The sequence below is a fragment of the Drosophila pseudoobscura genome, chromosome 4, assembly GCF_009870125.1.
Source record: "Drosophila pseudoobscura strain MV-25-SWS-2005 chromosome 4, UCI_Dpse_MV25, whole genome shotgun sequence".
Classification (NCBI taxonomy): domain Eukaryota; kingdom Metazoa; phylum Arthropoda; class Insecta; order Diptera; family Drosophilidae; genus Drosophila; species Drosophila pseudoobscura.
In genome coordinates, this window is record NC_046681.1 from 27,726,249 (window position 1) to 27,943,251 (window position 217,003).

At 45.1% G+C, this 217,003-nt stretch overlaps 17 protein-coding genes and 1 long non-coding RNA gene across 19 annotated transcripts; 8 read left to right on the forward strand and 10 right to left on the reverse strand.

The window, feature by feature from the left end:
* The first annotated feature begins 8,788 nt into the window (after positions 1-8,788).
* Positions 8,789-9,517, forward strand: a5 (antennal protein 5). The gene is made up of 2 exons (XM_001356987.4): positions 8,789-8,962; positions 9,022-9,517. Exons 1-2 carry the CDS (start codon positions 8,813-8,815, stop codon positions 9,505-9,507), a joined length of 636 nt encoding a protein of 211 aa, XP_001357023.4. The 5' UTR covers positions 8,789-8,812; the 3' UTR covers positions 9,508-9,517.
* Positions 9,518-14,552: 5,035 nt separating this feature from the next.
* Positions 14,553-15,735, forward strand: LOC6903187 (mitochondrial E3 ubiquitin protein ligase 1-like). Its single transcript, XM_002132850.3, has one exon. The coding sequence runs from the start codon at positions 14,637-14,639 to the stop codon at positions 15,657-15,659; it is 1,023 nt and encodes a 340-aa protein (XP_002132886.2). The 5' UTR covers positions 14,553-14,636; the 3' UTR covers positions 15,660-15,735.
* An 11,750-nt stretch (positions 15,736-27,485) lies between these two features.
* Positions 27,486-28,278, forward strand: Cdlc2 (Cytoplasmic dynein light chain 2). The gene is made up of 3 exons (XM_033380302.1): positions 27,486-27,594; positions 27,656-27,717; positions 27,813-28,278. Exon 3 carries the CDS (start codon positions 27,857-27,859, stop codon positions 28,124-28,126), a length of 270 nt encoding a protein of 89 aa, XP_033236193.1. The 5' UTR covers positions 27,486-27,594; positions 27,656-27,717; positions 27,813-27,856; the 3' UTR covers positions 28,127-28,278.
* An 8,518-nt stretch (positions 28,279-36,796) lies between these two features.
* On the reverse strand, positions 36,797-40,076 carry LOC6903189 (pseudouridine-5'-phosphatase). 2 transcript variants are annotated; one of them, XM_002132852.3, is made up of 3 exons: positions 39,841-40,076; positions 38,822-39,785; positions 36,797-36,965 (listed from the first exon to the last, which is right to left on the reverse strand). In XM_002132852.3, the coding sequence occupies exons 1-3, from the start codon at positions 39,935-39,937 to the stop codon at positions 36,863-36,865; spliced, it is 1,164 nt and encodes a 387-aa protein (XP_002132888.2). In that variant the 5' UTR covers positions 39,938-40,076; the 3' UTR covers positions 36,797-36,862. The 2 variants fall into 2 exon arrangements, with proteins under 2 accessions (XP_002132888.2, XP_015036379.2); XM_015180893.2 differs by lacking the exon at positions 36,797-36,965 and adding an exon at positions 38,587-38,762 and having other exon boundaries at positions 39,841-40,075.
* A 368-nt stretch (positions 40,077-40,444) lies between these two features.
* Positions 40,445-41,024, forward strand: LOC6899211 (chromobox protein homolog 5-like). Its single transcript, XM_002136276.3, has one exon. The coding sequence runs from the start codon at positions 40,517-40,519 to the stop codon at positions 40,937-40,939; it is 423 nt and encodes a 140-aa protein (XP_002136312.2). The 5' UTR covers positions 40,445-40,516; the 3' UTR covers positions 40,940-41,024.
* Positions 41,025-41,650: 626 nt separating this feature from the next.
* Positions 41,651-43,258, reverse strand: LOC6903191 (probable pseudouridine-5'-phosphatase). Its single transcript, XM_033380216.1, has 2 exons — positions 41,997-43,258; positions 41,651-41,833 (listed from the first exon to the last, which is right to left on the reverse strand). Exon 1 carries the CDS (start codon positions 43,224-43,226, stop codon positions 42,516-42,518), a length of 711 nt encoding a protein of 236 aa, XP_033236107.1. The 5' UTR covers positions 43,227-43,258; the 3' UTR covers positions 41,651-41,833; positions 41,997-42,515.
* Position 43,259: 1 nt separating this feature from the next.
* Positions 43,260-44,244, reverse strand: LOC6903193 (pseudouridine-5'-phosphatase). The gene is made up of 2 exons (XM_002132856.3): positions 44,079-44,244; positions 43,260-44,000 (listed from the first exon to the last, which is right to left on the reverse strand). The coding sequence occupies exons 1-2, from the start codon at positions 44,143-44,145 to the stop codon at positions 43,345-43,347; spliced, it is 723 nt and encodes a 240-aa protein (XP_002132892.1). The 5' UTR covers positions 44,146-44,244; the 3' UTR covers positions 43,260-43,344.
* Positions 44,245-47,726: 3,482 nt separating this feature from the next.
* Positions 47,727-48,758, reverse strand: LOC4817628 (lopap). The gene is made up of 5 exons (XM_001356988.4): positions 48,654-48,758; positions 48,362-48,598; positions 48,219-48,304; positions 48,062-48,160; positions 47,727-48,002 (listed from the first exon to the last, which is right to left on the reverse strand). Exons 1-5 carry the CDS (start codon positions 48,746-48,748, stop codon positions 47,863-47,865), a joined length of 657 nt encoding a protein of 218 aa, XP_001357024.4. The 5' UTR covers positions 48,749-48,758; the 3' UTR covers positions 47,727-47,862.
* A 90-nt stretch (positions 48,759-48,848) lies between these two features.
* NLaz (Neural Lazarillo) lies at positions 48,849-50,850 on the reverse strand. The gene is made up of 6 exons (XM_002132857.3): positions 50,718-50,850; positions 50,529-50,652; positions 49,648-49,778; positions 49,507-49,586; positions 49,346-49,444; positions 48,849-49,251 (listed from the first exon to the last, which is right to left on the reverse strand). Exons 1-6 carry the CDS (start codon positions 50,735-50,737, stop codon positions 49,019-49,021), a joined length of 687 nt encoding a protein of 228 aa, XP_002132893.3. The 5' UTR covers positions 50,738-50,850; the 3' UTR covers positions 48,849-49,018.
* Positions 50,851-52,628: 1,778 nt separating this feature from the next.
* LOC6903195 (uncharacterized) lies at positions 52,629-53,370 on the reverse strand. Its single transcript, XM_033380078.1, has 4 exons — positions 53,211-53,370; positions 53,025-53,152; positions 52,884-52,969; positions 52,629-52,812 (listed from the first exon to the last, which is right to left on the reverse strand). Exons 1-4 carry the CDS (start codon positions 53,337-53,339, stop codon positions 52,751-52,753), a joined length of 405 nt encoding a protein of 134 aa, XP_033235969.1. The 5' UTR covers positions 53,340-53,370; the 3' UTR covers positions 52,629-52,750.
* A 6,709-nt stretch (positions 53,371-60,079) lies between these two features.
* On the forward strand, positions 60,080-61,051 carry LOC4817629 (uncharacterized). The gene is made up of 3 exons (XM_001356989.4): positions 60,080-60,256; positions 60,332-60,445; positions 60,510-61,051. The coding sequence occupies exons 1-3, from the start codon at positions 60,185-60,187 to the stop codon at positions 60,981-60,983; spliced, it is 660 nt and encodes a 219-aa protein (XP_001357025.2). The 5' UTR covers positions 60,080-60,184; the 3' UTR covers positions 60,984-61,051.
* A 166-nt stretch (positions 61,052-61,217) lies between these two features.
* On the forward strand, positions 61,218-62,182 carry LOC4817630 (pseudouridine-5'-phosphatase-like). Its single transcript, XM_001356990.4, has 2 exons — positions 61,218-61,352; positions 61,437-62,182. The coding sequence occupies exons 1-2, from the start codon at positions 61,286-61,288 to the stop codon at positions 62,090-62,092; spliced, it is 723 nt and encodes a 240-aa protein (XP_001357026.1). The 5' UTR covers positions 61,218-61,285; the 3' UTR covers positions 62,093-62,182.
* LOC4817631 (probable pseudouridine-5'-phosphatase) lies at positions 62,169-63,195 on the forward strand. Its single transcript, XM_033380497.1, has 2 exons — positions 62,169-63,038; positions 63,108-63,195. The coding sequence occupies exon 1, from the start codon at positions 62,206-62,208 to the stop codon at positions 62,914-62,916; it is 711 nt and encodes a 236-aa protein (XP_033236388.1). The 5' UTR covers positions 62,169-62,205; the 3' UTR covers positions 62,917-63,038; positions 63,108-63,195.
* Positions 63,196-65,379: 2,184 nt separating this feature from the next.
* Positions 65,380-66,026, reverse strand: LOC6903197 (uncharacterized). The gene is made up of 3 exons (XM_002132860.3): positions 65,837-66,026; positions 65,711-65,781; positions 65,380-65,658 (listed from the first exon to the last, which is right to left on the reverse strand). The coding sequence occupies exons 1-3, from the start codon at positions 65,943-65,945 to the stop codon at positions 65,449-65,451; spliced, it is 390 nt and encodes a 129-aa protein (XP_002132896.3). The 5' UTR covers positions 65,946-66,026; the 3' UTR covers positions 65,380-65,448.
* Positions 66,027-66,193: 167 nt separating this feature from the next.
* Positions 66,194-67,300, reverse strand: LOC6903198 (inactive selenide, water dikinase-like protein). The gene has a single exon (XM_002132861.2). The coding sequence runs from the start codon at positions 67,298-67,300 to the stop codon at positions 66,194-66,196; it is 1,107 nt and encodes a 368-aa protein (XP_002132897.2).
* A 13,559-nt stretch (positions 67,301-80,859) lies between these two features.
* On the reverse strand, positions 80,860-81,819 carry Hez (Hezron). The gene is made up of 3 exons (XM_002132862.3): positions 81,613-81,819; positions 81,360-81,548; positions 80,860-81,296 (listed from the first exon to the last, which is right to left on the reverse strand). Exons 1-3 carry the CDS (start codon positions 81,736-81,738, stop codon positions 81,009-81,011), a joined length of 603 nt encoding a protein of 200 aa, XP_002132898.2. The 5' UTR covers positions 81,739-81,819; the 3' UTR covers positions 80,860-81,008.
* Positions 81,820-83,609: 1,790 nt separating this feature from the next.
* On the reverse strand, positions 83,610-129,053 carry robo2 (roundabout 2). Its single transcript, XM_033379708.1, has 14 exons — positions 128,226-129,053; positions 99,743-99,933; positions 98,496-98,598; positions 96,959-97,246; positions 96,734-96,874; positions 95,291-95,422; positions 94,266-95,203; positions 94,070-94,189; positions 93,571-93,994; positions 90,444-90,539; positions 90,124-90,370; positions 89,826-89,989; positions 87,929-88,235; positions 83,610-84,929 (listed from the first exon to the last, which is right to left on the reverse strand). The coding sequence occupies exons 1-14, from the start codon at positions 128,524-128,526 to the stop codon at positions 83,840-83,842; spliced, it is 4,542 nt and encodes a 1,513-aa protein (XP_033235599.1). The 5' UTR covers positions 128,527-129,053; the 3' UTR covers positions 83,610-83,839.
* LOC26534193 (uncharacterized) lies at positions 86,542-172,163 on the forward strand. Its single transcript, XR_004469103.1, has 3 exons — positions 86,542-86,634; positions 146,882-146,990; positions 171,878-172,163. It is a non-coding gene; the product is annotated as an uncharacterized lncRNA (long non-coding RNA).
* Positions 172,164-217,003: the final 44,840 nt, after the last annotated feature.

Genomic DNA, 217,003 nt, shown 5'->3' on the forward strand with positions numbered 1-217,003 from the left:
AAGTCACATCCAGTATCCTTCTAGCAAAGACAATGTAAAAGTAAGATGAATAACGCCCGTAAATATGTTTGGTACGACATTTTGTCAACGTAAATCTCGAAAGTGGACTCAGGCTCTCTTTGAAAGGCCTCTAGAGAGAGCTCAAAGGTCAGCCGCTAGCTCCACCTCTCGTGCGAGCTCCAACCACGAGGCAGACAACGATTAAGCAAAGATCGAAGATCGATTCCCTAGATCGAAGCCACCATAAGAATGCGAATCCCTTTAGGATGGAATATATTTCCAGTCCTAAAATATTACGATCTGAAATTTTTGGAAACAAGAGAGTGCAGGGTTTTCATGGTTTTTTTTGCTTCAGACTTTCTTGAGATCTGTCTCAAAATTTATTATGAAATTGGGGTCTAATTCAGGCCACTATTTTATATGGAAACTGAACCCATTAAACCCACTAAAAAACATATTTCTAAGAAATTAAATACAGAGAATAAATTGATCCAATTAGTCAATAGCTAAAGGATATTCGACGAAGCAGAAGTTTCAAAAACATATTTTTTCGGCCCTGAAATCGGCCTGCCTTGGCATGGCCTCTAGAACACACACACAAACGCACTTGCAGGCTCCGTGCGTACACACACATGCAAGCCCGTTCTATTTTTAGATTTCTAAGCTCTCCCGCATGCGTGCGAGCGAGACGGCGCGTAGTTCGTTGCTTTCAAAAACCTCCCTGAATATCAGAATTGAAAAGTATGGCCGTTACTCTTCTTTGTCTTTGATTGAACCACAGCGAGGACGCTTAAAGCCCCCCTTAGACTCAACCCCCAACCATTCTTCTGGCCATTTAGGTCTCCCGTTAATTGGCAACTGGCTTGGTGTCGATGGTTGGGAGGGTGACTTGACTTCTATCGATGGCTGGGACGGTTGCGGGTTCGAGTCCCGCTTCGGGCGGCCGGAATCACCAGGAGGACAGGACTAAACCGACTCGAACTTTTTTTTTGTGCCTGCGAATGCCTATAAAAGCCCAATGAAAGGCAAGGGAATTTGGAAACAAAAAGTGCGTTCATTCATGAATATTTTCAACGTAATTCTACAAAATTTAAACAATGAAAATTGTTGTAAAATTGTTTTACAAAAACCCTTTCTTTTAGTTCCAAAGACATTATCCTTGCCTGCAAAACCCAGAGAAGAGCTCCCTCCACTGCCACGCCTCATCAGCCAGATCCCGAGCCAGAGCCAGGCTCTGATTTCACGCTCGTCTGGTCGCTCTTTTATAAGAAACTGTGCGTCTTTTTGGTATGCTTTTTTGAGCCATTTCAGTATGAGTAATCTGCCCCAGCAATGCCACAAATCCCATGGCAAGAGAATAGTTGATAGGAACCCAATTATTAGTCAAGATCAAGAACTATCCTCGACGGGCTGATTTTTTGGTTTTTAGTAATTAAATGGCCAGTAATTAAAATTCAATGATATTCAAAGTTTAAGCTGATCTCTGATCAATAATAATCGATAATAATAAATAATAGAGTCAAAGCAAGACGACTATATGAAAAAAGGATCCGTATGAAGGAAGACAACCCGAAACTCTGCACTCTCTGGTTCCTAAATATTTGAGGGCGTAATATTTTAGGTCTAGAAGCATTTTCGAACCCAAAGGAATCCCTATTCTAATGGTTTCTTCGATCTACAGTCTGTCTGTACTGCTTTTCCTCTATAAAAAATTCCCTACTTAAAGGCTCTTCTTCCCCTCTGAATCCTTGAATTCGGCAAACATTTACCCTGTTGAATTTAGCAAAATGTACGCCCCAGCTCCCAGCGATTTAAAAATTGAATATTCATTTGGTCGCGGACTCCATGGCCGCCCCCTGGGTGGGGGCTGTGTGGGGGGCCTCGAGCCTCGGGCCTTTTGGCTCTGCCGCTCTGTAAATTGTCAAATTAATGTTAAATTTGTTGTAAAATTCGAATCGAAAACTTTCGCTAATGCCTGATAATGGCCAAGTTTGCTTCGCAGTCGAAAGTGCGGAATATTATTAAATTTTTTTCCCTGATTATTTATTAGCGAAAAGTTTTGTTTGAAGCCTGGCGGGGGCTTGTTTTCTTCCTTTAAATATTCAAATAATTTAATGGGAATTAGAACACAATCTAGACCAAAAACGAAACCCATATGCTGTGCGGGGGGGGTGGGGCATGGTGGCTGGGGGGGTTAAGGGGGGAAAAACCAAAGGCAATGCTCGAGCTCGAGCGTTTTTCCTGCTCTTCTTTGGCTCTATCCGCAAAAATGCATTTATGCTGACGTAAATTGGGTTTACATAACCAAGAACAGTGCGGGTCATGAGTGTAGGTCTGCACAAATATATTTCACGAATTTTTTCAAGGCATTTTGGGGGAAAACTTATTTTTGAGTCGCCTTATATGCACAAAACGCACTGTACTCACACACATGTTTAAGTAGAGCACACACACACACACACACACACATATGCTTATTTATGAACCGTTTCATAAACCGCAATAAAACAGAAATTTTGCTTGGCTTTCTCCATCTCTCCATCCCCCCCCCTCCCCGTCACCCCCTTTCTGGGCTGCTGCTGCCCCATTTGGTGGGGTGGTGGGGGGGGGGGGGCAGCTTCCAAGAAGACAAAGTATGGCCGCATCGGGTTACGACTCCTTTTGCATCCTAATGTGACTCCTGCGGTTTGCATTTGAATGCAATTTGTGGCCAAAAGCCCCAGATAAAAACTGTGGCAAAGGGACCACCCCCCCCCCCCCCCCCCCCCCAATATGCCTAGATAAATGTTGCCTAAAATATAGAGCCATTGGGGACTAGAGCAAGACCTATAAAGAGGGGCTGTAATTTAGATCCAAGAGGTGTCTTAAAATTGGAATAAATATAGCTATTTTCTGTTGAAACTTTAGTGTTTCAAGGCCTCTAGCTTTTGTGTTTGTTTAGCCCTGTCAAACATCCTTCTTAATCACTTGTTTAAAGACCTTTTGCCGCCCTGCCACTGACTTCCTTTTGACTCCTTGAAAGCTATCAAAATTCGCATTTGTTCAATCGAAATGATGAAGCCAATAAAGAAATCGAAACCCAAGGCAAACCAACTGGAAACTTGGATAAGTTAAAGCCACACTCGGAGTTTGGAGTTTTTCCAACTAAATTAAGGGGCCTTAAAGGGGGGCGGCCCCTTTTGGGGGCGATTTGCATATATAAATAAATCATTTTGTGATCAAAAACATATTCATAGAGCGCGCACACACACACAGAGGGAGAGTGAGAGAGGGGGGGGGGGGGGGGGAGATTTACAACAAAACGATTTTCCACTTGACATAAGCTCAAGTGGCCCCTCCCCCCCACAGCCCCACAGCCCCACAGCCCCCCCTTCACTGGAAATTCAATCTGTTCTTTCCATTTAAACAATTTTCAAAAAACTTGTTTATAACTCAATTTTCGCACACACAAGAAAAAGAAACACTTAAATAAATAAACAAAAAAAAGAACAAAAAAAACACAAAAAGTGCTGCCACCCAAAACGGCAGAGGAAACTTTTGGAAAATGAACAATTCCATTTGTGATTCAGATTGTGAATACTCTGAATATGAATGGTTATCTGTGGGTGGTATGTGTGTGTGTGTGTGTGGGGGGGGGGGGGGGGGGGGGGGGGGGGGGGGGGGGGGGGGGGGGGGGGGGGGGGGGGGGGCCTGGTTCACACGCATGTAATACACACAGCAATAATGGAACTTTTTGGCATTGTTGCAACAGCTCTTAACATGCCACGCCAAGAATCCTCCAAAAGCGAAATGGATCCCTCCCCCCCCACGCCCCTCTCCCCCCACTCACCCTCCCCCTCTGCCCGGCTTCTATCGGAATGTCTGGCGTGTGGATTTTCGAATTGGAGTGCCATTGAGTGCCCCCCTTTCGCCCCCCTTCGCCCTCCTCCGCCCCAAAAAAAGAGTTTTAATGGTTTATAGTTTACAAAGGAAATAACAACTGAATCAGCGGCTGGTCTAGGGCCAAAACTAGCCACAAAATGGCTTTTGATTATAAGAATCATTTTCCACGGCGGAAAAACAAAGAAAACTCCCTTTAAAGTGGGCAAAAAAAGAATCAATCATTCGTATTCGTTTTCATATCTGTTATTGACATTCTTTCGCTGTGGCGGGGGCAGGGTGCGGGGGTGCGGGGGTGGCAGGTCCCTTGTCAAGTGGCAGTGGAAAAATTGTTGGCCTGCAAATGACGCGCGTTGTCAACGTGAATTAAAATAATTGATTTATTTTAACGCAAGTTGAGCGAATAAACAAAGGGTGAATGGAGGGGGGAAAGTGGGGGAAAACCCCGCTGAAAAAAGGGCAACCGCACTTGAGGTTGTCAGCGCCAGAAGGCGGTGGCTCGGTTTGCATTTTCCATTCAAAGGAAAATAGACATTTAAAGGCACCCAAAAAAAAAGGGAAAGTGAAAGGAAGAAAGCCAATTATTAAAGGGGAAACCTTTCACACCCCCTCTTCACTCTCCACTCCCCACTCTCCACCCCCCACCCTGCTGTTATCTTTGCCCCAAAACTGGTCCACGATGTTGTGTAAATTGTCAAAAATTATTAATTGCCCTCGGGCCGAGGCGGGATTTGGGTCAATCGTAGTGCTCCAGGCCCCTGCCCCAAGCCCCTGCTTCTACTCCAAGCCCCTCCTCCCTCTTTAATTAGCCAATAAATGCCGCTGCGAATGAGTATTAATGCCGCTGGTTAACTGTTTGGCGATTTGTTATCGTTAACAGTCAGTATTCTGGCCCGTATTCTGGCCTCCTCTTCTTCTTGGACCCTGTCTGGAGGCCCCTCTGGCGTTTTACTCACTTCTGGGGTAATCGCTTTGTTGCCTGACGGCTCCACAAATATTTTACTCGCTCTTTTATTAGTCGTCATTAATATTTTTATTAGATTTAAGGGCTGCCGTTCGTTAATAAAGACATAATCGAGGGCTGGGGCAGAGGCCCTGCTTTTTAGACCTGATTGGGAGCCCATTTGGAGGGGGCTTTAAAGGGAAATCATCTCCCTCCCCCCCCCCCCCCCCCCCCCCCCCCCCCCCCCCCCCCCCCCCCCCCCCCCCCGATAAGCTGGTAGAATTAAACGAGTCGAGTCCTCTCGGGTGGAGCATTGTTTTCTCTCTTTTGGTTGCCCCACAATTTATGCATTTTCCATGGCATTAACGTTGAAAGGCGTCGCAAATGAAATGCCATTCAAAAAGCTTACTCTCTGCCGTTGTCTGGTTACCTGAGCATCCCTCCTCCCTGCCACACCCCCCCTCCCTGCCAAAGGTCACGCAAATTAGTGCAGAAGCAACTGAAACTGAAACAGCCACAACTTGCAACAACAACAACTGGCAGCCCCTTCAGAGAGCGGCAACGACGAGAAAGTTTCCATGAATAGGATAACTGGCAGGCGAGGCCGCCCACGAGGAGTCCGCCCGTAATCCAGGGGCGGAAAAACTTGTAAAAGTAACTAGATAACGCAGCAGCCAACAAACTAAGTAGTTGTCGAAGGGGTGGGGGCAGGGCACGGGTGGCAGAGCCCCCAGGATACTCCTAAAATGAGGCAACTGATTCAGAGTTTACTGACCCTCGGAGGGGGCCCCAGATTCGAATGCCTTTTGCTTGATTGGCTGCCTGCGAATGGGTGGCATATTTATAGGTTTTGTGGGGGGTTTTCTAGGGGAAGAACTTTAGGTTTTGGAATCCCATGGGTTGTGGGCGCTTTTTTTTTGGCTTGGAGAGTGTCTAAGGTGTGCTTGAAGGCGGTAATCGAACAAATATACACCGCTATATAGTATTCCAGGCATAAGATGTATTTTCTTCCCTTGAAGGACCTAACAGACGCTCTTTTGGAGACTTTGCGCCAGGAAAAACCCATTTAAAAATATGGAAACACTCCTTTTCTTTAGTTTTCTAAGCAGAACTCTTTTCTTTAATGAATCTTCCAGCCATAAGGTGTCTTTTTTTCCCCTTGAAACACCTGAAAATCGCACTTTTGGACTTAAAACCCCTTTTAAAAAGAAGAAACACTCTTTTTCTTCAGTTTTCCAAGCAGAAATCTGTTTTTTTATTGAATCCGTCAGCCATAATGTGTCATTGCTTCCATCGAAACACCTGAAAATCGCACTTTTTGGGACTTTAGGACAGGAAAAACACGTTTAAAAGGACGAAAACTCTATTTTTCTTAGATTTTCTAAGCAGAAATCTTTTCTTTCATGAATCTGCCAGCCATTAAGTGTCTTTTTTCCCCTTGAAACACCTGAAAGACGCACTTTTGGAGTCTTTAGAGCCATGAAAAACCCTTTTAAAAATATGGAAAGCCTCTTTTTCTAAGGGTTTTCTGAACAGAAATCATTTCTCCCGCCGAAAAACCAATCAATGGCCCGAATAATCAGCGACTTCTGTTTGAAATATTAATAGCCTTTCCAGGGGGAGACCTTGGGGCCAGCTGTCATCGACATGCCGTCCAATCTGCTCAAGGATTACGCCGTGATAATTAATAAGCTAATTAATCTATAATAAAGTCAAATAATGAGCCAATATTTGAGCAAATATTTCGGCGGCGTTGATGGAAACATCAGCGATGTCAATGCCAGGGAAAAGCCGGGAAAATGGCAGCGAAAACACACACGTGTGTGCGTGTGTGTGTGTGTGTGTGGGTGTGTGTGTGCTCTGGCATCATTATCGTGCTCATCATCGTTTGCCTGGCAAGTGCCTCCATGGTTGCATGCCACAAAACGCTGTCGCTTCATTATCCTTATTACTCCTTTCGGTACTACCGCCCCTCCCCCTCCCCCCTCCCCCTTCATGTGTGTGTGTGTATCATCTATCCGGCTTGCTGGCTCCACTCCACTCCTCTCCTCTCCGCTGGCGGGGTTATTGTTTCCATTTTGATTTATGTCTGGCATCATCCTTGGGGCTCCTCTTGGCCTCGTCCTGTGCTCCCTCTCAGTCCTCTCGTCTGCTCGTCTACTATTTTAACGTTGTTAACCAAATTGCATAAATTAAGTGCGTTCGTTTGCTTGAGTGGCTCTGGCTCTGGCTCTGGCTCTGGCCTCCGGGCTCCGGAGTTAGTCCTGGCTTCAGTTTTGACTTGGAAGCCAAGCCATCTCCTCCGCCTCCTCCACCGCCTCCTGCCTGGGTCCTGGCGCTGCATTTGTGTTGCTAATGTGCGCACATTAGACGCACATGTTGCCAGCTTTTCTTCACTGAATCGAGCTCTCCTTTCCCTCGTTTTTTTCCCTAGAAATTATGCAAAGCAGTCGGAATATTTTCATAATTGGCATGTAAATGCATTTTCTGGACAGCTCTTCTCTCTTACATAATCCTCGGCTGTAGTAATGAAACATTTTCGTTGCCTTGCTGCACGGCCAGAATCCATCAAGGGTTACGTCTAAATTAATTGTTGCTCTTATATTAATTCATTCACTCGTTGGTCTGTGAAGGTTTTAAGTTTTTAATTGGGGAACAGAAATAAAAGGCTTTAAATTGCTTGGAAATTGGTGAAAAATGGGTCGAAGAATTTTATAAAATTTAGTAAATTTAGTTTGTGGATTTTATTCATTGAATGTGGAAATAAATCAAATTTTAATAAGGGCTTCTTTATTTATTTAAGGTTTATTAAATAGTTAATGTTTATTAAATTTGGGATAAATATGTTATATCTTTTTTCTCTGACGTCGTTCAGTTTTTCTTTGGAAAACCGTAGTGGTTTTTTTCGTCTTTCGATATTTATGGCAGAGCCTTCTCGTTGCTCGTCGTTCTTCTAGCCATGGGATCATCGTTTCTGCTCCTTGTGTCTAGGGATCTGATTATCATCTGGTTGGGTTAATAAAAGGGTTTATTAGATTAATATTTTCGTCGGAAAACCTTTAAAAATGTGCTGAAAAGTTGGGTCCATCGGATTTGTTCTACTTTGTGCACCACAATGAGAGCTCCCGATGTGCAACGGCTTGTGGCTTGTTCAAAATGTTTCAAGTGTCCCCCACAATCTTCAGTTTGTGGGAAGAAAGAGGAATCTTTCAACAAAATCAGACCCAAAACTGGCTCTAATTGAAGAATGGAAAACTTTTGGGTATGGGAGAAGACACAAACCAAAACCTGATCAAATTCCAGGCCAAAATATTCAGAGGTTTAGCTCCAAAGCAAAATTCTATGCATTTCCGAGGAACACACGAAAGAGACGGAGGACCATAGAAGATAGATAAGCAGCAGGGCACAGGCGGAGTGTTGTTTAGGGATCGATAACTAATAATCGTGACGATCACTGAGAACATTTTTCAATAGTTTTTTATGAGATGTGCCAAGTTTTAGGCCTTTTTACGTTTAAAAAATTGCAAAAAATAAAGCAATAAAGTCACGACTAAAAAATTAGACATTCTTAAAGAAAAATGATTAATATATCCGATAAAATTATTTTTCTTTTAAAAACCGCACTGGAAAGTCTCTTGAAACATTACGACCGGCACTCGAGACGTTTGCTTGATAAATCCCTAAAAAAAACCAGCCCACCTTTAGCCAGCTCCCTCCTCAAATGGGCTCTAAAATGTATCTCCCGTCACTGCGTGACTCCGTTCGAGTATTTATCCATAATTTCGCCCCGCTATTTATCAAAACGAATGAATATCAATTGCACTTGCTTCCAATTAGAGTTGAGAGCAGACCCTCGTCCATTCAGTAAATATTGGCCCTCCAATGAATTATAGAAAATTGAGGCAATTTCCATAATTATATTTGATCTACTGCCGAATCGGGTATATAAAGAAAGGGAGGCCCACAACCCACTCTGTGCAGTTTCGAGCCATGAAATTGCCTTGCTGGGGTCTGTTGTTCGTGGCTCTGTGGAGCCGCAGCCAGAGCCAGGAGGAGAACGAGCTGAATGTGCGGCGGATCATGCGGGAGATGGAGGTGATGCCGGAGATCCTGGACGAGGCACCCAAGGATCTGCTGAGGGTGAGTCCAAGCCACAGATTGTCCTGGGCAGGGCCTTGATAGGCTCTTGAAAATTGCAGGTGAAATTCGACAACGCCATCGACATTGAGGAGGGCAAGACGTATACGCCCAAAGAGCTGAAGTTCCAGCCGAAACTCGACTGGAATGCGGATCCCGAGGCCTTCTACACGGTCATGATGATCTGCCCCGATGCCCCCAACCGCCAGAACCCCATGTACCGCTCGTGGCTCCACTGGCTGGTGGTGAATGTGCCCGGGCTGGACGTGACGAAGGGCCAGCCCATATCGGACTACTTTGGGCCCCTGCCGCCCCGGGACAGCGGTCTGCAGCGGTACCTGATCCTCGTCTACCAGCAGTCGGACCGACTGGACTTTGACGAGAAGCCCCTCGAGCTGGGCAACGCCGAGGGGCACAGCAATTTCGATGTGTCAAAGTTCACGCAGAAATACGAGATGGGCTCCCCAGTGGCCGGGAATATCCTCCAGTCGAAGTGGGACGAATATGTCCCCGAATTGATGAAGATGCTGTACGGCGTGGGGGATTGAGGGGAGGGGAGAGCTGATGGGGAGACGGTAGAGATGTTTAATTGTTTCATAAAAGTATTTTGAGAGCATTCCAAAACGTGGGGTTGGTTTCCTCTATAGGAAGGCTGTAATCCCCAAGTATCTGCCTCTTTAATCGCTGTTTTATCTGTGCTTAGAGGCCACTTCCCCCCGCAATCCCTTGATTTCGGCCTTTTAATGGAGTACAACTGAAGATCCTGCAGGTCTCTCCGAGGCCACTAAATATGTCAAGCGAAAGGCAAATTTATACACAAACTGATAAACAAAACAACAGCCAAGAAAACCCAAAAAAAAAGGAGACATTTTCCTCCTGCTTTGAGATGGGAAAAGTCCTGGCCCCGAGGCCCAGAGCTGCAACAGTCCTTATCTTGACACTGTCATCTATTCGGGGGGGAAATTGGCCCGACACCGGCACCGGGAAACCCCTCAGCCACTGCCACTCCCCCTCCCGCTGGCACTCCCATTTCCCATCTTCATCTCCGCTGGCATCTCGGGCCGCTGCCTTGGCACGCCTATCGCTGGAATTGAATCAAATTACCTTGTAATCTTAACCTTAAGGTTATTTGCCATTGCCCGCAAAAAGCGCTTTGTGCTCGACTGCGTTTAGTTACTATTTGAGTGGAATCGGAGCCCCATGGCAGCCCCATGGCAACACCCCGCCAGGCACCACCCCCCCCTCCCTGAAAGTTGCACCTTTCACACTTGTTTCGGTGGGGCTGTGGCGGGGGGTGGCGGGGCGGCGGGCTCTCTATATAAATGGAAATCTAACATTACGTCCTATCATGATTGCAAAGTTTAAGTGAGTTTTGTGCCAAGTGCAAAGCTCCTTGAGGTACTCCACTTCTCGTTGTTGTTGTTGTTGTTGTTGTTGTCGTGGGGGGCTCTTGGGGGATTTGGAAAATGTTGCAAGTCAATCAATGCGTGGGGTGGGGGGGAGGGCGGTGCCATTGCATTGGAAGAACAGTTCAGCAATCAGTCCGGCGGCGGTGTGGGGGGGGGGTATCGATGCTCGATAAGGTATATCGGATTGAGTTGGCATCGGCATCGCCATCGATTCAATGACAGAAAGAGGCGAACCACCCAAGGGAGCGAAGGAAGGTTAAAAGTTGTGGCGGGTGGGGAAAGAAAATCGCATTAACTTGGCCCGCCAGTGCTTGGTATTCAGGAAATGTTTAATGAGGGCCCAAAACGAGTAATAAGGAGAGGCAATGCCCCTAAGATTAGCCCCAGAACTTCTTGGAGGCCACCAGAAGATAGAGAAAGCCTGGCAGGACAGGGCCAATTGGTTTCTAGATCGATAGATGAGCAATGGACCTCCTAATGAACCTCTAAACAAAGCAACCAGCATTACTCGTTACTTTTTGGTAGAAAGACGGATAGATTTATAGATCTTCTTGGCAAAAAAAGCCTTTTTCAAGGCCCACGAATGTCATTCTTCAAATTTTTGCACTCGCCTGAGAAGTAGCGAGTGCTTTGAACCATAGCGAGGACGCGAACCCTAGCAACGAGTACGATTTAACCCTAGGGGAATCTTTGGACTCAAAGCCATCTAGATCCTCTCTAAGGAAGGAAGACTCCACTACCACCGACTGGTGAGACGTTTGCGGGTTCGGGCAAGGGGAAAAAGGCACGAGGTACGGCCCATATGAGTGATTTTCGACTGATCCTAGCAGTTCCCAAGTGTCCCATGAGAGGGGCACACCTTTTTTGTTGCCCTTTTGTCAAAGTATTCCAAAAAGTTGGTCTCTTTTTTACCTTCGAATGCCCATAAACCCCCATAGAAGACAAATGAAAAAGAATTCTACATATCGCTGTACAAAACCCCTTCCTTTAGTCCCAAAATCATTATACCCCTCATTGCCTCGCCCCTCCCACGCCTCATCAGCCAGATCCAAAGCCAGAGCCAGGCTCTAATTTCACGCTCGTCTGGTGGCTCTTTTATAAGAAACTGTGCGTCTTTTTGGTATGCTTTTTTGAGCCATTTCAGTATGAGTAATCTGCCCCAGCAATGCCACAAATCCCATGGCTGCCATCCGCTGTTCAGCGCTTTTTTCTGCGCGGACAAACTTTTGCTCTTATTATTTATCCCATGTGACAAATTTTTGGTGCAGCAGATAATAAATTATGCGTTGCAGAAAAAAGGAATTAAATTACAAGAAAACGAGAAGAAAACGAAGCTTGGGATGCCCTAAGAGGTCCAGGGCTTGGGGTCCATGTAGGTCGATCTTTTGGGGCTTAATGCTCTGCTCTTCGAAAGGGTATAACCACAGAGGGAGAGACTGAAAAGTTTTGTCATCTTTGGCGGGGGTTTTACAAGTTTTTCGCGCACGTTTTAATTTAATAATCGGCGTCTGGAGTCGTTTAGTGGTGGCAAAGTTTTCTGGCTTATCCTTAATCGCTGAGGAGGAGCGGTGAAGGGGACCCGGGGGAGGGTGGGGGGAGTATGTAAAAATGCTTTTAATTGGAGCATCGGATGCCTGAATAAATCATGTAATGAATAAACAAGCCCGCACACTTGTTGGCCCTGCATTATTTATGCGGCAAATCAATATCTGTGACACTTTGCCTTGCATCATACCGAATTGAATGGCATTTGCGATGCATGACTACGACTGCCACACGCAGTGGCAGCTCCCAGTGGAGTAGGAGCAGGAGTGGGAGCAGGGGCTGTGGCAGGAGCTGCCGGACTGTGGCTCCTGTCACACAGTTAAAATGTGATAAATTCTATTACGTGACAGAGAGAGCGAGAGGGACGAGCACAAAATGCAAACGTAAACTGTATTGGAGATTAGGGATGGCAGTGGGATGGCGATAGATACACGATAGGCGATAGGTGGAGGAGATTCTGGAGGGGAAAGAGCAGGATAGAGATGGTATATGGATTGGGGGAGGCATTAGGGAACTAAAATGAAGAGTTTCACCCAGAGAGGGAGAGGTATTGCTGGCTTGGGGGATGGTTTTTGGGATAGGAGCTTCATTGAGGCCTAATTGTTAGCTGATTCTTATAGAGAGTGTTGAGATACAACCCTAGGGCACCTGGGCTTCCTTGGATGGTGCAAATATGGCCAATTTCCAGGCCTTTAGAGACCCGTTTCCCCCTGTTACCTGGGATTCCTTGGTCTCTGGAAATGTGACCACTTTCCAGGCCCTTCGAGACCTGTGGACAGACCCCCCATATCTCTTAGAAGTCCCCCTGTTGTCGTGCCTCACGTGCCCATCTCTGGATAACTGTGGCTCTGCATAGAAATGTTTTGAATGGACAGGCAAGAAATCCATTTTGTGTGGCACCAAATCAAAATGTAGCAGCCAGAAACAGACGAACACTCTCCAGCGCACTATCCATGGACTCCGCACACTCGATATACTCGTAGAGACAGACAGACGGACGGCCGGACGGACAGTCGCAGAGGGGGGAAACACACATCTATAAACTGTAAACATCAAGCTGAAAGTTGCATGTTGCATGTGGCTGTGGCAGTTGCACATTGAAAGCCAAAACTGACACCAGCAGACATTTAGTACGCATCGCATATTGAAATTGTAATTTGATTTCTGCCTTTTGCCACCAACTGTCCATCCCAACTGTCTCTCCCCCGCCCCTGTCTCCCCCCCTGGCCGTGGAGTACTCGCATTTCTATCGCCTTTGGGCTGCATGCCAGCAAGGTTCTTGCCCCCGAGCACCCCAACAATTGCGTAGTTTGCGAATGAATAAACGCATTCACGGCTTACAGACCCAAATTGGGTCATTGTGGGTTGTTCCCAGCCGGAAATGAAGGAGGGTTTACCAAATGGAATGTATTGGAAGGCCCTGAAGGTGCTGGATTTGATTGGGGGGAAATATGGGGAAGAAAAGGAATCCCCGACACTTGAATATTTTCGGCACAAGCCAAAGAAAACGGTGGATTTTAATTTTCATAAAAATCTTTATTCCATTTAGCATAAATTAAAAAAAAATATATTGGCAATATTTATTAAAGAAAATTAAGGAAACAAATTTAATTTAAATAACTTGAATTTCCGTTCTAAAAAAAATTAAAATCACATAAACATTTTTTTTTTTTTAAGTTGTTTCTTCTGGACATTAGAAAAATTCTCAAAAATCATTTCGATTGTCTTTATTATGAGACAGAAATTTTCGTTATTGTAAGTCCTTTTTAAAGGTCGAAAAATTGAAAATAAAAGCCTCGAAGGAAGTAGGTCCATCAATAATGAAAATAAGTGAGAAAATTGGTAAAACTAGATGTGTTCCGAGTGATTTCATAAAGAATGGGTTAAATTATGTCAAAAACATAAAAACCGAACCAAAATTAATACTTTCGAGACGGCTATGGGAACTGTTCTGCGAGCCGCATCTAAAAAACACGACCCAAAATCGATTTAAAAATTCTAAGACTGTCCTTTAAGCTAGTGCTAAAATAATAAAACGTGTTGTTTCGAAGACTCCAGTCGTAGACTCGTAAAAAACACTGAAACGGGATACTCCAATTGGGAACTCCAATGAGAATTTTTATTGGTTCTAAACTTGGATTTGAATGGGAAGAAAGACCTTGGTTCAGAGGGAAACGCTGCTTGGGAATTGTAAGAATAAGGAGTGCCTGTCTCTGTGCCTGTGGAATTGGAACTTGGGAATCATAAGGGAGAAACTGGTTTCGATGGAATGAGGAGAGCTAAGGCCATGGAGCTTCAATATATTGGCAAATAAAATACACAATTAATGTGGGCCATCGAAATAAAGGGTTTTGCATGAGTTTTGGGCTGCGAGGAGGTTTGAGGAGGTTTAAGGAGGTTCCAGGAGGTGCGAGAAAGTGCGAGGAGGTGCGAGGGGGTTCGAGGAGGTTCCAGGAGGTTTGAGGAGGTTTAAGGAGGTGCGAGGGACCGTATGTTAAACACCGGTAGTGCCCGATAGTCTTAGGAATGTCTTTGCCATCATATATTTTAGCTTAAAACATTTTTCAAAAATATTCCAATAGAGATAAAGGCAATCCTGTCAAAAATTGATTCATTTGCCCTCGAAAATAATGTCAATCTGTTCGTTCAGTGCTGAGAGAGAGCTGTAGACCCCAGGTAGCCAGTAGTATTAAACCGAAATAGAGTAAAAATTAAATCCCAAAATGGATATCATAAACGAATCTGTGGCCCTCGGCGTGGATTTATTAATTTTCGGCCTCTGCGTGCGCGAATATGTGCACAACAGGAGGGTGGTAGGACTCTTGAAGACTGCGCCGCACTACAGCATCGACGGAGATCTCAAAGGCATTGTGGAACGCCAAGAGGCCAAGGGTCTGCCGGTCTATGCGGAGATCCGGGGCACTGTCACGCCCAGGGGCGTGCCCCTGCGCAGCGCGCTGGTGCCGGGTGTCAGCGGTGTGCTGCAGGTTTTGAAGCTGCAGGAGCACCGGGTGGCCCGGGGCTTTACCGGCTTCTGGATGGAGCATCGCAAGCTCCTGTTCAGATCCGCCAACGAGATGCCCTTCGAGCTGCGCAGCCAGCAGCACGGCGTGGAGATTGTGGACGCCCTGGGCGCAGCTGTGCTCGACGTGGACGTTGTCTACGACCACTACAAGCTCTCCATACCCTCCTTCCATGACCTGCTCCTGGGATTCTTCACTGGCATACGGCAAAAGGGCCTCCAGACCACGGAGGAGGTCCTGCGCGACGGCAGCCCCCTGACGGCCGTCGGAAGGCTGCAGCTGGTTGGAGACTCGTTGCGCATGCAGCCGTCGCCGGAGGCGGGCCTCTTTCTGACCACCGCCACAAAATCCGGCCTCATCCAGCGGTTCGAGGCTGCCAAGTGGCCCATGATCCTCAAGATTGCCCTTTGCGGCGCCGTCTCAGGCTTCCTGATCGGCCTCATCGCCAAGAAATTGTATCGCAAGAAGAGGCAGCAGAAGGAGGAGGCGCGCATACACAGCCGCCTGGAGAGGGAGCGTCGCGAACGCCGTGCCCGCAGTCGTCCCGCCGCCCCACTGTCGGACGATCAGCTGTGCGTTGTCTGCGCCACAAACCCCAAGGAGATCATTCTACTGCCCTGCGGCCATGTGTGTCTCTGCGAGGACTGCTCGCCCCGCATTGCCGCCAAATGCCCCGTGTGTCGGGGCAAAATCGTGTCCAAAGCGGCTGCTTTCATCGCTTGAATCGCAAATCTCGTGTGTCTATGCAATGTAAAGCCCTTTTATTATAAATTATTAAAGTGTTGACAAGTTTTAAGGATCCTCTGCGTTCGGAAGGCTCCAGTAGTGCCACCCATGGCTTTCGAGGCGCCCTGTAGGGGGCAGGGCCAGTGGCCGGCGGCTGCAGCTTCCACCAAAATCATTTCCTGTACAGCGGATTCTTGGCCAGACCGCCGCAGAACCTTTGGAGCCTTTGGAAGGGTGTCCTGGTCCTGGCTTTCGACGCCTTCCCTACTGAAAGAGAGTATTGAATATTGCTTAAAGCCTCGCCTATGCCTCCCGCCGACAAAGAGGAACCTGAGGCTCAGTGCAAGCCCCTGGACCCTCCGCAAATCCTCTTGGGGCACAGAATATTGTAAGAGACAAGCGGGAGTCCGTCTCTCTACCAGTAAAAATGATTCCTTGCCTCGAAGCTCTCCTCGAAAAGTGATTACCAACCGATCGGCACTCTCTCTTCACCGATAAATACCTTTGGTATCGCCTACATGGTCTGGGGCTCTGTATTTTATTTTATTTTAAATATTTTATGTGCTGATTTCCCCCCCATAGACCCCCTCAGAGCCAGTGCCTACCATGGGGCTCTGCTTAAAGCCTCGACAAGGCGGCACCTGCCCCTGGAGCCGCTTGGGGCACTTAAATCATTATTTAATTTGAATTTAAAATGCAGTCAAGAATTCTCTGCCTGCTCGCTGAAACAAAGCGCGGACAAATAAATAAAATAAAATGAGAATAAAATGGCAAACTCATTACAAGGCAAGTGCTGGACGAGGCAGGCGAGGATGATGCGGATAAGGATGATGGTGATGGTGATGATGATGTGGCAACAAGTCGGAGTCGGTCCGTGGCGCAGGCATCACTTTCAACAATGGCACATGCATCGGGCCTCGGCACACACACACACCACTCGTCCGCAGAGCACAGTGAGAGCGAAAAAAAAGTGGCCAACAATGGGAGGTCCTGGCCAAAGGCACAATGGGACTGGGGACTGGGGACTGGCGGTGGGCCCCCCACAACGATTGTTGAGCTCTCCCACTTGGCTGCCTGCATTGTTGGTTCGCTGCTTCGTTGGGCAGGGCCGGTGTGGCGCCACAGCCTGGGGCATCTGGGGCATTGATGCCAGGTGACAGAAGGTAAAAACTAACTGCACTGCCGGGCGAGTGGGTGGCCCGTGGGTGGCCCGTGGGTGGCCTGTGGGTGTGGTCTGTGTGCGTATATATTTATGTACTTGTGTGCATATGCCCGGCCATGTTTCGCAGCTAATTGCCGGCTATTTACATTTTAAATTGCCAGCGACTTAAAAACAAATCTACTTAAAATGCAGCAAGGCTCCATCCAGGGCTCCAAGGCTCCAAGCCTTATTTATTTACCAGCCAATGAATTATGAAGCGGAGGCTACTTTCGAGGGGGGTTTTCTTTCATATTTAATATTAAATTGGTGGCTTTTCCTTCTCCGAAGCAGCCTTTGGATTGAATTGAGTTCGGGAATACCTTTCGTATGTCAATCCTTTGTCGTTTCTGCCGCTCTGCCGCTCCAATGGCCCTGCATGTGACATTTGCGAGAGCCGCAGAATGTTTTCTGCCTTTCCCTGGAATCCGTCTTTTTTCTTTTTTCTTTATTGACAACTTTGAAAATTGTTTGCACCGCAACCTGGCACCACGCCCACACCCACACGCCCCCGCCCATTGTGGTAATACTTTTGAGTGGTTCGGGCCGAAAGAGAAATTCGATAAAGTATGAAAATGTTTTTTTGACATCAACTTCGTGATTTTCATGCAAAAATGTGGCAAAAACAAAGCTCAAAGAAGGCAAAGAAAGGCCCCAGCTAAGGAGTCGAAGACGCAGGATACTCTTTTAAGCTAAAGAATGGGTAGAATGTGTGATTAAGTGGGATTAAATGGTCTAAAGGCTCCATGGAAAGTAGTCCCAAGTGATTGCCCCAGTGTTGCATGCCCTCTGGCAGGGTATTCCGTGGCTTATCGATCTGCAAATTACATGCAACCCAAGTCGAGGCCAAAGGAAACAGAAAATTAGCCCAGGCCACGTCCCTGCCAGAGACTGTCAAGTGTTGCATACTTTTTCGGGCAATTTGAGAGCCTCGCCTCTGACAGGGCGCCGTGGCGCGGGGGAGAGGAGAGAGGGGCGGCGTACACTGGAAAATGGAGCACATTTGCATGAAACTGAAGTCGGAGAACGGCAAACATTAGCCAAAGTCAGATAGCCAGCGAAAGTGAGGTTTCGGTCGGGGCCGGGGGTGCTGCCAACCCTTTTGGCAAGCCACCCTCTAAAGAGTGGAGGGGGTGGGGCCCGGAAGCGGTGGCAAGTCAAATATGCTGCCAATGTTATTGATGGCACACGCACCAAAACAAATTTGCTTAAATCTGTTTAATGTTTTCCCATTTTTTTCAGCGCCCTTAACTGGTTTTCCTCTCCACCCCATTTTCTTTTTCCGATTTTCAGTGTTTTTCCGCTTTTCTTTGTATTTTTTCAATATTTCTAAATATGTTTTTTCTTTGAACAATTTCCTAAAATATTTGTTGTGTTTTTGGGCCATGCGAATGATTGGCCTTATAGATCATTTTGATGAGGGTTCTGGGCTATGATAAGTGGGGGGTAATTGGAGGGAAATGTGCGGAATTTGAGGCAAAAAGAGGGGAGGGAGGGGGATGGGGATATGTGGAATATTTTGAAATTTTCATAGGGGAAATATATTATTTCAGATTATTTCTTTCTCCTGCAGCTGTCCAACGATACTCGGATACCTCTTCCCCTCACAAAGTATCTCTTTTCATCTCTGGCTTCATCCGCATTAATATTTAAACATTTTGAGCTGTGCTTTTCTGTATTTCAGTTTAATTAAGCGAAAATCCCAATGTTAACGACCAAAGTTTTTGCCTTAACAACGAAAAACCCAGAAAAAGCAGCAAAAAAAAAGAGTTTCGACTAGAAGATACCAAATTTTTGGGATACAGTTGGATCCGATTGAATCTTCCCATACAAAAGGAGAGATGGAGATGTATCTTCTCGTTGGGTGGATACTTTTTTGCCTTGAAAAACTCTGGAGCGAAAATCCCCAGTAATACACATATTTTCCACATAATCAACAAAAGCACTAATTGCATAGAAGACACACCGCTCCGACGTTGATGGCTGATGCCTGAGAGGGCGGCGGAGGGGGGAGAAGAGAAACGAAATCCTTAAGAGATGGAGGGAGTGCCAAGCTATATGGATATCTCTGTCTCTCCGTCTCTCTGTCTGCCTGCCTCCCATTTCATTTCATTTGCGCTTCGTGTGCAACGGTATTAACGTTACAGTTACCATTTACCTTTACCAGACTACCCGCCCCCCGCCCCGCCCCCACCCCGCGCCCAGCCAGGACTCTGATGACGCGCTAAGCTGTCTGCATGCGTAGACACCCACACCAGGCGCCCGTTTGGCTTTTGGGGAGCACCATTTCAGTGTGTCTCCCTCTCGCTATCTCGCTTGCTCCCCCCCTCCCCCCAGCCAGGGCACAACTTCATTAACGCAAAGCAAACACACGCATGTCATGCAGTTTTCGAACTGACGCTGGGAGCCAAGTGTTTGATGTTGTTGCCATTCCTCTACCAGGCTTCAGGATTCAGGCTTCAGGCAGTTTAAAGTTACATTTTAGATTCCACCAATCAGGAGGGGGGCGGAACGGGCGGGCGGGGAGCACTGTGGCAGTGTCTGTGGGGCAGAAATTCCCAAATGTTTGGCGTATTTGATCAGGTGAGTGTGTTTGTGCTGCCCCACAGACAGACAGAGCGAGAATCAAGCTTTAGCTTTGGGCTTAACTAAATAAAAAATTAAACAGTGGACAACTCAGTAGGAAAATAATTATTGGGCAAACAACAGGGACCGTCACAATTATAAATTAAACAAAAAAAATAAAGAAATATGAATTAGGTATTTTCAGAATTTTTTTTAATTTTTAGAACCAATTTTTAAGATACAAATAAACAAATTTTGTATGTATGAATTTTTTTATAAATATTATTATTAAAAAAATTGAAAATAAAAGTTTTGTCTGCATTTTTATTTAAAAATTGATATACAATAAATTTTTTATAAATTTTATCACAAAAATTAAGAAATATGAATTATGTATTTTCTGAATTTTTTCAAATTTTTAAAACTACATTTTTAAGATACAATCAAAAAATTTTTAATATATTAATGTTTATTGTAAATAATTTTATTACAAAACTAAAAATAAAAGTTTTGTCTAAATTTTAATTTCAAAATTGATATATACATATATTCAATTTTTGTTGTATTTTTATCATAGTTATATTTAAATTTGTATTAAAAAATTACAAAGAAATATTGAATTCAAATATATTTTGAACCAAAGGCCCAGAGCGCCCAAATAGCGGCTCATGTGTGAGCGCCAAAGAGCGAAATTATTATTATTATATCATTTTACCCTTAAGATAAATAAACACAAAAAATATAGGCTTAAATGCGTACAAAAATACCTGAAAAAGCACAACAATTTTGAATATAAATTAAATTTGTATACAGTTTAAAAAAACATTATTTCACAATGAAATTTGTGCGAAATTGCCTTGCAGTCTCAGTGTTCGAGTAATTGAGTAAATTTTGTCATCATCCTTGAAATGCATGCAAATTAACATTATTTAAATAATTAATTGTAATTTGATGTGCTTTTCCAGCTGAGATGTTCGCTCCGCCCTCTTTTCTCCTCTCCTTGTGGAGGTCCTTAGATCTTAAGTCCCCTTCTCATTGTTTAGGCGCGGCACAGAGTCCATTAACAAAGCGTAACGATGTGTCATATGAGACACACACACACGGGGAAGGGGAGAAGGAGAAGGAGCAGGACCAGGACCAGGACCATGCCCAGGACCAGGCTTTTGTTGTTATTCATATTTATGGGTCTACTACTACCACGTGAGTGTGGGTGGCTGTGCATGGCTCTGCGATTGCCTCCTTAACAGGCCTAACGAACTGCCAAATTACGCCGAAATGGCATTAAAAATTTAAATTTTTTCGAGACCCATCAAAAGCGAAAACGCCAGCAAGTCCTAAATAACATTAAGAGGAAAATGCTTTTTTCTTTCCCCTCCCCCCCCCCCCTGTCCTTTTGTGTGGGTATCATTGGGTGTTTGTGTGTGTGTGTGAGCCCAGAGTGTTTGTGGCTTTTCTTTAAATAAATCATTTGGGTCGGTGTGAACAAATGCGGGGGGCTGTATCCATTGGAGGGAGGGTATTAGCGGGATGGAAATAAATAGTGCACAAAAAAGAATGAGCTTCAAAAGGGTAGTGGGGACTTGAACCGCCTCATAAAATACTATTTCCTATTGGAATTCGCATTCATCTATTCGTTTGGATATCCGATACTTGCCGACAGGCTTGGATCGGTGCTTAGGTTGTTGGTCCGCCTAAAACACCGATCCAATGTGTGTTGCGGGTTCGAATCCCGCTTCGGGCATGGAAGTTTAGGGGTAATTTCGTGTCGTAGAATAGTCGTAGAAATATATGTAAATATCGGAGGCGTTTAGAAATGTTAATATATATATTTTTTTTTAGGATTATTCTGATGGAGGAAACCGGCGCAAAAAAGGTAAATTACATTTTTTATTTGATTTTTATTTTTGGTACATATTTCTGAAGGATTCATTTATTTTTCAGACGATTCCTCTTGTTTTTTTTTCCTTTTTTTCTTACTTTTCCACTTTTTTCCACTCATGCGCAGCCGTGAATTGCTTTACAAACCCTATTCATATGCCCATTATTGTGCTTCAATGCTTGAGCAACTATTTTCTTGCTCGCAGTTGTGTTGTTGTTGCCGAAGCATAAAAAAACTAACTGTAACGCCCTCGCCTGCAAAGCCAGAAACCGCAGCAGCACACGACATACATACATATACACACACATGCGCTCGGCTGTTGCTTTCGGATCGCAGCGACGCGTCGCATCGCGTCGCATGGCGTGATCTTCCGATTCCCTTTTGCTCTCTTGTGCTCGTATTTTCGTGGCGTTGAGTGAGTCGAAAATTGGAATTAAAGCCAAGCGCAGGCATGCAATAAATCACCAACATTAATTGGAAATAAAATAAATATATTTATTGCTTTAAAGACACTCCCCTACCCTTCCAGGTCAAATTCCCTCTCCTCGAGTAACCCATTGAATTCCGTATTTACTTTATGTGGCTTGTTGTTGTGCCACTTGGCAATTGAATGCGGATGCCACCAAAGACTTGCAAATGTTGGCAAGAATGTCGGATGGAAAGTACATAACAAAAAAAATATATAAAAAAAGAGTGCCTGTAACTTTGGGATGTGAAAGTTTTTAATCTGCCGCATGCAAAATTTTAATCGAAAAGAGCGCCGACAACAAAAACTAAGTCAAACTTTTCAAATTGAAATATCCAACAGGAGTGCCACGAGGGGGGAACGGAATAGAGGGTGGGGGTGGGGGGGGGGAATTCGATTCGTACTCGTATGTTGTGTCGTCGTCACATGCCAATTGCGTGTTTGAAGTGCATGCAGAAATTTAAGCCGAAAACTTTGATCGCTGCGGCAGTGACAAAGACAAATGGGAAACTTTTTCCCCATGCAGCATCTGGTCCTTCGCTCTCTCTCTCTCTCTCGATGCACTCGATGGAGAAGTGGCAAAAGTAGTTTGTTCTTGCCTAAAAATATGCAAAGGGCATGCAAACAATGCAACCTCCATACTCCACCCTCCACACTCTATCTGTATTTTTTTGGGGACAAATTCTCTTCGTAGGAGGCGAAAGTTGGTAACTTGTTTTTTTAGTCAATTTAGGGCAAACATTATGGATGTAGTCGGGTTTTTTTTCGATGGGTTTTCGGTACTATTATCCGTCAGATGTGCCAGATGAACCCGGTAAGAGCTAAACCGCCTTAATTTAAACAACTTTTAAATGAATTATGACACAGAGCCATATAATATTGCCACAAAATGATTTATACCCGAGCTTAGAAATGTCGGCGTAATTTAATCAACTCGAATATGAAACTAGAGCCACAATAGGGTCCCCGCAGCAGCGGCAGCAGCGGCAGTGGCAGCAACAGGCATTCCATATCATAAAAGTCAAATAATTTGCAGCTATTTTTAATTAACCAAATATGTGTTTGTGTATGTAAAGCACGCACACAATTACACTTGCATGAGGAAACACGTCTAGAAGGTGGAGGCTAAACGATGAGTTTTTTACCTGCAAAACGCCTCCCTCGATATTTTCCAGTGTAAACATCCAAAAACCGACCGGTTTAGGGCCTCCATACAGTGCTGCTCATCGTTCTAAAGCCTTCGGTCTATTACCGACACTGAAATCGCATCGGCAACACACGCAACGTGCCCTTGCAGCTTCAAAGAGAGAGAGAGAGGGAGAGAGGGAGACAGCTGTGAAAAGGAGTTGGAGCCCAGAGCGAGAGGGAAATGTAAATATGACAGGCGAAATTAATTTGCCCAATGCAAATATGCAAAATGTGGAAAATGTTCCCAGGCTTTTGCCCCCTGCCCCACTCCCCACTCTGTGTGTGCTTTCACCACTATTCTCTCTCTTTTCTGCATACTCGTAAATGCGGTGTCATACATTTTTGGCAGAAAACCGAGAGTACTTCCCGAAAAACCATGAAAAGCAAATAACTGAAAAATATTCGCTGACGCTTACGAGTCGAGAGCAGAAATTCACAGATACACACACACACACGACTAACACACACACACGCACAATTTTAATGCAAGTCATGGATGCTTGCCAGCTCTCAAATATCATGAGGGGGCTGGCTGGCTCTCTGTGTTTGGGAGTTTCCAAGAAATTGCACCTGCCATGGCCACCCCCAGGGCAGCAGGCCAGGCCAGGCCAGGCCACCCAGCATCCCATATGCCTTGCTAATATGGCTGGCTGGCTAGCTTAGTTCTTGTCGAGGCTATAGGAGGGGCCGGGGCAGGGGCAGGGGGAGGGGCTGGGGCAGCCACTGAGGTACCCAGCGGGCGATATTTGCCAACAAGAAGCTCATTTTCAAACGGTTGCAGCCACCAGCCACAACCCAATGAACAATTTGGTAACAGAGAAGAGGTGCAAAGGTCCTTGATAGCCTCCGCCTCGTACACCTTTAGAAGCTCTCATACATCGTGGGGATTTCGGAGCTGAAGATCAGGGACTCCTCCTGCCACTTCGTGCCACTGGCTTTTGCTCACTGGGTTGCCAGTTGCATATGCATGGAGCTCGGAGTTGGTCCGCCTTGGTGCTCATTATGCATAAATTGTGGACTGCGAGACTGCACTGAATTATGACAAAGTTAATGGCATTAGAATGCCAAAACGCTGACATCTGCGAAAGCCACCAGAACTATGCGTATTGCAGCGAATTCCTGGCTTCCTTAAAGCCAAAAAACTAAGCAACTTTGCTGGCTGTGTGCTAACCTGTTGGCCAAAGCAAATGACTCTCGTTTGTGCGGCCCCCATATCTGGGGGCTCTTCTTCCTGTGACTGGCAGGGGGGGGGGGGGGGGGGGGGGGGGGCATACATGGGTCACCGATGTCAGCACACATGCACATCAGTGTCAGACCCTGAGCCTTTTCCTATAATCTGGTTTTTGCATACCCCGTAGACGCGCCAAAACGAAGGGTGTATAAGGAGTCCTCTTGGCAGAAGTTTCGCTTCCTGTTTGGATAGTTGTAGTACATTCCTTTAAGGGGTATTCCTTGCAACCAAATCGCATCTTCTGGTCTGCCTTCTGCCTCGTTTTTTATCGCGATTCTGGCGCTCGCGCTTGAAGCCACAGGACACATGGCTTTGGCAACAACAACACCAACAATGGCTTCTCATATCACCCGTGTGTGTGTGTGTGTGTGTGTGCCTGCTTCCTGTACACGCCGCATGCCGCCACCGCAAACTTGCGGCAAAGGAGCCCTGCTCTCACATCCGGCTTCCGATTCGCCTTTCACCATCGTCGCCCATCGCCTCGCTAGTTGGTTACTGTTAACTTGTTTTGATTTTTTAATGGCTCGCCTGACAACAAGCACATTTATGCTTTCCAAGCGCCCCCCAAAACTTAAAGCCGGGGCCACCTTTAACGCGGGTTTCCCCCAAGTTTTTCGCCCAGTTTCCTCTCGTGTTGCGTGACTTTTGTCAAATAATGGCTAAACAATGGCTAAACAATTCATCTACGTGGGATTCGTGAAAGATACTACTCAGCATTTGGGCCCAGGATCCTAGGGAGCCCGAGCCGAGCTTTTGTCATGCAAATTGCTGAACAAGCAGGGCGAGGACCCAGAGAGTCGTGGCCGTCGTGACGTTGATTGCTCATGAAGTCAAATTAAAAGCAAACAAGGCCCAGGCAGGACATGATGAAGTGGAAAATGCCCTGTAAAATCACTTGGACTGAAAGATCGCGCCAAAGAAAGGTGTTTTAGCTCGGACTGGGACTCCATTCTGATGCCCACAGCCAATGTAGCCCCTCTCAAGGGTATAGCCGCAGGAGAGGCGGGCCCTACCAGCCCCATTACCCCCCCATTAACCATTTCCATGTTGTTCGCATGCAACTCCTGGATAAAAAACAAAAGAGCTGCCAACAAGGCAACAGCAAAGACCATGGAAAATCAGGGAAAACCGAGGGGGAAGTGGAGTGAAGTGAGGACCGGTTGACGTTAAAGGGGAAGCACACACAAGTCAAGTCGGAAAACTTTTGTTCTTGGCATTGTCGTGGTTGCTGCTGCTGCTGCTGTAATGGCCTGGCCTCCAAGCAGGAGGCGGAGTCCTGTGCAGAGTCGTCGATTTTAATTACGTATGCAATTTATTTATTACCTTTGCCCGGAAATATTGTGCGATTGTGTTGCTTGTTGCCTCTTGTTGTTTCTCTGCTCGACAAAGCCCAAGGAGGCACTCAGGCAGGTCTCAGGCAGCAAAGATTTAACATGCGGTTATGAAGTTATTTTTCATTTTCACAATTGAGTCCTGTCAGAACGTACAGCCCATGGAAAACGCTTTTCCGAACTTGTGTTGGAGGAAAAAAGCAACTTTATTGAAGGTATTTTATGTAAATGAACGTGGAAATGAGTTGGTGTCTTGGAGTAATCGAAGGAATGGATATGGGAGTCACTTAATTCCTACTAAAAAACCCAACGATCCCACTTCAAAGTCTTGTTGGCAGTCTCTAGATTCCCCCCTCAATATTCACCTGATTCATTACGAATGAATGAGCTGAGTGAGAATTATGAGCCACCCACGGAAGTCGCATCAATTTCCATTCAAAACCCGCACAGACAGACATGCCTTTAGTCAGATTAAGGCCCAGTCCCTGTCCCTGGCATAATAAATCCTTGACCATAGCGTGTGTCCGCTAAATTAGGTTTTTCATTAGGAAAAACAAGCGAAATTTGTTCACAATGTTGTCGTTGTTGCCGCTCAAAATTGGTTGCATTACTTGATTAGCGAGAGCCCACAATGCTGTTATTAAAATTCAATCTAAAATTTGCCGTTCAGCTCAAGTCTCGTGATTGCATGTCTAATCGAATTTAACAGCCTTTTTGCAGCGCGGATGTGTGATAAATGTGAGGCAAGTAGTGACGGGGGCAAAGACCCGGACCCGGATCCGGACCCATGCCGGGGGGCAGCAAGGAAATTAACGAATTTCATATTAAGTGCAAATTCCGGCTTCCAATTCGTGTCATGCGATTGTGATTTGATGGAGCTGGCTCTATGGGGACTCCATAGCCGCCGCCCCCCCCCCCCCCCTCCCCATTCCATCTCGTAAAAAATATAATTTGCATTTTGATCGCGTGAATGTGTAGACGTCGAAGCTACAGGTGCTTCTACGTGGGTTTTTCGGAATGGAATACTAGTGCGATTCTTGAAACTGAATCATGAGTTTTAAGGTTGGACTTGGAGACGGACGACAGTCTCCTGATCGAAGGTCTTGTCCGTGTCGTTTGGGTCTCTCGTTGGGCTGCCTTTGGGCAACCATGGAAGTCGCACTGGAGAAATCTTCCACCTCATTCTCCTTCATCTCAATCTTGGCCTCACTTTGGTAGGTCTCCCATGTGCTGGAATGGAATAAAGCCTGTGGATGGTGGAAAATCGGTCAGCAATGGGAAAGTAAGGCTTGAGCAAAGATTAAAGATTCCCTTGGACCCAACCTCGTGATTGCAGGACTTTTTCTTTAACCTTTTCATGGGCTACGCATCCTTCAGGACAGATTACACAGCCTTCGTCTGACGTGGGCGGCTGAGCAGGGTTTCAAATATCTGACCAAGGTCTTAATTGTTCCATCACCTCCGATTTTTTCTTTCTAACCTCAAAAAGGTCGAAATATGGTGGACATTTATTTCAAAAACTCAACGGATTTGCTTGAAATTTGTCTCCCGGGGGTTTTTGTGGTCAAAAATAACGAATTTGAAGTCAGTTTTCAAATATTTTAAAATGGCGGAACCTTTAAGAACGGATTTACCTGCGACGAGTAGCTCTACAAGCTTGCTACATCTACACCTACATCTACATGTAAATCTACATATTGCCCGTTTAATCTTTTGATCTTTTGAAGAGAAAAGAACTCGATAAATCTGGAAACAAGAACATAATTATATGAGTTTTAATAAATTTGAATTTTTTATTAACTGAAAATGGCAACAACACCACCTTGGTGTGATAGTGTGGCTCAAGGGCTTGGTGGATAATATGGTCATACCTGCAAATACCCATAAATCAATACTAATTAGTATTTTGGATCAGCCCATCGATATTTACTGCGATATATACTCTTTAACATATCGTGTAAGTGCATTGAGCCAGCCCTCGTTTCGTTTCTGCAGTCACAGCGTTTTGGAAAGTGCGAGTCATTGGAGGAAAGTTTGAGAAATTCAATCAAAAATTCAGGAAAAGTGTGCGGTTGTAAGATTTGTCAATCAAATTGCAGTCTAGTTCGGGTAAATAACAAAATTTTTATATTTAGGAATAAAAAACGGAAAAAGAGCAAGTCTAAGGGCGAAAAGCAGCAAAAGCCGGCGAAAACTGGTAAGAAGAACATTCCAGAAGAACAACCACATGCATAAGGGCCTGTGTGTGTGTGTGTGTGTAATGCAAAACTAATTAGAGGTTATTCCGCTTAGAAATTTGGTACAAAGAAATTTGGTAAAAAAAACAGAGAAGAAAAATGTCGGACCGCAAGGCAGTGATCAAGAACGCAGACATGAGCGAGGAGATGCAGCAGGATGCCGTGGACGTGTCCACCATGGCCCTGGAGAAGTACAACATCGAGAAGGACATTGCGGCCTACATCAAGAAGGAGTTCGACAAGAAGTACAACCCCACCTGGCACGTGATCGTCGGCCGCAACTTCGGCTCATACGTCACCCACGAGACGCGCCACTTTATCTACTTCTACCTGGGCCAGGTGGCCGTGCTGCTCTTCAAGAGCGGCTAACGGGAGTTTTCAACAATTGAGCAACAGCCAAACTCCCAGGGAACCACCTCAACATAACCTAAACATCTAGAATGGCCGTCTGCAGCGAAAAAAAGTTAACCCACCGCCAACAAATCTCAATAAATTGTAATCCAAAGCAACACTTTCCCTAATAAAAAAAAAATTAAATTGCTCAAAAACAAAATACAAATTATAACGAGGGGAGGGGGCGCTGCTGCGGCCGCATAAGAAAAGACGCTGCGTAGTAATCGTCACCAATACCATAACACCTTTTTTTTCTTTTTCTTGCTGTCCACTGTTGCCGACCGCTGCTCTGCCTCAGTCGGCTGGCGCCGCTGCTTTGCATGAAAACGAGTGTGTGCGAGAGAGCGAGAGAGAAAACGTGTCGTCGGGCGCTGCGTAGCCACTGAAAATTGATTTGTCCATTCTGGCTCTAATATCGAACCGATCTGAACCAGATTTGGCAAACTGGTAGAAATGGACATTCTCTGTGATATTGCGTTTTTAAATTTTTCGTATCTTCATGGGGGATGTGAATGCCACAGATTTTCGTCTTTTGTGGGGGCGCCAGGGGACGGTTCCAAATTTTGAAATACACTTGCAACAGTGCCATATCACAGCAGTCTGGATACCACATTTGGTGGCCTTAGGTCTGAGATCTAGGCGCTTGTCTGCAGCGACAGGCAAAGCAGACCAGAAAACATGTGCTAGAGAGAGAGAAAGAGAGGGGGAGAGCGAGAGCGCGTGAGAGAATGAAATGGCTTATACATTCTAGACATAATAATGGGCCAATCTGATCCAGATTTGGCAATCTGGTAGATATGGCAATTCCCTAGTCTAGGTTCCCTAGGTTTCTAGTCTCTGAGATCAAGGCTCCAGAGGGACAGAGAGACATGCCTCAATCGACTCGGCTATTGATGCTGATCTAGAAACGCTTCCTTCTGGAAGTTGCACACATGCCCTTTGCCACAAATCTGTTATGAATACCCCTCTATACTGTTTTTCAGTATGGGGTCTTTGTAATGATTGATAATTCTAGTTACTGTTTATCTAATAGGTAATGAGGGGTATCTTTGTGGATGGCACTGTTGCTCCACCAAAAGGCTTAAATCTCCTTCTATACAGTGCAGGGGATTCACAGAATGTACTAAAGTACTAGTACTTTACTTAAGGTGATATCTCAGGTGCCTTAGCCCCTAATAATCCCCCAATTGTCAACCAAAAAGACTTTGTAATATCAGGGAATTTCAGGCAATGCCTGCCATATTAAAGACAATCATATTTGTAAAGTTTCCCTTGGGTTCAAGCTTTCAATCAACACTTCAATGAGCCCAAACCCAACGAACGAGCGCATCCGATAATGCTTTTTGCATTCAAACAGGACCCGCACTCTGCGATAATGTCCTTTTGAGTCCATCACAATCGCAGGGCAAACAATGGCGAGACGAGTGGTGTGGCAGTGGCAGTGGCAGTGGCAGCAGCATCCGCCTCACCTGGTTATGGGCAAATAAAAATTGCTTAATTAAGTTAATTAAAATATTGTCGCTGTCCAGTGTGCCGCCCGGGCTGGGCTGGGCTGTGCTGCTTCCGTGTGCCGTCCGCAGTGGCCTGGCCCTGGCCCTGGCATTTATGTATTTTTATTATCATAGCGATTGGCCAATTTCGGACGGGACATCGCTGGCGGTAATTATGCCAGATCACGTTCCAGTCGGCAGTCGGCAGTCGGATCGAGGTCGAGGCCTGAGTCCAGCAGCCGCAATAATAATCATAAAAATAATATTAATAAAGTTCTCAAAGAGCGGAATATATGTGCACATTTTTGCGAAATACTTTTACACTTGGCAGCAGCCAGAGAAGCATATGGAAATATTTTCCCTGGTTTCCAGGGGATTTCGGACAGCAGGAGGAGGATAGAGTTGGTTTGAGCCGCTTTCACAGTTCGACGACTTCTGGCCTTGTCCGACAGCTGACGCGCCTCCTCTGTCAGAGTCCGTGCATCCGTCGGACGGACAGAGAGGGTCAGTCAGACTGATTCTCATGCATATTTCATGGCAAAGGATTCGGCCCGCAAAAAAGTATACAAAAAAGCACACAGTAATTCCCCACTTTGGAGGCTAAAGCGTGCCGTAAAAATTTAAGTGCCACGCAATCAGTTTTACGCTGCAAAATCTTTATTAATATTTTTTTACGTTTACGTTTGTCAATTTATGGATAATATTTCAACAGGCCTTCATGCCAGAGAGCATTAAAAAACAGCCCCAACAAAGGTTGGCAAATGTTTGGATTCACGTCAAATGGCTTCCACCTCTGAACCAGTGCCTGCCCTTCCCAGAAATCCAGGGTTTTATGGTAGCTGTTTACCCTTCAAGCGATGTTTCGTGTCTGCCTCTGCTGTGGGCCGGGCTGAATGGCCAGAGGAGTGCAGTTCGAGGCCGAGTTGAGTCTGCGCAGAGGCTGGACGTGAGTGAGTGCCGCTCTGGCGAGTGAGTACGAGTAGATGGCGCTAGCGAGTAGGCGGATTGAAGTACTCGTTGGTTTTGGATGGGTTTTTGAAGAGTTTTTTGAATAGAAAGTGATGAAAATCTATAGGATATGAGGAGAAGGCAGGCAGAAGAAGCCTTTTGGGTCCTTGGGATGGGCTTTTCTTAGCCGTAAGTTTTATTTATACACAAAAACTTCCCAATTTTGAATTTTCAAAGCCCTCAAAAGTGTTAAAAATTCAGAAAAACCTTCCTTAGATCTATTTAATGTTTGAATTCCCATTAAAACTCTACACGGCTTTGTGGTTTTCAGAATTCCCATCATTTCCACACCCTTTCCGGCATTGTTTGATCTCTCAACACAACCTTCAGGGGCCCCCCCCCCCACCACCCCCCCCAACTTCTAGTTCAGCGACAAATGAGCAAGACTCTTGACCTTTTTTTGTCCATGAAGCAGCAGCGCGCAAAAAATGAACAAATATAAATTTTATAAATTACTGTCAGTAGCACTGACCTCAATATGAAATTACAAAACATAACTCGAGCACACACAGAGACAATTGCAATAGATACGAGTACGAGTACGAGTACAAGTGTAATTGCATTTTACTTGGATACAAAGCGGGGAAAAAACCTCACAAAAACCAAACGAAAACCGGACCAACCGCAGAAACATACGCACATGGATTCGAGTATGTAAAGTTTTTTGCTCTGACCTCAGCTGCTATAATTATTGCCATTTTTTGCTGTACATATCTGCCATAATGCCACTAGATTTTCCAGGGCCGGAAAACGGGTCAGTCCAAAGTCAACATTAGTTTTATTACAGCACAGGGCAGAGCACAGGGCAGAGCACAGGGTTTGGAGACTCGACAGTGGCATAAAAAAGGGAGCAGGAAGCACAAACTAAAGGGGGCTTAGGGGGGGAGGGGGTGTGTGGGTGTGTGGGAGAACAAACAGCAATGGAAACCTCATGGCAAAGCAGATATTCTCTCATTAAACAAAACAAAAATGTCACCAAATTTGTACCGAAAATTAAAATCATAAAAAAGGGAACTTTTGAGGATGTGCAACGACGACTTTTGTACCCTTTGAAATGAAAGAAAATAAGCAAATAATAATAATAAGAAAAATACGAATAATAATAATAATAATAATAGAAATAATAAAGAAATAATAATAAAATAATACTAATTAATAATAATAATATTAATTAATATTTAATAATAATAATAATTAATAATAATAAAAAGTAATAAAAAGAATATAAAAAAATATAATTATAATAGGAATATTAAAAATACAAATTTTAAAAAAATATAATAATAATAAGAATATTAAAAATAAAAATATAAAAAATATAATAATAATAAGAATATTAAAAATAAAAATAATAGGAAAATAATAGTATAAATAGTGGAAAATAAAGATGATAAAGTTTAAAGATAAATAAAGATTGTAGATAAAATAAATAAATAAAATAAAGATGATAGATTATAATCTGAAATGTACAAATATATGTATGTTCAATATAAAACTACTTTAAATACTATTCCTTATATTCCGAAAACTCTGAGCAAATGTTTCCACGACCAAAATGCTTTATATTCCATTATATTAATTGATTTAATTCTATTTTATTCTATTCCAAATTCAAATGCACTTCAAATCCACATTTTGTTACCAACAAACGCTGCTCCTCGTCCCACCCTCCGAGGGGGTATACCCCGTGAAATCTGCCTACTGCCTGCCGGCCTGCCTGTCTCTCCCATATGGAACATTACGTAGGCGTGGTCAGCGAAAATTTCATACAGCCATTGCACTGGATAATCGCAGACATAAACAAAAAAGTAATCGCAGCCAGAAGGACGGCAAAGGACAGAAAGGAGAGAGAGAGAGAGAGAGAGAGCGAGGAACACAAGAGCTTTCCTCTGAGCCATGACGGAAGTTACTTTCTTCTTTTTTGTCTATGTGTGTGTGGGTGTGTGATGAATGAGCCTGTGAGGGGGATTTGCAGGATGCGATATACTCCTACGGAGGCGCTGCCCCCCCCCCCCCCCCACTAGGGAGTCGATTTTTCATTTGGCTTACGTATCATCAACCAGAACTTGTCTCTGTTTCTCCCTGCTTTCTCTTCTCTGTTCTCTGCTCCTTTTGGTGCTCGTATCTCTGCCTGACCAATTCCATTGTCGTCAACGTCGTTCTTCTTGTTCTCCCACCTCCTGCCTCCTGCCTTTGCTCTGCTCTGCCCTCCACTGCTTCTTCTTCGTCCCCCTCTGCCCTCCCCTCTGCCCTCCCCTCTGCCCTCCCCTCTGCCCTCCCCTCTGCCCTCCCCTCTGCCCTCCCCTCTGCCCTCCCCTCTGCCCTCTTCTACTTCTAAGCTCTTGTCTTGGCTTGGACTCGGATTTGTGTGACCATCTCTTCTCTGCAGTGCCTCTCCAAAGCACTTCCTCTCTATGCCCCTCCATAGCACTGTCACACTTCCTCACTGTGCCCCCCCCCCCTCTCTCTCTCTCTCTTTCTCCATTTGTCCCCCATCTTTTCTTTCCATTTGTCGCTTTAAAGCTTTGCGCCTCAGTTGTTGTTTCTCTCATTGTTGTTGGCGGCTCTATAGTTTTTGGATTTTTCGTTTCCTCATTGTCTACTCATCACATCTTATTTCTTCAATTTTTTTCGTACACGGTATTCGAGGGGTATTCAAGATCAGATCAACAACAACATTGAGAAAATTCTTTAATAGAAATACCATCTGGAACTCTTGCTGGATGGATATTTCTAACCCAAGAAAACCCTGTAAAAAGCTCTGAAAATTATCAAAATTCCCACAAAATTTGTATCTCTTTCAGGTTTAGAGACCTCCCCATCGTTTCCCCAACATTTGCTCGACTTACCGGGTATTATATAGTCTATATAGATCTCCCATATCTTTCCCATTTGTTTGTGGCTTGCGTTTCGGTTATTGTTGCCTTTGATAAATTGTGCGCTTTTCGTTTTGACACATGTCAGCGTTTGTCTGCCCCCAAAAGCGGCACAGAAGAGAGCGGGAGAGAGGAGAGGCAAGTCTAGGCTGTACTAAAAAATACCCCCAAAGGTTATCGCACTTTCTTTTTTTTTAATTTCGTGTGCACTTCCTCCATTTTCCCTCCATTAAAGTCTCTGTCTGCACCTTTAACCTCAATCATATCTCTGGCTCTGGCTCTGCCTCTGTCTCTGCCTCCGTACCGACCTTTAACCCCAAGCAGATCTTTGCCTGAACTTTAGTTTTGGTCAAACTCGCATCTAGTTTTGTGGCTGATGTTTTTCTTGGTGACATTTTCAGGCCTGTCTGTCAGGGCACCTCAGCTCGAGGCCCCGTGGCTGGGCCCGGGCCCAACATGTCCTGTCAGAGTGTGTGTCCTGTCCGGCCAGCGGGCCCATGTTTTGTGTCCGTGTCCGTGTCCGTGTCGGAGTCCGTGTCCGTGTCAGACGTCACTTTATGCGCCTGACAGCGGCAACAATTTTATTTACTTAATTTGGCTTTAGTTTGTCATTTATTTACTTGTTTGCCACAACAACAGTTGGCCAAAGTGTCCTCCGCTCCTCCACCACTAGCCCGTACACGTGTATCTCCAGTTGCCGTACAGATCTCCGGGTTCTGGCTACTGGCTACTGGGCTCGTCGTGTGCGTTGCTAATGTCTGTTGCTGGCACTTTGACGCTGACGTTGATGTTGTTGCAACTGTTTCCTGACATTGCTTTTTTTTTGCTTTTGGGAGCAGGGTATCTGTTATTCTATGATCTATTTGTTTGGCCGAGGAAAGTGTACTTACTCTCTAATTATACTAGATTTTATGGCTTGAATTTTTGGTACCCTTTTTGGTGTTTAAATAACAGTTTTTATTGGACTTAATTTGTGGGGATTTTCACAGGTGATATTTTTTATTTAAGCCCCATTAAATTATACCCTTTGAAAATTATACTTGTAGATCTATCTTTTCTCTTTACAAAACAGAAAGAATCATGACAATATCTTTAGCCAGTTGGGCGCTGAAAATGTTGAAGTTTCAATGCTTTTATTGGTATTAAAATCGCCGCTGGGATATCCTCGGAATAGCCTTCAATAATAGTCCCTCTTATGTCTGATTTCTATATATTTAACTATCTTTTTTCTATCTTCGGTTTATATTTTAAGGCATTCATTATACTAGATTTTATTGATATTTTATAGATATATAACTAGCAGTTTTTATTGAGGTTATTTTGCGATTAAACGATTGCTCCTTTTTTCATTTTTCGGAACACGAAAAACCTTTATTTTCACAGGTGATATTTTGTAGGTAAGCCCCGCAATATGCGGGCTTTAAAATTCTACCTATAGATCCATTTTTTCTCGTTATTACACAAAAAGATTCAAGGCAATATCTTTGGCCAGTTGGGTGCCAAAATTCTTGAAGTTACGTATCTTCGAACCAGCCTAGAAATATCTAGTTATAGGGGCTCTTTTGTATGGCTTCTATATATGTGATTAGCTTTCTTCTAAATATGCGAATGGAAAATTCTACCCATAGATCAATCTTTCCTCTTTATTAAACAAAAAGATTCAAGGCAATATCCTTAGCCAGTTCAGCGCCAAAATTCTTCAAGTTTCAGGGCTTTCTTGGGCATTTAAATCCCCTTTGGGGTTACATATCCTCGGAGTAGGCTTGAAATACCCGGCAATAGGGATTCTTTTGTATGGTTTCTATAGTCTTCTCTCTCCAGGTCTTCTTTCAGGGCATTCCCCTATTCGTATTGCCTGCTCCTACATATATGAGAAGGAGGGTCCCTCATTTGGTTTTATTTGTAGCACGGTGACACATTTTGCTGCCCGCACTTTATTGCATATCGTTGTAGTTGTCGCTGTCGCTGTGTCCCTGTCGCTGAATACTGCCGGACGGAGAGAGAGAGCAGAGGCGGAGCAGAGCGTGCCATTGAATTTTTTATGAGAATTTAGAGCAAAAGTTGCTCGTTTCTTTGTTTGTTGTTGGAGTCGGACGACGGACTCCGGACTCCGAACTCCGTTTTTGTGCTGCTGTTGCACTTTGGAACTTTAATTAAATATTTATTTCAATCATTTTCGGCCAAATGGAAGGAAGGAGACCTACGAAATCCATTCAATGTCAGAGTGAGATCTCACACACACACACACACACATGCACAGCGGAGAGGGGGTGGGGTGGCCGGGGGGGACAGGGCACTAACATTTGTCATTACACATTAATAGCGCACCATTAATCTTTTTCGGACCGGGTCGGAATGGACGCCAGTTCCGGGGTCTGGACCTGGGCCTGAACCTGAATCTGAACCTGAATCTGAATCTGCGGCAGTGGCAGTGGCAGACGTCGTCTGTCGCACAAAACCGTTAATTAATGTATGCCATTTAGCTGGAAAATTGCAAAAGGGAAACACTCTCACAGACACGTACACGAATCTAGAGATGGCAGTCGGACGAGAGGCACGAGGATTACGAAAGGAGAGTCCTGGGAAGCCAGAGATGGCACTGTGATAGACCCAGGAAATGGAGGATGGAATCTTTAGCCCAATGGCCACCTTTTTGACCATCGCTAGACCCTCAATCACGCTGCCACCACTGCCGCACATGTGTTTGGCCCGGCCCATCATAATGAGCGCCAATTTAGTGCCCTTTTGAAGGGGTTGGTGGGGCGGGGGGTGGCTTGTGGGTGGTGGCTGGAAGGTAGTCGACTGAGTGGGTGGATGAATGGGCTTTGGTTGGCCGGCGGGGAGGTGGGGAGTCTTTGTCGCCACCGCAAACAAGCAAAGGCAAAAGCCGCAGCCGAGCAGCCGAGCAGCGACGTGGCTGAGCTCCAGTGCCCAGCAGGTATGCTTGATTAATGCTTTATAACAAGGAGCGCACACACAAAGCCCACCCCAGTCCCTCCTGCCCTGCCCCTGCCCCTGCTCTGAATGCACAAAGTACCCCCCAAACACCACACTCATTGGCATTTGTGTCGCAGGCATCGTGGCTGCATTTTAACATTAATTTAGTGGAATTTAGTGCAGAAAACGATGGAAGCCTTTCAGCCACAGCCTCGACACATGTTAATCCCCAATCCTGCCCCCCCGAAAAGCCACGAAAACGGTAATGAGGGTTCCTTGTAAGCTTCGATTAAGCATCGCTAGGGATTGAGGGGAAGGCAATGGCATGAGCACTGTTTCTTCTAAAACTTTGAACTATTTTCAATTTATTTGTAACCAAAAATAAAATCACAGGCCGCCCTTTATCGCTTGGCCGGCGGTTTCTCCTCTGTTGTTTCGGTCCTCAGGGACGATTTCCGTCTCAAGGGCTTCAACGATCTCCGCACCGAGTTCCTCACTCTATCCCTGGAATTACAAAGAATGGATATAAATATTAAGAAAATTAATACAAATTATTGTCCCTCTCATTCCACTGCCTTAAAGAAAATCCTTGCCAAACGAGTGAAAATGAAAACGATTTTCCCACTTCTCCTGCGGCGTTTTTTTTGTTTAATTTAATTAAGAAATTACAAACTCTGCGACAGGCCCGATTATTATTATTTTCACTCCCTCACGCTGCACTTTTCTGCATGTTTTTTTTTTATATTTTTTTAAATGTAAAAATTCTATTTCTGCTGAGATTTTTTGCCCTTGAGTGCTTCCTGTGGCGTTCGTTCATTAGGCAAAAGCGGAAGAAAGGCAGCGAAGCGGCAAGAAAAAGTGGAAAAAAATCCACCAGAGAAGGCCTGCTCGACCAGGAAGTACCTTGTAGTCATTGAGAGGACTTTGGGGAGATGGGAGTACTCCTAGATGGGAGGGTCTGATAGCTCTTGGGAGATAGAAGAGAAGGCCTGCTCGACTGGGAAGTACCTGGTAGTCGTGGGAGGACTTTGGGGGGAAGAGAAGGCATGCTCGATCAGGAAATTCCTGGAAGACTTCAGAGAGAGACAGGAAGCATTGCCTGTAAAATCACATGATATTCAGGGAGCTCCCCACACAATATACCCCTAGTTCCCCCCCATTCGACTGTGGGGTATATGGAAAGCTAAACCTAAAATGAAAAGTGAAAAAGTGAACAAAAAAAGGAGGAGATGGTGGAGGAGAGAGTGTGTCTAAAGAGTTGAAAGGTTTATTCACTTTGCCGTCTGGTGCCTCGAAGGGCGGCCATGGTAATGGAGACACATTTTCCGAGCTGAACATTAAGTAATTATAAGTTGGAGCCGGGAGCCGGCAGTCGGGAGCCAGGAGTTGGCTCAAAAGTTGCAAGTTGGCATTCTGCATCTGGCCAAACATATTGCATGCCGACAGACACTGCGTATGCGTAATGTGTTGAATAATTAAATTGTCAAACAATTGTCCTTCTTCGAAGGAGAAGAGACGGGAAAATGTTGACTCTTGACTGGGATTGGGATTGGGATTGGGCTTGGAATTGGAATCCATTGTCCGACTGGCTCTGCTCTGGAAAATGCTGCTTAATCATCTTTAATTGAAGAGCACTTGATGCCACTCGATGGAAACGCCAATTGGGGTTTGGGGGGCATTGTTTCTAATCCTGTTTTAATCTCCATCCGAATTTGCATTTAGTTTTTGTGGGAATATTCATGTGCTCGCTGATGGGTTTGCAATCATCAAAATGCTTTCAATTAAACTGTATTTATTATTCAGCAGCAGATAAAACAACAATCAACTCTGGTCTTGCTTCTCTCTTTTTTTGGCAGCGAATTTTGTGAGCAAACAAATTTTAATTGAATTTGATTTTGTTGCCATTTGATGGCCGCCAAAGAACTACCAATATCGTGTTTATGATTTCTTTTCAACATTTATTTGCCTGTCAGGAGGGGGGATAGCAGGAGGGGGAGCTCTCTATTCAAGTGGCAAAAGCTTTTAGTCAGATTGGCAGGATTTCCTAAAGATTCCACCGCAAATCTGTTGAGTAATGAACAGACGATTCGATGTGTGTGTGGGCAGGTCCCTGGACGTTCAAGGATTAGTTTGAGAGATGAATATCCATCTATTTGTGAATATTAATCGTTATATGTACAGAGAATTCCGTTTTAAATGTATAATAATCGGGGAGCTGCCCAGGGAATGTGCCATCAAGGGATTGGACTCCAAAGACGACGAATCCGCTTAGGACACTCCCAGTTTTGGGCATGGAATGCTCTGCAGAGGTTAACGTTTTAATCAGGCGTATATTACCGTGTATTCCTGCACTTTCTTACCAGTTCCTGCCGCCACCTCCAGCTTTATTCGGACCGCCAGCGTCATCCGCGCCGGGCCCGTTATCATTATCGTCCCTGGGCTCCGGTTTAGCCTCGACTTTTCTCTCAGGCTCGGCTTCTTTTCTCTCAGGCTCGGCTTCTTTTCTCTCGGGCTCCGGTTGTTTTTTCTGCGGCTGCTCTTCCCTTTTCTCAGGGCCCTCGTCTTTTTTCCCAGGCTCCCCTTCTTTGCCCTCTTCTGAGCCCTCTCCTTCGGTCTCCCTCTCTTCGCTGGACTCTTGCTGGGCCTGAGACAGTCTCGACCTTGCCCTGGGCTTCGACTTGGGCCTGGGAGGAGGCGCTTCTCTGCTGAGCGGGGCGATGCCGAACCATTCGGGCCTGAACTGGGCGAGTGTCTCGAGGCGCACGGCCGCCCGCTCGGACCAGCACTGGGGCAGGCCCTTCTCGGGCACCATGACCACCTTCAGGCGGGCATCCGATGCCGCCTGCACGCCCTTGATGGTCCCGTCGAAGACCAGCGTGCTGCTGGCGTCGGCCTCCCCCAGCCGGGACATGGCGATCAGGTAGACATCCGGCTCCGGCTTGGGCTGCTTCAGCTGCGGATCGTCGGCGCAGACCAGCGTCTCGAAGTGCTGGAAGAAGGCCTCCCGGCCGCGGATCTTCTGGCAGTAGAGGGCCTCGCAGCTGGAGCTGATCAGAGCCATGCCGATGCAGCACTTCTTCAGGTGGCGGACGAGTCGCTCCACGCCCTCCATCAGGGGCGGATTGCCGATCAGCTCCGAGGCCCGCTCGTTGACCTGCAGCAGGAAGTGCTCCCAGGACACGGGTATCCTGCACTTGCGGACAATCAGCTCCGCCATCTCGCCCGTGGCCATGACCCCCACCTGCAGCAGCAGCACCTCCGGCACCTGGCGATCGTAGCTGGCCGCCAGCTCGATGAGGGCTCGTCGATAGACGTTGCGGGTATCTATCATTTGGGGAGTTGCCAATTAGGATTCTAGGCCAGTGGAAAAACCTCTCACCGAACACCGAACTCTCCAGATCGAAGATGCAGTAGCAAATGTTCGGCTCGCAGCAGCTTGGGGCACAGCCCACGGGTTGGCAGCATCTGTTGCACATTCTCTTACGTGACGAAGGAAGTTTTCGAACAATTTTTAACAATTTTCAAACAGCATTTACCGAATTTTGTACACATAAAACTGACAAAGAATTTCCAAGTCGATCAAAGTTGGATATGACAACATTTGGCCCCCTCCCCCCCATCACCTATATAATGTACAAAATGGTTGGAACAGTCAGAGCAGTCGAACAGCTGACAAAATTGTCTGTTTCCAACACTGCCAGACGGCAAAATTTAGATCTGGACCGAAAGCATCGATGTTTCTACAGCACTGCTGCGAAATATATATAGAAATCTCCTATATAGAAATTCAGAGTCCAAGAAATTAAATGTATATTTTATTTAATTTGTTACGAATTAAATAGCTGGATTTTCCTTGAATTTTATGGTTTTTTGCCTTGTCATTAGCTATCGATACATCGTGTATCGCAATGCATTCTCAAATTCTCCCATTCTCCCATCACTAGCCGCCGAAGCGACGCATCGAAAAGCATCTGGCAAAATTTCCGAAAGGAAAGGATTTCCTGCAGAGAGTCTGAATTTCCCTCGAAGAGTCGCTAAAAGCCAAAAAGCAGCCAATGAAGCGGGGAGAAATAGGGTCACCAGCCAAAAACACGCGCAGCAAGCGCAAGACCATCCTGGAGGGGGCCGACCCGTTCGAGCGCGGCTTGGAGCCGGCTAAGATACTGGGCGCCAGCGTCAACTCGTCGGGTCAACTCACATTCCTGATGAAATGGAAGGGCATCGACAGTCTCGATAAGGTGAGTGCCAAAGTGGCCCACATAAAATGTCCACAGCTGGTCATTGCCTTCTACGAGGAGCGCGTGGTCTTCGAAAAGAAGGACACCGCCCCTGGCAGCACTGCTGCCGGATCAGACGACGAACAGGAAGAGAATGACGAGGCCCAAACCGAGGTTAAAACCGAGATCAAAACCGAGGCCGAGGACCAGAATTCGGATAATGGAGACGACGAGCTTTCAGTCGGAGAAACCTACAACTGAGCATATTCCCCATAACCTCACAATAACCTATACAAATTGAATGTTCTAGAATCGAATAAAACACACATCTCTCATTGTTCTTGTATTTTTTTGCATTTTATTGTGGATCTCAGCGGCTAAGTCGGAGCTTGGTCCTCGACGCCGTGCCGCACAACGACTAAGCCACACAATTTTCCATCACACCAGGAGAGTTTCAGATCCAGCGGCTGAACCGCCACCAGATGGTCACCTTCGCCATGCTCGGCCTCGGCAGCACCCAGCGGCACCGAGTCGCCCTCCAGAGGCTCGGTCTTTGGCTTGGCCGCCGGACACTCCTGCTCGGGTCCGCGATGCTCCACCTCCCAGCAGAGATGCGGCGTGTACTTCGTGGAAGGTTGGTCACACATGAACGTCTCGTTGGAGGCATTTTGCTGCGCAGAGTCTTGCTTCATTCTGGATTGATCTGGCAAAAAGAATACTTTATTTAGGCGTCCATTTCACAGTTTTTTACCTCGAACCTACCACAAGCGAAGAAGAAGAGAACGAAAAGTCAACAATTACTTGCCAATTGGCAGGAAAAAGAAGAAGAAGCCACGCGTTTGGGGAAAATTAGCGCCATGGAGGGGGGAAAATGGTCACATCGAAAAATAGTATTTATCGGGTACGCTGGATCATCCCCCCAATGAATATTCCCGCTTGAAATAAACTCCAAAGACACCATAGACATTAAACTATCCGAAAACATTCTTATTTTTATTTCATTAATAGAAATCTACTCAAGTATCGAGAGCTATCGATACCACAAAGCTTGGAAATTGCGAATAATTTTGTGATCTCCGAGAAATTATCTGTGGCAATGCTCAATAAAGCGTTCTCGCCATGAATGCCCTTTGACATTGGACTCTGGCAACATTCCTGCGAAGAGAGCGAGAGAGAGAGAGATGCATGAGAGACAAAGACACAGAACTAGTGTTGGACAGTGTTGGGAAGCGAGCCAGGAAGCTGTGTCTTGTGTCTCTTTCACTTCGGGGAAAAAATAATTAGGAAAACCACAAAAGTGCTTCAAGTGTTTCATTACCTTTGGAAAAAACAACAATGGAGTACGGGGATTCCGAGGATTACGAGCATGCCTCTCCGCTGCGCTCTCCGCCGGCCACTCCTCCGCTGATATGAAAGGAGTGCTAGAATACAGTGGATTCAAAATGTATTCTAGAGCTTCTCAGTACAGGCATCGTCTGCCGATCAGCCCGTTGCCAGTCGCCGCCGCGAGCCCCAAACTCACTGCCAGCCAACATCCAGGATGTCCCCCTCGGCTTTGGTGGGGCCTGGACTTGGACCATCGAAGAGGCCCCTGGAGGGCTACTCATTGCTTTCCTCTTGTGTATCCGTCTCTGATGGAATTCTGAAGGTTCGTCCCCAAGTGGATTGGGAATCCGTTGGAGTTTTTTCTAGGAACTTTGATCCCTACTTCCGCTACACATTTTGAATGGCCAGAAACATAACGCCACTCCCTTTTCTTTCTTCTTCTTTGAGAGATCTGAAGGAAGCATCGTCTGCTGTGGTGGATTCTCCTGCAGGAGGCACTCTGCAGGTCTCTTCAGAAGGGGGGCAGTCCAAAGTACTGCGGCCTGAAGGCCTCCAGCGAGCGGAGCCTCAGTGTGGCCGGAGCACTGAGTCGAATGGAGAGCAGGGGATCCGGCACGAGCACAACCTGCATGCCGGCGGCCAAGGCAGCCTCCATGCCCAGCAGCGAGGACTCCAGCACCAGGCAGTTCTCCGGCTCCGGGGGATCCTTGAAGCGAGCGGCGGCTGTGAGGAATATATCCGGAGAGGGCTTGCACCGCTTCACCTCCGAGTCGGAGCCGCCGACGACCGCGTGCTGGAAGACCTCGAAGAGCTGGGCGTGGGGACGCACCTTGAGGTCGTACGACTCTCGACTGCCGCTCGTCTCGAGGGCCAGGGGCACGTGGGAGGCGTGCAGGTGGCGCAGGAGGCGCTCCGCGCCGGGCATCAGGCCCACGGACCCCAAGTGGTCCCGACTGTGGAGCCTGTGGAGGCGCTGGAACTGCGTGCGGCTGAGGGGCAGGCCGTAGCTGTCGATGATCATGTCCGCCGACTCCGGGGAGGGCTTGCCCATGCACCGCAGCTTCAGGTCGAAGCCGTAGATGTGGCCGAAGGGGTCGAGGATCTGCTGCACCGCCCGCGTGTTCAGGCGCTCGCTGTCGAGCAGGAGGCCGTCCAGCTCGAAGATGCAGTGGGTCACGGGTCGGAAGCAGCAGTGCCGCGACGAGGAAACCAATTCCGACATTTTCCTGCGATTCTAAGAGATTCTAAGAGATTCTGAGATTCTATTTTTTTGTTTTTTCTTCTAGTAAACTTTGAATTTTGATGGATACAACCCGATCGGATCCGATAGAATGTGCTCTCTACCCGAACTCGAACTTTGAACAGGTGTCGTAGTGGGGCAGGCCGAAAAGCTGCGGCTCGAAGTCCGCCATCGAGTCGAGCACCTGCGTGGCGCCTGTCCTCTGCTCCGAGGGCACCCGGGGATCGGGGATCATCACCACCTGCATGCCGGCGGCGATGCCCGCCTGCAGGCCGTTGGGGGAGTCCTCGAAGACCAGACACTGGCCGGGGTCCGGCGCCGGGTGGAAGCGGGAGGCGGCCAGCAGGAAGATGTCCGGGTGGGGCTTGCCCCGGCCCGGCCTTAGCTCCGGGTCATCGCCACAGACCACGTGGTGCAGGGCGGGGAACAGGTCCCTGTGCGGCTGCGACTTGGTGTGGAAGGCGGCCTGCACCGAGCTCGTGGCTATGGCCATGGGAATGCGGTGATCGTGGAGGTGCAGCATCAGGTCCTTGACCCCCGGCAGCAGCTGGACATTGTTGATGCGTCCGAAGACCACGGAGTCGAATATCTTCAGGTACTCGACCGGCGTCAGCGGCAGCTGCAGCTCCTCGACCAGCTGCCGGGCGGACTGGAGGGCCGGCATGCCCATGTACCGCAGCTTCATCTCGTACGTGTAGCTCTTGCCGAACGGCGCCACGATCTCGTTGATCACATCCGAGTACATGTTTTCGGTGTCTAAGGAGTGATTGATGATTGATGGAGATTGATGGAGTAATCGAATGGGAATGGGAATGGGAATGTGCAGGGGCCTACCCAAGACGGTCCCATCGCTGTCGAAGATGATGTGCGTGACGGGCTTGTAGCAGGCCCTGGAAGCCATGATTACCCCTTCTACGACTCTGCCCCTACGACATGCCGCCAAAGCTGGGATTTAATTTGAAAATTCAATTTTGAATGCCGGAGCAAGGACTACCCCGCTGATCAAAGCCTCTGCTCGTGTCTCGAGGGTTTTAATTAAACAATTTAGACGTCGCCTTCTTCTCGTCGGATTCTTGGCAACTTTTCGGGAATCTCCGCCCACTGCGGGGGGCACTGCAGGGGCTGCAGCTGTCATTTTGCTGGCGCCTCTTGGGGCAAGCTGCATTTTTGTATATTTGACTAAGTCGAATGCATGCGGCGCACGCTTGCAGCGGGATGCCTCCTCCCTGCCTCCCTGCCTCCCTGCCTGCCTGTCTGCCGCATGTTGTTACAAAGTTGCGTAATTGATTAAGCAGCTGCCAGCCAGGCCACAAGACGCAAGTTGCGGCAACGCGTCGCCGAAACTTTGGCTTAGCCAATACGTGCCACCGAATGGGGCGGGGGAGGGGGCAACCAAAGTTTGTTGGCTTCAAACGATGGGGTGGCGCGGGGGTCAAAGGTGAATGCATTGCGATGCTTGATCTCGGAAGGGGGGCGGACCGTTTAGAGGGGCATTGAAAGCTGCAATATTTTTTGGGTACTAGGAAGTGAAATGTTACGATGCCCTCAATGTCCACAGGAAAGTGCAACTGTGGCCAATAAACCCCACTGCAGTCGAGGACCCCATTGTCCAGTCCTTCGAGTGCTCAAGTACTGAAGTGGAGCCCACTTTTATTACCTTTTATTGGCACTCTTCGGTGTCGCTGTCGCTGTCTCTGCAGTCGAAGCCATTGACCGTAACGCATTAATGTCCTGTGGCCGCCAAAATCGAACCCTGCTCCAGAAGTTTTACGTTCCGGCAATCGGCTTGTGGCCTGCCCGCTCGACTGGCTCCAACTGGCTAACTGCTTGGCTGAGCTTGCATATTTTATGGCCCAAAGTCCAAGTTTAATTGGAACAATACCAATAAATGCCAAATGCAGAGAGCCAAAAAGTTTGATGTGCATTGACCGGGATTCGGATTCGGATTCGGATTCGGAGGAGCCCCAGCGACCGCAAGGCTAACAACGGCTTTTGGCTGCAAGTTTGCGGTCTCACAGAGGGGGGGCAGGGGGGTGAGAAGGTAGCCAACGGCTGTCGTAGACAACGAGCAGAAACCAGTTAACAATTCAATGAACGCAATTACGGCTCACGGGGCGCACGGAGCACCCTGAGGGGCACGTTGCCAGGACAGCGATTAGAGGACGCGTTCAAATTAAACGTTTACAACATATTGTTGTTGCCCAGCCGGCCGTTGGCCGTTGTCCCCGTTGGGGAAATGGCTGGAAAAAAGCACCGTCTCTTGGCCATAAATGCCGGGCCGCCCAAAATGGTTGCCTGCATAATTTATGCGCACAATTCGTCGCTGCATTCGAATGATGCTTCCACTCCTGGCTCCACTCCTGGCTCCACTCCTGGCTCCACTCCTGGCTCCACTCCTGGCTCCACTCCTCGCTCCACTCCTGGTTGGGGGGGGTGTCCGTCCGTTTAATTAAAAGGCATTTTATTGACTGAAAGACGTGTGGCGTGTGGGTTGCCAGCAAATTGATTTAGCTGATTTGGCATTTTCCATTCAATTCCGTCAATAGGAAATTAAAGGCGCTGGCAATGGGAGCCAAATCAAGTGAATCCTTAAAGGATCCACCGCAAAGGAATACCAAATTGAATAAATAGTATAATCTCCCAGAGAGTAACCCAATATCCTGCGGCACTCAATAAATGTTATCCAAAGGCTCAAATGTCAGTCACATATTCCCTCAATCATCAGAAGGACTTCTCCTCCTCCTCCTCCTCCACCGCCCACTGGGGCCATTTCCCCAAGGGTCTCCTCTACCGACTGCAACACGGTCCCTCCCCCCGGAAAGGGGGCTGGAAAACATGGGCACAAAGTCCAATTTGTTTGTAATGGCATTACTTTGTTTGCGAAACAAATTTTGTATGCATAGCGAGTCCTTGTCCGCGTCGTATCCTCGTTCTTGGGGCTTCTGGGGGTCCTGGGTGCCGTGCAACAAACGATGCAAGAACCCCACTCGCAACTGCCGCGGGTGGCACACTACACAACACAAAATACTAGTAGAAAAATGGCAAATAAAATATATGCATGTGAATATTTCTAAAATCGTTGTACCATAAAATTTCCCCAATGGACGTGGCCGGGAGAGGGGTGGAGTGGAGTGGAGTCGAGTCTTCTCCGGTGCTGCCTTTTCGCTGTTTAATTTTACAATTGTCCTTTTTCTTTTCTATTCCTGACCAGGGAATCGGCGAGGAGGAGAGATCTGAGAGTGTGCCTGGGAATGGTTGTTCGGGGAATGTTCGGGGTTTATCTATGCGCATCCGTTCCGTATGCGGTCTTCTGATTTATGCTTCCTTCTTTCTGTGGGCCAGCATTTGTTTTGTTTTCGGTAAACACAGGGAAAAAGCTGCGTGGAAAACCCGCTTTTGGGGGTAGAAGCAGTCCAACTGGGTTTCCTTCCTTATTTGGTTAATGGAACTGTCATACGAATTAGATCGGAGGTCCGGGATAGGTGAGGCTTTAAGGATGGAATTTCCACATGGTTTGTGGGAGTCTTCTCTAGAGTCTACTATTCAATGTTTTAAGATTTGATTAGAACCGGTTTCGGCTAAGACTAAAGACTATCTATCAGTGTCTTTATCTATCCATCTATCTATCGAATCTATCTCTCTATCTTACTTTAATGAAGTCACTTGTTTCGTGAGGCTTTTACACAGAGTTCAAGTGCTTTGCTTTGCTCACCACTATATCTATCGTCTATCTATGGGTTCTTTAAAGAGGTTACTTGGTTCCTGAGTCTCTTAAGCATAGTCAGAACAACCCCAGCCCGATATTCCCCATTTATCCATAATTATTTATGTATTTAGAAGGACTGATTGGGAAAATCATATCAAATAAATTGAGAAAAAACTATTTATTTTTTAAATATTCAACAAAAATTAAGGACACATTTTGTTTCTACTAATAAGCATACCCCCCCTTACTGGTTACGCCCTTGGATTAAAGCCAGTGCTTAAGTAAATCCCTTTAATTCTCCTCTACAGATGTATAAGACTTATACTTATACTTATACTATAGAGACATACATATACATATACTCCCACGCACGGCAGCAGCCTATGCAGCCGCTATCTCCCTCTCTCTCTCGTCTTCAGCTCGCGCCTAACGTTCGCTCTTTCGCTTTCGTTATCGCTCGCTCGATCTGTCGCGCTTTGGTTAAGCTTCGATTGCTTCGGCTTTGGCTTCGGCCCGCCTGCCCTCGGCTGGCGCTTTAGTATTGCATCGTCGTGGGAATCCGACACCGTCATCCGACGTTCGTCTTCAATCCAACACCGTTTTGAATCGATCTAACTCCCACTGCCGCGTCGTGCTCTCTTTCGTTATCTCTTCTCCGAACCATCGCATTGACTAAACTAAACAATCGTCGAATTTTACTACCATACATATATCTACACAATATATGCCATAGCTCAACGAACCCCCCATTAAGACCAAAATACAACACTCGAATGTTAAATGTGAAAACCGCATTCCGTGTATTAAAGACTTTTCAATAAAATAGAGCTTCTCGCCACTTAGACGTGGCTATTAAAGCATTTCCTGAACAAATCTGAAATCAGAATCGCAGATGTTTTCGTACCGTTTCTCCTAGGCATCTGGTGGACACGAGTGCTGTGGTATTTTTATCATTTTGCTCAGAACAATGCCAGATTTTCTGGCCAGGACCTGGGCCGTGTATATTATATCCGAGGTGGGCAGACGAATGCGGGTCTGGATGACGGCCCAATCTGAAAGGCAGAACCTTTGCCATAACTATGGCCATAGAAATTCCTACTCTGGGACTTACGAAAGCTGAAAAGGTTGTTGGAATCGAAGCACATGTAGCGTATGGCAAAGTTGTCATAGTCCGTGTCCAGTACGTTGATCTGAATGCCTTCGGGAAAGGCTAGACGGAAGAATTCTGGCATTATTGGGGATTGCTTAAGGTTGGGGCTTTTCCTTACCAGAATTTGTGGTTATTAGATCGTATTTCCCGTGAGATGGGTCCACATTTCTAATCTCCTCGACTTTGATCTTCAGTGTGTCGGTCCTGTGGAAGAGATTTAGGTTGGAGTAGTTTTTGGTTTGTTTTTCATTGGCGGCTTACTTGGTGCTCAGCTCTGTACGTTTAATCCAGATTTTGTCCTCTTCCTTCTTGAACTCCACCGTCTGGCATTTGGGCACACGTTTCGAGAAAGTCGGATACACGGAATACGTATACCATTTGCCCAGAAAGCGATCCATGTCCAGGTCCCCCACAGCCGTCATATTCGAGGGACAAGGACCCTCAAGGGCGATCATGGCCAGAGTGGGGGGTATGTAAATGAGTACAATGATGGGAAAGCTGTTCAAAGATATTTTTAAGGCTATTTATAGGGAGCTCTATGGTGGATACTCACACGAAGAGCTGTGGCATGATCATGATGCAGAGGTTGCTATCGGAATGAATTGGAATTGAATGAAATGGAGGGTCTTGACTGAATGGATTGGCCATGGATTGGTCGGAAATAAAGGCTATTTCATGCTCACAAACGTGGTACAGTGGCTATCCGCTTCAACACCCAGCTAAAGCCTTCTACAGAGTCTTTTCCATAACCGAAACTATGTTTTTTATTCCATGCTTTAACGAATAATATATCATACTACATTTGATAACATTTCTCTATCCATCTACGTATGTACAGGGTTCGAAACAGTAAATTTAGGAGCTCAGAAAGTTCATAAAGATGTTGTAGAGACGCAAGTAGAAGCGTCGCAGCCATTCTCATGCCTTGTCGATGGCATTGGGCAGCACAGTGCCGACAAACTCATCGACGGGGTCCTCTGTGAGATCCTCGACGCCGAAGTCCGTGCTGTTTGCAGCCAGCTTGGGGCACTTGCTCTGAATGGTGTCGATGAGGAAGGATTGGTTGATTTTATTCTCCTCCAAGATCTTTTTGGCCGACGCAATGGTCTCCGCCGAGGGCTCACGTTCGCGGGTTAAGATCCAAACGAGCTCTGAAAGTGCGATAGATAGATATTTTTAAAAGGTAGCAGGTGTGCGCATGCCACTGGCATAATAATTTTCCAGTAGACTTCCTCGTCTACTCACTGATATTAGCCAGAGATGTCACGCTAGTGCAGCTGTAGACAACGGAGTACGACTCGTAGTCGGTGCCCAGAACCAGGTAGTTGGGTTTCGACGTTTGCTCTACAAATTTGGACACATTCAATAGATATTCAATAGATCAATGCGGAAGAGACATCACTTACGGCCGGGGAAAAAGGCCACAGCCAGCCGGGCGGGGCCTATGACCTTGGCTGTTCCGCTTATGTTCGAGGGGTTGCCAGTTCTGCATAGTTTACACATAATTATTATATATATTTAGGTGTAGATATTTCCCCCCCACTCACATTCGATTGATTCCCCCATTCACCACGGACAGCGTGGCATTGTCGATGATCTCGTAGTCGGCGTAGATGCACTTCTTGCCGATTTCGAATGCAAATGGATACTTGCTGTGCTCGTACCAGATCCCCAAGTACTGCGTATAGTGGGAAGAGTATTAAGAGCTTTTCGACTGACACTGTATTATATATTAATCTCTATAGGAATTGTTTTTATCACAACAGCTGGCGGCTTGCGGGTGTTTGTGTTTGTGTTTGTGTTTGTCAAGTGGTTTTAGGTATAAACTAATCAATATATTTGTTTATCTTATCTTTTTGTTGGGGGGTTCTTAAGGGGCCCTCAAAACTACTGTGTAATGAAATTTTAATTAATTTCTGTTTGTGTTTTTCTTTAAAATTCCAAACCCATTACATCACTAGAAGAATATGGCATGCTCTTTGGCGGAATATACTATATACTAGACTGTATTTTATTGAGTATTTTCCTGGTCCCTTTCTTTGCCCTTGGGTGGAAAGTTTTACTATCTTTTCTGTGGTCTTTGGATGGAAATTTAATATAAAATGCAATAAAAGTGCAATGTTCACGTACTTTTGTTATCCGATTCCCTAAGAAACATAATCTATAAGATTCATTCATCAAAGTTATCCATTTCTTTGCTCTTTTCCTTAGTCTTCCCCCCAAAATCCACCATCTACGAATCCTATCCAATCTTTTACCGCCTCTCAGATCAGCTGTTCCCCTAAGAAAGCTTTTAGTCCCCCGCCTATCCCCAGAGCGATCTGCAAGGCTAATCATATTACAAAATACACATTTTCGCATCTCTTGCTTTAAATTGTATAGCACCTTTGATGACCTACATGAACTAAATCAAACAAGAAACACTCACCGAATCCACATCGAAGGTGTCCATTATTTTGACCTCCGGACACTGTCCGGGAAAGGGCACCTGCGAGTGCACCAGCCAAACTCCATTGCCGGCCAGCAGCCCCACAAGCAGCAGGAAATTCCAGCTGCGAGCGTGATTAAGCGGAGTGTAAAGAGCCGTAAGAGGTGGGCAAACAATCAAGAGACTTACCCCGACCGATGATGAATCATTTTGGAGATTATAGATGTGCTGCTGGACTGTAAGCTGAGCGCCAAACGATTTCTGTTCTACTTCTGGCTTAGAACTGGGACTCGACTGCAGCTGCAATACACCTTTATATGCCTTTACATGCGTGCGGGGCGAGCTTTTCGCTCTGGCCGGACGGAGCGCGGAGAGGAACGGAGAGCTTTTCCGATTGCGCCGACGCTGCCTGACAATGTAAACAAAAGTGAAATGCAGACGATCTGAATAGAGAGCGCTGTCTGTCTACGTGTCTCCATGTCTCCATGTGTGTATCGTTACACTCTCTGGGCGCCGTAGGCGGAATTGTGATTGCAATATTTACATCGTTTAATGGCAAACTATATGGTACTTTTTGTGCGATTGTTCTCTATAGATAAGGGCTTCCGTGTAGCCAGCGCGCAGCGGCTTGCATATCAATTGTGGGCGATCAACTGAAGTAGTTCAATGTCCTGAAAATGGTAGATGGGTGATGCATATGTACATATATGCATATATAGGTATGTCAGCTATGCATGATAGATACTATATATACACATATGTATGTACTCACATATATATCATTCTGTGCTTATGAAATGCCAGTTTAGGTGCTTTTTTAGAAGACTTTTTGTGAAATATGCCCACTGTCGTGTTTCCCAGCCTCCTCCCCCATATGAGTCATCAAATTCCCAAAATCATAGCCAGTGGTGCAGCCGGCGCAGCCCAATGTAAATCATCTCTCTTTTTCACTCTCTGCACTGCCCACTGTACATACAAACATACATATACACCAGTCAACCCATATGCTCGTATGCTTTCGCACGGCAGCGGCAGCGGCCGTTCTTTCGCCTCTCTATCGCGCCCTCTTCGTTCCTGCTGCAGTTCTCTCGCGCTCAATTTGTTGTTCGGGCTCGGCTTAGCAGCAGCTCCGAGCTGCTCTTGCGCTCTCCTTCTATCGCTATCTCGCGCTCTCTTCTAAGATTTGCAGCATAGGGCCGTCAGCCTAGCAATTCGGCTTCAGCAGATCGTCTTCTTATATACATTCGCAATCGTATAACCATAAATTGTGCATTCTTATACTACATCGAAACCTTAGGGTCTTTTTCAACAAGGTCAGTCGTAGAAATAGATATGTACATAGATGACCATAGATATTCCCTCGTGATCTGTGCAGAAGGTGGAGAGCACTTAAGCCTATAATGGTACACTTACGGTAGGGATCGCTACTTAACGCTGCTTCGAGTAGACGGATGGATTAGCCACTACTTTATTTACTCTTTTTATTGTTATAGCTTTAGAATATTAAATATTATTAAAGATTCAAGGTCTTTTAGAAGATCTTCATGATCTGGGTGTGTTTTTTTCAATATAACTCGCGGATATGTGATTTACTAGTACTAAAATCCTACTAATTTCCAATTACTCCCAATATTTACCCGCTCCATTGCTCATTTCGGCGTTTATTCTAAACTAAACAGAATTCAAATTCAGACGAACTTCCATCTAGATTCGTTTTATGGGAAATTCGTAATATAGAATTAATTTTTGCAGAATATAGCATTTCAGTGTTCTAGAAATAAATGCGCTATAAAGAAAACTTTGTTATATGGAAAATCGTAATCTTTCTTTTCTTTATCTTTCATCCATAAACCTCTAAACAATAAAGACCTGGAAAATCGTAAATCATCATTTGAAAAGTTCACAGTTGAAGTGATTGGCATATATCATGTTCACGACTTCGATATCCTGCTTGATCAGGGCATTCTGAGCGGCCAAAACGAACTTTCCTGGTGGCCTACAATGTCTGGTCATTATCCAAGCGCCCACTTTTGGGGTTGGGACAATATTATATGGGATATATGTATAAAGGTCTTATCACATGTACTCACGGTAATGCTGGTTCCTTCTGTGGCGGTTGCAGGTGACCATGACCACATAGGAGTCATAGTCCAGGGCCAGGGGATACATTGTAAAGCGATGCGGTCGAGTAGCTGCCAACAGAATGGGTAATCTGTGATCTATTATATAGAAATCCGATTTGTGGACTTACGAATGGTATTTTTGTGCGGCGGATTGTCATAGGCTGTACCGGGAAATTGTGGAGCATTTGTTATTATTTATTATTCCCCTTGTTGATGTTTTTTAAACACTCACAGCTATTGCGGCGCTTGACTTCGATGCCGCCGGTGTTTTCATGGTATCTTATAACACTCGAACGGGTCATTACTTGCTTATCGTGACTTGGAAATGTAATGTTTATATAAGAAACCATTTATGGATCATGTGTTGGCTTACTCGTTATCCAGCAGTAGCTCGAATTCATAGAAACGACCCTTGTGGCTTTGGTAGAGAAAGTGATGGCACTCCAGCATGGGTTCATCGTCGAAGGGATAGAAGGATTGCACATACCAAACGCCCAGGAACTTGTGGAACAAAGGGGAGTCTCTATCATCCTTAAGGAGAACCAAAGGACGCTCTTACCTTTTGGATATCGAAGTTTTTGACGGGGTTCAATGGAGGACACTCTCCTGGGTACAGTTCCAGGCCTTTCGCACTCTCCCAAAGAAATATGAGGAAAATTAATACTATAATTCTTCTTTTCAGATTCATTCTTTAACCACGTCTAACGAAATCCGAAGCCAAACTACAAGTAAGTCTAGAAATCTATTAATTACCATAATATTTGGATTATTTCTGCCTGATTTTCCCTTACAAAATATTCCTCCCACACCAGCGAAAGCTTCTGCTCGCCTGTGGATTGCATTCGTGGCGCCCTCCCTGGACAGAATCCACCCGCATAGATGCTGGCGCCATCTGTTGAGTGCTTTGTCTCTGTGTGTTTTTTTTTTTGGGGGTGCTTGGGTTCTTTCGAGCCAAAGAGATGAATCTGGTCAGCAAAATCCGTTGACAGTGGCGAGATTTCTGCGGTTTTTCTCTTTGGGAACTGCAGAGAAGACGAGAAATGCCCATCCCCCATATATTATTAAATTAATTAAATGTAAACCACAAATTGAGTTAAATGTGCAAAAATGGCCGCAGGACAAACGCTGAAGTGCAGAGCTCTGAAGTGGACAGACAGGTAGTCCCAGATGATGTATGTTTTTGCCTTTTGGATGGTGGGTTCGAAGAGTTCTGAATCGCTTGGATTGTGTGTTCCAGGAAACTCTTGGATCCCCTTTCGTGGATGACTAGCGGAGATTTTGAATGGCCAGCCAACTATTCGCAAAAGCGAATTCATAGCGCATTCCCCCGCCTTTTGGGGTCGTGGAATGAAAGGATTGGGGCTGGACGGGCGGCATGCTGCGCGTGTAGTAATTAAATTTAAAATATGTACACATTTACCGGACATCTGAGCTTAAAAACAGGTGCCATGTCTGTGGGTGGGAGGAGTGCAAGGGATAATTTGATCAAAGGCAACCATAAGCCGGCAGCTGGTAGCCTGATACCCTGATACCCTGATACCCTGATACCCTGAGCCTCGGCGGTTATTACAGGCCATGAGTGCAGCCCCCCCCCCCCCCCCCCAGGCAGAGGCGTCGCCCCAGAGGAGGCCTTGAAGGATATAGCCAGATGATCCTACATTCACTTAAATGTGACAAGTATGGACGGGCCTATGTCCCCCCTGTGGCCCTGCCACTGTTGTGACATGAGAGATGAGAGCGTGACTCAAAATGTATCTATTTTTGGATGGAAGAGCCCATAATCCTAGGAGGAATTTCCTGGATTTATTTGGTGTGTGAGATCGAAGGCTAGAGATTCGGGGAAAGGGCAACATTCCACTTGTTTGGGGACCCTCCAGCATCTGGGGGCGCCCCTCACGAGGGGCTTGTGTCACGGCCGCATATCCATAAAAATCCCTGCACACAATTCAATCATTTTGCGATTTTAAGTGCTCGAATATTTTGCGGTTATCCATTCGCTTCGCTTTATGGGCATTTTGTTGAATGTAATTTGATTTAAACAGAATTCGGTTCTATATAAAAATCACAAAATATCAGAGTGCACTGCATCCTGGCCACAGGACACAGGACAGCACGTGTGTGTGTCTGTGTGTGTGTGTGTGGCTATTTAATTAAGTGGCTACCTTTAAAACCTGCCACCAAAATTGAATTAATTCCGATTATTGTTGCAGTTCCATTGGGCACAGCCGGGGGTCTGTTTGGGGATCTGCCTGCAATCAACAGATGACATAAAAAAGGACTACAGAGCCGGAGGGGGTGATAACACTAAACTGTCGGTTAAATAACATCCGAGAGCCACAGTGGCAGCAGTGGCAGCAGTGGCAGGCGCCACTTGCAACATCAAGTGTGGGTGGAGACACACTCTGACGACCTTTAACCCCAAGCGAGCTCGTGGGAGTATGGATATAGGAAGGTTGGACTGGCAGCAGGGCAGGGGGTCCAGAGAATGCGTGGGAATCACAAAACATGACGCAGTTTCTGCTCGTCTTTGCCTTTGTTCCAGTCGCCGCTGCCTGTGCCTGTGCCCCTTTTTGCATGCCATTCTCCCAGGATATTAAGAACTGTTTCGTTTCTCTTCTTTTACATGGAAAAACAGCCATGCATCAGGGGGAGAGGGGAGGAGGAGGCGACAGCAGCTCGGAGAGAGCTTCAATCTACGAGAGAAATAGCTAAAGGAATGTTCATCATGGGATCCCTTGGTAGACCGAATATCTGAGATAATTTGGGACCAAGGGAGTTATTTGTTGGGGAATAAAAGTGCACAAGTTCTGTAGATGAACCCAATTTAAATTAAACTGCTGGGAGCAGAAGTTTCTAATAGCTCTGAAGATATTTCCTGGAATCTCTTTTAATCGAATCTTCTGAAATTATTTGCTGTTCCGCTCCCCTCACACATACTATATGTGTAACTCTCCTACTGCTCATGTATATTTTTATTTATTTATTTATATTGTTGTTTTGATAGGAGTGCGACTTGCCATAATCCCTAGTGGATTTTCCTTGATTTTGTTCGTGCATATTTGCTCAAATATTGTGTCTATATTCAAGCATTCAATCTTGGGCCTTTGCTTACCCTCAGTACCAATCGTCGTCGAACGAGCTACCATCTATACTCCTCCCGAGATGTCCCCAACCAATACCAGCTGAACCAGTGTCCAATGTAGAGGTAGAAGGCCTATAAGAAGGCCTCACTGTAGAGTAGATGGCTTTCTCGGCAATAGAGAGACATGATGTCAAAAAGAAGATATAGGAAAGGATGAGAGGACCTAAAGGAGACAAGAGAATCAGCAGCAGCGGGAAGAGAGGGACTCTAGAGACCCGAGTGCTGGACCTCCAATGGACACTTGATTTCTGACTCCCAAATAGTCGTCGACGGTTCAACATTCTTCGACTTCTTCTTCGAAAAATACAATACGTATACAAAACGAAGAACTAAAGGAAATAAAGAGAACTCTATCGCTATTATATATAACATAGCGATACCTACATAGAGCCGCATTGGCAGTTGGAACTGTTGGTCTATTCCTTAATATATCCGTAGTTCTCGGCCAAGCCCTTCTAACTCTATAGTATAAAACATCATGTAAGAGATGTACATAACTGTTTTTCTATGCGTTTGATCCGTAATATCCCTATCCTTGTCCTCTAACTCTGTAGCTTAAAACATCACATAATAGAACTCTAAATTGCAATCTAACAATGGATATATCTCTTTAGTAAATCTAGAATCCGAGTCTCCGAAAAGGCTCGACACAAAACATTCCATTATAAATTATTCCTCGAAGGTCTAGGTCTAGGTACCAATACTCTAGGCACCCCTCAAACCTCTTAGAATTAATAGTTGTATATTTCTTCTAAACTTATAAATAAATAAATCATTCAAGAATCTTTAAACAACTTTTTTGCATAGATATCAGATCACTAAAACGCGAGCCAATGGCTGAACCCAATCAAAAAAATAAACAAAACATTCAATGAATGGACTTTTAAGTATGATTATCGCCATTGCCTTCAAATAAACATAAACATTCCCCTATGCTGATATTTCATTTCTCATGAAATTTCTCAGTTTTCAAAGCTTTTCCAGCAGACACTCAATGGAGAGGGATAGAGAGAAAGGGAGAGCTTTCATTGAGCTTTGGGATCCGAATTCCAAGAAGATCGAGATTCTAAGACAGTCTTGAATTGTAAGCAAAGCTTGAAGGAGTGACAGAAATCTTTTGCTCAGAGATTTCGTACCTATTTCTACATTCAATCAATCGGAATTGTAAGTATTTTAAACTCTACGGGAAGTTATAGTTTTCGTGTCTCCAAAGGAAGTATCTTTTAGCCCAACTATTGACTGCCAAAAACACCAATTAGTATGCATCGGAAATAGTTCTTTCATCCTCAAAAACTTATCCACATTTTGGATCTTAAATCCACCATAAAAACTCTTACAATCACCTGCCACATGATAAAAGTCATAGCCAAAGTTTTCTTCTATATTCTTTTTGATATTTGCAATCTTCGACAAATTTATTTATTTAGCACATTGTTTTTCGCTTTCTCTCCGTACCCGCACCCGTACCCGTACCCGTCCCTGCCCTCCTCTTGGCATCAGTTGGGGCAAGAACAATAACCACTTGGGGCAGACAACAAAGGGAGACGGGGGCGGAGGCGGAGACGGAGACTTGAAGCTCGAAAAGTATTTTGATTTGTGAAATGCTCGTAAGTATTGTCGTTTTTCGGTTCTGGCCCTGACGCTGGTAGCAATTTCTTAAATTTTTTATAGCGCATAACCTGTCTGGCACACATGTGCAACCCCCCCACCCCCCTCCCCCACCCCCCTCCCCCACTCCCTGTGCATCATGACCCCCCACCCACCCACAAGCGGGTTTCCTGTACGGCTCAAAGTTACAGGACAAGAAGACGTTGGGGCCTTGTTGGCAACGCTTATTGCATTATCCTCGGCTAGAGACAGACTGGGAGCCAGCCAGAGTCGTGTGCGTGCCCAGAGACTCGTGGATGGGGGGGGGGATTGGATAGGGCAGGGCACCGGGAAGATATATCCGCGCCAACTGCCGCAGCTGATGCCACTTTTGGCTCGTGGCAGCCGCGAGCTGTTTGCCTGTTTGTTGTTGTGCGGGTTGGGGTCTAAAGAGGGGCGGGGAGGGCCACCAAACTGTGAGGAAAATCATATTCCTCGGGGGACACAACGAAGTCTTTGTACACTCTTCGGGGAGATGCTTTCTCTCAGACTAAAGGGTAATCATTTGGGGATGCCATTATGTCTCTCTTTTATAGAGAAAGACTTGGAAGCGAGCGAGTGAGCCAGGGGTTGGCGCTGGAGAGAAGCGCAGGCGTAGGAGCCTGTCTAAAGAAGTTTCATGGATAGATTATGCTAACCATGACTCCTTAAAGTTCAGTTCTCCCCATCTGTAATTGTTCATCGTTTTCCTCTATAAAAAAAGCTAACTGCTGTCCGAATCCTCACTGATCCCATATGCCCATTCAACAAAGTGCAGGAAAATATGAAAATTGGCACGACTTCAGCTGGGGCACCCTCCACACCCCGCACACCCCACCCAACGGCCCCACCCACACACCTTAGAGTCAGTCAGTCAGTCTCCTGCCTCCTTTTGCTGCCAAGAAATGTTAATACGGAAAAAAGCGAACCATTTGCCGCAATGAAAATCGCGTAAATTTCATACTGATTGTAAGTGTCGCTCGCCGTTTTCTTGACGCTGCCACGAAGCCAGAAAGCTGGACGGAACTAGAAATGGAGATGGAGCTAGGAAATGGCATTGCCGTCTGTTTTCCCCTCCGCCCGCCCCATGACGCCCGAAACTCTGGTGTTGGCTGTCGCCTGCAGATTGTCAGCATTGTCACAATTGCAATTTGGAACGGACGGAATGGACGGGACGGACGGAACGGAACGGTTGGAACGGGCTTGACATGGTTTGAGATTCGCTGATTTGGTTGCCATTTCAACATTTTGCGGGCATTTACCATAAGAGCCCGAATCCGAGCCAAAAACGTCATTCGAATCGAGCGTTAATGGCCGACCAATACCGACGAATACCAGCTGCAAGTCTTTCAAATTACAAAAGTTTTCTCTAGCACATTTGCTACATTCTTTGCTTTACTATTTTCCCTTATTTCCCTTTATTCTTTTAATCTTTTGGGGGGTTTTACATGTGTACATGTGTTTGTGGGGTGGCTATAGATTGGGCGGGAAGAGGGGAATCTTTCAGTTCAATCTACAAATTGAGTCACTGTCTTTTGGGTACCCAGATTTCGCTTTAAGACCTCTCCAATATGCACATCTTTCATATTTCTGGGAAATCCAGCCTCCACTTTTTCTGGCTAATGTTTGTTTTGACTTCTGTCGGAGTACAATATGATTAAAAAATAATTTCACAGAAAATATTGAATCACGTCGCGTTCCAGAGTCAGAAGCGAACACATTTCTTGTTGGATTGCAAGACGGATGGCATTTTTTGATGGCCAAGAGAATCAAGTTTGTTTTTACGTGCCACTGGCTCTGGAACGTGGCCGACTTGGGCCTGGGGGGATGTCAAAGGTCGGTCGCAGCTGCTGCCAATGGCTGGTGCTTTGGCTATGAGAAATCGCTCGTCATTATCGACGCCTGCGAAAATCCACCCCACCCCGATAAAGGCGCCATAAATTATGTTAGACCTACATATATGTATATATAGACATCTGGAGCTGTGAAAAATCGTGCCCCAAAAACTTTGACCCGACAACTTATTGAAAATCACTTAGACACACATGTGACGCTCTCGGTTCGTGAGCAAATGAGAACCCACAGGCTGATGGAGTTGGAGCATAGCGGATAGAGGAGTTTCTGGGTTATAATTTATGTTTTTGGGATTTGAATTTCGGTGGAGAAACGCAACCTTACCCTGGAAGAAAGTAAACAAGTGCAGGCGGGCCCCCCAAACACTGCACTTGATAAACGGCCGCTGGAAGGCACCCAAGGATGGGCGACAGAGCCCCCAAGGCTGCTTAAAAGACATGACCAGCGGCTAAGACCGCCAGCATGTGACGACAAACTCATAATTTATGGCCACATATCCCGGCCAGAGCCAGAGCCGGAGCCAGAGCCGGAGCCAGACGGAGACCCTATCTCTTCCTGTGTGGAGACGGTCATGGGCTTAGTTTGTGCCTGTCAGAGTCGTCTGTAATTGTTTTCCTAATGGAACAGTGCTACGCAACGCAGAGAGACACCGAAAACATGACCGCACTTAAGTTGTCATTGGCGTAAGGGGCGTGGACAAATTTATGAGCAGCACAAGGGGAGGGGAGCAGAAGTCCAGCTTTTCTTCAAAGAAAATATCGCATGTAGAGTGTCTATCGTATCGATAGATCGCTATCGGAACAGGCATTGACACACGCGTCACAGAACACACTGGCACCCCGTCGTATTCGTGTCCAAAATTGACTTGTGTTTTATTTTAGGCCGAAGATAGCAAAATAAAGTCCTTCAGCATGTTCCTCGATGACGATGGAATACCCAGAGACCTGACCTCCGACAACCTGTACGACTATTCGTTTGATCTGGTAAGAAGGAGCCGCAGATCCGCCGATCCGGAGGAGCTTTCCGCTTTCCCTTTCCTCACTTTTGTGTGCTTCCAGCACGGCACGATGCTGCTGACATCCGCGGACACGGAGGTTTATATGCCGCCAAAGTGGCACGGCACGATGTACGGCACCGAGGAGATGCTCAACAGCTACCGCCAGAACTTTAATGTGAGATGGGGCCACCCCCCTCCCCTCCCGCCTAGAGTGCGCTTCTAACCAACCATTTTCACAGCCGAGTCCATCGCTGCTGAACTTCCACGCCCTGCAGCCCTACGAGCCGGAGCTGGTCTGCTGCAAGAAGGTCGTCGTCGAGCTGACAGTGCTGCCGGCGGGCCAGAGCCTGTTCAGCGACGCGGAGATCGCCGTGTTTGTGGTAAAGCTGACCAAGTACGTGACCAACGCGGACGGCAGCGAGGAGGTCGACACGAACACCAACACCCTGATCACCAAGGAGATCGGCACCGAGCTGTGCTTCTTCCCCCACAACCATCCCTACCACGTGCGCATCATGCGCGAGGGCATCGACGTGGTCTACGTGGACGACAGGATCTACAAGAACGGCATGCCGAGCGTCACCTACCAGCACCAGCGTATCTGCAATCTGCTCAGCAACCTGCAGCCCCGCTGCGTGAAGAGCCTCTCGGGCCGCCCCCTGCCGCCGGTCCTCAACAGCGTGTGCCGCGACCCCGACGATGGGCCCATCTAGATCCATCCACAATACTCCACAGCACACTGTACACCGAACGGTCCATAAAGTGAAAGAACACCCAAGCATTCGTCTGCCGCTTTTATTGATATCTGATGGCGACACATTAGTCGCACTCGAACGGGCCAGCAGCCAGCAGCCAGCGCTGTCTGGCTATTGATTTTGGCCAGGCTAATTCTTATGCCCGGGCGGAAATGGGAAACGCGTTGCCATTTGAATTGTTGGATTTTCGCGTTGAATTTTCAAATTAAATCCCAGCTTTGGCGGCATGTCGTAGGGGCAGAGTCGTAGAAGGGCTAATCATGGCTTCCAGGGCCTGCTACAAGCCCGTCACGCACATCATCTTCGACAGCGATGGGACCGTCTTGGGTAGGCCCCTGCACATTCCCATTCCCATTCCCATTCCCATTCGATTACTCCATCAATCTCCATCAATCACCAATCACTCCTTAGACACCGAAAACATGTACTCGGATGTGATCAACGAGATCGTGGCGCCGTTCGGCAAGAGCTACACGTACGAGATGAAGCTGCGGTACATGGGCATGCCGGCCCTCCAGTCCGCCCGGCAGCTGGTCGAGGAGCTGCAGCTGCCGCTGACGCCGGTCGAGTACCTGAAGATATTCGACTCCGTGGTCTTCGGACGCATCAACAATGTCCAGCTGCTGCCGGGGGTCAAGGACCTGATGCTGCACCTCCACGATCACCGCATTCCCATGGCCATAGCCACGAGCTCGGTGCAGGCCGCCTTCCACACCAAGTCGCAGCCGCACAGGGACCTGTTCCCCGCCCTGCACCACGTGGTCTGTGGCGATGACCCGGAGCTAAGGCCGGGCCGGGGCAAGCCCCACCCGGACATCTTCCTGCTGGCCGCCTCCCGCTTCCACCCGGCGCCGGACCCCGGCCAGTGTCTGGTCTTCGAGGACTCCCCCAACGGCCTGCAGGCGGGCATCGCCGCCGGCATGCAGGTGGTGATGATCCCCGATCCCCGGGTGCCCTCGGAGCAGAGGACAGGCGCCACGCAGGTGCTCGACTCGATGGCGGACTTCGAGCCGCAGCTTTTCGGCCTGCCCCACTACGACACCTGTTCAAAGTTCGAGTTCGGGTAGAGAGCACAATCTATCCGATCCGATTCCATCCATCAAAATTCAAAGTTTACTAGAAGAAAAAACAAAAAAATAGAATCTCAGAACCTCTTAGAATCTCTTAGAATCGCAGGAAAATGTCGGAATTGGTTTCCTCGTCGCGGCACTGCTGCTTCCGACCCGTGACCCACTGCATCTTCGAGCTGGACGGCCTCCTGCTCGACAGCGAGCGCCTGAACACGCGGGCGGTGCAGCAGATCCTCGACCCCTTCGGCCACATCTACGGCTTCGACCTGAAGCTGCGGTGCATGGGCAAGCCCTCCCCGGAGTCGGCGGACATGATCATCGACAGCTACGGCCTGCCCCTCAGCCGCACGCAGTTCCAGCGCCTCCACAGGCTCCACAGTCGGGACCACTTGGGGTCCGTGGGCCTGATGCCCGGCGCGGAGCGCCTCCTGCGCCACCTGCACGCCTCCCACGTGCCCCTGGCCCTGGAGACGAGCGGCAGTCGAGAGTCGTACGACCTCAAGGTGCGTCCCCACGCCGAGCTCTTCGAGGTCTTCCAGCACGCCGTCGTAGGCGGCTCCGACTCGGAGGTGAAGCGGTGCAAGCCCTCTCCGGATATATTCCTCACAGCCGCCGCTCGCTTCAAGGATCCCCCGGAGCCGGAGAACTGCCTGGTGCTGGAGTCCTCGCTACTGGGCATGGAGGCTGCCTTGGCCGCCGGCATGCAGGTTGTGCTCGTGCCGGATCCCCTGCTCTCCATTCGACTCAGTGCTCCGGCCACACTGAGGCTCCGCTCGCTGGAGGCCTTCAGGCCGCAGTACTTTGGTCTGCCCCCCTTCTGAAGAGACCTGCAGAGTGCCTCCTGCAGGAGAATCCACCACAGCAGACGATGCTTCCTTCAGATCTCTCAAAGTAGAAAGAAAAGGGAGTGGGGTTATGTTTCTGGCCATTCAAAATGTGTAGCGTAAGTAGGGATCAAAGTTCCTAGAAAAAACTCAACGGATTCCCAATCCATTTGGGGACGAACCTTCAGAATTCCATCAGAGACGGATACACAAGAGGAAAGCGGTGAGTTGCCCTCCAGGTTCCTCTTCGATGGCCCACGTTCAGGCCCCACCAAAGCCGAGGGAGACATCCTGGATGTTGGCTGGCAGTGAGTTTGGGGCTCGCGGCGGCGATGATCGGCAGACGATGCCTGTACTGACAAGCTCTAGAATACATTTTGAATCCACTGAATTCTAGCACTCCTTTCATAAGAGCGGAGAGGCATGCTCGTAATCCTCGGAATCCCCGGAATCCATTGTTGTTTTTTCCAAAGGTAATGAAACACTTGAAGCACTTTTGTGGTTTTCCTAATTATATTTTCCCCGAAGTGAAAGAGACACAGCTTCCTGGCTCGCTTCCCAACACTGTCCAACACTAATTCTGTGTCTTTGGCTCTCATGCATCTTCTCTCTCTCTCGCTTCGCAGGAATGTTGCCAGAGTCCAATGTCAAAGGGCAATCATGGCGGCAACGCTTTATTGAGCAGTTCCACAGATAATTTCTCGGAGATCACAAAATTATTCGCAATTTCCAAGCTTTGTGGTATCGATAGCTCTCGATACTTGAGTAGATATCTATTAATGAAATGAAAATAAGAATGTTTTCGGATAGTTTAATGTCTATGGTGTCTTTGGAGTTTATTGGAAGCGGGAATATTCATTGGGGGGATGATCCAGAGTACCCTTAAGTACTACCCGATAAATACTATTTTTCGATGTGACCATTTTCCCCCCTCCATGGCGCTAATTTTCCCCAAACGCGTGGCTTCTTCTTCTGAATTTTTCCTGCCAATTGGCAAGTAATTGTTGTCTTTGCGTTTTCTTCTTCTCTGCTTGTGGTAGGTTCGAGGTAAAAAACTGTGAAACGGACGCCTAAATAAAGTATTCTTTTTGCCAGATCAACCCAGAATGGATCAAGACTCTTCGCAGCAAGATGCCTCCAATGAGACCTTCAACGATGCCCCCGATTTGGAGAAGCTCGTCCATTTATTCCTGTTCGAGCCACTTCCCTCAAAGTTCACTCCACGTGTGTACTGGAAGATGGTGCAGCCCGATGGACCCGACCCGTCGCCGGATGTCGAGGATGGCCCCGCCGACAAGCCGAAGACCGCGGCTCTAGAGGGTGACTCGCGGGAATGCCCTGAGTGTGGAACACCAAAGTCCAAACATTTCAAATGTGAATAACTTGAGAAGGAGCCACCACTAGATCGACGTTAATCGGTTCACTCACAATAACGAAATGTTCCTTAAACTCTCAATAAATATACATAACAATGTACTTATTCCTGGACTATGCAAAGTGGTCTTTGCGAGAAAGTTTAAGACCCCCCAGCCCCAGCCCCCGCCCCCGTCCCCGTCCTCTGGCCGCATTAGTATTCATAACAAAATGTCATATATAATATTTTTGGGTGTTCCGATGTCCAAATCCCCTTGGGCAACGCACTGCGTGACATCTTTGTTTGTGGTCGGACCTGCTGTACCCAAAAAATAATCCCCTACCCTTCTTAGGACCCTCCTGCATCCCCATCTCCGTCTGCCCGATTGGAAGGCGGCCCCTGGCTATTTGATGGCTTTGCAATCGTTCCCGTCGCTCGGTCTGTGCCCGGAATATCTAATGGATGCGTGCAACTAATTGAGTTGCTGGTTGCAAAGGGATTTCGTGGTGCTTCTTGAATTTGCAAATCCTTTTTTAAAGGATAAATGGTTTTTGTTCGGAGCCCCTTCGACCAGGCTCAGTACTTAATGAAGGGAATGCGAGAGGATTTTGTGGCAGAAACAAACAAATTTCACGCAAATCCAAAAGTTAAGCCTGCAAACAGAAAACTTTTCAGCGAGGGTCGGCCGAGGAATAGTCGGATTGATTGAAAGGAACGAAAAGAGACCTAAAAGATGGAGATCGCCTTTGGTTTTCGGGTTGTTTCGCGGGCTTAAGGCCTATATCTATCACGTGCCCGACTCCTTGGCCTCTCGAGCTTCGTCTGAGAGATTGGTTCCTCTTGGTTGGAGACTTTTCGCTGACTCTATGAGGCTTCAGCCACTGAGCCACATTGTTTTTTCCCTTGCTATTCAGAGAGGGTGTCGAATATTCGGTGGAGGACGCCCACAAAGGGCTGAACGTCGCATCTTCCTGCGCTTCGTCGTACCTTCCAGATCCCTGAGGTCCCAATCCTTGCGAGGCTTCCGCAAGAGCAGGGAACATGGGGTTCGGTATCTGTTCCTCCCATCGATGCCTATGGGGTCTCCATGGAAGTTGGAAACTGTCTGAGGTCTGACGGTAGACTGTGCTACCGATTCTCTGCTATTTATTTGCTATAAAATGTCAATTCTTGGGCTATTTTTCTTCATTTGCTGTTAGCTCCTCGAGCCCCACTATCGAGTCCAGGGGCACTTGGAGGTTCCATTGGCGGCGCAAATGCTTCGGGAGGGTCGGCAGCATGAAGATCATATTGAATTTGTGGGCAGGGGGCACAAGGCCTTGCTGCAGCATGCGGCAGCTGATATTCAGGTACCGCAGATCGCCGCTCTTTCGCTCAATGGTGCACTGGAAAGATGCGGTTAGAGTACGCTCAGATGGTTTGCTGTGGAGTACTTACGTTGGATGCCTGCTGGACCAGCTCCTCGGTCAGGTTCTGATTGGGTGGCACATCAGGGCGGCCCATGAAAGCTGGGGGAAGGGAGAGAATAAGTACGGGGATAAATGAAGCTGCAGTTCCACTCACGAGCTGTTCGATCTCCAGAGAGAAAACAGGCCAGGCAGAAGGCCATCAGGATCAGGCAGTGCTTCAGGAAACGCCGAAGGCACGGATTTCCACTGAAAGGTAAAAACATAATTTGGAATTTTAGCTTTACTCCGTAAAAGCAATAGATGTTGAAAGTGTTTTGGATTTGTGGGGGAAAGCAGGAACTGTGTGGATAACTCGGAGAAAACTAGATGGCTGAAATGTGTACAGCCTTCTTTTGGCTCGCCCTGCCCCTAGTCCCTAGCCCCTTTGGGAAGCAGACGATTTTGTTGAAGCTCAATTACGAATGCAATTTATTGGAGGCACTACAAGTAAGAGCAAATGTAAGTCGATTCTTCACTCGGAGACCTCGATGATTTGAGCATTCTCGCAGACGATGGCATCCCGCTGGCCGCTCTGGACAGTGCCGATGATCCAGGCCGGGTGACCATCCTGGGCCTCGAGGAGGCGGCAAAAGGAAGCGGCATCCTCGCGGGGCATGCAGATGAGCAGGCCACCGGAGATCTCGTGGCTAACACCGCGACGCAGGCGGCTCTGGCAGCAAGGTACAGTCGCCAGCTTGCCGATCACCGGCAGGATGTTGATGACAAAGGACAGCGGCTGCTGTTGGAGGAGAGCCAGGGTCCTGGCATGGGCCAGGATGCCCCGCCCGGACACGGCCAAGGCCCCGTGGGCGTTGTGCAAGTGCATGAGACTGGCGGCCTTGCGGTTGAGGCGAGTCATCGACTTGACAGCCAGCCGATAGGCCACACGGAGGTCCTCTTCGGTGACGAACGGATTGTAGCGCTCCCAGGCCTGCGGCTGACCGATGCACCCGTAGGCATCGATGGCCATCTGGGTGCCCAGGGGCTTGGTCAGCACCAGGACATCGCCGTCCACGGCGTTGTCGCGCGCCAGCAGCCGGCTCTTCTCCCAGTGGGAGGAGGCCAGGCCGCCGGCGATGAACCAGTCGCTGTGCATGCACTGGGCCCAGGTCTCCCTCCCGCCGGTGGCCTGGAAGCACTGCTTGAAGCCCTCCTCCATCATGGAGTACACCACTTTGAACTCGCTCATGCACATCCGGCGAGGCCTGCAGGCCAGCATCAGCATTTTGTCGCACTCGGTGATGCCCATGGCGTAGAGGTCGGCGATCGCGTCCGCGCAGATGATCTTCCCCACCTCGTAGGGATCGTCGATGACCGGGTAGTGGCACACGACGGTCAGGTGGTGCTGCACTCCGGCCAGCAGACCGCTCGTGGTGATGTTCATTTCGCGCAGCATCTCCTCCAGCCGCGTTACCGGCCGCCGCTCGCCGCCCCACGTGTAGGCGTTGTCGGCAGGGCTGTCGAGCATTTCCGAAACCACTGATTCGGGCACCTTGCAGCCGGCTACCATCCGGTCGCCGTAGTTGGTCAGCCGGAAGTAGGCACTTAGGCCTCGAAGAACGGGGTTGAAGTCGCCCATTGTAAAATCCAAAGTATTATTTTATTCACAAGCAAAAAGCGTTTGACAGCTGCAGGGCTGCCTAGAAACTTTCGATAACTGATGTCACGATTGGAACTTATCGATAGTTATAGTCTCTCTACGATATATACTGATAATAGGCAAAGAAAATACGCTTTGCTGGTGAGATTTATCTTTGACAAACACTCCAGCAAATCCACATATCGATTGCATGAGTTGGCAGCCCTACTCTTGGCCAATGCAACCCTGTACTGGAAGAAAAATGGCCGCTGTTACGTGGAGCTGAAAACTTACAAAGAATTCTCTGTTTTGGGAGGTGCGCGTAGACCGAAAAAATGTTTAAAAATCATGAAATGGATCATCGGGGAGATATTATATATTTTTGGACGTTCTGCACCAACAGAAGGCTGTCACGCGCCGATCTTAGGCAAAACGCAGCCCTCCTCCCGACCAACTGAACGAGGGACGCTGCCGCATGACGCGTGGCGCGTAGCAGAACCGAACATACAGGAAAGATGGTAGCTGTATTCTTGTTCCAGTCCCTGATTTCATTTTCCTCTACAGGAGTCAAGGGAGCGCTTTACAGGCTTTGGCGATTCAGCCACCTAAAGGGAGGTAGATTCTTCCGACGGCGAAGAGGCTTTTTGATCTCTACTTGGCTCTACACCAAGCCAAGATGTGATTCCTGGAAGCAGACTCGCAGACTTTGGCCTGGAAGAAGAGGACATCAAGGCCTGTATCAACAGCGAGCCGAAAAGGTCCAATGGAGGATTCGACAGACCTTTTGCCAAAGTCGTAGGATCGGTTATATATATAGAAGCTAGGAATATATAAGCCGGTCATTCTAGTCGAAGTATTCTTTCCCCTCTTGGCAAACTTTCGCATCAACCCACTCGACCCCATTCGCCTGAGCCTCGAAGCCTGTCAATACCCAATCGACATCAAATACTAGCCGAGTTTTTTCCGTTGCGAAATAGTTGTCTGTTGTGGCCCCTTAGGGGTGGGGGGAGTGGGCCACCCCTTTATGGATCCACCTGTTACCACGCACCTGCTGCTGCTCAATAATTGATGTAAATCTGTCAGCACTGTGAAGTGTCACACTCGTTGTCGTTGCTGTTTCCAGTTCCTTTTCCTGTTTTCTCTGGTGCTGAGTGCCTTGTTGATCCTTTTTATTCCGGTAGCCGTGTTGTTGTTTCAACCTGCAACTTGTTCACAACTTCCGAGGGTACTTGCACGGAGTGTATGGTGCAGGGGGCAGGGGAAAAAACCTCCACAGCTGGCGAGAAGGAGAAGATTGTAGCCAAGGGCTGCTCCAGACACAGAGGACGGAGGCCTATGGACACCAAGGGGGCAGGGTGTAAGCTCTTGGGGAATGATAAATAGCCAAGAGCTCAAGTGGCCCACCGTTGCAGGCCAAAAAGCTTCTCACCTTTTGGATAAAACTCGCAGGCAAAGGCTGCCCTGGATAAGCTCCCGAAAACCTAATGAAAATGAGATGAAAATTATTGCAACGTAAATCAGGCGCCCAGCTGGGACGCCCCCATCCACCCAGCAACCAAGAGGCTGCTCTCCTGGCTTTTCCCCCATCCCCCCATCCCCATCCCCCATCCCGTCTAAACGTTTCCAACTGCTTAATTTGGCTTTCATTGCTGCTGTTCTTTCGCTTTTTTTTTTTTGTTCTTTCCTTTGGTTCTCGTATCTTTTTTCGATTTCGTTGCGGCCTGACATGAATTATTTAACGATCTCCAGCTGCGTTGATGCGATTCGGCCAAGGATGCCTCCGAATTAAAGCCCTAACAAGCTTAACCGCAGAAGGGGGAGCCAGCCAGGAGCCCAACTTCATTTAATGCAACAATGTGTGGGTCAGAACAATAAGCGATTCAGCCCAGTATACTCTTACCATTCCACCGTGTTCTAGCCATTTCTGTGGATGCGAGGACTTAACTCTTTGTGCCGACGCGACGCTACGTCGACTTTCCAATTTCAAGTGAAAAATCCCGCGAATGAACATGTAAACAACACAGTGGATAGGTGGAGCCCGAAAAGGGGGCGGGGGGGGGGACAGACAGACAGGAAAAACAAAAGGAAAACTCCCAAATGCAAAGAAAAATCGACTAAGAATGATTGTGGTTGAAACAGGGATAGAGTGGCCGAAAGGATGACCTGGAAAGGGTTAATGGAAGTATTTGGAGGTCGAATAGCACCGTATTGGATAGGAGAAATGAGAGAATAGAACACTACTACATTAATCCATATTTTAAGACCTGAATTCCCCCAAATTTGAATGAAGAACCCTGTCAAATTCCCCTTCAAACCCAGGTCTATCACAAGGCCGCCTTATCCCACAGATTTTCTAATATTTTGGGACTATATTCTTCAGTTCCTCGGAGCCCTCTTCATTCAGTCTTATATACCCTGTAACTGGTGAGTTTTTCCCCCTCACTGAGCCAAAAACCAAATGAAAATTTCTCTGCGGGAGGTCGGCCAGTGCTTGTATCTGTATCTGTATCTGTATCTGCGAGCTGCAAAACTGCATTGGCCCAAAAGTGTATCTGCAGTGGCCATGTGTCGGCGTGCGTGTGTGTGTGTGTGCCTGTGTGTGTGTGGAGAACAGTTTGCAACAAACTGGCTCTCCGTGAGATCCTAAAACCAAATAAAATGCGCTCCGCAGTTGAACCCGCTTGAAATATATTTTTGGCAATGAAAATAACCACCCACCCTACCCCTCCCCTCCCCCCGCCGCAAAAAAAAAGGATACAAAAAGTTGTTATAATAAATGGAATGAAGCGCCAAAGCGTTGAGCTGCAAGAGAATGTTGCAACAGCAACAGAGTGCAACCAGGGCATCCTTCCTTGCCTGATAATCCCTGGGAAATTTGTCTAGCCTGGGCAGCCCCCCCCGCAGCCCCCGCAGCCCCCGAAGCCCCCGAAGCCCCCGAATCTCTCCCTCTAAGGCTGATGAATGACGTCGCTGCTGTGCAAATTATAAGAGCAATTTGCATTATGTGGGTGGTGCCTCCGCGGCATTATCCCTAGCCGAGTTCTGGGATTAGTTTTTCGGCGAATGCGTGGCGAATGAAATGTTAGGTTTCCGAGATAATTATGGTGTTTAAGCGGGGGATCTATTCGGGGAAGAGTCCCTGCCTCTATAACTAGTTATCCACACACTCCTGCCTCCCTTAAGGCTGTCCCCAATTGATTTACAAGGCTCTCAACACCGAAAAACAATGTCTTCCCTTGGATCTCTGACATCATCAGCTAGAAAATACCCATTTAAACAATCATCTAATTGAAATCGAAACCAAATGGAACCCATGCCAAAGGAAAATCAGCTAGAAACCCATTGAAAGCCCGTAGTTTCCACCCTCAGACGGGCAGAGCCACGGAATAATTGCAAATACATAAATAAATTGATGGTGGATTGTCCAGGCTTTAAAGCATCATAAATTTGCAATGCGCCATTAGCATGATTTATGCCCATTTAATTTTTCATAACAAAGGCAACGGCCACAGGACGCAGGACGCAGGACACACGGGATGACAAACAAGACACAGGCTGGCATTAGCAGGACAATAGAGAGGGGCTCTGAGCAGGGGGGCGGGGGGGATCGGAACTGCTGTAATCATAAACAAGAGTGCATAAAAAAGTGCCCTGAATGAGGCGACAAGCGGCAACATAATTGAATAGTAAAAGCGTGGCGTTGCACTGAAATTAACCACCACAAAATGACGCAAATAATGTTAAAAGGCGAATGGCGGTGAATGGGGGGGGGGGGGGGAGGGGAGAAGCCGCTGCCTCGTACGGACGATTAAATTTCATTGAAATTGAATTACATTAAAAACAAGAAGGGATGCCTAGGTCCAGCCGTAACGAAGGACTCGTTACTCTATAGATTTGTACTCTCTATGGAGTTCTCTATAGAGAATCGGTGTCCCCCTTTGAAAGGGTATACAAAGAAAGACAGAGAGAGAGAGAGAGGAAAAGTGCAAAAAGCAAACGTTTCATTCAACGAGCCCGGGGAGTCGTGTCCAGCCTGGGTGCTGCAGGGTCCTGCAGGGTCCCAGGACCCAGGACAATAGTGCACAAATTAACTTACAAAAGCTAAATAAAAATTGCCAACGCGGCAGCAGACCAACGTGTCGTTGTCGTCGTCCTTGTGTTGGTCCTTCCTTTCATCTGGCTGCCATCTGCCTTCATTTCGGCTTAATGCTAAACAGCCTGTAGTTTACGGCTTTGGGCTTGTTTATGCCAAGTTCTTATCGCGCTGATTGTCAACCCGAAAGCGAGTTGCTTTCCAAGTAATTTGCGGATTTATTAAAACTTTGCCGGCAGGCTTTTCTCTGTGAATGGAAATACAATAGTCCTGCACAGCAGGCGGCCAATTAGTTGTTGCCTAATTCTTGAGGTGAGACACAGAAATGTTTAAAGGAAGGAGGAGACCCTGTGGAGGGGATATTAAATTTGTTCAATGGGTTTTCGTTTGGGGTTTCAATTAATGAAACAGATAGATTCTGGTCTTTCTTTTAGAGCTCTCCCAGAACCCCTTGTTTCTCTGCCTTTCAAAGCCCTGTCTATACATCTCTGCTTGTATTTCCTTGTGTAATCCAACAACTTTGTTGGAATTCCGTTCAGAAATAAATCAGGAAAGCAACTCGTCCCCACACGACAAACAGCGGCAAGAGCAACATAAATCTACTTGACGCAGCAGGACCTCCGCCCTCGCCCTCGCCCTCCTACACCGCAAAGCTCGGCCCCCCGCCCCTTGGTGCCCCCCCCCCCCCCCCACTCAGCAGGCACCTCCAGCGGGTGAGATTTATGAAACAGTCAAGTATTTTCTATTTAAGTTAATAACAATCATAATAATGGCAACAGGGAAAATTGATGCAGCGGAAGAAGATGGCAAAAGCGAGGAAAAAGGAAAGGCTCCTTGAGCAGGTCGAAAGTTGAGATACCCTCGAAGATACCCGGGACTTGTAAGGGGGTAATGGGGTAAAGGGGTTCTAGAAAGGGGCTAGGCATCTGGAAATCTTCCGAAACTAGGAAATATTTCAAGAGAAAGGCCTGTCTTTGAATGCTCCTAAACATGTCCCAAAATCTGCTTAAAATCGTAGTGGAAGTACCCCCTGGTAGTGTATAAAAGATGAGTGTAAGACGCCCTATGATGATGGGGCACCACACACACACCAACACACACCCAACCTGATGATAGATGATAGATGATGTGCATATAAGCGCAAATAAACACAAGATTCGCTCTTGTCTACGAAAATAAGTTCCATTTTTCGTTGTTGCCGGCTTGCTGGCATCCCCCTCGTTGCATGCCCCAGCGGGTGGTGTCCTTGGGTGGGTCTGTGGGGGGCTGCCTGCCTCATAATAAGCTCCTAGGTGTCCTGTATGTGCGCTGGGGTAAAAGTCTTTGCATATTTGAGCAGCTTCTTGTCTCATTGTGCTTTGTGCATTTCTGTGACATTCGCTTAAAAATTCCATTACACTAAGCTCGAATTACGAACAAAAGTCAACGGTGAAGGGAGGGGGAGGGTGCCCCCAGATCGAAGTGGGAAGTACCCTGAGTATGGGAATACCTTGTTGGGAATAGTTTTTATCCAATTTTGAGATCTTTTTCGAAAGGAAAACACTTCTTTCCCTCATCAACATACCACCCCCTTCTAGGGTATCAAAAAACGTATTTCAGGCCGCGTTGAGCACACAGAAAAATATGAAATATTTTCGCAAGATATTTGTCTGGCATGAAATGTCTTTTTCCCCCGAAAATATCATTTCGCTTTTCATTAAACTGCAAAGAGCTCTCGAGCAGCTGTCATCCTTTGGAATTGAACAGCCTACGGCTGCACTTAGCCAACAACAACACCTTGAGATACATATTTACAGAGAAATCACCAGGCCACAGAATATCTCTGACTCTGACGCTGTTTTCGTGGCGGTAACTTTGTAATCAAATTAGATTTATGTATTTAGCAACAAGTTGAACAGCCAAAAATTTCCATAGTTGCCACGAGGCTCTACAAGGGTCGATTCTGTGGCCTCTGGCTGTCTTTGATTTTTCCTGGAATGCGACTCAAAGGGCAGTCGGATGTTCTGATGGACTGGGTCTAGCCGCAGGGCATCCTCCACCACTCTTCCACTCGGAGCCATTAAATTTTTAATCATCTCGGCCAGCCATGGACCATAACTGTCAATAGCAATTAGTGGCGGAGTTGGGGTCTCCAGGGGGGGCGGCAGGGGGCAGGGGGTGGCGTCCTGTTTGGGGATTTTGGGGTCAAGACAAGTCAATTAGGCCCGAGGCCTGACTGTACGTACATCAATTTAATTAAGGGTTTTGAATACACTATAAAGTCAGAAGAAGAACCATTTTAGTTCCCTTTTAAGCCCTTTTAGGAAATATATGTCTCAAGATATGCGAAAGCCTGGTTAAGGCGATTAAAGACAAAGAGCAGGCCCCAAAAAAACTAAAAGATTACCTAGATTGCAATGATTCCATTGATTCCCTTGTGGAGATGAAAACCCCAACGAGACCAAGCCAATTGAAACGCTTAATTAGAGCAACTAAAACAAGTTCGAGACTCAAAAACAAGCCTTTAAGCGGCTCCCAGACAGACAATGCAAGCCAAGAACTACTCGTATTTATGTGTGCCGAGGTATTTGGCCTTCTAGGTAATTTCCCTAATGCGATTTCCGGCACAGAACAAGAACGAGTCAGTCAGTCTCCTCCTGCAGATGGCCATAATTAACACACGTTGTCAGTCAGTCGGCGAGGATACTCTGGCAGGACGAGTGCCAGACAGGCGGCTGCTAACCAAACGGAAAGTTTACTCATCTGTCGGTGGGAATGGGGAACTGGGGAGGGCCAAAATACACACATGACAATAATAATTATTGTCTTGATTATGCTCCTGTGCATGTTTTACTTGGCCAAGTTTGCCATTTAGCCAAATTGCCAGACATTTGTCTTCCCTCCAGACTCCAGACCAGACCAGACCAGAGCCCTGCTTATATGAAATTTATCTCTGGCATTTTTATATCCTCTCTGGTGCTTCACCTTGAACAAGACGAGACGAGACGAGACGAAGGAAGGTGTCTGCAGTCTGCAGTCTGGAGTCCCTCATGCTTAAGAGGTTTTCATTTAGCTTAATTAACTTATAACAATTTTTATGCCAGTTTATTGTCTTGATTAATAACCGCCGGGACTCCATGCTGGAGCGGGTTTATTGGCCCAAAGTTTGAGCTTTAAGGCATCGTTTGATCTGATTTATTCGCAGCTAATCAAAGGACTTAATCAGGCCGAAACTACGAGTGAAATGCAACTAATTTATTTAAAATGCTCATTCATGTCAGGCCAAATTCTTGGCCATTCATCAAAAGTCAAAGTCAAAGCCAAGGACATGGGTCAGCGTGTCCTTTGTGCGGGTTCGAAGCTCTGCAATTAATATTGAAAATCTCAAGGCATCCAACAGGGAGGACAGGGATCTGGATAAGGGATAAGGGACAACGAATGAATGGCCATTCGAATCAAGATGATGATGGAGCTGCTGAAAGCGAGCGTGTGACAAATGTCCTGTGCGCTGTCCAAAAAGATTTCCCAAAATCAAACAAAACATTCTCCTCCCTCCCCCCTCGAAGTCGCGTGGGGCAGGGCCCTGGGTTCGGGGTCCTGTAATTAATTGAACTCCTCGCTGGTACTCGTAGTTGTGCCCAGAATGTCCTTTCGTTTGAAGTCGTTTGAAAGTGCGTTTCAGCAAATGAAAATGTTGCCGATAGATTCTGGAGAGGAAGCACCACGAACAGGGTCTTTGTGGACTGAGGACTGTGGCTGGGGGATATTCAAAGCGGCTACAGGGGAGTGGCATAGTCTGGAATAGAGGCCTGGCTGTGTCTTCCAATGGGTTGCTTGCAGTTTCCAGTCCTTCAGTGGCATTACAGCTCCTTTTCCTTCTTTTTTGGGAGCTTCACAGCCACTAGTCTGATTCCAAAACATTTCAGGTCTTTGCCAAAGATTTTTGATTGATTTTCCAATAAGTTTTCTGTCTAAAGAGGCCTGGACACCTCTCCCAAGGTATGTCCAGGGTTTTATGAGTATTTTTCCTGTCTTTTCTTATATTTTTGAACGGGTTTTACTCGCTCCTCTGTGGCCTACTATCTTTCGAAGTATTCCTGTATCTTTTTTGCTGTTTTGTACTTGCTTTCCTTCAGGTTTCAGACTGCCGGCCCTGCAGCCCGTCTTGCAGCTAATTGAACTTTTCAGCCAAGTTTAATGGCCGTTGAGCTGTGAAAATTTGTCAGTCAGTTTTTGAGTTTTTGAGTTTTTGAGGTTTTGAGCTTTTGGCGGCTGTGCCTTGTTGTGGGCGTGGCATGACTCGGCAAAGTTGAAACGTTGCCAGAGCGCCATGGGCTTAATGAGCTATAAGTATCTGAAAACTGTTGAGGCATTTGTTGGCTGATGATGTGGCAATCCCTCAGCCACTCGCTGGCTGCTGTTGTTGCCACTAAGCATGCAACAAAGTTTTTGACAAACGACGACGATTGTCGGCTAGGAATGGCAATTAATTGTGGCTTGGCCACTGATGAGACAGGACTGTGAATCATGCCCGTCATGGCCATCACATTACGTCTCATTAGCGTTTTGAATGCATCGAGGAAATCATTCATTTCCAGCCGAAAATGTAAATGAAAATGAAAATGAACAGAATTCAAGTGATTTCCCAGTCAATGGTCAACAAAAAAGCGGCAAGTCAGGGCCGTGAAAAAAGAGAGGAAAACTCAACCCTCAAACGAAAAAACAAGTACTCCAAATAAAGGAAAAACCCCCGAATGAAGGGGGAGTTTCCATCACCGAAGTTTTGAGTGCTCTTCCAAAGGGATTTTTGCCATGATTTCTATAAGATATAGTCCTCCAATCTAGCCGATCTATATGCTAGATCTATGCAGCAAAATCTATGCCAAATATTCTTGCCTTTTCGTTACAAACCTCGTGCTAAAATCGCCATATCCTTTGCCAGGGTATATGTGTAAAAACTGGGGAAAATGTTTTTCAATTGAATTGATTTTGAATGCGCTCCGCGCCGTCTGACTTGTGTCTGTTGTTTGGTCCATTGAAAAGTGCGTACTTCTCCAACCCCCCCGCCCCATCCCCTTGTCTGGCTGTGTGTCTGCCACCCCCCTGTTCGAGCAGCTGCCACCCCATCAATGCATTGATTGACTTTTGCGTTGACATTTGCGCTGGGTTATCACTTCTTTGGGGGATTCCCCGGCTGGTGCCCCATTCTGTGCCCCACAATAAACGCATTATGTTGCCATTAGTTGAGTGCCAGAAGAGCCTTCCGCTTGTTTGCCAGCTTCCGCTTTCAGTCCCCCGTCTGTCTGTGTGATTGTGCGTTCTGTTCCTTTTTTTGTGTTTGTTTGCCTTTTACCTAACAAAAGGACCTCGCGTGGAGGCGGAGGGGGCGTGTCTGTCAAGTGGAAAACTTGAAAAGTTTTCATCTCGTGAATTGTTAATTTAGTTAAATAGTTATCCGGTTGCTCATCTGCTTCCAAGGGATGGACTGGTAGGAGTACTCTTACTCGTAATGGAATTCTAGAATATAGCAAATCTGTGAGGCGTGTGATTGAAGAAATTATTGAAAAGAAAGACCCCTGAACTTGGAAAAATTTTCCTTTTCGTAATTTAATGAACGGAATATTTTCTATATATTCTTTTGGTTGAACAAAATTGAGATTTTGTGTCTCCCTAGGACCAGAGGGCCTTTAGAAAGGCACTTAAGGCTCTGTCATAGGCTTGAGATATCTTTCCGCAGTCTGTGGCTGTGGCAAGTGTGGTAGGATAACCCCTATCAGTCAGTACGGCAGCCCCATTTCAACATATATCAGCCAATACGGCATCCCTAGCTTAGATTAATAATCCATAAATGTACGGCCACTCTAGGAAAATACCGAAAATACGGCCACATGAAAAGTATGTAGATCCAAAGACTATAAAATATTTGTATTGTACAGTCTTTGGTAGATCGAAGCTCGATCAAAAGTCGTGTTTGGAGAAGTAAAACATCCAAAAAGTGCACTCTAGTGCACTCTCACACAGGGATTCTCATCAAATTGAAGGAAATTAGTACCTGTTGAAATTCAGTTCTCAATTTCGCTGTCTCTGGACTTAAGACCATTGCCATTCGAGGGTCTGTTATCTCTTCTGTCGACCAATCTATTCAATTATAATACTCTGAAGGAGGAACTTTAAGTTTTGGAAGATGAAAATCGTGAAATATCATCACTTTTGCCTCCACTCGCGCCTCCAGTATCTTTCGAATAGACAGTTCCTTTATTTGAGACTCATTATCTTCTAACAAGGCCAATAAAATATTTTCTGGTTGTGCAAAAAAGGAATATCTTTGTATGGTTTTCATAACAATGCTCTTTAGAACATCTCTCAAGGATTCGTACCCTTAAACCATGCTAAAAAGGTGAACCGGATCAAGTCTACAAGTTGTCATGGTTTTGATATCAAACCAGATTGATGTAAGGTCTTGTAAAGACTGCTGAGTTGTTCCGAAGTACCGGCAGAAACTGCGGAGCAGATGTCATAAAGAGGTTTGATTCGACTCTACACAGAAAGAGCACCGAAACCTCCAGTCCTCAGTAACCTTCAGTAGAATATTTCCAAATAACTGGCAGACAATCTATAACTCTTCAGGCATCAATTTAGAGCTTATCCCATTAGCGAGAGTAACAATTTCGAGCCATAACAATTCAATTAGCATATTCCCTGGACCAACATTTTGGCCACTTCCATTATGTAAGCGCCTCTGCTACAAAAATGGTTTCACTGCCCATTAAAAGTTGCGATTAATATGTAAACAATCAAGGGCAATTGCTGTTGGTAGAGAGCTGCCGTCTGTCTTGTAAAGGACCCATTCAACCAGCTCCTACCCGTCTCCCAGGCATCGCCATCGCCATCGTCATCCTTCGTCTGACAGCATAAAAATAACACATAATCATTTTATTAGCTCAAGGAGAACGATGCACTGAAGCATGGGAATCGTTCCGCCGGATTGTTCATCCTGTTTCCCGTACGTATAGCTCGTATCATCATGAGTTGAGCCCCGGAGCCCCAGAGCCCCAGAGCCCGGAGCCCAGAGTTGAGTCCTTGATGGTGTTGTTACTGTTGCTTTTGGCTCCTTGCTACTTGGGTTAACATGTTGCATTAGGGCTCTCACGCTCCCAGACATGTCTTCGTGGTCGTGTGTGTGTGTGGTGGGGGGTGGGGGGTGGGGGGCTGGGGGATGGGTTGGGTTGGGGGTGGGGGCTTCGAACGAGCCAGTGGAAGTTTTCTCGTTAGTGAAACTAATTATCCGTTGTCGCTGTCAGCAAATTTATCGTTAAACGTTGGGTGACAAGTTGAAGCCAAACGCATCTGCTACATCCCCCTCCCTCCCCCCCCTCCCCCCTTCCCGAAAACCAGCTTTTGCTCTTTGGATTACCCATATGGGGGGCGGGGGGAGGGGAGGGCCCCTGCCTGCCTGACTGGCTGATTTTTGTTGGCTTTTGGGAGTTTACAAAAGATAAACAATGACTTGTTAACAAATATTAAAGTTATTGAATGCCAGCAAGGTATAGGCTATATTTTGAATGAAATCATCGCAAATCAGTTCAGTCTTCGAGTCATGTATCTCACATCTACGTTGCTTTGCCTTTGACTTGCTAGAAATCACGCATCTTTTGGTGGAAAATGCCAGTGTCCGAGCACTTTCACAGCACATCTTTAATAGGAATTTGAACGAATTTAGGGCCATGTGGCACCTTGGAAAACCTTCTATATATGACAATAAGGGAGGCACTGTTCTGGTCATTGCCGGCCAGGAGGGGCCACTCACTCGACGCCTTCTCGCTCTTCTTGAAGGTGAAGAAACGGGGCTAGCAAGCACTTCCAGATCATGAGCATCGAGTTCATGGCCCAGATGCTGTCCGTCAGCCAGTATCAGCGGAGCCATTTGCCCCACAACGTGTCCCCCATTTGGGTGGCATTGACAAGGACTGCGTTTGGGCAGTCGTGACGAGGACACGCCGGCGACATACTACAGGCAGTGCTGGACAATCAGGGATCTCCTTGGCCACAAGCTACCACCCGGTGCTCACCAAGAAGCGTACCCTGGCCCTCGTCCCGGAGATCCCTGGAACGATACATATATCTATCGGCGAGGGAAGGCATTGAGGTGTAGCTGGCTCAAGGATTAAGTCCAATTCAGTGCCCTATAACCCCTCAATTCTACCATCCACTAAGAAATCTACAAAATATTTTGTGGACCGAATCGTATGGCCTTCTCCTTGAACTCTTTCTCTCCCTGTCTCTCCTCCTTGCTGATTAAATTATCATTAAGCATTATGATTTCTTGTTCGCATTAAAAAAACCGCAGCTCACAAATGCTGTTCCGCTCTGGCCCTGGCCTGGCTTGCCTTGTGAGAGCACTTTATGCACCGGAAATGGCTGTCGATTTGCAACAAATGGCCGCCGGATGTTGCCGCATGGCGCACGTGGGCGAGAAAAAAACGCACGAGTATTTTTGTAACTCTAACCCCTTGGGGCCATTAATTGCCTAGCACGTAATTATTTTGTAGTTAAAATGGGCGCGGTCGCTGCAGCGGCAACACAATCTGCGGCACACACACTCCCAGAGGCACCGCACAGCCCGTGTTGCATAGAGAGAGAGAGTCATGCATAATTTGGGTTTCGGAGTTTGCAGCTAATTAAAAGCGCGTCGCCAGTGGAAAATTAGTCGCGGCAAAAAGGGTTGCCAGACGGGCATTCAGGTCTGGCTATGGGCTCGTGGCACGTGGCACGGGGTGCCTGCGGTGGCACAGTCACAGGTGGCAAGTTGTGACTTTTCAATTAGCGGCACACAGGAACACAGGTGCAGCGGATACTTTGGGGCTTTTGTTGGGGCCATTTACGTTGCCCGCTTTCGGGCTTACGTTTCCGATGATAATTGTATAGCATACTTTTGGGCGATGCACACAACTGAGGGCTGAAGCAAAGACCACACAATACCTACACAGATGTTCGCTTGTGGGCGCAAAAAGCTGTTCTTTGATGGGGTCTTTTGTGGCGACGTGGAGGAAGGCCAGTCTCTTAGGCCAGCCGTAGTCTCAGACCGCGGGTTTCTGGAGGCTCTCAGCTCCTCGGGGTTCAATAATCCTAAAAAAATACAAAGGCGCAGAAACGACGATCCAAATACACTGTCTTTGACAATCGAGACCCGATCCATCCCTTGAGCTCCTCCTCAAAGTGATAATAGGGGTATATTCGATTCTTGGGGAACGTGGATGCGTGTAACTCCCAGAAGGAAGCCTTTCCGAACCCATAAAGTATATATATTCTTGATCAGCATCAATAGTCGAGTCGATAGAGCCAGGTCTTTGTGTAATTTGAGCATTTATGCATATAGAAACCATACAGTAAGAAGTATTACAATATAATATATGTATGTATGTGTATGGGCGTTGCCTAATAGTTGTAGTATTTTATAAATGTCTTGCAGTGTATGCTTGTTTTGGTATATCTTCGTCATCAGCAATTAAAAGTATATTTAAGATGTGTTTTCTTAACGCAAAGTCTATGTGGGGTGTAGAGTGTAGATATTTCAAAGTTTTTTCAAATATTTGTTGTTGTTGTTGTTGAGTCGCACTCTCTTGTGGTGTGTTTTACTTAATTTTGAGAATTGAACCCCTGCACAATCTTCTGGACATATTTCAGAAGCTTGGTCGCCTCGGTAACACTATTGATATTGGCCACACCATAGGGTGGGTCAATAATCACCTGCTGCTTCACAAAGATGGAGATTTTCGTATCCTCCTCCAGCCAGGACACCTGATCTTCGCCCAAATAATTGGCAAATTGGCAATAAATTGCCGTGCCTATGGGCGAGACTTTCGGATGGTAGCTCTTGAGGAACTTGAGCCTCAGCTTTACGGCGTTGTCAAAACGCTTCTGCAGCTGCAAGAGGATACGGGTGCTTAGATTAAGAGTTTTAGAAAGGACTACGAATGTTCCACACACCTTCTGCAGATCGAGGGCGTCCGGTTCTGGCATATTTTTCGGCATCGCGACCTCCTCGACGACCTCCAAATCAATACAAAAGTTCAAGTTCACGATGCTCCTCTCACAAAGCATCCGGCCACTGGCACCACGCTTCTTAATGGGAGCTTCCAGGATTAGCAATTTGGTGCCGGCATCGAAGGCCAACACCTCAAAGGCCGATTGATAAGTTAATTAGAATACCCCTTGTGAAATACCCCCTGCAGCAACTTACCTTGCCCAATACTTCCTCGTCGGAGCAGGTCTTGCAGCGCACAGTGGATCCCACAGTGAAGCACGAGAGGCTATCTGCTACCTTCGATCCCTTTGATCCCTTTGCTCCTTCGATTGCTTTTAACATTATTTTTCCTTTTCACTAGTGCTGCGATTGAGAATTGAATTGAAATGAAATGTGACAGTCGAAAACAATGAAAGTCAGAAAGGAAATCCCTATGGTTGCTTTTCTTTTTCGAATTTCAATGATTTTATTTCATTTATTCTATGGAAAAATTTGAAGTTTTGGATTTGGATGTAAAAACAAAATTAGTTGTAGTTATTGTTCCTGTAATCGGAAGTCCCTATTAAGGACCAAGGATATTTGCTCCATATATATCTTGTTTTCTGCGTCATTTGTGGGCCAATCTGCGCCTTCCATAGGTTCCTGCAATTGGAAAAGTGCCCCTGAACTTTTGGTAAGCAATCCAACAACCCCAGACAGGCATATTTCCCCAATTCTTTGCTAGAATGCTTTTTCCATATTGTTTTTTGTTAGTTTCGAATGTTGTTTGCTCAAATGCATATCCCTGATTCACTTTTAACACCCAATTTCTTTAGTTTTCATCACTTTGAAAGAATATTCATTTAGGAACAACTTTTCATAGACTATTCATTCCATGCAAAAATCAGCTAGCCTTTGGGATTCCTATTTTTCCATTGCTTTCCCCTCAAAATAGTTATCCATCAAAGTACACAATAGTTTCATGTAATTCCGTAGAGTGCAGTAATTCAATTAATACACTGCCCATCCTCCAAAAACCTTTGCTCATTTCCGTATTTACTCCGATTGTTGATTGTTGACTAAAAACCAAACAAAATGCGAGGAAAAACACTAGCTTTCGCTGGGATTTGCTTGTTTTTATATTCATAATTATGGCGTTTTGTTTTATTTTTGCATTTTAATTGCTACATTGTAGATACGTATTCAATATCAATAATTACAGTTACACATAGACACACAGAAATGCGCTTTAAACAACAAACTCGTAGGGTAAATGCTACCTTCCTCCACAAAGGGCCCGATTGGAGAGTACTTCTATGCGGTGTCGGGGGGGGATATACTTGATCTATATATAAATGTATTGCTGCCTGCCTGGGAGCGCAGTTCATAAGTGAGAACCACAGAAATTGTATCTTTTCTTGGCTCGAGATTGAAGGAGTTTTCTGTCTATATGCCTTGGTGGTGGTGTATCTATCGTGGCGTTTGATTATATATATGTGCACAACAACTGATTAAATGGGGATTACAATGTAAATTCCTATATGCACAAGGTATCTAACCATATCCTATATGTATGTGCTATATGTATGATGCTTAGAGAAGATTTGGGGTGGGGGAGGGCAAAAGCATTGGCAGATCAAAGATGCTTTACAAAAGTTAAACTTCGGTAAGAACTAGCCCCCCGCCAATCGATTTGCCCCCCTGCCAGGGTTACAATAATTTATATTTATACGCATATATGTAGGCTTAATATTTGTTATGTTCACATTTGCATAATTGGTTTCGAATATTTTACTTGATATACGGCTAGTGCATTACAATATTTACACATAGGTGGCTAAACATTCATTTATCGATATCTGTCCTATATATAGTCGTATTCTATAGCTAAAGCAGTGTGTGGGTTATCAACATCTGCATACTTGGAGGAACTAATCATACTTTTTCTTCAACATGTACAATGATCTTGATCTTAACCTACAGAAGATACCTTAGAAGATACTTAGCTGGAGAAAGATACATACGATTAGAGACAGAGACAGAGAGAGAGAGAGAGAGAGGGTAAAGTAGGGTAATACGTCTATCACTAGCATAGAGCCCATGCTTGCCCCCAGGTCCAGGGGTTGGGCATTCGACATATATATAGAGAAACGAAACCTTGTAATACTAGAAATTAAAAGTAATTCTCACGCAATCCTCGCACTCCTTCAGTCTCAGTCTTGATCACGTTCAAAAATTCTGACAAATGCGAAGGTGCAACCATTCTTCGGCTCTCCATATTCCCCTACTCAAAATTCTCCACACCGCCATTGTTGAAGCGTTCGCACCAGGCCAGCAGCTCTCGCACTTCTCTGGCGTACAACTGCTCCTGGGACTGGGTGTGGGAGGGGGACTGCGACTGGATCTGGATCTGGACTTCCGCCTGAATCTTGCCTAGCTGCCCCATGGACCCGCTCTGCAGGGGTCAGACATTGTGGCACGGGGGCTGGCCGCTGCTGCCGCTGCCCGTGTTGCTCAGCAGACTCCTCTCGCTGGCCACACTGCCGGGGGCGTAGATCAGTTCGGTGGCCTCCTTCACGTTGATGGCCTCCTGGGGGACCTTGCGGCTGCCGCGAGTGCTCTGGCCGCGCCACGACTGGTGATGGTGTGGCGAGGGCTGCAGCAGCTCGCTGGGATGCTGCGGCACCAGCGGCAGAAGCTGCTGCTGCTGCAACGGGGGCTGCTGCTCGTCGACCTTCACGTACAGCCGCTCCATGTCGTCCAGGTCGCCGTCGGCCGTGTGGTACAGCGCCTGCTCGTCCTCGTGCGACATCAGCATGGCCATGGGCGAGGGGGAGCCGCCGCAGCCGGAGTCGGCCAGCCCATTATAGCAGAAGGAGGAGCCGTCCAGATCGAGTAGGTTCTGCTGCTGCTGTTGCTGGGTCTTGCCCTGATCCATCGGCGGACCCCCCTGACCTGTGCTCGTGTTGATTACCTTGAAGCGGGCACTGTCCCGTCCGATGCTGCAGCCCGGTGGCAGCTGCTGGCGCCGCACGCTGGCGAACTGCGACGCGTTGCCGTTGCCGGCGGGTGCGGAGGGCTGCTTGGGTCCCGGGGCCGCCTCGTAGGTGTGGCAGTTGCTCAGCTTGTTCTCGGTGATGTGCATGTGCATGTGCTTGTCCTTGGGGTAGTAGAACTGCTCCGAGTACACGGAGCGGGCGGGGCCCGTATTGCTCGGATAGATCTCGCTGGTGGTCGACATTTGCTGATAGTGGTTGCCCGGTGGAAGGGGAATCTGTTGCTGCTGCTGCTGTGGATGCTGGGGATGCTGCTGTTGGTAGTGGGGATGCATGGGACGTTGGAGGCCGTAGCCAGGCCCCACTGGTCGCTGTTGATAACGGGCCTGCTGTTGGTGGTGCTGCTGCTGCTGCTGCTGTTGGTTCGGGTTCAGTATCGAGGATGTGGCATAGGGCGCCGGGGAGGCATTGCCGTGACGTCCGTACTCGCTGGGCGCTTTTCCAAAACTGGACACTTCCGCATAGTCGGTGGGTATATTCGAGTACTCGCCCACGTACCTGCAAATGAACAGATAAAAACAAATGAAAAAAAGAACCCAGTTATTACTTGGCTTGTTTATAGCGAGTACAACACACCCCCCACCCCCCCCAAACCCACAACCACAGCCCGGAAAATTCCCTCGGCCTGCCCCCATCTTTTGGTTATAAATTTGTCGGTCGCTGGTTGGGATTTTGGTCTACGGAATTTATGGCGTGGCGCGTCGGAAATTTGCATTTTTCGGTCCAGTCCGGTGGACTCCGGTCCGGCGTTGCTTCCGACTCTGCGGGTGCTCTTCCATGTGGAAAAATGTGAATTTATTTCGCATTTCATACGTACGACTATATGGTCAAGATCAGGTGAGAAAATATAGTTTTCACTGGATGTTTCCTAGACCAAAGCAATCCTTGCATATCCATTAAATAAATGACCAGCTTAAACAGCGCCAAGGTGCAAATGTTGAGAGCAGGAATTCCCACCCAACCTGCCCCTTTTTTTAGCATTATTTTCGTATTTAAATACTGAAAGCGGATTAACCTGGCGGCAGGGCAGACAGACCCAAAAAAAAAAAAAAAAAAAACTGATTTTAAAACTCTGAAAAGCTTGTAAAAATATACGGCGCATTGATGGAGTTACCGGTTGCCATGGCCAGGCGGAGAGCCCTCCACATAGACCGCTTTTAATGCCCTTAATGAGTGGGGCAGTCGCAGCCAGGGATGCCCAGTGCCCGGCCATGGAATAGTAATGAGCTTGTCAAATGCTCACTCGGAAACGGGGCAAAACATTTCAACTTGTTAAGCGAATTATATTTGATAAATCTATTTGGGAACAGACTGCAGATGAAAAACGGATATCACTTGTATCTTTAGGACTGCTCGTCCTAGACTCCTCCGAGACCTCGACTGGCCCATGCCAGCTGGGAGGACTGTATGGGGTTCTGAGCCTCATAAGCTCGGAAGGAAATTTCCTAAATTTATATGATTTTTCCTAGATTTTCTACAACATTTTTTCCATCAATTAAAACACTAAGTAAACCACCATTATTTCCTCCTTTTTTATATTTAAAGCCCACGCCTATCCCCTCCAATCTTGGCTGGAATATTGGGATATTCAATCTATTCCAAGTAGACTCTCCACTCCTTTTCCACTCTCTCTAGAGCTCTCTCACCCCCCTTCACGCATATGACACTCATTATTATCCTGATTACTTTTATTGTTATGGTTATTATTTTGTTGCAATTATTATTAATATTTGTATTAAATTGCAACCAGACAGAGAGTGGAAAGGCGACTCATTTTCAATTTGCGTTTTTAATGACTAATTAAGTGTGCAAAAATAATTATAATTATCTGGATTCTCGACTCTGGACTCTGGATTCTGGCATTTATTTACAGTAGTCGCTGGGAAAAACATTTCCATTTAATATTTGAGCAGACCCCCATGCGGGTATTCCTTTACGTTCTTTATTTAAATAAATAAAATGCATTTTATTTTATGGGTTTTATTGTTTTTTTTTTTTTTGGAAAAACTGACTCTTTAGCTTTTGATGCTTGATTGGCATTTAATTGCCATTTTTGTTGGACAGCAGCTGCTGGTCTCGGAAAATGCTGTATTTAAATTTTAAATATTTCTTTGTATTTTTTTATTATAGGTTTTTTTCAAGGTCTGCCATGATATAGTGATTACGAAGTGATTCCAGCTCAAAATATAAATGCTTTTTGATGGTGAGTTTACCAAATTTAAGTGATTTTTTTCTACAATTTCTGCACCAGTTTTCCTGTTTTTTTTTTTATATTTAAAGCCCTCCTCCTGGCCCCCCTTTTATTTTACGTATAATTTGCGGCCAACACAAAATTAGCCGCAAATAAATAACAATTACGGTTCGATGCCAGAAACATTGCTACAATTTCAGGCCCGAAACAATATTTTGCTGCATTTGCCAGCGGCCAGACAAATAAATTAGATTGCCGCGGGGTCCCCCCTCTGCTCTCCCCTCGGCTGCTAACTGGATTCGAACTTTGATTTCATGCCGAACTTCAGGCCACCCTTCAGGCCGAACCACAAAACTAATTACAAATGCGTGGCTAAATTATGCAAAACATATTTTATGCCAGCCCTCGACGAACCTTAAAGGTCGCCTCAAAGTGCAGTCCTTAAAGGCCTCTCTGATGATTACATTGTCGCCAGGAGGACTTGGAACTAGGAACTCCACTGGGCATTGGCCCATTCGGAAAAATCAACATAAATAGCCTGGTCCTGGCCAACATTTCTATTCCTAACTTGATTTTCCCACCGGCCAGTGGCCAACGGCCAAAAGGGACAGCCGAAAAAGTCTCTACAAAAACTATACGTGTGTCTGCTTGGGGGAGAAGCCCCCTTCTGTTTTTTGGGGGAATACTTTCGTCTTTCTTCGTGTTTTTTTTCGGTAGTCGCCGCGGCAGAAAAATGCAATTTCACAGTTTGGTGAATTTTTATTGTCGTCGCTTTGAGCTGGCAGGTTGTTGTTGCTGGCATACCCTTGGCCTTTAAGAGGGGTATTACCGACTGAAGGCTGAGTTTGTTGAGGCCTTGGGGCTGCAGAAGAGGCTCTGGTTCTAGGGATAGGAGTACTCCAGAGCCTTTAAGGCGGAGTTTGTCGAGGCCTTGGGGCTGCAGAAGAGGCTCTGGTTCTAGGGATAGGACTACTCCAGAGCCTTTAAGAGGGGTATTACCGACTGAAGGCGGAGTTTGTCGAGGCCTTGGGGCTGCAGAAGAGGCTCTGGTTCTAGGGATAGGAGTACTCCAGAGCCTTTAAGGCGGAGTTTGTCGAGGCCTTGGGGCTGCAGAAGAGGCTCTGGTTCTAGGGATAGGAGTACTCCACAGCCTTTAAGAGGGGTATTACCGACTGAAGGCGGAGTTTGTTGAGGGCTTCAGAAGAGGCTCTACCCTCCATAGCGTATCCCCAGTTCGTGGCAACTCTTTTGCCTTGGGGGTAACCCCAATTTGCTGGATTGGTTTTTGTTCGTTGGAAAAACTTACCGCTGCTGATTGCGTTCACTGCCATGTCCTCCATGAATGTCATCGACGCCGCTGATGCCGCCAGCCCCACCGCCAGAGCCAGGGCCTCCCGAACCGGCACCACCGCCGCCGCCGCCAGCGCCAGCGCCGGGACTCACAGCGCCACAGACAGGGGCATAGTCGGCGATGTGATCCTTGTGCATCTCGAGCGAGTCGCCGCTGGGCGAGGGGCGCCACACCATGCCGCCCGTGGAGGCATCCAGCCAGTAGCCGTTGCCATTCCGTGTCGATAGACTCGGCATTTTGAGCACGTCGTTCGTGTGATTGCCTGCAGGTGGAAGAGGGTTGGAGATGGGAGATGGGAGACAGTCAGTAAGAGCAATTAAATGTTGTGCAACAAATTGTGGGGCAGGATAAATTGCAGTCCGCAAATTAAACAAAAACATACAAAACGAGGACAAGCCATAGACAAGTGTCTGCCGGAATGCCCCTTTTTTGGAGGGTGATCTTCGAGAGGGTTTCGAAATCCATCCCTGGAACACTCTCTGACCCCTCCCCCTCCCCCGTCCCAGTGGATTTAATTCCTCTGCTATAAATTGAGCGCATTAAAATAATATTATCCCCCGTTGGGGGGAGGTTGGGGCGGGGGGCAATGCCATTTCTCGCATGGAAAAAATCAAATAAATTATTGTCAATTTTCCACTTGCGTTGCAAGCTCACAAAACACAACCAGAACAACGACAACAAGGGGGGGGGAGAGACAAAATTGTGTTGCATATTCGTATAAAAAATGCAACCAATTAAACTGTCCCCGGGTTATAACTGCGCATCAAGCGAGTGTTTTATGGCCTGCCACCTCCCCGAACTCCCCGGCTCCCCCCGACCCACTGTTCAGAGCTGTCTGCTGTCCTGTCCCCTCAAATTTGTGTCCTTTTTTGCAGAGTTTTTACTGCAGGTGAGCATTCATTCAGCTGTCGCACTTCCCCCCGAAGCTCCCTGGTGCTCCCTGGTACTCCCCGAAGCTCCCGAATGCTGCTTAGTTTATGGTAAATGGCGCCCCATGAATATGCAACGCCTTTTTTCCGTGTTTCCCCATTTGGATTTTGACTTGTTCTACACTATTGTTGAGTGCTGGATTGCCACACAGCCAGCGACAGCCGCCAAATGGTTTGAATCATTGTCAGAGTTTTGGCAAAATTAAAGCAGGATTTAAGAGGAATTTATTGAAATATTCGGGTACCCTGGAGGTGCCTCAAACTCTTTACAGACTAGTTTTCATGGAACACCTTTTTGCTTGCCCTTTTTCAAAGTTCCCTTACCTTTGCTCTAAAATTCCACCCCCGACAACCATTTAGGGGCTAACCGGCTAAAACCGAAAATTCCCTAGTCAACAGGCTGCATTCCCTGCTCCCTCCCTCCCCTCCCTATCACCTCGTAATGTTGCTAATTTCAATTAGACCACAAGAGCCGCCTCACTGAACCCCGTTCCCTGTTCTAACTCTGTTCCCTGTTCCATTTAGGCCATCTGCCCACACACACAACTTGTTGGTTAATAATGCACACAAAACTAAATGCATAATTGCAATGGCAGCCATTAGAGAGGGGGTGGGGTGGGGTGGGGGGCTTTGGGGAGTGTCCAGAGGCCAGAGGAAGTTGCCGTCACGTGCAAAATGTTAATTTCTATTACGAGCATTCTATGCGGAGATACAGATACTCCGTGTCTGTGGCTCGGCCCTGCTAAAATATTTATTCGCACCTATTTTTACACAGCAGAGGCCCCAACAATGGAAAAATTAGCGTTATTTATATACAGGCAAATGTGTGTGTGCCTGTCTGGCTAGGAAGGAAACGAAAACTAGCGGATGCAAAGCTCCACAGGCTCCAGGATGTGCCTGTGCAGTGTCCAGGAAATACTCACCACGCATGGTATTCAGGGCCGACTGCTTCATCATCATGTGCTTGCGCTTCACAAAGACCATGGCCCCAAAGGACAGCATGAGTATCGCCAGGATGGCGCCCAGGAGTATTATGAACCAGGGCTGTGTCAGCACATCGTTAACATGATCCTGATTGATGGGGTAGCTGCAGGAGAGCCAAAATTAGAAATAGAAATTATTTGTGGGGGATAAAACGAGCGCTAAAAATAGATTTTCAGCCCCAAAATAGTTGAAAGGTTCGCACCCCTCCCCCCCCACCGCCCGAAACGTGGGACTTACCGCTGATTGATGAACGGATCGAGACGCTTGGTGATGGGATCCAGACGCAAGGTGGCCGGCACACAGTAGGGACCCACGCCGGCATTATTGCCCGCTGCCACGCCCACCGTGTACATGACGCCCTCGGTGAGATTGGCCAAAACGAGCGTGGGCGAGGCCGCATCGATGGTGACATTCGTGAGAATCCTCGAGAAATTGTGGGCCGTGTCGATGCCTCGCACCACAACGTGATAGTTCAAGAGAATGCCTGGAAATCGAAGAGCAGTCCAAGCGATTATTTATCGGTTATCGGTCGTATCGGTAAGGGCCGTAGTGCTTACCATGCTGTGCCTTCAGTTCGGGTGCCTTCCACTTGAGGAACACCGCCGAGGCGTTGAGCAGCAGGGCCTCCATGCCGAATGGCGCCTCGTTGGGTACTGGAAAGAGGGAAAGGGCATGGAGATGGTGGAAACCGGTTACATAAATGGCTTTTTGATGGCTACGTGACGTGGCGTCCTAATGAGATTTTGTTTGGGAATTAATTGGCATTTAGTTGGGGGGCTCCTCACTGGAGCAGCAGGAACTAGTTCCGGGTTGTGGGCTCCTCACTCGAGCAGCAGGAACTAGTTCCGGGTTGTGGGCTGCTCAGGCACATCCTTCACATCGAGTGTCTGTGCAAGAGAATCCTTTTTCTCGGTTGTAACTCTCTCTGTCTCTTCAGAGAACTCATCTTCATTTGTTTATTTATTTCCTGCTGTCGCTTTTTACAAGTGCTTCCCCCATTCCCTTCTCCTCCCCCTTGTATGCGTCTCTGCGGCGGCTGAGTGAAGCAATTTTCTTTAAATAAACACACACGTGCAAAATTTGCAACGAGACAAAACAAAAGGTGGGTGCCGGAAAGGAATGAAATCCCTAAATAGGTAGGATACGGATAGGATACCCTGGAAGCTGGCCAGGGAGCGGGGGCGGTGGGGGGGGGGGGGGGGGGGTGGAAAAGTGTGAACTGTAGAGAGGTTCTTTGGTTTTTTTTTTGCCGTCTTTGTTGTTGTCCCCCGTCCCTGGGGACATTGCGACATGCTAAAGTGCTTGTCGTGCCTTTTGTCTATGCGGGTGTTTTTTGTTCTTTCTGCTTTCTTTCGGTGCTTTCTCCACACTCTCGTTGTTCTACTCGTTTTGATGATACTGATGATGCAACGCTGCTTAACACGTAGCTGCCATTGTGCGGCACAAATGACCCCCCGGGGGCGGGGGCGCACTCGCAGATGAATCTCAAATGTTCTGAGACGGAAAAAAGCAATTGAAAAATCTCCAATTGCAGTTGTGATCACACTTTTCGCTTATCTAAATGTTTCGCCTCAACAGTCACTGCCAAAAGTCGGTGACTCACTCTGCGGTTGGGGGTTAATTTGCGAAAATGTCATTTTGGGGGGGTTAATTCGATAGTGCAAATATCACTCGGGGATACGACACGACCCCGAGAAAGGAAACCACTCCCTTTTGAGGGATATTCATGTCGGACAGGACACCCTTATTTACGAGAAATGTTGGACTGTCTATTCGAGGAGGTCCCTTGATAGAGTAGAATGGAGGTTTGATAGACTGGAATACGTAGAGTTGTGCCTTGGAAAACTGTCTGGAATGAGGCACTAGGGTTCCATCTTTCTGGCAGCTAAAGGGTTAAGCCACACTCTATCGAAGGGGTTCTATGGTTGGACTTTTACTCTCAACTTTCCTGCAGAGCATTCCCCAGTCACCGAACCCCTCCCCTCCTTTGGCTGCCGTCTAACATTTCCCCAGTGGAGCACACCTTTATTTGCCGACTTCCGACGTGGGTAAAAATGTTTCCTGTCTCGTTCCCGGACCGCTGGGCTCCCTTAAGCAAACGCGCATCAAATTTGCATTGCATTGCCAGCACTGCACATTTTTGTGGCCCACTGTGCGGGGGGGGCAGAGGGTACCGTGCCTCATATAGCAGCAATAATTGTTGTTTATCTTTACACAATTGCGTTGGCAATTTCTTTGAGGCACTGTGTGCTGCCCCCCTCTGTCCCGCACCCCCCTGTTGTCAGCAAAAGTCAGACGATGCGATGCTCAAGTGAAAATGTGATGCATACGAAATGAGTTTTGATTTGATGACAGTTTGGGGGGGCAGAACGGGGGGGCAGAAGGGACTGGCACTGGTACTGGAAATGAAGTGGAGTCAAGTGCGGCGCAACGAGTTTTCGGGGGTGCGTGCAACGTTTGTGCATTTTATATTGCGGTTCTGCGTCTGTTGACTTACTTGCAGCACTGTGAGAGCCGAGCACTTGCTGTTTGCCTCTCTGTGGCGGCTTCCTCTGCTGTTTTTTGTTTCTTAATTATTTTTATATACATTTTGGCCAAGAGAATGGCTCTCCCTCTCTCCCCGGAGAAGTTTTATATCTCAGCTGCTTCTCTGGTGATGGAATGAAGCGATAAAGCTGTCTGGAAAGTTTCCATCTCTTTCGCTTTTCTTTTCTTTCTCTGTTCGTTGAGTTCTCCTTCGGTCGAGGATTGTCTGGGGGCTGTCAATGATATACACGGGATACTCGGCTGCTCAGGGATAAACTCTTGGCGGAGTCATGTTCGGCCGATAAGCCACCGAAGAGAAAGGCTCTACGACACATGTAAATCGGCGGGATCAAGTATTCCGCACACAAACCGCATTCCATGTGAGTCCTGCCCCTGGCCTCGTGAATTGTTTTAGCTCCAAATCAAACCCTTTCTCCCCGCCCTTGGGCACACGTGCGCCCAGCCTTGGATTCGACATTCGAAAGCCTTTCTCCGACATTTACTTACGCATGATTCGGCTTTTCTTTTTGTCGATGATTGACATACTTTCCATTATTTGCCATATCCCCCGATACACACACAAAAAACCATAACAAAAATCTGCTCTCCGCCCATTTTTGGTGTAACCCTCGGCAAAAAAAATTATAGGCGATTATGCGACCCCCGACCCGCAGGGCGGCAGGGAGGCAGCAGCTGATGCCGATGGCCCAAGGATAAGGTTCTTTCTGCCAATGCCTTTCATTGAATTAGGTTATTGTTGCCAATGCAAAAAGGTGCCCCGTGCCCCGTCACCGCCTTCTGCATTTGTCACACGAGGGAGGAACCTTTGAAGGTAGGCCTTGGGCTTGGGGGTTACTTCCACCAGCATTGCGAGGGGTAGTTTTCGTTGTAAAGGTATTTATATGGTTTGTTGGATTTCGATGGATTTGAGGCACATGCTTCATTAGAGCGGGAGAAAGTCTGTTGCTACAGTGCGTTTCAATGCAGGAAAGCCAGCCTGACTGACAGCCAAAGCCAATCAAAAAGATAGCCATCATTCTTTGGGGGCCTAAAGATAGTTTGCTAGCTTACTGCCACTGAAACGCACTGTACACTGTACACACATGCAAATCGGCATCAGCTAGGGGTAGGGGTAGGGGGTAGGGGCTTTACACTCACCATCTTCCAGGGTGCGTGCAATCCGCGAGTTCGACGGCTTCCCCTCCACGGACTTGTAGAAGGGCACAATGAAAAATTCATACAGCGTATACTGGACGAGCCCCGTGAGGGTGCAGGAGGAGGCGCCGCCGCCGTTGAGTATCGTCAGCATCCGATATTTGGTGCTCAGAGCCGCACTCGATGGCTGCTGCTGCTGCTGCTGTGGATTGTGGGTCTCGCCATCACGTTTCCCGGCAGCGGCAATATTTGGCTTTGTCGAAATCAATGCCGATGCCGATGCGGATGCCGAGGCCGTGGCGGAGGCAGAGGTTGGGCCCAGCAGCGGATTGCTGTTGGTGGATACCGGAGCCGGATTGTTGACTATTGGATTTGGCAACTGACGCGCATAGACATAGAAGCCCTCGACGTATTTGCCATTGATGATCTGCATGGAGAATGAGGTGACGATGAGGTGGGGCATTAGGCAGTGGTAGGGTGGGGGTGGGGGGGGATTACTTACATGCCAAGTGAGCTTCATGCTGGTGGAGTCCACCACACTGGCGTTGCTCAGTTCCACCACATCGCCGGACAGGAGACTGGCCCGAGCCTCGCTCAAGTCCAGGCCGCTGTTGAAGTACCGCTAAAGACGAAAGAAGGCAAGGATTAGACGAGCGGCAAGGGCCGCGGCTCTACTTGGATAGAAACAAACAACTTACCGTTCCCACAGCAATCGGCTCGGACATGGGACTGGGCAGCGAGAGGCCATGCGAGTTCTCTGTGCGAATCAGGAAAAAGTAATTGACGCCCGGCACGAGGCCCGACTGGGTGTACGTGGTGTTCTGGACCCGGGTGGCCACCGCCACCCAGCCGTCGGTCTCGTTCTTGCCGAACATTTCAATCACATAGCCGACGAGGCTGGAGCCGCCCACCTTGTTGCTCCTCGTCCAGCTGAGGGTCACCGAGTCCTCGCCCTTCTCCACCAGCTGGGGCTTGCCAGGCGGGCCCGGGTACGTGGAGAGCTCTGGGGCCCGGTAGAACTTGATGTTGGGATTGGTGGGGGTGTCCAGCCGCAGGTAGCCGCTCCACGAGGACTTGCCGTTCCGGTTGCTGGCCACACAGGTGTACAGGCCCTCGTCCTCGTGGCGCTGCAGATCGGAGATGGTCAGGGCGCCGGCCTCCGTGAGGTTCCTTCGCTCGTGCTCCTGCACGTCGATGGGTATGCCGTCCAGATACCACGAGATCTGCGGCACGGGCGTGCCCAGGGTGCGGCAGGGCAGCACCACAATCGATTTCACGGGCAGCGTCTGGTTGACGGGACCCTGCTCGATGATGGGCGGCGGCAGCTCGAACTGGGTGTCCACCGAGACCACCGTCCGGCTGCTGACGCTGCCCACGGCATTGAGGGCATTGCAGACCACAACCTTGCCGGAATCCTCGCGGGCAAACCGGGTGATGGCCAGCACCGAACGACCCTCGGGGGTGAGGGTCACCTCCAGACGACCGTCCTTGTAGCCGGGCAGCAGGAGCGAGCTGTTGCCCTCCACCGACCAGTAGAGCGTCGGCCGGGGATGGCCTGTGGCCTGGCACTCGAACAGCACTTCATCGCCGATCTCCACCAGTTGATTCTTGGGGCGTATCACAAACTTGGGCGGGGCTGTCGAATGTAACGGGGAAAAGAGTGGGTGGGAGTGTGTCCGGTTAGCTCTTGAGTCAGTCCGTAGCTTTCAGGCAATTAACTTACCGTGAACGGTGAGGATGCCCGTGGCCGTAATTGAGCCGACCGCATTGTCCGCCTCGCAACTGTACTCGCCCATGTCCTCCAGCGTGACGTCGTCCAGCTTCAGACTCCGGTCCTCAAGTACGTGCACACGACCTGAACAGACAGTCGGAGAGTGTGGGTTAGTCGAAGAAGAACTCATGTGTGGCACCCCCCGCCACCCCCGGAAGGAAAAACAAACTGAAACTTTTGCTGGTCCCCTCTTTCTACTTCGTTAGTAGTTCAAGTAGCGTAAAAATGGCCAGGAACACAGCCAAGCCAGCAGCCAAATAACCGCAGCAAAGTAAGCCAAGACATAGACACAGACATAGACAGCTCTCAGGCGCCCAGGCGCCCAGGCTCTGCCTCTGAGGCAGGGATGTGTGCTCTCAAAGGAGGCGTTCTCTGATTCTGAGCACCTTTTGTGGTTTTTCTTACAATAAACAAAGACCGGGCTCTCTCTGTGCTTTCTTTTTGGTTGGTTGACTGCGAAATAGGTTTTAAATGTGGGATGGCCCCCCCATCAGGTCTCTTCCCGGCCACTGTGCCAATTGTTTGCTTAACAAAAGTTTAGGACAACAACCGAGGCCACCAGGCCCTGCTCTGCCTTCTGTGGCAGGTTTTATGCTATTTTTCTTTGAGGTCTTTAAAGAAGCGTAAACTAGCTGCTGTTGATGGCCTGGGCTTTCTTTTCACCCCCCCTGCAGGGGTTAGTTGCACTCCTTTTAGAGAGAGGTTGACTGAATGAGTGTCGAGGAGTCGCCTGTCTGTCTGTCTGAAGGACAACATTGCAACAGTCGAGTGTTGTGCAAGCAAAATTGTTGATTGCTGCCAACAGAGATTGGCAATTAACGGAATTAAAAGTTACAGTTGTGTTTGCCCAGTGCCCAGGGGGGGTGGCTGGCAGAGGCGTGGGGGGAACCGCACAACCCCCAAACCCAAAAACCGAAACTAGCAACAACAACAACCTAGAACTGGACTGTGGCGGTGCTGTAGGTGTTTTCTACACTGAGAGAAATGGCGGGGCACGTGTTCAGGGCAAACCTTTGTAATGGCAGGAAATTGAAGGCTTCAGGGACTCGTAGATCCTCTTTTATGTATCGTATAGTAAAGGGTATGCCTTTCTCTCAGTGCATTTCCCTTATACACTGCCAATTGGCCAACACGAAAAGCCACAGGCCAAAGCAACCGCATAAACTAACTTTTTGTTCTGCTTTCTGCTCTCTGTTTCTATTTCTATTTCTATTTCTATTTCTGTGGGCAACTCTGCCGACTCCACTCGAGCGGTTGGGGTAAACAAAAAGCTTTAATTTCATTTGAAATTGCGGCTCCTGTATGTGTGAATAACTGGCCCAGAAACGGGCAGAAAGTAGCATGGCTGGCCGAGCATTTCCGGTTAATTGAACCCCGAGAGAGAGGAAAACTTACGCAGAGGCATATTGCCGCCGGAGGCGGTGCGCCGCCAAAGGACATCCGGCAGGGGATCGCCGCCAATGCGACACTGAAACACCACGGAACTGCCCACGACGGCCGTTTGGTTCTGCGGTCCACGAATGAGGAAGGGCCGCACTGCAAGACGAGAGAAGCAAAGATTGATATGTATCTGTATCTGTATCTGTATCTGTGGAAAGTTTCTCGAGGCGAAATACTTACCATGAACCTTGAGAAAAGCCGTGGCCGACTCCCTGGTGCCCACGACGTTCTTCACGACGCACTGGTAGCGACCATCGTCCGATTGGCGGGAATCCTGAATCGCCAGATTGCCTCCATCGACAATGCGAATACGCTTGTTGCCGGCACTCAGATTGAGGGTCTGTCCGTTCTTGCGCCACGAGATTTGCGGCTCCGGAGAGCCACGCGGGGCACCGCATTCCATCAGGGCCACTTCGCCCTGGGCCACTCGAGTATTTTGCGGCTCCAAACGGAATTCATCGCGAAGAACTATGGAACAGAGAGTGGCAGAGGAGAAATGTCAGTGTGGGAGATAGGAGGAGGGAGGGAGTTGCCCTAAAGTAAGGGCTTTGATTGATTCAATATTAATAACTGTCAGGTGGAATGGCAGCAAGAGAGAGCGAGAGCTGGTGCTGGACCCGGTCCGCTCCTACATATTTTATAAGCCATCCATCCACCGCTCAATATGCCAATAAAAGCTTGGTAATGATGCCCAGGTTTAAGGCTTTGAGCGGACACACAGCTCTCGCAACAGCCAACAGAAATATTAATAAGCTTTGGCATTTGCAATGCGTACTTTTATTTATTCCGCATTTTCCACCGGGTCTCTCTTTGGTACGGGTTCGGTTCGCTTTTATTGAGGGAAAATGCGATGTACAAAATGTACAAAATGTAAAAGGCGAAATGTGAAATGCAAAATGCACTTCAATAAACGCATAATGCGCTCCACTGAACGCCAAAGGCAAAGGCAACGGCAAGAGCGTACCGTGACCCCATGAAAAAAAACATAAAAACACTCAATGCCAGAGAGATTCTGACTTTGACGACCCAAGGAGGTGCATCCCCCATCAAAAGTGGTCAAGTTTTATGGCTTTAAGCATCACTGAAATTCAATCGAAATCCCCATTATGCTTTTGCCCAATTAATTAATACCGACTACTCCTTTTCCGCCACTCAAAACTGACGCAGAGCCCCGCCCCCCTCCCCCCTGGGCACCCTCTCTCATGAGTTGGCTATCGATTACGGACTACGGAAGCAGCTCTGCGATTTTGCTTTATTTTATTTAACTTCATTTCATTTTATTAATTAGAAAGCCAATAGCTGTGAATGCAGCTGCCCGGTACGTTGGCGGTACGTTTCGTGAAATGCAACCCTCCAATTAGCTCTGAAATTTTTGCTTCGTTTAGGCGATCCATCAGTGTCGTTTTGGAGGAAGTCGACATGCCATTCATCAGACTGGACAAGACTTCTTGAAATGTAGCCATTTTTGGGGTGATTTTCGTGTGGATAACCTACTCTAAGTGGGATTGAAACGGGTAACCCACGAAGGATTTGAATGAAACTCCAGGTTTTGGTGGGAAATCTATCTACCAAAGAGTGTGTTGCGAAAGGTTTCACATATTCCAAATAATCTTTGAAATTTAATCAAATTTTAAGTTTTAAAAGACATCCCTGAAATAATTGTTTCCCTTTGCCATTCCTTACTTTTAATAGAGTCTTTTCGATTGATAATACTTACATGCCACTTGCAATGTTGCATTCCTGGAGCGTGCCACACCGAACTCGTTCTTGGCCTGGCACCAATATGTGCCCGCATCGCTCTCCCTGCGTGAGTGGATGACCTTTTTTGGGGTAGAAACGAGAGATTATTAGATACACGAGTTAAAAGATTTAAGTAGTTTTTAGGCCAGGGCTTAGGGCCGGACCGGGCCGGGCCACGTGTCAGATCAAAAAGTCTCAAAATTGCTCATCCGAAATCAAATAAAAGTGAAACGTGCCTCGGACTCAACCCAAAACAGAGCTCTTCCTGTTGTCCAGTCTGCGTATACGCAATTTAATTTAATTAAAAAATACATCCAAACATTGAAGAGGAGGCACATACTCCAGCCGAGGGCCCTACGGGGGTTTGGGGGCCTTAATCACTGGGCCACTTCAATTTTAATTGGCAACAAAGAAGTACTCCGGATGGGGTTGACTTTCGGGGGACAGGCCCCAGTAGAAAATACAAATAAATTGCCTGGACTTGGGATGAACTGTAATTCGTGGGTGTGGCATGCCCGACACTGCCCTAATTTATGAATATTTGACTTTAAATTTGAATGAAATTCCCTCGAATGATTCACTCGTCCATTAATAATTTGTGGAAAAACATATAGCACAAAAAATTTACTGCATTTAATGAAAATTTCATGGGGAGTGGGAGGGGGGAGGGCGAGGGGTTACGACGAGTAGGAATTTAATATAAACAGAGTCCGAGGATATTGCAATGTCTGCACACCCTTTCTGGCCTTTTTTGGGGGGGGGGTTGGGCTCCTGAGAAGGAGTCTCGTTAGCAGAAATTGCGAAATGTGCACGCACGAAATGATATTGGGGCGGGGGGCAGGGGGCTGTCGTCTAACCCCCAAAGCAGCAACAAAAAACAACAATCTTTTGTTTGTTCATCAGGCTGTTTTCCGTATCGACTGGAGGAGAATGCAACCAGACGGAAGCCCGTAAAATAATATCGGACTGAAGATAAAACGCCGCACGAAACCCACAAAAAAAAAAAAAAACAGAAAGAGAACTGTTTATGCACAAATGTTGCGTTTCACATGAGGCAGGAGAGAGGCAGGCAGGGAGGCCTCAATGATTGGCATGGGTTCCCAGGAACCCAATAAAGGAATTGCAACTCCTTAACCCCCTCCTTTGCCTCGGCTGTGGCCTCTTGCAACGACAGCTGTAAGGCCCTGTAATGATAGAGGAGAAGGAGTCGACTCCGATGCGTACCTTGAGAAAGAATAAGCCACCCGCGGGCAGCATCATGCGATGGGAGCCCGCATCCGTCTTCAGTTCGCGTCCATCCTTGTACCATTGTATGGTTGGTGTTGGATTGCCTTCGGCTTTGCAATTAAACGTAAATGGATCATTTTTTGGCACCGTCGTGTCCATGGGATGCTCGATGATGCGTGGATTTTCACCTGGAATAAAGAAAACGTGTTATTTCATTGTTGTAAGGGCACAAGGGAAACGGTAAAAAGGGAAATCTTGTCTTGCAGTAACCCTACACTCGAGACAGCCACTTGAGAGCGGGAACGAGAGCACCCCCGGATCCTAGAGTGTTCTAATATTTCATGCTCAAGAGCGGATGGTAGCCGGCACATGTGTGATCTAAGGATCTAAGGATCTCTGGGGATTTACCGAAAAAAAAAGAGATTCATCTTTCGACGGCCAAACAAGTTTTGTCACTTAATGCGGCGGCAATTAAGGGCCCATTAATGGGAGGACCCCCCCGAAGCTAGGGAAAATCCAAGCTGAAATTATGTTAAACAGAAGAGAATTTCACTCGAGGCTCCTCTCAAATTCAATTAACTTCATGAAAATATTTGTGCGCCCAGAGCAGGGCAGAGCAGAGCTTGGGCAGTGGAGAAGCGAGACCTAACTAAAGACCAAACATAAATTTGTGTCTGTCGATAAGGATGAGAGACAAAGGACAACGCTAGATAAACTTTATTAAAAGCAGCAGCAGAAGCACCAGAAGGACCCAAAGAGAAAGCACGAAGAGAACAAATGGAACCGAACAGAACAGAACAGAATAGTCGGGGAACAGCTGAAATGTAATTACGAAAAGCGCTTAAAGGTGAAAAATGTGTGTGCGAGAGAGAGACACAGAGAAGAGTGGACACCAGAGAGTGTGGTGCGGTGTGGGGGGGGAGTCTCTCGGTTGTGGTGTGATGGAGCCAGGTTAGTAACATCATTCAGCCGGAAATTAAGTTTTCCAGATTTATTGAAAGCGGATAGTAATGAGAGCTCTCAGAGGATGAGAGCTGGCCGAGAGGAAAGACCAGGCAGAGATGGAGCTGAGAAAAGTCACTGTATAAATCACTGGAGTGCTGCAATCGATGGGATTTGGAGAGTAACTAATATAAGGATAGATAAGGTGGGTTTTGAAGGGAGAACACAACTGTTGGAAAGTGTATCTTTGTATCTAGCAAACATCTTTGAAGTAACTGTAACATGAGCACCCCCAAAAGAGTGACCTTTATGCAAATTGCATACCATCGTGACATTGTGATCACCATTCAGTGATTTCGGTGATTTCTGACTCATGCCAGCTCCCTTCCATTTGCAGCAAAAATGATGAAATTTGTCAATTGTGTTTTAGCCAAAGAGTGAAACAGATACTGGAACAAAAAACAGAGAAAGACAACAACAGGAATAGTCGGACATTTGTCAATTGTTGTTGCTGCTGCTGCTGTGCTTTTGATGTTGTTGTTGCTGTTGCTGCAATTGCCACCAAAGCAAGCAGTCTTTTGTTGTGTGCGGAATAGCAAGGGAGAGAGAGAGGGAGAGAGAGAGGCGCCATTGAGCCATTGTCTGATTGTCTGATTTTGGCCATGTCCAAAGAGAAGCCATTGTGCCGGCTTCCCCTTTGTTCTGGATGGTCCGTTGCCATGGTCACTCTCTTGTGTGTGCTAATTTAAATGACGAAATACTTGAATAGTTCCACAGTCATGGCGACGCACTGCTTATTAAAAAGGGCTACCCGATGCACTAAACGAAGATCTCCCATCGCATCCGTCTTCATCAGCAGCACAAAAAATAGAGATTTCCATCTCTCTTTATTTTGTGGAAACCACCTGAAAGAATTTTTCTTTGCCAACTAACAAAATATTTAATTAAGCAAAAATCTGTCGGACGGAGAGTAAACATTTCCACATAAAGCAAACGGAAAACCACACGGAAAAGCCAAGAGAATGAAAGAGCGAGAACGGAAAGGGGAAGGGGGAGAGGGAACTTCGATAAGCCAGCAGGCGGGAGGGCGGCAGGCGGGAAGGCAGGGAAATGCAGTCAAACCCCAAAGGGAAAAAACAAATCAGGTAAAATGAAATATGTAAACTTTGCTGCAAGAATTTTCCACACGCACTGCAACAACGAGCTGGAGAGAGAGAGAGAGAGCGAGATGCAGATGGAAAAGTTGAGGTTTTTTCCATATTAAGTAATATGTAAAAATGCAAAAACAAAAGGGGAATTTCTGGAGAGAAACTTTGACAGGCAGCATCGGGAATGGAGAAGAACAGCAAAAAACAGTAGAGCCCTGAGCGGCGGATGAGGAAGCAGGCTCAGGCTGGTTTTGCACGTATGACACTAGGAACTAAGGCTAATAATTCGCACCCCCTTTTCAGTTCAGTAAAGCCACCGCTTGATTGATGCATATGATTGAAGCCTAAGCTAGTCTCTGTATATGGCTGTATAATTCCCACTCTCCCGCCAGTGCGAGTGTCACACAAGCAGACCCTGCTCGTCTCTCTCTCTCTTCTGCACTTAATTACGCTCATTTGGCATGTGCTCTCTTCATTTGTGTGTCGTGTGCGTGCGAGTCGTACCTGCGTGTGTGAGGGTGGGTGCGGTGTTCGGGGCAATTTATGCATGCATTTCGTGTAAGCAAAGAGCAAAAGCGAACGCGGGAGGGGGAAATGTTAAAGAAGTCTTGAGTAAATAAACAGCAACGGCAGAGCAGCGGCTGAGCAGCAGCAAAAAGTGCTGCTGGCGTTGAAAGCATGCAAGCAGTGCACCTAAGCAAATATACATGCCAGAAGAGAGGGAGAGGCAGAGAGAGAGTGCAGAACTCATAATGCACCCACTAACGGGGAGGGGGGATTGGCAGCTTGCGGGAGAAACAACAATAACAACAGGAAATGCATTTCTGTTGTTGTTTTTGCTGTTAAGAAATCTGTTGGAGATGCTGCTGCTCACGGTCTCTCTTTCGCTCTCGCTTGCTGTTCTTGTCTTATCGCATTCTACCCTTTACAGAGGGTATAATAGTTCTTGGGCTGCACATACATCTATATACATATACATATATACTCCTCTTTATATATATTTCTCCCTTGGGTACCATCTTTTTAGGGTATCTACCGCTTCGTCTGCTCAAAGCCCGGCTTCATTTCTTGTTTCTCTTGCTTTGCTGCTGCTGTTGTTGTTCTTGCGTTTTGTTGTTCCTTATGTTGTATGTTTGTCTAACATAAGCATAAACGAAACTGTGTATCCCAGAAGCAATAACATCTGCCCGGCCGCTGCTGTGCCGTCGATATGCCTGCCACCACTTCTGTGGCTGCCACTGTGGCGGGCGGTGGGGCTCTGCTGTTGCATTTCTGCTAATTTGCTGTTGTCGTTGTTTGACTTTCGGAGGGAGTCCAGTAGGTGCTAAAACAGTGACGACTCGAAGTTCTCAGCATCTCAGTTCTTATGCCAATATGCAGCATTATTAGCATGTCAACAACAACAGTACACAGTGACAAAAACAATAAGAGAGAGAGGGAGAGAGAGAGAGAAAGACTATCAAATACCCCGTCCAGGCCTTGAGAGTGCCAGATATGCCTGGCTACCCCACGAGTAGCGGGGTACAAAAAATCACAACTTTCCCGAAAACTGACGGCAACATTAAACGTGTAACCCGGAGGCCCGGGCCCGGGCCTGTACGATGGGAGCCTGCTGCTCAAAATGCATATGCAAATAACTTGGGCAATTTCTCCGCCTCTCCGCCCAAATTGTTTTGGCACCCACAAGACAGACAACACAGCACACGAGGCGTAGGCAGGGGATGGTATGCGATGCAGACAGGTGCAGTTTGCTGGAAAACCATCATCATGTATGCTAAATGTCTTTAGGTAATTGAATATACATAAATGTATGAGAGATATACGGGATTCGACAGTCCCGGAATACATAGCTACTGCCCAAGGAGGAGGCATCATGCCCTTATCCTACATCCAATCTACATTATTCCTTAAATTCTAATTTTTACTTTGATACAAATCACCCTTCAATATCTCAATCCTTTCAAACCGATTTTCCATTAACCAAATTATTCAATTCCATTTAAATCCTTTACTGATTTAAATCCTAGCCCTCTTCAGAAAGTAAAAGTTTACTCATTTTTCCTCTTTGCCTGTTCCAAAAATGTCAAATTCTGGCAGTCAGAGAGTCGGAGAGTTCTGCTGGCAACTTTTCTGTTGCCACACATTTTTCTACGAGTATTTTCGCCCGCATTTATAACGATGGGGAAAGCGACAGGTCGGAAAGCTCTCCCCCATTCAAGGACTCTGACTGTGTGAAGTAACTGCGAGGGCGACGGGGGCGGGGCGGTGGACTGTTAAAAAATTAACAGAGCTTGAGCTGTAGTTGTTGTTGTTGTTGTTGTTCTGTTGTTCAAGTGCCATTTTGATTTTCGTTGTGCTCTTTTATTCCTGTTTCCCGTTCCAATCGGTTCTCTAGTACTGTCCCATTGTATACCCTGTATTCTAGGCCCTGGAACCACGTTTTGAATGAACAATCTTCGACTGTTAGAACTTATAGCTCCCACAGTTTTCCAGATATAATATTCATATTTCATAGCATTGTTTATTGAAATATTATCTACCTAAATTACAAAATTCATAGCAATCGCTTGAGAACTAGAGGCTCTCAGGGTCTGTGCCACCCCTAGTCCAAAGATATCGACTCTCGAACCTCCTACTGGGGTTTCTGTTGTTATTGCAATCGGCTTCAACATGGCAACAGAGAAAACTCGACCATAATTTATAAGCTTTTAGTGCAGCGCGACTTCTGCAGGACAACAACAGGAGCAGAGCAGAGCAGAGCAAAGCAATAGCAAAGTTTTTTGATTTGCCGCCAGATGATGGAGGTTGCTGCTGTCTCTATCGCTGCTTATTTATTTATGCTGAAATGTTTAATTTTTAATGTGCATGCAACTTGGGGCAAAAGCAAAGCGGAAAGGGTTCCCTCCCACCCCCACCCCCACCCCAACCCCTATGGGAGCCGGGGGGTTGGCCTGTCTGAAAGCTTGAGGAGTTTGTAAGCCTTTTGCACAACTTTTGCCACTTAAGCTTTTGTACGAGTAAATATGAATGATGTGCGGGGGGTGAGGGGCGGGCAGGGGGGGGGGGGGTGGCTCCTGCCAGTGAGTCGGTGTGTGTTGCAGGATTTGTTTTGTTGTTTTTGTGTGGAGTTAAATACGCGAAGGCGCTTATAATTTTGCACCCGCCTCTTTTCAACTCAGTGTTGAATGGGAAAGGGTATGGCCAAGAGTCCTTTGGAATGGAGAAGAGGCAGGGCATTAGAAGGAAAAAGATGGTGAATCTTAAGCTGGATAGAGGCACTATCTTTGTGGTATGTAAACAAGTTTTGGGTCTACATTGGGGTCCTGATAGGGTACTCATATCTGCGTGAGCAAAGCGAGTGAGCCTAGGGTTGTCGAGTGTGCAGCGGGCTTGCCTTCTAGTCATAGTTCTCCGATTGCGATCACTTTCGATACTAAAGTAGATCTTCACGAGTTCGCTGAGTATCAACCACAGATCGTATAACCTTTAGGTACCACAGAGGACCTCTGGAAACACTGACTATCGTTTTCGTAGCTTCTATTCCGACTATTTACAGCTTCGTATCTGTATCTTTTGCCTATCGCTTCCACTGCCAGCTGTTGGGAGTAGCCATCCCCCCACCTAGAAGACTTCCTCTGTTTTTTAGAACATCTTCAAGTCGACCAACTTCCTTTCTGCTAAAACCGAAGGAGAAATGTGTTTTTGTTGTTTTTGTTTTTATTTGTTTGCCTTTGTATTTGCGCGCCTTGCGTTTGTTCTACCCCGATTTCCCCTCTTTCTCTGTATCTCTGATTGTTTGTTGTGTGTTTGCTTAGGCCCCGCGGGGTGGGGAGAGGGTGAGTAGGCAGAGGGAGAGGAGAAACAACATCCTGAAGCGGAAGCAGCCTGGTTGCCAATTATTTAAATGCTGGTATTTACCTACCAACACGGCGGATGTGGGCCTCTTTACCCCCCCTCCTCCTCCCCCCGGCTTTCATGATCGGGAGTCGCCGGCATAAATCATTATCACATTTATGTAATATGCCAAGAAACTTCTGAGGAGAGAGAGACAGAGAGAGAGAGAGAGAGAGAGAGAGAGTATATTTGCCCAAAAACCGTACCCAGGGGCAGGCAATAAAAACCGCAATAAACCAACATGGGATTATGGCCCGTAATGTGAGGATTTTCAACGAGCTTCGAGCCAAACATATGACCCTCCCCTCGACCCCTCTCGGATTCCACAGATCCACTTTTATTGTTTTTGTTTTCGTTATTACAACAAAAAATGCACAAGAAATCAAAAAATCAAATAAATTATTCAAAATGTTGAAACATATTGGGAATATCTTGCGAGCAGACAAACCCTCAAGACAAACCTTTCGCATAGCCCACCCATCCCCTGGCGCCAGACCCCTCTACCCGTTGGACTGAGTATTTGATTAGGCAAAACAAGAAGAGAGAAACCGCAGGCGCCTGCTTTGCCCCTGCCTGGAGAATGGGTGGCACAGTGGTGCCAGAACGGGAGAAAAACTGGGAAATGGTATATGAAAGTAAGGGAGTTGAGTCTGAGAAATGGAATCTACTTGAAGCTCTGCTAGGTTTCTATTACCACCTTCCTTATACCCTGTCTGTATGGGCCCACTGTTCATCCGCTAACAAACGATTCGTCTGGCCGTCTGGAGCATTTTCCTCTCGCATTTTCAATGTCAAATTTATGCCAGAGCACGCCAGAGTCTGGCAGAGTCGCTAATGAGCCAAAACGCCCGAAGGTGCCAGCGAAAATGCTCAGACAGACCGATGTCTGGTTCCATCTTGGCTGTGCTCTTGGCTCTTAGCTCTCAGCTCTTGCTTCTTGGTTCCTGCTCGTTCTATTTTATTTTTTTCGCACATTGTACGCATATTGTTAATTTGGCGCCACAGGGCATTCGGTATTCCCAGAGAGAGAGGGAGAGCGAGCGAGCGAGCTCCCTAGAAAAACTTTCCATTGTCTGAAGGGGCAATCCCCCCCCCCCCCCCTTCCCGTTCCTGGCATTTTTGTGCGACTTTTGCGCTGTTAATTAAATTCGACATTCGAGTCTCATACGAGTGATGTGGGGGGGAAACCAAAGGGAAACCACTTTCCGCCAAAGGGAATTTCATGTGGGACTCCTGCTCCTCCTCTTATCAGTGGCACATATGCATTCCGGCTAAAAGAAACCGCCACAAAAGAGCGTCGCCAGCTCTTATCAATAATTTCATAAATGAAAAAAACACTGAAATCCTTTTAAGGACCCCGTCCCCAGTCCCCGTCCCCAGTCATAAATATATATGAGAGGCACACGCAAAAAAAAAGGGCGGCGAATGGCTATCAATGTCATATTTTGTACTTCCTTTCCTTTTCGGTTTTTTTTTTTCTTTTTCGTTTTATCAACTCTTTTATAGTTTATATCTTTGTTTTCTATCTGCCCGGCCCCCAGTCCTTTTGGGGCTCCATTTAAGCAATGTTTTCTTGGTTTATCGAGAACCTGCATGGGGCTACTCTGGGCACTGGCTGGGACTGTGGCTGGTGCTCTGATGTAACCCAAAAGTTGAACTTCAACATTGGACGCGCTTGAGGAGCCGGCTAAGAGCTATGCTAATCCAAAATCTGCATCATAATGTGAGATCATTTGTCAAAAGATGATGTGATAAACATACACGTATGATATATGACGGAGACATAATGGAAGGTGCCATGTGGGGAGGGGGGGATATGCTTGAGATACTCTCGACTTTTGGTTGTAGATTACTGAATAGCAGCTGATTATGGCAATGGAGTAGGTAAAGTGTAAAAGAATATACAAAATTGGGTGTTAAAGGTGGTATAACTCTATTCTAGCTATCGAATCAATTTGATTCTTTTGATTTTAAAGAGAATAATCATAGTTTTGGAAGAATGAAAGTAGAAAAAAGAAGAAAAATGATTCATATAGTCCTAAAAAAGTGAATTTCTCCGATGAAATTGGAAACGAACATAATAATCGATTAATATTCGAATTACTTCGATTCATCTTTGGCATTAGTTTTTCTTTTTAAAGAAGAAAATTGATGGCCAAAGGCCCGAAATGGAAATTTCTCTGCTGAAATTTGAATATAAAATAACAATCGAGGAATAATCGATAACCAACACTGACAAAAATATGGGTATAATAGGATTCTGAGTTAATTATCGACAGAAGATCTTAGAAAATTTTAAACTCAGACAGTAATCGATTAATAATCGATACACATAGATATAGAACAGTATATATTTTTTTATATTTTTGTAGAATTGTTTACCTTTCAGTATACGCAAGGTGGACGAAAAAATGGATTTTATAAGACTTTCTTTAGCTGTAAGAAAATTGTAAACTTAATAATCGAATTATCGATACACATCTTCTAGGGTTTTGATACAATTTTCGATCTTATAGCAAAAGGGAAGTGCCAGTGCATCATTATAAAGTTTAAAACATGCTCAAAAATATCCAGAAAGTAACTAAATAAACTACAAATTCTACTGCTGTTGAAAACCCAATCGCTACTATTGATCGATACCTAATTTCATTAACTGCATACACTAATCGCATCAAGGCTTCATTTACTCAACTGCACATGACATTTCACTTCATTTCATTAAGTGCACTTCCAGAGTTGATTCCTTGGCCACACCCTCATTATTTTTATTTTTGAACAAATATGTGCCTATCCCTCGTGGGGATCTACAACCCCCGAAGGGAAAGAGAAACCTGCACCATCATGCACCCCGAGCCCTTGACTTGGCCGTAATATAAATAATATCCGCCGTCCTACAGCCTGTCATTATCACCTGTCAAAAGTCCCAAACCACTTTCTAGAGTAACCGATATGCCCCGGACCCCAAAAGCGTATAATTTTTGACAACTAAATAGAAGAAAAAATACAAAAAACGAAGCTTGAAACGAAAAATCCAATTAATCATTCGGTCTAATCTCTTAATTGTATTTTATTTGGATTTTAATTTGGCCATTTCGTAAGCCGATTTGAACAATTTCACAGTTGGCACCGGGAGATGGAAAACCCAAAGCCCAAGACCCAAAATACCACCAAAAACTTGAAAATTGAATCCATTTGAATGATCTAAGGCCCAATAGTTCCATAATTTGTCAGTGGAAAAAGTTACAGCGGAAATTAATTACATTTGTCATGCCCATTGACATTTCGACAAGTTTTCTATTAATTATTTTTGATAGATGTTGGAACTGTTAAAAATACAACCGAAAAAAACCCGAAAAGCTCTACGAAATGTGTCAATGGATTGTCTGATTTATGACAGCGACACAGTTTCCAAAAATGCTCCACATTTTGTTGGTGTTTTTTTTTTGAGAATTCTTTGCTCTCTCGCAGCAAGATCTCTCAGCTAGATCGTAGGCGATGGGATGTGATGTGATGTGTGTTTCCTTACCTAAAACGAAAGAGAAATACAATTTATTAGTAAATCATGTAGTGAATGGTAAATGAGGTAGTAGATTTCAAGGAAATCTCTGGAAAGAGAAACGAAACGGTAGCCCCCGAATTGAAAATGAAAACCAGATTCAAGTAGGGCCATAAACAATTGTCCATAAACCTCGTTTAACTGGCGGTACGGGTCCAGTACGGAACCAGTACGGAACCAGTAGGGAACGGGACGGACTGTCGTCTGTCGCATGTGCAGCATAAATTATGTTTTGTCGTTTTGACATCCCTGACAGATATGCATCGGAGCAGCAGCAGCAGCAGCGGCAGTGGCAGCTCTCTAACCCCTGAGCCCTGAGCCCTGGTCTCTGAGCCCGGACCTGGGACTGTCCCAGCTGCCTGCCTGCCTGCCTTCTCTGCCTCCATCCTCCTTCTAGCTCAACAAAGAGATCATTATCGTGGCTGGCTAAGGGTCGCGAAGGGGGCTTCGGCTTGGGCTTGGAAAAAAAAATGCTCACAGATGTCGTTTATTGAATATCGATTTACGTTGACTTCGTTAGAGAAAAACGCATGTTAAATGTAAATATGAATAAATGAGCTGAAAAACGGCAGCACAAACAGAAATTGCCCTCCGCTTGACTATCATCATCATAAATATAAAGCCGGAGAGCCCGCGAGCCCCGATCCGAAGCCTTGAAGTGCCTGCCACTGCCCCAGCCGACTTGGAGGCTCTCAATGTCACATGTTGCATGTCCTGCCGCCGCTGCCCAGGTCTAGGGCCACTCGAAGCGCGAAACCCAACACTGACCGAAAGCCGAAAGGAATTGAGGGGCAACCAGCGACGGAGAGTTCCATCAAGTGGAAGAGGAAATACTCTATGAATGGATGCTCTATAATGGATTGAGAAATGTGATTTCCAATTCATTAAACTTTCTAAGGGTTTGTATATTTAGAGAACTCTAATGGATTGAAACTCCAGAAAGTGTGGAGCAATGGATAGCAATTGTATACACATATTTAAATATATAAAGAATCGTTTAATATATATGGCATGGAGTGCTCAAGGTGTCTCCAACTCAACCACAAATCTCCAATTACAAGCAATCGCAGCATCAAATTATGATTCTATAACCCTATAAAATGTATATCGAATTTCAATGCAACCCCTTTCGATAGGGTATTCCATTCACCAGCGGAACACAAAGCCGCGACGCGGCCCTGGGCAAGATTTCCAAGTTGGATAAAGCAAAAGGCAGGACCGAACCGAAAAAATGGCGAAAAGAAGAAGAAGAGAAGCAGAGAAGAAGGGTTGCCGTCTCTTGCGATGATTGATTTCATGCCAAAGTTGATTTCAATCAGCAATGTTTATGCAGTTTTTTCCACTCCACTCGCCACTCGGCACTCGCCACTCCACTCTCTGGGCTTTTTTTCTGTCGTCGTCTGCGGAATTTAGTCGCTTGGGGGTTGGCTTTTGACAAGAATTATGACACTAACCATATTTGGAGGCTCCCCAGCCTCCAAGGCGGCAGCGAGCAGGGGCTGCGGAGGGGGAGGGGGGCGGCAGAACTGTCGTTTAATTGCCAAAAGCACATAATTATAGGGCGTACACGTTCACTGAACCTCCCATCAAAAGCCGCAGAGGGAGGAGCGTCGAGAGGGGAGAAGGAAATCAAAAAGCTACTTAATAGGCTTTTTGGCACTGGACCATTGTTCGTTCTACCACTACCAGCAGCTTACGAAAACGAAAACGACAACGAACGAGAAACAAAGTTAATCAAGAGCCCATGAAATCGCATTGAAAGAGAAATCCAAAAGGCACCACACAACACACACAAAAAACACAAAAAACATCAGCAAATCAAAAATTCTAAGGCAGCAGCAGGCACCGACTTGATGATGATACAAATTGCTGTTATTAGAGATATGGGGGGACCTTGAAGAGCGTCGGAGCGGTTGTTAGGGCGGCAAACGCTGAGATACTTCACTGAGATACTTTTTTAAAAGAAGATACGAAACATGGAAGATCGTTGTGTGGATGGGAAGTACGAGGAAAGATACTTTATCTATTGAGATATTTAATCTGTGGAAGATCATAGTAGCAGTAGGAATTATCGTTATTAAATAGACAACAGAGCCCAAACATCATTCCACTTAAGACCCAGACCCAGAACCAGATCTTTTTGGTCAGGGATTATGTTCATTAAATGATTCGATCGCAGCCAAAACTCTCGAGACTCTTCGTAAATTATGGAAATCTGAGTTAAGAACTCTTCTTACTCAAAACTGTACCCTTGAAACCTTCAAAAGAACTTGAAAACACATGCAAGACACAACAACAAACCCTGTCCTTAGCTACTCTTGAGTTGTTGTCGGTCTTGGGTCATGAGGCATGGGGCATACACCCAGCAAAAACCCATTAAAACGAACCCTTATTATCCTCAACTAATGTCCAGAGTGTGCCTGTGGCCCGTGGCCCATGGCACAACTGATTTAAGCTCCTTGCACACACACATAGGGCAACATTTAATAAACGTTAAAAGTAAATGTCATTAGAGGCACAGAGATGCCTGCCTGGGCTGCTCCTTTAGCACCATTCCGCGCTGACACTTGATGAGCTGTCATAACATTAGATCACAGCCCCCAGCCCCAGCCTCAGTCCCAGCCCCTGCCTCAGTCCCTGCCCCTCATTAGTCTTGGGAAAAAGAAAACTGTTTACTCTGCTTATGACGATGAACATTAAGGGCAAAACTGGCCAACAGCAGCGCCTTTAATACAGCTTCTAAATGCACTTTAACTTGGAGGAAAAACGCTCTAATTGATTGATTGATGGATCGACTGCCGGAGGGCCAAAAGCCATATGCCAATGGTCGAAAGGTGTCAAACAAAGTTTTTCTTTTCTTTTTTAGAAACAGCTGAAATATTTATTTGACTTGTGGAAATATTTTCCGCTTTTCTTTTAATATTTCTTTCAGCTGTCAGCGAGGCGGCCTGGGGCCCTGGGCATGGGGGAAATTCGATGCGCTTAATGAAAGCGACACTTGAAGATTGGCTGGGAAATGGATTAGGAGGAGGATTGTCCCCCCTCGGAATGGAGATCTTTCTGAACTTACACATGGCCTGACTAATCATAGAATTATGAGACAATTGGTTACAGAAAAACCAAGAGTCTCCATAGCCCCTAATGAATGGAATTGTTGGCAAAGAATCACTGTGGATTGAGATGTGGGCTGAAGAAGAACTCTCTCTCTCTCTCTCTCTGTGCTGTATCCATAAGATATTCATTGTATCTATCCCACCATCCTACAGCGATCGACAAGCGACAAACTCTTTGATTGTCTGCCTGGTTTTTCAGGGGTTTTTCTTTTTTGCCTCGCCTCACAAATGACTTCCGCTACAGACACAAATTATAATGTAAATCGATGCAACATGAACATGAAATATAATTGAATTGAAAATGTTGCCACACACAGCAGCAGCAGCAGCAGCAGCAGCAGCGGCAGCAGCAACAATTGACAAGCGACAGGAGCAACAGCCAACATCAACTGGAAGCCCGGCAAAGGGCAAAATGCTAATAAATGCAAACAACAAAAAAAACACACAGAGAGGAGCAGCAGCAGCAGCAGCAGCAGATCTCTAAACACAACATTGCGACTCGTTTGGGGCAGATACAAAGACAACATCGTAGCAGGAGAAGATACAAAAACGACAACTACAGCAAAGTCCAATGTTGTGGACAGAGCAACGTCATGTAACATGTACTCGTAACTGGGCATCAAATATGGCCAAGACTCCAAGAGGAAGAATGTTACTTGGGCGGCAATATATCATCAAAGTGGATAGACTCGGGCTAGACTCTGTCTCTGGCTCTGACTCTCCGAGATGGATCAGCAGATGGATGCAGTAGCAGCAGCAGCAGTAGCAGCAGCAGATACAACCCCCATCAGGCAGGCACAGCAAATCAATGCAATTTCCATTTGTAAATGGCCAAAAACCAGCCAAAACCAGAGACCAAATGCATGTTTTGTCTTGTTGTCAGGAGAGTTCTGTTGCAGCATGTTTGTGCTGTTTTGCTTGAGGGACCACCTGGAAGAGCAGCCACATCGATAGAGTTCTTAGGGGGCTCTTCTCCTACTGGCATACCATTTTTTGTTCTCGCTATAATTAATAAACACATGGCAAAACAATTTATCAGAGTGGGGCTCGGGCTCGGGCTCTGGCGCCCAAGTCATGGCAAATCGATTAAGCAATCTCTGGGCAACACACAAAAAACCAGCGAAAAAGAGGAAGAAATTAAAGATTGCCGGAGAAAAAAGAACTGCAGTCATGTGTGCAGGCAGAAAATATGAAAAACGATGCCGGCTTTGCAGTGATGCATGTGGCCAGAAGGGCAAAGGAATCCAAGAGTCGGGAGGGGCTTGGGGCAGCCAAGAAAACCTCAAGAAAACTTGTCTTGTTATGCTCTTCCAAAGGGAATGCACACTTCATCGAAATATCACACGGAAAGGCAATGACTGCTGTATCTTATAGATATCCCACAGAAGATGTATCTTAAACTTTGCTTCCATTACCTATGTTTTTTCAAAGAGTATCTGCTGCTTCGACCTCCAGAGCCCATCTGCTGTCTCTTGTTTGTTTTTGCCTTACTTCAAAGAAGAGCAACAACAAGAAAAAAAATTCAATTTAAAAATTATTGCTGCACTTTGCTTGTTGCACGGCAGCAACATGTGCCGCCCTGTGCCTCCTGTGGCCCCCCCTTCCCACCCCGAAAAAACATGTTGATTATTTTAAAGGCTGCAAGAAAAATGGCCAAACGTAGGGAGAGCCTCCATAATTTGTTGCCAGCCGAGAGCCAAGAGCCGACATGTCCCTGTCCATGTCCGCCGCGAAAAGGCAGCCTAAAAGTTTAATTTCGTTGCGTTTGGCATTTGGCTCATTTGCATTTTACTGTCAAATTAATCCAATTTAACACAAGCTCTGGGGACTGGGGATCTGGGGATTGGGGATCTGGGGATCTGGAAGATTGGTCAATGGAATCCACTTTGAGGGCTACGCAAAATGCAGCCCTGCCAAAACGAACAACATAATTACCGTTAAGAATTGCGAGCAGCAGCATCAACAGAGGCAGAGGCAAAACCTGACAACCCCGTACAAGAGACATGGACATGGACATGGACATGGAGAGGACAGGCCAGGCCGCTGCCGTAGCCGCAGCCGCAGAACAGAACGTTTTGGGCTCCTTAATTGCCATTGGGGAGACTCCATTTGGCATGGCATCGGAGTCCACAGAGAGTCCGCAGCTGCCTGTGGCCGCCTGTGGCCGAGAGCACGATTTTGCAGCCTTCGAAGCGAAGAGCAGCTCCTCGCATTAGCAATATGGGAAACGAATCGCGCTCGCACTGACCACAAGCTAAAGCCAGAGCCAAAGCGTATCTCAGAGATGCCTCGGTGAGCCTCTAAATGGATAGAACTCTTTATAGCGTCTAAACCCGTGGCCGTGTCACGGCTGCAGCCCTGACTACGTCTACGACCAGGAGTCTACATTGCGGCATGTGCAACATGCCGTGCCTCTCTTCGGCCGCAGCCGCAGCCTCGGCGCACGTATCGATCGCATTCCGCGTTCCTAATTCGCCAGCATTTTACCAAAGCTTCTTTACCATATTCAGAGGCAGTGCCGCTTCGACTCTGTCGCAAATCAGATACAAGAAAAGTGCCCAAGAGACGGGGGGCAGGGTGGAGAGTGGAGTGGAGTAGATCGCGGTAGGAGACAATGCTGCTGCTGCTGCTGCCTCCTCTCTCTCTGTCGCTGTGTTTAGCATATGCAGATGGGTAGATGGGGAGATGGGAGTCTTGGGTTCTGTATCTCAAACTACTTCTTGCTTCAACGTATCTGTTGCGGCTGCTGCTGCTGCTGCTGCTCCTCTCTTCCTGGTTACGCACGCTTGATTTGCAGCACAAAATATTTGCATACCTCCTGCTGCCGCTCCTCCGCGTCTCTACAAAATATATTAAATTTAAAACGGGCCTCTCGAAACGAAACGAAACGAAAATATGTTAAACGCGTGACTAATGTGAGAACGTTCCATGAGATACATTTCGTTCGTTAGCCTTGGCTCTTGATCAATGATCCAAACACCGACAACAACAGCAACAGCCAGCGAAAGACTCGGAGACGCGGAGTCGGAGTCAGTGACTCTTTGGAGGCAGAGGCACTGGCACTGGCACTGGCTAATTAGCTATGCAAACTATGAGATACACAGCACAAGATACCAGGTATCTCAAAATGCCTCTCCGGCTTCATGCGTGCAATTCGCGAATGTTTTTTTTGTCTGTCGTTGTTGCTGTTTTTTGGTTTTTTTCAGAGGAGGAGGAAAGAAAGTTTAACTCGATTTACTTCCAATTAGCTGCCATTTTAGGTGTATCTGTGTGTGTGTGTGTGGGCGCCAAATTTGTAGCTCAAAATTGCACAGATACAGAGATAAACAGATACAGCGGGAGAGAACGGTTTAGGCCGGGTCCCCCCATCCATCCAAAAGAGTCTGTAATTTGACTAAAGACTGAAATTTGAATGATCGCTTTGGATGGCTAAGTGGCCAAGAGAGTCGGCGAGTCTGGGCCAAAGTCTGGGATTTGGCGGCCGCGGAGGATGGCAGGCGAATTAATATGTTTCGGGGCTGCGACTGGGGGCTGGGGCTGGTCCAATGCGTTCGTTTAGCGATCGCTTAAGTGCTTAGATACAAACGTATCTGCGGTGATTTCGGATTTGATGGATAGCGGCTGCAGTGCATGTGAGAGCTTGGCAACGGGTTAGTATGTGGGTTGAACTGGAGCACCATTAAAAGATATTATAGTATCTTTAGATATAGTTTGATTTGCTGAATGAAATTGAAGATAGTTATGTATCTGTGGCTCGGATAAAACTATAGCTTTGGTATAAAAGATATAAAAGTGAAGTTTGACTCAGATACAAATTTATCTGCGTTCGATATCATTGAAACTAAAGATACAAAAGTAGCTATTGCTTTACGCAAGCCCAATACCAGTATCTTTTGCATTTCATTGGTATTTGACTCAAGTTTGACTCAGATACAAATGTATCTGCGATCCATTTCATTGAAACTAGAGCCAGAAAAGTAGCAATTACTTAATCCAACTGCAATATGAGTATCTTTTAGGTATCTTTTGCGTTTCATTGGTATTTTTATGAAGAAAAGATACAAAGATACATAACTTATATAAGAAATATCGATTAATCAGCGTATCCCTGACTTGTTTCCTTGATTAAAAGGACCCAAAACCTGTAGGTATTCCAAAACTCTTAGTTGGAAAACATTGGCCAGCCTTTCTACAAAAGACAGCAGGAAACCCTGTCAGCAGGAACGATCCTTTCCCTACATTAAATATAATCTTAGGACCGTTTCCCTACCAATTCCTTTTTAGCATACATATGGCATGGCACTCCATCCGCTGCTTTCCGGACTACTCTGTCGCCTGGCCAATCTTTCAATCAATACGTTTGCTCCAGCGAGCAAATGACACCTGCAGAACGTCGTCTACCTAAACCGAAGCGAAACCTACTTTGAGATACTTTGGACACTCGGGCGAGTGCAGTTATCTATCCGTCGGATGCAGCCCCTGTCTACCTACTCTTCTATCCATCTGTATCTGTGTGTTTGTGCTGGAGAACCTTTTCATCCTCTTTTATGTTATATTTGGCCTTCTATGCCACTTCTTCGCTGTCGATTCGTGTTTTCCTTTTGTGTTTGGCTTTATATTGTTTTTCTACTATTTTTCGGTGGAAAATTTATGACTTGCTCTGCTGCCAGAGAATGCGTTTCTTGTCTTTCCATTGTTTGACTTTGGTTCGGTTTTCTTTTCAGATGCTGCATCTATGGAATGCTCTACCTACGCACCCCGAGAGCCAGCCAGCCAGCACCCAAAAAGATGTTTCCACTCCTTGAGGATGAGGTTGAGGGTGAGGATGACGGTGTCTGGTGGCGGCACGAATTGCCTTTGACCTTGCTGCAGGAATCATTTTTCCCGCCACAATTAGGCAACACAACGGGCCAGTGGAGGGGGGAGAGGGGAAAACTTTGTTCTAAATGGAAATTGTTGTCAGTTTTTTCGGGTCTGATAATCGTAAAAATTCTACACCGAGTATTGTTAAATTTTATTGCCAAAACAAAACTTTTGCCCCACAAGAAAATTTAATTTGCTCGCAAAAAAAAAAAAATATAACAAAAAGTAAAGAAAAGAAACATCAAAAGCAGCTGGCCATTGGAAAACCCCAAACCATAATCATAAATACTTTTTGTGTGGGGAGGAATCTCAATCTCATTTTCGAGATCTCCACAGTCCGCAGTCGACAGTCGACAGTCGCGTCTCGTGTGTGGGTTTTCGGGTACCTGGCGGTGGGATTGGGATTGGTATTGGGGATTAGGACCTGCCAATGCGAAATTATACAACTTTTTCGCCCTCTCCCCGGTCCCCGGTCTCCGGTCTTTGGTTTCTTTGTTTCTCTGTTACTTATTGCTTTTCCAGTTTTCCCCCTGTGTGTGGGGGTTCGTTTGAGCGTGAAAATGTTGCTAAGCCAATGCCTAATGCAACTTCTTAGTTCGTTTGGGCGTCTGTCCCTACGCATTGTTCTCAGGTCTTGACCTGTCTGTATCTGCGGGATGTATCTGTAACAGAGCTAATAGAGATATGAGTGTGGGCCCGGCCTTGTGGACGGAAACATTTAATTTATACACCGCACAACCCTTTGGGGCATCGTGTCACACGATTTGCATTGCATGTTGTCACGTCATGCTGTCAACAGTCGAACGCTCCCAATGAGCAGCAGATCCAGCAGGCAGCCACCGGCCACCAGCACCAGCATCGGCGTGAATTATTCCCCCTTGACGGGCACAAGTTTGCACCTTGAAGGTGGAGGAGACACTCCTCGATTCAGCGCAATAAAAAGCTCTTTTGATGCTCTTTCAACCAAAGGGAGGTGCCCACAATGACTGTATCTTTGAGCCATCTCTCCACAGACCCCTCCCACTGCCTGCCTTCAATCTTTGACTTCCAAGAGTATCTTCCACTTCGGCTTGCTTCGATGTCTTAACCTTTTTCTGCCTTCTGGCTACCGTGAGTAATTAAGCCGCATGCCTTTCGCTTGTCCGTGTCCCTTTGGGCCAGCTTCAAACGTCGAGAGCCGCCGGCCCAGCGCCTGCCGGCCGCCTGTCGCCTCTTTCGCCCAATTAAAGCTCTATAAAAATCACTTAAGGGCCGCGCGCGCATTTGACAATCAACTTTAATAATAACAACACAGAACAGAGCACCGCCCGTGCCCTGTGCCCCACCCACTCAACCTTGACCCTGGCCCTCTGCCATTCAGGATATTTTCACAAAACACGGGTTAAGTCAGGGAGGGAGTGGAGGGTGGGGAGTCACGGGAACAAGTTGCGATAACAACAACACTGAAAAAAGGGCGCAAAAAAATTATGAAAAATTAATTTCTGCCCGACGGCAGATTTTGCTTCTTTTTTTTGTATCATCGTGTCGGGGAGAGGGGGCAGGGAGGGGAGAGGGGCAGACAGACATAAAATTGATGCAAGGGTCGACAGGGTGGAGGGGGGACAGTCGATGCAATAAGGTTTATGCGTGATTGGGATCTGGGGATTTGGCAAACGATAAAGAAAGATGATAAAGGTCGAGCGGAATTGAGTGTGATTTTTATGGGAAGAGGTTAGAGGGGGGGAAATCAAGGAAAATGTGAGAGGAAATGAAGCTATAACCAAACATCAATCACAGGAATTTCTTGAATATTTTCTTATCACATGAGACCCTCCCCTATCATATTTTCTAGGGGATTTCTAGGAATAACTTCTAATACCATATAAATAATCGTTTTTTAATCAAAGAACTCCCTTCCGATGGCTATGACTTCTCTTCTAGATTAATGGAAATTATTAATTATCATTTAATTGATTTCATTCTTCACGAATTGCCCTTCCCGCATAAACTCAATTGTCGCACATTCCGCAAATACGAATTCTCCCATCATCAGAGGACTCGCATTCTCCCCATCATCGTCGCTTTTTTACCCTCACTTTCGGTCGCAATTGCTCTGCCATGTGCTTGCTCTTTTGTGCGGATGTTTTACAATGCGTTCCACTGTGTCCGTGTCTCCTCTGTTCAGTGTTGTGGTAACGATGACGATTGCTGTCGAACCAACCCAACCCCAACCCCAGCCCCAGCCCAAGCCCAGGCCCAGGCAGCCACCAACAACGGTGGCAACTTTGAGCCTGCAGCAGGCAGCAGGCCCGGCCCTGGACTTGGGATCCCTTCGATTTGTTGGTCTGTCATCATGCCTCATCATTGTCAGCCGCTGCCTCATGCCGCATGCCTCCTTGGTCGCTACCCGCTCGCTACCCGGCATGTGCAACATTTTCATCATCATTATTTTATGTTGCAGAAGGCAACCCCAAAGGCGTCCTCTCGCACTCGCACTCTGCCTCTGCGATGCCTCCCTCCTACCTTTCGATGGCCTGTTCTTTGTTTTTGCTTCACTTCTTCACCGCTTTTTTGTTGTAGTATTTATGCATTATTGAATTTTTGTTTATAAGACAACGACATGTTTGGGTGTCTGCAGTCGGGGGGCAATTATTATGACTTCACGATCCTGAGAATGTTTACAAGAACAAAAACCAAAAAAAGGGCTGCAATCATGTTTATACCCCCAGTCCTGGCTCCAGAACCAGAACCAGGCTCCCGCAATGATTTCCATAGAAGATGGGAACTTCTTGCAATTTAGGCAAATCGTGTGCTGTCCTTATATGCTATTTTTATAGTAATAAGTGATATAATACCAGAAAAATGGTAAAAAAAAAGATCAGGAAAATATTAGATAAATATTAGAAAATACTAGAAATAATACCAAAGGAATGCTACAATTAATACCAGACAAAATATTGTTAAAGTACCAGAAAATACTAGAAATATTGCCAGGAAAATATTATAAAAATACTAGAAAATACTGCGATAAATACTAGAAAAAATCTTATAAAAACACTAGGATAAATACCATTAAAATACTAGAAAAAATACCAGAAATAAATAAAAGAAATCCAGAGTATACCAGAAATAATACCAGAAAAATCATAGTATAAAAACCAGACCTCTCCCATTTGAAGCTCATTAATCTTCTCCATCTCCTCATAAACCACCTCGATCTTCCATTTAGGATGGGCCTGCGTCTCCGTCTTCTCCTTGGGAGTGACGTTAATCGAGATCCTTTATCAACTGCTTCGCAATATGCAGTGGAACTCTTTGATCTCCCCTATCATCTCCACAAAAACCTGCTGGATCTGCTCCATCATATCTGCTTTCGCTGTTGTAAATAAAGTTATCACTCGCTGAGGCAGCAATTGGCAATTGTCACAGAATCCGAATCACAGCCAACTCAAGTGGCAAACAATGTCAGTCAATCCACTGATCCTCGCGTTGATTTCCAGTCCTACTCCACAGAGAGACAGAGAGGGAGAGAGGGAGAGAGGGAGATCTGTGTCTTGTGCGCCTGGATCCGCTGATCGCTGATCACTGATCGCACACGGATCCGAGATCCGCAGAACGTTGATGCCTATTGACAGCTCACAGCGGTTTATTAATGATCATGCTGCGGCCAGCGCCCAGAGATCCCTCTGGTGGATCCGCAGCCCCCTTTGCCTCTGGAGAATGTTTCTGGTTTGCACGCGATGCGCATCAATCTCAGATAAAGAAAGATCACTCAGCTGTCGGACGATCACTTGCCCCTCCGATCGTGGGGCATCGATCGTCTCTCTCGCTATGCAAATTCTCGACTGGTCCTTCCTCTTTTTTTTTTGATTAATTGCCACTGCAATTTTAATTAATTTTTGCGCCATTTCGAGTGGAAGCCTCTCTCTCTCTCTCTCTGATCCGGTCTGATCTCGGGTCTTGCCTGAATAATTAACCATAAAATTGTGTAGATAAATTCAGTGTAAATCAATCAGAGACTTGACAGTTTTCCAACATTCATCGGCCAATATTTCCCAGAAATTTCAGACCAAAGGAAGTGCTACGAATATTTCCCACAAAGGTGCGTCACAGAGTAAATATTTACTCTGAACCGAAGGCCCGAACACACCAAATACACCAAACACACCCATTTAACCCAGTTCCACATGGTCTTTGGTTTATTCTATGCCACGATGGTATGATGATTGCAATGTTTACAAATTCTAAACAAATGTCGGTGCTGTGTAATTCGAAACGGTCTTTAGGAGAGAGAGAGAGAAATGTCAGTTGGAGGCCTCTTCAGCATGTAAATAAAATGCTAAAAAATCCAAAAGAAGAAACGCATCAGGCGGCTGCACAAGTGAGGCCTTATCTTAAATACATGCCCCAACTGGAGGCACAAAGACAGGCAGAGTCTCTGTCTGTCTGTCTGTCCCGTGGTCTTGGGAAAGTGTCGCCGCACTCTCGAAGTGATTGGCATATCGCATTTCCCCATTTGCCGTCGTCGCAAAACTGCAATAAATTAAGTCCGGGGGAAAAACCAGTAAAAAGCTTAAGACAGAGGCAGCGAAGCAGGTTGGTATTCGGTTCTTAGCCATCCCCAGCCTCATTCTCATCACCAACTAAAAACCAAATTAATTTTATGACAAACTCGTTGAATGGCAAAAGGCTACCACCAAATCTTCTTGGCTTGGACAGAAAAACGTGGGCCATACGGCCCACTCTCAGTCTTTGGGGTTGAGAAGAAATTATGAGAATTAATTCGATAGGCCAATACCTGAATTAAAGCCTGGTTAACTCCAGTATCGGGGTTTTGGTAACCCGAACTGAATTTATGCGTCATTTGTTTGACCAGTTTATGGGGGCTTTGAAAGGAGGAGAAATGGTTTAATTTGTAGAATATTTAATAGAAGTTTTCGAGATATATAGGAGGAAGACTCTCTCCCCTAATTCCCCCATCGATTCCTTGCCCAAATGGTATTCCTAATGCGTTTCGTATACCCTAACTAAATGCTTTTTGGTTTATGGCACTGGCCATGCCACTGCCATATCAATATCAAGTTTATTTTAGCTTTTTAGCATATTTTAGTGTCTTATCAGGCGGCCGCCAATGGCAGCAAATGAGTCTGGAAACCGAGCCGCACACTCCCCAAAGGAGGCTCTGGCTCTTGGCTCTGGCTGTGGCAGTTGGCAACATGTTGCAAGAACAAGAATCCCATTGTAGGTTTCGCCTGGGTTGACAGTCATTTAGATTTATGGCTGATTGTCTGGCAACGGCAGCGCCTTTTTATAGCAAAACAACTTGTTGTTGTTCTTAAGCGATACCCTTCCTAGGGGGTATTCCAGAATAGGGAATGGAAGTGACAGTAGACCCACTGCTTGTTCCTCTGTTTCTCCATTCGATAGGGCATCTGCTAGGGTATCCCAATGTTCGACTCGAAACCCACTCTTCATTCGCCTTCGTGGCCGTTGCCTTATTTGCACGCAGAGTCCGCAATCCAATTTTTGCATGTTCGTTGTCGTTGTCGTCGTCGTACGCAGGTGAGTACAAGAGCCGCAGAGGAGGTACCCGAGAGAACTTGTTTAGCAACATTGGCCAATTTGCATGTGTCGCACTCTCTTGCGGTGCACGCTGGGACATGCCACGGACCCCCTTCCCGCCCCGCCCCCCAGTCGCCACTCCGATATTAGATATCCCCAATGCGATAAACGTCCGACGGCGATCGTCGGACTCTCGGACTCTTTGCTTTATTGATTTAAATGCCGGGATGGGGCTCCATCTTCCTCCGCATCCACATCCACATCGACAATCACAATCTGTGATTCGAGGATCCCACAGAGAGTCCAGCGCCCCCCTCTCCCCTCCACCGATTCAGATTAAGCCGTTTGTCAACTTGTCATAATTGGCCAGACGAACAGCCCCAAAACGTAAGCAGGGACCCAGTGGCGCCGATCTCCACTGCCTTCCACTTCCACTCTTGTTAACAAATTATAAAGTTTTTCTCTCTCTCTGTCTCTCTTCGAGCAAACGCCAACGTTTGTTGCAACTGCAACCGACTGCAAACGACGATGACTCAAGGCAATTCTTTGAAAATTTTTCATAATTTTCTTGCCGCGCGCGTAGGCAGCGCACAGCGCAGAGCGCACTGTGTGGAAAATCAGAGACCTCAGCCAAACGGCGACTGCTGGCGGCTATGTCTGCCACACAGAGCCACTGCAAAAGCCTTAACTTCATCAAGTGCACATATGCAAATCTCTGGCTCTGTCTCCGGGTCTCTGTCTCTGGCTTTGGCTTTGGCTCCAGCTCTCCACCTCGACTCTGGGGACTTTTGGCTTAAGGATAAACGACAAAGACAAACCTCTTTTCGGGGCAGCCGGAAATTTCAGATTTGTGTAATTAAATACATATTAGCCAGCATAACTTGTTGATCTTCTAGCTAACTCATTTTCAGCATTTCTTTGGGGCAAGAACTCCTGCAGGAGCAGGAAGGAAAGTCGTCGGAAGGTATTTGCATAAAATATTAGGCAAGCCATGAATGTGGCTACATTTATTACAAAAAATAACTTAAATGTTGGTCTTAAAGAAAAAAGCAAGCATTTCCATGGTTCTGATGGTGTCTGAATTCCATTTGCACATGAGCTCATGACAAGGGGAACATTCCTTGTCCAAAGCACCAATCAGCACTTTCGGATGAACGGAATATTCAATATTTGGCTCGTACTCGAAAGCGAGACGAGGAAACGAAACGGAAACAGCGTGAAATGAGATTTTTACAAGAATTTATCTATCTATGTATCTATTAATCTATCTATCTATCTATTAATCCATCTATCTATCTATTAATCCATCTATCTATCTATTAATCCATCTATCTATCTATTATTCCATCTATCTATCTATTTATCTATCCATCGTTCCATCCATCTGTCTATTCTTCATCTTCAACATCAAAGTAAATCCCCAAAAAAGTGGAAAACTTGTCCATTTTGTTGATAATTATTATATATCTTCCACTTCTATGAAATATGTAAATTTTCATTCTCTTTCCCTTAAACTCCTTGGCTCTTATGCCATTTCCAAAAACTTCCAATCGTTTTTCACGCCATTTTCCTGCCGGGCTGCCTTTCCCATAACTTGTGAATCAAATTTCATGTTGATTGACCTCTCCAGAATTGCATATCCTCCCTCTGGTCCACTCCTCCCCTTTCGCTGGCCCCTGGCCCCTTTCTCCCGGCCGCTTCGCTGCGCCAGTGCTCTCCAGTTATCCTACTGCTTCACACATAGCATTTCCAATGCAATTTGCAGACCTTTTTCTCACCAAAGCACAGATTTGCTTCCAGCTAGGAGGCAGCACGAAAAGAAACAAAAAGACTTTACCGAAAAAATCCAGTAACGCCTTCTCAAAAAAAAAAACCATTTTGCAGGCATTGCATTGCTTTGGATTGCATGCAAAAATGTTGCAGCAACAGCAACAACAACAACAGTAATAGTAACAACAGTAACGGCTTTAAACGCCAACTGCAACAACTGCAACATTTCGGATGCAAGTTTGCATTTTACGCGGCTGCCAGGCTTAATTTTCCTTTATTTTTAATATCACAAACCAAAAGGCAGCAAAATGTACATAAAACCCACGGCTATACAGCCACAAACACTCTCACAGATGCAGATACACAGCCCACCAACACACACACACACACAGATACATTTGAAACGGGGCTGTCAAGCGGGGCTGGCTCCCAGGAAGCAAAAAATAACAACAAGAAAATCTTTGCGTAGGCAAAACTTGGCTCGGACCATGTCCGAACTCCTCGCCTTTCAGACTTTTCAGCCTCTTCAGACTTGTTGCTGTTGCCGCCCGAAGAGCTCTTGCCCCGTTCTGTTCTTGCCCCGTCCTGCTTGTTGTTTTAAATAATTAATTATTGTTTAGTTGGCAAATAGCCTGGTCAAGATCGAATGGCCCCACAACCAGAGGAGAACGAAGGCCCAAGTGCAATTAGAAAGAAACACAAAAAAGTCCCAAAAGGAAAGGCTTTGATGGGGAGCCAAAAGATGTCGAAGTGTCTGGGAATATATAGTATTCCTGATCTAAAGAGTTAATACTTATTTTGGAAAAGATTTCCCTAATATTCATTACATTTTATTGGATATTTTTAATGTTCCCCTCGGAAGCACCTTCCGCAGCATATCTACAGGAAAGGCCACCGTAGCATCCTTCACTCTGTACATAAAACCAACCAAAAGTCTTCCAAATTATAACAATTTCAACATTCTACCTTCTATCGATAAAGAAATAAATGCCTAAATACCAAAGATTATATAAAAAAGGTCGAAAATGTCTCAAAACCAAACAAAAACCCTTCGAAAAATAGCCAAAATTCGTAGAATAATAGGAACCCAGGAATTCCCAACAAATATACACTACACCCCATAATAATCTACAGTCCAAAGGTCATCTAAGACACATACAATAGATATATCTTTAGGTGCCGCCCCAACATCAGCATCGGGCCCAAGTTTCAATCACATTTTGGCCCCAAACTCTGTGCCGAATAGCGAATATCGATAGAAACACTCTGGTTCCGCTACGTTCATTGTGTGGCCTGCAGCTGGGAACGGGATAGCAGCTCATTGGGTGATGCCCTGGAAATCGGTAGGGCAATCATGTGATTGAACAAATAACATGCTACGGACCAGCACTTGACTCCATTTGAAAGGAACTGAAAGGAACGGAAAGTAAGCCAGAGATACGGAGAGCGAGAAGCCCGCTACTTAGCCCAATTTTCGCATAATGCACATGAGTTTCAGATTCGAGACCTGAAAATTGCACAAGACTTTGAGGCTTGAGGCACAACCGAAAAAAAAAAGTGGAAAAGAACAAACTAGAAGCCAAGACAAAAGGCGAAATCTGAACCTAAAAACTGGGAGAAAAGAGTGTGTGTGTGTGTGCCACCACCCCCTGGAGATAGACATAAAAAAGCTGCAGCATGGTGCACTTGGGGATCCGGTTAGAAGCCAGTGGAAAAACGTTCCCCAGAGTGGCATTAGCAGGAGATTTTTGCTGCAAATTAAACCGTTTGTCAACCCCCTCGGCCCGCGCAGCATGTTAGAGGGCGATAATTTTTATGACCCCGAAAGATTCTCAAGCAGCCAGGGATTGACCCACCACCAGCATCAGCACCACCCGAAAAATAAGGCTGGTCACACACCCTGGCTGAAAAAAATGGTACTGTATGGCCGAGAGCCTGTCGTGTGCCGCGAGAAGATAATTTTATACAATTTATTATATCAAACGAGCGTCGTCGTCGTCGTCATCGTCGCGTGCAACACTTGCCACATCACACGAGAGGAGCTGCCCCAGAGATACAGAGATACATCTGAGGCTGTTGCGTGCTAAATGTTTTCACGTGGCGCACAGCGCATCCGAATTGCGTGTGTCCAAAACTTTAGATATCATTGGGCGATGGTTGGCATTAAAAAGCGTTTAATAAGCATTAGATTACAACATTCTCTCTCTCCAAAGAAGGGGTGTGCACGGCGGCCAGGGTTGCCACGGTTGTGCAGTCTTAAGCTCATTTAGATATATGTTTTATCTGGTACTTTGTCGAGCCATGAAATGTCCAATCAACCTCAGCCTCAACCCCAAAACTCCAACTACATTTTGCTTTAGTTTTCTTTCATTGCATTGCTCAGTGCCCCATCCCCCAGGGCCGACCGCAAAAGCCGCAAGATTCATTAGCCCAAAAGAAAGAAAAACTCCACTCGTAATCAGGTTCCTTGGGGAAAACTATTTACTACATACAATACATTGATTAGTTTTGTGGATAGACCGAACTGCAAACTCATTTCTCATTTATCTAGACAACATTTCTGTCTTTTCTGTTTTGGTTGAGTGATCTTTTGTGATCCTCTCTGGCTCTCCCTCCCCAAGGAGCTGCTCGGCTTTTTACCCTCATCTGCATGGTTTTTTTTCTGTGTGTAACTCGATCTGTGTTTTCTGTGGAAAATCTGTGTTTAGTTTCCACAAAACGATGTCCCTAAGTGGGTTCAGGGGGGGTTAGACATTAGGCATAAAGCAAGGTTGATAGAAGAAGGATAGATAGACTGAAGGTCTATGCAACAAAAGGGTTCTTTCATATAATTGTAATCGGAAAATTAATTAAAACTTTGTAAGAAGCGAGAATCCAATAGAAACTATCATCCTAGTCGGGGATCTAATGATCTTTGATGCAATATGCATGCTACTTCATGGATTATTCCCTAGACTTTTTCCAGAAGTGGAATTTTCTTTGGAAACTTGTAACAGAGCCCCCCAAAGAAGTTCTCAATCTACTCCAAATCCCGTCGAAACCTTTAGAGCTCCCTAATTGTGCCCTAGACCAAAAATATTCCCAAATAAACAGATCCTACGCCCAACCTTTGAAACCAAAAAGAAATCTCTACTAATGCCACACTCTATCCACCAATGAAGCGATCTTTCTGCCTCCCACGAGAGATGTGGGGGGGGAGTGCATCGCGCAGCTCTCTAATGAGAAAGAGAGGCAGAGTCGCATGAATAATGGGTCTATGAGGCAGAGTCGATGTCGCGTTCCGTCTATAAAATCGGCCTTAAAATCCATTAGCGAACGTTGCGTTGCGTTGCGTTGCACAGGCATAAATAAACCGCAGTGCCTTAATTTCACTCTCTTGTCGGTTGTCGGTTGTCGTTTGTCGCTTGTTGCAACCAAAAATAGACAAAACGAAAAAGATGAAACACGTAAATGGAAACAAATGACGCTAATAAATAAATGGGGAAAGGAAAGGCGACGCAGTCATGGGATAGAAGATATACAAGTCACAAAAGGATTTGCATTTAGGAGGTGGAGGAAATAGTTTGTCATAGTTTTTGCCCTTCAAATGGTGCTGGGATGTTTGCAACTGTTGCAAGTATATATGTATATATGCCACATCTGTTGACACTTACCCTTGAGAGCGGCAACTTGTGTTAATCCATTTAATCCAGAGAGTATCAGTAGCATGGGGAACACCGCCAGGGGCAGGGGCAGTGATGCCATCTTCTGGCCGACTCTGGCTCTGATTATTTTTAGCCTGGGCGACGTTGCGTCGACATTTTGATTGTTTCTATGTCGTCGGCGTTTGATCTCGCTGACGCTGACGCTGCCGGTGACGGCGTTATTTTTAATTTCACTTTCCTCGGATAAATGCTGAGGCAGCAACTGCAACTGCAACTGTGGCATGCCACCACGCATGGCCCGCAAATGCATCTTGTCAAAGTTTTATTCTACGCGCTCTTTAATTGCCCGAAATCTTTCTTGGCACACACACACTCCTCTCAACAACCGGCACTATCCATCCATTCAAAATAGAACTGCACTCATTTTTTGTTTTCAAAATTTCTTTCTTTCTTTGTTTTGGCACACAATTTTTGTTTGAATCGTTTCGAATGTTAATCCATGGCGGGGCTCCTGCTTTTCGCCGTCTAACCGGAACGACACTGACGACTACGACAACCGCGACGAGACCTTAACACGCGTCCGACACGAACGGCAGTACCGAGCTCTTCCAACACAAAAATTCAACTGGCACGGCCCAGTCCCGGCCCGGAGTTCCGCGTTCGTTTCACAGACGGTTCTGCCGAAGGCCTATCGGGCCGCTTCGGCTTGCGCTCGGGTCTGCAGCGACTCGTTCTGCGGCAACCAGTAAAGCTTGTTGCATGCTGTGGACTCCATTTGGATTGTATTGACCTTTTGTTTACTTGCCAGCCGCTCCGCTCGGTGGGGTTTGTTTTGTTCCATTTACCAGTCGTTCACTTCGGTTCGGATCGTATATTACGTACAGCTGTGTGTGTGAGGCTGAGCAACATTCGATGGAACGGAATGGAACTGAATGATGAGGCATCTGTTGATAAGAAAGAACTGATGAGGGGGGTTTTTACTTAGTGGCTTGGTATTTTCTTTTATAGAGTGTGTTCATTGTGGACTAAATAGGGGATTAAACATAAAATATGTGGAATAAAAATTGTGAGATTATAGCCTATAGCCTCTTACCTATAGCCATGGAAAACGGCAATATGTATTTTTTCAAATTTGTTGTTAGTAAAAAATATTTCTTTTAACCATATATAATTTTGTTTGAAAAATCTTAATTAAAAATTAATTTTTTAGGCAGATTTAGAGCGGGGAAAACCTTTTCTTTAGCTTCAAAATCTATTAGATTTTTTATTTTAAAATTTTTTCGTGGCGCCACGACTTTAAGAACTTTGCCGCTTCTACGATACATGGAATCCACCAGTTTCGAACCAATTATTGAATCAATTGATTACCCTTCGGTTTTATGTGTGTTTTCTCAAACGATTACTTCCTTATAGAGCATGTTCCTTATGGGTATTTGGGATTATGGTTGGAAAGTTGATCAAATATGGCATTGTTAAGGCCTAAAAGGGTAACAGCACAAGAGATGTGGTGTTAAAGTTATACAAATATTGCCATATTTCGGTGTAGGCGTGAAAATGGATAGAATTAATAATTATTTATGAATTGAACTATAATTAATGAATTATTAATTATAAGACTGTGCTCAGAAAATGAAACGAAGAAGGTAGATCTTATTTAAAAAGGGATTTAGCTAGAGAAAGATATAGAGAGAGGCTTTAGATACAAATAGATACAATTTTGAGCAAAGATGATAAAATGTTGCAAAAATTCAAGAGTTCCACATGATCTTGGGTATATGGTAGAGTTTTTTCTATCCCTTAATTATTGTTTTGAAGTTTTGCGACGCTAATCTGCTACATGCCACATCCAGCAAAGGGATACAAAACTGTAAGGAAATAGGTAGCGTATTTCTAGGGTAAGCCAATCCTCTTCTTAGGCCAGACTTCAAGCAGACTTCAAACAATAGGTGTTTCCCTGGCTACTTACTGAAATGTTGGCAAACAAAGAAGCTACTTTTTGGTTCAGTGAAGGTCGGATGAGTGATGACAAATATCACAGGAATGGGAATGTTCAGCCAGTGATTTCTCATTCAAAATATACGTTCCTTCCCTTCCAAATAGTCTCGTATTTTGTTTGATTTCAACTCTTTGGTTCTTTGGATGTTGTCAAGCCAACAAATGGCCAACCTTTGTGCTCCTTCACTGTTATGGTTCTCTCAATTGGAATGCCAGAACATTTTCAGCTTTGGATAATCCATACTTGTTGCATTTGATTGGCCCCCTGGCACCATTGTTATGGATATTCCCGTGCCCCTCTCCCCCTCTCCACTCCCCACTCCCCACTGGCCCTGCCCAGACCAGACTCTGCCTCAAATGGGCGACCATTTGCTATCTAATCTGTACGAGTGCGCCACTCACTCTCCAGCTGTTAGCTCATCTATTTCCAAACTGCAATAAAGCCAGACAAAGTTCGGGACCAGCACAGCACTACACTCCGACGCATTTCACAATCCATCCATCCGTCCACAAAGAATGGGAATAGAATGAATAGAAATCAAAGCGGTGGAGTCGAGTAGAGTCGAGTCGAGTCGAGTAGAGGGACACTGTCCCTATCAGAGGCTATTGGCAGACGCCTTTTGGTCCGTTAGCGGCGGCGCGCTAATGAATTTCGAAAATCAATTGAATGACCAAACGATACGATACGATACTCGGTATTGTATTAATTTATCAAAGTGCATATCCGAGAGGAGAGGCTTTCGTATAAATCGCTGCCTAATTTCCCAACATTTGTGTTCCATAATCAATATAACTTTTTTTTCTTTCGCTCAGGTAGTTTTTCCCCCTCGATTCCCACTCATCTATGGCCCCGAGTGTGAAGTCTGTTCATTAATGCTCCGTTCGGTCATCAAAAGATACAGATAGATTTGCCGGGGTCCCACATCCACAGAGAAGTGTAAAATAGAGGTGTGTTTCCATTCCATGGACAAGAATTGTGCGTGCATTTGGGACGGGGAACGGGGAAGGGGAACGGGGACGGGGCAGGTGTTGGCCTATCATTCTCTCGTTCTCTTTTTCTACATTCAATGTGCATTGTCTCTGCCCGAAAGGTCAAAGTGCGTCCCCCCTCTCTTTTTATCCTAAACTCTCGAAAAGAGGAAGAATCCAGGTAGAAGGGCGAGAGAGTATTTGTGTGGCAGGTAAACTCCATTTTTCAAATGCTGATAATTGGCCAATTTACAGAAGAAGAGATGCTCTGCTTGCAACGTGAAACGTGTGGTATCTGTGCAGGGTATGCGTTCAAGGGCGAGAAGTTTGGCAACGTCGCGGTGGGAGGGTATAGAAAAATAGGTGTTTAGGTGTGAAAACAAATGAGGATATGCGGGGGTTCAGAATGCAAATACATGACTTTTTCCACCAGAACCAATGTGTAGCGGCACACGTGGCTCGACATCAGGATACTCTTCACTCAATTTCTGTAAATGCAATCCATTAGGCATTACCCAAGCCAAAATTTAAGCATCTTAGACTTCTCTTTGCCTTTGATTCCTGCTCTCTGAACTCTGTCTGAACTTTGGCAACGCTGCACCGTTCAACGTTCAACCTTATCTAGGCGGAATGCTGTGTTGCCCTTTGCCCTGTTTGTGCCCAAAGTCAGACGGTATCTGTCTGTCTGTCATGTCGTTTGGCTTAAGCCTTGTTAATGACATGTAAGTTGCGTCTCAATTGCGGATTTGCGGAGCTTCACTGCCAAATGAAATGACATTTTGATTGTCAAAATGGAGCCCAAAAAGAGACAGGGCAGGGGGAAGGGAACAGGGAACTTATGGATGATGCACTTTCATAAACATGGTTTAACTCATTCAGGAAGCAAGAGAGGAGGATACTCTTTATTCGTGTATTATTTATTTGTGTTTAAATGAAAAGCAAACAAATTACGTATACGTGCACACTCAAGATAATTGAAATTAGCGACTGTGACAGCATGATTACCTTCCCTAACATCTCCTGGGGACCCGCCCAGGCCACAAATCTCTGCCGGCAGACAGACACACCAGAGAGAGGGAGAACGGGTGAGCGGGAGAAAAGGGAGAGAGAGATACAACACGCATGTGTACTCGTATCCGAGAAGACGTTGGACGCCCACTCGAAAGAGCCAAACCCCAATTGAGTGGGTTTTTTGGACAGGCCATGACTGTGGGTAACCCAGACCCATCTTGCCGCATGCCGCATGCCGTATGCCTCACACCGCCCTAACCCAACCCAGAACGCATTGGGACTGTAAGCAAAGCTGAGGTTTGTTGTACAATTGCTGCAGTGGGGCTTCAGTGGGGCTCCAGTGGGGGGAATATATGATAATGAGCAGGAAATGAGTTGAGTGTGAAATTTATGGACAGGAGTGTTTGAGGCCTAGTCTGGCTCTGTGCCTCTCGATGAACGATGAATCACATCAGTCCTCTTTGAATAATGATTGTAATTAAAAAATCTTCCTTTATTTTGATAATTTATGAAGCTCTCTCCCCCCTTGAAAGATGTCAATGAATGTTGAATATTATATCCTACAGAGGTTCATGTCCCCTCTGGCAACTATCCACACTTCTCTATGCCCCATACTTCCATTTACATTCCACAAATCCTCTCCATAAGCCAGTCACCTAAAAATATGCACAGATGCACAGGCTCTTTGGTGGTGTAAAGCCACAAAATTCGGCCATAAAAACGTAATCCCATTACCATAAACGTATATACAACAAATGAAATTAAAAGTCAATAAAAGTTTAACTAACTCGAACAACAATAATAAAAATCAATGAATCTGCTGTCTGTCTGTCGGTCTGATGCTGTCATAAATTATGGAAAAACGGCACAAAAACCATGGCAAAAATATGCGAAAATATCAACAATTGTATGAGAATTTTAATACTTTGTTTAAATAAATCATAAGTTAATTAAATAATCAAATTTGAATGCAAACACAATGGGGAATAATCAATCAGGGAGGGATGGATTGTGGATTGTAGGAAGGGTATTATCCAAATATAAGACAGAAAAGAAAGTGCTTCTGTCCCTAAAAATTATATAATATCGGTCTATAACCTTTAGCAGATTCTCCTCAAGGATTCCTCTACAGGTAGGGCATGAATCGAGATTTTTCTAATAAATAATATAATATTATTATTGTGTATAAATTACTGAAAAAGCCATCTGGAAATGCATTGAGTTTCGGCTTAAAGACTGCTCCACAGTCGGTAGATTTTGTATCTTTTACAAGACTAAATACAACAGAATCATTAGCCAAAACAAGCACCCTCCTCTACCCCATCTCTGGCCCTGTGATATGTGGCAGATCTACAACAGATTGTGGCACTATGTTTCAAGCCATCTCCTGCTCTTCGTGGTGGAATATTTCTTATATAACTAATGCCAAACCCTTATCAAATCCCTTCAGCCGAGGAGCAGGAATATTGATAGCTCTGAGAAAACTTCAAACTGTAGAAATCGCCCAAACAATGGCCAGCAAACACCCACATATTTTCGGCATATTTGCCACTGCCATTTAGACCTCATTCCTCTTCCACTCCCTTCCATTCTTTGGAATTAGAGACCAATTATTTTGCAAATGTTTTTGTTTTAAATTTGCATTTGCTTTCATTTGAAATTTGAATTTCGATCCCAGATGATAGCCAAGCTTATTAACATTTTATTGTTTTTACTATGGCTTCTAATTAATATTTTCAGTAGTTGCCGCCGCCGCCGACGACCACCAACAAAGCCAATGAGTGGGAAGGAGATAAACACAGACAGAGATAGAGATAGAGAGAGAGACACTCCACACTCCACACTCCATCCATGCATTCAGTCGTGCATTGAGGGGCTGCCTGCCTGCCTGCCTGCTTTTTGTGTTGTGGGCGTCAGTATATATCATTTGAATGGAGCTTTTTTTTGGGGGAAATGTTTCGTAATCGAGATAATCATAGAGTGGATTCATTAAAAACCGAAATATGAGCAAAGCAAACACAAACACAAATACAAACAAAAAGCGAAGCTTTGAAGCTGCTGGCGGTCCCCCTGCCGCCTGCTGCTGCTGCCACAGTGTGTGGCAAATAGTTTTGTAGATCTCTATCGGGGCAATATTCGGTTGTTTCTGGTAGCACAAAATAAACAGCAGGCGACCCCCCCTCGGCCCCTCGGCCCCTCGCATGGCCATAATTAATTACATATTTCAATTGTGTGACACTCGGGATTACGAAATTGTTCAAAAATTTCTATTCATTTTCATTTGCTTTTTTTACGAGTATGTGGCTTTGCCCTTTTCCATATGAGCATTGAGGATTGAGGATTGCGGATTGTATTGTCTTGTGATCTCTGCCGTAGATTGTCGTTTGTCGAGTACGGGGTAATCTCTTTTTCTGAGCGAGAGGACACCCAAGGTTTCGGTAAGGTCATACATTGACTGTCGGGCTTCCTGTATTTTCCTAAAGGTTATGTACAGGGTGGGTGCCTCCGAGAGATGATCTGTGGGATTATTTTCAGCGGAATGTCTCTTGTTTGGACAGGCACTGTTACAGTATTGGCTTCCGCCCAGGGAAGAGTAAAAATAGCTGTGAAAATATAAAGAAAAGTAAAAGAAACAGTGGGATTTCTCTTCAGCGGACACCCAATGTGTCACTGGGCTTATTCAATCAATGAATAAGTGATTTGAAAGAATATTCGGCACCACAAAACTTTCTGAGATGCCTGAAACGTAGGAAGTAAGTATCTTTCATCTGGAAGCACCACAGCTAAGGAAAAATTCCTTAAACCTTCAGAAGATAGTTCCATTCCGAGATACAAATGTCCCTTCCCCTTGAACAAACTTTCCCATATCAAAAATTAAAAAGAAGAAGCAAAACTTTATCCCACTTTAGTCATAGCTAATTTTCAATCAACCTCCCCCATTTCTGATCCTCATGTCGATTGGCTAAGCTCTACGATTGTAGGAGTCCCCTAATCACTTAATACCCTAAATAACCGATAGTTAAGACCCAAAGCCAGACTGCGAACGAGATACAGGGACCCAGCAGACGGGCCCAGTCAATTTAACAACCATCTATCATTAAATAATTTGTTAAATTTCTTTCAAAAACCAAAAAGCGCCACGCAGACCCTCGGGACCTCGTTTTTTTCAGTTTTAATTAGTTGTGCAGTCGATAAAAATGCGCTGAAAATGAAGCGAGACGGAAAGACACAACCGCAAAGAATAATAAAAAACGAAAGAAAGAAACGCGTTCGTTCGGTGGATACCAGAGCGAGGGAGAGAACGAAACACTAAGCTGGAAAAAGATTCGCACGCATCCAGCAGATCGGCAGACACAGGCCCGAAGAGGTAGCGGCAGAAATAGGATCATTAGCCGGGGAAGAGGGAGGGAAGCAGTCCGAAAGAGGGTCGACTAGGGGATACCTGGTGCTGGGAAGGGCTTCAAATATCTCAAGAACTCAATGAAATAGAAGGAAAGGATTTGAGAGTGCACTGGTTGCTTCAAAGAATATTCTTTCCTGCAATCCCAGGAAACTCCCAAATATCTCCTTATAAAAGCCGTTTCTCCAGCTCATAAATTGTACAAGATATCATTGACCTACCCTATAAAAACCGGGCACTAAAAAGGAACAAAAACGAGAGTTTCAGTGGGAGAAATACATAGACTGGCAGCGGGGCTGGTGAAGGCGAAGGCGAAATGATCGCCACGGAATGGTTAGTACGTGATCGGTTCATAAAACTAAAAGCAGCCATAAACTGATAATTTGAGGATTTATAAAAACAGCAAAGCCAGCCACACGGCCATGGAAACAATAGCGTTTGAAAGGGCAGACGTAGAGGCCCTCGGATTGATCCGCGTTGAGTAGCCCAAAAACGCAGGCACCGGACAAAATGGCACAGGAAGCATCGATAATCATAATAATGATGATCAGATCAGATTCATCGCGATGCTGATGATAATGATGATGATGGGGATGGGGTTGGGGCTGGCGATGGCGATGGATCTCCTATGCCTTCCTGGAAGTTGGGATTATGAAAACTTTTCTAACAACAACGAAAACGGGTGGCCCAAACAGATTATAATCATGTTAACCTAAGTGAAATCACTACTGAAGGATGAATGGCTTTTGGGGGCAGACAGAAGCCACGTTTTGTTGCATGAATGATTTTCTTAGATGAATGAACGTGCATTAGGGCTTGATCTCTGACAAAGAAGGACAACAAAGATATTTATACGAAATGAAATAAAAAAAAATAATTAATAAATAAAATAAAAAAAAATAAATGAAGTCGAAAAATAAAAAATAAAGTAAAAATCATTATTAATCACAATAAAATCTTAAAATAATTATATAAAAAATAAAATAGAATATAATTAGTAAGAATATAAAAAAAATATGCTTTAAAATGAAAATTGATGATAGAAAATTGCACAATCTTTAGTTTCTTTGTTCTATAGAAAAAATAATGGCATAAAAAACTCAGAAAAAGTCATTTCTATAATTTTGGAAAACTCTTCCAGAGGAGCTTCTAGACCCCTATAACCACTGAGCCATATGATTGCCAATGGATTCCACAATCCCTCGCACTTTCAATCTCCGATGGGGCCCCAAAATATTGTGAGTTTTTTCCATTTTATAGGATATACAGACCTCAAGTGGTCATTCAGGACTTTCGTCATCATTCTTGGTTGTACGGCCACACCTAAGTTCAAGAAAATACTTTTTTACCATTGAAATTGATGGTTTCAGAGCTCCCTTTGTGACAGGAGTCAACTGCCAGATGCCTGTTGACAGAAGCAGAGTTAATAGCCCTCGTATTTGTAGGTTGAAAGATCAATAGACTATAAGTTGATAGAAGATACACTGAAGAACTACAAAGATACTCGTGCAATCCTAAGTATTCATATTTAAAAGAGGGCTCCCAATCCACATACAACAGAAGATCAAAGGTAAAACCAAATCAAAAAGGTTTCTTTTTATGATCTTAACTAAATTAAATCTTCCTTGCAGCCTTGCACATCTTTCAGATACGTGTTCCAAAGACTTCCAAAGAGTAAAGTAGTTTGTGGACTAATCCGCTTGTGGGCCCTCGCTCGCCGTGATTTCACGACCAAAACGCTGATCCGTGATCCCTTTTTATGTGGCAGCGCGATCGAGTTCATGTTCGAACACTTCCCGAGCATGATTAAATTTTAATGTGTTTTCATTCGAAGGCGTTTCATTGTGCAAACTCTTTCGACATCCGACTACTACTCGTCGCACTACTGCTGGAAGCCGGTGCTAAAGCTGCTGCTTCTGGCAGATCGTAAAACGTTCACAGTTTCCCCGCTGAAGTTTTATGATCGTCGGAGCTAATTAAAATATTTCCAGCTCTGGCTGGGGATTGGGGACTGGGGGATTGCAAACGGAACTTGGACAGCAAATGCACTCAAAATAAAATTCGTGTTTATTTTGTTGCTGTTTTGCAGGTCCGAGGTCCGAATGAATGTGCCTCGATTTGCAATTTGCCATAATTAAGCATTAACTTTTGTGGTGTCATAAATCGGGAGACAGGCAGCGATCGCCCAGAGAGATCCCAGGGAGAGGAAATCCTTATCTGCGGAACTCAGCGGCGGGTCAAGAGTGTCGGCGACCCAAGACGACTATAAAAATTGAAAATTACCAACGCAACGAGACGGATAGACAGAGAGATACAGATGCACTGATACACAGATACAGATAGAGAATATTAAATATTAAAGAGACAAAAAACGAGGGTAGAAGGGCATCTCGAATCGCAGCCATGAATGAAGTGCGTACTGAATGAAATGGGTCTCTCTCCCAGTCTGGGAATCCTCTCCTCTCCGATACTCGCACATCATGGGAGTCCCGGATAGACAGGGCATGGCAAATTCATACTTCAAAAAGATACAAAAAAGAACACAATTCCATGGCTCTTCCTCTCTTTTAATATAGTTTTTGTTTAGCTGCGCGACAACATTGCCTTCCCGTATCTTTCATTCGAGTTTCAATCGACAGACCCCGGCCGAGGCCCAGGCCCAGTCCAAGGGGACAAAGCCGCACCAGGGACCGTATACCGGGGACCGTCCGAAGGGTTGTGTCGCAGAGGCGTCGATAAAACCACGGGGGGTCATAAATTTTCAAGCTTCTTGCTTTTTGTTTGTCCAGAGAAGATATCAATTGAAGAAGCCGACGCCAAGCCAAAGTTATCGCCAAAAAATAAAGAATGTTTCGTTGTTCTTCCTTTTGGAGGCCCTTCAACCTTTACGAGTGCATTTCTGCTTTCGTTTTTGTGGCTTGCCTCTTGTGGCGGGGAATGTGTCATGATCAGGAGAAAGGGTATATCTTGGAGGGGGGATACGACCACTGTTAGCGTCATCCAATATGATAGGGTATGAGATCAGGAGGGGTTTAGGCAGTGTACAGTATTTTATTATATCCCCTAAGTATCCTCTTTATAGGGTATTATTTCCCTCGTTGTGGGGCTCTTACAGGTCACCTCGTAGTCGTTTCCTGTTCACATTCTCCAGCTTTCCTGCTGCTGCTATCGCATACGATTTAGTGTCGTCTTTGGTGCTTATCTGCGGTGGCTTTCTTTCACCAGAGCTGGACTGGGGCGACTTCTCGACAGATCCACCTCTCTGGGTATCTTTCTCTCTCTCTCTCACTTGCTGGCAACTTCCACAATCTCTCGCACTCTTTCTCCCTTTCTCACTGTATCTCTTTCTCTGTCTGTTTCTTGGGACGTCTGGTGAGCGTGTGTCATCGCAGTTAAGTGGCGCGGCAAAGAGTTAATCTCGTCGATAATTATAATTTATGGCTCGCTGTGTGTTCACCTTCTTCAAAACCAAAAAAAAAAAATTGTATGCTCCAACTACTTGAACGTATGGATCGTTTGGGGAACTGCAACACTTTTTTATGCTTTTTCCGATACACTTTCCAATAGGGTCTTAGGGTTTTCATGGGGGATTTGATTGGGGAGGAGGGGTACATATGTATCTCTCTTTAAAACTTGTGGATCATCGTTATGTCCGTACCGATCGTGGAGCGTTCGAAGCGAGTCAGCTGGGGGTTAGAGCAGGAGCTTGCCTTGGGATTTAGAATATGGTGATAGTATTCATATGCTATCGGTTCTAGGTGAACGATCCTATGACTTGGACTATTTGGGACACTAAGAATATTCGTCCAATGGGGAATATATCTGGCATATATCTTGGATATAACACAGAAAACCCACAAAACAATTATCCGTAAATTTGTTTCAACAAATTTGTACAATTAAAAATCTCAAAATTCCTCAAAGCTCAAACAGAATTTAATGAATCTTTTTACCCAAAAAAAGAGTATCTAAATCTCAGGTTTGTCGTTGTTTGTTTTTTCTCGGTATTTTTCATTATTTTGTATGCTTCTTCTGCTTCATTTCTGTGCTTCATCATAATCACAATTTTAATTGGAGTTTCGGCATAAAGAAAAATCAACGCATTGACTTGTTTTATTTTTCTCTTTTCTGGTTTTATTTTTCCGTTTTATTTCTGGCTTTTTGCTGCCGTCAAAACTGACAATATTTATGATTTAGATTGCCCATTGTAATTGATCATTGTCTGTGGCGATCATAAACTATGTATTCCACTGTACAGACATGCTGTCTATATCTTTGTTTGTGTGCCCGCCGTTTTATGGTGTGCGCCCAATTATGTCAATCACAGCCCATGGCCCATGGGGCTACTGTTGGGCTGTTCTGCTGTTGTGCTGTTGTTTGCCCCCTTTTGACCACTCACCTACATAGATAGACGCACACACACACACACACACACACTTCCTATTATAGTATCTATATCGTAATTTATCATATTGATAAGACAGTGAAAGGGAAAGGGCCAGTGGTTGCGTACTGATAGCGTCTCCGCCATGTCTGGAGGTAGAACGGAATGATCAATGGCCGGCCAATGGATCGCGCCGGCTAGTCCTTAATCTCGGGCACATTAACTCAATTTACGCGATAAATAATAAGCGCAGCTCCCCGCCAACAAATGTGGAGCCCAGGCATTCAGGCAAAACGACGCACACAACAATCATAATTTATCAGTTAGCACATCGCACAGTGGACTGGAAACGTTTAAGCGGGGAGCCATAAGGCTTAATGGGGAAACAGCACCTAAAAGTGGTAGTAATAATAATTATAGTAGTAGTACATTTCAAGCCTAAATGAGTCTGTTAAAAGTACCCACAAATTATGGGAATATATACGAGTATCTTGTTCAAAATTTAGTAATTAAGAGCATGGTAATACAGTCATTTTGTAGCTTTCGAGGCTTTCGAAGAAGAGAAAAAAGCGACTCTGAATATATTTGTGACTTTTAAGCCCAAAAAGTAGCAGCATTGTATTTCCACCAGGGAACGATGTACATATGAAAACATCCCTATAGTACTATTTCTAAGTAGAGGACAAGACCCCTTCTCACTCGCTTCGCTTGTGCGTCAACCCCAGGCTCCCTCGCTTGCTTCCTCGCGCCGACATGAGTCAAATTTCGAGACCACGTCGATGACTCAAAATCGCTTGTTCGCTTACAGATTGGATTGGAGTCAAATATCGACGAACCAAATCTTTTTTATGAGGTATATAGATATTCTCTCCTATTCTATCATCTCCATGTACCCCATTTTTACCCTTAAATAGGTAAGATATAAGATATTCATCAGAATTAATCTTTGATTTCTGCGATACTGGAATTCACTTAAACTATTCCTGCAGTTCTTAAATGTCTGTCATCAAGCCAGTGTTCATCTTTCTACCGATAGGATACGATCACTAGAACATATATGTGATGCAAGTATTTGCCTTAAATTTTTGTATAATTTACTCTTTTATTGAGAAGTAAAGGTGATAGGATACTAGAAAATATTATTCAATTAGAATCTCTCTTTGTGGGAGTCCAAAAAATATCAGAAGATATGGTTTAAAATCATTCCTTACCATAGAAATAGCCCAAAACCCTATTGGAAATCATTACCATGGTGTAACTTCGTTCAATCCGTCTATGAACTCAGTTTCTATAGATTTATTAATGAATATCCATGAGGACAGTCTTACAATCTGTTATAAAAGACCCATAAACATAGTCTTAACAGGAAGTTGGTAGCTTATCGATGGCTTTATAACCACTGTACAGCGTACACTTTGCCCCTGGACAGAACGCATCTATTTAAAGAGCCACTCAGCAGCCTCCCCCCCATCCCACCTATCGGGCCACACCACAGCCACCTCAGCGGCCTCCTGGGCCTCCAGAGCACTTAATCATGCGAGTCTTGTTGCAGATTAACTCATTACTTAACACTTTTCCACCGACGCGACGCGACGACGAGCAAGACGACTGCTGCTGCGACTGCCACGACTGCCACGACTGCCGACTGACGGATGTTGATGAGCATAATTGTGTGGCCACAGCGTAAGTCGGCAAAAGGGCCAACTAAACGACCCAGATGAAGACGACAACACCTACAAATCAGCAATGGGTTGCTTGGGATATGTTATGGCTATGCTCTGTGCTGATGTGGGGGCGTGCCCATCGATTTGGGATGCCTCACTGCCTCCGAGGAGGAGAGTGTTCTGTGCTGTGCGTGTGTTTCAAAATTGATGTTCACCTTCTGCCATGTTTTGCCAATGGACGGGAGGAGGGCGGATGGCGGATGGCGGAGGAGGCAGCCACCTCGCCTAATGACTCGAAATATGTTTTGTTGTATCTGTGGCATTAACATTCCTTTCGAGGGGCCAAACATCATATATTGCGCAAACAGGCTTAAGTTGAAGTCACTCGGATGCGGATTCGACTGGATATGTCACTGGGAAGGAGAGTGTTTCGTGTTTCGGATATTTTGGGAGTGGTGTTTCGCTGTTAATTATCCGAGTATAGTCGCCAAGATTTGCCCGAATTAATATTAATGATCTTTGCTGCCAAATCAGCACAAAAGCTGAGATTCATTTGCATAAGGAAGTGGTGAAGTATCTCGGAAATGAAGGCATCAATTGAGTTAAATTGAAATTAAAGAACAGAACTGGAAAACTGGAGCTAAACATCTCATGGATGTGGGCCACAGATGAGGGATTCTCGATTGGAATAGTGGATATATTTCAAAGATACGCGAAAGCAGAATCATATCTGTTGGATTCCAGAAAGTCATTGGAATCGGAGGAAAATAAGTCTCCCCGCATCGCATTTCGCGCTCTTTCACCATCTCTCTCCCAGTTGGGCTTAGCAGTCAAGGGGTGAAGAATGAATAAATCTCTGAAGATTTAGAAGTGGCTGAGGGATTGTATTTTGTATCTTTATATAAACGCTAAATATTCAAATATTTATTTGAAATTATTTAAATTATTTTCTACCAATATTTTAAGATTTATAGTCTTAGAGGGTCAATCATTTAAATAATTAAAAATTCCATAAAAATCTTAAATTTCCATTCAGAATTTTCCAGTTTTTGATTTGTCAAAGAAATTACTTCTGGGAAAACATATATCTCAAACCGTTTTCTGTGTCCAACTATTATTTATTGAATTCATAATTCAAGACAGAATTTATTCTCAACAAGAGAATTTATGTGATTTCTAAGCAAAATTTACAAGCATTAATTGAGCAAAACTCTCACGCACCAGAGACCACTCCACAGCGCACTCCAGAGAGGGCCATGCGGCTCGTAAAATGCGACTGACAGACAGCCAGCAGCGTCATGGCATGGAATCGAATCGAATGGAAATGCGTAGATAAAAACCTGAGAAATCAAATCCCTACGTGCTGCAACCCCCCACCCCATTCATTCCACATCGAATGTATTTCATTTCATTTGTTTTACAGATTTCTCTGGACGGAGCCGTAACCAATTATTCCACCAACACTCTCTCCGACACATCCTGAACAATCGGAAATGCAGTCAAGAATGCAGGAGAGTGCAACCCTCCTTCTGCCCCCCTGCCTGCTGGCTTCTGCCATGGCCATTCCCCGTAATTATAGACATTTTTGCCAACAATTGTGCTACAAATTTAATGGGTTTTCCATCCGTCCAGCAGCTACCTGGAAAAAAGGAAAATCGAGACCAAATATTGCATATGCAAAATGCAGAATTTATTGTTCCTGCGGCTTTGTCCCAGAGTCCGTGATCATTCAAGCAATTCAAGCAAAACAATCGAAAAGATTGAAGAACTTTTAGCCAAGTAAAGCTCTGCGGTTTTAATCCTTTAATGGCCGTCTATAAAATTCATAAAGCTGACTGTCCGACTGATAAATATCCGCTCATTATTTCCGCCCCCCTCTCTTTGCCACTCTGCCTTAATCCATTGTGTGCTGCGATGACTAAGAGTGTCTGGCTGGCTGGCATTTGTTGTCTCTAAATAAGGCACGAAAATAAAACGATTCTCTATAGATAGATGCAGAGAGTGAGAGAGGGAGATGTGGTGGAGAAGGAGGTGAATTTTGGAGGGATCTGAACAGCTGGTGGAATCTTTACTTATTGGTTGATAAAACCACAAAGATCTAAACAAATTGTAGCTACTTTAGGTGATCTCTCTCTCCCATTGTAGCTTAGCAGGTCCACTATAGGATAATCTCCTCACAAAGTCGTAGAATGGTTCTTTCTTTCCAGCATTTTTTCTTTCCAATCATCCATCTTTAACCGACGAAACCCTGACCATTACCCACTTTCTGTTGTCACAGCACTCGACTCGTTCGTTCCTTCGATTTGCCATCAAGGCATCCATCTGTTAGATACTGCGCGGAGTATCTTTTCCGTTTTGTTGACTGGCTAATGAAAGCAAATGCATATGATTAATTACAAGGGAGTCTCTCGCTGTGACAGCGGCAACAAATGAGCATTCTCTTCCCCCTTTTAAAAATAACATCAAAGCAAACAAAGGCCTAGGGAAAATATGAACTGCAAACTGCAAACGATTCGGTATGTCAGCGAGTGAGAGAGAGAGGGAGAGAGGGAGATGGCAGGGGCAAACCGAAAAAACTCTGATGAAAATCTTGGCGACAGTTGAAATGTTGAACAGTTGTGGTTGTTGTTATTACACGTATATAGGCTTTCGGTTCGGCAAGATCGCCGGCCAACTTGTTTCAGTTTCGGCTTCGTCTTCATCTGCTGACTGTCTGGCTGACAACCGACTCCACACTGACGTTTGACAGTCGACACAGTCACAGCCACAGCCACGGTGAAGCCCGCGGAGGGGGGAAACTCGCGAGGTGCAACGATACCTAGAGATGGAATACTGCGGAGTTGCAAGAATGAAGGGACTCTGTTGAGATATTCAAGGGATTACACTTATTGAAGGAACGAAGGTATTTTAATCGAAATATTCGATATATACTCTGATGAAAGATCGATTAATGGGTGAAATGATGAATTATCGATAGGTTTTAGAGAATATGTTAAGGAAAGCTACTAACGACTGTTGTTCTATAGTCAAATAGTATTCACATTTACCAAAACTCATAATTTCTGAATAGAATCCAATTTTTTATCGTTTTGATGGTCTTATTCAATAACCAGATCTAATGACAAGAAGAGAGTGATGGAACTACTTGTAAGAGATCCTTTTTTGTACTGATTTGTACATTTGTCGGTACTATATTCTTAGCCCTTGGGCTAATTATAATATCGATAATTATCGATTATATTCGAAAATATTGCATCGTTATTGCAAAGATTCACACTTTTTGGTATGACTTTTCTTTATAAATAGGAAATTTTAATATAGATTTCTCTATGTTTTGAAATGTGGACGGATTTCGTGGAATGTTTCCATTCCTAAAGTCATATATTTATCGACTACATAGAATCAATCAATGAGCGATTAACATCACTCAACTCTCTCTCTCCCCGCGTGACTCCCTCTCCATTAATCTGTTTCGTGTCACGCCCCCATCCTTATCAGACGACACATTTGCTTCCTTCTTTTTTTTTTTTTTTTTTGCTGCAACGTCTGCCAAATTCCGATGGCGAGATGTCGGAGAGATGCGGCACTGGCGTTGGCGATGGCGATGTGGCAGCATGCAAATTGCGAATTGCAGAGGGGCACAGCGCAACGCACAAATCGAGTTGTCGTAAAATTAGCACTTAATGCTTTAATTAATTACTGAGACGTGAGAGAATCGAGACGGGGGGAAATCGAGACCCGAAGTTGTGGCCGATTGTTGTTGTTGTTCGTTTGTCACTGTTGTTGCATGTTGTTTCTGTTGTTGGTGTCCGGGGCATTTAATGCATTTCGCATTTATTTATGGCCATTGGATGTGCGTATTTCAACGAGTGTCGTGCCACTCCGCTCCGCCCCGCCCCGCCCCGCCTGCTGTCCCGTGTTCAGGCCACGTCAAGTGTCAGGCCATTTCACCAGAAATTTCAAGCCCCAGCCCCAGCCCCAGTCTGAGAGCCAATGAATACCAAAATACCCAGCGATATTCATTGGGCAGCTCTCGTAAACATTTCACACTTTCACAAAAGGGCAAATCTTTTGGCCATCTTTCTTGCACTTTGCTGTCTCTCCTTTTGAGAGACTCTGAAGTGTATCTTTATGAATGGATTGTTGGCATGGGATTGTTGTTTTGTTTGGGGTCTGACAATGTCCTCCGAAGATCTTTTGCGGTTGAGGCTGAGAGCATTGTCTTATAGGGTGGCATTTCTTTTCTCTGAAAGATCTGTTTTGACCCAGAAAGTATCTCAAAGGGAGTTCATTAACTTCTCCCAACGATTTTCTCCCTGAAAAGATCAATTTTATGCATTTCCCAAAGGTTTCAGAGCAGTACTTTCTCTCTCTCTCTTCGTATCAGGCGTAATGCAGCCGCGCCCCTCGGTCAGTGGATCTCATAGATACACGCATCCTTTACTCATTTCGACTATCGGCCGCAATTGTCGCATGATTAATACCTTTTCAGTGGTCGGGCCACGCCCCTGGGCCATCGGCCATGAGACTTAATGAATGAACGCGTGAATGCGATGAATGATGGATGAATTGATAAAAGCAAATGGCATTATACTGTCGCTGTTGTGAGGTCCACTCATCTCTCTCTCTCTCTGTGTCTGTCTGGGGGTCTGGAAGGTCCTCAAGGCAGGTCTCTCCAGGTCTTATCCGTGGCCCTGTCTGGGTTGTCTTGACCCCCAGTCATTGTGTGTGTGATTCATTCATTTGCCACACAGTACACAGGGTAATGCCAACGAAATACAATTTATCTGGCTTGGGGGGGATTTAGCCATCCATTGGCATGAACCAGACGCAGGAGACAGCAGCCAGAGAGATACTGAGATACAGAGATACACCAGACCGCAGTCCGCACCCACCGAAAATCCTTTTTGGCCACTTGACTCATTAGGCGCGTATTGATACGAAGCTGCCTGGCATCATCATCATCATCATCATCGGCAGCGGCGGCGGCGGTGGTGGCATCATCGGTATCCCCTTCATTGGCAGCCGTTGGATCTTCTGGTGTTTGCATGATTTGCATTAATTTGGCAAATGTTGTCGATACTCCTCTCCCTCTCTCTCTCTCTCGCTCGCCTCAGATAAGCGCTGACATGACCAGATCCATTTGGTCATTAATTAGCCCACCAGCTTTCCGTTTTCCCTCCCCCTCCACCAGCCACATGAAAGCCATGACATTGCATAATAAATTACCAATTCATTTCAGATTTCGCACGTTCTGGGCCATACATTTGATTTGCTTTCACACCGTGGCCTAAAAAGAGGCTTCGACTTCGTCTTCGGCTTCCTGTTCAACAAGTAAAAGGCCTGCCCAGGTATGCTCGTAATGTTCTATTAAAAATTCATCAATTAATGGAAATCGAGGTTGAACTTGATGGAAGATTCCACATGTAAAAGGGGGGCTTCAAATGTTTTTTTTTAGTCTGCCAAAAGTGCATCTGTTTTAATGTTAAGTGTTCTGTTGTTTTAAATCCCTCAAATGAGGTTGTAAATTATTAATGCGAAAGCTTTTTGTGATGACAATGCCATCATTAAATATTAATCACAAATCGATGGCCAAAGCGGATTGCAATTGTTTTAATGCCACAAAGTGTGAATTAAAATATAGGCAGTGCTCCCCCCCTTTGCTCCCAACGACACTCACATTTCTGTCAAGAAATCTCTTCACACCCACAATGAAAAGTGAATGAATATAAACGATCTTTGCACTCTTCAGAAATTAAGTAAATGCGCCCCCAATCGAATAAAACAAATTGTGGTTCATTAGAATCCCGAGAAGAGCAGCGACCACAAACCACAATGAAAAGACACAAAAAGCCACGAAATATTCGCTAATTAAAGTTAATATTGACAAATGATGGAATGATGGGGGCGGGGTGGGGTGGGGCGTTGGCGAATGGACAATGCCACAAGATGTGGCCCCATGTCATGTTGCTCATTCGCTCCCATTCCTCCGATTTCCGCTGCGCCAAGTGTTGACAGAACTATGGGGCTGGAACTGGAGCTGGAGCTGGAGCCTCGTGTCGTTGTTGCCGCCTCCGCTGTCGCCGTTGCTGTTGCTGTTGCCCTGCGAATGTTGGATGTTGAATGTCGAATGATGTCGATGTCGCTCGTTCCAGAGGCGAACGTAAATGATGCATGTTTAATTGCCGGCGCATAAATTAAGTTTTTGGACAGTGTGTGAGTGGGTGAGCCACACAGCCGCAGTACCAGATCTGCTCCAGCCCCTCATTTGCATTGTTCGCTCGCCCTCTCATGGTGTTGGGGGGTCCACATTCGCTGTCGCTGTCCGCCCTGCGCGCTGATATGCCTAATCAATGGCCTGCCTGGCTGCCGATCTGTCAGCTTATACAGCGTTCAGGCCTCCGCCTTGACGGCAGCGGCAACATCACACAATTTTGAGTTGCACGTGCGGCCAAAGCTTCGCTTTTGAGTGACTCTGATTAAGGGGTTATGGGCTGTTGAAAGCTCAGTCAAGGCAATGATTAGCAATATCACTTTTCACTGGGCAAAATTCATTCAAAAATAACTTCAACTACATTAAACTTGTACTTGTATTCAATGGACTTGGCAGGTTGTTCAGAAATCATTCATAACTCATTGTTTGAAGACTTTGATTTGTAATTGATTCCATTGGGTGGTCCAGTGCTCTCCTTTCAAGTGTCTCAATATAAGTTTCGACATTCCACGGCCTGGAGATGTGGCGCTCTTTTCGGTTCAATGTTTGCCAAATATGAGATCATTGTGGGAGCGTTCATTCTTATACGTCTAATGTCTTATATTAATCATCTTCAAATGTCTTCGCTTGTCAAAAAATTGTTTTAAAAAGAACAACAAAAAAACGGGACAAATAAGTAAAATCATCTGTGAAAAACAGCTCGCTGAATGAAATGTAATTATAGGAGAAGCAAGCCAGAGTTTCTGTCTTTTTTTACTGTTTATGTTTATATATATATTTTTTTTTTAATTAAATTTTATTTAATTTTTATTGAGTCTAATTTTAATTTTTCCGTATTGTAGAACTTGTTTTATGTGCATTGTCGCTAAAAACATATTTATAAACCTACATTTTAGACCATTTTTCGTTTAAAAAATTTTAAAAAAATGTTGCAATACAGTCACGTTTATAAAAATGTGAAAATTAATGAATTTATCGGATAAATTTATTTTTCTTTTGAAAATGGCTCTTAAAACAGCAGTACGATGGAATGTTATTGCTGTGTCAACACTTAGCCCCGACACTGTATATATAAGCATATGCACTTACATATATTAAAATTTTTATTAATTTTTTAAACTGAAAGACTTGCCACATTTCAATGCCGAAGACACATCTTTCCTTTTTTAAACTCCAAAAATATCCGAGTTTCAAAATAAACACCAGGAAAAAAACTTTCAAAGATTTCCAAAAAAAACCGTTAATCGATAAGTGCCACCTCATAATGATCGATTACGCAACGGAATGCAACACAGCAGCGGCATTAACCCTTTCAGCGCTGGGTCATAAATTTTCCATTTTCCATGCAGATGCTTCCGAGGAGCAGGCAGCAAATGTTCTGCAATTGACACTCGAATGGACTTTTAATTGTTGTTTTAATATTTTGCCTAATTAGCACATCGTTTGAGTGGTGGAACGGAAAGGGCAAAGCACTTCAAAGGCCCAGCAAAGGGTTGGCCAAGCTAATGGTTGGCTGGCTAAGGGGCGATTGCAGATCTGGCTGCGATATGCACGATAAATCATAAAAGAAGAAAAAATAGTTTTCACATTAGGCAAAATCCAAATAGAAAGATGTTTTCCCCAAATGGAAAAGAAAACAAATTTTTGTGAAGCGCCGCCACCGCCACAGCCACAGCCGCCGCTCTGCCAAGTGGGTGGCAACTGAATTAATTTCGGGGGTCCGGGTGCCCCTCTCCCTCTCTCGCTCTCTCTTTCACTTTGCTTTCATCAATTTTATTATTTTTCTTCAGTTTTTCGGGGTTTTACGAGTGCGAGTACGAGTGCTAGTACTCCTCCTCGTCGCTTGTTTGCGTGTCGAGCGGAGAGACGCAAAATAAATAAAAACTTTAAGTACTTTTCGAAATTTTTCTCTTCTTGTTGTTGTGTAATCTTAAGTAGTGCGGCGTGCACACTCATAAACTCAAACCCTCCGCACTGATTCATCCGAAAACACTCGCACGAAACACTCACACTCACACTCACTCCCAGCCGAGAGTCCCAGTCGCAGACAGACAGTCAGTCCGACCGAACAGTGCACGTCGTGTCTGTATGTATGTTGACATATTAATGCAATTAGTTTTTGGGGTCGGGGTCTCGGTCTGTGCTAATTTTATAGGTCCTGGCCCCCACACAACAGATCGGTACATATGCATTTATGAGACTCGTATATTCATCTCTTGTTAAGGGGCCTAAAACGGGGGGAAAGTTGCAGCTGTTGTGAGTCTTTAGATTTGCAAGCGAAGCTCTAAAATTGGAACAGCGGAATGTAGGTTCGTCAGGTGGAAAGGGAGTACAAGATCACAAGTTAATGATTATGTGGCAGCAGCTGATCGAAACATCAAGGGGAGACATCGCAGTCCATTGTAAGGGCTAATGGATATGAGTTCAGGAAGTTTAAGCTTACGAGGGAATACGCTGGGAAGGGAATGATGCAATGGAACAGGGAAGAAAGTGAAGCTATGATATATAGAGTGCTAAAAGTATGAGTGGAAAGAAGAAACAAAGCCTGGGAAGACGCGGCTTAAGGAGAGCCCAAAGGAATGAGTGGAAAGAAACGTATATTTTCGATATCTAAGCTCCGTTTGAAGCACAGGAATGGAACAAAAGAGGTCTTTGTGTGTGTGATCCCACGAGCTTCAGAAAAAAGGAAAATTGGTGCTATAAAATGGACCTATATTACAGTACCCCTTACATTTGGCACAAAAATACTGCTGATATCTGAAAAAACAAGACCCCTTTTGGTCCCCCATGGATCTGGAATGGTTACAGATCATATTTTGTAAATTAAATTCTAAAATTCTATGTAGAATGTGAGTTCAAGGGGGGATCTGTGCGGGGCATCACCCACTGTAAAAATCAACCTTTGCCCATTGTTTCCATCACAAAACACAATGTACACAGCTCTCGAATGCAATTATCCTGCGCAGTTTGTTATTCTTTGATTATGAACCCCTCCTCCCCCCTGCTACCCCCTGGCGATGGCGATGCCAAACCAAATTACATGGATCGCAACAATGGGAACACAGACCAGACCCAATTCGGGGCTATAATTTATGATGGTACGAGCGATGTATAAAAAATGGAAAGCAAACCCATTTCCGCGATGCGCAGAAGGCTAATCAACAGCCGAAGCAACCCCCGAACACAAAAATGGTAAAAAATGGCACCACCCGGCGTGCAGCATCCTGGGGCATGCGCGCTCGGGAGGGAAGTGTGTGTAATCCCAGCTGTAATTTTGACGCTGATCCCCCCGCAACTCCTAAATCATGTTTCTATTTATATTGTCAGAAGAGATTTGCGTGGCAGTTCGTGAATTTCCCTAAGAAATGGAGCTGCATCAAGAGCAGCCTCGATCTGAGGCTCGAAGGAGAGCGAGGTGTTGGTAAGCCGGCTTAAGGCTTAAGGATAATGCCAGGCGTTACTTCTGGCACCCTCTGGGCAGCCAGAGAACCATTTCTGGTTCTCAAGGGCGGTTTTTTGTCTGTTCTGTCCCATTCGCACACCATTCGATCGATCATCCATTTTAATTAGCAACAGTGTGTCGATTGCATTCACAAACTATCAATTTCAGTCACCCTGCGACCCCTCCGTGCGCTCCGTTCCGTTGTTCCTTTCACCATCTTTCACTTCATCTATTTACATAACTCGGAATCATATGTAACGAATGCTGAAGTGCTCTCGATAGCGCAGGGCGTGGCCCTGGCTTGAAGTACACTTCGATATGGTTTTCCGTCGCAGTGCCACTGACAGACACCGATACATCGATGGACAGGACCTTCTTCTCTGCCACATCTGCCGCTGGCTTTTGTCGTCGGTCTCTGCAATTGATAAATGTCATATGGTAGAACCATAAAAGACGAGAGGTCTGATGGGAATTTATGCTCCCTCAATGGGTTATTAGTTGTAGAAGGTGTGGAAGGACTAAGAGGTGGTCGAAAGGTACAAGAAATATCTGCTCTGATGGATTAAATTCTACTTTATTCAATATAGATATATTCTTTAGTTTTCTAGAGTAATCCTTGCCGAAATGGAGTTCCATTTCCTATAAGAACATATCAAAAACCTCTCTAAAATCGACCACATTCAACAGAAATATCTTCCATTCTTTTGGGCCACTCTATCATGTTTGAGATGAGGGTTCCCCTGCATTGTTTCCCCCTGGAGTTTACAAACCAAATCCCTACAAAATATACCCCCTCATGCCCTCCTTCGGCAGATGTACAAATGTACGTGGTACATCTTTCAATCATCGGCTCCATTGATGATGATTCATCACTCCGCTGATGGGCTGCACTCCAAAGGATTAACCTCCTCCATGACATCATGTTGTGAGGGAACACCGCGATGATGAGTTTCAAGTTTCGTTGAGTTGGAGTCGGAGTCGGAGTGGGATCGCTTTTGAATAATTGTTGATCATATTGTTATCCACTCAAATGAGCCCGAAAATACGATTTCAATTAATGTTTCGTTTTGTCATGACGAGGGACTTCTCCTTCTTATGATCTTTGTAGGATTTCGAAGCAGAAAAGGAGGAATTTCAGAAGTTTTAAGGCTAGGTTTTGGCTGATTTCGGGCGAATTTTGCACTCGGACTCTTCGTGACTAAGTTTAATGATTAATTCCGAGACTATTGTGATTTAGACAGGCCTCTGAACGCTGCTCCTTCCGCTCCCTGCTCTATTTTGAGGCTAACCCAAATGCTGTTTGGTTTAATATGGTCTTGGCCCGCTTCCCCCTTCCTCCTGCCTCTGGGATGCTGCTGCTGCGGCTGCCACTGTTATTGCATTTTGTAAAGTAAACATGCCAAGTGCTACTGTCGCCCGTTGGCCACCCACAAATTACACCGGGGGGGGTGGAGAGGGAGGGAGATAGATAGAGAGAGAGTGCGACACACACAGCTGCACAGTATGCAAATATTTGCTTTGCGTTGATGAGGAGGCTGATGAACAGGACACCGACCGAACGCAAGCGACGGCAAGCGGTCCATTGATGAAGCCACTCCATGGCTCATTGCAAGAAGAGCGGATGGGTGGATGGGTGGATGGATGGATGGATGGCTGGCTGGCTGCCTGGAGTGTGGGTGGAGGGTAAATGTGCTGGCAAAAAGTGCTGCACAAATAATGTCATACGGCTGCCTCATTTGCTTTAGCCTCCCCTGGCCACCCCCCTTCCTTCCTGCGAGGACAACCCCTTGGCAACCTGCTGCTTTGGCCGCCTGATGGATGCGTTTTTTTCCTATCCTTTGAGTACCTCTTGCAGTGAAAGGTTTATGCGAGTCGAGGGAGTCTTCCAGCAAGCCGGCACTTTCACCATTATATCTACCGATTACAGGGTATCCCTGCAGCCTCTCCTCCCCCACTTGTTTGCTTTTGCGTGCTGGCAGTTTCTCAAAACAGTTTTTAGCATAAATTTCAAAATTAAAATCGTAACGGCGACATATGTATGGATGTGTATGGCGCTGCCTAAGGGCGGGCGTAGGGGGGGTTACGGAAGGGGGCGTGGCCCAAAAGGGGTGTCCCTGCTGTTCCCAAAAAGGGATGGAGTCGGGGCTAAGCTGCATTCACTTTCGAAAAGTAATTATTTCAAGCAAAGCCAGGCGCCAGGGGTATTTCTCTTTTATTATTTTCAATTTTCCAGCGTTCTCTGTTTTTTCTCATTTTTGCAGCTGTCACTCGAGAGTTTGACATTTCGCTGGCATTAGCTCTTTGTTTTCTCTTTCTATTTTTCATACTTTCCATAGTTCTCTTTCCCCCTCTCATAGTTCTCCTTCTCTTTCTAACTCTCTCAATATCTCATTCTAGCTCTTGGAATCTCTCACCTTTTGTTGAGATTTTCCTGTTTACATCGGCAATAATTATAAAATTTACGTTGCATTGTAATTGCTTAAAATAAATCAATGTCACCAGAGGGATTCCCCTCTGACAACCGCGCTGAAAAGTCTCTTACACGGTGGGTTTTCCACCGACGCTTTTTTGGATACAGTCGCAGAGAAGTCACATATAATTCTGGAAGATTTTAGCACAAAATCTCTCTCAGAGAAAGCTCTGACAAATAATACGATGTATGTGATGAGAAAATACTTTACCGGTAGATGAAACAGATTGAAAATTATATATTCTACGAATATTTTTGAGGGATATTTATTTAATCGGATATTTATTTTATTAATTTCTTTTAATATTTTTTTTATTTTGTATTTTCCGATATTTATTCGGATTTATATTACCGATAGACGAGACCGAATAAACATTATATTTTTCACGGGTCTTTATTTAATCAGAATTTTGGATTTATTTATATATTTATTTTTCTCTATTTAATTTTATTTTATTTATTTGTATTTTATTTATTTGTATTTTATTTATTTTAATTTTATTTATATTTATTTCATTTAATATTTATTTATTTACTTTGTATTTTTCGATATTTACTCGGTTTTATATTATCAAAAATATCTTAAATAAATTACCGAAAAACTGCCGGTGAAAACCCTATAGTGCAACGTGCACCTCCCCTCCTAACACCTCTTGCATCAGGAATCTGGAATCTGGAATCAGAAATCAGTGGGGGGGTTGGTTCTTCCGGCCTCTGCTGGCACGAGTTTTTGTTTCGATTTAATTGCTTGTTAAAGGGGAATTGTGCTGCGATTGCACGTTGCACTCTTCAATGCTGAATGCTGAACGTGGAACGTTGCAAGGAGTTAATGATGCAGGAATTTGCTGACTTGCAAATGGCTCTGCGATGCGCAGCAGCAGCTGATGATGCCTGGGGGCGCCATCCATATCCATTCCCTAGTTTATTTGGTTCCAAATCAACTTTGCCTCTGGGCGGAATTTCATGGAGAGTTTTGTGCAACAAATGAGGCAAAAATGATTCGAAGAATATGCACAGTTTTTTCGGCACGATGGCCACAGGATACAACAATGGACAGACGAATGTGGCTTCATTAAATGTGCAACCGAAAACCAAATTGGAAACCAAAAACTCCTCCCAATAGGAGCGACCAGACATTTGAAGTATTAAATAATTTGGTGGCATTGTGCCTCGAACCAACACCCAAGTGTCCTCGTACTCGTACTTCATATCCTCATGTACGAGTTTTTCAAATTATTTCTCCATTTTGCTGCACAAATAAAGAACAAGCTGGAAGCTGGGAAGCTGGGCGGCGAGGTTGCAAGTGGAAACTGGCACAAGGCATTGTGTCTGTCGTTATGGCTTCTGTGGAATCCTTAGATATGGATTTGGAGTTCCATCTGGCAGGGCATTTCGATTCGGTCATGGATTTGAAGCCTTTGAAGGGGATATCTATGAAGGGTTTCATGGAGTACATTGGGTAGAGCTGCACTAAGAGAAGGTTCTTCCTTCCGACTTCAGTTAAGAACATTTAATCTTCGTTGTGTTCTCTCGATCCCCAGTTAGTGTTCGCTTAGTTTTCTATGTTTTCCATTGTCATTACGTACTTGTCTGCATTATTTGCTGTTTGATTCTTACAATTTCTGTGGCATGTCTCTGGATGTTTGCATGCCCTGTCCTGCCCTGCTCTGCCTTGACAAAAGGATGATGATAATAATGCAGCTTCTAGTGCTGGTGCCGCTGCCGCTGCTGCTTCCTTGTGGCATGTTTTTATTTCTACAAGTTCTGGATGCATTCTGGCATGTCGTCTAGAATAAACAACGTAATTGCGAGTTTGTGTGGGCGACACAGCGGCAACATCAACATTGGGAACAGCAGCAGCGGCCGCAGGAAGATGAAAAATATACATATACATGTATACTCGTATATATCGTACGTCTATTCTGGCGACAAATAATCCCAAATAGTGGAATTTTCTTAGCCATCGATGCTGCCTCGAAGGCATCCGAACGGATGGGCGTTTGGGTACCGGGTACTGGGTATTGGGGTCTTCCTTCTCTTCGCCGACATCTATCATAAATGTCAGCTGCTTTATGATCGGTTGCCCTTTGACTGGTGCTCTGCAGCGAGGCGCTTCAAACGAAGGCCGGAAAGCAAAGACAACGGCCCGGCGATGCATGCCACAAGCACACACACACACACACACACACACACGCACAGCGCGTACAAAGAACAACAAGAGAGCCCAGCACGCATACAATAATAAAATTTATAGCATAACGTGTATAAAACGGCACGCGGCTCATTCCCGGAACACATGTTGCATCCAGGCAGAACTCTGCTGTGGCATGGCATGGCATGGAAGGGGGTATTCCAAGGGGGTTGGGGGGCTGGGCGCTGTGACTAAGAACAGTGGGTCGGAAACTAGGGAAAACTACTGAAAGTGTTAGGGGAATACGAGCCCGAACAAGAGCCCGGAGGAACAGACGTCGGAATATAGCCACTCTGTGACAGACTCGGTGGAAATCAATCAATATCAATCTCGCTCTCCATTTCATGATCTCCTTCAAAGAACGAAGCAAAAACGGGTAGGAACGCGGCAAGGGCAGCGGCTCTACTTTAATACCCGCTACTCCGTCAGATGCAAGATCTATATTCTATACGGAATTAAGCCCCAGAGCATGATCGAAATGTCTTATATGGCATCAAGAGCCAGAGTTTGTATCGCATCCAATGACTTCCAACTGCTCTCTGTCTCTATCTCTCTCCTTTGGTATCGCTATTCACAAAAGCTTCGAATGGGTTAAGAAGGGATCTCCCCGCGATCTTTCTCAATTTCGCTGGCACTTGCCCGGAGAGAGGGGAAAAACATAGAGGAAATGGGAGGAAGTCGTACCGCTAGATACGTTCTAGTGTTGCACTCCTTTTATCATCGTTCTACGTCATCCACAGCCACCACAAAACTAATAAATATATCGCCAAACTCTTCGAGTACAGGGTATACAAATATATATACCTTAGTTTTGCTTGGAATTTATTCATTTGTATAATTCTGCTTTAGAAAGGCTTATGATCTCTCTTAATTTATCACAACAATTCTTTAGGGAAATATTGGGCCCTAATTTCTTTCCAATTTCCTGGCCCTCTCAGGCCACTGTGCCCTCCCACTTTGGTCGCTCTGTCCGTAGTACGCATATGACATGTACCCACCAGCTTTTTGTTTACTTCATAATTTGTCTTTTGTGCTGGTTTTATTTTCTTCTCTTCTTGCCGTTTCGACCACAGATAAACCTTTCATTTTTTTCCACAGATTTGTTTTTGGCACCGCCGCTCCACTCCTCTCCATTCCGTACCGTTTTACGAGCCTATCTGCCATCTCCCTAGCCCCCAACGGATTGGGCTGTGGTGCCACATTTTATTTTTGCTATGCTTCTTCCGCCGGCATCGCCGCCTGTCATTTCCACCCAAAAATAAACAAACAGCGACGGCAATTAAACTGCAGTTTTCGTTGTTAAACATTTTGTGTGTCAGGAGGAGAGGAGGCTCTCGCTCGCCCAAGACCTGACGTGGGGCCTCGGCCTCCTGGGCTGAGCTGAGTGATTTGTTGGTGGGTTGTAGGCGTGGCCGTTGGCTCCGACAACTTTGTTGGACCATCACCGATCGGACCGATGGATAGATGATCAAGTTGTCAGTATCGTGGCCTCCCTCGAAACGCTCTTCAAAGTTGTAAAATTGCGTGTACAAATTCCATTTGAATTGTTTGCAAATTTCATTGTGGAACCAAAGGACTTTTACGAGTGTGTGATGAACGGCCTGCTCTGCAGCCTCCATGGAGAGGGTGTGGGACCATAACGGACATCCGGCTAATGTGATCCTATTCTCTGGCCCATTCCCCGGGTTCCGGCGCACACGCTTGCGCGGCATTTCGGCGGCAGTCGAGTGGAAATTTTCACAAAATTGTTCGAGTACTCGGAGGATTGCATGTCCATTGCCCCTATTTCACATGGGTCAGCGGTTGGTCCACGCGGGATTACACGAAATAATGGCGCATAAATCCGGCAGCGGCAGCGAATGCAATTCAATGGCCACTGATTGTCTGGTGGCTGCCACATGCGGTGGCAAGGGGTGGGCACGCATAGTCAGGGGATGGGAAATGGCGGTAATAGTCCTTCTAGGTGATCATCGATGATAATTGTTTATTGGTTTTAGTGACGCTAAGAATTTGTTGTGAAAAAACCTTGGGTTGCCGAAATCTGGGTCGGAATTTCCCTTTTTAGGGGATGTGGGCCGGGAAAAGGGAACACAGACATGGCAGGGGTTGGAAGATCTATATGTGGGCTTACAGATCGATTTTTGGGCTTAAAAATGATTTCCAGATTCCCAAAAAAAGATACAAAATATAGGCTAAAAGAATGAAGTTTTCGGTGCACAGAAATGGGAATCGAATGTGTCAATAGAGGGAGACCCTTTCGTTTTATAGAGCCCTGCATGAACAGGCAACCGAATCGATTCCATAGGATTTGGTGGCCTCTGAGATCGGTCTGTTAGAATCAATGTCTCAGTTTTTTCATTTATTGGGACTAAGCAAAGCAATTATTGTACAAAATTTCGTTTTTTCTTTCTCGCTCACTCTCCATTCGATCTTCTAGTAGAAGGTGTGACTTAAGCAAGGATTCGTAGTGAAAGAAAGCCTTCAAGGGGCATTAATACAGATGTGTTTTCAGGAATACTGTGGCTTTAAGCAGGGCTCTTTAACTGGATCAAACAGGAAGCTATCATTGGAAAGAAAGATTATAATAAACAGTACAAATGGGGCGCATCATTGGTTAATCCTTTACATCCGACATATCTGATGCCTTTCCATCAACTCATAATCTTAACAAAGTTTTCCCTGGAATACCCTCGCTTTTCCTAGAAGAAATTCACAAAAATTCATGAAACATTTTTCCTTAAATCTTCAAAATAAATCATAGAAAAGCATAAGGCCACTGCAGCGGGCTAATTTGTGATTTTAATTTGGTTTATTGCCGCATAGACAGCGCCATGCAGGGATGCCAAAAAGAAAGAAAAGGAAAAAAAGAGAAGCCATAGAGAAAAGCCAGGAAAATTCAAGGATAAAAGGACATGGGGAGGAGGAGGAGGAGGAGGAAAAGGAGTCGCTGCAGACAGACGAAAGGCTTTTGGGATAGAGACTTTTTTTCGGGGTTTCTGCTGCAGCTGCCAGACAGCACAGCATCCCTGCTGTCCCCCTGCCTGGCGATTGTTGAAATTCAAGAGGTTGCCGCATGTTGCAAAATGTGTCGCCGTCGCCGAAGGTCGCGTGTGGCACGTGAGCGATCGGATCGGATCACAACATAATCTGGCCCTCGTCCGGGGGTTATCACTTTGGTAAATATCTCTCCACCGTTGGTTCTCGTTGGATCGAATATCAATCAATTGGCTGGCAATGACACACGAGCCACAGTGCCACACGGTGTGGCAGGCAGGACTCTCTAATCACCCAAAAAGATGTTCAACACATTTTGCAAATTGCTTTTCATTTCTCAAATTGTGGGAATCGGTATTGGAAAAGGGAGCGCAATGGAGGGGTAGTTTGAAGTGCGGCACAGACGAAATATTATTCCAATCTTCAATGTACTTTGTTCTCTTTCGAAAACTTGTGAAGGTTATCTAGGGCTCTGGCCGATAAGAACTGCATTTCAACAACTGGGAAATCATAAAAAGAAAATTAAACCCCATATTCCATCGAAATACTTGGCGGGGTTCACGTTTCCACTTGAGAGTCTCGCGCGAGAAATCTAGCATCAAATTTCAATTGGAATCGAAGAAAAAAACCATTAAAAATCGAAGGAAACAAATGGGAATATAAACAAAGGAGTAATTAATGTTGATAAGAGCGACTACAGGGGCGTCTCGTGATGTTCCTATGACAGCTACAAGAGTTCCATAAAATTGTCCACTCATTAGGGAAAAATCTATGGCTTGTTGTTCATTTCACTTAGAACATCTAATGATACGGGATTTACGAGAAGAAAATTGATTTTAGATAAGCAAATTTAACATTTCTTGCTTATGTTTCAAAGATATGACATGTTTTTTAAAGTGAGTGTCGTATATTGAAGGGAAAAAAAGGGATTAAAAAGAGTATCCAGTCGGTCTTGTAAAAAGACCCTGTAAAAAACTGTAAGTGTTAACAGTTCTTTAAAGAATATGGAAATGACCATCCTGGGCTTGGTGTTTCGCTATTTTCCGTTCTCTGCAATCTTTGACGGTACCTCCGGATGGACACTCATTGGAATCCGTAATCCGAAAAACGGAAATGAATGAGAGCTTCCATCGTGAGTGGATCGATTGCGTCCAGGGCTTTGGTACATAATATAAAGAATTTCTTCTCGACTCGGAAAAGATTCACCATCAAAGATCTATCGTATCTATCGAGGTATCTATCGATCAGAGGACCCAAGGCATACAAATATTTGCGATCCATTGATCTGGTGTATCTCACAGAACAGTGCATAGCTGTTTATGTCTCGGGTTGAGTAACAGGCTGCTCTTTTTCTTGCATATATATTACATTTTTGTTGAAAATTCTTCTGGAGTCAAAGGAAATAATACAAAAGGTTTCCTTAAAGGTTCCCTGCTAACCTTCTGGGTCTGCTGCTGTTCTAGTATTTTTGGTTATAAAATCCAGTACGTCAGCTTTCTTATCACACATCCATTTGACGGATTTATAGACCGAATCGTATCGGCAATAGAGAGCAGACGTTGCATCGTTGTTCCCAGACATCGGAGCCCCCAAAAGCACCGAAACCTCCGCTTGAGAGCGTTCTCTCTACCGACCAGCAGCAATCGAAAGAAAACTATCCCAAAGAAGATGCCCATATATTTATGAGTATATATGAAGGGGCGGTCGCAGTTCTACTATGCAATTAGAGCCAGCGCCCAGATGAAAGATACACAGATACATAGATACAAGATACAAAAAAGCAACCTAAATGATGAGCTCAAACTGTAACAAATATAAATAACAAAAGGAAAAAACCTATTTCGTTGAGTTTTTCCTACAGTTTTATTTTTATCGCCGCGACCATAAAAGCCACACACATATCACACATCCAGGGCGCCCCTGGATTGAATCGAGATGATACCATCATCTCTCCATCGCTCTATCCACCAAAAAACAAAAACCACTTGGCGACACTGACGCCGTGTGGTCCAAGCGGGAGGGAGGAAGGCAGGGAGGGAGGAGGCCCCACAAACACGAATGGGAATCCGCATCGGAACTTCGACTCCAACTCCGACTCTGAATTATGAAACACTTTCCGCATTTAAGAGGAGAAAACTGAAGGAAAAAGTCGTGCAATAAATAAAACACTTCAAAAGTGCACTTAAGATAAAAACAAAGACTGAAGAAATGGAGAAAATGGAACCATAGACAAAAGAAACGAGGCTGCAGAAGTGTGAGACGAGATGCGATGCGATGAGATGAGATGTGGTTCGAATGCGAGCCCCGAAGACGGGATAATATGTGGGTCAAGCCTCCAGGCACTTCTGAGGCTTCAGCTTTCATTCATTCAGAGACGATGTTCTATAGATTTCGAAAAGTTTTGAAACCAGAAACCTACTTGCAAAAAAAAAACATACCATCTGCATGGAATTGGAGAGGAAAGAAACGGAGGCCGAAGAATCAGTCTTCGATTTTAGAGTAAGTGGAATAAACGGCAACATTTGGTGAATCAAAGTTTAGAATATTCAAAGGGAAAGGAAATTCCAGAACTAGAGTTCCACATGAGTTCTATGAGGGTTCTACGTGGGTTCCACGAGGGTTCCACGAGGGTTCCATGAGGATTCCACGAGGGTTCCACAATGGATCTATGAGGGTTCTACGAGGATTCCACGAGGATTCCACGAGGATTCCACGAGGATTCCACGAGGGTTCTACAATGGTTCTATGAGGGTTCTACGAGGGTTCTACGAGTGTTTTTCGGTTATGTTTGATTGAAGGAATGGCTATTAATCATAGAACTACTAGAAGCTTTTTTATAAATTACACGAAAATTATGTTTCTTGGATTTGAGCGGTGAAGATCTGAAGATTGCCTTCGACGGGCAATACAGTGGCCCATCGAAAAGCGATTCCAGCGATTCTTCAATGTGGCGTCCATAGATGACTACTCTATACTGTCATTTGGCTACCATTTGGATAAGATTATAGACTATAAATGATATTTGATGGAGGAATACTTATACTGTACTTTAATTATATTTCCTGCCTGAATTTTGGGGATTTTTTCAAAGAATCCCATCTTTATATAGATGAACTAAAGCATGATCTTTCTATGTGTCAAATCTTGATAGGCGTATCTGGAAAGTATACTTAAAAGTATCTAAAAAGTATGCACTCAACATCGCATTGCTCTAACATTAATAGTGTCCGAAAGCCAGGTGTTCAAAGAGCCTTATTCGGGCAACCCACTGATTCATTCACTACTCCAGTAAAATTTAGAGTTAGAGTAGAGTTAGTGGCGTTCCTTCAGATATTTATGCCACAAATAAACCTTGAAAAAATACTCCATCCAGTCTGATATCACAGTAGTCTGCACACAAATTGCGGATACTTCCTGCAGTTGCTTCAACCCCTCGTGTTCCATTGTCGTTTCCATTTGTCAGAGCAAAAATCCATTCTTAAATATTAGCCAACAAATGCAGACATCATGGGTTCAGGCTCCCAGTTTCAATGTCAGACAGAATCAATAAATTGCAGAGCATGTTTTTGGCATTTGGCATTGTCCACACCGGCCAGTCCATGGATATAGATATACAGATAGATAGATATAGGATAGGTATTACTTCCAGGTGATTTGCTTTACACTCGACTGAATGCCCCCGAACCGACTCGAACGGAACCTTTTGCATACAACACACATCGACGGTAGCATATTTTTCACGTGCACTGAACACTGAACACTGAACCCAAATCTCCTTCTCCCTCTCTCTCTATCCCAAAAATATCCCGGGCGCACTTACGCCTGACTGACTTTTCACACGTTCTCGTTCTCGGACATCCTTGGCTGGGTTTCAGGTCGATCCAAGGCTGAAATCATAAAGCAAATTACCCAGGTCGTGGCTTTGGCTACATATGGTCTCAATGGCGCAGGGATTAGGGGGGGTTAGGGGCCTAAAATAGGCTGCCAAAAGTTCTCCTTGGGCACGTCGCAGGTCCCTCCTGTTCCCACCACGTGCGCACACACAAATCAAGGCAGGGCAGGCATAATTTATAATTCAATGAGAGTTAAAGTTGAATGCAGCATGGCGTTTAACCCGCCAAATCATTAGCCACAGAAGAGGGCCCTGGCTATGGCTGGAGAGCCACAAGACAGAGTCAGAGACTCCGACTCCGACGACGACGCACAATGGCTGGGGCCCTCGAGGGCGCATGCCACACAATTCACCTTGAAGCCGAAACTCAGAAGCGAAGATTAATTGCAGCAGCCCTTTGTTGGGGCATTCGAATGACTATCTGGCTCCCTCGCTCTCGTACATCGCTGGCCTATGGATCGCCAGGGGCTAGAGATGGGAGCGTGATCGGAAGAAGGCTTCGGAAGATGTGCGATAGTTGGTTTATGATTTGTGGAGTAGATTTAGAATTGTTTCTTGTCGAAATGCTGTAGTTGAGGAACTCGTGCCGCGACACTATGATACCCAAAGACTCTAAAGAGTCTAAGGAGCTTTATATCTAGTGTTTTTACAAGAAACTATCGCTCATACTCTATCGTATAAATCTAATAACAGAATATTCCGATTCCCAATCGCGAATCACGTGGCCATCCCTAATCTCCCTCTCGACTTCACTCTCCAGTGTACAACTCTTCTTTGGCGATAAGGAATTTTATTCAGTTCCCGAAAACGAGTCCCCCCTCAGCATTCGGGGGGAAGCCCCCACTCAAAAGGCCAGGCAGGCAGCAGGCACACACGTAATTGCTTTTTGTTTGGCGTCTCATTTTAGTTACGGTCTGGCAATGGCAATGGCAATGATGCTTATGGATGTGGCAGAGGAGCGGAGGTGCTGGACTGCCTGGAGTGGATGTCGCGCCTACGAGAATAGGTGTCGCCAAGGCGATTATGCCCAGGGAAGGGGGAGAATGGTGGGAATGGGGGAAAGGTAAAGGCCAACACAGACCAATGGCTAACAACAGAAACAACAACGACCATGAATCAAAACTAAGGGAAACCCTCGCAGACACACACACAAGACGCGCCTTTGAGTAATGCTGCTCTCATTTGAATTATTGCTGTCGCTGTGACCCCCGAGCAGACCCTCTTTAAGAGCCAAAAAAAGGGTTACCATTTACCCAGAACTTGTCCCAAAGCAGAGATGATGATGGTGCTGCTGATAACGATGTGTCGAGTGATCTACTACTACTCGTATATGGATGTGGCTCTCATTCTTTCTCTCTGTATCTGTGGTGATAAGAACTAAGGTTTTGTAGATTCAAAGAGTGAATGTTGGAAATTAATTGAAATTGGGGGCTTGGTCTCTTCCATCAGGACTTATCAGGATAATTACTATTAAAAGACTTCGTTGATGGACATTTGAATGAGATTCCCAGCATGGCTGACAAGCTCTCCATCTCTCTTTTTTCCCAGTGTGGCTTAGCAGTGTGTAAAAGTGTTGTTTTTTCGAAGGGGGTTGTGTTTTATCCTCTGTTAGTGATAGATCCTTGCATGTATTGAGAGCCAAAATGTCTCCTCTCTCTCACACAGAGTAGCTTAGCACTAGAAGGTGTGCCATTCCTGCCTGGTGCCACTTGTAGTCGTTGTCTTTCCCTAAATGAGTACCAATTAAACGAGTTATCTTTTGTTTATGCCATAAAATGTTAATTCTATTAGTTTTCTGTCTTTTTGGAGCTTATGAAATCACTCTGCAGGGAGGAGGGAAGGAGACGTCCATCAATTGTGACATGTTTTATGGTCACACATTAATTGACAAACAAGAAACGACAATTATTACAACATTTTGCATTGGATTTCCGCCTCATTGCGCATTCTCCAATTCCAATTACAATTTCACACCATTTTTCCCCCCTACGAAAAGTGTGGAGGGGCTGCCGCCGCCACACCCCAAGGCAAGGCCAGGCAGACTTTTGTTGTCTTCGATGTCTAGCCGGCTCATTAGGCATAATTTATAGATACAGAGTCCCTAATAAAATATCCGAAAAGAGCATTCATTCTCGTAGAGTGTTCTCCAAAGAGCTTGGGGGCAGGGGTAGCTCCCGACAACTTTCTAAAATTTCAAAATCGTATCTACTTAGGCATGCGCACAAATTTATAATGCAATAAATCAGATGGAAATGGCTTTTACCACGAATCGGTTAGCGGCCAGGGGCGGCTAGGGGAGGGGCTAGGGGGGGAGTGGGGAATGGGTATCCATCGCTGGCCAATTATTTTAATCGCTTTTGTCAAGCCATATAAAGAATGCGCTTATACAAAAGATCCACACAGACACACAGATCCACTCTAGAGATAGAAGAAGAACCACTCTGATTAAGCAATTCGGTGTGAAGTGCTGCCTGCTCGGCTCTCAGAGACAAAAGAGCTTTCAACACTCGGAAAAATGCTTGACAAGTCGCCGCACAAATGGAATGCAACATTAATGGCATCCGAGAGCGCATGCCGCATGCCGCCTGCCGCATGGCGCATGGGTGTCTCCGCCATAAAAATAACCAAAAACCAAAGAAATTTACTTTCACTTAGCCTCAATAACCTGAGGGGGCTCCTCCACTTTATCTACACTCCAGACCCCACCCATTCCTCCGATCCGATCCGATCCGAACCGAGTGGCGCTTTACATTTTCGAATGGCAATCGTCTGGCGTTGGAGGTCGTAACGATCAACTAGCGATACAAACAAATTATAAAATGTATCTTCTGTTTTACAGATCGAACTTAAGAGAACAGCTGAGACGGGTGACAAGGCCTAGATAGATGTGGAGACAAAAAGGCAGGGAAAGAAAGAGATGTCTATGAAAGAAGGAGAATGAATTCCAAAGTTTTTCTGGCACAAATTCTTGTACATATCCAGCTCTTTCTTCCAGTGTGGCTTAGCCCCGTTCAAACTGGGTTTTCCCCGCACAACCCATCTGTCGTTCAAAGTGGAACTGCCTTCAAATCATAGTTTGCTTACTCTTCAAGCAGGTCCTCTTTGTATACCTCTTTATCTCTGATCCGAGACGACCACCCACGCCGCCTTCAAGGTGTTAAAGATACCTTCATTTCCCTGGCATTTTCCTCGACTTCGTTTGAGGGAAAACATTGATAAGTTGAGTGGAGTTTTCTGCTGTTGTCCGGCAAAGTTTACACAGCATTTAACATGCTCTTTTTCTCGGGGCCATAAATTATGCAGAAGTGTGAGCATATTTGATGTACCCTCCTGCTGCTGCTCCTCCGATTGCGGCAACACCTGCTCTCTCCCATTTCCGGGGGCATCCACGATAGAAATTCGAATTTGTTCCCGGAGGAGGAGCCCTCCATTCTGCAGTTTGTCGCCCGCATTTGGGGGTCCTTTTTCCGAAGGGATATATGGGCGATATATGCCTTTAACTTTTATTTTTTCTTCATTATTAATGCCCGGCACGTCGAGAACCCTTCTCATTGACAAGGAGCCCCCTGCCACAGCCCCAAAAAAAAGTGAAACGACGATAAGCTGCTTTTGTGGCTGCGGCTGCTGTTAATCTTAACACAACATTTAACTCAGGCCCGAGGCTATCTTTGGCCCAGACGTTTGGGGTCCAGCCACCACCCACCCGTGGAGTGCAGCCTTCGCCCTGGACACGGGACACGTGTGCAACATTAGACTCGTTGGCCAACACGCGCTCGAGACCCCCACACATCCCCCAGATGCAATTGACTTGAACTAATCCAAATATTATCGCAATCGTGCAACGTGCAACAAAGGCTGCGATTGTCGCCTGCCAACATCATTAAAAATTGTTGTTTTGTGATTAATAACCAGAACCGAGGCACACGCGTCATGTGGCAACCCCCAAAAGAGTCGGCTCTAGTGATTTGATCAAAAGGTTGTATCTTTTTTTTGTTTGTAAATATTTGCAAATGATGGAAATGGAAAGGGAAATGGATCCATTTGTCTCTGGGGAAATCCGTGGACAGATATCGCCACAGATTTCGTAATTGCCGGAAAATGTGATCAAACAAAAGCGTGGAAATTTGTTTGTTTTTTATAGGAAACATTTTTCTGGTGTTTGCCTGCAAATTGTGGCTTCTCCGACCATGAGATATGCTAGGCAAACGAGAGGTGTTTGAGAGCAGCTGAAATTTCGGCTATTCTTCTAGATAATCTAGGGAAAAAGTGCGATATTCAGATTGGAAGAGACTCGTGGGGTATTACTCGTGAGGGCCGATAAGCGATGGACGATGGGCAGGTGAAATACTGTCATATTTCCTTTTAATTGCTACGGGAGTGTAGATCCAAGATCTAAGTTCCTGTTAAAAGGTCAAGGGCTCACTTTATAGCGAATATTATAGAAGATAGTATCGTTACAGATTACTATCTAAAGACTAGGGGGCAAGCCAACCCCTGGCTCACTCGCTTTGCTCTCATTGAGCGCAAGTATGAGTAAAATCTTGGGACGACCGAAGACTTTTTATATATTTCTGAAAGTATCTTTAATCTCATGATATATCCATTCCCTCGAGACATCTAATAGCTCCCAGCGTGGCCCTGAGCCTCTCGTTTTCCTTTTCCCAGTGTGGCTTAGCAGTTAGCAGAGCTACGTGTACTTGTGCCTCGACAAAAACGTTTCCACAGTGTCGATGTAACCATTGGCAGAGATGAAATCAATGCCCTAAAGCCCTGTAATTTTTCTGATTTTCATTCAATTTCTTCTTTTACATATTTCCCTGCCAATTTCCCCACAAAACTAGATCAAACTTTCAACATTTTCTGTTACATTTCCTTTAAAAATTATGAAAAAAAGTATTAACTCGGAATCGGATGCAGCTTCCTCTCGGAATTTATGAAGCTGAAGCACACCTGAGAGCACGTTCAACACAGACCACACACAGACACCTTGCCACATGCCACCTCATACCCCCTCCCCTGCCACCAGTCAGTCGTTTACGTACCTTCGTGTCCAGCGGCCAAATTGAATGGCAAATTTGTCTGCACGCAGCACTGGCAGTGGCACCAGCACCAGTACCAGAAACACCAGAAACATAAACTTTTTAATTGAAAAACAATTTTTTTTCTCTCCTCTGATTTTCTTTTTCTCTTCTTTTTTTTTGTGGGAATTTTCTCTCTTTTTAGGACACATGAGAGGGGGTTGGGCTTGGGGTAGGGGGGGTTTTCGCTCAAGTTTCATAAATGTTATTGAGTTTTTCGTAGCAATTTGTGTAACTAGTTTTTCCGAACGATGGGATATGGGATTTTCGGGGGGAAGGATGAGTGCGGAGGAGGCGGGGAGGAGGACTTGCACCATTTATTGACTTGACTTCCGTGCGTATGTCGCAATTTCCGGTTTTACGGGCAAACGAAATAAAAACGTAATTTAATGTCACATCGAGGAGTTGAGTGGACCAGGATTTTGATGGGCTCTGCTCTGACCTCCCGCACCCCCGCACCCCCGCCTCCCCATCGTCCCCCTATGGCATCTATCGAACATTAATTGAAATCGTAAGATTTGCCATTTCATGCAGGAAAAGGGGTGGAGGGAGAGCAGAGAGCCATCATCGGGGTTGACAACTTTATTGAATTCAATTATAATTTTCACACTTCGAGTGCGAGAGCGAGAGATGTATGCGAATGGATTTGCAGTTTGGAATCGGTGTCGAAAGTGGTCGCAGATCGCGCAGATCTTTCCTATGCAAATGGTTTCTGGTAATATTAGTGGATTTTATGGCGGAGCCAGGAGACGGAGACGTGACTGTGACTGCAACTGCAATGTACTTAAACGGAGCTCAAAAGATGGGTAAGCGGAATGTGCGAGAGGTGCCTGAAAAAGCCGTGGAATCTGCCAAGCAACACTGGGAGCCCTGGGCCCGTTCCAGAGGTTGCTTGTCTTTGCAACTCTTCAATCTCCCCTCTCGGCACATCCATTACACTTTAGATACGCGACTTTTAAGCCACTCATAACACGATGAAGCCTGATCCACGAGGCAACTTAAAGCTCCAGAGTGGCTGCCCCATAAACATAACTCATCGATCGCACCCCTTGAACTCCCATTCAGATATGCATGTGGCAGGCGGCGGCACACACCTGCCCCAGCGGGCTGCCTGCTGCGAAGGCGACTACCAACTGCCAGGCAGAGGAAGGAACTGCAACACACACACACACACACAGAGTTTGAGCCAGTAAAGTCACCTTGTTTATGGCGCCCCAGAAACTGCGGGCGGCTCTTCGTGAGTGGAATGGAGTGGAGTGGAGTGCAGTGTGTGCCTGCAGTTCAGATGCGGGCCGAGAGTGTGGATTAATATTAAGGCGGATTCCGAGGAGAGTTCAACAAACCACAGCTAAACAATGGCAGGGCAGGCCACTGGGCGTCGATTTAATTGAATTACCATTGGAGACCGCAGTCAATGGCCCAGCGAATGCCCAGCGGAGCCGCTGCCGAATGCCAATCGCAATCGAATCGAATCGAATCGAAACAGCGCCAGCGGGGAGAAAATGCACACAACATATTCGAATACCAAGTATTGAGATGCTGTGGCTGTGGCCGTGGCCGTGGCTGTGGCTGACACATTAGTGCATAATTTCGGTCCTCCCCCGCAAAGCCTCTGTGCCACAGTCTGCTCTCTTAATTAACCGCCTAGAAGAGCGGAGAAGAAGAGAGAAATTAACTCGATTGCGCCTTAATTAGCCGCTCCGTCGGCGTTTAATGAACTCAATGCAACAGCAGCAGCAAACAGCAGCAGCAGCACTAAATTGTGTGGGAGTTTGTGGAGATTTCTTCGTTCCAACATGTCTCGTGTTCATCTTCTTTCAGGGCCCTCAAGTGGTCAGCAACAGAGCGAGAGAGTTTGGTCGTAGCAGGTCTCCCAAGGTCAAAGTGATATATTACTTGAGGTCACGGCAATGATTGAAGAAGCATCAATAAGACGGAACTAATGAACTGATAATTGTGGCTTGACAAACGACTCTACCCACTTTTGGCCGTAAACAGACGCACGAATCCCATAGGATAACGAAAATGTGCGTGTGAGCAGGTCCAAATTGCGTGAATCTTAAGCATAAGAGGCCTAGATGATCGAAATCAGCTACGACAATTGACACTCAAAGAAAAAATGTCAGACAATGCCAATAAGTGTATCGCGCACTTACAGCCGCTTCGTTTCTTCATCGCGCATTGAAATATTCAATATTTCGCTCATCCGAAAGTGCTGATTGGCGCTCTGGACAGAGAATGTCGCCATTGTCTTGTTCTCAACTTGAAAAATGAGTCAGATGGTAGGTTTTGGGCATCAGGAAAAGTGCAACTACCAGAAATTGAGTCACCACTAAGACCATTGAACGTACCAGAGATTGTGCTTTACCGTGAGTCCATTCCTTCGCCTAAGAGTCCTGTACTTGTATGAGAGACGATATCTCCTTAGTATAAGTAGGTTTTGACTGGATAAACCTTGTAATTTGAATACCCCAAATACGTCTTAAAAACCAATTAATTCACCTTGCAAATCTGCTTGAAACCCGACGAACAACTGTCACAATTAGTGCCCCCGGCGAACCCCCACTTGATATGCCTGCTTTTTCACTTAACTTTGTGACTTCTAATCAATATTTAGCAGCCAATGAATGGACCGCATAATCGATTGTACCTCCAGACGGGTAGAGCGGCACGCTTGCCCCGAATGGGTGCACGTCCACGTACAGGTCCACCCTTGCCACACACTCCATGCACGGCCCATTGAGTGCGCAAATAAATGCGCTTAATTAATTGCATTTTTGCACTTTCGAGTGGATGCCCGGACCCAGGCAGGCCCTTGTAGAAGAGGGCCTTCCGCCTACAATCGAATGCGGAATCGAGTGAGGAATCGAATGGAGGAGGCTTCGAACTTCAAATATGCATCAATAAACTCAATTAAACGTAAACGAGAGAGCGCTTCAAGCCAAATGCGCAACGTGCAACAACCGAAGGGGCAGGCATTGTTGAGGCAACTCCATAATGCAGGCATGCCCTCCCCTCCGCCACCCTCCTCCGCCATGTGTGGGTGTAAGCCAGAACGATGATGGTGATGATGATGAGGATGATATTTTACTTTATTTTCTATACGTTTCAGATGCGAAGATGTCGGGCGGCATTAGTTTCATCGCTACTCTGCTGCTGCCGCTCTGTTGCCTCTGCTTCTGCTGCTGCTGCTGCTGTGGCATGTAGGAAGCTGGGGATTTGCGTTGCAAAGCCACCTAAACGAGTGCTGGCCCCGAAGTGTGAAGAGGCTTAAGTTTTTTCCCACTTTTATTTTTTATTATTTTCCGTTGAAGTTTGCTTCTCCTTTCTTTTCCTCTGTCTTTTTTTTGCCACTGCAGAAGTTCCACTACTCCGCGGCGGTGGAGGCGCGTTGTTTGGTCTGAGCTGGCATTTCCTGTCAATGGGCATAGTTTATGCCCTCGGATCTTTCGGCGGCAGTGGAACTTCATTTGTTATACAGAAAAACAACATTTGGACACTGAATCAATCTCAATCATGGGTGGTGTTGATTGAGGCAGGAGACTGGGCCAGCAGCGGGAGGGAGTGTGAGGCCGGGGCATTCACCAAATTAGCCAAAAAACAAACAAATAAAAACATCAAATAAATAAATCAATTTGGGGCAGAGTGCACTCGCAGCTAGAGATGGGAAAAACGTGCCACACGGGGCAGGGAAATTTAATCGGATTTTTTCATTAAATTAAATTAATAAATCATTATAATTATTAATTTAAATACTTATCATTACAATAAATATTTTTACTATTTATTATTTATTATTATTAATTATTATTATTATTTATTATTATTATTATTTATTATTATTATTATTTATTATTATTATTATTAACTATTATTATTATTTATTTTCTTATTATTATTAATTTTATTTATTTAATTTTATTTACTTAAATAAATTTATTTAATTAAAATTTTTAGGTGTGCTATATCGTTTATATAAATCTTCATATGGAGATATATCTAATACTGATTCTATCGAAATAATTGTTGGTTATCTAGTAGATACGATCATTATGATTTGGTAGCGCCTTTGACCCCCTTCAATCACGCCTCACGCTGCCATCTCTAGCGTTGAACTACATCTTCCAATTTCGGAGTATTTCATTTACTTGAGTTTCACTTTGAAATGCAAACCAGAGGCAAAACGTGGCGCACAACGCATCCATATCCGCTAATTACGCAGCCACCAGCGGCCTGGCCCGGCCTGGCCTGGTCCCTGCCCAGACCCCAGACCCCATGGAAAGTGTAAACAAATTTTGGTAACGGAACGAACACAATTTTCCTAAACAGAAACTTAAGCAGCGGCAACGCAACCCTTTTTTCCGAGTAGTGTGCGTGTGATTCTACCCCCGCGGAAAAGTTTTCCGCTGAAGCGATGGACAAGCTCTTGGAAGAGAGGGAGAGAGCTTTACACACAGATCAAAGTGCTGGTTTTTTTTCTCTTCGGGTCTTTGACGGAACCAACAAACATGTTCGGCACTTTATTTACATTGGCTTCCGGTTGAATTCAGTATTTTTCCCCCCCATTCTGTCCCCCCCATTCAATCGCATTTTAAGCATTTATTTTTTGTTGTTCTAGCGAAATAAAAAGCAAAAAATATGCTTTAGCTTTTCGATTCTGTACACAAAAGAGTGGAAATGGAAATAACATCAAAGGAACTTCATCAGAGATACACAGATACTCGAAAGTAAATAGTTGGGGCCAACGCATTAACTAGATAATCGAAAGAAAGCTAAAGATAGTCCCAAGATATCAGCGGGTCAAAGCCAACGAGACGAAAAAAAAAACAGTAACCTCATTCGAATTTCCAGGCACGTTGGTCCCACGAATATTTTCGGAACCGTTTATCGAAAAGCCATAAAGTTTTCATTATTACACGGGAATCTTTTTGTCCCCTTCCCCATCTTTTACCGTTGTCTCTTTTGTTTTAATTACGTTTTATATAAAAGGGAGCCCCAAAAAGAGAACAAAGACAATCACGTGCCATGCGCAACGTTCTAAATTTCAATTGAATCCATTTTAATTAGCCAAAAGCGTTAGAAAAAGAACCATTCAGAGGCAACTTTGTGTCGCATCGTGTCGTGCTGTGCTGTGTCTTCGGTAATTGTTAATTTGTATGCCAGAAAAGTAGAAGAGAGAGGAGAAGAGCGGAGTAGTTATTGCGGGGGGTGGAGCAGCACACCCATTGACGAAACTGAAGCTCTGACATAATTTGCATTTAATAGTAATTTTTTCCTACTTTGCTTTGGGTCGTGATAACAGTGGAGGTATTTCAAAGGAAATGGCTTGAATAAACATGCAACAACCGAAAAAAGTGACTTCATTCGTGTGTGAAGAGCGTATCAATGACGGGCTTCCCGTGCATTTGTACTGCGTCATTCGGCCCCCACCCCCAAGAGCAGGGGCCTCTCCTGGAGGAGAGGAGCTTTCGCCTCGGGGCTAAAAATAGCCAAATGCGTCAGCAGACGAATATGTCAGGGCAGGGCACAAAGGTTGTGCTTACTCGTAATACGTAAAGGATTGGGTAAGACTAGAGACAAAACATGATAGACCTCAAATGCCTGGGAGACACTCATTCCTCAGTCAGCGGATGGCTCATGTTTGGAACGAGAGAGCGGCTGGCTTTTCAGAGCTAACTCCTGGATTTTCAACAAAAAAAAGTAGGATAGCAGAGCCTTAATCCACTGTTAAAATTCACAAAATGTTTTAATATTTGTATATTTATTGTATATATTTTCTATGGCAAGATTATAAATATAAATAGAATAGAAAAGAATAGGCCCGTAAACGAATTTGATATAATACAAAGGTTATTAATATTGTTGTTCTACTCGTAAAATTATATCAAATCCGTTTCCCATTTTCTTTATGGCTTCAATGTTGTAGAGCATGAAAGATATAGTAAAAACGAGGGGGAACGTTGTGAGTTGCTGCGGACACCGCAACTCTACGGTTATACCCGATACTAAGTCAGTATGGCTCTCCTCCGGCAGACGCCGCTAATATTTAACAACACGACAAAGAGTGCGTGCGAGAGAGACAGAAAATCAGTCTGAGCGTGACGTCGGGCGCTGCGTAGCCACTGCAAATTGATTTGTTCCTTTTGGCTATAAAAATGATCTGATCTGATCCAGATTCACCAATCTGATAGATATGGTCATTATCTATGATTCTGCGTTTTTAGTTTTCTCGTATCCTCAATATTGTGGATGCAACAGATTTTCGTCCTTTGTGGGGGCGGAAGGGGGTGGGGAGAAATTTTGAGATATACGTTTTCTAGTGAGATCTAACAGGAGTGCGGATACTAAATTTGGTTACTCTAGCTTTAATAGTCTCTGAGATTTGTGAATATCCCCAGACTTGCATCCATTGCGGGGGCGGAAGGGGGTGTGGCAAAATTTTTAAATAAACTCGTCTCGGTCCGATATATTAGGAGTGTGGATACCAAATTTGGTTGCACTAGCTCTTATAGTCTCTGAGATCTAGGCGCTAATGTTTTGCTCTAAGCAAAGCTGCCTATGCTACCTGTGTGTTAGAGAGAGACAGGGCGAGAAAAAATGAAATTGTTTTCTTGATGCTGGCTATAATAGTAATACGATCCAATTCAGATTCTGCAGTCTAAAAGATATGGTGATTCTCTACGATTCTGCGTTTTTTGTTTTCTCGTATCTTTAAAATTGTGGATGCCACAGATTTTTGCCCTTTGTGGGGGCGGAAGTGGGCGGGGCAAAGTTTTGAAATATTTTTGTAGCAGTGACATATCACAGAAGTCTGGATCCAAAACATCGTTGCTCTAGCTCTTATAGTCTTTGAGCATTAGGCGCTGAAGGGGACGGACAGACGGACAGACGGACGGACGGACAGACGGACAGACGGACAGACGGACGGACGGACAGACAGACATGGCTCAATCGACTCGGCTATTGATGCTGATCAAGAATATATATACTTTATGGGGTCGGAAACGATTCCTTCTGGGCGTTACACACATCCACTTTTACCACAAATCTAATATACCCCAATACTCATTTTGAGTATCGGGTATAATTAGAGCCCGAGGAATGCAGTGTCTCACAGAGCACTTTTCAAACTTCAAAGTGTTATAATTTCTAAACCATCGAACTTATCAACGAAAATCAAATGAATACTGAAAGACAGATATTTCAACTTAAACAAAATAACATCTATATATTTTTCAATATTTTCTTAAACCGTTGAAATAACTAATATCATAATACTGCCTATTTGCAGCCCACAGATTATTTGAACCAAATTCCGTAAATCAATGCAAATATGCTTCATCTGATCAACAATGTCCATATGTCTATAGATCCATGCATATCACGAATAAATGAAGAATATATTAAATATACTAAAGACTAAAGAGCATCCAAATTGGCCAAAGAGTCTATCAAAAGTCACCCGAAAATGGTGTTCACTCTGTGCTTTCCCCAGTTATATTCAACTCCCATGTGGCCCCTATTTCCATTGAATTATTTTGCTAAAACTTGTAATGAAATGTTATCCTTTAGTCGGTAACCAATAACAACTTTCTTACTTGTCTACTCAAGCACAAAATGTATTTTCATCCCATAGAAAATAGCTTGGCCCTCCCCCGAAAATGCAAACAAATTGCAAACAAAGTTATTGATTAAATGCAAGCAGATTTTCTTTCATCGGAGCTCAATGAAGCCAATGAAATGACTTCGAAATATGAACACAACTCTCACAAAAGAGAGTCCAAGAGATGGAGTGTCATGTGTGGCTCTATTCATGAGTTGCTTTTGCTTTTGAGTGCACAAAAGTGAATCAATAGTTCACTAGGGGGATTCAATATCTCAACAAAATGGAGAAATGTACAAATATTCAGTTCCGTAAAATACATATTTGTTGAATGTTTAAAAAATGCAACTTAATCAGTAGACAATAGAAAGGGATCGCTTACCTCATTAGCATACAATGCGGCAGCAGCAGGAGGCAGCAAATCGAACAAAAACCAACCTCCAACTAGAAAGAGACAGCAATAGAGATGTGTATTTAATTTTCAACCATAATTTTCATCATACGAGTAATGCCACCACACACCACACACGGATGTAAATGAGTTTTGGGTTCGTTCGGTCTTTTGCGGTCCGCCCTGGAAATTCAATCAGTGACCAGAGAGGAACCAGTAACCAGGACTCGGGTGCGTGTGCGTGTGGAGCTGTGGATGCAATTGGGGGCCAGGGGCTTATCAATGGTATACGCATTTCAAAGCAAACATTTTAGGCAGATTTGTGCACACAAGAGGAGGAGGAGGAGGGTCAGAGGGACAGACAGCACGGCACACGGAGCAAGTTTATCTTTCGGCAATGTTCAAGGACAATACGAGTACAACAACCGTACTGGATGACTGCATTCCGTTTGGGGCCCGTCTGCCGTCTGGGCATACATATTTATTAATTTGTTCATTTGTATTTACACGCTGCTAACATATTCATAGACAATTGGCAAATGTAATTAAATACGTTTACAAAAGCTCGCTCTCTCTTTATCCAGGGCCCAAATATTTTGGTTTTCTCGGTTTTGTATTTCCCTATGTTTCATTATGTGTGTGTGGGTTTTGGTTTTGTGTGACAACATGACAATCAATTTTAAATGTGAGACACATTTCCTTTCTGTGGCATAAATAATGGCCCACAAGTCAGAAATCGGAAATCAGACTAGCGGCTGGAACACAGGGTAAAGCTAAAGGACTTCCTCTTTCAAATTACAGAAGAGAAACATTTAACATTCGGTAATCAGCTAATTACAGGTTTGTTTTGTTCTATTCTAAGGAAGTAAGCATCATGTAAACTGCTGAATTAGTAATAGGGAAAACGTTGAGGGTGAACCCACAAGGCCTAGTAGAATGTTTGTCAGATGATAGTTTGAGATTTTGGTAATAGTTTGGAGTGAATTATGTTTACTATTTCCTAAAGCAAATCAATATCCATGAATATATTTGAGAGGAGTGAGCCTGAATTAACCCTAGATGGCTATTCCTTTTATTTTGTACTACATTAAAAACAAGCTTCGTTGAAAGTTCAATTCACATAACACCTATAATGACAAAGGATAAAGGAAATAATTCAGTATGGGCTGATGATCATCTATCGGTAAATGGTCCACCCTCTAGGGTTAAGAGGCTGCTCTCCTGTTATTGCATTTTTGCTTTTATTTCGCCTCGAGCACATTGGTGTTGCGCTTTCTTGGTTTCTGTGCCCGCCCGATCGTGTCTGCCAAAACAGTTGCTTACTTCTTTTACGAGCTTTGCTCTAAGCACAAGAACAAAACGCACCATCGCACTTCACTCATTCGGTTGCTCTCTCTCTCTCTCCCTCTGCAAATTTTTGCAAGCTCTCTCAGCAACAATGCGCTGTCTCGGCTGGGTATTCGTTATCATCTTCGTCACCGAGTGCACTAATCGTGTCATTGTTGACTCTGTACAGCTCTGAAGCCGCTCTCTCGCCAAAAAAGAGCGGGACTCCTTACTTTGCAACGATACCAAAGCTTTGGTGCATACACCCAGAGAAAAAAGCCCTGAATCCGTATAGTTACACTTATATTTCGATATTAATGCCATTATATTGACGAAATATTCAAATGGAAGAGTTTTCACTTATTTAAATATATTTTGAATATTTAAATTTGTAGGAAATAACTTAAACTTGTAGAAAATTGAGTAATTTATTGGAAAAAATGATTCTTCATTTAAAAATCGGAATGGAAAGGCTCTTAAACCAGCAGTAAACTGAAAAATTGTGTTTCCCACAAATGTAATATAATATATATTTATTTTAACAATTCTTTTCATTAAATTATTATTTAAATCGAAGTGAATTTTATCTAATTTCAGTAGGTTTTCATGGAATAACCGAATATTTAATTTAAATATGAGTTTTGTGTGCAAGTTTTCTCTCAATGTAGATTTGTCCTTGTTTTTATTTCTCTTAAATGTGGATGTAATTTTTCTTAGTGGAATTTCCAGCTTTTTGTTACCTGTTTATCCCAACTTTGACTTTCATTCTAATCATAGTAAAATCTGTTCATCCCTAACCTAATTCCCATCTGTTTCCCCCTCCCACAGCTCCCTCACACGCCCCAAACACCCCACACACCCACTCTTCAGCTGTCGACTTTATGCTAACGTTCTGAAATATCTTCGCGAGTCAGGGTCTAAACAATTGCCGGCAAAACTTTGGTCCGATTCGAAAGTAAAACTTTCTTCTTGTTGACAATTCTTTGTTGGCGCAGCTGAGCCTCCCCACTCCCCACTACCCACTCCCCCTCTACACCCCCTCTACGGCACAACTAATCCAAATCAAATGGCGCAAAAACTTTTACACGCTCCAATGGGGGGTTGACACAATCGGAATCGTAGTCGGTGGATGGTGATGGGGGACGGGGGCTGTAAGCGGGTCTTATATGAGATTATGAACACAAAAAAAGGAGATTCTAAATTTATAAATGGGCATCAAATGTTGGCATCGAATGGGCTGGGGGGATGCTTCTGCAAGAGTAAGGGTTTTACCTAAAGCCCGACACGTACCCCTCCCCCATTCGCCCGTTTCGCAGGTTCTTTGCAATTAGTTAATGTCATTTGATAAGCAACAACTTAATCAGACTCCACGCCCAAGGAAAAGGTCAAGTATTTGTAACTTTTGTGCTAATTTGTTGTTCTCTTCTGCTCGTCCTGTCTTCGTCCTTCCCCACTGCTCCTGCTCCGGTGAGAACGTGTGTGTCAAGTGTTGTGACTTTGTCACGTAGCAAAAACTTGTCTGTGCTGTAACCCTGTTTCCCTGCCTCCCTCGCAGTTGGCTAATGAGACCAACAGCCTGGGGCCAGAGTCTGAGAGTCCAAGTCCCAGAGTCCTCCCTCCCCCTCAAAGTCTCCTGGAAATTGACGGCAGCTGCAAAGATACAGATACAGATACACAGAGAGGTGAGAGACAGCGACTGGGGGGCGGATATGGCAATTTTTGTGCCTTGAAATCGATATGGCATCAAAGGCCCAGGCACAAGGCTCTGGCAGCGGCTGTGGCTGTGGCTGTGGCTACGACTGGAGCACATTATGCCATTATCCAGTGCCCCCAGCCACAGAAACAAAAACATTTTGCAGATATATATTTTTATTATGCTAAAATAATCGCACATAGACCAGGGGACAGTGGTGCAAGGACCATGGAAATGGGGGAAGAAATAAATAAAAATAATAACGAAGGACAGAACGAGAGAGCGAGTGAGCACGTTCGGACACGCTCAGAAACTTGCTTTTATTTGGCTATAAAAATGATTTAATCACAATCATTTTGTGGAATCTATTAGATAACAGATCATTAGATGGACAGAGCTATCCAGCCAAATATCTGGCTACCGTCTAGGAGTTCTATGGGTGTTCTAGGCTATTCCTTCGGTCATACTCTGAATACCCCCAAATCTCCACCGATTTGGAACCACTGTCCTTCCACTGGGTGGGTGGTGGCATGAGACATTGTAGTGTTTGTTGCCTTGTGCCGCTGTGGTTGCGATACCAAAAGCGAAACCGAAGCCAACGTTACCTTTTCGGTTAGCAAAAGCAACAAATTATCTGAAAGATGCATCTGAATATTGCAAACAAAAGATAAAAGCCGAAATGCAACGACAAGCGACTCATAGTTGGTCCTACCGCAAAACAGCCGCAACATGCCACACGGATGTGGATGTGGATGTGCCCCCGGTCCCCTCTCCCCCATCACCCCACCCCCCCCCCCCCCCCCCCCCCCATCCACCATCTCTGCAGCATCCCAACCGTCCTGGTTCGCTTCGCCTTTCGCTTGCAGCCACGCAAAAGGTGATTTATTTGAACATGGTTATCAACTTAGTAGAATAACAGGAGCAGCGCCAAAGCGCCGCACCGCCGCACCGCCGCACAGCCGCACAGCCACACAACGGATCCCCCCCGAAAAACAAAAAAGAAAACAACAATGAAGAGCAAACAATGCCAGATGGAGAGCAGCGCGAACAACGTGCAACGTGCAACGTGCAACTTGAACTTGTGCTCCAACTCTGGCTCTGGCTCTGCCTCTGTCCCTGGCTCTGTCTCTGACTAGAAAGTGCACAGCCGTAAGATACGATTGCATTTACATGCATCCCATATCAGCGCCTGCATCGGGGCGTGTGTATATGTCTGTCTGTCTGTCTCGCTGTCTGCCTGCCTGCCTGTCCCCCGTCCATATCTCTGGGTCTCTGTCTCTGTGCGCGCACCCAAGACACACACCCACAGCTGCGGCTGGCAGCAGCAGCAGCAGCAGCACCGAGCAGCAAGCGGCACGAACCGAAACACAGAGACCCAGACCCAGACCCAGACCCAGACCGAGACCGAGACCCAATCCGATGCCCCACACCCATCGATGGAGCAAACAACTATCCTATCCCACTATCCCATCCCATCCCGAAAAGAGCCGCAACCCGGCATACAATTTGGCCGGCAGCAAAATTTATTTGAAATCAATGCTTCTTGTTGCATTCTTCAGTTGCAGCGGCAGCCACAACTTTTTTGACTCTGCAGCCGCCGTTGACGCCGCCGGTAGTAGAAAAAGGGTTCTACACTTAAGCGGCAAGAGCATATGGCCTGCCACACGGCGCATTGGTGTGCACTGGAGAGCTGTCAGAAATTTGACAAATGAATGGATCAATCTTCTAATCAGAGATCAAAATGTCTCGGCTATTAGATCAGCGCCAAGAGAGGGGAATTTCTGGGACTTGGCTACTTCCTTTTGTCTGGAAAACCCTGGTCTTTCGGCTCCAATGGCTCTCCAGCATAGGAGTACTTACAGCGCATCCCCTCGGTTGCTATTGCCGATTGAAGACGACGTCTACTTTCCTTGCACTTGGCTTGAATCCGCCTTGAATCTCCAGCGAGCAAATAACAGAAAGACAATAATTGAATATATAGGAATTGGAATTGTTTAAGCCACATTCACATACACATATACACATGCACAGATACACAGATACAAATGCATATATATACTCTCTTCAGATGATGATGATTTCAGATGCAGCAGCGGCAGCAGCTGGTGGCAGGCAGAACTCCTCCGTTTGTTGGTCACGAATTTTGGGGGCGATGTTAACACCGCCTCGGACTAAAGATTTCCAGATTCAACAAAATGCCAAATGCCGCCTGCAACTGTAATATTATTTGACCATTAAAATGCCAACAGTTTTTGGCGCTGCACTCGAAAAGAGCTATCTGCAAAATGATAATGAAGGCAAGAAACGGTACCACCAGAAGGCACCCCAAAGACAAAAGAAAGATAGATTTCAGCTTTGGAATATATTATGCAGAGATTTATTCAATATTATATGAAAATACCCGTATAATTTCACCATTCACCAAGGAATTACTGAACACCAAAAGGATCTGCAGCACCACCAAATCTTTAATACCGAAAGCGGAAACCATACTTTACCGTGAGCCAATCCCGACACAACCCATGACTAAGGGGCCCCAAAAGGATCGTAATATTCTCTGGAAAATATAATATTGCTAGAACAAATTATGAGGAAATGGGCTGCGGCACAACTTGATCATGGATCAGTGATGGATTTCTTAAGATTTAGCTCTGCTGCTGAATGCACATGATGATTGGTGGTTATGATGCCTAAATTTATACATCAGATTTTCAGAAAAGGAGCGTGATAACATTACGATCCGTTTTCTTAATGCAAGATGGATCGCTGTGGGTCTATTTCGATAGTTGACATATCGAGTAGAATACGGAATAAAACTCTACGAGCGAGAATTGCCAATATACAACGTCATAAATAGAGCTGATGATTTCGATTTTACACAAAATTTTGCTGCAAGTCTCGAAGCTTCGAAGAAAATATGTTTAGGTTCTGAGTTCTAGGTTCTAGTAAGGAAGGTATCAAAGGCTATTATCAGCGCCCAAGAAAACGTTCGATTAATGGAGACTTCGACTTAGAGAGTTGGCCCTAAAGTGCTCCCTAAACGTTGTTTGCCTTCGTTTTAGTTCGAAATATAGAAAATTTAAGATAGAAGTTATAGATAGATAGAAGTTCGAGTTTTAGAAGTTCAACTGTATGCTATTAATGTTTCACCTAAAATCCTACAAAAAATATACATAAATTCCTATATCTTCTTAATTAATAATAATCTTAAAAAACAAAAACATTTTCCCCCTAAAGTCAATAAAATTCTCCCGAGTTTCCCCACTGGATTACCTCAATGATTTTCCCACATTGTTTTTTTGATTTTGTTGAGATACTTACGAGAGGGTAAACGTTTCGCTCAAATTTTAATTCCCAAAACAAAGTTAACGCTTTCCCGAAAAAAATCACAAAAGTACACAAAAAAAGACCAAAGAAAATGTAGACAAAAACCCCCCCAAAAAAAAAAAAGAAAAAGATTGTTTAAATCAATAGGTTCGACGGTTGGCATGGTCCACTGGGCGGTCGGGCGGTCAGTTGCAGTCGCCGTCACCGTCGCCGTCACCGTCGCCGTCGCAGTCGGCGGTCGACTGCCTCTGCCTTTGGGCTGTAAAAGTGTGAAATGCCAAATGCCTGGGCCATTGCCTTTGCCTTTACCAAAGCCTGTGCCTTTCTGTTTGCCAATGCATTTAGATCCGTCTGAGATCTCTCTCTCTCTCTGTGTTGTCCGTTTGGTCAGGCAGGGGCCTGGGGGCTCGGGGGCCTATTCGTTTCGTTTCTTATATTTGGTCATTACGAGAGAGAGATGGCAGGCGACTCTGTCTGTCGGCGAGTGCGCTTTGATTAATGCCACAAACTGCTGCACACACACACACTCCTCGGTGGGGGAGGGAGGTGGATTTGGTTGGGGGAGGGCTGGGCTGGGTAGAGATCTCGGGCCGATCGCTGCACAGGTTTTCGGGGCGCGATTCGCGATTCACACACATTATTCATGTGCATTGTTCGGGGCAAAATAAACACAAAATCTAGACGCAAGAATCTGCAACCATTCTTTAGTCAACCCATGGTCCGCCCCCTCTCCTCCTCTCCATCTGCTACCCCCCCTCAACTGCAGTGCAAATTCAATGGCTCTTTGCATACATTTGCGTTCTGGCAGCAGCAGCAGCAGCGGCAGCAGCAGCCATGCGTAGCCTGGCAGGCCCTGGCCCTGGCCCCGTACCCTTTCCCCTTGCCCATCCTGAATCACAATCAAAACAAGAAGACGGAGGCGCAGGCGCAGGCGCGCTTCACTGTACGGAAGGCAACGAATGTTAAATGACCTTTAAAGGAGCTCTATCGAGGCCGGGAGATGACTGAGTTACGAGAAAGGATAGAAGCCATCAAATCCTAAAGGCTTGAAGTCCATTCTTTGCGTAATGATTCAAGTGCTTCAGAAGGATGTTACTTTGAAAAGAGATAGACAACAATATCCTTTATTTACTCCCAAATTCAAGGCCTTCTGATCTCTGCTTACTATTCCGAATAATGCTTTCTGTTGTTTAAAGAAAACTTTCAATTTTCATTGAAAAATGTTCCATTCTTAGACCTTTTTGGCTATGGTTTCTTCAGACTTTCTACAGAGATCCAAGAGATCTGGCATCCATCTCTATAAAAAGTGCCAGTTCTTCCAAAGTTCTTTCCTTGACAAAGTTCTGGCATCCCCTGAATACCCTGGAATCTATCAGAAGCCCCTGCCTAGGCTTTGGTTAAAGTCTTTGTAAGAGTCGCCAGCGGCAACAGACGGTGGACGGTGGGGCAACAATGGCCATTGAGCTGCAGTCTGGCCAAAAAAAAAACCACCAACAACAACAACAACAACAAAACAAAACAAAGGCCCAAATAACACAATGCACAAAAAGCAGAGAAGGAAAAAAAAGGAGGAGAGAGAGAAATATGTATATCAGATTTAAAATAAATGTAACTGCGCGGCTCATTATGCCGCCGCTTACACGGCAGACGGTGGCAGCAGGAGGGGCATGCCTCATTGAGGGGCTGGGTGGGGGCACGGAGTAGCAAATGGAGCGAAGGCTGTGCGCATGCGCAACAGTTTGGCTGCACTTAATGGTCTCCGGCAATCAAGTCGGTCGGGTCTCGGTCGGTCGCTCGGTCGGTCGGATGTGCTGTGCTTTCTGGCTGCGGCTGCCTGCCTGCTTTGTGGCAAGCAACGTTGTGGCATTGGTTGGTTATGTGCCTCCAACATGTTGGCTAGTTAAGCGGCAGGTAAACACACAGTGGGCACTCACCAAGTGGACAGAACTGGCGCTCAGAAGGGACTTTAAGAAGAAAGAGGAGTATCTAAAGCTATGCCGATAGTGGCACTATCTACTCGATGAAAATTGAAGTTGGGTCATGGAAAATGGGCTCCACTGTATGGTCAAATATTGTCGCACTTCCTCTGTGGCAAATTATGAAGTACTCGGACCTCAGAATGGAACTTCTTCACCGCCAAAAAGGAAATTAATTTTTTTGGTCAGGGGCTTTGCTTTTACGTCAACCCCGGCTCACTCGCATCGATATTACCATATAATAGAGAGAATATTTATTTTATTTATTTCTTTATTACCTGAAAAGTCAATATAAATTACCCAAAAATTAAAGAATTTTCCAATTTCCAAACTATTTTCCAATAAACTCTAAAAGCTATTTCCCATCCCCAATTCTCGAGTCCCCACTGTACTTCTAGTCGGAACGCATTTTGCGCATTTAAATAAACATTTCCCAGTTCAATGGCAGGGGAGTGCGGAGGGAAAGAGAGGGGGCAAGCACATGCATTGTTTGGCCGCAAAATGTTGCAAATAGAAGGAAGATCCACGCTGCCAGACAGCCGCCTTGGACTTGTGAGTAGAGGGGAGGGGAGGCGTAAGGGGAAGAGGCATGAAAGAGCACTGAAGCACCGAAGCACTGAAGCAGTGAAGCTAAAAGATACTTTCACTCCGTAGAACAAAGCTAATGTGTTGTCTTTCAGCACGTGCAACCCAACCTGCCACTGCCACACACCAGTCCCCCACGACCGTACCCCCTCTAATATTTGCATGATCATTTCATATTTTCCCCCCTCTATGGTTCTTTCCCCCTTTAGCCTTCGAATGAGGAGCCGCAGAGCAAACAACTTAATCGATTTGCGTTCATTTGCAATTTGTAATCGAAATGCACCGCTTCGCCCGTCTCTCCTTTGTGCAACGTGTGCTGCACACATGCCGCAATTTGTTGCAACGATTAGTGGAAAAAATTGCCATTGCCATGGCTTATTAATTACCCACGATAGCAGCCACCGAGTGCTGCATTCTCGAGCCATATTTCCATTTACTGGCAGCGTGTCTTTCGGGGCTTGGGGTTGGGGTTGTGGCATGCCACAGGAGCAACTTTTGAGTGAGTTATTCAGTAATTATAATCGGAATTTTATTTATTGAATTATGGTTTTTTGAGGGGGCTGCCATGTGCCCCCCATAGGGAATTCTTTTGGGGTGCCTTTCAGGTGTGCAACGGAACAGACCCTAAGATACGTAGAGCATCTGAAAGATTGTTCTTGGTTGGTTCTGCTTTTGAAATTTCGTCAACTTAGAGCTAAGGTGACTTTGAAGACTTAGTATTTTTCGCGGGTTTCAAGGGAGAGTTTTTATCAATATTACTTGTATCTTTTCCTAGATCTTGTATCTATGAGCTGTATATAATTGTCTCTTTTCATCTTTCTATCTATAAACGTATATAAAGTTGCATGTTTACAGTCGAGCGCATGAAAATTGTGACATTCTTTGCCTAAAGTACCAATCAGTACTTTCGGATGAGCGTAATATTCAATATCTGGCTCGTACTCAAATTTGAGACGAAGGAATCAAGCGGATGTTAGTGCTCCATGTACTTGGGAAGAGTGCCTCCCCCGTTTGGGAGATATATCCCTCTATCTTCTTTATATCCAAAGATACATCCATTATACTATCATCTGTATCAAGTACATCTATTCCTTTGTTATTTATCTATCTGAAACTTTGGAATGTACTTTGCACAAGCTAAAAATTCACTTCTGGCCTGTGTTTAAGCCAGTTGAAATTTGTACCCAAACTTTAAATGAAATCCTGTGTATTTATGCAACATTGAGCCAAGGACAGTGTCCCCTTGGCGATAACTGAGCATTTGGCAGTTTTAACACCTTTTAAGCCCAAATGCGGCGATAAGCGAAGGACGCAGACACGCAATGGGAATCGCAGACCAGACAGAAATGACAGGCAGCCAGCCAGAGCCGTGTTGCATGTGCAATCCTCTTCTAACACCTCGTTTTGACACGCCATTGGAGGCTCTGGACGCTGGAGGCTTAAAGGATGCTTTGGGTGTCAACAGTGCCAGGTCGTACGTATCATTATCACGCACACACACACAGGGTCCCCCGAAAAGGAGGGGGGAGGCGACCCAGAGATCGTATGAAGAAGAGTTTGAAGTACCTCGTATCTGCTGTGTGTCATTAGGCGGCACCGCACTCGACGTTTGTCCCTACGCTGTTTGTCGCCTCCTCGTTTCAAGTGTCCCCCGGTAATGAAGTCAACTGAGACGGAGACTGAGGAGCCACCACCCGCACCCGCACCTGAAATACTCTTTAAGCCAGCGGGAGAGACCTGACCATGGACATGGACACATACCTCCTCCTCCTTCTCCCTCCACCTCCAGGGTACCAAACTTGTCCAAATCGTACGCCAAACGAACACAAAACCGAACAGAAACCCGAAGCCCGATGGTGTGTGGAACTTGTTTCGTTTCCATTTCGTTTCGTGCCACCCACGTGCGTGGATGGACACATGTTGCAGGCCGCTTGGCAACATTTTTGGCATTTTCGGGCAACAGGTTTTTCACAAGGTTTTCTATGGGTGGGATTGTTGCAATGGGAGCAGTTTTTCACATGGAATTTTTTGGGTCGAAGAATTTTGGATAATTTTTGAATATATATTAAGAAAATGATTAATCGTATAGGCAAAAAACAGGCAGCTTGTGAAGGTCTGATCTGAAGTTAATTTCCCCAAAATATCCCACTAATTAGAACTTCAGAACAGACCCGTTTTTCCCGCAATACACGGAATTCTCACTCCATTCCAAAATCTCCATTCTCAGGAACGGATTTGATTACTTTATTAAATGCGGACAAGTTCTGGAGTCCGAGGAGAGAATAATAATTATGGCAACTCCTCGAAAGACTTCAACGAGATATTCTGCTGTTGTTTTCGGTTTTCGGTTTTCAGTTTACTTTATGTTTTGTGCCAAGTCATTGGGAATGGCCACCCACGGGTAAAGCACACATAAACGGGTATACAGATACGAGAGTATTGTTTGCCATATGATCGAAAGCCAAACAACTCACGATATTCTAATTAAAACATACGAGCTCTCCTCTGGACATCATCATCATCAATCGGACATGATCATCATCATCATTGGGTTGGTTGCCCTAAAATTACATGGAAGTGTGATGATTCAGCAGATATTTTCGAGTAGAACACAAAGCTAATGTTGGATTTGTTGGATTTCAATACCACCGAAAAGTTCAATAAAGTTTGAACTTTTTTTCTCCTTTGTGTCGCGATGACAATTTCCATTAAGAAGGCGGCCCTGACACTCCGCCACAGATGGATTCGATTCTATGGGATACCTGATGTGACAGCAAATGTGGGTTCGGCCTATTGAAACAAGAGCACAGCCACAGGCATAGCACAGCCGTTGCGCATGCTCTGCTATCCACGTTGCACGATCCGCTCCGAATGAGAACCAGAACGCGACACTGCGGACATGCCCCTCACATGTGGCTCTAAAAAAAAACCCTAAACTCGTGTGTAATAAATGAATTTTTCTATAAATAGTGAGAGGCCTAGAGATGGTAGCGTGCAAGGGAGGGTCATAGGGTGCTAGAGGCAGGAAGAGGAATTTGAGTTCTATGTATAAATGGTTCTGAAAAACCCCTAAAACACGTAGTCCTACTAACCATACGATCTATAACAATCTAAAATCATCATCTCTGAATATTTGACTCAATATCTCGCTGAAAAACATACAAAATGTGAAATATAATTAAATTTTTATAAGAACTAAAGTATTCCATTAACCCCAGAGAAGGCAAATAGACGATTTCTGATCAATTTTTGTTAGAAAACTCAATCAACTATTCCTCAAACCTCTTCCGATATTGGTTACATACGTTTAACATATGAAAAACTATCGAAATATCGAATCAAACCTGCTCCTAAAGCGCTTCACGTTACCATCTCTAACAAAACATTTAATAAACGGGGAACCTTCGTGCGTGCCGTGCCCCGCGTTGCACATGTGTGTGCATACTCCTCGAATGATGTGGCATGGTCTGGTGTGGCATGGTTACCTCTCTGCCTAAAGGTTGCATATGCCGCATGCAGCAACAACAACAACATAAACGGGAAGAGCATAAGCCATAACTCAAGGGCAATGAGCTGCATAATTGCGCTGAGTAATTCTCACTTTATTTCGAGGGCAATTTCTCCATTGGAAAGTCCCCCCCTCCCATACTCCTGCTCCCTCTCCTACTCCTACGCCCTCTCCTCGTTCACCAGACGACGTGCATCCGTTTCAGATTACATCGCATTTCTCTGTATTTTCAAGTTCGCCGTAGATTAGGCCTCGGCTCTGACGTCACACTGGAGTTGGGGAGCAGCTGTTTCTGGGTGGAACTGATTGGGAGACGTGACCCATTTTTATGAGGGTATTCACATTTACTGAGCTATTCGCGTGCCAAAAGCTTGATAAAAAGAGTCAACAAACGTGAAGAGTTATACGTGAACTCCCTCTCGAGTGAAGAATCAGAGGGAACGAAGTGTGAGAGGGAACGAAAAAGGGGAAGCTTTCGGAGTGATCGAACGAAGAACGCGATTCGGAAGCACTCGCGAATGCTAAGCTCCTATCAAAAGCTTTGATTGTGATGAAATCTAATGCGCCGAGTCGATGGGATTACTTATGTTTGTACATTTTTACATATGTATATAAGCATGTGTGTATACAGGAATGAATATTATTATTGTTCGGAGCTGAGAAACATATAATTTCGTATTGATAAGTAAAGTAAATATATGCCAATGCACAATTGTTTGCTTTTATCACTCTTCTCTCTCCTTTGTTAAGCTCTCTCCCGCTTAAGCTTACGCTCTGCTTTTATCTTCTATACGTCATCGCGCTCTTGCGTTTGATCTGAGCTTTTCGTACTAGTGTGTGATACAATTCGGGATCCCAGTGGAGACATTTTATCGTGTGCTTCGGAATCTTACAATATTTTACCCACAAATGAGACTCTAGAAGCTGAAAGGTTAAGTAAATGTGCTTCGAAACAACCAAAATTCTTTTTATATTTCCTATGCAAACTAAAATTTATACATGTTACACAACAAACCACAGAAACCATTAAAAGTGTTGATATCCTGAAATGCATGTATTTCTGTATTCCTGCATGTACGTTTTGCAAGCCTAAAATTGTTCAAATATTTTCATTTACAAAAGAAACACTCTTTCAATATAGAATATTTCTCTCATTCAATATTTATAAGGTGTAAAAACGTATCAAAAGCCTTTTTATAACTATTTAACACCTGTAGGCATAAATTCAAAGCAAATACAATGAAAATAGTTTTCAATATTTAAGCAAAAATATTTTAGCCATATTGTATGCATATGTATGCGTAGTTTCATTGGTAATAACACGATAAAATGCATGTTTCAGCAGCACTTCATCATTATTCATTCTCTAATTCACATTTAATGTTATTTATTATACAAAATTTCGTACTACACAATATTTATGCTAATTTAATGACATTATATATTCCTTTTCTTTATTTTCAGGTACCTGTTTCGTTTTAATCAAATTAATTCCACACATTTCCCGTATCCAACTTTTAATCATACGAGTATTTCGCCTGCCATTCAACGTCAATTTGCGAAATGCAAAAAAATAAAGTAAGTAATGAGAATTGAGGAAAAATATTCCCAAAAACTATTCTGCCAGTAAGCAGCAGATGAAAAAAAAAACAGAACGAAATACAGGAATACATTTGTTGTACTTATTTCAGTTTTTATTTTATTTTCGTTGGTCCTTTTTTTCTCGTTTTCTTTACGTTTATTATCGCATATCAAATAAATGCGGGATTATGTGAATATTTCGCTTTAATGAGAATTTTTCGGACCACACGGCAGCAGCACCGGACCAGACCCCAGACCAGGGTGTAAGTGCGAAAGAGAAAGAACGAGGCGCGATAGTGTAAAAAGGAGAGAGAGACATAAAGAGAACCTGTAAAGTTGTTGCTTTGTCTTTGCTGCCCTTCCGCTGTGCTGTCGTTGGCGCTGACGGCGACGACGACGGCGACGGCGCTCTCTGTGGGCATTAAGAGATCCCTATCGGTGACACCTGAAAGAGAAGAAGGTGAAATGCGATCCGATACGATCCAAATGCGATCCATGGGCAAAAAAGAGAAGAGAACAACAGCAACAAAAACAACAGGAACAACAGAAATTATTACTCTTGGAAGGCAGTAGCCAGGGGAAGTCGGGAATAATTTCTTCATCTTCAGCTTCAGCTGGTATTGAATTTCGTCTCTGTCTCTGTGTCTCTCCGTCTCTCTGTCTGTCTCTTGATATTTACCTGTATTACTTTTTGTTGAATTCTCATTTTATATTATTTTATTTGCTGTCGCTTCGACATTTATCTTTTCTTTTATTGGGCTTAGGGTTTTGTCTTGTCGGTCGGTCGGTCGTCTGTCCCTCTGCCCCTCTGTCGGCATATCTCTATCTCTCTATCTGGCTTATTTTGTTAACTTCCTTTTCCGTTTGTCGCTCTCTGTCGCTCTTTACGCTCTAGATATTCTCGCATTTAGATGGCATTGTGCTGATACGCCAATGTAATTTATGCTCACTTCTCATTCAAATGAAATATACCTAAACGATACCTATACCCTAGGGAGGGGGGGGGGGGGGGGGGGCAAGGGGAGGGAAGTATCTTTGTCTCATTTGAAGTTTTGTTGTGAAAGTTTGTCGACATTTTTGACATTGAGATGTTCTCACTAATTGGTCGAGGGGCGGGGGGTTTGGAGAGGAGAGGAGAGCGAAAATTTGCATATATTTCCATTGAAACCGAAAACTCTTCATCTTTCCCTCAAAAGTCCGTCGCTCAAATTGGCGCAATCATTTGAAGAGAGTGCTGTGCTGTGCTGCATGCAACAAAGTATGCAACATCTCAACCGCAGCTGAACGTGATGCGGTTTCTATTTTCTACAGCTGAATTTTTTCTAAAGAGCACTTCGCTGCCTGGCGCTTTTTTGGAGAGAGTGTGCGGCAGCAGGCACCTTTAAGGTGGAACAAAAGAAAGGAGGAAAATGAAAGGTGGACTTTCCTTGATGTGTCATCATTTTTGCACCATTAAGGGACTACCTTTCAAGAGATGGAAGAGTTAATGTGGCCAAAGGCATCCCATAGCTACAACTATCTCTGAGAAATTCCCTCCTAATTTGATACAAATATTCCCTATAAACAACCCACAACATCTCCCCACGAAACACTCTTCGCTTTCGTTGTAATAACCGTGGGAGTCTGCTTTATTAGCGCCATAATCAATCTGTATTACAGATATCTGAAACACAAATGAATATCGTAGACCTCAATGCTAAATACACTTCCGCCTTTTGGCTTACACAACTTTTGGGACAATGATTGATGGGAATTCGCACAGAATCTGCTTGAGACTCAAGATCCCCCCGCGCTGTACGAGTAGTACCCGCTAACACCGACAGGCTAAACAGCAAATCCAAGCGACATGCGTTGGTCGGCTTGGCGTTGGGTCACTTCTCTGTTGTAATCCCCCTGAGCCAGGCACTAAGCCCGTAACTGTCATCCAGCAGCCACGCATCCAGCATCCAGCATGATGGTGCATGTATTTATGGCAGATACAGTGCGTTTCAAAAGTGCATATAGGGCACAGTAGGTTTTCAGGGGGTGTAAAATGCGAATTGAAATTTTCAGACATTTTTTTCCACATTTGGAATTGATGTCTTACGATATTTAAGAACTATTTTTTTATTTTTATGGAACCCTTTTATTCGGTTCCTGCCTCTTGTGATTGATATTCAGGCAATTGCAACATGCTCACACGCACATTTTCGTTATTTTCATAGATTTGTTCGTCTGTTCTTTCAGCTCTATTATTTCGCATTTTTCTTGATTTATTGCAAGCAATAGCAACAGTATATACATATATATATATTTTTCGAAAATATATAGATTCATATATCGTTTATTTTACTCCACTTAAATCGAAAAGTCTTAAGAAAACAGGATATACGATACATAAGCTAGTAGTAAGCTTTGCCTTCAATATTTTTCCATCGATACCCATTCTTGCTGTATTTATATCTCTTTTAATTTATTTAAATAATGATGACTATTTTCCTTTTTTTTGTTAAATACTTTCTTAGTCAAAGACTGACCCTACCCCACCGAAACGCACTGTATACATACGACTACGTATGACTTTACATCGTAAGTGGGGAATAAATATTTCTTGGAGCAACCGAGGCACAGGCTTCGAATTGCGTTTGTGGAAATTAATTAAAATTTCCTGCGCCTCAGCGAAAATGGCAGCGTTGTGAATGCAGCTCATTTTTTTATGGTTTTTGCATTTAACAACAATTCCAGAAAACAATTACAGGAGAGAGCAGGCAGTGCCACATCGCATCTCGCAAGAAAAGCAAATAAAAACCATGGGCAAAACTCGTTATTTGTTGTTGTTGCCGGCTGGTGCTGGTGTTTCCATGGTGTTTTTTCGTTGGATAGATGTGCCCCCGGATTGCCCGATATTGACTCAACTTACCTCCAAGAGGGCTTCAATCAGGGCTTCAGCTACGGCTTCAGCGTCAGCTTCAGCTCCGACTTTGGCTTGGCAGATTTATTTTTGTTTCACGAGCCTAAGCCGCTTACACGTAAATCTTTGCGTGTTTCGCTTTTGGGTTTGTTTAACGTTCAGATTAACAGGGGAATCTGATTTGTCATAGGGGTTGTTGGCATTTTCTCAAGGTTTAATTACGCAGTGAGTCGCGACCCGGGGGGTGAGTGGGTGGGTGGGTGCATGGGGCTGGCTTCAACTTTGATGTGTGCTCGGTTATTTGATGCCAATTAACTGTTGAAAGCTTAGCCCCAACTAAACCATCGGTCAGACCCCGGAGAGACCCTCAGTCATAATTCTCATTGATTAAAGATGGGAATTAATCTGCAAGGGAATTGATTGATTCTGCGATTCTTTTTTACAGGATTTTAAGGTATAATATTCCATTCCCCGTCTCTGTCTTCTGTTGGTCCCAAAATTCATGCCCTTTGGCTCCCAAATTCCTGCATTTTTATTTTGCATTCTGAATGCCCGCCTGCTTTTGCCTATTCAATGCAAATTTTCGGTTATTCGATGCCAATTAACTAATGAAAATTGAACTCCACTATTCTGGGAGTTTTGTCCCCCCCAAAGATACAGCCGGGTGGTCGGACAGTTGGGTTATTGTTATCATTTTCCACAGCGACAGTTGGCATTGTTTCGGATATTGGGAGGGTAGGAGGAGGGTTATACGCACAAAAGGCGCGGGTTCAAACAGACGGCCATCAATCAGTGAAGCGAGAGGGAGGGCAGAAGAGAGGGAGGGGAGAAGAGAGGGAGGGCAGAAGAGAGGGAGAGAGCTGAAGGTGGGAGCTGAATGGAAAACCTTTTGCGGGGAAGCGCACGAAAATGATTTACATGCGAGAGGAGAGCGCGTGTCTTTTGTTTAATTGTTGCCTGCCCACACATCATTACAGCACTCGCATAGGCTGCACTGAGAGAAAGATTTGATGCAGATTTCAAGGATTTTTTGGGACTTAGGAAAAGATTTGGACTTCCTTTAAGAAGGCAGATATTTCAACGAATATTTAAAGATAATCGATGAAATTATGATCGCTACTTTAATTTTGAGAAGTTTTAGAGTCGATAGGTGACGCATTAGGGATTTATAGAGACCATCTAAGCTTCACTATTGCTCCATAAACGAGTGGAAACTACATTTATAACCTGTGCGATATTTATACGTATATATTTTACACGGACTTATGCGAAGCCTTTTGTATCGCTGTTTCTCTTCGCGATCTCCCTCAACTTTTCTGGTAATCCTCATGAGAGATGGGAAAAAACACAGCAAGAAAGCACATCCACCAAAATCTGTAATATATCACAAAACTCTTCGAGTACCGGGCATAAAAATGGTTTAGTTTTAGTATCAGAAAAGGTTTGAAACTGCTTAAATCTCTCTTTGATAATTATCATAATTTTGTTGTGTTTTTTTCTCTCCGTGTAAACTACACACATCGATCTATTGGTTTACTTTTCAAAGATAATTGATTAATGTCCGTTCGTCTGCGGCTCTCGGTATCGCTGGGTAAACGGTTTTCGGTTTTCGGGTTTTCGGGCTTCGGTTTTAATTATCCGTTAGCAGCCCCAGCAACGGTGGCCCATAAATCATAATCCATCAAAGATTTCCAGGTTCAGAAAAATATTCAAATCTCGATTGAATAAAACTCAAGGAGGGGGCAGGGGCAGGGGCAGGGGCAGGGGCTGGAGGGCTGTGCTCTCATTCTACAAGCGGAAGAAACGGAAGTAAATACTTTATGGCCGAGGAGGAGGAATGAAACAATAAGAAATTTCGCTGATGTTGAAAGGGATTTTTCTCATAAATTTCCAAGTGGCAAAGCCATGTACCCCTGGTACATTGAGGGGGTAGATCTTCTACCCCACTGACACACACACACGCTCTATAAAAGGGCGGCCGGAAAGCGCGGCAGGCGTGTGGGCGTGGCTGGTATGGTGTGCCGCCCGCTGTTCGGTTAGCTCTAAAATTCTATCCCTCGGCTTGCTGTTTACCGTTGATTACAATCACTTCAAACAGAGAGGGAGGGGGCAAAGGCGGAGAGCGAGTGATGCAGTACTCTTAACCCTTGGGTGGCCCAGAGAAATGTACCCCGGATTGTAGAGGCGAGCCACCATCTAGGGGTTAACATGTGCAACTCTGTGCATGTGTGTGTATGGGTGTATTTGTGTGTGTGGCGCAACATTTACGCACTCAGCGAATTGAACAGTGTTTACAATATTTCTATTGATGTTGCTGGCTGTTGGCTGCTGGCTGCTGCTGTTCCCATTTGAGAAACTCTCTGGCTCTTTGGTTTACGACTACAGCAAAAAGGCCGAACCGTTAATTTGATTCGATTTTGAAAATGTTTGTGCGAACAACAAAACAAGAGCCGAGCGAGAGCCCCCGAGAGCCATGAGGGAAGCAAAACAAATGAAAACATGCAACATGAAAATGCACAAAATGAGATTGAAACGGGAAGCAATACACCAGCAACACACCAGCAACACAGCACAGCAGCAGCTCATTTGTCAGTCCTGAGCTGTGAGTGAAGGGAGCGGCGCTTTTCGAAGGCATTTGTCTTATTTAGAGAGTGATCCAAGGAGCAGCACCAGTGGCAGTGGCAACAACGTCAGCAAATCGCATTAAGGACTCTTAATGAAAGTTGCCGCATCCTTCGCATGGCATCGCATCGTTTGTACGATGATTGATTTCACGCCAAAACGATTTCAATCAGCATTTCCGTTGCAACTTTTTTTCCTTCCCCTTTCCAGCCTCCTGCCTCCCTTAACCAACTTATAGCATTATCTGGATGGGGGGGAAAGTGGAACTTAAAGGGATTGCTTTTGGCAGAGGGTTCGTGAGCTCGTTCGATGAGTGCGTCTTGAATTCGTTCAAGCAATCGGTTCCGTTTCCTTTTTTTTGTCAGAGAACTTTCGAATTGGGTCAGGATTTGATGGGACTTTAATGGGTTAATGGGATAGGGAATGCAAGGCGTTGTGATACCCCTGAGAGGTCTGAATAAATCCATTGCAAACGGTACTTGTAGAGTTCATGTTCCAAATGGAGGAATACTCCGTGCGTAGAACCAATCATCACTTTCGGATGAGCGGAATATGCAATATTTGGCTATTCGAAGCAATGGAGCGACTGTAAATACTAGTATACTGTATATAGCTGTTAACTGGTACGTTTTGGGCATTTTTAGTTGTCAAGCAAGCCTTTGCTTATCCCTCAGATCAGTGCGATTGAATTTCTCGACCAGAGCACAGCAAAATATATTGAAAATCCAACGAAATTCGCCTTGAAAGTTCTGCCTACAATGTCCAATCGCGAGAATGGCAAGAAGAAGCCTTTGAAGGCCCCTAAGAAGGAGGCCAAGGAGCTGGACGAGCAGGATGTGGCCCACCGACAGAACCTGAAGGCGCAGCAGAAGGCCCTCGATGAGGCCAAGCAGAAGCTCACACAAAAGCCCGGCAAAAAGGGCAAGAAATGATTCGATCTCTGGGTTCCCTAACAATAAATTGAGATAAGTTCTGACTAATTCCATTTGTAGTTATCTGAAGTATCGCTGGTCTGGGGGATCTTCAAAAACTAAAGAGTCACTTGGACTTTGCTCTTCAATCTCTAATTCGTTGCCTTTCACATTTCCCTCTTGACTTGACCGCCATGCGGGCCATAAGCTTTTCCCCCCACTTCAAATATCCCACATTCCGCATTAACCCTGGCTCCCACACACACACACACACACACATGTCTAGACGGACACACAGCCCCCAAACGGCACTTGCCCCCTCGGAAAAAGTGAAATCTGCCAACACACATCCTTAGCCGGCAGACAACATCCAAACAAATTTATTGCCTATTTAGCCTTTAATGGTCCTGGAAATATTTTCATCCACGATGATGTTGATATAAGCCTGCCCTCTACCCCTCTCTCTCTGTCTCTCTGTCTCTGTGTGTGTGTGTGCGACAGTTTAATTTGTGATTAATTGACGTTAAAAGGGTTCAACAATCATCCCAACGAAACCCCAACTCCTACCCCACTCCCAATCCCAATCCCAATCCCTCAACCACTTCACTTTCGCTCTCATTCCGTCAACTCCTTAACTCAATTTGTGTGAAGCGGAAATGATTTCATAACTCTTGCGGATGTTTAATATAGAATTCAATTCAAACAAAATAAATTCCAAATTTAAATTGAGTTGGAAAAGAAAAACCTACAAGTCAAAGATTCATTCGTATTGAGAGTCTCCAACATTTAACACTTTTGGGGACAATTCATATCCGTCCGTCAGTTGGCGGCAGAAAACCCTGACGTGACTCAACAACAGGCTGCTACTCGTACAACAAGTTGGCTGCCAAGCTTCCGTTTTCAGTTCTTTTTCTGTATGTTTTTTTGGTAGGACAACAAAGGTTATTAACAGTCCAAAGACGTGCAACTTCAGGCAAACAAGGCAAATGGGGGGAAATAAAAACAAGACATGAAAGTATTGCAAGAGAATCTAACGACTAAGGGATGACCATTAGTTAACTACCAACTAACTATCGACTTATTTGGATCTTAAAGAGAGAGAGATTGAGAAAAATATATGGGATTGGGAATACTCTATGAAAAATAAGAGCAAAGGACTAGCCAAAAAAGGAAAGATGGGAATCACTGGGATATATGTATGGTATATAGAAGATTGGTGATGGTTTATTCCACGAATTGGATGCCTCAAAAGGCAATCTAGAGTTCCATAAAGCAGATCCATGACTCTACCGTTCCCGTACAGACAATAACTATACGTAATCCCTACTATAACGATGGGTTTCGTTATAAGTTGAACAATTTTGAGACACTCTTCAGACTTAAGTCTGTCGATGAGGGAATTTTAAATAAAACTGATCCTAAATACTAAGACGATTTAGCAAGACTCACGCGTAATATGTCCTAGAATCATGAAATATCGTCGTGTATTGCTTCCAAGTGAACTATAAATAAATCACAGAAATAAAACATAGAATATATAAAGAATAATTATAATATATAGAATAAATAATATATAGAATAAATAATATATGGAATAAATACTATATGGAACAAATAATATAAAGAGTAAATCCGATCTTTATGATTTCTACAAAGTAGAAGTCATGTAGCCCTTGCCTAGTGGAAACCACATAATTTTCCAAAGAATCTTCAATCCTCTTACAGATCCTTGCATTCATGAAGAAACGCAGACTCGACAAATACACTTTTGCTGATTCGGAAATACTTCCCGCCTGTCACATACACCCCAGCACGCCTCCGATTACAGGGTACAATAAAAAAGGAAAAGAAAAAATCTCCCACGCCGACGCGTCGGCAACTAAAAGTCGAGTGTTCTCTATTCCACACTGACCGCTTGATTAACATTTTCTTAACATGTTCTGCCTGCCAGCGAGTGTCCGTCCGTCCGCCCATCCAGTGTCCGTTCATTCAGGGAGTTGTTGGTAGAACTGTTATATTAATATGCCCGCCGTGGCCGTGGGCAATATGTCAAACAGGAATTCCTAAGCGGAACACGTACGCACAACACTCGAAATTCGTGGAATGCGTTTTCGTGTGGATCTCCTCCAACGCCCAAAGGACACACCACGCACAACTTTTTGGCCGAGGAACGCAGGGGCCAGGAAGAGGTAAAGTTTTAATGCTTTCAGCATTCGGGGTTTGGAATAAGGTGAAGAGTTAATGCGATAGTGTGCCAGCGAGCAAATGTATTCCCCAAATCCCATAAGCCCGGAGAGCGGGTCTTTGCCTTTCCCTCCATGCAAATCACTTCTGCAAAGTGCAAGAGAAAGGTTTGCATTCAAAAGTTTTATCTCTCGGGGGAGAGACACAAGACTAGCAAATTTTCAGCAAATTTCATGCACAAAGGACATCACTGCATGCATCAAGGGGGGGCTGGGGCAGCACCCTTCCCTTTAAAGAATGCTTTCTAATTGAATTGAAGGCAAAAATTCCAACTACGAAATTCAAATCAATTTCATTGCCTGCAGGGCACACAACAGTGTAACTCTTTGCAGCATAGTGTAAGCCCCGAAAAATATAAACGATTCATAAGCGACTTCATTTCATCAACGACTTTTCCCCCAGCCCCCCAGCCCCCCCTGTCTGGCTGCATCCTTTTGTCGGGGTCCAAATCTGATTCAGCCTGATCCTGGACTAGTCCTGGTCCTGGGTGTGTGTGTGTGTGTATCTGGCTTTGACTCTTCTCGGCATTCGCATGTAGTCATGTGCACATATCAGTTGTCTGGCAGCTGTCTGCGGCCTTGAGTCAAAGCCGCAACTTAATCGCCATCCTCGGGGGGGACATATGGGAGGGGAGGGGGGAAAATATTAACAACAAACAAATAGAAATCGTTTTATTTGCCATATAAGCCCTAGGGTGGAGGGCAGCACCACACATGTGTGGCCCGGGAGTACATCGAAGTTGATTAATTGAAGAAAATGTCAATAAACAATTTTTGCTGGAATTATTACAGACGTTTCAACGCTTAGAGATGATTATTTATTATGATATTTAGCATAGAAATACGTATAAGTACGTGTCTGTTGGAGGCTAAAAAATTATATTCTATAGAAATAAACAAAATAAAGTAAAGACAAAGACATATCTGCCACAAATCGAATACTTTCTGCGTTGCAAAGCTTCAGTTTATGCGGAATATTGGATTTTGTCAATTTCAATTGGAGTTCGGGACTGTTTATCACTTCATTATTCTTCAGGATAATACTGTGAGATCTCGCTGGTTTTGCTCTTTCGCTCTGCAGGAAATTTTTCACACAGTCTGTTTTCATCCTTTTTACGAGTCATTGAACATTTTTTTGAGCTGTTGAAATCATTCGTAATTAATTCGTCATCTGCTATTCTTTGGATAATTTGAATTTTTCCATACAAAAATATTAAACACAGAAATACATTTTTGGATATCGTCGGCACAGATACAGATTAATAAGTGGCCTAAGAATAGTTTTAGAATTTAAAAAATAAAAATGAAATATTTACTGTGTTAATTGCAAATTTTGAAGATGGCCCTAGGATCAATTCAACCACTCCTGCAACCATAATTTAGACTCGAGAAAATTCCAGAACCCTTGGCTTCCGATTGAGGCACGGCTGAGGGCAAATATATGGATTAATTGCTCTGCATTTCCTTTTTTGAGTCACTTTTGATTTTTGGTAAATTTGAAATAATTTGTAACTAATATTAATTTAATTAATATGGGACCCTAGCTTATAATGAATTAAACCCTAGCACGATTTTAATTTTCGAAATTACTATAAAACCTGGCAGATGTGTGGATAATGCTGACATCCTGCCTGCCTGCCTGCCTGCCTGCGTAAATTAGGCCTAAAATTATAAGCATACAGTTTTTGAAAAAAAAACCCCTCCATTAAGTGCGCGTTTATCGGAGTATTCTTCAATTAGAAACATTTTACGAGACCAGACCCCCATGCTCTCTCGTCTGTATGTAGATTTGTGGTCACCAAACGAAAGAACGAACGAAACAACCGACAAATGCCATGCCTAATGCCTCTGCCATGGGTTTTATTTATTTATAACATTTTTAGTTCTTTTTTTTGATCGGGTGCAAGAGCGTAACGTTTGAACTTACCCTCGAGCGTAGAGCCGCGCCACATAATAGAGCGGTTTGTTGTTGTTGTTTTTTCTGTTTTTGGGGGTGCCAGGGGCCGACGTCACGTCACTTGGCTGCCTCTTTGGCTTTGCTCCTGTGGGGCACGCGCACGCTCTGGCACTTCCTTGCGCCTGCCTGGCCACAGAAGTGGAACAAATGGGCGCAGGACGAGGCCGAGGACGAGGCAACATCCAACATGGAAGCCAATGGCCAGGCGGAGGCAGAGGCTCAGGCATACAGCTGCTGCCTCCTGCCTCCTGCCCCCTGCCTCCTGCCTCCTGCTTTGCATATCTTTGCCACTTTAAATCGTTTCGTTCCCATCGCCATCGTCGTTGTCGTTGTCGCCGGAGCCGTAGTCGTAGTCGGCATTTTCAATTTCATGGTTAATTGTTTTGCACGCGGCATTTGGTCCGAGTTCAACTCAAGGAACGACGACACCGCCACCGACATCGTCTGGGCTGCGCCTGTTGCCTCTAGCTGTGCCTGTGTTGCCCTCAATGCCACATTAAGTTTCATAATTAGCACACCCAAATGATTGGAAACTTTCTGCCTGGCAAAAATATACTGCATACTGCGTACATATAAAAAACTGTCTCTTCTGCGAGCACAAATAAGCAACATATGGATGAGATCGTATTGGAGATGCATTGCCAGTACACAGAGAGAAAATGTTGCGGATAAAAGTTTAATAGGTAAAGTTTATAGGGAAGTTTATCAATCTTTTGCTTCCCTTAAGACCTCTTCCCTATTACGAATCCATCTGTACAGGCTTGACGCTTGATACATACTATGAGCAATTTGCTCAATTAATTTCAATGGTAAAAAAGTGATTTACTGAATTTTGTTGTAGCCTTATAAACAGAAACGATGTCGAACATCCTGGACGCCCAGTGAGGTCTCTACTCCCGAAAAATCTGTTAAAAACTCACGATCAGTTGATAGATCGGAGCTTGAAAGTGAGAAAGATTATGGAAGCCATAGGCATATAAATGGTTCAGTGGTTTCAAGTTTGGATGATTACTTGGGTATGAGACACAACACACAGCACTTATGTTATGAAACTGATTATAATACTCTATCGATACTCGGTATGAAATCCTACCAAATTCCGCTAAGGTTGTTTCTTCCAAATCATACCTTTATTACCCTTTTTCTGGTGATCAATGTTTTGTGTGAGATGCACCACATATTCATCCCTTTTTCCCCATTTATCCTGTATTTTCGGGCTTAGAGAAGCCGAGCCTTTGACCGTTTTATACCACTAATCAACAGGATGCCACTTCTCGTACACAAACTTCATTCAATCCGATCTCTTCCTTCATCTTTTTCACCACTCGATGTTCTCTAAGGTTCACAATTCCCTTCCTTCATGGAACTCAGCTCTCTTTTGTATTCCATTCTTTCGATCGCTTCATAAATGGATTCGTATGCACATAAATTTCGCTGTAGTGTAGGCGAGTGGCAAGTGGAATGCCATTCTCCGTTCTCCATTCTCCGTTCTCCATTCTTGAGGCAGACAACAGTCGCCAGTTGTTTCACTTACTCAACAATTTTACATTGGCCCAGGGCCCAGGGCCCAGGCAGAGGCGGCAGAGGCAGCTGCAGGGCCGAGGAGTACTTTTATCTTTGACATATACTAATGACAAATTTATTCACGCTGTCACTTGGTCGCCTGTTCCTCCTCCTCACGCTGTCACGTACTGTTCGGCTCATTCGGGGGTTCGTTCTCCTTTGTCCTCGTCCTCTCCTCCTTTGTGTGTGGAGGAGATCTAGAGCAGGACTCTTCCCCGATACATGCTCCAGATTTTGTTTGCACTTCTTTAATTAGGTGTCCCGTTCTCTATACTCGAAGGTATCTCCGTTTCTTCTTCGACATTTGCCATTGAAGTGTGGCCTCTTTGATCTCTGTAGGGCAGGGATTGATTGATTGATCAACTGATTGATGGCCTGGCACAGTAACAGTTGGCTACTGTAGCCAAGCAGCCAAGCAGCCAAGCAAGTCTCCAAAGTAATTAATCAAGTGTAGGAGCCATCAAAATAAATGACATTGATGACCCAAGAAAACCAGATGCAAATGGAAATGGAAACTATTTTTGGTAATTGAATGTCGCTGTTCTACATATGGCGAAAAACAACAACAAATACGGAGTAGGAAAATTAATGTGATTTCTATTTGTATAATTAAATGCTTAATAAACAAACAATAAATTAATGGTTATTTGTTGAGAAACAAAAGAGGTCTATAGGGTCTACTTTTGTTTAGGTGGGAAACCACAATTAAAATAATTGAAGCAAGGATAGCAAAACCTACTGAAAATTGAACGAAATTGCAGTGTTCTTGGGGAGGAGTTCGATTGCCTTTATCATTCACTATTTGCACTGTCCACTGTACATGCATACAATACATACATAAACATTGCTAAATGCTTACGCACCGCAGCGGCAGCGACCGTTCTTTCGTCTCTCTATCACGCCTTCTTCGTTTTTGCAGCAGTTCACTCGCGCTCTATCAATCGTTCGGGCTTGGCTTATCTACAGCCCGAGCTGCTCTTATGTTCTCCTTCTATCGCTCTCTAGCGCTCTCGGCTTAGCAGAGGAACCGAGCGCTGCTCTAACGTTTTCCCACAGTCGCCCTCTTCTTTCTTAGGTTCGCACCTTTCTTAGTTCCTCTCTCTACAAAAAGCTCTCTCCACATGCCTCAATTTTGCGCTCCCAAGGCGACAAATGCATCGCTCAGACTTTACCCTTTATGTGCTCCTATCTGAACATTGAAGTTGATGTTTGTTTAAATTATGCAGACGCGCACCGATATCTTCATGCATAATCCCCCGAGGGGCACATTTCGGTGGTCGTTTTGTCAATTATCTTTTCTGAAAAATCATCAGCATTTCTGGGGCCGCCGATCATTAAAGCTTCTCGCACTCGCAGTCGCGAAACCGAAACCGAAACGATCTTGATGGGTTAGTCCATTGCCCTGTCGCAGTGCCAGGCCCTATCCTGCGGATCCGCCTCTCAATAGCCTTCCAAGTGGCGCTGCTCTGGAGATCTCCAACCAATTTGCAATTCATTTTTGTGCTCTTTAATGTGCCCCAGACATGAAATGGCTGCTTCCAATGACGATTTGCTTCCCGAATAAACATTGGACAATATATGCAATAAATTTGTGAAAATTTAAACAATGCAAAGCGAAGCGAATTATTGCCGCTTGAATAGTTGCTGCTGCTACTCTCCGGTACACGCCCCATGCTAATCATGGAAAAAAAAAATACACTCGTAAAACATAAATATATGTACGAGCGAGTATATGAATGAAAAAGGGTTCCACAATGAAGCCAATAAACTGACTGAAAAATGCTTCCGCGCAATTTCATTTTGAAGAATGCCTGGGCCTCGGTCTCTGCCTCTTGCAGACTGGAGATTGGAGTAGGAGGAACGGCGCTATTCCTCAATAACAATGCCACATCAGAGGACTTAGGCGGCGCTTCCACTCACCCTTTCAGCGACTCGCCTTTTGTCTTCCCGCCGAGAGTGAGAGAGAGAGAGATTCCTTTCTGTTGTCTAGCGGCGAGGCCTACGCAAATAATTGGACCATTGGCCCGAGTATGGATTCCAAACCAATCAACGTCGCGGCGGCTTCAAGAGCCTCCAGGGAGTGCTGCTGCTGTTGTTGTTGGATCTATTAAAGAAGCCTGCAACCGGAAGTTTGATTTTCAAAAATGCGTAATTGGAAGTGGAATACTTGAATCTATTCAGCGTTTGCTTGAAGCTTTCAATCCGATTTTTATTAGATGTTTCTGGAGCACTTGATTCATTGGATAATGGAACTAATTGCTGTCATATCATATTTCGAAGAGATTTTCAGGGATAAACCTATGGTTAAGGATGATTTCTGTATAATTAATGACCAGAGTACCTGGAAAACGTATCCTCTGGGACTTGTTTTGAGTGTTTGAATGTTTGCTAACGTTTCGAGTCACTTTTAGGGTCTTTTTATACGGCGTTGAATCATTCTTTCAGAACAGAAAAGAACCCGCAAAGGTCCAAGTTCAATATCAAGGAATTGTGAAGCTTCTGCCTGCATTCATTCAGGTTAACCCTCTCTTAGGAGCTCCTTTCAAGACATTCAATGGGAATGCCTGGATCTCTCCATCCATAAAACTCCACTTAAATATGCATGAAACCAATCTGCCAGGACCAAGACAAGAACCTTGTACTTCTACTTGTCCTTGGCCTAGGCCTAAGCCAAAGCATCTTGTAAGATATTTTTTAATCAAGGATAACTGGAGGAGAACACCTTTCGCTTTCTTTGGGGGAATAACGAGCAGCTTGTGTGGGGCACGTTTCATCATTAGTCGGTGCAAATATTTGCATAATGTCCGCCCGTCCGGTGGCAACAATATTTGCCATTAAGAGCAGCCGCCAGGAACCGAAAAGAAGGGAAAAGAAAACGAGTACAAAGGAGAAGGATCTCCTGGCTTAGAGCCTGACAAACGGCTGCCCATTCATGGGAGATAATCGCAGCTGGGGTTGACCATAAACACAGCACCAGATCCAGGAGAGGAGTGTAAAATCCCCCCTGGCCCTGGCCCTGGCCCTGGCCGCATGCCGCATGTTGCCTGCCGCATGACTATGCTAATCATAGTAATTCGAGACGAGACGAGACGAGACGGGACGGGAGAAATGTGTGACAGTTGTTTCCATCTAATCCCCAGCACAAATGTCACGTATTGCGCTCGGCTCTCGTTTGTCTTCCTTTCGCGCGGGGGAAAGGAATGGAAAAAAGGTGTCAGCAAGCCAAATGTAATAATTTTAATGATTTTTCATAAGTTGAAAAACAAGCGGGGAGGGGTGGGGGGAACGGGAAGTGGTGCACACACGCCCGCCACTCGGAACAGCCTGCCCAGCAGGAGGGGCTTGGAAGGGATGGGATTCGACTAAGGGATACCCTATTGAAGATGGAAGATGGTATGTGTAGAAGTTCTAATATTTCATATTCGTACTGAACCACTGGCTGTTCATGCTTTAAGCTCTTTGGAAGCACTCTTATTCTCTCTCTTTGGCATTCGTTTTGTGCCTCTTCGCTTTTTGAGAGAAAATTCACACAAAAATGCACAAAAAAACTCAAACAAAATCCACAAAAAATTCACAAAAAAACTCACACAAAAATTCTCACAAAATTCAACCAAAATCAACATAAAATCTACAACAAATTTAAAAAAAATTCACAAAAAATGTATTAGAATTCAGCAAAAATTCTCCAAAAATTTACACAAAACTGCATCGAATTCCTTCGAGATTGCACTCTAAAACGGAATCCTTTTACGAATATTTTTACTTTTTTACAATTGCCCTTCCAAATATTACTTTTCTTTCTAATTTTTCCCATCGTTCTCCCCCAGCCCAAGCCACCTCCCTACAGGGTATTTTGGAAAAACACTTAAGGGTAGCGCTCTCGACTCCTTCGCCTGCTGTTGTGACAATCGCATGGAGACTGCCGCTGCTGCCGCTTATGCCGCTGGTGGCTGCACCCCTTTTCGGCGTTCGGCGTTCGGCTTTCGGTTTATTTAACATGAGACTTACACACCACTGACTGCATTGTCGACTGGCTGTTATAATTGCGCATATTTTAAAATACAAATTAGCAACGCTCTGTAGCTGAATATTTCAATAGCATCTCAACAACAACAGCAACAACAACAACGAACCAAATGCCCGCAAGCAACAATTTCAGTGCACATTTTTGTGTAGCTGGGAGTGTTCCTGACTTTAGGGTTCTGCCTGCCCCCTCCCCGGCCTCTACTGGCCTCGGGCTCAATCGGAGTTCCAGTCGAAGTCTCTGCCTCTGCCTCAGTCCGTGTCCCCTGTCTGTGACTGACTCTGTCTCTGACATTGCCTTGAACCTTGAAAGAACCATGCATCAAGGCGTCAACAGTCAGCCGGCAGTCTCTGTGGCATTCGTTTTGGCATTTCATGCATAAAACACCAGAAACACCAAAAACCCCAATCCCCAAACCCCAAGGCACACAGACTCCACATCCGAGACGAGTAGTTTGTCAAGCTCCACGACGGACTCTGTATCCCTCCGTTTTGGAGTTTTTCTTTATTGTTTTTCCTGGGTTTTCCCTGCTACCTGCGCATAAATAGCCCAAACACTTTTTGGGGATTTTTTTTCTCTCAGTTGGCACCTGGTTTCTGGTCTGCATTTATCACTGCCAAAATTCGTCATGACATTGCCATTGCCATTTCCATTTCCCTTCGCATTTCCATTTTCCATTTACCCCCTCCCTCTCTCTCTCTCGCTCTCTCTCTTTCTCGAGTGTAAATGGAATTTCTTGAAAAACGATGAAAATGCAGTCCACATGATTGCTGGATTTCTGTGTTTTTGAGTGAGTTATTGGTTTTGAATTGATGATGGTCTCGCCTCCAAGAGAAACCAATCTCCAACAGAGACTTTTGAGTTCGATTGTTATGTCACTTAAAGGTTTTCCGAGGTTTTCCCATGCCCCTTGATCCCCGGATTCCCCTTTATTGAACTATGATTGGAATTCCAACAAGTCCAGCAATCCAGCAAAATTATGCAGACATTTTTGAGGTATTTTTGGATCGAATTTCAATGATGGAAGATGTTTTACTATATTTTAATATTTTTCAAGGCTTTTGGCTTAAGTTTTAAGCACAATATCTGTGTATATCTTATACTGAATCGAATAGGTAGATATATTCATACTTCAATCCATTCGAATATCGCCTCTCATTGTTCCTTTTTCCCCTCCAAAGCCCCTTCACAACTGTTGCACTTTTGCGTTTAGTTTCTCTTGTAATAAAATGCCTCTGTCTCTTTTGACTTTTTGCAAAAATTTGTCACCCAAACTCAGGGAGAAAGAGAACGCATGCCACCCACAGATGGGGCCCCAACCAACCACAGACTGGAGGACACATGTTCGTACATATACATATATATGTATATGTATTTAAGAGTACTTTTTAACAATGCAACAACTTGCCGCAGTTGTTACATGGCCAGAAAGTTGTGAATTGAAATTGAACAATCGCCGGGCTGTAGCAACATTTTGCACAACGAAAAAAGACACAAAAAGAAGAGAGAAATAAAACAGAAAGAGCTAAAATGAAATAGAATGAGGTAAAAGGCATGAACATGAGGAAAACTGCCATCGGGGAAGTGGGGAAACAGGGCTTCTCCACCACACCGGAAGTGAAGAAAAGGAGCAGCAACAGAGGGGCTCCCCAGCGAGAGCTTTAACCGACTTCCCCACCGACTTTCCGCTGATAACTTATCTGGCAAGCAGGAGGCGGCGTTGTCTGTTACAAATGTTGCAATATTTATGCCCACACACACACGCACACACACACACACACATGGATTCGTATTATGATTTGCGCATTATGCAAATTGCCTTATCGTAAATAATTTCCTTTTTCTTTGTGGCACCGCCGTGTGCACATGATAAATGTGATAAGCGATATTGCCCCAAAGGGCAGCAGCAAAAACAATGCGTGCAAACATAAATTAAGGCATTCGGGGAATTGGATTTATACGATGCTTAATGCTTAACATCACAACAATATATTGGCAATTATGTATTCGATAGAAGTAGAGAAAGAAACACGTTTTGATGGTCTAATTTGTCATCGTTTTGTAAGGGATTTGGGTTGGGAATAGTTTCGGGGTCATAGGTTAGAATCATCTGCAGATCCCGCTCGGCTGCAGAGCCGAACACCTGCTCTAGCTTCGTAAGATTTCGTTGCCTTCTCGTATCTTCCCCTGTCTCTCCAGCCACCCCTGCAAGCGGGAACGTAGGACAGCCGCAAGGACCGCGGCTCTCCTTTTATATCCAGTTCTCAGTCAGTAGTTATGTGAGCTTATGGTTTAGGTATGTATACTTTAAAATATATTTCTTAATTAATGAAACGTAAAAGTCAGAATTGTTGTGGGAGTCGATGACTGCCGCATGCTGTCACCCTAAATTCTCGGGTTTAATACTATTTTACTCCCATGCGTCAACTATGTGTTCTATAATCTTTGTTACTCTTCCGTACATGACACTAATTGCACTCTGGATGGATAAACACTCATTAAAATTCGTGGAAACAAGTCATATAGGAACTGTGCCCTCTCTAAGTAGGAGTTTTAGGCCTCTCAATATTTTCCCAAGCCAATTGATTGCCGTTTTATGGGCCCTCATTTCTCTGGTGTTCAGCCACGAAAATCTCCCTCTCTATTATACAAATTTCAAGCAAATTATCATACGAATATTAACATGCCTCTTCGAAGTACCACATCTGTAAGGTATACCCTCTCCACATCTCTGGCCTGATGATTGAAAGCCATCAAAGTCCGATGCCTAATCGAAGCATCAGCCAATGCGATGATGAGGATGACTTCATTACCGACTCGGACGACTCTGGGCCGACAATTGAGGCTGTCAAATAAAGTTAAGACTGGGAATGAAAATTGATTTATCTGCGAGTGAACGATGTTCGGATGTGTGTAGTGCAGTGTACCCAACTCAAAATTGCTGTTAACATATGATGTATGCAAATTGCCAACAATTTGATTTACCATTCCTACGGAAGATAAGTATTTCGTCAAGTGCCGATATGCAAATGGGAATGGGAATGGGAAGGGGAATGGGATTCGAATGGGGAATCTGGAGAGTGTGCTCCAAACTGACAATGACACTCACAATGGGCCAGGGAACACTGGCTCCTCTTCTGGCCTGGCCTGGCCTGGCCTGGCTTGGCCATTCATTGAATGCAAATGGGGAAATCGGTAAAGATATTTAAGTATATGCATATATTGTTTATACAAAAAAGCTGTCTTTGTTCGGTTTTTGTGACTCACAAAAAGTACAGTTGCTAGATATGAAATATTTATAAACGCATCAATGCATGGCATGTGGAAGGTGAAGGTGAGGCACAGCACAGCACAGCTGCAGGAAGATCATCACACTCCTTTTTCCCCATCATCATCATCATCCTCGTCGTCGTCATCGTCATCGACAACTTCAAACGAAAAGGAAACGTGTTGCCACTTTAACTGCCATTTAAATATACAATACTCCCGAGTCGAGACTCGAGGAACGAGTCGCCGAGGAAATACATGAAAGGCAACCTACCTCCAACCTCCTTGCTTCCCTCTTCTCAGCCGCTGTTCTCTCGCACTCCTCGCTCATTGCAATGACATTTATTGGCCGCATTATTTCAGCGCCAGCAGCAACGCCGTCAGTCAACACTCGAGGGATCTCAATCGAGAAACGAGCAGCTTTTTTGTCGTTTCTTGAGAGTGTCTTCCCCAAGGGGCGAACTTTTCATAACCAAACATCCCGCTGGCATGTGTTTGCCCTGCAGGGTATGGCGGGTTCTCAACGAAGAATGTGACGGGGAAGTGGCAGAGTATCCGCGGTGTCTACTATCATGCACAGGACATGTAAAGGGAGCTCCTTTCACGAAAGTTTAGATTCGATAACACTCATTCGTGGCGTCTCATAGCCGAAATTTGATTGTACTCTGCGGCAGTACCAAAAGGTAAAAAAAATACCAAAAATACTAAAAATACCGAATATACCAAAAAATACTACAAAAAATACAAAATTCACAAAAATTAATAAAACGTCATAAAAAAGACCAAAAAATACTATTAAAAAAAACTAAAAAAAACTATGATGACAATATAATTTGGGGATTTTCTAACTCTATTTTCCAAAATTTCTGCAAAACCACTCAAAAAACATTACTTTTTCCGCTTATTCCATTACCCTAGAAACATTTGTTTGCTCTTTCCAGGGCACTCCCCCAGGCGACTCCTATTTGCACACCTTTACCTTTTTTTTTCTAGAAATGATTTTTGCATAAAATCCGACAGCGTCAGAGGGCTCTGGGCCTGGGTTAAAGCCGAGGCAATTTATCAACATGCTGCCTACTACTTGTCTCTGAAACTTTTTGGTTCCTCGGCTTGCACCTTCGTCGCGCCCTCAGCCGCCCTGGAGCTGCCTCCCGAGTTGTAAAACTTTTAGAATGGCACCGCAGGCGGACAGGGGACCCCGGGAAGAGATCTCTCTGGGCGGTGGTGGGATGGCGGGCTGGCGGAGGTGCCGCAGGAACACGATGCGGCGCTAACGAGGACAAGCGTTTATGTCAAAATCCAATACGTGATGCATTTAGCGCAGTCGAGTCGCCTCGAGTCGAGAGTTGACTCTCTGTCTCTCCATCCGTTTGGATTTTATTGCACTCGAAGGGCGCAGGGCGCTGGGCGCTGTTTGAAATGCATTTCGTTGGCCCGATACGCCATTCTTGGCCTAATTGGATGGGCAAATGTTAGGCGCATTCCTTCTGTTTGAATAGCCCTCTTAAGTGCTTAAAGATTGCACTCCCATCGAGGCCCAAGCGGGAGATTGATGATGAAGTGGTTGGTCTGGGATAAATTGCAATATAAATTGGTGGGGCATAGAAATCATTATTTTAATGTGAAATATAAGGCAAGTCTGGAGGGAAGTGATTGATTTTTCTTTAAAGTGATTCCATGGCGGGAAAATCTGGCCTTAAGAAGAGGAGGAGTGGATCCAGCAGGAGTTGTAGGGCTAGAGGATAGATTTATCTGTGATATCTATCAAAGATAGTTACCATTATGTGTCTTTAACTACCAATATGTTCCCTTTTTGGGCCCTAAAACTGGTGTATTTATCGGAAATTATGCTATTGTTCATTCTTCAAATGAACTTTTCAATTTTGAATTGATTTTGTTATAAATTGAAGGCCTCTCTTGTCTTTAAACTAGTTCTTCGAGAACTTCTATCCACTTGCAACATTCCACATCCTTAGCAGCAGGACACTGATTGTGCCTTTTCGGAACAAAACAAACAAACAAATTAAAAGCCAAAACAACAACGAAACTTCACCTGAACCTCACACAAACCTGAGCCGAAGAACAACCCTCTCCCTGTCCCACCCTTGTCCCTGTTCCTGTTCCTGTTGCTGTTCCTGTCCCCGTCCTTGTCATGGTCACATGTCCTATCGCCATTTATCTTGATTTGTAGGAAAACCTAACGACGTTTAAATGCTTGTTTCAAGCATTTTCCACTGGCATCACGTTTTCCCAGCCGCTCGGAGTCGTCGTCGTCGGAGTGGAGTGCTTTTCCTGTTTGGGTTCGTCATCGCAATGGTTGGGTCATGTTTATGCTTGAATAATGTTGACAAAATCGGACAGCGGAAGAGCAGAATGGAGGGGGGAGATGGGGAATGGCAAGGAGAAAGGCAGCCAGAAACGAAGAGAAATAACTGCAAAAAGATACAAACCAGTTACACGCCATCATGGACATGGACAGGGACATGGACATGCCCCAGCTCCAGCTCCAGCCCCAGCCCCAGTCGGAGAGGCTAAAACACTTTCGGGGCACAGACAGGTCTCCCAGTGCCCCCTCCAGTGGCAGCACCTCGCGAATTTGCAGACAAATTGTCGCTGCCTTCGTCCAGGCCAAACGCCTGCTCCGTGCTGACGTGTCTCGCTCTCTCCCTCTCTCTCTCTGTCTCTCTGTGTCTTGGGTGTGAAAATGTTAGCAAAGTGGCAACAACAATGCCACTGAGCCTCAGATGGAGGCAGGAGGGTGCAGATGCAGCGAAAACGAGCTAGAGATGATAGTCAAAGGTGAGAATCATCGAAGGGAAGCTAGGAGTTCCTTCTGGCACGATATCCATGGCAACGAATCCCATCTTTTCCTGCCACCAAATCCCATCTATAGCCTCAGTTTATAGCTTTCTTCCTGGCTGCAAATCCTCTCCCTTTTTGACCATCTCTAGCCCCACGGCTGCAGTTTAGTTTTCCTTAGTTTTCGTTGTCATTTTCCTCGCTTTTCCTTTGGCCTGGGTAAATGTTTTAGCCAAACGGCAATGGCAACGGTTACTCACGGGCGGCCGTGTGTTATGACAAGTGGCTGCTGCTGCTGCTGCTGCTGCGGCAGCCATTCCAGGCCATAAAGCAAATTGATGATGAAAAAAACTTGCCGCCGTGTCATGGCCTGTTAAATGCTGGCAATAAAAGTGAAAACTCGTGTCATTTTGCGGTTACAGAATCACAGAACCACAGCCACAGAACCGTAAGCCTTAAAGGTGTTTTGTTTTTCCTTTAGTTGTGTTTCACATTTGCTTATATTTATGTTTATTCATTTACGTTTCTTGTATTGTATTGTACTGTATTATTGCTTTGTATTAAGGCACACACCTGCGACACAGTCATAACCATAAAAGGAGGCGCTTCGATTTATTGAGGCGGAACGTGCCACAGCCACAGGAAAAGCCATAAAATTAAAATAAACAAAATCGTAAAAATACTTGATTAATAAATTGCGGGTTTACCATGGATTGGCAGCTGTCTTCGCCTTGGAATCGGAAGGAATGATTACCGGATAAAAGATAAGGATAAGGATAAGATATCCGAGTGAAATTACATCATAGCCCTTTCTGATGGGAGAATTTCTGTAGCTAATTCTCAAAGACTTTGGTTCGAAAAACATGGTTGTGAGGAAATCTACCCAACGTTTGAAATATTGCTTCTCTTTAAAAGGTAATGCCTCGCCTAGGAATGTCAAACCAAAGACAACCGAAATATTAAGATGAGTAACGGCCGTACATTTTTTGGGCACAACACTTTTCAGGGTGGCTTTTGAAAGTGGCTCTAGGCTCTCTCCTAAAGTCATCGCTCTCTCGTATTCGTCATGAGGCAGCCGAAGACTGAGAGTTGACTGGATGTGCACACGTATGCTCATGCATTTGAGGTCTGCCTCCTTGTATGGGTTACAGCCCTATGGAAATATAGCCTTAACTTTAGAATTTTTTATTGAATACTGAAGGGCCAGAGTCATAGCACTACAAGTACTACTACCATCCCCTCCTTTTTGAAGACTCTTACCCTCTGATAAAAAAACTCTTATTTTGTATATTCTTTATAAAGTCTTTGGTATTTTACATGGGAAAAAGTATGGTTATTCGGCAATTTCCGCTTGAACAATCTTGAAAAATCGGTATAGATCGTAATAAAGGAAAGAAATACCTATATATCTACAATCCTTGTGAGGTTTCCGACGCCTAGTTTTATAAATTCAGCTCCTAAGTGTCTGGCTATGAATCATATTCTCCAAATATAGGGTATCCCTTAGCCTCAAGATCGTCCACGGATTTCCTTCTAGCTGCAGCTGTAAATTACCATTAACTACAAGTCTCTCCCCCCCATGCATTTCCTGCACAAAACTCCCCCCGCCCCATCGACTCTTTCCCATTTACTTGCCATTGAGCAAGTTTCCGTTTGGCAAAAGACTCATCCCCTTCTCCATCTCCAGCCAAAGCCAAGTTCCACTTCAACCACCTAATGAATGATAAATTGCCACTATATTGCCAACAAGAAAATAAAATCCTCAAGTTGTTTTTGCCCTTAAATAATCAAAATCGAGTGGCACGCGTCGCTCTTCGTCTCGTCGCGAATGGGCGAAGGTTTCTTCGCGAGCGCTGATTGAAAAAAGTTGTAAATTCTGTAATGGCAAATAAAAAATAATAAGAGCAGTGGCAGCCACAAAAGGTGACAGCGTGCCGCAGGGAGAAGGAGTGGGAGAGGGAGGGAGAGAGAGAGAGTTGAGCAATTGATAAATTTAATGGCGTTACGCATGTCAAACTCGCCAAATCCTTAAAAGTATCAAATTTCCGTCGCCTAAATAAATAGCAAAACAACAAGAACCCCGAAAGGAAAGGTATTTTGGCACAGCCGAAGCTTAAATACCCTTAGAGAGGGTTTCTTCCTTTGGGAGAAGATGGGTTTGATGGTTTTCTGGTAGGAAAAGGCCTTAAGGTTCTCAAATCTAAAGAGAATTGTCTTGGTTCCCTTTTCATCAAAAACTTATCTGCAAAACACCAATACCCTCCTCCTTAGGGATACTCCCACCGAAAAAAAGTCCCAGAAATATGTGAAAAACTTGACTGGCAAAGGAAAATGAATGGCTAATGAAAACAACAAACAAACATCTCAGTAGAACTAATGGAGTTGTACTCCCACATGGGCCTTGGGATTGGCATAGATGTCGGTATGCAAAGTGCCCGGCGACATGAATAAATTGTGGAAAAAAAGAACAAAAAAAAAAACCAGAAAAAAACACTTTGATAGATGCGAAAATATAAACAAGAATTTGGCTGGAATTGCACCCAAAAGTTGATCCCCACCTTTGGCCATAATCTTGGGCTTTGGTATTTCTTGGCAAAGTTTTTCTTTTCCTGCAGATATCATTAATTTTTGTTGTGGCTGTTGACAAAAAAATAAAATTAATTGATTTGAAACTTTTTGCGTTGTGCCAAAAGGGATTAAGGTTTGATGGCAGGTGAAAATGGTTGAAGGGATTTGAGGATCATAAATAATGTTGGAAAAATGTGAAACAAAAAATATATAAAAGGTTGGAGGAATCAGGGGGGATTTTACTGGGGTTTATCTGGGAATTTACAGGAATTTATTTATTTTTTTTGCTAAAATAGAAAATAGTTCTGTATTTAATTCGTTTTGGTTGGGTTCCGAAAGAGCTTTCCAAATGGAAGATAAGAGAAAACTAAAAGCGTAGAATCATAGAGAATGACCGTATCTATCAGATTGCCCAATCTGGTTCAGATCGGATTAATATTACAGCCGGAATGAACAAGTGGATGTGAAGTTTCAACGCTCTCTCTTCCAAGCGCTTACTCTCCCTCTCTCTCCCCTCGCTCTCACACCCACTCTTCCTCGTCCAGTGTGCGCCCCCTGGCGGATGGGAACGATATGTAACGGCTGGTGTTGGCGTGAGAAGTGCGAGAGAGACAGAGGAACAGATGTAGCAAAAAAATATTTAAAAATTCGAATAAAATAGAGTATTTGGTGAAAAGGGAAAAAAAAGAAAGCAGTAGTCGTCGTGGTTCCACTCTTTCTGTCTATGTCGTTCCCAACTCTCAAGACAAGTGGCTGCAAAATTCAAGGAGATTGCGGATTAATATATGCACAAAACGCATGCATTTTGCTGTAACTCTATGGAGCAGCTTTTGGATACTGCAACCAACAAGCATCCCCATTAATGCCTAGCAATCGACTTAGGCAGACAACTTTTGCGGCACAGTTGATAAGACGCCTTGGCAAACAAACTCCTAAGTGATAAGCACTCGCCTGATGCCTGACGACCGACACTCACTTTCCCCGAGACAAGCACCCAAATGGTGTGTTCCCGTCTCGACGTCACTCACTTAACAAACAAATGCCGCACATATGCTTCTAGTTAAATATTAAGGACATTTAGGAGTAGATGCTGGGGGATCTGTCATCCCAATTTGAAGTTCGGCAAGCCATAAACAAAGTTTATAGCTAAACAATTTCCGGCCACATGAGTTTACATTATTAGCATATTGACGAGCCCCCCTACACCCCCCCCTAACAAAAAGGAGAGTATATCAGGAGGGAGGATGGATGGATGGATGGATGGTTGGATGGAGACTCCCCAAAAAACTGTCTAGTCATAAAAGTTTTGGGGGCAAAGCTTATGCTGGTGGCTGGGGAGGCTGGGGAGTTAAAAGTTTGTGCCAAAGCACATTATCATCGCCCGAGAGTCCTTGACAGACATCATTTGAGATTGCCAGACGTCAGCGGCATTAATCCCCAATGGCTGGCTCTGGTGCCCTGCACTCGGAGGAGGAAATGCAAAATGAAATTAAGTCACAGCTGAGTAAACACACGTTCCACAGGGGAGCAGTGGGGGTTTTTGACTTTAAAAGCGGGCCACATGCCCACCCCCAGCCATTCCCGAATGATAAGCTCCAAAAAAAAAAAAAGTAAAATTCTCATTAAAGTTCGAACAGCGCAAACATCAAACGACGGTCTAGTCGCAGGCCTCATTTGCAGCATAAAATGCACAATTTACTTGGGCATTTATTAAAACAAACATTTCAAGAAGTCATCATCTGCATCAGCCGCATCATCGTCGGTCCACTTGAGGCCACAGAAACCGACAACCGAGAACCGGGAACTGGGAGGCGAGAGTGCAGTGAATCAATCTGTAGCGGAAGAACAGCGAATGCACAAATGCAAATGCAAACATAATCAGATTCCGCATCAGAATTAGAAGATGCCACATCCACCGCCAGAGTCAGAGGCAGAGCCAGAGACAGCGACAGAGGCACTCGAAAAGTTCAAATGCATTCGGAATGCAAATATTTGGATATCAACGCAATTAAGGCAATTATTAGCATTTTACAGAACATCTGCCGCAACTCAACTCCAAGTCCAAATCTGAAGAATAATCCAAAAACGAAAGTCGTAGCGAATAAGGGAATACCTCAGGGCAATCGAGAGATTATGCAGGAGTTTTTAAAAGAATATTTCTTACAGAAAATGTGTCTGGAAAGGCGCTTGTAGTTTTCCTATTTTTATCGGAGGAAATTTTTGATTAATTTGTGCTGTTTTCAAAGAAA

Coding starts and splice junctions, on each gene's coding strand:
- a5 (XM_001356987.4), top strand. CDS start 8,813: ATGAAATTGCCTTGCTGGGGTCTGTTGTTCGTGGCTCTGTGGAGCCGC. Junction 8,963..9,021: donor CACCCAAGGATCTGCTGAGG/GTGAGTCCAAGC, acceptor TGAAAATTGCAG/GTGAAATTCGACAACGCCAT.
- LOC6903187 (XM_002132850.3), top strand. CDS start 14,637: ATGGATATCATAAACGAATCTGTGGCCCTCGGCGTGGATTTATTAATT.
- Cdlc2 (XM_033380302.1), top strand. CDS start 27,857: ATGTCGGACCGCAAGGCAGTGATCAAGAACGCAGACATGAGCGAGGAG.
- LOC6903189 (XM_002132852.3), bottom strand. CDS start 39,937: ATGTGCAACAGATGCTGCCAACCCGTGGGCTGTGCCCCAAGCTGCTGC. Junction 39,786..39,840: donor TCTGGAGAGTTCGGTGTTCG/GTGAGAGGTTTT, acceptor CCCAAATGATAG/ATACCCGCAACGTCTATCGA. Junction 36,966..38,821: donor GGAGGTGGCGGCAGGAACTG/GTAAGAAAGTGC, acceptor TTGTAATTCCAG/GGATAGAGTGAGGAACTCGG.
- LOC6899211 (XM_002136276.3), top strand. CDS start 40,517: ATGAAGCGGGGAGAAATAGGGTCACCAGCCAAAAACACGCGCAGCAAG.
- LOC6903191 (XM_033380216.1), bottom strand. CDS start 43,226: ATGTCGGAATTGGTTTCCTCGTCGCGGCACTGCTGCTTCCGACCCGTG.
- LOC6903193 (XM_002132856.3), bottom strand. CDS start 44,145: ATGGCTTCCAGGGCCTGCTACAAGCCCGTCACGCACATCATCTTCGAC. Junction 44,001..44,078: donor CAGCGATGGGACCGTCTTGG/GTAGGCCCCTGC, acceptor ATCACTCCTTAG/ACACCGAAAACATGTACTCG.
- LOC4817628 (XM_001356988.4), bottom strand. CDS start 48,748: ATGGCCAATCCATTCAGTCAAGACCCTCCATTTCATTCAATTCCAATT. Junction 48,305..48,361: donor CGTACAGAGCTGAGCACCAA/GTAAGCCGCCAA, acceptor TCTCTTCCACAG/GACCGACACACTGAAGATCA. Junction 48,161..48,218: donor TCTAATAACCACAAATTCTG/GTAAGGAAAAGC, acceptor TCTTCCGTCTAG/CCTTTCCCGAAGGCATTCAG.
- NLaz (XM_002132857.3), bottom strand. CDS start 50,737: ATGATTCATCATCGGTCGGG. Junction 49,445..49,506: donor TGTGGCCTTTTTCCCCGGCC/GTAAGTGATGTC, acceptor CCAAATTTGTAG/AGCAAACGTCGAAACCCAAC. Junction 49,252..49,345: donor GACATCTCTGGCTAATATCA/GTGAGTAGACGA, acceptor TCGCACTTTCAG/AGCTCGTTTGGATCTTAACC.
- LOC6903195 (XM_033380078.1), bottom strand. CDS start 53,339: ATGAATCTGAAAAGAAGAATTATAGTATTAATTTTCCTCATATTTCTT. Junction 52,970..53,024: donor GAGCTACTGCTGGATAACGA/GTAAGCCAACAC, acceptor TACATTTCCAAG/TCACGATAAGCAAGTAATGA. Junction 52,813..52,883: donor AGTCAAGCGCCGCAATAGCT/GTGAGTGTTTAA, acceptor TTCCCGGTACAG/CCTATGACAATCCGCCGCAC.
- LOC4817629 (XM_001356989.4), top strand. CDS start 60,185: ATGTTCCTCGATGACGATGGAATACCCAGAGACCTGACCTCCGACAAC. Junction 60,257..60,331: donor ACGACTATTCGTTTGATCTG/GTAAGAAGGAGC, acceptor GTGTGCTTCCAG/CACGGCACGATGCTGCTGAC. Junction 60,446..60,509: donor GCTACCGCCAGAACTTTAAT/GTGAGATGGGGC, acceptor CCATTTTCACAG/CCGAGTCCATCGCTGCTGAA.
- LOC4817630 (XM_001356990.4), top strand. CDS start 61,286: ATGGCTTCCAGGGCCTGCTACAAGCCCGTCACGCACATCATCTTCGAC. Junction 61,353..61,436: donor CAGCGATGGGACCGTCTTGG/GTAGGCCCCTGC, acceptor ATCACTCCTTAG/ACACCGAAAACATGTACTCG.
- LOC4817631 (XM_033380497.1), top strand. CDS start 62,206: ATGTCGGAATTGGTTTCCTCGTCGCGGCACTGCTGCTTCCGACCCGTG.
- LOC6903197 (XM_002132860.3), bottom strand. CDS start 65,945: ATGTTTTTACCTTTCAGTGGAAATCCGTGCCTTCGGCGTTTCCTGAAG. Junction 65,782..65,836: donor CTCTGGAGATCGAACAGCTC/GTGAGTGGAACT, acceptor CCCTTCCCCCAG/CTTTCATGGGCCGCCCTGAT. Junction 65,659..65,710: donor TGGTCCAGCAGGCATCCAAC/GTAAGTACTCCA, acceptor GCATCTTTCCAG/TGCACCATTGAGCGAAAGAG.
- LOC6903198 (XM_002132861.2), bottom strand. CDS start 67,300: ATGGGCGACTTCAACCCCGTTCTTCGAGGCCTAAGTGCCTACTTCCGG.
- Hez (XM_002132862.3), bottom strand. CDS start 81,738: ATGTTAAAAGCAATCGAAGGAGCAAAGGGATCAAAGGGATCGAAGGTA. Junction 81,549..81,612: donor ACGAGGAAGTATTGGGCAAG/GTAAGTTGCTGC, acceptor TCGGCCTTTGAG/GTGTTGGCCTTCGATGCCGG. Junction 81,297..81,359: donor ACGCCCTCGATCTGCAGAAG/GTGTGTGGAACA, acceptor ATCCTCTTGCAG/CTGCAGAAGCGTTTTGACAA.
- robo2 (XM_033379708.1), bottom strand. CDS start 128,526: ATGCATTTGCGGGCCATGCGTGGTGGCATGCCACAGTTGCAGTTGCAG. Junction 90,540..93,570: donor TGCACGCACCCTGGAAGATG/GTGAGTGTAAAG, acceptor CCCTCTTTCCAG/TACCCAACGAGGCGCCATTC. Junction 88,236..89,825: donor GGCCCTGAATACCATGCGTG/GTGAGTATTTCC, acceptor TTCCACCTGCAG/GCAATCACACGAACGACGTG.